The sequence below is a fragment of the Manacus candei genome, unplaced genomic scaffold (assembly GCF_025592945.1).
Source record: "Manacus candei isolate 608988 ecotype Guabito, Panama unplaced genomic scaffold, ASM2559294v1 h1tg000064l, whole genome shotgun sequence".
Classification (NCBI taxonomy): Eukaryota; Metazoa; Chordata; class Aves; order Passeriformes; family Pipridae; genus Manacus; species Manacus candei.
The window spans coordinates 3,441,333-3,724,306 of NW_026138112.1; the positions used below are offsets into that span (position 1 = coordinate 3,441,333).

Here is a 282,974-nt window from a genome sequence, read left to right on the forward strand (position 1 = left end):
AAATTAACAAAGATAATTTCCCTGCAAGAAATAGCACCTTGGCCTGAACGCGGGATACATCAGCAGGAGTCTGAAACAGGAAGGCTAAAATTGGCTCCAGTCTGGGATTCTGCTGAATGGGCTATAACACAGATCTGAGCATGCAGGACACGCAGCAGCGCTGGAAATCTCCAGCCAAAATCATCCCAAGCTGCAGGATGTATCCCAGTAGTGATGAAAAGGTTACTCCCAGTACTCAGTAGCAGCTCCTGCCTGTACAAGGCTGGGTGATCCACCTTCACCATCACTAGTGACCATCTGATTGAGGCAGAGGTGGGTGCTGGGATGGAAACAGCTCTCCAGCTGGTGGGACAGAGTGCTGGATTTCTAGCAAGGCTTTGTGCTGTACAGCAATGAAAGCCCACAGATCTCCACAGTGGTGTCTGTGGGATCAACACTGGCCTAAATTTAAACAGACAAAAATAAAGACACATTGGAGAGCAGCCTAGGAACAGAAACTGTGCACAGTCCTTGGCAGGGCAGTAAAGATGTGGGACTTCCATGCATCAGGCATGCAGGGCTCACGCCTCCCACGCTGCAGTGCCCTGATTTCAGCCACACACTGCAGTCCTGCAGCCCAGGGGCAGCACTGCATTGGAACAGCTATGGAAAATGGAGGGGAGGAGATGATGTACCTGGAGAAGGACAGGCTGATTTAACACCCCTCCCTGCTGCCAAATGCTCTGTGGGCTCTGCAATCATCACCCAAAATAGAGCCACAATCTGTGCCTCCTTCAAGAGACAGTCCCTGCTGGAAACATGTCAGGGCATTGCTGGGGCAGCAATTTACTGCAGGGAGCCACCTCAGGAGCTGCTGACACCGCACCCCACTGTACCTGGCTCCTTTCCCTCTCCCCCACCATTCAAGCTGCCTGTTGATGCTTGCTATAGCCTGGGAACATGACACAGGGCTTGACCCAGCAAGGAATGTAGGCAGGGTTTGGGCAGAAAGGAGGAAAAGTCCTGCATTAACCTCGGGGTGCAAGTCAGAAATCCACCACATGTGGCTGTCACCTAACGTCCAAGACACCTTGGCACAAGGGGTCCCTTCCAGCCCAGCCCCAGCCTGGCAGAGGCTGAGTGGCTCTGAGGCAGACCCTGTGACAGCCTCTTCTCTCTGGGACTGGACGTATCTTGTGCTTCCCAATGCAAAGACACATCCTCCCCACGGCAAGCAGCTCATCCCAGGTAACCTCCTCCTCCCCTTGTTTTGCTGCCAGGGTCCCTCCCAAAACGTGAGCTGCTTCAGCCCCAACTTGCCCAACACTCGGCCTCTGTCAGCACCTGAACGAGTCACACAAAGCCCTCGGTCCAGACATGCCGTGACAGCACCAGAGCTTCCCCCCTTGTGCACTGTAACCACAGAGCAACAACACAGATGGTCTCTTGGCTTTTCCCATAATCTCCACCACCTTGGGGTGCCCTCGCTGCCGCTTCCAGGCCCTCAACACCTTTGCACAAACCCCGCGCGGGCTGCCCCAGCTGTCCCCTCGCGGGTCACAGGCAGTCACTGGGTGGCACTGTGCCCCTGCCTGTGCGGCCGCCCAGCTCCATCCTCCTCCTCCGCTCGGGGCGGGACGGGGAGGAACCCCTGGCTGGGCCAAGGCTCTCCTTGTCAAAATGGACCCACGCGTGGCAGCCACCACTGACAGATGCCCGGGGACCCCGGGAGGTGACCCCAACACACAAACACGGGCTCCTGCTGCCTCCCTGCCAGGGTGTCTCTCCTCACTGCAGTTACATTTTCATTACCGTGGCAAAAGGAGATCAACTGCATCCTTACAATGTGCCCCTCCATAAAACTAATAGGCCAGGCAATTGGGACAGCCCTGTGAAGTACTTTATAGTCTGGACTCAAGTAGTTCGTGCCACAGCTCACAAGTTGTCCCAGCCCCACATCCCAGGAATCACAGCATTATTTCTCCTCACTGTCCCTTGAGCTGGGAGCAGTGTGAGGATGAGCATGGTGCCCTGATGCCTGGCTTGGCTTGTTTCCCGTCACTCAGAGCCCCATTTGGCTCCAGTGCCACAGGGTTGATAGAAGCTTCCATAGGGATCATAATTTCCTCTTTCCAGGGCATCACAACACAGCTCTGCACTGACTCCAGGAGCTTTTACACCACCAGTGGGAGTCAAGGGCCAAGAGGCTGGACCAGGGCAGAGACCAGGGAGGCCCTTTGCCAAAGCTTTGCCATTTGCTTCATTTGCAGTTGAAAGCCAGCCGGGCTCACGGGAGGAGCAGCAGCTCTTCCAACACCACGATGGCAAAACCCACTCAGCTCTGTGAAAGACCCTTCCCTCCACACTGACACCCGGTGTTTGTTTGGGAAGCTGGGGGGACACATTTGGTGTAACCTGGAGCCCCATTTCGGAGGGTACCTGGCGGGATTTGAGGGACTGTTTTGCCTCCCATGTTGCTGGGGCCCAGCCGACCTCAGTGCTGCACTCCAAGTGTACCTGGAGCAGGGAGCTGAGCCCTGGCTCCAGCAGGGCCAGGTGGACAACCCTGGGGACAACAACAACCAAAAAAAGAGCAGCAGCTGCCACCTTCCCTCTTCCTGCTGCCTAAAAGCAGCCCAAGAAAAGCTTCCTTTAATCACTCCCTCTATATTAGACCCTTCCAGGGGAAATTAGCACAAATGCAACATCAGTGGCACCAAGGGAACGGACCCTGAATGACTTGGAGGGGGGTTAATTAGTTTGTTAAAATCCTTCTCTCTTTAGTTGCCACCTACAGCTCCAAGCCTTGACAAACAGCTGGGAAAAAGGGTCACTGCTGAAAATCAATGCTCTTTAGAGGTAAGAGCTAAAGATCCTCCAAGGACCATCCTGTTGGGAAATAAAGTGGAGGAGACTGTTTCTCCACCATTAGGGTAGAAGACAAGTGTTAGAAGGGAAAGCAAAAGGTTTCTAGGTCTCCATTAAAGTCAGAAGGGAGACAAAGAGCCCATTTCTCCCCCTGTGGTTTACTGTCTTTAATCTCTTTACCTTGGTGTCCCCACCTACCCTGCAGGACAGAGTCACGTTCAGACGTGCTGAAAAGCTTAACTTGTGTTTGCAAAAACGATTCAAGATCCCCAGATACCAACTGCCAGAGACTGCAAAGTGTTACTGCCTGTCCCTTTGGATGATGATCCCTTTGGAGCACAAGAGCTGCTGGCAGACGGGCTCTCCACTCCTGACATGCTGGGCAGGTAACATGAGTGTGCTGGGGAGAAGGAGCGACATCAGAAAGCCCCACAGCCCCTTACAAACAGTTTCCCCCTTTGATTAAATTAACATTAGACTGTATTGACCCCATAGAATTTTGTACAGCTCCCAGTCCTGCCGTAGCTGCCCCGAGCACGGCGGTGCTGTCTGGTGACCTGCCACAGAGCTGCTGTGTGCCCATGGTGAGATGGGGCCCTGCCAGCACTTCTGACACCTCCAGCACCATTTCAGTGTTGTGGTGGGAGGGCTACAGCTGCAGCCCAGTGATCTCCATGGGCAGCCCTTCGGGACTAAAATTTCCTCAAGTACTTGCTTTAAAGTTGGGACTAACTTCATTTGGCCTTCACATCTGTGCTGCCCCATGGAGGACAGAAGGACAGACAGTTCCAGCTTCAATCCAAGGAAAAGATTTCTTTGCTAGGCACAGGTGTACCCTGCCTTCTATACTGTCCACTGGTGTTTGTATTTTAAAAGCCACTGCATCATTTGATTCTGCCCAGCTGTCTGAAAAAAAAGCCAACATCCTGTGTACTGCTGGGACCTCTTTGTCAGAGCCTGTGAACTCATCTCCATCCAGCACCAGGATGGATTGAACAAACTGAAGCAGTATTTTATTGCTCAAGCATAAAACATGGGAATAAACAAGCACTGAAGTGCTACTGATCATTAAAACCAGATGGGAGCCCATTTACTGCCTCCAGCAGTGAGGTGCCACGGCTGCTCTGCTGAGGCCCCCTTGAAATAGGAAACCCAAGGCACCATCTGGGAGGTGCTGGATGGCAGTGGCTACAGGCAGCCCCTGTAATTCCAGGCTGGAGTTATCTGTACTGTCCTCTCACCACCATCCCAGGGATAACCAAGGAGCAACAGAGCTGTTAGTCCTGGCTCCAGAAATACAGTCACCTCTGTTAAGGTTGTGCCTACATGAAAATGCCCCGTTGAGGACAAGCAGCCCATCCAGGGCCAGTCCCATTGTCCAAGGAGGTGGGATGGGGAGAATCACAGGCCAAATTGTCCACACATAGAGCAGGGACTTGGCTGCATTTCAGTTGTATTTTTTCAAATGCACATCAGAGAACCATCCCTGGTTCTGGTTACTCCTGCACAGTTCACCTCCTGGATGATAGTTTATCCAAAGCAGCCCAAGTCTGACCTTACTTCCTTAACCAACCAATGCTGTCTGGCATAGGAAGTACTATGGTGGGAAGAAGCCAGGGGCTATTTCCTCCCCTTCCTAATCAACACACCTACCACAGATAAAGGCACAAGGAGAGCATTCCCAGTCTGAAGTCTTGGAAACTGGCCTCCAGGAACAGCTCCATCCTAAGCACTCCCAGCTGCAAGCTGGGCTCAATCCCCTCCCTAGACTGAAGCTTTGCACCCTTGTCTCCAAGTCCCATCTCCCCATGGCAGGGAACCCTCTCAGCAGCGGCAACCAGAGCCCGGTATGGGGCCAGGGACGGACTCCTGGGCGGCCCCTGTGAGCCGAGGGGAGATGCAAATGGAGCAGGAGACTGCTGGAGAAGCAGAGACAGACAGATGCTTTTACACTTCAAAGGGAACAGGGCCCTCCGAGCCTTTCAGGAATACGCACAAATCGATAGACTCCTTTCAAACACCGAGCACATTTGCTCAAGTGTGAGGCAATTAGTCCCTGAGGATGGAGGCAGGACAGGGCCATTAACAGCCATACGGGCAGGATGAGAAACATGCAGCATGACTCCAATGGCTCCACGAGGAACTGCTGCCCAACCTGCTGAGCAAAAAACTGCGCGGTTCTGGCCTCACTTTCTCATCCACGGTTTTCAAAATGCCCTGGTGCCCCCAGGGGCTCTACAGGGAGTGCATTAGTGTCATTCAGCCCATGTCAGTGCAATGCTCAGCACATCCCTTTGGCAAACAGAGCGGTTTTGGGTTTTGATCACATCCCCTCCACTGCTCAATGGTTCACTGCTTTTATCCCGGGAGAACAATAACGAGGGGTACCCCCAGGGATGCATGAGGGCTGACTTAAACTTATCACAGCAATTCCCATTTCCCCCTTCAGCCGACTGCTGCTGGGCAGTGCCCAAGCTGCTCCGGAGAGCTCTGTCTCCACTGAGTCCTTCCTAGATGGAAAAGCAGCACCCAAACCAGATTGTGGGCGAGCAGAGGGACTGGCTGCTCAGCACGAACAGAGCCAGCATGAGGACAGACCCTGCTGTGTGACAGGAATCAGGCCTGACTCATCCCTGTCTACTCTGCACCAGCACTTCCACGCAGATCTACCCTTAATGCACCAACTCCCAGCAAGGATGTTACAGAGATCCCAGGTGCTGGTGCTTTGTGACCCCACAGATGGGAGCTGGAGTGCCAGAGCCAGCACGCAGGAAGTCTCTCCCGTGAACAGCTGCTGTTTTACATGTACAGTCTTATTTGTACAAAGAGAGGCAGAGATACCAAAAGTGAGCAATGCTTTATGCCTGGCTGTGTGACTGATGGAGTGCCTGTCCTGTATTGCTGGCTGCCCACTCCCACTCTCCTTTATGGGGGCACATAATTTACCCTCTTCAGTAAAAATAGAAGAGGAAGAAATAAAAATCTCAGCATGTCCCCAAAGAACAGTAAGAGATGGAAATTAAATCCATCCATTACACTCACCAAGCAGGGTGCTGTCTGGGCAGGAACACTGTAGTTGTACACCTGCACGTTCAAAGAAAAAAAATGGAGCATTAGAGAAGTGTCAGAGGCAATCCAGCACCTCACAGCAAACTACTTCAGGCCATAAAACAAACTCACACGACTTGGAAAAACAAAAAAGGAATAACACTAAACTAAGCTGGGCAGCAACACTGCTCAGCACAGCTGCAGCACCTCTTCTCACCCCTGCACTGAAGGATTGCTTCATCCCTGGTTAAAATTTCGTCTGACACCGCTGCTCAGGCCCAGGTCTCAAGAACGCTTCAGTGTTTGCTCTGGGAAGTGCTGTGGGGGAGAAACACCTTCCCGACTTCCTTCCCTGCGTCCTGTGAGCTGCGTTACCTCTCCCGGGGTTCCTCCTGCTCAGATTTGCTGTAATGATCAGAAGCCACATTTAAACCTCACTACAGCTCTGCAAGGCACGACAGTGAAAGCAGCTCACCTGGGGCGGCCGGGAGCCAGGCCAGGCCGGGAGCTGCTTCCCATGGCCCAGGGAGGGGACAGCCGAGCCTGGAGACAGGCAGGGACAGGCTCCCCTGCAGCCACGGCAAAAACGCAGCGAGGCCGCGCCTCTGAGCACGGCTGGAGCCCAGCCAGCAGCGTCCAGGGCAGCTGAGGGGGACAGGGCACACCAGCCCTCCCCATGCTGCCGGGAAAACCCTTTGTCCTCCTTCCCCAGCTGGCCCTGCACAGTTTTACCCCTCCCTCTTTGCTCTTGGCCGTTCACTGAGTAGCTGCGGGCGGGTGAGCAGGTAAGTGGAGACACCTGCACGGCACATTTGGCCGCTGATGAGCGCAGGAGGGGCGGGCAGCTGCGGGCAGGGGGGATGTGGCTGTGCCGGCCCAGCCCCGCACGGCGGGTGACGGCTGCTGTTTGCTGCTGCCATCCAAATGCTGCATCCCCCCTGCTACCAGGCTCCCCATGGATCCCGACCTGGGGCTCGGGAATTAAGTGGCTTTTAAGCTCTGCAATAAAAACCCATTTGACGTGAAGAATGTTGTTATTCCTGGAAGGGGGTTTGCGCCTCTTGCTTGGATTTGCTTGCAGTGATCCAGTACACACCCTGACCAAGGAAACACACGCAGGAGCCCTGTGGGGAGGCTCACGGAGCACCAAATGACAGACACCCCACACCGAAGCAAGTGAGGAGTCCGGCTCAGCCTGGCTGTCCAGCACAAGGCAATTCAAGAGCCCCAGCCCATCTCGGCATGGAAACGCTGCTCTGCGGGATCTCCTCATGCCTGTTCGTGGGCAAGGAGCCTCCCTGGGCCCCCACTGAGCCCTGCGGTGACAGGCAGACCCACACCACACGTGAGAGGACACCGGGTGCCATGGAAGGTGCCAGAGAGCAGCACTGCCCCAGGCTTGGCCGGGCCAGGAGGCTCATCTGAGGGCACCAGACAGTTTGGTTTGCATGGGTTGAGCACATCTCTGTCCCCAGAGCACCTGGAAATGAGATAAGCTCTTAGTGAAACCAACTGGTAGCTGCTTCTGCAGAGCCAGAGAGGGTACAAGCAGAGGCCACATCCTGGGCCAGCTGAGAGGGGACCCTGCACCCTGGGAGGACTCTCCATATCTCTAGAGAGGTGTGGGGCACTTTGCTGAGCTGCAGGGAAACAGGTACCTCTCCCAAGCCTGCACCTGCCTGTGGAAGAACTGCAGTGTTGGCAAGAAAGCATTTTTCTGCCATTCCCATCTGCATCGAAGCAGTGTCAGGCAAGGCTTAAGGCTGCAAAAACCAGTAGGAGAAACCAAAATAAATTAAGATCTTTATTTCCCATAGGAAATTTACCTAGATCCCATTTATAGTCCATTTGCCCTCATCCTTATGTAATTCCTCTGTGGGAGAGGAGCAGAAAATACAGAGAAAATAAACAATTTGCTGCAAAGAATTGGTGCAAGAGCCTGAGTCACATCTAGCAGTGCGAGCAGATAACCTGAGGCTCACTGAACACGCTGCAGAGAACAACGAACCCTGAGATCAACAGCATGTGTCATGCATGTACAAACTGGCCCCAGGTAACATGACTAAAGCAGAGCCACTGGTGTGCTTGAGAAAGATGCACAAACCCGCACTTCTGAGTTTATTTTATTACTCTTAATGGCCTGCCTTCCACATGTCTCATTTCCCTTTATTGAAGCTGTCAGAGGCATTACATTATGTCACATGCGTGCAAAAACAGCATTTCAGTCGAGCTCACACAGACTTTTAAATGCCACAGCTGAGGAGAACAAGACAGTGGGAACTGCAGAGGGAGGAGGTGGGAGCAGAGTCCAGAGCACACACCTACAGGCAAAATCTCCAAAGGCTTCACAAACCAGCCAGAGCCACAGTCTCTCACCAGAGAGAGGAGAGCGAGAAAGTAAAGGTACTTTTCCAATAGGCTGGATGATTCACTGAAGAAGGGCAAGTGGTCCTGTTGCAACAGAAGGCTGATGAGTAATGGCTCGTCCTAGGCACAAGGCTGAGTCTTTTACCCCAGTGTGGAGCTGTGCCAAACACCAGCTCTACCGACAGGCCCATGGGGCAGCAGCACCTGCAATGCTGCTCTGAAGGTTTGAAAGGAAGAACAGTGCACTTGTATTTGCACAGGAGTTTCCCAGTGCTGCCCAGTTCTCCTCAGTTACTTACACTCACCACAGCGTGTTTTTCATCCTCATTAGCACCCTGTGACAGGGAAACACATCCCAGCTACAAAGATAAAGGAACAGATCTAACCAGGTAGCCCATGGGGGGATGTATTCTTTCTCTTTTCTTGGCATGGCACTGGCACTGATCCCGGTGGGTGCCAGGAGGACTGTCATGCACAAAGTACCCCCAGGGTCCCTGCACATGGGGCTCAAGGCACCCACTCGACTCCCCAGCCATTCTGCTCATTGCATTTCCAAGATGTGACAAACACTGCTGGCAAAATCAGCTACTAATGGTCAGAGACAGACTATTTCATCCACAGAGGTCAGTCAGCCTTTTACAGCTGACCTGCCTTCACGCAGCTGGCATTTGGACAGCGGGAAATCACAATATTCTGGGTTAAAAACAACCTCCTCCACAGTTTCTTCTCCAAACAGATTTCTGTTTAGTGAGTCGCTCACATCCACTTGTGTGTCATGCACAGCAAGTACAAATCACTACTGGTCAGGGTGCCATCAGAGGGGAGGCTCACAGGGCATTATGTTCATGTACTGTGGTGAAGTCTGACCTTTATTTCAATGCTGCACATCCTCAAAGCCTGGGAAGCCCAGGGGAAGTACTTGACTGCTCTGCATGTATCATAACACAGTTTGTGGTACAAACACAGTTAGCAATATACAATTTAAATAAGGAAGTAGTCATTTGAACTGAGTCCACAAATTTATAGGGCTACTTTTCAAAACAATTTTAACAATAACAAACATCCCTATGCTATGCAGATGCACAGTGCTGACCTGGTATCCCAACAGATCAGCACACAGCCTTTCCCAGTGTACCTGCACACCAATCCTGATGCACTGGGCACAAACCTGCCCAGGTCTGTTCATAGACAACATCTTGCTACACACACAGAGAAAACAATCTGGCACACAGGCTAAATGATACACCTCTCTGCCTACTGATGGCTACAGGCCACAGAGCAGCGATTAGTGTGACAAGAAAACATTCCCTAAACAACACCTAGAAACATGTCTACCCTCCCTGAGAAGTAAAGAGCCTGTCTCACTGAAGACCCCATTGCCAGGGCCATTTGCCACTTAGGCAAATAGGGAGGCTTCCCCCTTCTAACAGGAAGATGAAAGGAAACCCTCCTTGTATGGCACATGCTGGCTCCTGCCCAGGCTGGGACCAGAGAGGAGGGAGGTGGAACCACTTTGTTAACTAAACATGGAAGCTGATCCCTCTTAACTCCCAAACAGTGGTGGGATGACTTCACACACTCAGAGTGTAGCACAGGAACCACAATTATAAATTATATTCTCCAGGGGTGGCAGGGTGTGGGAGAAGTAAGAAGTTTACAGCAGAAGATTTCCTTTCACTCTTAAGAAAGATGTTGGAGTTAAACTACAGCACTGTTGTTCATGGCCCTGCTTCTGACAACCTTGGAAACTCCCAGAGCAGCTCTGTGCATTCCAGGAACAACCTCCCTCCACCTCTGCAGAAAGAAGAGCATTTCACTGACCTTGAATCTAGGGCTGACAGAGGAGGGATGGGCACGGGGACATGCAGACACAACACACAGCCTTCCTGCTGCTTCTCCTGCATGGAACAAACTCTTCCCTGCCTGCATGACCCACTGCTATGCTCCAGACACTCCTTGCTGTGCATTTTACTCTCTTCTGCTGCTGGAAGAAAGGCAAGACTAGCTTTAGTTTGACTATACTAACTGAGGAACCTGCTCAAAGGTCAGCAGGATTGCTTGTTTCACTTGTCTTTGCAATATTGTCTACAGCTTTTGTGCCACCTGGATGGCTTACTGAAACTCCTTAGCCCCTATCTCCTTGCCTCAAGTCCCAGGAGGAAGGGATTTTGGAAACTGCCAAATACGAGGTGCAAACAGCCTGTGACTGCAAGTTCAGCAGCTCTTTAACTACTGCCCTTGCAGATCCTGTGGTTTCCTACTCCTGCTGGGAAAAAAGACACTGCAGGACATTTATTCTGCCTGATCCACAGTGACACAGCTGGGGCAGCCACCAGTTTAGCCACTGTTTGTGAAACATGGTGAGGGCTGTTGCGCAAGGAGACAAGGAAGTGAAGGTGTCCCATTCTACCACTTGCAGCAATACCTCTGCCTAGTGCAGGCGAGGCTCCAGAAGTCCAACACCCCAGAGCAAATCTGATCTCATTTACAGTTCTCCCTCAGTTTTTTCACTGGGAAGGGTCCTCCCCGTTCACCAGCAGGCGTAGGGGAACAGAGGGTACTGGCTCCACTCCGCCATGGTCCCGTGGGCATGTCCCGGAGCGCCCTGTGTGTTGTACTCCGTGGAGAAGGCCGAGTAGCTCATTGCCCTGTACTGGCTGTGGGGAGGTACCACCCACTGCCCCAGGCCCTGCTCGGTGCCATAGGGACCGTACACGGGCGCTCGGGCCCCGGGTTTCCCCACAGAGTCTAGAGCCATGTTCACCACTCCCGTGTAGTCCTGGGGAGGAGGCAGAGGCGGGGGGAGCGGAGGCAGGTTGGTGAAGCCCTCTGGGAGCTGTTTGGAGTCGTGCTCGGGCACCGTGGCGAGATCCAAGGCGTGGCACCTTGCCCGGAAATCGTTCAAGGCCGTGGCATCGCGGGCGGGAAGGTGCTGGCTGTCCCCGGCTTCGTGGAACCTGAGCCGCAGGGCAGAGAGAACAGCGAGTCAAATCTACCGCAGCAGAAAACCACAGAAAACCCACACAGAGCCCCTGGGGAAGGGCAGGGCAAGCTCTCAGCATGCCCTCCCTCCCTTGCCTGCTCCTTATCGTACTGTTAAGTGTGGATTTTTGTACAGGCCTCACTTTCACTCCCAAAGAAAAACAAAATGCCAGAGAAGGTAAGTCCAGACTACCTTAGTTCTGGCTCAGGTCTGGGCTCACTCATGCCCAATTTTGCTGTAAGAAGGGAAAAATCACTGGAGTCCTGCCACTCCACCAACAATCTTCCTCCAAAGAACAGGCAAGCTCTGCAGTACACAAAGCTGGCTGGGAGAGCATTTTGGGACAGGGAAATTAAGAGCATTACTAAGACATGAATATGCCCAGAATCAGTGGGTTTGAAGCAGCACAGAAACGTTATCCATGGAGCTACATCTGTGCTAACCTAACATCTCTCAGCCACATATACTGTCCAACAGAAAGGCATCCTTCCCTACTCCCAGGTGGCTGTTTTTCTTAGGAAATACCCAGCAGAAGAAGAGGAATCCCGTCAGCTAAAGGGTGGCTTTGGACCAGAAGGTAGGACTCACCGATATGTCTGGTAGGACGGTGTTGGCACTTGCTGCTCCCTGGCCAGACCCTCCCTCTGCTCCGCAGGCACCGGCGATGCCGCAGGGAAGGCCTGGCTGCCATTCTGCTCCGAGCCCCAGAAGGGATATCCACTGCTGACCACCACGGGGTTACTCTCTTCCTTCACATCTACATTCTCATCCTTCTCAAAATCTGACTCACAGCAGGGAAAAGAAAGAGTGGAAAAGAATGAGAAGGGGGAAGAGAGAGACAAAGTTCACAATGGTCTATTGGCAGTTGTGTTAATCACGGGATGGTGGAAGGAAATGCACTAACACCTCTCCTGCAGACCTTCTGTCCTAAGGGAATAGCCCTTTCCAGCTCAGATACTGGTGGGTCAGTCCTACCCTGTCCTCTGTTCTTAGCTGTGCTACTGCAAGCAGCACCGTGAGCTGGAGCAAGGAACGATCAAGCTTAAAGAACTTTTTGAATAGCATTCTCTGGGTTTGTTGTGACCAATATTACCACGTTCCTCGGCATCATGCTCCTTTTCCTCAGGCAGCTTCCTCTTCTGGCTCTTGGCTGGACTGGGCTTCTGGCATTTGGCTCGTCCTTCCCTGGAAAGAAACAAGACATGGGGTAAGCTTGGATGTAAGCTTTTTGCCTAGAGAAACAGGTGGGGATGCTGGACAAGCTCTGGAGGACAAAAAGATGGGATGAATCTCTAACATCCTGTGCCATACACCTCTCCTACTAGCTCCTCAGGGGCCAAATTCCAGGGTTAGCCATGTGCCTGCCATTGCTGTGTGCTTCCAGGGAAAGCCCTTGCCTGTGATACCAGGGATAAATCAGGAAAGGGGCTCCTGCTTCATGTCTGTAAAAAAGGCATGATCAGCTTGGAAACTCAGCACCAGAGATTTTGGCACTGACTTTGTAAGTGTAGCCTGATGTTGGATACACACTATGCACGCAGGTATGTGTGTAGCAGGGTGGGTCTGTCGCTTGAAAGCAGCTCTTTTCTAAATGGAAAATGAGTTTAAGCTTAGTCAGAAATGATGCCACTAGGAGGAGAAAGAAAATCCATGACATTTCTAAAGTTTAAGTAAAATAGAGTCAGTTTTGGCCCTTTTTCATCAGGAAATGAAATTTTTTTCTGGCATAAAATAACACAAAACAAATTCTCAGATGTTTTTGTAGCATTTTCTGCTTGGAAAAAAAACATTTTTTCCTTCTCTATTTCCAGTCTATGGTTGCAACTTAAGCTTTTTTTCATCTCATCCACTGGCTGCCCTAAGACCAGGCAGATCATCTCACTGGTATTGGTATCCATCTTGCAGACAAAATCTCCTGTTGGAAGAGATGCTTTTCCACCCACAGGAAAAGGAGACAAGGGAGCCTCCAAATACCAGAATCAACCTGATCTCCAAGAGTCCAAAGGATCTGCTGTGGACTCCTGTTATCACTCCTATTCACATGTCAGACTCCAGTCTAGCTCCAGTTTGGAAGGGAATGTAGGTCTCAAATTTCTCACACCTCCTACATTTCTGTAGGAATTATCACCTCCCACTCCCCAAGTCTCTTGGGAGGAGGCTGCAGAGGGGGACATCATTCCCAGATACAGGCAAATGCAGTGTGCACAATGCAGCAGGGCTGGCTGGTAGAGTTTTGCTCAAAGGCCTTGGGTAAGATTCACAAGTGAACTCCAGTTATAAATAAATTAAGATGAAAAGGCAGTTTACCTTCGAGTGTTCTTCCCATGTTCACGGAAACCTTTAGCAAATGGATTGTTGTCAATCTTGAGCTTTGTAATCTTAAAATAAAAACAACAAAATTCAGTAGCATGGTGACTGGTTGGGTTCTTCACTGTTTCAAGACCTGCACCTCAGTAATTATCCTGACAGCTTTTCTAGGGGTTTTGGACATGCCCTTGCCACAGTATCTGAGCTCTCCCAGCAGGTCCCATTATTGATCAGGAACTGACACACACAGAGAAGTGACTTTGCCAGGGTCAGCAGGGATTTGGGTGGGATTCATCCGGCTAGAGAAACATACAGGGTCAGTATCTATATCTGGACTTTTGCCCATACTTTTTACTGCTTTTGGAGTTCTGTGTGTCACTGACAGTGCACTCAATGCCATTAAGGTGCATGACTCATCACAGAGAGGATGCTTTCCACAGGACCTATAATGTGCCTGTTTCTTCCCACTGTCCAGCACAAGTGCCCGGGTGAGCAGACTGGAAGGAGACACTTCCTCTACAAGAGTTTTGAAGACATTATTTAGCACCATGTTCAAAAGCAGTGCTTGCACACTGTACCTGCTCATTCTGGTAAGCAGTGACAGAAGTGAAGACAGTCTCAGGGAAGCTGAAGACCTGGAAGATGCTCCAGCGGACACTGAAGAGGTCGTCTGCCTGCACAATGTGGAAGCGCGGCTTGTAACGGTGCATGGAGTGCAGGATGATCTGGCACAGGGACAGACAAAGGACAAGGTTTCTATGGGCAAACACTGCCAACACACAGACTAAAGCCCTCCCTAGGAGGGCACAAGGGCTGGGCTGAGGGAGGAAGAAAGGGCACTTGGATATGTTTTCATTTTCACGTGATCTAATTTCTCAAAAATCTCGCTTATTTCCCACAACGCTCATCTGCGATGAATTCCAAAAGAGCACAGCGTGACCTACATGTCCATGTTGATCCAGAGTGTTGTTGGTGAGCTTCAGTTTCTGGAAGGAGACAGGTTCTTTCATCCAGTGGCTGCCAGGAGCTGGGGAATCTGGGTGAACGTACGTGCGACAAGGGAGCTGGGGCTCTGCTTTCCCAGCAACTTCCCACTGATCTTTATTCCACTGTGAAGGGAAAGAGAAATCAGGATCTTAAAAAAAAACTGCTTTCAGAACAGGGAAGTCCAGCAACTTTGCTTCACTGTCAATTCGGTGCCTGCCTTCAGAGCACAAGCAGCAGATTCTCTCTTATGAGCCATGATTGTGTTACCAAATCAGCTCCAAGTTTAGGCCTCATTTTTCCTCCCTTTCTCCCAATGGCTGTCAGAGAACTCTGGTGTTAATCATGATTAAAACTGTACTGCTTACAATGAAATTTGTAACCCCTCCAGCTGCTCCCCAAGCAAAACTGACAAATAACTCCAGAGAGGCATAAAATCCACCAATTACTTCTGAACTTTGTCCAAAGAGAATTTATTTATCACCATGGCCAGTGAAGCATAAAGATTAATCTATTTCGAACAAAGATGAAAGGACGGCATAAATTCTGTTATTTAAAGTACTTACCTTGTACCTGAAGTTGTCCATTGGCACAAAATCTACCAGCATGAGGTACTTGGCATATGGGATTAAGCCAGAGACTTTGATTTTGCATTGTGGAAACATTCGTCTGAAGGAGAAATGAAAAATAAGAGTACAAAAAGATTTCTCTATAAAGTGAATATTAATGATCAAGCAGCATGCCATGTTTACCAACTACTGGCAAAGTCCTTGCAGCAGTATTTCTCCATCCAGCTATTGACCATTTGTCCATCTTAGTGATGGACTGCCTGGTCCTGTGGGTTTAGGTGGGACAGGCACTAACAGGGCAGCACTCACTGACAGCCTGACACTTACTGCCTCTGTTCTTCCAATTCCTGTAACACAACAGTGGGAAACTTAAAAGGAACTATTTGGAGTCTGTACGTAGTTCCTCGCCTGCTGCAGCTCTCACAGACTTGGAGGATGGATTAGAGCATTTCTGAGCGTGGGTAGGAAACGTGCTCTCATCTAAGAGCACATCCGGCTTTCTGTTCCCGTACTCCCTGCCACTACTTTTAACTTCTGACTCTGCAGAAAAGCTTTGACACCTACCTCCCTACCCAAAGGGATTATTTCAGCTCACAGCAGCTTTGACATAATACATTACAATTTCACAATTCCATATTCTTTCCCTGCAAGCTCCACAATACATGACTCATTTATACATTAGAGTACTCTGCCCGCACAGATCGTTTTGAGTCTACACCATGTTCTTGTCTGCAAAAGACTCAAGCCCAGGTATTTACTGCTCAACTGCTGCTGCCTGTGACCCAGGCAAAGGAAGCCCAGGGCACTTTCCAGAGCAACCTCGAGGTGACAGGAAGAACACCAGCGTTAAGTGTGAGATAAGGGTACAGAAGTTTTCTCAGCACATCAGCCCCACAAGTGACCTTTTGCACTTCACAGCTTGGACTTCTACGACATCCTGAAAGTGCAATTCTCCTGCCAGGATCAGGGAGATTTGATGCATAATTGGCAACAAAACCAGTTTAAGGACCACCATTCAAAAAAATGAGCATGTGGAGATTTTTACAACAGCTCAAAAGAGGTGTAGAATGGGCAGCTGTCCTGCACCTCTCACCTGCCGGATTTGGTGATGATCATCTCGGTTCCAATCTGATGAAACTTCATCCAGAGACCCTTGTCCTCGAGGGTGACCACAATGGAGCTCTGTGCACAGGGCTCCAGGCTGGGGGAAGGAAGGGCCTCACATGGCGCTTTCAAGTCTAGAGAGAGAGAAGATGGTGACTTCAGACAGGCAGGAGGGAACTAACCTGGCACAGCCCCTCCTGCTGCGGGACTGGGAACTCTGTGCCACAACAAACCTCTTAAAATCTGTCATTTTCCTTCAAAGGAGTTTTGTTACTGAATAGGCTCAGAGCCTTTTCCAACAGATTTGGTTTTAGCCAGTAGCTTCTTTTGTAAAGATCTGTGTGTTGTACCAACTCAACCTAAAGTCCATTGTTACAAAACTCTTACTGGCAGTAGCCACAATCCACCATTCTGGTATGGGTTACACAAAACACTTTTACCAAGAGAATACAACAAAAGCTGAAAGGATTGTAAAGATTGTAATTGCACCAGTGGGTAGCAGGGAAAAACAACAGGTAGGTGGTAGCAGAAGTGAAAAATCCCTCCAGGAGACAAAGATGAGAGAGACAGGACTCCTAAATGTAAGTGAAGGCAAGAAAAGGAGGTGACAGAGATAGCCTGTGGAATATTCTGAAAAGAGGATGGCTGGTCTGAACTGGACTTGGAGATGGGAATCACTGAGGAGCCTGTGATGGGAGTGGAAGATGTTCAGTAACACACCCTGGCACATCAGAGGAGGTGCCTACAACATGCCTGCACTTTCTGTTGGAGGCAGAGGATCAAAAGTGGTCCTGGGGAAGAGGAAAGGGAAACTATTCTGGGGGGAACCATCCTTGGTGTTGATGGTACCAACCACCTCTATAGAGCTGTTCAGATTAAACACCTTTAAAAACCTCCACAGCTGCTCTTAACAATACTGTAAGGCAGGCAAGTTTGCTGCTGCCATACTGAAAAGCCCAGTTTCACTTTAGGTTAAATGTGACCTGGTGTAGTGCTGGTGGGCTGATTTCATGCCCAGCAGGGCTTTACTAACACTGCCCTGGGGTCTGACAGAGGGATGGATGTGTTTGCTCGGCAGGGCACCCACGGCAGCAGTGCTGTCCCCAGCCCAGAGCCAGCAGGACACCTCACAGGGTGATGCATTAGCAGCCAGGCACAGTTATTTGTTTAAAAGGGAGATTTTTCTGCCTCTCAGCCTGTTCAGATGTTACTCAGAGCACAGCAGAAGAAAGGGGAATTTTCACCTTGTTACAGCTTTTCTGAGTAATGTCTTCAAAAGAATATTCACAAAAGGTAGACAGCTATTTCCAGATAAATTAGCTTTTTTATAAAGGGACATCTTTCTACCAAAACAACCCAATGTGAGTCTAAGGGCTTCTTCCTTCAGTACTAAGAAGTAAAAAACATTTAAATGTAATTTTGTCAGTTTGTAAAGGTCTTCAGGCATTTAAAAAAAAAAAAAAAGAAAATCCTCTACCCTTTTTCCTGCTTTGATCCAACATTAATGAACTGGCCAAGAAGTGACACCTAGTTTGCTCACTAAGATTAGCCTGTTAACATCTTCTTACTAAAGCTTCTGCCATATCCTCTTGCAAAGACATGAAAGCTGCCATGAGACGATGCATTGGGTAGCTCAGTGCAGCACATGTATCAAAAGGAGTTACAATAAAATTGGGCTGATTTCCCACAGGAGCCATCCAGTCACAAATACATGCAAACAGATTTTGATTAGCTAGACAGACGCTCGCTCCTTCCCCAGATGAATTTTAGAATTAACATTTCTGTAAGCAAATTCCAGTGCCATTAAATGAGACTACAACAAGACAGATCTCAGGAGTCCTCATTGAGGGGAGACTTCCAATGAAGTAGAGAGGAACCGAAGTGAAAGAAGTTCAGCAGTGAATTAAAAATCAAAGGCAGATGTTATAACCTGTTTTTCACCAAGATGAGTCCACACCGCACCTGCAGGAGAGCGATGCTGCAGGAGACAGGGACAATAAACGCTGCAGCAAAGAGTTTAAGATGTGGCTAATGCCTTTCACCATGCAGGTTTTGTGTGCACAGTTTGAGGCTGAAAAACAGAACATTAACAGTGTGTATGAGGATCTGGACCCCAGCAGTGCAAGCTTGGGAATGGATGCACAGAGCCACATCGGCTCCAGCGGGATCCTGCAGCCCTGGATCTATTTGTAGGATCCACTTTGGATTTTGTTTGCAGAGTCAAAGGCTGGCTGGCAAGGCACTTCCAATTCCCTCCTAGTTTGTGCCTGTGTAACTAATGCCAAGACTCAGGCACACAACCCCTCCAAAGTTGCCTGGAATTACAGCACAGAGAGGTTTGGGCAGGGTGGCCAAGCACTGAATGGAACTTGTTAGACCTGTACTTCTATGATTTCCTCTTCTGTGTAACTTAGTTTTTAAGTATTATTTGAAAGACATTTGAACATTTTCCAAGAATTCTAAGCTTTTTAAAAAGCATTATGATTATCATTGTTTTGATAACACAGGATGTGGCACATTTTAAAACATATTCTTTATGCCCAGATGAGGTTGAAAAGGAAGAAAGATGGGATGATAAAGGCACTGAAAATTCAGGTATCTTCAGTCTATTCCAGCCTTGGTTTGAAAGTCCATATACCAATAGAAGCAGCTTGTCCTACAGTTTCTGTACATACCTTTTTCCTATCTTGGGGATGGAAAAAAGGAGAAATGAGAGACAATTCAGTAATTCTTGAAGGGAGAAGGAAGCTTTTTGGATAGGAGATGCTGGAGTACAATTCCCTCACCTAAAGGAATCCTTCAATTCATTGTCAATTGCAGAGACAATGTTATGATGTCAGAAAATCTGTTGCAGCCTTTCCAAAATGCATGGGATAAAGTTTGCAATACTGGGAAAAGTCCAACAAGGCTAAAGATATGCTTCTTACCTTCACTAAAACCAGTTATTGTTACATTTGTTGCTGTTATCTTCCAAGTGAAGAAGTCCAACACTAACAGCTATCCAGTGTCCACAGGAAGGAATGCACGCCAATGTATAAAGCTTTTTAAGAAATTAATCTTGCCAACAATCAAAAAAATTCCCAAGTTTTCTGATCTTCTAAATGTCAGCAGAAACACTCCGACCCTCCAGAGGAAACCCCATTTCTCAGAACCAGAGGGTTTTTTGGCAATAACAAAAGTATGGCATTTCTACAAATGCAATGGCTTCATCTCTGAGATGCACCCAGCCATCACCTGGAATATTTCTGCCCTAGGGAGTCATACACCAGAAGCAACTCAGTAAGAAAATGAGGTGACTTCTGCAACGGGTGGAATCTTCACATGATAAAATATCATAATACAGTCTATATCTTTTCATTGTTGCTCTTTCATTTTTCAACCCAAAATTCTTCAGAAGTGGCAGAAATCAGTATGAATCAGATCAGCACAGCAGGGACTGCAAAACCCCAAACAGCAGGATGGTGGAAATTAACTGAGTCACTGCACAGGTATTTTGCTTATGAATGACACAACACCTTGCAGAGGAAGAAAAAGGAAGCTGAGAATGCCCAGTCACTTCTAATGTGTATTATGAACTGCACAACCCTAAAACAGGTAAATAACTGTTTCCTTCTGATGTGCAGTAAAACCCCAGAGTAAATCTGGGGTTCAGTTACACTGACAAATGCAGTGCCTCTGGGCTGGCCCTTAGTTTCCCAATGCATATCAGCCATTGTGACCAATCCAATCATGCCCCACACAGGAGAGATAAACAGCATGTTATGGGATGGACTGAAGAAGGAAAACACAATGAGAGCCTAAGGGAATCATAAAAATCTTGTGTGTTGGGCATGAGCCTGGAAGAGGTGGGCTATGCCTGCTTGTGGTTTATAATTTCAATGGGCAGAGGGGAAAAAAAAAAAAAAGAAAAACCAAATAGTTGGTATCAGAGCTATTATTAGAAGTAGAACAAATATTTCCAAACGTTCCCTGGCCTTCAACCCGAAGAACTCAGTACTTTGCAGACAATAAACAAATAACACCTCCAGCCCTCAGTGAACGATCACATGGCACAAGCACATGTGGATAAGGGAGTTTTGGACATCTTGTGAGCAAACCTTTGCTACCTTAGAAAAGATCTTTGAAGGCTCACAAAAAAACACTCAAACCCCACAATTTATTATCTCTTCTTAAGAAAAAAACCAGTTAATAAATCCTCTCCAACCCCATGCACACTACTATAAATGCTGGTAGCCCTTCAGGAGCACTTGTTCCCTTTCTGGCATAAGTCTAGGATCTTTCCACTCCATAAGGAAAGGGAGAGAGTCCTTCCCTTACCTGGTAAAGCTTGCATTTTTCCATGTACTGTGACGTCTAGGAGCTTGCACGGCCAAGAGAGCCACCAGAGTTCTTGCAAGGGGAACCAAAATAGTCCAGTTCAAAAGCAGGTCCGATTTCCTGAAGCAAGCACAAGCCCTTCCTTCTGAGATCCAGTGTCAAGAGTGAGCGGGATGAGGATGGGACCCCGAGCACAGCTAGCCAAGGTGAGTTCCTGTTTTATGGAGGCTAATGAGCAGGGAGGAGCTTCCCGCCAGGGCTGTCCCCTTGCGATCCTTTGATGTCCAAAGGGACAAAGAGAGGAAGGATCTGCAGCAATGGCTTGGGCTAAGGGAAGAAAATCAAAGAGAATTAACATGGCTTTGACATACAGGAAACCCGACGGGGGAAATGCACCTTGATTTACTGCTAACGCACTTTTAAACAAATAGAGACAAGACCGAAAACATCAGTCGAGGACTTAGCTACGAAATCAAAACAAATCCCGTTAAACAGCAAGCAGGGAAAGTTTCCTTTTGGCTATTCCACGGATTTGTGGTAATTCTCATCATCAGTGCACAGACTCATTTTACTCTTGATTTCTGGGATCAGAATAGGGCTGCATCGAGCTTGGCCCTTCCCAAGTAGGTGATTAACAGTCGGTGCCGAAGTTTGCTCTCACAACTGGAATGCTGCCACAGCACATCCCTTCAAGGACAGATCCTTCTCCAACAACGTAAACACATTTGATGATACAACGTTACTTACCTGCCCAATATCTGCATTCCCAGCCCTGAACTGCACCCTGAACTTTTTGGGGGGTAGATCAGGCACTGGGTTTAGGTCTTGCTCAAGGTACTGCTCTTACCCAGGGAAGGCTGAGCTGAAAGAAGGGCTTGAGCATTTTCCCTTAATTAGTTTATTCTGCAAGTGTGACCATTAGCTTTTGTGCTTATAAGTGCTTACAAGTGCTAAGAGACAGCAATCAAGGCTCAGGCCTTCAGGGCACAACACAACCACTGGACAGGACAAACACGGTCAGAAAGTGGAGGTCAAAAGCAGGATCTCAGTCTCGATGGGCCAGTGGTGGGTCCTGCACGGCAAATCTGGGAGCTCTGTTCATTTCAAAGATCTTGCTATGTATAAGGCTGCATTTGATTCACTGTCTAGATTCACTCCAAGAAAAATAAGCATTTTTCTGTTTTGTCAGTGATGTTACTGGGACACCTGATCTTCAGTCTGACATGCAAAATGTATTCTGAATTTGTTTAGTGAGTTCCTACATCCAAACAACATTCCTTGAGCTCTGTTCTTACTGCCTTTTGGAGCAGGCAACGTGAAGACATGCAAAGAGGACAAAGAAGCTTAATTAGAGGAGGGACTGGCTCTTTCAGTGGTATATTGAATGTTAGGCACCGCAGTACTAGTCAGGGAGAGAAAAGCTAATGCTTAGCATGGCAAGGAAGAATGTTTAAAAGAAAAGGGTTGGAGAGTTTAAAAAGTCCTGAGAAGGATTTTATAGCAGGAGTGGTCCATTGGCTCCTGGCACCTCTGAAGGAGCACATCCAGCCTTCCTGATATCCCTTTTAAACCACTGGATAATACAGAAGACCACAGGCTCTTCTCCTTCAGCTAATTTGGAGACATCCACAGTTGTGGAGTCCTGCTGTCACTGAGGAGAGGTCTTCATGTGGTGGAGAAACATCAACTTGTACCTCAAATGGAGATTATTACATACGTGGAAAAAATAAATCAGAAGGGAAAAGGTCAGCTGGAAATGGTATCAAGTTCAAACCTCTGCTTGTACTTGCACAGCCACTACCAGACACAAATCAAATAGGATGCAGAAATGCTTTTCTACTCTGCCACAGAAGGAAAGACAGTATCAAATCAGCTCCCTCTCCATGTCCTGCTTTTCTAATGCTAGTATTTTAATTGTAGAAAGCGGAAAAGACAACCATAATCAGAATCTGAAAAGGAAAAATAGAACAAAAATTGGGTCAGATTCGAGCTAGCAGCGAGATGAATCAACATCCCACACAGTCAGAAACTGCACAACAGCAGCAGCAGCACTGGGAATTTCAGACTTCACCTGACAAGAGCGTGGGATGTGTATCATGACTTTCTGCTTCTTCCACAAAGGGTATGAGATAGTCTCCTGCTGCCACTTCATTTGCACGCTGCTATCAGCATGTCTAGGGAAGGCACATTTGCTACAAGTACTCAAATCCTTTTGGCTTCTCCCAGCTGATTGATGGGGAAGGTGGAGTCATTAATTACCCATGACTAGTTAACAACTAGCTTTCTCCCAGCCATTCTAGTTGGGCTGGAAAGGTTTTAAAAGTGAAAAAAAAGTGAATTTGTTACTATTGCTGGAAAGTGTGGCTAACAGGAGGCAATCCCCAGGAAATTCATCCTTAGCAAAGGGGGAATTTAGCACATTACCCTCGTCTGTCTGTCCACAGAGAGCCCTCAGGCAGTTTGATGGGAAGTCAGAGGTGAATGTGCTGGTGTCTAACAATTCCCTGGCAAATTGGAGGCTGAGGGTGTGGAAAGGGACAGGAGAGAGAGTGGATCTGACGTGTGTAAGTCGGTGACATCCACAGCTCTGCTCCAAGCTCATTTACAGCAGCAGGTACAAATCCTGCTGAGCCCAGCTCTAACTGTAGGCTCTGCCCTGTGCCAAAGGGACGAGGTAGGGCAGCGCAGGAGGGAGGGAGTGCAGTGATGACAAAACCAGAGGCCAAGAGCTTTTGCTTTGCATCTCTTTGAGGAGGTGATTAGAAAGAAACATTCCCCTCTGGGTCTTATAGTAAGGCAAATGTTTTCTGGCATTTTTCCCACCTTAAGTGAAGCTTTAACCCTTAGTGCTCAACAGGACCTTGTATGGAGCTGGTTTGCACACAAACAAAGCTGGTTTGGACAGCCTTCCCTGCTGTCCAACACAGTGATCATCTCACCATCTCTGGCTGTTGGAGAACAGACAACTAACATGTCAGCAAGCAGGGGGCTTTGGCTAACAGGGTGGGAGTCTCCAAGTGGATGTGCCCAATGCACCACCACCTCTGCCCAGGTAGAGCTTCCAGGGAATCATTCTGCCCAGAGAGCAAGCTCAAATGTGAGGCATAAAGTTACTGCAACAGAACGGTCTTTTGAAAGAACTTGGATTACTGCTCATGTGTATCAGCCCCTGGGTGCAGCAGCCAGTGTTCAGCCCCTGCAGGTTTCTCTCTGTGCACAAAGCTGTGAGAAAAGTATTATCATATCAGCTTTAGTAAACTGGGCTTAAACAAAGCTGTGTTGAATCTGCACAAGCAAGAAAAAAACCCCCACGGAGCAGTACAAACTGCATTTAAGAGATTCTCCCCTCTGAAACATGAGGAAAGCCTTCCTGCCATCTCAGTGTGACTCATTTAGCTGATTCCCACCTGGCACATGCAGACCACAGTGGCAGAGCATCTTGGCAACTCTTTACGAAGGATATTCTGCCATCTGCACGGGATGAGCACTGAAAAAGTGAAGAGACACCATTGTCATTACAGGACCCAAAATAAAATAGACAGCCCTACATTGACTCCCTGCCCTTGTTAGTGCCCAATACTTAATGCAGCAAAATAGGAAATACAAGTGCAGGATTGGCCAGGACAGAGTGGCCGAGCTCTGGCAGCACAGGCACAGCCTAAACTTGGGCAGCTTTGTGAGCAAGTCTCTGTGGGCGGCTGCAGGAATGGTAAAACCCTGCAAAGTGTTTTGAGATCCTCTGAAGAAGTGGTACAAATTATCTCCTATGATGCGGTAGCAAAGGAACAGTTCCTACCCAGCTCCTTAGGAGAGCTCACATAACATAACATTTTCTTTGGATGGAGCAAAATGGCACGTTTTTTCTCCCTTTTTATGGCTGGGTTTGATTTTTCCTGGGAAAAGCTGTCTGATGTCTTCAGGCATATTACATGTGCAGTGCCACTCAGACCTTCCCACCCTGGGACCCCTGCAAGGGGCCCCACAGAAGTCAGACCTCTGTAGGGCTGAAAACCCCATACTGAGCCCCAAATTGTATCACCCCCAAATTTTCCCTGTGCTCTCAAAAATGCAAAAATAACATTTGGCAAACCAAAACGGTTGGAGAGGGCCTGTTGGTAACATCTCAATGCTAATTCACCACAGGGTCCCCGGACAGAGGCACAGTGAGCTGTGGGGATGGGTCACAGGCTGAGACAGGATCTGTTCTGGAAGGGAATGTGGGAAAGCAGCTCATAAAAATGAAAAGCTGTACATTTCAAGTTTAAGACAAGGCTTTTCCTCTTGCAGGTTTGTGGATTGAGGTACCTGGCCACAAAGCTGTGCTCCCCCACTAAAGAGAAAGAGGATGCTCCCCTATCTCCCCTTTCTCACATCCGCCCTCCCCAGCCCTCTGCAATACTCCCCCTGCTCCCAGCAGTTCGTTAGCATGGAGACAAGAAGGGAAATACTTAGCAGCCACTTAACACTGCAGGCTGAGTTTGGCCTCAAAGGCTACAGTCCAGAGTCAAATGCAAAATAAGTCTGTCTAGAGCCCTTTCAAGTTCCCACAGACTCCTGATGTTAGGTGCACTGTTTTCCTGTCGACCCATTGTGTTTCCCAGACACGGCTCAGCGCTCTGTCCCACTCAAATCCACAAAAAATACATACTGAAAGGACTTGCAAGAGCAAGGAGAGCTCTGTACCACAGCATGGGAAAGGACAGTGCAAGCACTGCCTTCCCTCCCCTGCTCTGGGAAGGCTCCTTCCTCTCGCTCCGGGAACGAAGCAGCCCTGCCTGAACTCACTGGTCTCCACCGGGAGCCATAAAGGAGCTGCCTGAGAAGATAGACAGCAAGTAAGGCCGGCTTAACATCCATCCATAAATACTTCTATATTTATACACATGCACACACTCATCTGCAAAGAGAAGCATCATGCAGAGCTCAAAAACTGCTGGCAGTTTACTTAACCACGAATTGAGACCAGACAAAAACCCTGAGCAGAACAGATTCTGCTGAGCAGAAGCCCAACAGACAATGCTGCACCAATCTCCATTAAAAAGCTGATGTCTCCAGAAAAAAAAAGCGGCAGCTCAAACCCAGGAGCTTTTATCTAAACCTTATGGACTTTCAAGATTGTCGATACACTGTCATGCTACTTCAGTTTCTGCAAGAGATTTCTTTTGCTGGTGATCAGGCATTTGTAAAGCCATGAAACCTACAAAAACCCAGACTTCAATCACACAATTAAAGGGTCCAAGTTACTTTGTTTGGTCAAGACAGATCTCTTGTATCAATCACATAAGGAAGTTTCCATATACTGTTCATCACAGTAAGGTTCTAATGAAATCAGGAGATCAATAAACAGTATAATTCCTATCAGAGGAACTATCTTCAAAGAGCAGACTAAAATTGTTAAGATTTAAAGTGTTTGGAATTTAAAAATAAAAACTGTTGTGAGTTCTACAACACACCCAACTTGTTCACCACCTCACAGCAAACTGATACTGGGGTCCATAGTAACAACAGTCAGATAAGAATCCTTCAGCATCACTGATAATAGAAAAAAGCACCTGTCAGATTTCATGGATTCCTCACATCAACAGTGGGATGAGGCATGTACATGTACATGTACTGACAGCTGCCACTTCTCCCTGCAATCCCTGATTTGGCTAGATTTGTTCCCTCTGTTCTTCCCATACAGTCAAATTTCTATACTCATTCTTTGTTGCAGTCATGGGCCCGGGTACAGACTCCAGGCAGTTCTCAGCCCCACGGCTCCCTCCCCCTCCCCAGCAGATTGTGAAATGTTTATGACCTGGCTCTTATGGCTCTAGAGGTGCTGAATGGCCTTTTCCCCCCTCCGAGTCTCAGCTCCTGATGGGCAGCTACAGACCAACTTTTAGCCGGTTTGGTCCGTAGTTGTGGATTTTATTGCCCAGTTTGTCTCTTCAGCTCACATTTGTAAGCTCCAGAGTAGATTTTTCCCTGGGTAACACTCTGCAGCTCAAAGAACTCTTCTTGTTTTTATTACATCCTTAGTGATTAAAGGGATATTTAAACCTCACAATGCTCCCTGCTGTGAATATAAAAGCCTAGCATCATTTTGGATAGATGTGCTTAGAAAAATAAATTAAAAATTAGCCCTACTATAGCGAACAAATGCTTCTAAGTTGTTAAGAACATCAGACACCTGCATGATTTAAATATATTGGCTGTAATTCCTTGAGAAACCAAGGGATGACACATGGTTTTGTCCTATCTGAATGGTTATACAGACAAGTTTCACTTGGAATGAGAACAGAGGTGTGCAATGACTGCATCATACTGAAAATACTGGATTTTATCTACTTGGGCATAAATGACGCAGATTTCTTCTCGTCTCTAACCCTGCAAACAGTAATACACATAATAGGTACCACTCTTAAAAACACAAACTTTGCTTTTGTGAGGCAAAACTGTTTTTAAATGACTGCTATTTCACAGCCTAACCTACGCCTGCCAACCAAATGCAGATACAAACAATACAATGTAGATTCATCAGAAATACTTAAATTCTGCTAAGAAGAGTGCTGGGGAGTGTGCAGGAGGAAATCAAAGTCATGTTTGAGAGCAAGTATTTCTGTGAGCACAGATTAGATGGTTATCAATAATGAGTTCACTGGTTTTGCCACCCTCTAATACTGCAGTTACTCATTTAAGCTTCTGCAAGGGAGCTCCTGCTGGGGTCAGATTAGGGAGCTGAGCCTGCCTGAGATGGAGGTTTGGACTCACTGCCAAGGAGCTTCATTTCCAAATAACTGCTTATAGTGCACAGGGAACCTCAGATCTACAGTTTGTGCTCTATAGGACAGAGTGGACAAGTTACCAAGCCTGGGAGGGCTGGTGTAGATTATCATAAACCTGAGGTAAATATTTGAAATCTAAGTCCATTCACGGTTCCCCATTATGTCTGACTTTTTTTTGTTGTGTATTTCCTCTCCAAGATGGAAATACTCCTTCTCCTCCCTTTGCATCATGCTGTGAAGAAGTTGTTCAAGGGAAGAACTGCTGACTTCTGGAGTTCCTCACCCCTGATTCCAGATTTTCCCTTTAGATAACCTTAGTATCACTTAAGCTTTTGAAGACAGCGATGTTCAGCCATATCCACCTATAAAAAATATGGTAACATCAAGGAGGCTCCAATACAGAGATAGTTCATAGGGATTTTTGCAGTGAGATGCTTTCACTTCCCTGTTGGAAACATAACCACAAACATAACCACAGGATGCACATGTGAAAATAGGATACAGTTGAGCAGGAAAGTGGCAGGGCTTCTTTCTGAGAGCCTGCTGTAAAACAAACTGGTAAAACCACAAGTAATTCTTATCACCTCATTATCAAAGCTACTGGGGAACTGGAGGGAGACTGGATGAGCTGAACACCAGAAAAGATTAGAGGAGTTGGTTAAGTAAATCTTTGCTGATTGACAGCCCTGTACACAAAGAAGAAATGAACATGTCTGCAGGGTGTAAACACACAGATGACAGAGGAATTAATGTGCTACAAAGGGATATAATTATCTTCATTAGTTGGGATGAAAATGAGAGAGAAGCAATTTGAGTATCCAGGAAAAAAACATTCCGGCTGCGCAAGGGCAGCCTGTTCACAGAGGAACAGACTAAGTCCTTACTGTGTCAGGCTTTTAACTGCCTTTTGCACAAACCACTGGTATTGCAGAGAACAGTCCTGCCTTGGCAGGAGCAGCAAAGAAGGCTTCGAGACACCTTCTCACCTCTTATTCCTGTGATACCTCGAAGGAGTACTAAAGGAATTCTGGGGCCACAGGGAAGAACAGAACAGATGTTCCACTGGCATATGAACAGACTGCTTCCCATGGGGATGTAACCCAGGCTCACTGGCACACTGTGGGTTACAGCACCACACATTTGACACAGATTCCAGGAGAGGGAAATGTCCAGGCTTCTCTTATTCCATCACTGCTTCAGAGCTTTACTGGAGACCTCTGTTCTCTTGAAGGAGACTGTTTGACTGTTTCTTTCTTCCAATGACTTCTAAGAACTGGAGAATTTGGGTGAAGTATCTGAGCAATCTGGATCATCCCAGAAGCGAAATGGAGCTTAAATCATGTGAAATGCAAAATGCAAATGCAAAAAGAAAGAATCTTTCAGACTTAAGTGTGAACCTCAACAACAATCCCAAGCAGTGGTCAGGCCTGCCTTTTGTTCAGAATCTTGGCAATGGAGACCTAATGTGAACTAACAGGAAAGAAACCATGGGAATCATGCTGAATTTCCCCCATGAGATTTTCTGCTGCATGTTTAGGTCTCAGGGTATACACACAACTACATTACTACAGTCCAAGGTGATAAAATCAGGACCATATTAATTGACTCAGATAATGCACCACTTTCTCCTTTGTGGTATTGTCCCTGGTGTTATTTGCAGCTGCAATTAGGCTGGTGCCTGTTTTGGCACTGGTGCTGTGAGCCACCTGAGGGCAGGTGTTCTGGAGAACCCTAGGGAAGAAGGGTTCCATAACTTCCTAAAACGAAAAAGGTGGGTAAGTGGGGGAGAAATGTATCGGAAAATGAAGGTAGAAAGAAGGGAAAAAAGGAAAGGTAAGACACAGTGAAGAAAAAAAGAAAAGTAAAAGGTTGTGGATGCTCTTGCTCATTGGTATCCTCTTGCTGGGCTCAGGGGTCCTGCCATCAGCTTCTCTACCCAGCAGAGGATTTACAAAAACAAAATCCTGTTTTTCCAGACATTCAAAAAAGCTATTGACTCCCAAGGGAAGTATGACTGCAATCTAAATGTTGCTGAGCTTGGTAGAGTGCTCCTCTTCCCCACTCCTATGCTTAGGTCAGAGTGATGAGAAAGGTGACAAGTTATTGAGTCACTGAGTTACATTTCCCAACAAGTGCCTTTGGGTGACAGTGCAGATACACTAAAGCCATCAGCCATTGTATTAGAGCTGACAAAAGATTGATCCATGGATCAAAGAAGCATTCTCTGTGCAATTCTGAAGCACAAAGTTTACTAGCTATTCTCCTCTCTGCTTTCAGAGAGCTTCAAACAGCCCTCAAGGGAGAGAAAAGGACGTCAGGTCACACAGCCAGGTCCACTTCATTCACTGATCCCCTGCACAGCGTTCATCGTTCACCAAGTCATTTTCTGTGTCCTAACAAACTCCTGCCAAGGGCAGCTCCTCCCTCTTTCCTTCACAACTTTCTTTTCTAACCCTTGACAACCAAGAGCAGCCCAGAAACAGAACATTCCTTGCGCTGAGGAGTCCTTTCCTTTGAGGAGTCCAACCCAGGGCTGTTCTTGCAACGAACTGGGATGGACAACACCTCCCTTTTTTCTGTTTCAGCCCTAACGTTCACAGAAGTGCCAGATTTAGCTTTGCAAACTGAAGTCCTTTTTACCAGAACTGATTTAGCTCTGGCCAGGCAGTGGGTCTGTCCCATGGATTCTGGAGGGGGATATGTCTATCTCTGCCCAGTAGGGTCAACCTTGAGATTGACTTCCCACCCTTTGATACCTGGGTTATGGTCTCTGATCTGTAGAAATGCAGCAAACCTATCAACTCGTTGTTTAAAGATGGCTTTAACCTTGCAGAGAAGTAAAACTCACATAACAAGGGTTATTTAGGAAGAGTATTTGTCAGGTTTAGCACCTATTGCCTGAATATTTTCTTGCCTGAAGACAAATGAAAATATTCTCACAAAAATACAGGTTCTTTTTCCACTTGCACCAGAAAAGTCATAATAAAGGAAATCATTACTGTTACCTGCATGTCTTACTGACCAGCTCTGGCTTTTGCAGTGCAGCCACTCTCCATGGTTCTGTGACCCAAGGAATTCCAAACCACTTCTGTGCCACATCACCATCAGTTATTTCCCTCTTGCATTAGGTGAGACAGTGACAACGAATCTGCAGTGGGATCATCACCATTAAAAAGTTTTCCAACTAGCCTGGCTTGACAACTTGTTTGCCACCCTCAAAGTTAAAACTGAAACTTTCATCTTACCAACATTTCACTCAGCAACGTATGAGAGGTATTTAAGCCTCAGTCTGTTTCTGTTTGCAGAGGTTGTTGAAGAATCCTGGGTTTCCTGAAGGTAGTTCTGCCCCAGTTTTTTCAAAAGGTCTTCTTCAGAAATGGAATTAGGCCCTTAAAAGTGCTGTCATTTAAATGCATTTACCAATCAGAGGTTGTCTTAAATAAACCTCAATGTATTTACACTCTCATTCCATGTTTAGCCAAACAACATAATAGATTTTCTTCAGCAAATAAACCAGAATTCAGCAAAAATAAAAGCAGCAAAATCAACCTTCTCCTCCCCCCCTCAACATCATTCTTCAGTAAGCAAAATGCTAAATCTACATCAGTGTTTTGGCAGTAAGGAAATATTCTCACAACAACAGTATCACAGCAGTAATGTCTTCTGCTTTGGAAATGTGTTACCTTGATGTTTATATAGCCACAGGAGACCATTCAACAATGGCAATGTGTTAATTCCATTGACATTATCGCTCAAATTCAGTCACAGGGGCTGGTGAATTCTTTTTTTTACATGGCTCTTTCATCTAAAAGAGAATAAAGCAGGACATAATGGATGGTTAGTAACATATTGCTAAATGGTTACAAGACACAGGAAATTTCAACTGGGGAATGGGAAAAACTGAAAAATCCAAGTAAGTCTTGATTAGAACAGAGACTTGGTTTTTTGCTGCTCTGAATTATCCCAATTTCTCAGCATTCAGAGCTAAGGAGTCTCAAAAAAACTGAGCATGTTCTACACTTACATGAGCAGACACTTGTTAGTCCCCTCCAGAACTCATGGGAAGCTCTGAGTTATTTGGAGTTATTCACAAAAACTCAGATAACTTCTGTATTGCTCTCATTTAATTTAACAATGGGAATGGTTTCTAGCAGATATTAATATTCATTCACTCAAGATGAAAAAAGCCACAGTTTTACCTAAAATTGGCTAGAAGATAAAATTATAAACGTTTTAAGACATATAAAAATGTCCTAGCTGCAAATTCAGTGGCAATTTAGGGAGGGGGGACAGTTTTGGACAAGTAGTTTCTATTTTATGGAGACAGAAAATGGAAGATAAATGGCAAAACTCACCAGCTAATGGGAAAGTTCTGATGCACAATTCAGTTCTTTTGACACTTATGATTTAATGAATAAATCAACAGTGTTATCATGAAATGGGTGCAGAAAGCGAATATTGACAAAATCCAGATACAGAACCCACGAAGAAAGAGCAGCTTCTAGTCCATGTTATTCAGAATGTATCACCAGTTCTGCTGCTACTGCTCTGAAAGCCTCCAGGATTTCCTTGCTGGAACAGTATGAGCCCCTGAGGATGGGGGATAAAAGCTGTTAAAGGGCACTGTAACAGGAATACAAATATTTCTGAGTTTCACTGAAATTGCAACGAGCTCATCTTATCAAAAAATTCACTCCTGCTGCATTTTATTTTATGCACAGACTGTTTACACTCTCTTACATTTTGATCAAGTATCAGTTATCTGAAAGTGAACTCCAAACCCAGTTTGGAGGTAACACCTTCAGAGCAGGGAGCTGAACTATGTGCAGTTGTTAAGGCCCTTGTTTGCCCCTCAACAGCTGCCAATACACTCGTCCAGGGGCTCAGCCCAGGCCAGGGTGGGCACCTGCCATCCCAGCTGCACAGGGATATCTCTGTGGTGAGGGGGAGGGAGTGGGACACATCAAGGAATTAAACGACTCCAAGGCTGCAGGCTTTCTAGCAAACCTGCACTGCTTTCTCATTTTTCTCCTTACCTCGACAAAACCAGCTACATTAACAGCTTCCAAGGAAAAGTGCAGGCCTGGTAGAATGTGCCACTGCAGGAGAATCCTTGCCCAGTTCACAGGAATATTGATTTTAGAGAGAGTAAAAAGCATCACTGTGCATCCAAGTGTGTACCAGTAAATGCACTCGGCTTGTTTGGCTCCTACAGACAGACCCATGCCTGTCTCACCACAATTAAAACATGAGCTGACAGCACTGCCTAGATGCCAATAGCTTGTTCTGACTGCACTGGCAGAATTCAAATGTTTCCTTAGGCAGCAGTGCAATGGAATCAACCGACCCAGGTTATCAGCACAAACCCCCTGCATTTCCCTTTGCAGAAATGCTTTACCATGTGCAATCCCAAGCTGTTATGCTGTTCCAAGAAAGCCAAACTGAAAAATCCCCTTGCACCACTGATACTTGCTGTGAAAGAACATGTCAGGCTCTTTGTTTTGCTCCCAGGAAAGCCCATTTACTTATTAAGTAGAGGAAGCATTTCCAGCAGGGTGTCTATTGGGAGAGCCGTGGCAGCAGCTATTTGAACTTGTGTCGCTCACTTCAGGGCACAGCACTGCAAATTGATGCTGTGAGCTCAGAACTCCCACTATGAATTTCTGAACTTTTAATTTATTTTTTCTTCGTAGCCCATTCTAACCTAATGGAAATCTGATATACGGTCCAGACATTCCTAAGTGACAAATTTCTACACTCAAACTGCTTGCTGACATCCATATAGCATGGTGAGGTTTTGTATGTTGGCTCAATTAACAAGTTCAGTGATTCTCTGAGAATACATCTAGTGCCATCTTTTAAGGAGAAAAGAAAATTATCACTGCAACCTTACTGAAGGAGTTACATTTTATATATATCCACGCATTTAGAAGAGAAAATGTGACTCTTCACACACACTAGGGTATAATTTAAGGAAATGAAATCTCTGGTGTGACTTAAATTACAAGGAATCAAAGAACACTTCTCAAGTATATGAAGCTTTTCTGCTCATACAACATCCTTTACTAATTATTACTGAACAGTATGTGTTCGGTGCTATATTAGATCATAGTTCATGTAATGCATATTTGCAAGTAAAACTCAGTTGCATACTATTCCCTGTGAACAGCCCTCCATATCTGTCCTCAGAGAAGGAAAAGAATGTGAATATGTGGGCAGGTCCTTAGGATAACTGTAGATATATGTAACAATTCACGCAAGAAGTACTATGTCTAAAATACCTTTCTCCTGCTACATGGCCTTTCACTTGTAGTTACAATAATAATATCACTCAACTAAAATTAAATGAATACCATTCCAGTGGGGTTCTCATATGCTTATACCATATATGAACATTGTTTATATTCCATTTCTACTGGAATTCACTGTTGTTTGCAGGGTCTCTGAAAGACATGGGAGAGGAAAAAAAAATAGGCTGAGAAATAGAAATTGAGAGGGAGATATCCCTGTCTAATCTGAGAGCAAAAACTACTTTTTACCATAGATAGGCTTTAGATAGGCAGTTTCCTTCGATAGGACAATGTAGTTAGAGAGACACTGCAAAGTGTTCCTCCCACTGGGATTATATAATGGAATGTTTTTGTACCAACTATAGACACAATCATTTAATTGCGCAGATAAATCTTACGTGCAGGCAGAAGTGTGATTTCACTTTCTCCCTTGGTAGAAGCGATTTGGTTTTCCTGATTCTGCAGTCAGTGCGTGGCCTCAGCTCCATCTCACCGTGCCCCTTCCCGAGCAGGGAGCCTGCCAGATGGCTGCAGGACCTGATCTCACCTCCAGGCTGCTTCACAGAACTGACACTGTCTTACAAGGTTTTATCCAAGCTTGAAAGCTTCTTTTTCTTCCATCAGTCTCATAAACATTTTCATCCCTGATTAGAATTCTATTTCCCAAAAAATATCTCAAAACGCTTCACAGACCCACAGGTTGCATGTTTATCACCTCCTGCCGGGCTCAGCTACACCAGCACAAACCCCACACCACTGCAGCGAACTGGGACTGAACTAACCAGGATTTACACTGAAGTTCAACGGGTTATTTAAACCCTTTTACACAAGGCTGCCATGAGATGCTCCCTCTCCCCACTATAATATGTTGTACATTAAGAAAATGGAAACACCCAGTGGGTTTCCTATAGAGAAATAAAGAAAAAGGAAAACAAAGTCATGGGGCAAACAGATTTTGTGTGAAAAGCAAGTATAGAGTGGATCTGTTTTCCTGCCAAGTGTCAATATTAATGGTAACAAAGTGAGTTCTTGTTTTTGGTTGCCATGGCCAGGAACACACAATCCTGTAAACAGCCTATGAGGATTCTCATTCCCTCTGCTTTGAATCAGACTATACATTATGCAAAGGACATATGGTACAGTAGCAGAAAGCCCTAAGAACTGAGTGAGGTCCAAACCAGCAATGCAATGTAGTCTTACAGAAGTTTCAAGGTAGATCTTGGTCGTCCATTTTAAGGTGAAGGGTTGGTCTCTCCCTTCTTTTTTTCCCCCTCCCTTCCCTCCTCTGTCCTAGGGCCCCCTCTAGTGCTACTGGAGCAGCCAGCGTAGCTCCCAAATGACACGGGATGAACTCTGGGCACTCGGCTGTAGAGATGCACTCACAGCCAGCAGGACTTTGCCCACATGCCGTGCACAAAGCTTTACTGAGGTGGGTGAGCTCAAAGACAGCTTTGAAACTGGAACAGGGCCTCTGGAGTTGGCTAACAAGTGCTTGCTGATGGGTGTTATGCTCATAGTTCCATTAAATAAACAGCAGCAGGAATAAAAATGTCTATCCAAGGAGACATGTCTTTAATTCCCTGGTGAGGGGATTGTCTAAGCATTAATGTAAAGCCTGGGATTGTCTAAGCATTAATGTAAAGGGACCATTTGAGTGAAGTTCAGTCATCCTCCAGAAGCCAACAAACCCAGATGCTGGTTCACAATGCTACTGGTTCCACCATGCCCTGCAAGGACAGCAGAGTCCCAAAAAGGCATAACTGGGCTGGGGTACAGCCTGTGGTGCAGTATCCCGAGGCTACTCCCCAAATCCTGAATAGTATTGTAATTTAGCATTAGTGGATCCCCAGTTATCAACTAGAAGGGGAAGACAATAATTAACATTCAGCCTACGGTGAACTTCTTACCATCATCCTCAACTGCAAGAGCAAAGCTTCTTCATCCCAGCTTTATGTGACTAAGAGAGAGATCACAAAATCTGTGTCTGCTGCTTTTTTTGTGTGCATCTCAACTCGTGTTCCCTGCCCACCCAGTCCCCTAAAAGTACAACAAGCACCTGCAGGAGCAGAAACAGACTGTGCTTGGTGTATAACACAGTACACTCGGGTAGTACACCACAGATGTTTCACCTTCACTGAAATATCAACACCACTGGCAAAAGCAGGGTAGGGAATTTAACAATGGTGTGATCCCACCCTGGATGGTAAGACTTTGTTTGTTCTCACCTGGTCCCTCATTCAGTCCATTTTGTCTCCTATCAGCTTCAGCTGCTGCGCCTTCCTCTTTTCCTGGTCCCTTTCTCCCTGACCATATGGTGTTTATTTTGGCTGCAAAAGACATTAATTTCATTATTCATGAGGAAATCTCACTCTAATTAAGAGGAAAAAAACCCAACAACCAAGAGACAACAACTGCCAAGCCCTAGTACATGATAAAATTAAGGAGATACTCGGTATCTTCCTTGATCTGCTATTTTGGTTGTGGAAGGAAACATTATTAGCTTTTGAAGAAAATGCTACAGCATTTGTCAGACAGTGGGCAGAAGCCACTAATGACAGCTGTGCCCAACAAAATTAATTCTTAGTAAAACACTAGTCCTCCTTGCCTCAGAGAGATAAATTCTCAATGGTCTTAACTACACATAGATTATATAAACCCTGTGCCAGGAAATAAAATTGCATTACACAGCCAAACCCCAGTACTATGTACATTAACAGTACTTTCACCTTAACAGTGCAAGACAGCTTACTGCATGCAAAAACAATGCCCAGCAACAGTACAGAAAGTATATTAACTCTCCACAAATTCCTCTCAACATCTGATTCAAAATCATTTCTTTTTCCATTTGCCTTGGAACAAAAATGGTTTTGCTGTTTGCCTGAAAGTCTTAACAGTGTGGCTTTTCAGTAGCCAAAAAGGATTTGGTTTTTAATCAATTACTGTCAGGAGAAAAAAAAAAAAAAAAGAAGGAAGTAAAAGCCTCACCTTTATGTTTACTTTAGACACCAGACATTCTTGTCCCTATGGCTTCACAGGGAAAAACCAAATCAAAAACATACCATAGCAATGTACTTCAGTAGCTACCATTTACTTGCCTGGCACATCAGAAAGACACCTGGGAACACTGTATAACAATGGTTACCCAGTAAATCCCAAAGACAGATGTAGTGTTTACATTTGATATACAATTTGGTGAACTGGATCTTGCCTAGGCTTGGATTTCAAGCTATAACCACCAGGATTAGACTGAAATAAATGAGATTACTTGAAGTAATTGCTAACTGAAGTTTAACTGTAATGCTTTTATTCCTGAAAATTCCACAAGATTCTATGGCCAAGCTTCAGAAGATACCACACTAAGTGAATATTTCTGTTTGAAGTTCTTGCTCCAAGCACCTTTAGGGATGGTGCTTCAAACAAAATCACGTCTCCACGCATCCACTGATGCATCTCCATTCCAGAATATGGCTCCTTGAACTGATGAACTACATAAACTGTACTTACAGAGAGATGATTTCACACACAGAGAAGAAGAGCTCCTTCAGTGCACATCAGCAGTTACACCCCTTGATGAAGAAGGCCCACAGCTGAGCAACACACTTATTTAGTCAGGAGCAGAAGGGCAGGATTGGAAGGAGGTGGCCTGTGCAGTTCAGTCTCTCAGTAACTTCTTGAGCTTGAGAAAAAGTCCTTGAGCTGCTCAAGAGCATCATGGGAATAAAAAATGATAGATTAAAAAAAAAAACAACAAATGAAAACCAGGTAAGAGAGTTGAATACAGGACAAAACAAGTTGCACAGCTGCATAGTTTGAACATCAAAATGAGTTTAGAGCAGATCAGCAAATTCAGCTCTCTTTGCTGACAGGAACAGTTACACTTACTGTTCTAGCTTTCCTTAACCAGCAAAAATTTAAATCCTTCTCAAAAAGCAGGACTAGAAGCCAAAAGAAAACTCAAGACCAGGCATTTTAGGAAGGTCTGGAGAAAAAAAAAAAAAAGGCGAAAAGCTTAATGCCAAGGAATCCTTAAGAATAACAAAAGAACTAATTTCAGCAATGGATTCAATTAAGAAAATAAAATGCTTTATACATCAAACCATGCTAAAGTGTGGACCTAAGAATTTAAATGTGATCTTTAAGTTAGCAATACATTTAAGAATATACACTAGCCAAAAAGTCTGTGTAGTCTGTTCCATTTGAAAAAGCCCTATTCAGAACTACATCCTCATGGTTGTTTTCCATTTCTCATAAGAAGCTGACTTACATTTTCCTATGCTTTCTTTTAAAAAAACCTGAAGATGGTACTTGATTATCTAAAGCTCCCTCAGCCTTTTACCAGTCAATGACTGCACAGTATTCTGTACACTGCAAATTAAAGAGCAAACACTGAAAATATATTACTACTGAAAATACATTTGCTTTTACCATTCAGCTACCTCACCTTTTCCACATCAACTGCATTCACTTCACCTATTAAGAGAACAAGTTACACAAACAGTTGCTAATACATCCAAAATGAACGTGCTCACTTGCTTATATACATTTTGTTCAAAACAAAAACCCCAGAATATGAGAATAAACTTGCAATGCAAAGTTTGATGCTGCTTCTTTTTATCTGCAGTCCATCTGCCATTCCTACAGTCAGGGAGATTAATCACTGTAATAGTGCATTAAGTGCTAGTTTGTACAGCCAAATATTCTATGTGATCCTGCTCCCCATGTGATGCCTTCCCCCTTGTGTTGTTCATCAGCATTCAAAGATACCAGGACGGGTGAGAAAGAATTCACATCATGTCTTGATGGGGAAGTGAACCTGTTGCAGGCAATCTTGGCAACACTGCTTATCTGGGTCTTGGGTCAAAAAGACCAAAACCCACCCCAAGGGCTCTGGTAGTCTTCAGAAAACAAAAAGGCCTCCATCATGTCCCCCCAACCCCTTCTTTCTTATCCAAGAAATAAAAGGAAAGTGGTTCTTTCTAGAACCACGGTACCTTGTGCCCTCTCAAACAAACAAGAGACAACCGTACATTTCAACTTTATTAGAAAAAAACCCCAAAAGTTTATACAAAGCTCTGCATTTTACAGAAAACCAACCCCCCCAACCACAAAGAAATCCGACATTGCAAGCTGTATGCACTTCTGTTTTCATATACATACATATATATATGTACATACACATATATATATGTGTGTGTGGGCGCACGCGTGTGTATATATAGTGTGTGACGTATTTTTTTTTGCATGGTTTGCATTCATTATTTTACAAAGTTAACATTCAGTAGAAAAAAAAAAAAGAGGATCTTTGTTACCATTATTTTCTCATATAAATAACTGTGAGCAGTCCCTCTGCAGATAGGTAAAAAACACCTTTTCGTGTCATTCTGTAAAAAACAGACATTACTGAAATGGTACTGAAATGGTACTGAAATCTTTCAAGTTTTTTTCAATACCACCATAAAAATATCATCTAGCCCCCAATTCAAAATGCTTGTCCAAGGCATTAGAAGAGAAAGGACTGTAAGACAATTCTGGAAAGATCAGTTCTTTAAGCCAACATTCAGGTAGATAATTTTTGCTGGACCTCATACATTGGTGTGAAATGAGCACAAACAGGAGACCAAGCTCTCTCTGTCTGCCTGGGAAAGCTGGTTCTTTTGTCCGTTGTCACTGAGTCAAACTCCAGCAAAACACCCAGCAGTGTGAAGGAGCTGACAGACTCTCAGCTCACCCTCCTTGCCCTATGACAAAGCCACAGACTTTCTTGATGCAATTATACCAGCTCAGTAAATTTTTCCTACTCCATTCACCTTAAAAGGAGCTGTTGGACTAATCATGGCATGGTTAGACAGACATCAGGTTGCTGAATTACTGGGAGAAAAGCTTAGCTAGAGGGAAAAATGCAAGACAACTAAAAGGAAGAAAATGCTATAGAAGAGCTACTGAGTGACTCCCAAAGCTCTGGTTTGAAGAAGCAGGAACAGCAGAGAGATAGGAATTGCAGCACAAAACATCCTTGTGTTTACTGCAGTTAACGGTGACAGCGTGATCCAAGTTAATTAACTTCCTGGTAAACAATCAGTCTTTCCGTCAAGCACCATGATGGGGAGAAGATTTTGAAGGCAATACAAGTGGCTGTGGTGACAACAAAGGTAATGAAAGTGAAGAACACAATGATGCCAATTAAATGGAGAGTAATGCCAATGAAGATGTTTCAACTCCCAGAGATGCTGGCAACAAGAAGATGGTTATATGGTTGGTGTTGATGATGGCCAGAATTCATTCATATGTCCATGTAGTCATCATCTTCATCAGTATCACTTTCCAGTGAGGATTCCTGGCTTGAGGTCTCTAAGATTTCCAAAGCTGGCTGACAAAGGCTCTCCTTCTTTACATTCGCTGCAGACTGAGCAGACAAAATAGCAGACTGATCCCAAAAAGAGAGAGAGAGAATATATTGCTAAATAGTCAGGATAAACCCATGATCACAGGGATAAAAGCCCACTGGTTGTTATTCCTTCACATTCAATAGCTCTCTTACTTCTATGAAAGATATGATATCCTAATGTGAAACAATATGACATTTACCAGAGGGCTTCCCCACAGTTAATGTTCTGGTAGCTTCCACTAACCTAAGAATTGCAATGGCTGCACTGGTTCACTCAGCCATCTTTGTAAATCCTTCCAATTCAGAAAAGGGATAAGGACTAGAATAGCTCTGATTTCACCCACAGCCAATATTTCAGCAATCCTTAAAAAACTGGCTCCTGCCACTAACAGGTACCACCTTCTTCCACTACTTACACTGCCTCTGGTTAGGAACTGCTGCTTCTTTCATACAAGTATTTTATTGAGGGGAGAATTAAGATAAAAACAATAATCTAAAAAAATTACTGTTTCCCTTTTATTACCTTTAATTTTTGCTTGGTCTCTTCTGAAATGCTGCCCTTTGGAGAAAGGAGGGTGGGAGTGGGTGGAGTGACAGTGATCTCAGGTGGAAATTTGGTGACAGATGAAGGTATGAAAAGCTTTGGCATGTTGGGCAGAACGCGAGTTTTTACTCGGGTGCCATCTGTCTTGTTCTGCTGACTTCCCAAAGTCTGTGAACTGGAGCTGAGTTCAGGCTTGGAACTGGAGGCTAAACAGAAAACAGTAAGAAAAAACATGTTAGAAAGTTATCTAGGATTTCAGGTGTCAAAGAAGAGGGAAGAGTTCATTGTTAGACATATGGCTGGCTCAAAAGGCCTTTTTTCAAGCCTTGCATAAATCAAAGCTTATAACCAGCAGAAATTGCCTCAAGATTGTATAATGACAGCTGGAAACCAGTAATAATTTAAAAATATCTTACTGGACAGCAGAAACTCAATCTGACCAAGAATGACAAGTGGCAGTGTAGCACTGACCCACCTGCATGTTGTTAGAAGGCCACTACAAATACCATTCTCTCACTTGTTTCAGATACAATCATCTCATCTTTGCATTCTCTCTCTCTCTCTCTCTCCCTCCAATCTGTAATGCAACAAATAAAGCTCCTTAGCTTCAGTTTTGAGTCTTTATTTCCTCCACCACAGCGCTGCCTCTTGAGAGAGGAACGCCTCAGCAATTTAAGAAGAATATACGGTAACACTCGTCAAAATTTCCTCATTACTCTCTTCAAATCCTGCCATAAAACCCTCCGTGGTGTGCTCATGCTGCTGTCTCCCACACTAGTTAGCATCATTTCCACATTATTCCCAAGTGTCTCAGTTTGTGGTCTTTACAATCCAAACTTGCTCAGAGAGTTTGTTAAGTCCATCTCACAAGAAGGATCCAGCCCTTCCCTAGGCACTATCACATTACAATAAGCACAACAATAAGCAGGAGATGACAACACTTTCACATTAAAAATTGAAAATTTGTTAAAAGATATTCCTTACTAATAATGCTACTTCATATGGAGTCAAAATTATTTTTTTAAGAAGCTGTATAAATGAAAACACCAGAGTCTTTCTCGGTCTGATAATAATGACAAGTGCTCATATACATTTTTTCAGATGCAGTATTGTCAAATCCAGCTCTAGCAGATTTCTGGAATGGACACAGCCACTTACACACAGCAAAATAAAATGCCAGTTTCCTAATGCTACCCTGAGAAACAAGCAGCAGTTGAACAAAGTACTAAGGGATGTAAAATTGAATTTTATGTTCTCAACTGTGCACAGGAATGCAAGAGCTGCCACAACAGATGAGGCACAGCTTTCCATCAAGGTCAGTGACCCATCTCCATGGGCAGCCAATCCTTTCAGACAGTACTCAGACACAGGATAATCTGCCTCTCACAAATAAGGAAAAACAAGATACTCCAAACATAAATATCTAGATTATGCTCTCCTGAAATACCAGGTTTTACATTTTTTTCAATTAAAACACCAACTCCTACTTCTCTTGGGAGAGGGCAGAGGAGGGACAGAACACATTAACTGCTATAATGCTGGTTTTTATGATTACTCAGATTGAGTCAGGTTTTGTGAAAAATCGTTTCCTTCTGCTAAATATTCCAATAGTGTAATCCAAAGTGTTATCATACTGCCCCATGTAAGATTTCAATTAAAAGAAAAATTCTACTTTAAAGGATGATGCACAAACCACACTGCTTGATAGTCTGGTACTGGGAGGTTTTTCTACTTGGCTTTGCTGCCATGGTAATATTTAGTATGTGAGACATGCACCAAAGAGCATTACCATTAAGGGGTGACAAGGCACTTGCCCAGGAAGCTGGGACATGGCCAGGAATGCCTCTAAACTCTGGAATACTTGACTGGAAGGCAAGCAGAGAAACTGAGGAATATCAATCCCAAGTATCCAATTGATCAATGCCTAAAGATTGATCCACAGCTCACCACCCCATTTCAGAATTCCCTGAAGCACAGGAAGCTCATACCTGGAGTACAAACATGTCCTGAATTTGTGCTGGTCACGGACTCCACTTGCCAGCAAACAGGCTCTGGTGATGGTGCAACAGTAGCCATTTTCATCTGCTGACAAAGCCGTGACTCCTGCTGCTGAAATCCAAGCCCCTCCAAAGGCACTTCAAGCTCTTCTTCCTCTTTAGTAATGAAACATAATTCACAGATTAAGAGACATCCTGATCTCTCTCCTAAGCCTCAATCCTTTTGCTGTCTAACCAACTGGTAGAAAAAAATTTTTTAACCCTTGCTCTATTCTTCATTACATGACTGGGTGAAATTAAATACTGTGAAGCTGAGAAGACAATAGCAACTTCTTCATACCTGGTACCATCAATTCAAACTCTTGGAAAAACATAAATGTCATTTAAAAAGAAAAAAACTTTGTGTATAACATTTTGTTATCTTTGCACATCTGCAAAAACATGTGCAACTGAGCATTTCCTTTGGAGATGGGAGGGTTGGAACACCTGCCACATGTGCAGAGCAAAATCCATCACCCTTAACGATGAGCCAGCTGTGATCAATGGGTCTCCCTCTGATCTAAAATCACAGGTACATCCTACACTGACTTAGCTCACTGCTAAGTAAGATTAATTACTGTGAACATGGAATAACAGGGCCAAAGCCATTTTTCATGAAACCAATATCAAGTTCTACTGAATGCCCACATTTCACTGACATGTCCACTGTACCTCCACAAATACATTATCCTAAAATTCCCACCTTCTGTATTCTAGAACTTGGATGTTTGTGACTCTGAACCCATGTATGTGTGTGTACAATCTCATTATTATGTACCAGCTGTGTTAAACCACCTTTCTTACACACTGAGCTGCATATTGTACATAACAGGAGTAATTTTCACTGAGCTACCAAGAGCTACTGGTGCCCTTTCTGGAAAGGGCAGACAAACAGCAGCAAGCCTTTCAAGGCTATGGTCATACAAACAAGCTTTTATTCTCTCCTAATAATGAAGACATCCTTCAAAAACAACAGGCTGTCTAGTCTAATTTGAATCACCTTATTTTACAAAGGCTAAGGTGTGCACAGGCAGTTATCACAGACCAGCAGATGCAGTGGATATTCAGAGCCTCACTTGCTCTGAAATTCTTTGTGTGTCCATGCTCTAAAGTAATTTAGGATTTTGACAGTGCAATGTCTTAAAAAGGAACACATATTTTAATTTTTCCTCATTGGAAAAATGCTCCCACCCACTCAAGTGTTGAAAACACTTCTCCATCTTTACCAATATAGATAAGAACTTGGAATTTACCATGGTAATATTCTCCTGTACGAGAGTTCCCCTTGCAGAAACTGCTTGAGACAACATAACAGCTTAACATCAGATCAATGCAGTTTAAAAGATGCAACTTTTAAAAAGAATTAGACTTTCTATGGTTTTTGAATAACTTGTACGAAATAAAAGCTTACCAAAGCAGGCTGTAAGTTCTTTGATCCACTAATTTTCATTGGTAAAGAAAAGAACCCATCATCTAAACTTGTAGCTGAAAGCCCATATAAGCTTTAGGATAAATGAGATTGCTTGTAGAAAATTCTCCAATAGTTCCCGAAAAGGAAAGGTCACTCACTACAGCACAAATCACAGGCAGCTTCTGTTCTGTGATGTTCCACTCACTATCAAGCACAAAATGGAAAGGTCTAATGCAGAAGAATTCTCAGCACTCTCTTGCACATTTCTCTCTGGATACTTCAAAATACAGCATTGGAAGTAGGAAAATAATAGTTGCATCTGTACATGTATTAATAGACCAGATCAGCTTCAAAACAACACAGAAGGAAGTGCTCAGCTACAGGGATCTTGACTAGGAAAATCCTAATTCATTGTTTCCCTGCTGAAGAAGCAGAGGACAGTGAAGGATCACTCTGGGTGTTGCCTGCCATTTACACCAGACACAGAAACCATTTAACCACACTGACAAAGTACAAGAGCCTGTAGGAAGGAGGATCAGCCCTAATGTGGCCTGAAGCCAATACACACATATCCCATTACACTGCCAGAGCCTGACAACAGGCTGTACTCCAGACCCAGAAGACTCCCACACTGAAATGGCTTCAAGACACTTGATCAAAAGATAGGAAGAAACACTACACCAACATTTGAAGAAAGGTAAGATGAAAATGATGATTTCAGAAGATTACTCTACAAGACAGCTAAGAAGTCAACTGCTTTTTAACGTACTTCAAGATGCCAGAACCACAGTCTTAAGTATCTCGGGTAAGTACTAACAGAATCTTTCTTATCCACTTATTAACCAAGAATACAAACCAGCAATTAACTTAGCAGGTACAAAACTATATACAAATAAACTTCAAATCCTACAGCCTCAGCTGTACTGCTAACAGAGAGCAGTTTTGTAAGTACTATACTACATTAGGGACTTATTAGTTCACAATTCAGAATAAGAGCTGTGATTTGCATTATTGTTTAACGACAAAACTCTACCTCTTATGCTGATTACAATATTTGTTTAATTGTAAGATATATCATTGCTTAAATTGATTTGCTGTACTTTATTTTAACCAAATTATGCCCCACTGACAAAAGCTCTTAGAACAGCCTATTGCTAGGAAGATGCTACAAGACTGCTATCAGTCCATATTCTTTAATCTCCACTTTCCATATCATAATTTTGTTAAGTTTTCAAGATGCACTTTTATAGTGTAGTAAAATTAGATTTAAATTTGAATAAAACTATCTGTCAGCTATTTTTAATGTAGAAGTACATGAAAATGAAAAGGCAGGAGTCTGGCACACTAAGTGTGCATTTCTATCACTGCACTTCTGCAAACAACACTTGTTAATATTCTATTAGGCTGTGCCTTTCAGTACATGAGAAATCAAGAACCACCGCCTGTTAATCAATCCCTTGCTGTCAGAGATGTTAAATACAGTCACAGAATTCTATCCCCTGATTGGGTCATACACTTAATTCTTTCTGGACTATAATTTTAGGTTTTTTTAAAAATAAATCACTTGAGTAGCATTACTTCTAAGTTAAAAATAAAGTTAACGAACAAAATATTTTTTAGAAATCTTGAAAAAAAAAGAAAAAGTTGTTGCAGGGATATGTATCACAACTGATACTATCTATACTTTTATACTGCATAGATATTTGTTCTATTTTTTTTCATTACAGACAAAAAGGTCAAAACAGAGAAGGACAATCAAGAAGACATATACAATTGGATCTCTTTATTATTTGTCTAAAACAAATTTCTGAAGAGAATATCTTGATATTTGTCTTGAGGAAGATGCTGTTATAGCCCCGAACATAATGTCCTAGTTCTTCTAATAAAAACTTTCCCCAGGGAGGTAAAGACTCCACTAACTCATGAGCCACAATATTCTGCACAAGTACAAGAACACAAGAATACAAGTGCAGCACATTCTGAAGGTGTTCAGAAGCTCAGATTTAATATCAGTTAATAAATCTTTTGGTATTACCCAGTACTTGTACTGTCCTGGCAGGTTTTCAAACACTAGCTCTACAAACCCAGGTTAAAATAAATTCAGTTTCTGAAGACATAATATGCAACAGACACTTGTCCCTAGGCTGAGGACAGGACAGGTACTGTACTCTGGAGACCCATTTAGCACTCTCACCTTACAACACAACACACAGAAATTAAGCACACAGAGAAAAGCACAGATTTGCAATGCACATCACTACTGATATTGAAAAGTTCATCTCCAATCGAGCTGCATTACAAGGATTTTTTTTTTAGCCTTCCCTCTCCCAACAACTGCCTAAATACACATAAAATAGTACACGCAGAGAAAGAGGGACATCATACCTTTCAACATCTCCCTGCTTTAGTGAGGAAGAAACAAGCTGACAACAATTCAGTGCAACAACCTACTCCAGCTTTCCTCTCCAACCTCTTCCCACTTGTTGCCAGGGCAACCAGTGTTTGCAGATGCCTATAGCGGGCGCTGGGTTCATGACTTCATCACAGTTAATATCCTCTCCCTGTCTCTCTTTATACACAGAATATACTACATACATACATCCACGCACTATAAACACACAGGTTATACAATCCTGCAACCGTTTTTATGCTGAGACCGTTCACTTTGCTGTTCTGAGGCATCTAAAATGAGAAATAGCACTGGCAAAACTAATCACTTGGAAATTTGTAGATGTGGAGAAAGTTTAAAAGCAGTAGTGCTGTAACCAGTAAACAGATGCTCTGGTCTCTCTGCACTGAACACTTAATCATTTGATTTCATCATGCTGTCAGGTATGAGAGACGTTAACATTAGTGTTATAAAACATTTTATGTGGAATTTCAGAAAAAATCCTTTAGTCATGCACTTAAACCTCTTACATGACAACTGGAAGACAAGCCTAGAAAATGTGACTAGCACCTGGAAAAAAATGCCTTCCAGTTTCTGGCAGAAGCAGTTTGAAGTATTACAGCACGGATATGTTAAGTAACACACAGTGCATGCACAAAGCCCCATTTCATTATATATGAAAGAGGAAGGAGCTGAGCTTTGAACTCCAGGACTGAATACTAACATGGTTTCAAAAAAAAAAATACAAAGAGAAATGAACAGACAACAACCTGAAGTGCTTAAGTAAAGCACTTGCACTACTTGCCTTCACCCCTCTGCAAAACACCTTCCCCAACAGCTCTGTGTCAAGAAAAGAAGTCTGAAAATACATCAGTATGATTTAGCAGATCAGTACTACCTTGCCATCCAACCACTTCAAAAGAGAAAGGATTGAATTCTCTGTCCCTACAGACTCTAGAAAATGCTTATCTTTCTAGTCCCAGTAACAACTGGTTTACTCTGTATTCTACTTGCCACCCACAGCAATTGCTCTCAGAACTCATTTACCATACAATGTGGAGACTTTTTTTCACGGTGATGGAAACAGGTCTGATCCTTTGCTCCTTTACTTACTGGAGTAAGTATCTCAGACATTTCCAAAGAATAGTACTAATGTGAAAACAATTCATTTTCTGTATTCCATCTGCCTTGCCCTCCAGCAGGGAATTAATACAGCTTTTTTCCCCACACAGCAGTTGCAAAGGCCATGGAAAGCTTGAATTTGAAGGAGCTCAGAGTTTCCTCATAAACTGTGCTACTAAGTCCATGGAAAGACTGCACTGGAACACAGGTTGGTTCAGTAAACACAGTGAAGGATGCTGACCAAGAGAAACAATGGGAATATCAGCCATGAGGCACCACACCACAGCAAGCAGTGAGACTACCTAGCTCATGATGTGGCAGGTATATTTGATAGCCTTTCTTTACACATTTTCTTTCTCTAAATTCATTCCAAATATCCTGCCATGAAATTTATTTCTAAAAAACCACCACCGAGTTATAGCTGTAGAAATAAGTATTTGACTTGAAATGCCAAATTCAGGAAATTACATTCAAAGCCAACACAAAGTCGTATGTTAAAAATTAAGCATCAGAGTACTTCTGGCAGTGAAAAGCTGCAGAACACAAGCTCTATTGCCCTCTGAAAGGAGAGACATTCAAGCAGTCTGGTGAACAGAAGTTCTCACTGCAATAGCATGGCACACTGCTATATTTATCACTAGGGTCTTGAGCAGGGCGAGGGTACTGCACAATTATATGAGACATACCCCAAAATGCCTCCTAATACTGAGCTCAGCTGTCACAGAACAACATTAATGAGATTAAAGCAGAATGCTGCTGTGAAAGTGCTTCCTGAAAATAGTCCCTGGCCCATACTAACTCCCAAGCTACCAGGTCCCTTTAACAGTCACACTGGGGCCAGTCTAACAGCACAGACAGTGGAATTCCTGTGTCCAAAAACATTTCCTGCCACCACCAAGTGTCCTAGAGGTACAGAAAGCTGGTATGCATGCTGGTAAAGAAAGGCCCTGAAGTTCAATAATAAATTTCCCTCTCTTGTTCTTTTAAGCAAAACAAAAGTTCAATGTAAAAGAACAAACAATGGGCCTAGATCCAAAAGGCAACACTTTGATAGTCAACTACACGAACTTTCAAATGGCACCATAAAAACACAGCTAATTGATATCTGTGTTTAGTATCTGACTCAGCAAGCACACATCACTTGGAGAGCACCACAGAGCAGCACCTGTGGATAGAACAGTCACTCATTTGCAGTCTACTGCTTCTGAATTTTCTGTACTCGTTATCACGAAAGCCGTAAGACCTTTCCTTCACCATCAATATTTCACCCTCCTCTGCCCTGAGAGCCAGCTAAGCATGATGAAATTAGCAAAAGCAGCTGGTTGAAAAATCTCTTAAAATTAATATAATGGCACCCCACAATTTTCTAAGAACTTTGTAAGCAATGCAATACCTGTGCAGAAGGCTTACAACTACAGCTCTCTTCAGTCTTCCTTTGTGGAGGAACGAATGTAAATTTTATGCTGCTGACAGCAATCTGAAACTAGTGAAACTGAAACATATTGTAACCATTTTACGCTGTTCTTTCACAAAAGGTCTCCAAAAAATGTGTCTCATTAGTGCAAGGCATCCACAGGCCAGTAACTCCCCAGGATTTTCAGGGGAATCTGAGGGTGCACAGGGCTAAAAAGAAAGCCTTTCAGACCACAAACATGCTCTAACTGCACTAAACCCGTGGCTTCACAACAGAACAAGTCACATTTGGCCAGCTGCCACCCCTGTCCTATTTGCTCTTACTGACCCAACACAGGTACATAAAAATGACAATGGTTTTAACGTCAAAGGATTTTCTGCACAGCATTGGACTGAATAAATAAAACTTAAGAAATGTGAAGTGTAAAGATCAGAAACAGACATTAAGCGTACTGAAAATCTCTTCTGGAATGACTTTGTTTCAATAGAAGGCAAATCAGCACACTTACAAAGGGAAGAGAAAGACATGACTGACTGGTACTGCCTGAGCACTCAGCAAAAAGGAATTAAGAAGTCATTCACAAACAGGAAACCCCTGCTGGCATTCAGCAGGTGAAGCTGTTTTCAGAGTGCACCCATTGTGAAAAATAAAAAGCCTCAAGAAAAGCAGGGATCAGACAAGGGGAAGTGAAAATACCAACGCTGAGGAGGCCGAAGCAGCAAGAGATCAGAGAGATCAAATGCAGAGCTCGCTGGAGGCAGCCTCGGTGATTTCTGTTAATGACTCTGCAGTTGCTAACAGGTGGGCAGGTATGGTGGGATGGTACCAGTGGTGTGGGGCTACAAGTATTTAAAGAAGAGTTTTTAAAGCTTTCGAAACTGAGGAAGACAGCTATCAAAAAAACAGGACAAGTCAACACTGGAAATGAAGGAGAAAGTAATGAAAGCAACTAAGAGGGTTGAATGTTATAGTCATTTAAAAGGTACCTGAAAATTTGAATTGAAATGCACAGTCAAAATAAGGCACGGCCAACAGGGCCACATACCTTCAGGCATTTTGCGTAAGCAGGAAGTTCTCAGTACACAGAACCAGAAGCTCTTAAAATCTGTGTTTGTCTTCAGAAATTTATGACAAGTAAACTGAGGAGACACTGAGATCAGTATGCAGTTAAGCTCAACTAAAGATGGCAATCTCCACTATTTCATTCCGACAGAAACAGGAATTGTGGATGCCCACTGATGTCTGGGTATCCAGAAGCTGTGAGGAATCCAGGGGAACCCTTGTGCCATGCAGTGTTTTAATACAAAGACAGATGCTGTCAATGCAATGTTGACATTCTCTGTACTAATGCCTTATGTAAACTGCCTCAGTCTTCTGAGAACTCACCACCAAGCCTAAGGCTGTGTAGCAGTTGTTAAATAAACTAAGTCCCAGAGTTCTGGGAAAAAGACGCTCCTTACACCTGAAAGTATTCTTATGACTCCAGCACCCAGTTAGCCTGCAGGATGTCATATTCCAATATTGTTACCGAATTCTTAGGACTTCTCACTTCAAAAACCCTCTTTAATTGGAACATCTGTCTTTCAGAGAGTCTGCTGCCCACGCACACTTAATTTAATTGCATTGCCTGCCATACAATAGTCTACACACCTTTCCATACAACTGTCCTCACTTGCATTTATTTCTTGTGCTTCTGAAACTTCAAAAGTTCTACAGGTTGAACTATATTTACACCCCTACTTGCCCTGTTGTGCCTAGGTAACAAACATGTGAAATTACAGCAGGATATTCACATGGCTTATGGAGTGCCACTTCCCTGCACAACACAAAGAACTGTCTTCCCTAGCTCTGAATTTCTTAGTTTGGGCAGCTATATAATGACCATGCTTTTATATTGAAATGCTTAGACCTTAAATGGGCAAAAAATTAATAGTGGGGGAGTGTTACTCTTCTACTCTGATTTTATATTCCAACTTGCTAGATAACTGGCTTTAAACAAAACACAGAACTTTAAATAATTCCAAGTACAAAAGCCTTCTCTTGGTATCAGAAGTCAAATAGGAATGTTTCACTGTTCATTCCTTATCAGAATAAGGACAGTGAAGAGGAAGAAAATGTCAAGATTTTTCAGCAATTTAGGACAGTATAATACTGGAACACCGTGACAGGTTGGAGGGATTTTACCTTAATTGTCCTATTTTAGTTTCTCCAGAGAAAATTTTAGGCTGAGCCACAGAGGCAAATAGTCCTAAGTACATTTATGCCTAAATGTAGGAAACTACCACTATCATCACTCTGCTGCTGGACTCCATCATGCTGTATTTGTAGTCATGTTAGTCATGTACTAGATAAAATCTCAGTAAAATATTTACATAAGAAATGAGTGGCATAGCATCAACATTGCTTGGAAAACCATTCCTTCTTCTGGGTGAAATCACAGAAAATGAGAGCAGCTAATACTCTCTGATGTGGAATACTTTCACATGAACCAATAGATACAGGAGGAGGTGATGAGACAAAAAAGATGAAAACAGTTTGCTCCAAAAATGGGAGGAGTTTTTACACAAACAGAACTAACGGGAGGCAGATGAAAAAAGGGTTGTAACAGAATTATAAATAATTCTTTTTAGAGGAGGAACATGTAAAGGTAGGAGAACTAAAAAGACATAAGGACACAGCAGTAATTGGTGTCTCTCTCAGCTAGAGAAAAGACCTGTCAGGTAGGTCTGAGAGCCAGAAAGCCAGATATAACACAGGCATTCAGCTTTGCAGAGAGACCCTCTTGATCTTCAGACAGTTTCAGGAGTGTAATTCTGGCAGCTAACCCTTCCATCTCCCTCAACCAAGATGATGTATAGAAAGCACGAAAGAAGAAAGAACTCTACAACCCTAACAAAGCTTAGGAAGTCAAAAGATTCAAATAAATGTTCTAATCACTGTGATGTGGCCTGGGGAACTGCACGTCAGAAATGCTCGGGAGTTTTGTTTGAAAGCCAAAAGAATGCCTGAGTTCCTATCTGCATTGTCATTCCTACACCACTCTCCTTACTAAGTGTATAACAAACAACTTCACAGAGGATTAATTTTTTTCTCCCCTTTTGTCTAGGCACAAATCCGAATTAGTCCCTGTTGAACAAGCTTGTCAGGATATCTAATGGCACCATGAAACTCCATTCTTTAGCTTCACAAGGACAATAACAAATGTGGTTTACACATTGACTAAGCCATTCCTTCCTTATCACTCCCCCTTCCTTTCTTCACCTCCCAAGACAATCTCTCCTAGGAATTGTGAAAAAGGAAAATTAGACTTTTATAATACAACTGCTAATACTAGATGTTAAATTTCAATTTTGTCCTGTACTCAGAGATTAGCAAATTGGGAAAACCTATTTCTCCCTAATTTTCTCTTCACTGCTGATGAATTCAGACTATGTGCATTCAGATGCCAAGGCTGATTACATATAGAAAGAAATGAAATACCAGAAGTATAGAGACAGTATAGAGACTTCAGAAAGTCACAATTCCAGACTAACGAAACATCCCATCTCACATATGTGGACACCATTTCCACTGTATCTTCATCCATCACTTTCCACAATACCTGTTCTGTACATGGTTCATTCATAACTTTTATCTGGGCTCCTATGACTCTGTCTATGGCATTTTGTGAGTAGTGCTAGAGCCCAGGCTTGTGAACAGATGGAGAGAGCACAGGCAGCAGCAGATGCTTTTTCAGACAGTGTTTCTGCAAAGGTTGCAAGAAGTACAGGCTATGGCAGGTGCTCTGCCACCTCAGTGTGCACCACGTCCCACAAATGTGCACAACCACCTCTTCTGGGCACCCAAGGCAAGTCTGAAATTGGGTCTAATCTTATTTCGTTCCCTAAAGTGGATCAGTACTGCCCTGCACAGAGACTTTTTGGCTGCTAAAAAGCCAGCCTGCCATGACAGCAGTAAAGCAAACCACAGCATTCTAATTTGATTCTTTCCTCATCTAGAGAACTGCATAGGACTAATTACATAACACAGCCATAAACAAATCACACAATCCTGCTATGGAATAAATAACATTTGTTGGGTTTCTTCAATCCTTTCCTGTGCTCTAACCTGGCACATAACCACACCAGGGCTATAAATAATATATTCCCAACATTCTGCTCCTGTCAGATGCTTCTTTTCTCAAATGTGAAAACTAATAGTGATGATAAACTAGCTTTATGAACCACATAGAATCTTGTTCATCAGTGTTATACATCTCCACACATATATGCAGGGCAGTGAGAACTGTGCAGCTAATTATGTTAATCAGGCACTTCTAAGACAGATGTAGGCTGCCCAGCAATTTATTTCAATGGTAATCACTTTAAAATACCTTAAATCTTTTAAGAAGTTAAAAGGCCTAGATCCTCAACTCTTTGAAGAAAGCAAAACAATTTCAATTTTAATGCTGCTAGAGACTTAAATTCTCTAAAACAGATGAATATTTTTAGGCTGCTATTCCATGATTCCACATACAAATTACACCGAGAGTGATAACTCTTCTAATCTATCCTACAAATTAACGTATGTATTAATTATGTAGGTGTACCCATTTCAGGACCAAGGCAAAAATCTGTGTAGCCTTTTGAATGTGGTCTAGGGATCAGAAAATGGGCCAGAATCAGAACTGGAGCACTAACTCACCATGTGGCCGTGGGAAACTGAGTAGAGGGGGCCAAAACGTTGTGTCTCCCTGAGACTTACCACGGGCAATGTCACTCATGCTGGGGGCAGCCTCTGCAGTTTGACTTCGGAGGTGCTCAGTGTCCCTGTGTGACTCCTGGGATGCAGGTACTGAAGATGCTGAGGAGGAAGAGGATGAAGAAGAGGAGGCTGGTTTGGATTTGGAATGCAGGTCGTTCAGTCTCAGGAGGTTTTCAGGAGTCACAGTGTCTGGATTCACTGGGGCAGGATGCAGTGTGGCTGGTGCTACTGGGAAGAAACTCTCTCTGTTGTCCTTCGTATGCTTTGGGGTTGTGGGGGCTTCTCCTGTGGACTACATTAAAAAAAAAAGAGCAGGCAGAGATAGTGAGGAAACATCAGTAATTCTGCATGTTCTATCTGCTTCAGTGACTGCTGCAAGCAGCACAACATTTTACAGACAGAAAATACTCTCTCTAAAGTGGAAATAACATAACAGTGACTCAATCACTATTATAAAGAAATCTTTTCTCCCTTATGGATTATTTTTCTGTTCTTTATGGTCTGTTTATCAAACTAGCACCTTAACACTTATCCACACTCACATTTACAAAGTTTTATTTAACACATCCCTCGCAACAAAACACACTTTTCTGAACTCTGTAATTAAGCATGAGTTACAATCTCCTATAAACAGAAACACATTTATTTAATTTAAAAATATGTTGACAAATGCTTGACCAGAACAAACAGATCTGCAGTGCTTTAGGAGACTATGCAAATTATTACAAGAAATAATTCTTAGGGAATGATGGGAGAAGAAATGGAGAAAGCAGAAGAACGTATTTGCTTGTAAAATAAGCAATCAGCCTAACCTCAAATCATAAATTCCTGGTAACTGCAGAACTGAATAACACTGGTGTCCAATTGGAACAGGCTCAGTGAGAGCTGCTGCCTGTGCAGACATAGGAGTGGCACCAAGAGCAACGCTATTCTCCAAAGCCAGTGCTAAAAATTTAATACAGTGTCATTTATTATATAGACAGAAGGTAGAAGGAGGACATAAATTCACCAAAGAAGGGAACAAAAGTATCTATAAAATGAGTATCTTCTCTATAATTGTTATCAGTAATCAAATAAAGTATTCTTGCCTGTGAGGCCACAGAAAGCATTTATTTCACACTCTTTGCAGTCTTCATTTAATGGAAACTTATTGGACCGTAAAGGATACGGTTGAATGGAATTCTCAGATGTTTAATTGTCTGTCTCATACCTCTCTACTGTAAAAAAACCCCCTCATTTTAACCATGGTGATAGAGTATGAATGTTTGAAATAGAAACAGAGTTCTGCTGGCAAATGTAAAATCAAATTGGGCCCTAATATCCTAGATGACCAAAGATTTATTACAATGCCAGAAGAGTCAGTAGAATTTCACTGACAGAACAGAGCAACTTCCAGCTCGAGAAAATGCATATTTAAAATTCAAAGGTGGGAAGAACACGAGTACTTTTTTTTTTTAATAATTGGTGGAATGTATTTTTGAAGTTCCTGAACTTGATTAATCAATCTCTAAAAAGCATACAATTAAAACCTGCCAGATTCCATGTGTACACAAAAAAATAAAATACAGCAGTTATATTCACAGCAATTACCATACTAGATCAGAAAAAGGTCTGCTCTGCCTCTGAAAGCTGCAAGTTTCTGAAGCTTAAAGCATCAGTCCCAAAATTAAAGGTCTCCACATACAAATGGGATCACACAAACCTGATATAAATTAAACTGCAGAAGAAAGCCTCAAGCCAGAAGTGAGATCACTAGAGGAAATGTTTTCAGCTGTGATTTAAAGGGAAAACCCTTCACACCCATGTGCTTCATTAACTTGCCTGATCCATGATGTAGAACCTGACATATCTGTGCTTGTATTGTATCCAAAGTTTCTTCATGAGAAACACGTGAAGGTACTACTATTTAGGTACACAGATGTTAAAAATATATCTGCATCTCAAACTGCACTTCTATAAAAATGCACAGCTATTTCCAGACAGAAAGAGGACACTCGGAAAGTAAGTCAGCAGTACTTGGCTGGTACTCAGAAGAAAAATGATTAGGGAGAGAAAGGGTGCAAGACCATGGAGTAACTCCTGCTGGAGGGGACCTCTGGAGGTCTCCAGTCCAACCTCCTGCTCAAAGCTGAGCTGACTCTGCAGTTGGATCAGCCCAATTCCAGACTCTGCCAAGGATGGACATTTGAAAGCCTCCCCAGGCCCCCGTTCCAGTGTTTTACCACCTTCACAGTGAACACTTCTTTCCAATTACTTCATCCAAATTTCTCTTGCTGCAACTTTAAATGGTGCCTCTTGTCTGGTTCCTTCCTTTCTTCTGCAGACCACAGTTCCATAACCCCACCCTCCATTACTCTTCTCCTCACCAGGATGAAGCACCTCAGCTCTCTCTGACCTCACAGCTGTAAGGACACATGGTTGACCTGCATCCAGCCTCTTGCCCAGGGCTCCAAATCTTTTCTGGCAGAGCTGTTCCCCTGTCAGGCTGCACAGGGATCATTCTGCTCCAGGTGCAGGACTCTGAATTTCTCTTTGAACTTTCAGGTAGTTCCTGTCAATGCAATCCTCATCGACTGGATTCCCTGGAATGGCAGGTAGCCTGGCTTTCTGGCACACTGACCACGCCCTCCAGGTTGGTGTCACTCAATACATCCCATCATTTAAGGCATCAGTGAGGCCAACTAACCAACACACATTAAACTAGGCAGTGGAGGCAGGGACAAACACAGAAAGGCCATCTTGTAAGTTGTAGATGATCAAGCACAGAGGGAGAAAAGGTTGAGAATGAAACAACCCCTACTGTTATACAAAGATGGAACCAAACTCATATTTAATTTCTCTCAAAATGAAGATGCTGTATTGGGGGCAAGAAAAATAAACCAGTTTTTACTTTGGATCAGTTCCCCCAGGTGAAGTTGTGGCTTGGGCAGGATTTTTTTTTTTTCCAGAAAATCAGCCTCCCTCATAATAAGAAAAACATTTTATTTGCACAAAACAATAAAGCTGAAAATAACATGATGTTTTTGTCTCAGTAAAACCATGACCAAAAATTCTAATGTGTAGTCAAGAAGTGCAGCCTTATGCAAAAGAAAGACAACAAAGACTGTTGTGTTTATGGGTTTAAAAGGAACCTTCCAGATGCGACCTGGCGAAGAGCTGTGTAAGGCTGCTGCAAACAGACAGGTTCTTTTCAACCCAATAAAAACAGAGACCTTGGGAAGAGAAAACAAAAATCCTCTCAATGACTTTCTTTTCTCAAAAGATGGGGTGAAATAAAAAAGGAAGAGAAAGCTTCCTTTAAATTGAGAGCCAAGTATCAAAAAACCCACTGTTGGCTACTGTGCATTCTGCAACTCACAGAGCCCTAAGAAAAGGGATTTAAACCTGTTTCCTATGTTTTACTGGACTCAGAAACTGAAGACCACCCAAAAGTTGTAAGCACAAAGCTCAGATGAGCATCACAGTGAGGCACACATTCTTTAAAAGATTTTGGTTTTAGTGAAGGGGCAAGAATTCCAGTACCCCTGAGCAGTAAGTGATGCTACTCACAAAGCCCAGGTCAGGACAATGTCACTAACTATACTGCTCAAGATTTACGGGGCCACATTTCATCATCCTGCAGGAAAACACAGGACCTTGTAACACCACAGCTGAGAAATAAACCCAGAAAAACTCATTACAGGAAGTCTTGGATTTATCAGTAGCCCTTTATGTTCATCTATTTCTACTGCTAAACCAGCAGCAAAGCATATTTTTTCCACAGATATACTGTAGGAAACTGAGAGGCAGTGACAATCCTTTACCAGTGTTTTACGTGGTTTCTCATTAGGAGATTATTTTTTAATTTTTACTTTGCTGTGGCACTAAGTCATAACCTAAGTCAGAACTTTTCCTTTCCCCCCTCCAATCCACCTCACCATGCTCAGTGTCTTTGTTACTACCACTGTTATGAAGTGGATTTAGTCATCAAGAGGAAACAAATCTTTTCTTACATTGATGAGGATGCTACTTACAGAACAAGTGCATATAACTGACCTAAAATGAAAACTCTTATCTGCCTTCTTTCTGTCTTTCATTGTAATTACAGGTTCATCTAGTCAAGACTGAACTTCCTTCTAGATTTAAAAAAAACAATAGATGAGGTACTGAAGGGTATGCAGTACTACTTTTCCACTGACTGCTATACTACCAAAGTGGATGGAGGAAACATTTAAGGCTTATTAATATCCAAATGATGTGTCATAGATGGTCCATTGCTTCCATAAAGACCCATTATCTTATTTGCTCTTCTTCAAAAAAATTAGCAAAAATGTTCCTTATTTTGAAGAATGTATAAAGGTGAAATTTAAATGAACAATTAGATGCACGTCTGTGTAAACTGTGACTATTTCTGACCTATACAGGTTACAAAATCAGGCTCCTCATTTGTTAGAACTTTGACTATTTTAGAAGACTCCTCAAAGAGTTCATTCAGCTTCAGGGAAGCTATGGACAAAGTCTTCCCATGTTGAAAGCTGAGACAAAAAGAAGTGAGGGAAATGCTGGAAAGCCAGCACTGGGACACACTTCCACAATAAAAGTATCAGCAAAAGTGCAGAATTTTTTCACAGAAGTTAGTTTACTATAGTTTCCCAGTGAGGCATTTCAGTAGTGAGACAACAGCAGCAACAAAGAGAAATTGTGCCTTAAGATAAAGCATAGGAAAAATTTTACTTTGTAGCCTATCTGTGAAGTCATAAACTAGATAACCTGACCAAGGGTTTCTTTTTTACCATACTTACTGTTTTCTCAAAACACATTTTGAAAAACCAAGAAATCCTCCAGCAACCTTGCTGCTCCTGCTCCTGGAAGGGCTCACTGCCCTGAGGCTGTGGGAAAAAGTAACAACCAAATGTTCCAAAGAAAGGGAAAGTGACGGTTTTCCCAACAGAAGTTTCCTAACGAAAGATGCTGGCACTGCAACTGTTACATAACATTTTATTGCCTTTTTTTTTTTTTTTAAATTATTCCCATGCCTGAGTTTAGCACAGTAGTAGGACTGAAGTCAGAATCCACCTCACAGAAAGGTGTGCCTTTGTAGAAGGATTACCAGCACATTCCCACAAAACCTGGGAGCTGTCACACAAACGGGGTGAACAATATGCTGGCCACATTCCACAGTATTACCACTCCAACTGCTGCTCAGTATTGTGCTTTAATTAAACTATGCCTATTCATTCTTTTTTTCCCCTCTCAATCTCTCTACAGCAGTATTTGAAAGAAATCTTATTTGGAAGTTTTCTTCCAGGTACATTAGAAATAGTAGCAGTATCCATGATCCAGATTCTGGAGAACCTCGTATTTCCTAAGACTAGAGTTTTATATACAGAGAATAACAAAGGCTTAAATACATATGACTGACCTGCACTCCAGCCTAAGTAAATATCCCATTTACACAAATACATGCAGGGGCTCAAAGTCCTGCTCTGCACAGGCAGCCATACTCCAGCAACGCTTCCATACACAAAAACCTCATTATTGGGCCAAGAGAGATCAGGTAGCAGGATGAAAAATATTAATATACAAAGTAAAAGATAAAAAGTGTCTCTTCTTTCCTTCATGTTCACTTAATGATTGCTTTCTGCAGGAGACAGAAGGAGGAGAGCTGTTAATTATATCAAGAATACACCTCCAGGATAGAGTGAGAGGGGGATGCCATGGCAACTGGCAAATGCAACAGTGAACAAAATGGTCACCCTTTGGTAGGAGACCATGAAAGAGCTCGTCCTTTTGTCCCCCCCATCCCCACCTCCTCCTTCCCCCTCCTTTCTTGTCATCTTTGCTGCATTAATAAAGCACACAGACAACTCAGGAAAAACAACTTTTTCTGTAAGCAGTCTCTGACGTCTTGATGTGCAGGAAGAAAAGATGAAAATTAGCAGCATGTGGGTGGAACAAAAAGGGGGAGAAAACACATGAGGTAGAACTAGAGATGATTATTTTCTAATTATTTAATATTTTCCTGATCTCCTCCCATCCCCAGCAAAGTGCCTTTACAGAAGGCTTTTAGCTGCTTCCTGAAGAGAACAGCTTGGTGGTTTGTTGCTTTGTGGGGGTTTCTTCTAATGTGAGAATTCGAGAAGAAAACGCTCTAGACACCCAAGGTAGTTCAAACAAGTCACTCTCAAGTTTCCTCCTTGAAGAAAAAAGCCTTAAAGCCCGTGTCACTGCAGTGCTGATTGCATTCCACAGCAGAAGGGGAAAAAATCCATGGGAGTGCCCTCTAGCTTCACTCACAGAAGACAATTTTTTCCTCTTCCAAATAAAATGTCACAAGTAAGGTCCAACTTAGGGACTGTACTATCACTAGACTGATGCTCCAGAGTCAATCTGAGTGCTTCTGACGTTGTGTGTGGTTTCAGATGTAGTCCCTGTACAGCAAACCCATCACTCACGATCCCCTAAAATTCTCCAGTACGAGGCTGTGGATTCAGACAACTCATCACCAGCACTGGGAAGAGGCAAACACTGGTGCAAGGAGAATATAAGACCCCAGTTACCTGTTTTGGAACTAGAGAAGGGCAGTGAGAGCAGCACTAAACCAGCACCTTCCCTTAGGAAATACTGCTTTTATATTACAGAAGCAGCAGAACTTTATAAAACCAGGGATCATGCTGGCAGTCCACGAGGAGCCTGAAAGGCACGACTCCTTTGCATAACCTGATTGTGCCTCTGTGTTTATAATAAAATTTACTTGTTTTGATTCTGGTGGCAGCTTCTTCATGAAGCATCATGTTTAATTAGACCTGACATTGAAATCTGCTGATGAGTTCTCACTGTAGGTTTAGAGAAAGAAATGGGGAAAGCACTTGGAGTTTGGCACCAGCCAGTGGGAGGAGGTGGTCATGGATGTGTTACTTTGGAAGAGGTGAGTGAAGCAAAAGGTGAAAGGGAGGATTTGATCAGTCAGAATGGAGCAGGGAGAGCTCAAGGTTTGGCAGCTGGAGCAGGAAAGGGCAGCTGAAAATTTCTTTTCTCTCCCTCACACTTCAGGGATGGAGTTGGTCCCAGAACAAGGATTTTTTGGCTAAGGCAGCAGTGAGTCTGAAATAACTCAGCAATGTTGAAATAGCCCCTTCTCATGACATTTAGATGATATACTATACCATGAGGAGCCAATAGAAGTTTCAGCTCCTACAATGCTACCCATTACTAAGGCTTTCTACACACAGTCCCGTATTCTCAAGGGTCACAACACAGGACCAGAGACTTAATGGCATTTTGGAACTTTGCCTTTGAATGCTCTTGTATTTTTAGAGATGTTAAATCCAGCCCTGTGTGCAACATTGATGTCTGCAATGTTTTAAGCTATTTGTTTTATATAAATTCAGTTCCCAGGATTAGAGATACCCTAACACAAAACCACAGTTTTATCTGTCGTGACTTTCAACATGGGGGAAAGCTTTAATTTTAGTAATAAGGCATTCAATATTAAGTCCACAGTAACAAAAATACCTTTTCAAATTGCAAGTCCAGGAAAAAAAGAAGACAGATGGGTTCTTTGACTGAAGTATCTCCACATGATGAATATTCTGTGCACTACAAGGCTTCATTGTAGCTTGTGCTGCAATAACTTTACCATGTCAATATGTCCTAACAGCATAACATGAAGAATTTAATAGGACCAATTTTAGGCAGCCAGCGGAAAGTCTTATTAGAAAATCTCTAATTATCTAGAAGCCTTACAACTGCTTTCTGCCAGTGTGTCCCCTCCTTGGTCCCCAGCACCACATATTTAAGTACAATGCTACTTCAAAGTCAAACTAGTCTGCCTCGATCTTTCATTCTCCCTCAACAAGGCCTCCTTGGGATTCCATTTCCAGGGACCATTAATTTCATATGAAAATCATAGATGGCAAGACTAAAAATATATCTTATAACTCACAGCAATAGCTGACTGCTTTCAGGATCTCTGTAAATCTTTTAGATAACATTCTCAGACAGAAAACCAAAGAAAAGAACAAGAATCCTTCAAAATGCTGCTTGACCACGAAGTGAATTAATCTCTAGGGTAACTTTAGTTACTTAACTAGTAATGACACAGTGACCACCACTGGACAGCAATTTCAGCCCATTTGATATGTGTCTATCAAAAGTCTAGCTCACACTTAAGAACTTAAAGGCAAAAGGGCAAAAAAGGAGGAATTACTTCTGGCTACACCCATTCTCCACAACAGTATTAATATCAGCATTTAAGAATGTTGCATCACCACTCTTTAGATTTTGAACCAAGATGTTCCAAAGTTGATGAATACATCACTTAAAAATAATTATTGTTATTATTATCATGTACTGAAAGAAATGTCCCGGAAACTAACTGAACACATTTTTGTATCAATTACTGGGATCCTGTCTATTTATGCTGCTCTGTTTCCATACTCCATAAAAGATTTACCTTTTTATTAAAAAAAAAAAAACAAACCTGCACACATTTGAGTCTTCCCCCCATTTCACTTTTACATAAGCGTTACAAGTTCAGATTTTACTTCACCATTATGGTTTGGCAGTAAATATGTATTACATAACACTGAACCCAGCCAGATACAACCACAGCCCAAATTATTCATAAAGTTAAAACCTCTGTCCCCCCTGAATAGGGTAACAATACATGGATTCATTTATATTGTATTTACTAGCAGCTTTTTCAAGCCCACAATTCCCTCTTTGGGAGCCTCTTTGAATGACTTTCAGGTCTTCAGACATTAAAAACTTAAAGCCCCCTTTAGTAGGATTTGGTAAAGCAAAATGGAGTTTGCTATGGGAAAACAAATTACTCCTGAAAAGCAAGAGTTGGGTCCAATTAAGTTTGAGAAGATGTTTAATTGGTAAGATGATGCTCAAGTGATTTTGTTCAACCACAGCTCTAATATTACAGCATTTCAGCCAAGTCTGCACCAAGGACACATGCACACACCTTTCTGTTACAGGCACTACAAGTCTAAGCACTCTGTGAAGGTGCTGAGCACCACCTGCACTAGGAACAGCAGCCCCACATACAGAGGAACCCTTCTGAAACCCCAAGCCCTTCCTAAGCCACTTCCCATGTGTTCAGCTGACTGCAGAACATGATGTAAGTCTCAATGGCTCAAAACACATTAGCATTGCATCACTCATGACAACCACAGAGAATTTCTGAAACCAGGTCAAAGGGTCACAGAATTGCCAAGCTATTAAAAAGATTAGATCTCATCACACAAGTGTAAGAACCCACTTTGTCCAATTCCGTTTACTGACTGCTGTATTGTTTCCTGCTTGTGCCTGAAGAGGCACAGAAAAAGATTTCAACATAGTTGTTAAATATTTAGGTTAAAAAACATAACCAGTCTGGAAGAAAGTTGAAAAACCATAATTTAAATAATTCCTAATTTTAGGAGCAAGTGAAAACATTCATAAAGAAACCATATAATGCCTGGAACTGTAAAATACAACAGCCAGCAGACAAAGATATAAATCAAGGTGGATTTTGCACTCACTTTTTTTTTTTTGACTGTCAATTGCTTGGGATAAGTGACTGAAGAACCACAGGCCCTGCAAACCTACTCAAACTATGCAGTAACAAAGCACTTCCCCCGGCTGCACCAGCTCTATACATGACATCATTTGCTTACAGAAGGCAAACACTTGCCAATTTTAAATAAAACAGGATTCAATCTGTTGAAAACAGACAGATGTCTACGAGAGTGGCTATTCCTGTGTCTCCACACTAATTCCTAGTGTTACACGAGCAGTGCAGCAGCTTCACACGGCCTGCAGGATCCTGCTCGGAGCAGACGAAAACGAGACTGCAGGATGTAATAACCTCGTTAGCTGGGACTGCTTCCTACAAGGGAAAGCTTCCAAGCTGCAAAGTGCCACGTGTTAAGAGCTGTGTTTTATTTCAAGTGATTTAACAGGAAATCTTATCGTTGCCAGTGCAGTTAAATACAAGCTCACCTATTGTGTCTACTTTCAAGATTAGTTTGTGTGCAGGTTTTTCACCGTTCTCATGTTTTGCCTGAGTAACCCTTGACTCTGCTGGAAGAGCTGGAATAGCAATCACATCCCCAGAACCTTCAAGAAAGTCCAGCAAGGAACTGGGCTGATAGATGAGAATTCGGTGAATGGTTTTTAAAAAGGTGAATACATGCATAAAACAAACAGCAACATTACTTTTTAAAGAAGCTTATTAGCAAATTATTTTTATTTTTTAAAGTCATAAATCTAAGCGTGATAAAGTCTGGTTTTCCCCAAAATAAACTGAAAAAGACTTAACATGCTGAGCCAGCATGTCTTTATTAAAAAACAATTAAAACCTTAAATACCAGGCTATGATCAAACAAACACTACTAGAATAAATACTTCTCTTGACATTTCTGTTCATTTCTATCACTCAATGGAAAAATGTTACTGGCTTCCTGAGGGGCATAAATTGGAGAAGGTTACTTCCACGAAAATCTAATAAAGAAAAAACCCTATTTTCCCTGTTACATCCTCTCCTGTTACTCTGTAAGGAGATGCATTATACAAATGCACAGTTTAACTAAAAAAAAAAGAAAAATTACAGAAAAATACAAAATTATTAAATACTTTGGGGCATTCAACTGATGGCTTGCTGCAAAATGAATGACCATGAAACACCTCATTCATCCATGAAATCATGGCTTTGATTTCACATTAAGGACTGATAAATAACAATGGCTCTAAAGCTCTATAACTGTTTGCTGGATAAATCCAGAAACTACAAGCTAAAACCAGTAATATAATAGAGTTAAAATCAGATTCTCAACCATGCAAGTTGAGAGAAGAGCTATGTGGTATTTCTGGAGCAGAGTGCAGTGTTAGCCAGGGAAGAGTTGATGAGGTGGTTTGCCCTTAGGGATCAGAAAGAAGTAATCACCATCCATGAAATGCTGAGGAATGACATGGACATTAGGAAAACTGTAGTGTGCCATAAATATTTCAATTTGAAGACGGTCTGGGGTTTCCCCAATAGCTTTTGGGGATGCAAACTATTCAAGCCTGACATAAACAGTAGCAACAACTCTAGTAAAGGGGATGAGCTCCCTACACTAATGTGGCCAGCTTACCTTAGATGACAAGCATACAAGGAAAGCAGATATTTCTAAGTGCTGCAGACACTCAGTAACAGATTTACCTGTACAAACTAACAAAAGCTTGTTAGAAGTGGTCAGAGACTTTAGAGCTCACCTGTTTCTGTGCTGATGCTCCCATGTGCACCTGGCAAAACTTGACTGCCTGTTCAAGTGCTGCTTCTTCATCCACCTAAACACAGAATCACAACTAATGAAGTCATAATTACTTATCTAATCTATGAATATAATTAAATTGACATGAAATGGAGATGTAGAACATGGGAGTAAGGGGGAGAAGCAGCACTTTATGGAAGAATGCTGACCTTAAGTTATTCAGAAGTATCCAAAGATATATACTCAACTCTCTCAATTCAAACTGACATTTAGCATGAACAAACCCCACATAATTGGTATTGCACCTCTTAATTGATTTCAGAAATTTAGTTTCAAAACACGGAGGGTCCTACTCCCCATCTCCAGCAGTGGTCTTGTCAAGAGAATGATTCTTTAGGAGATATTTCTCTCTCCAACTTTTGAACAGATATAGGGCCAATTTCACACTGCTTGGTTTAGCAATTACTGTTGTTCTACAATCATGTCCGAGGCCACACAGAAAAATTACAATTAATGATACAACACTTTACCTGCTTAATCAGCATGTACGTTTCAGACATGATCTTCTCAATTTTACCCAGGTCATAGGCCATGACTTTCTGACCCTGCTGCCACACTCGATAAGCATCGAGCAGGAGTGTTTTTCCAGACTCCACATCCTCAAGTAATTTCCTCTTCCTGCTTGATCTCTGGACAGGTTCCTCTGTAGGTACTGCTTGAACTATTCCTTTAGCTGCCTGCTGCTGATGTTTCGAGCTGATACTCAGCTCTTCCAAAGAAAGTTCTGGAGTCCGGCTCTCTGGAGCTCTCTCCTTTGAGGTCCTGCCAGACTGAAGCCGGTCTGGCTCACTGCGTTTACATGAAGAATCAATTTTTTCAGGGTCATTGGAATAGCCATCAAGATCCATAGGCTCAACTGAGCCAGGGCCAGGGAGCTCCTTAATCTCCTTCTCATTCCTGTCCTCTTGTTCCAATATGTCCATAGCATTGGGAATTTGTCCCTGGGTCACTTCCTTTACTCCATTTTCAGTACTATGTACTACTCCATCTGATAAAACTGGCTTTTTGGGAAGGACATCTTTCCCTTCTTCAGCACTACTTTTATTTGAGACGTCTGTTGTCATCCTTCCTGAAGCAAGGTTAGAGGACTTGGAACCCTGATCTTCTGAAACCTTAATAAAAGAAGTCATTCTTCTCTGTTATCATTGAAATCAGAAAGCATTTGAGCACAGCAATGACTACCATGAATATTGACAACAAGTACCTTTCATTACTGCCTCTGCTGAAAAAAATGCATTTATTCTATGTTCATTCTTTTTTGTTCCTGAATGTTAATTAATCCAAGCCACAAGTCTTACAATTAAAGTATTTTAATCAGTGAAAACACCACAGAGAAATCAACGAGATGGACCAAAGCTGCAATGTTTTTTTTTTTCCCCACTACTTCAGTCCATGCTCTGGGCTCCAATAAATGAAATTCAACGTTTAACAGCACAAATTTTTCGTCTAATGTATTGAAATCAAAACTCAATCTGTTTCTTTTGGCAGCTGCAGATCACTCTCAAATTTATGAATCTTCTCTTTGGTTGCTCTTACATAACTTTCTTGTTAATAGATCAAGAAGTAGGCAAAATCCTGCTACAGTATTTTAATTTTTATACCTTTTCTTTGGTGATGTTCCAAAGGTAGAAAACCTCAGAACCTCATCTCTTCTTTCAAAAATTGCTAATGATACAATTCTTCCATCCAGATTTATGAACGAACTATTTAATATACAGAGTTCTGGTGTTCTTAAGGATGTTTTCATTTAGTTTGTTAAAGGTATAGTCTTTTAACTTGCAAAACCCTTAGGAGCAAGTTCTTCCTTGAATGTGTTTACCAAATAAAGCTCCAATTTCCAGTTACCTTAACCTGGAAACGGATTAGTTTCTATATGACTTTTAAAAATTAAATCTAGATTACAATAATATGTAATAACAAGTGTGGTTCTGTCAAGGACTAGCAGTTAAAAGTGGTCAGGCATGTAACTTCTCATTGTCTGGTTTTGTTTTGCAAGAGGAATCTCAGTTCATTTTAAAAGGAAATTTCTAATAGACCCCACCTGAAAACAGAGCTTTTCTACACTCCATGTATATACCATTACCTGAAATGTAAGGGACTGTCAAACCAAACTCACTGCAACCCATTTTCAACAACTGTATTTGCTACTGGATTTCAAAACCAGAAAACAACAACACTGGAATAAAACTTTTTGTGTAGTGGCATATAAACAAAAGGTATTAGAAATAAGTGCTGACAACACAGCCCTTCATTCTCAGGAGATCTAAGGAATGGGTAAACTGAACCTAGAAAAACCTAGTTACTAAATTACAGCCATTAAGTGCCCTGCTGCCTTACCTGTGTCAGATCGTTGAGGGTGTCCTCCAGCACTTTCACTGTGAGCACAAAGGCTTGTTGGGCCAGAACCTGGCGATCTGCATCACGCAAGTACTTCCTGAGCCACGGGGAGAGAACAAATGAAGTTAACTGCCAAAAGCTTACAGGAGTGTCAAGGCAAGAACCAGGACATTAAAAAAAATAAAAAAAAAAAAAAAGGAAAAGCCAAGACAATAACTTTAAAACAAGAAGAAAGCACACAAAACATTTACGGTTGCCTACTGAAATGTAACACTTTAGCTGTTTCTCTCCACAACCATCAAACATGACACCCATGAAGCAGAAGTTAACACTATCTACAAACAGAGGGAATGGGAGAATGCAAAGAGAACAACACTGAACAACTAAACCCAGAGCAAACCAGACAACCAGATTTACAGTTTTCTTGTATCGAGCCTTCTGTGCCCCTCAAATACCAGCTTTTTATTCAAACCCTTTCTTGAAAAAGAGTATTAGTTACACAAAGCTATGCTGAACTCTCAGGTGATTTTCATGTTCTGGATAAAGCATGCATGTGAGATTAAGTACACAAGCAAATCCTCTCTCATTAGTCATATCAGTTGCCTTGGAATCTAGGATTTTTAGAGCTAAAACATTGGTAGGCTAACACCTTTTTTCCTATTTAGTGTTACAAAAAAATAATACTGTATGTATAAAACATTCACTTACAGCTTCATTTAATTTACTAGAGCACTGTAATTTCAGTGTATTCTGACACAATGTTTTAGATTGCTTTCAAGGAAAACATTTCCAGCCATCAATCCAACCTAATGGAGTTTGACGGAAAACTAAATTTCTACTTCAGAATTGGCTGGTTTTAATGAGAGGGCTAAAAATCAAGTAAATAACTTTGAAAGGTACTATTTCAGTCAAAAGGCCAACATTTTTAATACATGTATTTTCCCCCTAGGGTGTAATTTTATGGTTTGCTTTTCAGACATAAGATACAAACACCTGACTCCTCATTAGCTCAGTAATAACTAAAAACTCCCTATTTTTAAAACTAGGGTTGTTCCAGGCATATACCAGACACACCCAGAATATCTGCATTTCTAAGTTCCTGTAATGATTACAGCTCACCATGGTTGGCACTGGCTGATCCAACATGTCACATTACTTGTTTTTTAAATTCAGTCTAGACTTATAAATAACATAATATTTTTAGTACAACTGTGGGCTTGCTCAGGACAGAATTTAAACCTTCTATGGTCCAGTTCTTCTGATATGCTAAAAGTCAAAGTATTTTTGGCTTCAAGTTTGCTGAACAAGTGGTGACGTTCCCAGAAACACTATAATCCATGCAAATTCACATACACTCACACTGGAAAACACATGAAGAAACCTTCAGTGTCTCCAACTTATTGCCATCAATCATTCAAGTTCAATTTCTTAAGCATTTGCCAGAGACCAATTTCAACATTTCCCACATGGCAAGCTACTAGAATTTTACCTCAGTTGCTTCAATGTTTTCCTAAGATGTTTATTTTGGTCCTCCCATTGATACGAATCCGTATATAGCTCACATTAATAGCTTTTTTTTTTTCTTAAATAAGGTTAATGCAATTAAAATTAGATCACCCCTGAACAGGATAAGCTTTTTAAATAGCATCAGCTGCCAAGAGGCACATAACCATTGTTCAGTCCGTCAAGGATTACAGGAAGGCAGGATGCTGGGCCGTGACCCCCTGTGCTGGACACAGCTCTTACGCAAGAGTGAGCAGAGGGGGAATGACACCAGTGAGTCCCCCCACGTGACACAACACCCCTGTAAGCCTGTTAAGGCACCTGTATGGCTGCTCTGAGTTTCAGGAGAAACGCTGAGAAATTCTAAACTACGTTATAGAAACGTAATCCTGAGAAAAATTAACCACTGTATTCCCAAAGGGATCTGCCTAAAGGCTTTTTTTCCTAAACAAAGAACATCTTTAAACAAAATAGTTACGCGGCGAACAAAATATATTTCAAAGCTTTACGAAGCAATGGATTAAAACAAAACTCTCATACTTTCCCTGATCAGGGGTTCTCTGCAGCATAGATGAGACCTTCAGCAAGGTGTTGTAATCCTTTAGCTGTGACAGCACATTGAGCAGCAGGACAATAGAGCGGTTCATATGAGACGCAAAACTGCCCGGGCGGTCGATCTCATCCACGGGGATGCGCCAGATTCCCTGCAGGGGAAGGAAAAGAGGAAACTTCTAAGGAGAGACCCAGGTGAAAAGGACAGGAATATGAAAATATGGGTCGGACTCCGAAGCACACTGAACTTCACTGAGGGACAGGGGAATAACGGACAGACAGTTGCTGTGGCCCCACAGCCAGGGAGATCCGGATTTAGATCTGGATTTAAAGTCAACTGATTTCTGCCAGCAGAAAAAGGAGAAACTTTGCAGAAGCCACAGCACACCTTCTAAATATGCTTCTGAACTATTCCCAGAAAAAGCAAGCGAAGCTCAAATTATATGGTGCATTTTTCTTAAAAGTCTGTGAATACGCCTTCCTAAGCCAAACCCAGTAACTTAAAGTAAGTTTTCCTGGCCTGAAAGCTGTTACTTGTATGCAGTCACAGCAAATTTCTATCTTCAAATAATCTGCTAGTAGACATCTTAGGAATTTGGTTACTGCCTTGATACCATCAGTGTTCACCACAGCACTAACCAGTCTCATAGGAAGAATCGGATTCCTCAGCAGGATCCATTTTCCAGTGGCAGATTCAAATACTTGTGCATACATCCTGTGCCTTCTAATTAAATTTTGGGGACAAGGGAATCTTTAGGGAGCAAGGCTGGAGACTGACAGGAAACATAATTTAATTAGGGTTAGTCAGCTCAGATTTTGCAATGCCTAGTAAGTCTAACAAGATTTTTTTCAGGTGTTTATCGTGGATGCTGTCAACACACTAGTCAACCATACCTGAAAAGATGCACTGCACATACTACTATGCTTGCATGTTAGAATGAGACTTCTATTATGGCCATTCACTAAAACTGCTGCTGCATCAGTACAAACCCTTCCCTCATGCTTTATTTGGTTCTGAAGCTTTTCCTCCAGTAGTTTTCTAAGATGAAAATCCTCTGATCATGTAAACCATTTTGTGACAATGCAGGAAAGAATAGTCTCATTGACAGGAGTACCTGACTGAGAATGAGTTTGGCTTTATAAACCAGTTCAGGGAGCAGAATATACAAACATTTACTCTCTATATACTTGTTTAAAGGTCTTGCTTTGGTTTGTTTAGCTTTACTTTCAATGTGAGCAAAACCTTTCAGAACTTAATACAAAGTGGAAGCAAAGAAAATGATTACTGCAATCACAAATGACATTTGACCACAAAAGCAGATCCATAATTCCCAGCCTACAATGGACTCTCCCCCTGCATGTCTGCAGAGAACCTGCAGTTCTACTCCAAAAGATGTATAGGAACTTAAGAAAAAACAACACACAAATATCAGTGTGTTAATATTAGTGTTTTCACATGGAAAACAATAACTTCAAAGAGATATAATGCGCAGACTAATCTGCCAAATTTTCTTGCTCTTGGTTCTCCTCATGTTCCCTACTCTCACTCCCTAGTGATCACATAGAAGCTTTTTATTCACAGTTTCCTTTTTCCAGAAAGTACCTAAAACTGTACCCTGACCGACCCCCCAAGGCACAACTGTTGCTTCTTCCTGTTCCCAACAACCAAGATCCACAAACACCTTCCCTGCCTCGGTGGTCAAAAGCTCACAGAGCTCAGCAGCTCTCAAGCACCTACAGATCCTGTAGGTAACAGTTCTGTAAAACAGCACTCATTTGATTTAAATAAGAGATAGCCCTTCTTCCCCCAAACCAGACAATAGCTTTCCTTTCAGGCTACAGATGAAAGACACAGATTCTGGAGTTGCTATTTTTTGCTTCTCTGCACGTATGTAAACTGGGCTTCTGCCAAATCCTAAAACAAGTGAATGCCTCATAATGGCACCACATTGCAACAACCTACTTAGCCAATTTAACTACACAAAACAATTTATGGTCAACTACAGCACGCTGTAGGAGTGGAACACAGCCAATGTGTAGGTAGGTTCCTGGTCTTTTTCAGCAATTATCTCATCCTTCATTTGAGTCAGGAGGATCACTTGGATCAGATACCGTATCTGGAATCAGTTGGAAATAATTTTGCAGCTCCTTCTCACACGCCCCGTGTATACACTTGAATGCTACCCTAGAAATTACAATAACACAGGAGAACCATTTGCAGTGGCAGAATATACAAACTGCAGCCAGAAAGCCAGGAAAAAGTCCCTCTGATAGGCACAAAGTTGCATATTTTGGAGAATGCTGCTTTCTACAACAGGGTACATCAGAAGAGCTTAAATTAAAACTCATATTAGGGGTGTTTAAGTGTATTTATCATTATGATTACAAAAGAAGCACTGATTTAAAAAGGAAAGTTGCTAACTTTTCATGTGCTGACTTGCAGCTTTATAAATGCAAAACAGCAATAGATGAGACTGGTGTCCCATGATACATACCTGCCTGCTTCACAGGCAGCCTCGAGCCAAAAGCAGAAACAAACCTGCCATCAGCAGTCAGAACAACATTCATTCCACCCACTCTGATTTTATTAAGCAATATGCAAAACACTGATGGCAAAGTGAGTTTATCAGAATTTATTTCATGAGTGACATCGAATTTTTAAGACTGCAATTTCAGTCAGAAACTAAAGAATGTCTCATTTAAACCTCTCCCAAAGAGAAGTTTAACAAAGCCCATGTTAGCAAAGTACCTCTCTTGAAAGTACATCCAGAGAGGAGTGCAGATCCTTGTAACAAAAATTTCCAGTTCTTTGGAAGGTTTTATTACTGATTATCACCACTGAGGCCATCTGACAAAAAGTCTCCACTCTGGCCATCCAACACCCGCTCCTGTTTCTGGCCACCATTCCCACTGCTGAAGGTTCTCCTCCCTGCTGCCACAGCCAGCAAAGCTGTTTACACAAAGCCAGAGGAAGGAGTGAGACGCTTCCAACAATTCCAAAATGCCTCTCAAGATCCAAAACATCACGCTGCTCTCCATGCCTTCCTGGCAAAACAAACACCCTGCGAGAGTGGGGGCGGGGGAAGGGAGCCTGAGACACACTGGTTGGGAAAAACAGATCTGGGAACATGCGAAAATCCTGCAGAGAACTTAATACTGAATTTTACATTAAAACTGAATAATTAAGTCAGTCTCTGCCATAATCCTGGTGACATGTTTATGATTTTTTTTTCAGCTTGGAACTGCTGCCCAGCCTGCCTTTGCAGAACTGCAGACTCAGGGAGGAGGGTGAGCAGGAGAGGACAGCATTGTGAGAGGAGCCGCAGCAGTGGTGGCACTTTCTAGTTCAGTCACTGAAAATAGAAAGGAAGGAAGTGCTTATTATTCCTCCACGCTGCTTACTCCAGAACTTTAGGGGAGGGGATTCCCTGGGGTTTAGGAACTCCTCTCTGAGGAGGAGAGGCTGACAGTTCCCAACAAACCCCAAGCTTCCCTGGGGATGGCTGCTGCTGGCACAGCACAGCTCCAGGGTGAGCCATTTTCTAAGCAGAGATCAAACTTTACCCTCAGTTCTCCCTGGTTCTGCTTCTGAACGAAATGGAGAAATGCAAGTCATGCTTCAGATGATCCAATTCACATACAAGAAGCAAACACATAAAACCCACACTGCTACAAATAAAGACTTCCAATTACTCAGTTCCTTCTTTTTTCTTTTATTTTCCTTTTTTTTTTTTCCCCAAGGGGGCCCAGAAGTTCAAGATGCACCACATACAACAAACTCAATTCCAAGTGACCAAAGCAAAACCAAACACTTCTTCATTTGTCAGTCTCAGTAATGTCCTGCTAGGAAGAGCCTTTAGTAAAAACAAATGTAATTTAAATATTATTTCAAGATTGTTAAAAAGTATGACAAAACTAACAAACCAACCAAAAAGCACAGGGAAAACATCGATTAATAATGCAACAACCTACACAATATTTTAAAATCACTAAACTGAACTAAGCACAACAGCACAATCCCTGGAAAGCTCACACTTTCTTAAACTTCTAAAAGTCTTTGCTTTAAGACAGGGTTAAGCACAACATATTGAAGTACTACTTGTTTTACTCATGTCCTGTCTTCTCAGTTACTTATATCATCACGACATCTTGCTCTGGGCACCTGCAAAGGAAAGGAATGTGGCTCAAGCTGAACTGTTTCAACACACAGGATTTGAGACCTCGCTCTCTTCAGCTATTTAGTGTTCAAGTCTTGAGCATGTCTTTGCCTGACTCACGACTTCCTGCTAGCTCTGAGTGTAACCACTAAAACCACTGCCCCCTCCCCCATTTAGCAAATTACTAAACCACCTTTTCTCATCCAATCTTAACGTGCTCCCATATCTCTTGTTATTTTACTCTGCCACCTGATTTTGGCTTTTCTTCTTTTCTAGAAATAATTCTATTATTTTTCTGCCCAATTCCTCATTTCATCCACACTGCTATTCAGTATGTCATGGAACAATTCAATCCCTGAGAACAGGAATGCGAGTGGGTACAAAAGTATTAAGAAAGGAAAGCAGCTGTATTCAGAATATTAAAAATACTATCTGCAGGGACCTGTGTCATCAAGGAAAAAAAGTAGCCCCTGCTTACTGTGAGTAACTTGGCCAATTTCAAAAAAATCTTACAAATTTTTTCAGAATACAGCTGAATATAATATAGCTACTACATAGTACAGTAACAGAATATAAAAAAAGTATAATAAATAAATGACATTTTATCAGCCTGGAAAAGGAAACAGAAATAAAGGTAAAACGGCAGCAACTTCCTTTCAATAAGTCAGGACCGAGCAGGATTACAATTCCTGGTCTTTAAGGTAAATATTGTCTATTTACTTTTTTTCTTCTCTTTTAAATATACACACACTTGGAAAGGAATAAACAGTATGTATGCTTTTTGGAAAAACTGTGGAATTTTGCAACATTATTTTAGCAAGAGAGCAGCATGAAAAAATACTGACAAATGGAAATGCTCCACATGCTCCAATCATCATATGCTGATAAAGATAGATAATGGACAATTTTCAACTCCTATTTCGCTCTTCAAAATACCATGTATTTTCAGAGTCTTAAATTTCAGACTTTTCAATTTCTAGAACAATCACTTTACCGTTGACTTGAGAATAAATTGGTTTTAACCCTATCAAAGAACACCAAAAGCCACAGTCACTCGGGAGACTGTGAGGATGAGTCAGGGACACACACACACGAGGCAGGGAAAGGGAATCATTTCCTTGCTGCATAAGCAATTACACAAAACCAGAAATGCCTTGTTAAGATGATGAGTTACAAGTTCAGGTGGAATTAATGAAACAGAAACCGAGGCCTACAGATGGCCTCTGCAGAGCACTGGGTTTGGCCACTTGCCAGGCAGAATCTAGAGGTTTTTGTTCACTCGGTCAGGAGGCTTGAGGAGTTTTTACTCAGATGGTTCCCATGTACCATGTGATTTCACAACGATGTCAACAGAAAGTCACATCTTTTTTTTTTTTAAAGGGAAACAGCTAACTAGACTATAAAAAAAAAAGGAAATAAAAGATCTATTCCACTCCACAGCTGTGATGGAAAGAAAGGTAGAGAAGAAAGTAAGGGGGAACGACAGACTGGTCTCTTAAAACCTGTTCTAAAGGTGCAGTGCTGCTCAAACAATGGCACAGCAGCATTCCCAGCAGCATTCCCCCCGGAGCTCTGCAGCAGTGTGCCTCAGGCAGACATCACCCACGTGAAAATCCAGGATGAAAATCCAGGAAACACCGGAGGTGTGGGCACAATGCATCATCCTCTGCATGGAGATGGTTGCTCCCTCACTGCTTTTCGAGGTTAACGCCAACAGTGCCGGTGCAGTGTCCTTCTCCAGGGTACTCTAAGAAACAATCCTCACATTCCCTCTTGATTAGTCTCTAACCTGCAAATCTGGGGTGCTAAAGCAAAGGTGCATTTGAAGATAAAGCTGTGGAACGCTGATTTATTTTTTTTTTCCTTTTTTTCTGTTGCCAACATTAACCAAGGTTCCATTTCAGGCAGCTGGACAACTTCTCAAGCTGGAAGGTCAGTTACTGATAAAAAGACTTTGGAACAAATTACTTAAGTACATTTATCGTCTTTCCTGCAGAAGTTGCTCCCTTTTACCAACTGTATTTTAGGAAAGAGAGAAAAAGGGAATGATTAGGAAAGGAATTAAATTATCAGCAGTTAAGTTTGATTCCTTGTGTCTTGCAGCCAATTCAGGGTTTTAAAAGGAGAGAAATAAGCTTGCCAAAGGGATGCAGAAGAGCAGAAGGCATCCAGAGACTTAGTCAGGCACTTGCATCTACTCAACAGAAACACTGAGGGGTGTCTGCTCATCCATGTTGGAATTTCTGATTCCGCCTTTGTTGCTTCAGTATCCTTTTTTGGGGTACATTTTGGTTTTATGTCATGTCTCTGTCTGAAAGAGTTTGGAATTCCTTCTTTGGGAGGATATAAAGCACAGAAATCCAAAGACTGCTTCCAGATCTTCTAATGGGCAAATAACTTGATGCAGAAACATAATTAAAGAATAGGAAACCCTTCATGGGAAAACCTTTTACCAGAACTTTGAATTTCTTTAGGCATTTTCTGGGGCCAGATGCAGGAAGACTTCTTTACCACCAAAATAAATGGCTAGCAGGGCATATCTAGAGAGTGACAGGGGTTCTGATTTTGCCTAACACCAGCCTTTCATTGTTTTCAGAGGATTCTCCTGCTTAGAACTTTTCTGTGTATTTGCCAGAACCAGACTGCCTGGCATTAGATGCAAATGGTGCTCAAAGCTAATGAAACAAGTTTGGTACAGTCCAACCATCAGCCTGGAAGTGGGCAGGCTCCTGCATTAGCCCCTGCAGACATAAGCAAACCCTCATTTTTTGACATGTGAGATTCATTTAATCTAACTCCACCTGTCTATGATACAGACACATACATTTACTGGTAACACCCAGAAACCTTTTACAGAGAGATAAAAGGCATTTAGAGGAGGTGGCTCACCTGAGCTTTTATGGGCTCCACTTCAGGATGAGATGAGTTACAAGCCAGAAACAACTATCCCCCTTCAACACAAAGGATGATGACTAAGTCATAAAAGATGAAGAATGTTAGGGGACATAAATGACGACTAGAAAGTCTGCAAGGTGGTTCTGGTATCTGTCAGTGGCATGCCAAGGCCTAGCCCAACTACTCAGTTCTACTTGTAAAGGAGGTGCTGCAGAACCAGAGAATCAGGGCTAACACAGAGCTGGGAGAAGCTGTTGGTTCCCAGAGAAGAGCAAGTTTAAGGATCATGAGATTTTTTTTTTAGGTAGATCCTTACACTTCTGTCACTATAGTGAGGTTCAACATCTCCCCAGAGGTTACAAAGTAAACTGGTAGCAGTAGTGTACATGCACTGTAACTGGTACTAGAATCTATTTGGTGGAGGGAAGATTACCTGGGGATCCCACCTGGAGCACTGGATCCACCTCTGGGGTTCTCAGCACAGGAAAGACATGGACCCACAAAGATGTTCAGGGGGCTGGAGCACCTCCCCTATGAGGAAAGGCTGAGACAGCTGGGGTTGTTCAGCCTGGAGAGGAGAAGGCTCTGGGAAGACCTTACAGCTATAGCAGCCTTTCAGTACTTAAAGGGGGCGATAGAAAAATGAGGACAAACTTTTTAGCAGGGCCTGTTGTGGCAGGACAAGGGACAGTGGTTTTAAATTAAAAAAGGGTTGATTTGGACTAGATATAAGGAAAAATTATTTTACAATAAGAGTAGCAAAACATTGGCACAGACTGCCCAGAGTGGTGGTGGATGCCCGATCCCTGGAAACATTCTTGGTCAGATTGGATGAGGCTCACAGCAACCTGATCTGGTTGAAGATGTCCCTCTTCATTGCAGGGGGGTGGACTGGATGACCTTTAAAGGTCTCTTACAACCCAAACTATTCTATGATTCTACAATTTTATGATTCTACCTCAGCCTAATTTTAAGAAAATTGAAAATTGCTTCGGAACACAGAACTACCAGCTATTATTTCTGACTACACCTTGTAACACCCAAAAATAGCGAGCCTGGCACAGTGTATTACTAATGTTACTCTGACAAAACTCCTGCCTCAGAAGACTACAAGGGCAGCACATACCCATAACAAAGCCCAGGTATAAAGAGAGACTGGAAATAGCTTGCAATCTAAAATGCAGGGACAGAAGTGTAAAAGTCTGGAGATAAATCTCAAATGTCTCACTTTCCTAAAGGTAGCCTTTCCACTCCTCTGGGAATAACAACAGGACAGTGCTTAAATGGAGAAGTTAAACATAAGCCAGATGTTCACAATGCATGGAGAATGATATAACCTGTGGAGTGTCCAAATGGGACAAGGGCAAGGCAGCTGCTACAAGAAAAGATAACAGATTTTTCACAAGCACATCAGCTAATGTTCAAGTTAGGTAGATGAGTGAGGTAAAGGAAAAATGCTAAATCTTACCTACCTGCCTTACAGGCACCTAAAGTTGTCTGTCTCCAAGCAGCTGACACTGATTCACCTCCACCACCTAGTGCAGTACATAAAATACTAGAAAGGAAAGGAGGACAAGAACTTCATAACATTAAGAGCTATTCTAATTGTTGAGATTCAGCACACTGTTAATGTAGAATTATGAGAGATTGTTCATGCTGAAACACGGCAGTAAAGGTCTCCTTGTACCTTCTTGTCACCATCTACTATTTCAGTAGGCTTGAAGGATTTGAAGAAACACATTTTCACCTATTTAAATATCCAAGTTTTAGACATAAATTACTGACTATCAATACATAAATACATTGATTTTCAGTATTTTAAAATAGGTTGTCAGAATGCTAAAAAGTTCTTTTACCAGTATACTCAAATTTTTATGTCAACACAAACTGCTCTTCAATCCTACATCCCTTACTTTTCAAAAAACAAAATGCTTAACTGCCCACTCCCACCTGACATCCACTATCCCTGCACTGACAGCATGGAGTGTCTTTCAGCTTTTAGACTCTCTTTTATAATGACACACACACTAAAATATCAAGATGAGAGGCTATAAAATCCCAGTGTTTGCAAAATATTTCAGCATGTTCATACAATGCTTAGAAAAAGTACTATCCTGTAGTTTTTACATCCATTTCACCAAGTTAAGACTTAAAATCTCAGAAAATACCAAAAGCTAGAGGGTTCCATCAGTAGCACAGAGGAAAATGCTATTATTTCAGAAAGCAAAGCCCCCAATGTTCTTTCTTGTCAGTACCAAATCACTAGAATATCTGGCATTAGGAGATCCTGAGGAAAAAGATCTTTGAGTCTGAAGGAACATGAATCAAAAAGTCCAGAGAACTACTGCTACTAATTTAGCAGCATCACATAGCAGCTCATAAAACACAATCAAGTGATCATCTTTAAAACTACTAGGGAAGAGCCTTCAGGGTAATTTCATCTTGATATAAAATTGCATCTTCCTAAAAAATACCTAGAAACATTCTCCTTAAAATATCTCCTGTCTAAGATGCATCTTTCAGAAACAGGCCTTTCTCTTATCTCAGAGTACTGTGACTGAACGTGCAGCCACATCAACTAACTTTGGGGGTTACTTAAGGACTGTGAGGTTATTTACAAAAATTAACAGAACCGCATATTGGACTGTAATGAATAACTGTCAATAGTTTTAATGACATCAATATAAACAAGCACTACAAACAAGTAGGAAATATAAAACGCAATACCTACCAGAAATGGTACTAAAAAAATCATACTCAACTGTTCACTGTTGGAAAACAGTTTTGGAAAGCAACACGAATGGCACGTTCCACAACAAACTGGTATTTTGGTATGTGCACACAATCTGGAAGTGCAGAGAAATACTTGCATCTTTTGTCAATGTTGAGAAGAACAAAAGCAATGGAGAGCTGAAGGGAACAAAATTTTAAACTCCTCTAATGCTCTGGCAGAGATAAAGTGACAGCAAGAGCTACTAGAAAAGCCTTTCAAATCGGAATACTGTAAGATCTGACTAGGATTCCCTGCTTCTTTTTCTCATGCCAGTTTCATAAAGATATGTGTTTGTAAATACATGACAATTCATATTTGAAGGTCACAGCTCTGTTTGAGGTTTCATACTGGCTTAGGAATGACAGAAGTACACATCCTGGATTTCAAACTGTTTGTCAGCTGAAGTTGAGGGCAGGAAGCAGCTTATTTAAAATAAGTGGTAAGAAACAAATATCCTGTAATAGTGGTTATGAACCAGAAAAAGACATATGCAGAGGTAAAGCCTTGGAGGAGACACACTCCTCTCAAACAACTGAAGCTCTACATGAGTTTGCACATTTCATCCTCACCAATTAAGAGCCTCAAATTAAGTTATTAGAAGCTGACAGGTAATTCATCTCATTATCTCTTCTCCCTCCACTACAGCAGCATCCACAGAACACTTCCCTTCTGTCCAGCAAGTGGAGGCCCTGAAGGAGTCCTGACGGCTATAAAAGGCAAAAAAATCTCTTTCTGTTATGCACCCAACAGCTAATCTCAAGTATCTTTTCTCCTCTGATACAGGAATTCATGTAACAAAAAAGAATTTCATTAACTCTATTATTCAAGTATTTTATCTCTTTGAAGGGGGATATGTATGTGTGTTAACACCTAACACTGTCTTGCTTTCAGACTCACAGGGCTTCCTCAGAAAAACAAAGTAGTTCCTTTGCCAATTTTAAGAGTTAGTGGAAATGCCTAATTCAAGTACATTTAGGCAGCAGCCTGCCTAGCACCCCAACTAAAGTTGACTGATCTTTGATAACATCAGAGAAACAAGACATCGCAGGGAAGTGATAATTCAATTACCCTATTTACAGTAACATAAATCACAGTATACACGGGGGAGCTTCAATATTCAACCAGCAGCAACACTACAACAGCTTAATCTAGCACAAGGCACGGCAGTGACTCAGTCAGCTCAGCAGAAGACAGGCTACAGTCTGCTGGTGTTTGATTTCAGGGATATCGTGAGACAGAAATTATTTGAGAACAACTGGGGTAATTACTGAGGAAGAGGAGGAGGAGTGAGGAAGGCCTCAACATTTAGAGTATTTCAGACTCCAATAAAGATGCTAAAAACACACAACGGTCCTATTACTGAAAACAATATCTGGGTATTCAAGATGTCAACCTGAACATGCTCCAACAAAAAAAGACACAACTCGCAGCTCCTTGGGTAATAAAAACCTCTACAGCATATGCTTTAATTCCTAGATCTGCTTCATGCAAAATGCCCAGAGCACATTCAAAAATCTGCCGTTGCACAAATAAACACAGGCTGCAGTAAATTAAAAAAAAATAGAAACATGGAGCTGCCACAGCCAATGCCGCAAACAGCATGTGGCACTTGCTTTATGCACAACACCAGAATTTACTGCAATTAAGACATACGTTCTAAAATTATAAACATGTGACCAGACAAAGCTGACTGGTTTTAACAAACTGCTAATTAAATTGGAATCCTCTTATCCTCTCTCTCTCTCTTTAGCTGAATGAAGCAGCAACTCTTACAGCATAGTAGCTCATGCAAAGTAGATACTGAACAACAGGCTTTCCTGTTAGGTCACCGTTAAGCAGGGGAATCTCCCGTGTGCGCCTGGCTGTCGTAGGCAGAGCAGGGAGCGCACACCAGAGAGCACAGCTGGGCTGCTCTGTGCCAGGCACAGTTCTTACAGACCTACTGGCTCTTTGCTCTTCGAGACATAAAAGACGCCCCTTGCAAAGCTCCAGGGCTGGACTGAAAACGAGGGTGCTAAGTAATTCATCCCACCGAGGGGGTGGAGGAAGCATACCGAGAAATCCCAAACAATACAGACCGTAGAAAACAAAAATCCCTCACCCTTTCGTCCCCCCTTCCAAACTTCTCTCGACTCCTCCGTTTCCCATGGCCCTCAGGATTTTTCCTCTGTGCAGCAAAGCAGCTCTATCCAGCCTCTAACTGCTGGCGAACCGAACTAATGAAATAAGTATTTCCCAACCACGACGGCGAATGTCATCAGAGCTGATCTCGTCCCTCCCGCTCGGAGCTGGGGTGAGCCCTGCGGCGCCCGCAGCCCACCCAGCCCCGGGGAAGGGATTCCCCGCGGGTCACGGCAGCTGCTCGGGAGGGTTCGAGCACCCACGGGCGAGCGGAACGGGAAGGGGCACAGGCACGGCAACACCGAGGAACGCCCTACAGCGCGGGGGGAGGGCGGCAGCTGTTTGTGCCGCCGCGGGCAGACACACCAAACTTCCTAGAGCACCGCGCCTGCCCCCGCCGGAGCCCGCGGCCTCCCCGCGGGGCATCCCCGCTGCGGGCGTCCCTCCCCGCCCGTCCCGGGCTCCCCGCGAGGTGGTGCGTGGGGGAAGTTCCCCCCGAGCCCCCCTCCACGGCCGCGGGGCCGCCCCCCGCACTCACCATCACCGAGGCGCGGGCTGGCTCCGCCGGAGCTCCCCGGCGGCCGCGGACACGGAGCGCGCCCGCCCCCGCCCGGGCCCCCGCACCGCCCCCGCGCCGCCACCTGACCGCCCCCGCCCGGATCACACTTCCTCTCGCACCGGAGTTGCCCGAGCCCCTGGAAGCCGCATACCTCGGATTTCCTGCCGCCGCGGCTGGATATTTGTTTTATTTCTCCCTCTTTCTTCGCCGCCCGGAGGCTGCGGGCCGGGGCCGGCCGTGCCTCACAGAGGATGTCGGTGCCGGTCACCGCCGAGCCTGGCTCGCAGCCATCCCGCTCAGGGCAGCGGAGCAAACAGCTGCTGCTGTCGGTTCGCGAGCATTAATAAAAAAAACCAGTTATTTGCTCCCACCTGTCCGCCAAACCTTCCCGAAATATTCCCTGACCCAGTTTAACCCCGCGGCTGCCGCTTCACCGCCCTTCACCTCGCCGCCACCCAAGGCCCCGTTCGTGACCTATTTCTGCGCGGCGCGGCCGGCTCCCCGCTCTGCCCGCAGCCTCCCGGGGCCGCCAGCCGGGATGCTCGGAGCGGCGGAGCGCGGCCCCCAACACCGGCCGCCTCCCCGGCGCAGCTGCCGCCATGGCCGGGCGCGGGGCCGCCCCCGCAGCAGCAGCAGCAGCAGCAGCACAGCGCGCACCGCCGAGCGCTCCCCCCGCGGGGCCAACACCGCAGCTCCCCCGCACGGCCCCGCACCGGCACACGGCGCGGCAGCCGCGGACATCGTCCCCCCTCGCCCCAGCTTCTGCGGTACCAGGGGGTGCTGCTGGCACGGTTCTCTCACCAGTCCTTTTTTCACTTCTTTCGTTACATCTGTCTTTCTCGAACTGTTTGAAGGGAAAAGCAAAGGTTTCCCCTTGTCCTTTCCCCCATACTTCCCTCTCCCTATAGTTTTGACGATTTCAGTCAGTCCCACATTAAGGCACCCAAAACGTGTCAGTCCACTGCCAACCTCAGTCCATCTAATCCTGCCTCACAAACTCACCGATACATCTTTCTCAATCTGAGTTTAGCACAGCTAAACTCATCTTCTTTTCCCACCACTCATCCAGGCTCAGCTCCAGATTACCTTCATCACAGAAGTTTAAACATTTTATCTCTACTTGTTCCTCTCTCTCACTTTGCAATTGCAAGTTACTGCTTTGACCTCTTCCTTGCCTTTCTAAGCATTGCAGGGACTTGTTTTGTTTTGGTTTTTTTTCCCTCTCCTGATTACTAGGATTATTCTGAAGTGCTTGAAATCTATCCTGTTTACTAACACCTCAGGTTTAATACCCTGCTGCACAACTGCAAGTCCCCACATACTAAACAGGAGTCAGTTGCTAAGGTTATCTTCCTTTTCCGTAATTTTTGCCACTTTTTATCCATCTTTTAATTTCATTTTCCTGTTTTCTTAGCACAGCACTTCAAGGGCTCTCACACTGAAAGTCCCGTACACCTTGCCCCTCCCTACTTATTTGCATACTCCATATATATACACATATACTTTTACACTTAACAGCATCTTGAAAAAAGTAGCTAGAGAATAATTTAGCTATCCTATTTATCTTTTATAAAATTACATTAATCAGCAATACCCTGTGTCTGTATCTCCATGTATACTCTAAAAGACAGGGATTTTTTTGTTTTAAAGCTAAGACTTCACTATGGGCATTACCACTCACTAAAACAAGCCATGTCTTCATTGCCTCTCACATCTTTCCACCAAAGGCAATAACAAATTCTATATTGATTAACAACGCAGCTTTGGCACTACCACTTCAAAAATCCATTAACTTTTTCTCTTTTGACTGCATAACACGGATTTACATTTTAAATACAGAACTGAAATGAATACTTACTGTCTATGTATTCATGCAAATAGGATTCTTTCTGACCTGCCCTTTTTCATCTGCTCCTTTAGTCACACTTAACAGTAGAGGTCCTATCTCCTCTATTGCACTGGAGATTTTTCCTAAGTATTGTCATTTCTTATGCAAATTAGGTAGTTGTTGTACCTGGAATTAAATATCATTGGTGTTAACTAGATTTGAAATTATGTTATATAAAAGTTCTGCACAACTTAACATCTTTAAGCCATAAGCATGGCAATGTAAGGATTTTGTTTTATAATTAACACCTCTTAGTTGATACAGTGAACAGTCACAGTATCACAAAAAGCAGCAAGAACACAGACATCTTCAAATGATAATAAAAGGTAAACAAGAATTATAATAATACTTAGTTACTAGATTCCAAACAAGCAGATTTTAAAAATATCACTAATTGGAATATTACATGTCTGATTCATTATTACTTTTGTATTGTAATATTGTTTTGTAAAAGTCCATTACAAACTTAAATCAAGGAAACAAATCTGTCTCTCCTTAGAGTCTAAAAGGATATGTTTTTCACCAAATATTATCTTTGATTCCGTCCAATTCAAAAGGCTTCTTATCAATTTTTATTTCTGATCAGCATTTTCATTAATCACCATAAAATGTCCCATGCTTGCACTGCAGACTCCTCCAGCACACATCATTCTGTTGTCTGAACCATCACAAGCAGAATGAATTTTGCAGTATTTCCATGTGCTACTGAGCCAAAGAATTCCAAATTAGTTCCCAAGGTAAAAATACAGCTGCTTGGTGAAGTGGCATCCCCTGTACCTGTAGGAACTGACAACATATCACAGGAATTCCACCTTCTGGATATGGGCCATACATTAGAGCCACGCTCTAAATTCAGCAGGGTTGTGAAAAAAGGTGGATAAAGCCATTTACCTGGAGTTTACAAAAAGGGACTAAACGTTTGGTGCTTATGTCAGAAAGGACCTTGAGTTATTCACAGGCACCCTCTAAGCTGCACCTCAGGTTTAAGCAGTCCTACTCCCACTGCTGCCTGCTCCAGCCTCACTGCTGAGGTGGCTGCTACAGAAGATGGCTGGCACCATCCTGCCAGCATTCTTGGGTCAGACTAAACACTATGTAATATCAAAGACCTTTTCGTTAATTACTTTTATACAGCACAGTATTTGGGACACTATTTAAGTCTTCTGGCTCATTAGAAGATACTATTCCAGACCATTAAAAACTGGCAAGTTTGTATTCACTCTGTGTTTCCCTCTTTGAGTCTCATTTAAATTCCTCTGTTTTATAAATCTTCAGATCTTCAAATCAATAACAACCAGAAAAAGTTTGAGGAACATCTCAGCCAGAATCACCTATGGGATTTGAGCTCTAGCATGTGCTCTCCAGTGCCACAATACTAGAAGCCAGATGGAACTGATTTTACACTTCTGCACACTGGGATTTCTCCATGAAATGTTCTGGGGTGCATAATGAATGTCCAGAGAGACTCCAGACCTCTCTGCACTGTCGAGATAAGGTGCCAGCTTTCCTTGCAAACACAGCATATGAGTTTGTTAAGGTCAGTACATTTGAAATTCTGCTCCTCTTTCAAATGGTTTTCTTCAGTTTGGAGGACATGCACTGTAAATCCTACCATGAACTCTATTTCCACTTAGATGGGATAGATTTCATCTCTTGTTTATAAGGAAGTAGGACATTGTTTTCACTTATGGATGGCTTTTTTTTTCCCCCCTTGTAGAGATAAGAGTAATCTCAAGTTTCCAGTGAATGGAAGTCTTACAGAAACTACACAGTATTCTTCCTTCAGCAGAAGTATTTGCCTCCTTTAGGTCAGATATATTCAATCTTGCAAACAGTCAGATAGCAACAGCACCAGATTGAAATATTTGCCTATAAAACCCTAATCCAGAGTAGCAAATTTTGTGGTCTTATCTAAGTGTTTTCCAGGAAAATTTCTCCTTTTCATCAATGCTGGAACCACTGTAAGGAGACCACTAGTGCTGAGCAGCAGAATTGGCTGCTACTCCCAAAACCAGCAACACACCTGCACAAAGTTAAACCCACACAGAGGTCCAGCAGGCAACAGAAAGACAAAGGTTAAGGTGAGTGAAGAGGAAGGAGAGGAGAAAAATACATTTCACATTTCATATATTCACTGATTTTGATATCCAGAAATGCTATCCTGTTTACATACAGGTTTATATTTCTTGTTTATTAAGAGGTAATTTTATTCCCTTTGAATTTCAAAGAGAAACATAAACCAGCAAGTGCCAAAGCTGGACCTCCAGAGGGCTTGTACATTTTCAAACCCTCTTACTCCTCTTAAGAACAGGAATTTCTATTGATATAGCTATTATTTTGTGACTTTCATATGGACCATATATTATCTGTCTAGAGACAAAAAAATGTAAAATCATACTGAATTATTTGTCCACCTACTACCTTTAAACTGCTGTTCTTAAAAGGGTAAGTGGAAGAAAAAACATAAATGCAAATGGAATAATGAGAGAGGAGTATGTCAAAAGACAGCAACAGGAATAAGTGAAACAAAGGAGATTTGGAACAGAAATCTGTGGTGTATCATCTTGCTGTCTCCACCTTGCTGCCCACAAACTTAAAAGACTTCACATTCAGACTCATCTCCTGGTGGGCCTTTCATTTTGTCAGCTCCAGTCTGCCACTGGAGACGGCTCTCAGACAGAAGTTTTCAGAAGAAAGACACTTTGCTTTACTTTACCTTATCAATTTGAGAACATACAGAGGCAGGAAATTTTATTCTGGCTCAATTATTTAGAAAAAGTAAGCAGAGACTTGTCAGATTTTGAAGGGAGAAAAGTGACATATTGAGAAGACAGTGATGACAATATAACACAGAAAATAGGCCTACATGGTAATGGTTTACTTGCCTACACTGTCACAATGATGATGGGCCCAAAATACAGTGTCTTTGGCTTCTAGCAAAAACTTCAGAAAGAGAGCAGTACACACTGGCTACTAATTTAAAAAAAAGAAACTCACCCTTCTGCTTAAAATTATTTCTCCCACACTCTGTCAGTAGGGTCACATTGACTCATTGTCTAAATCTTTAGCTGAGAACTTCCTGGGCATGAAATGTGTAAGGCAGTTAAGTCTTGTCTGTGTATCTCCTCTTTTCTCCCCTAATTCAAATCTCTTTGCTTTCTAAGTGCCTGGGCACCAAGTGGCACAACCTGAAATAATAACACACACACTGAGCAGTCCCTCATCACCAAGGAGAGCAAAAACAACCTGAAGCAAATTGCCAGTCCTTTCTTTGTGACTGGAAATAGCTGCAGGTGGACTCAGAATTATTATTTCATTCTTTTTAACTTTCATACTTCTACAAGACATTTGAATAAATTAAGATACACTTGAAGAAAGGGCATTACAGAATCACAGGATATGTTGAGTTGTAAGGGACCCACAAGGACCAGCTCTTAGCCTGCACAGGACTGTGCTCCAATCTTCTCACCAATATCTTAGTTTTGGAATTCAGTCAGTCGTGGGAATAGGACTAAATCCTCTAGCCAGTTAGCCACAGTTAAAGATAACATTTCTTTCCCATCAAGACTAGTTTCATTGTCTAATGTATTTCAAAATAATAGTTCTTTCATTTTCACCCTGCCTTAAAGGATTGTTGTTCTTCAACATTATAACTGTTCTTGTCCTAAAATACACACACACATATATGCAAGCACACAGAGTAAAACTCAGAAAGTCCTTTTACTGTTGTTCCTGTTTAACCCCTTCAAGATAACAATTCACTGCCTGAAGAACTCATTTTACTAATGGCAGAGTATTCAGGATGCATTTTCCTACATGGCTCCCTGCCACCCCCCTTGCCCCCACCCATGGAGAAAACTGGATTTCCTTTCTGGAGTACCTATGTGGATCCATTGGACTGAAGACCAGTTATGAAATGGTGAAAAATTTCTTGATTCTTTCTGTACTTATTTTGGACTGTTACTGTTGCAACACTAAGGTGAAAACAGAGAAACACCTCAAGAACTATGGGGGGCAAAGCCTGAGAATAACTCCTCCTGTGTATGGCACTTAACTGATGAATTCTTGTTTAAAGTGAAAAATGTATTCAGAAATCTTTTTTCTTGCTTTGCTGTTCTTGCAAAGCAACAAGAACATCTCATTATAAAAGATACAGAGGAGATGAAGTTTGTTTACTTCACCATTTGTGCCAAGGAAGAACTAATAAGGAATAAATGTGCCAATTAAACACTAATTGTTTAGTTTTTCATTCTCATCAACTCTGATACAAAAACTAAGACTAGCTCTTGTTAACCTAAATTTCAGTCAGTTTCTAATACTTTTATACATTAGTGTTCTATTTACAAACTATACAGAATATTGCTTATTTGCTGCTGCAATTTAAATATTGGAGGGAAAAGGGTCTTTAACAAAGTATTTAGTAAAAGCTTAAGCTTCCAAAATCTCTTTGAAATTAGCTTAACTTTCAGAAAATTAACCTGTATACACAGTTGAATGTTTTATTTGACATGCTAAAAAATGTAAAGTCTTATTTTTGTTGGTCCTGAAGGAAACATTCTCTTTAGCATAAATAATTCAGAAAAATACCTTTGCTTTCTTGTTTATTGGAAAGAAAATGACAATGAAAATACCCTAACCTAAAACCTGTTGGGAAGCAAGTAATTTTCAGTAAGAACTTTAGTACAGAGCTGTCAGACTAAGGGCAAACAAAGCCAAATGTTTTTCTTTCCAGCCCGGAACAACTGCTGCATTACAGGCATGAAAAAGCACCTTTGTGTGTCCCTAAGTACAGTTTGTAAGGATTAAGTTTATCCCATTGTCATTACTTCAGCTTACAAAGTATTTGGAATGTGCCTTTCATTTCAACACTTACAGTCCCATTATAAGTATCTTTCTCTTTTTTTTGAAGTTATTGCACTGCATTCACATCAGAACTCCTGTCTTCATTACACACCTGCACTGGCCTGCAAGCCCTACTTCTTTTTAAAATCTGATTTATGATTCTATTTAAGTTTTTGAACACTGAGTCTGCCACTAGCTGTGACACACGTGGATTACAAACATAAAATATGTACTCTAAATTAAGCAGATCAGCCATGACAGAAGGCAGCATTAAAGTGTCCCAGAGTCTGGGATGGCTACACACATATCTCCATGGATGAGCTACACAGACATAAAAGCCTGGCCTATCTTCAGGTTTGTCCAGATTTTTCCCCACTGTAAATACTTGAGTCACTTCAGAGTCAGTATCACTGAAATAAGTGGAGCTCAGTGATTCTGAAATACCGTAATTGATAGTTATACCATTAATTAAGAAAAAAACAAGCAACAAACCCCAACAGATACTCTTAAACCCTTAGTATATAATCTGTCAGGAGGAATAAACTAGGTATGTGTAAACAGAAATCATTTTAGCTGTTACACCAAGCTCATTAAATTATCTTGAACATCTGAATACTTAAGAAAATGCCATTATATTAATGACTCTCACTAGTTCCAGTCTGCTAAGCAGGAGATCATAGTATAAGTGCTAATACACTTCAAATATACACACAGGGAGCAGCTGCAGAGATAAACATTTCAATAGAAAAGGATCTGGTAGGAGTTTTCAATTCTGATTTTTTATTTGTGTCAGTAAACCGAATAGCCAGCCAAATTCACAATTCATTATGAGTAATTGTTAGGAAGTGCTTCAAGTGAAAAGTCTGTTGGGGTTTTTTTTCTGATTTTCCTTCCTCAAACCTACAGAAAAATTAGACAACTTCCTAAAAGCCAAATTTGTGAAACTTTATTGACAGGAGGTGAGTAAGCAAACTGGTGGAGATGAGGTGGAGGCAACTGAAATGAACAAAGGCCATAAGGCTCCTGAAAATAAGCCAGGAGCTCTTACAGGGACTCCCCTTGGTGGATCACAGTAATACATCTGAGTGTTTAGAGGAGCATGCTGAAATACTGACCACTAAGGACTTCATTACTTTCACTCACCCACTGAATCCTATTTTGTTTTAATTCCTTTCAGGAGGCTGAGAAAGTCACCTTGTCTAAGTGGTCAACCCCCGCTGTTTCACATCGGAGCTACCACGCAAACTCCAAAAGTGTTCATCTTGTGCCAGGAAATCCTACCTCCTCCACAGGAGCCAAACAGTCTGGAACAATAATACACTATACAATATTCAACACTTTTACTCCTCTAACTTTAGGAATTTTGCCAAAAGATGCAGTACTATTACTCAGGGAATTCCTGCTTCAGTATCTTCATCTAAGCTCGGTGCAGTGATGCTGCAGTCAGCCTGCAAACTGTCCAGCCTACACAACAACAAATATGCTCTTACCTATCATCATCTGCCATCTTATCTTCTTAACCTTTTTAGTTTGGCCAATTGTATCTTGCTGAAGCCATTAAGTTAAAAATATTTATCCATTAATGCTATTCCCCTTGCACAGATGTACACACAGACTTGCATCAGGCTGCTCTCATCCCACATTCTTCTAGTTTCATTTTTACACTAAGGCAGTGAATATCCATGAAAAATATTTAGATCCTTCTTCTGAGAACTATAATTTCAGGAATACTTCTCACAAAATATGCCACTTCAAAAAAAAAAAGTTAATTTCACTATTAATTCTCTTCTTTCTATAAGGATGAAGGTTATAGTAAATTACCATAATGTTAGGTAAATTAAAACAATCACAGTGCAGAACAAAATTGTCATAGGGTTCCAGAAAGGCAGGATGAACTGTTTGTCTGATGGGAGTAGGTTTTGTGCTCCCTTACTGCCATTTGGGGCTTTTCACCTTCAGAATGAAATTGGTTATTTTTACACAGACAAGACAAAGGAATGAAAAAAAAATCTGCCATACCTGGAATATGGAAAAATGCTGTACTGAGCAAGATCAGATACAGGTTGATATCTACCTTGAAAGCAGTCCTGGAAATATGTACAAAATTAAATATACAAAAGAGGAAACTGCCTTGACTAACATCACAGAATCCTCTTAACATACAACTGGTGGAAACAGCTAATGAAGAAAAAGCACATTTCATCTTGGTTATCTCACACATAGTTTCACCTAAGAAATAAGCATTGGAGAGAACTGCTCTGAGTATGTCTTGACCTTGGTTCTACATCCATTACATGGATGTTCCTCAGAGTAGTGCCATCAGTTTTAGATAACAGAAGGAGGTATTTAAAGACAACAAGGTACAACTTCAGATGCACACACATTACTTGCCTGTTCCACACTCATGTCTGAACTCCACACATGGATATTAAAACAAGTTCCATGTCAAAGCTTTCAGTCAGAGACTATAGGAATTTCTAGGGGAGAGGAATGCTAATGACAGCTAATTAAAAAGATTCAATTTTACATCTTATATTTTCTTCTCGGATTCCAAATTTACTCTTCTCTGGTTTTGTTTGCTTTGTTTTGTTTATGCAGCAGCCTACGCTGATGTAACTGTTCTTTCCATGATAAAACTGGGAGAAATAATTCATAGTAAGAAGCTGCAAAAACTAGTCTGATAAATGGATACCAGATATACAATATAAACCTGTGTATTTTAAAGACCTTGCATGAATCACCATCTTTAAAGCTCTGCTCACCTACTGCATTTAAAAATCTATTTAGTTTTTTTTTTAAATCCTATTTAGATTTTTTTAAGAGGAAAGAACCCAACCTAAGTTTAAAACTAACCCCATTAAGTGTCTAAAGGTAGCTCTCCCATCCGTATCTGATACACAGCTGGCAGATGGAAAAATCAAATTATGGATTGATCCATTACACATTTGTAAAAGGACACTCATCACACAGTATTCCAGCAACCCTGCACCTTTCAAATACTGTTTAGAGTGGGTGGAACAGTTGCTGTTAAACTTTTAAGATCCAGCTTTAAAACCAACTGCTTTATGTTCAGTAACACACTACAACCTCCATGACATTCTCTCTTCTACAAAGCCACAGCTTCACTTATTTCAGGGTTATTTGTTCCCTAGCCTACCTTTGCCTAGAAATTCATCCACCCAACAAAAGGAGAAACTTTTCCTAGGGAAACAGAATGGAAAAAAATAGCTGTTTAATATCCACTGGCACAAACGACAGCTCAAAACCCCATGCTTGTATCTCCAGGGATTTAGATTTATTGGCATCTTTACTAGCTGGGTCTTGGAAGCCTGCAAAGTCAGCCAGAAAGAACAGCCTGTATATATTGAGGCAGAAAACTCTGTGAACAACGGACATTTTTCACTGATGAGTTCTGTTTTTCCAAGAGGATGGAGTGAAGAACTGTAAATAACATGTTGGGCAGAGGTTGAAAAAGTTATCTAGCTTTTTATAGGCAGCTTTAAGACTTCATTGCTCACTGGGTTTCTGGTCTCAAGCCAATCACTATGAAAGTTTCACTTGCACAGTTAACTCCTTGCTTACCTTTGGTTTTAGAGTTGGTATTAAGTTTGCACAAGAGAGTGAGCACATGAGAGCAAGAGAGAGAATCACAGAGCAAACCCATCTGTACCTACTAAAAGCATTCTTTCAATTAAAATGTTAGAAAATCTGGACAGGAGACATAGGAGTAGAATTACATTAACCTTACAAGTGAAAGAAAGGGGCAAAGACAAAAAATGGCTTGCTACTGGCAAAAGAACAACTATCAAGAGTAAAGTCAGAAAAGAAATAATTTAATTTTAACTCTGACTATAGGGGCAATTAGTATCACCCTTTCCTGCTTCCCTTTTCCCCAGTGGAAGCCACTTGCCGAGCTAGACAAGAAAAACAATGGAAATTAATACGGTTACTTGACTAAAAATATGTGGATTTTTGAAAAGCTATCTTTTTCCAGGTAGAAACCGTGCCTGTTTCAAACACAAAAATCTCAGTAAATTCAGTAGAGTCAGAGTCACTAATTCTCTTTCCTACAATCACTTTTATAAAATTGACTTCCAGTCATGGTTAGAGAGAAGGGCCAGGCTATCACCTCATTAAGCATTTTAATGAGCCAACTTAAACAAAATTTAAGTGTTCATTAAAAAAATGTTTCTAGATTTGATGCCAAAATAACCTTGTATATATGAATTATATTTAATCAATGCAAATATGCCTTCTTGAATCTGCAGGCAGGTAAGACAATGATTTTTTTCAGTAGGAGTTTCTCTATCCTGTGGACCATTCAATGATGAGTGCTGGAAGCATTACACCTCTGACCTCTGTTGATCTACAGAAGATACAGTGAAGGGAAATTGAGAAAATTAACAGAGGCTAAAAAGGAAGAAAAACAAGAAAAAGAGGATGGGAAAACACTGATTTGTTTTCATTCTTCAGTCATCCAAACTTTAGCTTGTACTGTAACCATAAAATATCTGCCATTTATACAGCTGACTGTATTTACAAATTAAGCATGGGATTATACAATCATTTGGCTCAGACGGGACTCCTGGAGGGTTTTTCATTTATTCCTCAGCAGTTTTCCACACAAATATGTCTTCACCACACCAGAAATGGTTTCCTCACACAGATGAAGAACAATAGTTTTATAATGTCATTATTCAGGAACGTAGGAAAAGCGATGAAATGCTTGTTAAAATTCCCGAGGAAGCCAGGCAGGCAGGCAGTGTGTGAGCTCCAGCATCTCTCCGAGGCAGAACAGCAAGGTCTGTGTTATCTCTGCTGAAGGAGAGGTACTGGATGACCCACAAAGCCTTGGCTCCCCCAGCACCTCTGCAGCAAAGGCTCCCTGCAGCCTCCTGACCGCACACCAGCACTGCTGACAGGCCGAGTTCCTACACTGTCAAATCATTTCACAGAGCACCTTGCTCTTCCCAGCACAAGAAGAAAATGTATAGCAGAGAGATGTCTTTTACTTAACATCTGAACAGCTCAGTCAGTGGAAAGCCAGCAGTGAGAATCTGCTTTTACTGAACGGCCCTTTCACAAAGCAGAGCACTCGCTCTTGCTGGGCCTGTTCCTGCCCAGGGAAAACACTGATATTTCATGGCTACAATATGGCCATCTCCTGAGGAGATTAAAGACAATTTTAGCTTTTAAATTAGGTAGGGATTTAACCATCCTCTGCCCAGATGTCCCTATCTACCTACTAAAGCATAAAAAAAAAAAAAAGAAAAAAGCATAAAAATATTAGGCTACTCATATGTGTTGTCATTATGGTATTGTTACTATTTTGTTTTGTGCAACTACACAGAAGGTCAGTGTTAATGGTGGAGGTCACCTTTTTTAGACACTTGTGTTTGCATATCACCTATTAAATGGTACTAATAACTTCTTTCAAGCATTATCTAATTACTGGAATCTAAGTTTTGGTGGGTTTTTTTGTTCTTTTTGTTTGTTTGTTTTTTGGTTTTTAATTATTCCTTTATGGTTTTTGTTCCCTTGTGGTTGCATAAAAATGGCATCCAAAACACTCAGAAGCAAGAAGGGCAAAACTGAATAACTAAATCCTTGTGATTTCTGGGATGTCACTTGTGATTTCTTTTTTTTTTTTTTTTAAAACTTGAGTTGGCAACCCCTCATACTCATTTTTAACATTTAAACATTCATTAGGGTTTAAGCACTAAAAAGACTGACTTTTTTTTTCAAAAAGTTGCAACAAATCACGATCAAACTAAAATATAGCCATTAATTCCCTTAGAGCCCCCATACATGAATAAACTCCAACTCTCACCATGCTGAGGGGCACCATCTCAGCTCACATGGGTGCACATGTTTCTTCAAGTTCTTCCCCCCCAGTCTGATTTAAATGGCACTAGTTTGGTTGGAAGGCTCATGTTCCACATAGCAGATGTCTAGGAGTTGGAAGTACATTTGCCAACTGAAAAGATACACACCAACTATGAGCAGGAGGGAGAGTAACTCAGATCTGTCACCAGCCAAGGACAGGAAGGAAGACAGAGTGTAAGAGTTCTAGGAAAGTGATTTTAATCTGCTGTTGCCTCCAGCTTCAAGTTTTTCAAGTATATGGCAGGAAATGCTGAACCTGAGGTTTCAGTCAGGTTGCCTCAAGCAACTTTGAAGAGCTGCCCCTTGGCACTGTGTGGTATTTGGAGGTTCTTCAGGTCAGCACTAAAAGTGACCCCAACCTGGGTAGAACGAATGTCTAGAATAGGTTCAGACCACCCTTTATGGATTTTCCTCTTCCCTTGGATGATGTATAGCCAGTTACCTCTAACAGAGACATTAAATTCTGTAACAAATCTTTCATTTTAATTCAAGTCATGGGAACCATTAGTGCTGAGGTTACATGTCAGGAGATGGGAGAGAAACAAAAGGCAGCTCTATCGGATCCAAAGAAAATCCCATATACTCACTCAGTGCCATATTTCTGACAGTGACCAGTAATGTATGTCTAAGGGAAGGTATAAAACTAATTGAGGCATATAATGAAATTTCCTTGATATAACTGCCCAGCTTCCAGGAGAGCTGAGGCATGTTGCCTTTTTGTCCCCTATAGCAGAGACTTCACAATATCCTACACCTCACATTCACCTGTATGGCTCTGGTTGCACAGAATCCCCAGACAGTCAGCCTTGCACCCTGCTGTCCCTTTTCAGAATCAACTTTCCTCTGATAAGACAGACAGACAGACAGACTCTTAACCTGAAACACAACTAAAGGAAGAACCTGCTGTACAGGAAGAGTAACAGAGAAAGCTCCCACTGTGGTTATCACCATGCTGTGTAATCAGAACTACCTCCAGCAACTTCAACTACTCAGTGTCCAGAACTTGCCATTCTGCTCAGCAGAGGTCCCCTGTCAGTGCCCAGTCACACCTGGTATGAAGAAAGACAAAACAAAGTGAAATCCCTTCTGTCTCACAGCTTCTGGCTTCCAGTGGGTGTTCCCACCTTAGTCTGACCCTGCTCAGACCACAGAATGAAGAGCTTCAGGGCTACAGCAGAGAATAAACATACTGCATTGCTCTTGGAATTAAAAATAGAACAATTATCTGTAACACTTTGCAGCAAGACTTCATGCACATCAATGTCTGCATTGTAGCATACAGTGTGCATGCACAGCTTTTGTATGTGGGGAACAGTTACCAAAGATGGACATTAAGATCTTTATTACAACAGATTATTATTACCACAGAAGATGTGCCAGGACAATACAAATAGTGTATATTAAACCATATGGAGAACTTGCTGGTACATGGAGCTCAACCATGAAATCTGAATACATTAAAGAAGTGCCCTACTATATAAAGCAATGTTTGAGGATTTTTTTTCTTCTTGTGAATTAATTTCTAATTTAGTTACCATAGAAACCATCCTGGCTCCATCTTTAAAAAAAAAAGTCTCTGTATATATTTACACTCACACTGAGACAAAGAAGAGGAGAAAAGCATGCACAGGAGTGCACCTGTACATGCAAGTTTATAGAGAAATGTGTAACTGGCCAAACAAAACAGGCTTAGCAGTAATTTCTAGGAACTTAGCTAAAACTCCTGTAGGTCTAACAGCAGTATTCATTCAAATAATGATTGCCATCACAGCAGAGCCATGAACATGCAAAACCTCCTCTCCTAGAAAATTGGGGCCTTTCTTTAGGTTACAAATAGGTACAATAATGCAGTAAGGATATTTTTTCTTAGAATTAAAAAAGGGAAATTCTGAGCACCCTGACATTATTCTAATAAGTCAAATGAGAAGAAATCAGGCTAAGTGAACATGCCTTTTTTGCTCACTTCAGTCACAGCTGAGTGACAGCTAACAAATTATACAAGAGGCCATGACACACAGATCCAGACCAGCAGTTCTGCAGTAAAGTTTAACAACAGACAGCTTTACCCAGGTTTATTTCTTTTCATACAGTGCTGTCATAAACATTTCATAAATAATTCTGCTAGGAGTATGTCTGGGAGGAGCTGCTAGCTTTCTCTTTCACACTATGTTGTTTGTACTTGTAGAACTGAGTCAGCTGTAATTTCAACAACCCTGAATCTTCTGTACAAGAGATTAAAAACACCAGTGCTACTTGCTCCAGAATAAAAAAGTATTCCAATAGCAAAATATCTACAGAAAACCACTGGACTTAATTCTTTTGTATCATGAAGGTTGAAGAGTTCTCAAAAAATAATACCAAATGCATTTCATGGAAGCAAATAAACACTCTAGGCAAAGGATTTCTGTTGAAAATAACCCTGGGGGACATTAATATGCTTAGAAAATCTTAAGGTTGGCCATTTAATTTCTAAGATTAGATGTGACTACTTTTGTAGAGTGCTATAATTTGTGTTTTATCACCCATCTCTCTATGTGAAGACAGTAGCTGGGACAGTGGGCTGCAACACCATCTGTACAAGGGATGACACACCAGTGTGTGTTCTGAGCACTGACCCAGATGGTGCAGAACAGTCACTTACCCACCACCGGGCTGGAGCTTCACATGAGAACAGACTAGTTGAGGTTTAACCCAGACAAGGTCAATGCAGCACTCAGAGGGTTTTTTCCAAGCTGATCACAGATTTCAGTTTGTCCAGTTCTGGAATGTCAGCTGACACTACCAGCTTCTTGTCATGGGCACTTGCAGCCCTTTCTCTCTCAGATCTGGATTTTCTCACTGTGCTCTGTCTGTGTCGTCTGTACTGGAGTACTGCCACAGGCTCCACATAGAGGAAGATTTTTAAAATATAACTGGGTAGAAAATGAGACCAACAAAATATTTATCATGCTAAACTCATGATGTACACTGTACCTGTTAACAGGAGGACCAACCTACTTGCATGCAGGAATAAGTCAAGACGTTAGCACTGATTCACAAAGGTCTCAACAAACATTTTTGCTGTGTGAGGCATTCTGTGTGTGCACCACACCATCCCCACAGCTGAGACACACTGGAGTTCAGCCCCCAGACTGAAATTCCTAAAGCCTGGAGGCAGTGGTCTGCATGGAAGACTCCAGACTAACATTGTCTTCATCTGTTGGCAGACCCAAGTTCAAACTGAGAACATAATTGTCAAACATCTTCTCTCTTTTCTAACACTGCTGCCAATATATTGCACTGGGCCAGCATATATATATCATATATCATGATACAAAAGAATTAAGTCCAGTGGTTTTCTGTAGATATCTTTTGTTGAAAGTTGCCTTTTATTTCAAAGTGTATTTCATTTCTTATTAAAGAAATTAATTACGGGAATTAAGTTTTTGTTGATTTACAAAACAGAATTATTATACAGCTGTCTAGCAGCTATACTACATCCTTGAGAGTATCCTTCTAGTAGCTACACTTTTCATCCTTCAGAGTATAAAAATATCAACGCACAGAGCACGGAATAATTATTTTTTGAAATAATGCTGGAAAATTCCACCTAGGGATACAGTGGAATCTAAGTTAAATTAGCTAGCATTAGCATTCAAAAACTAGACATGATTTAGGTCAACCACTGATCTCTCTTAATGTGGTAATTCACATTTTTCAAGTAGAAACACTCCCTTATACACACTTCTCAGTTCCCTACTGCTCATCTTCCTCATACATTAAAACATAGGATACTCTTGACACTTAACCCTGCAGTGATGAACAAGTCAACCTTGATCATGCAAAGTTCACATTTGGCTTGAAGCACGTTGAGTAATTTCATTAATTTCTACAAGAATACTTGTGTTATGTGAATCTGAGCCAAAGCATTCACTAGTTTGAAGAGCTAATCACACTGCAGGATTCTTGCAGGGAAAGCTGGCAGATAATGCAGGGAAATAACCAGAACAAAGCCATGTAGTCATCAATCAGGTCACAACTCTATCAGGCTGTGCTGTGCTTGCAGCTGGGACAGAGTTAATTCTCTTCCTAGAAGCTGGTACAGCACTATGTTTTGGAATCAGTGTGAGAATAATGTTGATAAGACACTGATGTAGTTGTTGCTAAGCAGTGCTTACTAGAAATCAGTTTCCCAGGCTCTGCCAGTGCACAAGAAGCTGGAAGGGAGCGTGGCCAGGACAGCTGATCCAAACTGGCCAAAGGGCTATTCCATAGCACAGAACATCATTCCCAGTGCATAAACTGGAGGGAGCTGGTCATGAGAGGCCAATTCCTTCTTGGGAACTGGTTATGCATTGGTCAGCAGGTGGTGAGTAAACTGTACTGTGCATAATTTCTCCTTACGTTACTAATTATAACTATTTTAACACTTTATTTCAATTATTTAACTGTTCTTATCTCAGCTTTACCTTTTTTTCTGATTCTTCTCCCCATCCCACTATGGGGGTGTGGGAGGGGAGTGATCAGATGGTACTTATTTGCTGGCTGACACTATTTGTTAATCAAAAGTTCTCTCCAGAAAGATGTAATGATATAGAAAACCCCATTTGCAGACTGATCCATGATACAATTTTGAGCCATTGTCAGTATTCCTTAGTTGTTTAACCCATCTGAGGGATTATAATCAAAGAGCACTTACTTTATACTTAACAGAGGTTTGCACAGAGGTGCTAATTAACACAACATACAGCAAAAATGAAGATAAATGTTAACAGATATAAAATGGAAGTAAATTTCACAATTACAATATTAAAACAGAAGCACTAGATGGGAAAGCAGAGACATAAAATTCTGTCACTGCAATCACAGGCAACCATACAGCAGATATGGACTATAACATAGTCCAGAATGACAGACCATCTCCAGGCTCTCACCATGCACTGTGAGACAGAATTGCTACAGAATCCTATCTCAAAAGAACAGATGGCACAAAAACCTAGAACATACCACAAAAAGCCAAAGATACCAAAGACAACAGCAGAGTGTAAGTGGCAAACACAGCAGGGAATCTGATAGATAAATGCTTATGTAAGTCTCAGAAGTGTTGTGTGTCCTGTGTCAGTGAGAGGCACAGACACCCCCGTGGAAGATATCACAGACATGGGGACAGTCTCTATGACAGTGCTGCTACCTCACTGTGGGACTTGGAAAGACTCTTTCTGTTGAGCCATGCTACAACAAAGGGGAATACAAGAAAGCTCCTTCAATTGCAGGAGATTGCTTAGCACAACTAGCAATGTGTTTTTGTCAAGAGAAGTGCAAGTCTAGTTGAGAAACGACAGACAAGAGGATAATCAAGATGAACAAAATGAGAATTTTTATAGAGGGCTCAACCATCAAGTATATGGTAAATGATGCATAACTGAAAAATGTTGGTGCTTCTCTCCCCATGAGAGAGTTTATGAGAAATAATCCTTTAATGTCCCCTTCAAGAGAGGCACATTTACCCAGTAAATATGTCTGTAACACAATTCTCCTTTCCTTTAGCCGCTCATGGCTTGTTTAATGTGCCTGTGTGGAATTTCACATTATGGTCCCTTCACAAACCCTTCAAATGAGAAACAGGTGTTACAGTGAGGGCTGAGAACAGAGGGGTGTGTTTATCAGCTGTATAAACTTACGTTGAAGAAATTGGTCTTGTTCCTCTCGCAGAAGAGGCCCTGTGCAGGCATGTGCTTCAGCTGCTGCCAGGGGATCCCGCTGCCCAGGAGCACGTCCCGGGCCCACTGCAGGTTCTGTGGACAGAGAAGGGCTGCTGAGTTGCAGGCAGGGGATGGAAATGCCACCACAGTTAAAAGTACAAAGCGCTCACTTGGTTTTATTTATCAGCCTGCAGTGTCATTTCTCATTTTCTGCGTAGCTGCTGTCCCAACAGTATTTTGAAAGGCGTGTGATCTGGAGAAGACATCCCTCAGGAGAGAGAGGCCAGTTTGTTGCTCAGAACAAGCATCCAAGCCCTGAGACTGGCCAGGCTCCTACAGCTGCTGAATCCAGCCTCAGATCATCCAGTTTTGCATTCTTGTATTTTTTTTAACCTGTCTTTGCTTCACTGATATCCACCCTCTATCTCCTATCACCTGCAGAAACCTGAACTGTAGGTATATTTAAAACACTCCCAATTTTTTTTTAATGCTCCATATGAAATAATTTATATAAAAATATAAAGTTTCTCAGCAAACAGTGGAACTCACTGTCCTGAGTATCCTGCAGCCTCCCCCTGCACACCAGGCCTCTCACTGCCCCCTGGCCCTCCCTTTTTCCTCCCTTGTTTTTCCCCGTATACTCTGGAAGCTGTCCCTCAGGTCTTCCCTCAGGCTAACTAGCAGGGAATTCCTGCCAGCACTCAGGCCTCACAAGAGAGGCAACCTTTAGGCTTAAACTGCAGCCTTCTTTTAGTGGGGTGGTGAATTTAGGCCTCTCACCTCTACTCAGCCATTGCTCTCCATGTAATTTCACTTAACCTCTCTGAAAAATTCCATGATCATCATCAAATTTAGTTAATAGTGCACAGTGAGTTAACAAGAAAGTATTGGTAGGAGACTAAATGATAAATGACAACCAAAAATTCATAAAAGCACTACCCTTCTATGAGTTCAATGCATGAGCCTCTCTTGTGCAGTTGAGAACCAGGGACAGTTGTTGGCTCCAGGTAGAATGTTACCAACAGATGGGACAATTATTAATTGTGAGGCTTCACCAATGGAAGTTTTGCTTTCCTTAATCCTTTTATATCAGTGTTAGAAAGTAGCATTTGACTGGCTTTTTTACGGACAACCTCACAACAGAGAAGATAAAAGAAAGAGGAAGATGTTTGGTTCATAGAGGCAAATGAGAATGTTGAACTCTGGCTTGTGTTCTGTGGCCTGGAAATATGCTTCTGTGAGTCATAAATTTGATTAAGTCATGTCCATCCAAGAATCATATTCCAGATGTAATATCTTTTTTTTTGGGGGGGGGAGGTGGTAGTAGCAAAGTTCTCATCCCATATTCCAGATCATTTTCTTTATGAGGCTCTGGTGAAACAGTAAAAGCTCTGCTCAATCATCAGTGCTTTTGTCCTAATGACAGTAATCATGCAGAAATCTCCAATGTCTTACCAGAATTGGAGCATCCCCTCTAGCAAAATGCTGATTACAGATTCATGTGCAAGAGAGCTGAATGCTGGAAATACTAACCAGATATTTACAGATGTTAAAAATCCTTCATTCAGAGAGCTGACATAGGTACTTACACGGGGCCTTCGTGATTACACTGCAGGACAGTCTAGGGGATCTGGATAGCTTTCTTTTGGTATGGAACAAATACATGTTCACTCATAAAGATCACAAGGTACTTCCTGGCTAGTCAGGGAAATCAGTAAATTTAATTATTATTGCTGAGTGTCAAATTTAATTAAGATTGAAGAAAGCAAACTGTAAACTTAACTGTATACTAGCTTTTCTCTATAGAACTTCTTTCCTAATATGTATTTCTGTAATCCTGCAAAATACTGGGATATACATACAGAAGAAAATGCAACACAAAAGAACCTACAAAAATCAGTTCTTCCAAAAACGTCATACTGTTTTGAATAAAATCAGAATCTAGCAAAAATAAGCCTATCATAACATCCAAGATCCAGGCACATAAGTGCCTTCCTTTATGCCAGTCATAGTCATCAGAAATGTAAGTTAATTCCAAGTGTGAAAATGAGGCAAAAATTGCCTAATGTGTGGCAATCTGAATCTTACATTAAAACTATCACATAAAAATTCAAGAAAAACAAAACCTTTAAGAAAGTTATCACCCCACCACAAAGCCTAAATGTAAAATCCCAGTCTGAAGAAATTTTAGCTAGAGATGTATTCTCCAATCGAAGTTTTATAATGAAAAGGTTAAGAGATCATTAATTGTAGCATCATGCTCTGGTGATCCTCTGTGCCCATTGCACTGACCATCCACAGGCATGTGTTTGGTACACATAATTCACAGGCTTTTATTGAACAAGATGATGGCAGTAACCCAGCCAGGAGGAGAAAAGATCATTCAGACAAATGGGGCAATTACACGGTAACTTCACACAATCAAAACTAATAGGAATAAAAGATGTAGTTACAGATTTTCCACTACCCTTCTCCTTAAATCAGCATGATCAGTTATTCCCAGTAAATACGCCTGAGCAGGTCTCAACTCATTAGATTTCACAGAGTCTGCTCTGCTTGGGTTTTAGCTGATGAAGTTATTAGGAGTGGGTGAAGGGATCCAGGACATAGCAAAAAGGATTTATTCTTCTTGGCACACTGCTTACCAGCCTGAAATGCTGGATTTGGCTGTCTGACTCAGGGCAATTATGAAATACTCTTTCCAGTTCAGCTGTTGCCTCCCACATCTTTATCACCCCAAGATTCAAAGACAAGATGACTGACATGCTACAATAACTTGAAAAAAAAAGTTGAAGTGGAAAAGGAAAATCTCTTATGGTCAACCAAGTGGAACTCTGAGTCACCTGGGAAGGATACCTCTTAACTCAGTGGTGTCAGAAGCACCTTCACCTAACCTGAAAACTCCATGAAGTGTTGCTGAGAGGGGAACAAAACACTGCACTTATACCTTAATCCTTCCCTCTGTTTTCTTTCACAGTCCATTAGAAGGCTTTGTCTCAAAAAGCTCCTCGTACTCCTGTATCAAATAAAAGCAAAATAAAAAGACCAACGACCTTGAAGGGCAGCCTTTTGAATGAACTGTTATTATCAAACTGATTTTGCTTGAAATGGTTACATCTGTTATGCCTACACATTATCTGTGTCTCTACGTATATATTAAGCCTACAAACATATAATCTTATAATTTTTACACGCATGTATTATGCCTACTTTGACTAACTTGTCATGCCACTGACCTTGTGTCATATCTGACATTAATTTCCTCATTAAGGGCTCTGTTAATAACGGGCACTCTACAAGATACAAACTTAAAAACCCTAAGTCATACACACAGTATTCATGAGCACATTCTTTCAGGATTTACAGGGTATTTTTTTATTTTGAGATTAAAAAAGCACATAAGTAAATATTTTTATTTCCTGATGACCTGCTGGTTGCAGAATATCAGACCAGTTCCCCACACTAATCCCTAAGGGCCATAAGGCAAATGCTTTTCACAAAACTTCTTAATTACACTGACAAACAGTGTCTTGCCAAGTCCTAACCTCTCCTTCCAAACTGTGCCAACATTAATTTTGGAGGTAAAAATCACAAAGGATGATGACTTTACTTTAAGAAAAGGTGAATGGGAAACTGAAGTAACTTCTGAAAATTCACCCTTACTTTCCTGCACATTTATTCCAACAAAAACCAGCTATGTACAAATTTGCTCTGGTAACAGAATAAAACGAAGAGAAATAGCCTCCAAATAGTGAGATGGATTTTGCAGGGGAAAAAAACCCAACAGAACACACAGCCAAACAAAATGTTCAAAGATTTTGAAATGATGTTAAAAAAAGCACTCAACAACTATTTTTACTAATCTTCCAACAGCAAAACCAGGAATACTGTAAAATAGGAGAAAACAGATTGCATATGGAAAACTTGTTTTTCTATGCACTGTGGAGACCTGCCAATCCTCTCCTTTCCCAGCCAACCATGAATTTTGGCCATCAGTCTAAATTCTTCATGCAAATTCCTGGCGCTGGTACGTAAATGCTGAATTTTCCAAGATGGTTATATTCATTTAAAAATTAATTTCAGTTTTCTAAAATTTACCACTCTGCCCCCCGCAACAACCCAACCTGATATAATTTATCTCACTTTTAAAATCAGGTTTAACATCAGTATATGTAAGCCTACTGCTTACTCCAGTTACTGCTAAAAATACATAGATCCATTTTGTGTTTTAAGTTCATTCAGGAGTCTAAATCCCACTAAAGACATACTAGTGTGCCATGAAAACACAGGCATTTGACATTGAACCTGAATGAGTCATGAAAGGAAGAAAATTAAATCCCACGAAAATATGTACCATACTTATATCAAAAGGAAGAGTCAAGTGGTTGTTTGTTACGCAGACAAGTAATAAAAAAAGGACAGTAAAACCCAAAAAGGGCAGTTGAAGTCAGCCTGGTAACTACTAGGGTCAACCAGGCAGGATTCAATTTTTCTGAGTTCCAAGAGGAAACAGATTCAGACAACAATGTGTATTTCATATAGAAAACCATCATTAAATTGATATTTATAAAGGAAGAGAGATATAAAAAGCAAAAGAGAAGGCTTCATCAGGGAAAAATAATAGAAGAAAATATTTTGCAAGTAGTTCCTCAGGCAAGGACATGCTATTTGAACGAATAAATTGAAAACAGGCAGCTTTTTTTGTTGAATGTTGATACAAAATCATGTCAGCAAAAGTAATGACAGATTGCAGGAATCTAAGGCTCTTATTAATGATCAGTTCCATGGAAAAATTAACAACTGTTACATACAAACAGCATAAGAATGTTTTCAAAACAAGGTCTCTATAAAAAAGAGTAATATTTTTCTGGATAATCACTGTACAGCCAAATGGAACATTCATCACCTTCCAGTAGGTTGGTAGGACATGCTCGAGCTCAGTGCTGGTGACATGTTTTCTACTCTGAGGCCAGGGGTATGACTTGTTTCCCTTCCCTATTGTTCACACAAGCTTCAATACTGGTGGGGAAGAGAATTCAGGAAGCCATGTAGAGCAGCATATGACCTAGCAAAAGACTTCCAAATACAAAATTCAAACCTTGATTATGACAATTAGTAAAATAACTGATAATTTTCTGATAATTTCAATGTACTATTCCTACACATTTTACTAACAAAGATCCAAAGTACCCAGAAAGCTTATCTCTGTCACATGATGTGTTTACACCAATACTGAGGAATTTTTGCTTCCAAGTCACTTATTCAGTAAAATAAATAACTGCTGTCATTTTTATGAGAACATCTTAATTTATGTGTCATATCTAAAATGTAATTCTCTGCTGAATGACAAAAATTTACTTAGTTCAGTAATAAAAAAAGAAATTTTCTACTCAATTGACCTCACACACGAGTCAGACAATCTAGGGCCTGAAGACTCCCACAGTCTTCCAATCCAAACTGCATTAAACAAGCTTATCTGCCGTGTTTTACCACTGAATTAGTCCAAATGACAACACAGTGGGCAGCAAACACAGCGATCCTCTCAGTGCTCTGCTCACCTTGTGTGTCTTGCTGTAGGTGTACAGGTAGGCCAGCCTGTAGAGGCTCTTGTAGTGCTGGGGGAAGCGGCTGAGGCAGAGGCAGAAGGAGGCGATGCACTGCTCCGTCAGGAACTTCCGCTGCTCCTCCAGGTCCGCGGGGAGGCCGTGAGGGAACTCGGATGCATCTCCACAAGGTTCAGCTTTCTTTCTGCAGTCCCACTGGGAGGGTGGGGGGATTGCAGCTTTGATGGGATTGCCAGAAGCAGACTGAGGATCCACCACAAGTTTTTGGCCGGTAGGCTCAGCAGGGTTGTAGGATTCTGAGCTCTCCAGCAGCTCTTCTGACTTTCCTGCAGCTGGAACGTTAAGAGAGAAGTGACAACGAAATTGCCATTCCCAAATGGCAAATGAAATATACAAAAGGACAAAAATTAAATATGACAAAAGGTAAGCCTTTTCTTCATTAAAGCACAGAGAGAAATATTGAGGGGTTCCTGAAAAAAATAAAAATTACTATTCCTGACATTCATTGAATAGTAACCTTCAACTCACTAACAGAGCCACACACTGATCTCTCCATTGTCTTCATCTGGGTTTTTCCCTGAGCAACAGTATGAATTCAGCACACCTTACACAATGCAGGACTTTATACACTCTTGGAAGATGGGAGAGGAGGAGGGAAAATATCAAAACAAAAGAGTAAATTCAGTAATTTCTATTGCAGAGAAAGGAACAGAAAATTAGAGCCATCCTGCCAAAAGAAATGTATCATTCTTAACATCTGACTAGAAGAGCACAATTCAGAATACAATATAGCCTTGGACAGAATGATCATCAGCAGCTAACTTGGTCTTCTGCATAGTGTAGGGCCTACAGTTCCCTCTAAACATTTTTGTGATTAACTTGGTAACTCACAGTTCAACTGACCCATCTTTTCTTGAAGGATACCAAATCTTACTTCAGAAAACATCTGTGACAATGGGAGCTTCCACATTTTTTGTTAACTAATCATTATTGCTGAAAACATGCATGCTACATGAAGATTAATTTCTTTTAACTTTGATTTTTAGTCATGGAAGTTTACCATGTCTTTGTCTTTGCTAGGATAAAGAGCCTCTTACATTAGATCTTATCTCCTAGCAGATACTGTAGAGATACACTGAAGTGTACTTCTAAAGCTGCTCCATAACTTCTCTGATAAGGCTGAACTTTTGAGTCAAACATGTTTTCCAGAACTCCAATTTTTCAAAATTTGCTTGCACAATGTCTGTATCCATTATAATTTTATAATATAGGTACCTTTAAGGAAAAAAAATCTATTCTTATAAACATCACTAACGTAAGAATGCATTTGGCAGTTGTTCTGACAGACAGCTGATGACAATGACACAACTCACTGCAAGTCTGAAAAAGAGCCATGTTTTTGGTCTAGTACCCAAACTAGACCAAACCTACAAAACTAGGAACTGGCATCTATTTCAGCATATTGATGCTAACATCAACACAGGCTTCCCTAGCTTAGGTAAGACTGAAGTAAAGTATTTTTAAAAAACAAGAAACTAAGGTAATCTGACTCTACAAACAAAAAGATGACTGCTTGGAAGCTGTTCCTAGGGAGATCAGGCAAGTAAACCAGGACTACCCACACACCACTGTTTCTGGATCTATGAAATCGGAAAACACTTCAGTATAAACTGGCAAAAAAGACTTAACATCCCACAAAGAGCCACAACCTGGAAAGGTGGGAAAAATTTAGACATTGGTTGTGTTTGTCTTTCCCTGTTGAAGTCCAGCCTGTCTATCTACTGCCATATCCAACTGTACAAACTTCAGACAAAGGGAAATTCCAGCTAATGGACTCTAAAACAATTTTTCCAGTGGAATACAGAACATTTAGTACTATTATATATGGAAAAATCTGGTAGAGAGCAATTCTAGTTCTCCACTGAAATGAAGTATCCAGTGGAATAAAACATCTAATTCCACTACTTGTTCTCTTCTATGAACTGAATATCTGCTGCTGCTGGGCCAGAACAAAAATATATACCTGGGAAAAGTAAAAATGTCTTGTTTGAGATTATCTTCAAATAACTACTCCTTAAATTATTTAGAGATTTGAAACACTGAAGAAAAACTAAATAACCTAAAAGAAGGCAAGTCAGTCAAAGGGCCTCCATAGACAGCAGTTTATCATCATTATTCCTTTCTTTGCAAGATTTAACAGATAGAACAAATTGGACTGGTAGCCACATAAGCAAAGTACAGTTCCAAATTTAAGTTACACACACATATGCAGCAATAGCACCCAGTTAAAATTCTCAGTCACAGTGCAGCACATTTCAGTGCTTCTGCAAGCCAGAAGAAATATTTTAATGATATATTCCAACTGACATTATCTATTAAATCAGGCATACCCTTTTCCTCTGTAGACCCCAGGGTCTCTTTGCTGCTCATCGGTGTATCAGCACAGGTAGTAGAAATCCTCTTCTCTGTGTAAGTTTTCCTCAGGCTGTCTTGAGAACTGGCAGGCTCATTAAACATATCCTGTGTGGAACTGGAGTCAGACAGCACTGCTCCAGTGCTATCCTGACTCCTCTCTGCAAAAGAGATAAAGAAGGAATGCACCACTTCATACTCTTCAAGCTGTTACTTGCCTCTGTAACAGCAACATAAAACTTTAGCCACTCTGCAAACCTCTTACAAGTGCAATACAGGATCCTTAACCACTAATAAAAGGTATTTATTTCGCACCACATTTCTTCCTAGAATATAATCCTGGAATTTGATTCAAAAGTAATAATGGTCAACTTTGAAAAGCAGTTAGGCTGGGGACACAGCATTTCAGCTAGTAAGGCCCTATAAGATTTTCCAGGTTTCCTGTACCATTTGCCTTGAAAAGCACCCAGTATAATTTTGAGTCTAAAACAAGCAAAGGTCAATTGACAAAAGAAAACCACGAACAACAGTCCTGGTAAAAATTACTCATAAAGGACAGAAAAATCAGTACCATTAAAGGGCAAAGACTTACAGGAGTGATCTCTGATGCCATCTATCCTGCAGGCACAAGATGCTGTTCAACAAATGCTCTGAAAGGTGATTTGATATGGCAAATAAACAATCCATCAAAGAACTAGGCCTAAGACAGGAAAGCTCCTGGACTTCAAGGCAGTTGACAGAAGAATAGGAGAAGTGACTTTACTTGACAGAGTGGAGCAGTGGCTGCTGACTGCATCACAATCACAACTAAGTTGTTACTCTGCTGAGAGCTGTTACAGCACAGGAACAGGGACTGTGACTTTATCAAGGGGGATAAAACACACACCTCAGAACAAACAGGCAAATGAAAACCTTCCACCCATGTCTGAAACCTGCCTGATATAACCCATGTTCTTCTACATCAGGGGTTATCAGAGGCAACCCTGCATGACTAAAGAACACTTTTATTCCCCCGAGATGGGAAACTGGCATTTTTCCCTAATACTGTGCCAACATAATTCAGTGTTCAATTCCAGTGCAGGCAACTCTATTTAAATCTGTAGCCCAAAAGATTATTTTCCAATTTCTTTTTAGGATACTGATAGTTGATTCTGTGATCTAGTTGAAGATGTCCCTGCTCGTTGCAGCAAGGTTGGACTACATGATCTTTAAAGGTCCCTTGAAACCCAAACCATTCAATGATTCTATATAGGAATGGCATAACCAGGAGCTATGTTGCATCCATTGTCTAGGTAGTTCTACTGCATTCTGCTTCATTAATTTTATCAATAAGATCAAGAAAGAAAATTAACAAAGGAAAAGTCCCTGCTTTGAGATGAGTGGATAATTTAATTAAATTTCTTCTGTTCCATCTGAATTGCACTTGTTCAGGAGACAGCTAAGGGCCTCCTATGAATTTATTTCATCAAGATAAATCCCTTTGCAAACCTTCAGCTTGCAGATCAGGTTCTGCTTATTAGGATTCCAATGAGTTTAAACCAGATTTGATACACTCTGTTGGCTTTTCACTGCCACACAAAGAAAACCTTCCATTTTCAGTGAGCAGATCTTAATAAAACTGTATCTTGAAAAAGAATGGGAGAACAGTATTTGCGTCCTAATTGGAAGCTATACAGTTGGTTAATGATGACAGGTTTTATACTGAAAGAATATAATTATAAAAAATGGGAAGAGAAGGATCTGAAGAGAGGTCAGTCAAGCTTTAAATGACTCATTTATAAAGCTTTAATAACCTTCTGTGGTACAAATCGATACCATTGAACTCCCTGTTGACATCAGGAAAAACATTTACAGTAGCTCCCTTGATATTTTTTTTTTAAAGGAAGTTTCTGTGGCAAAGAGGCTGAATTACTCATCTAGGGAAGAAAAAAAAGGTTGCAAATTTCCAAATGTCGCCACAAGCCTGGAGGTCACTTCTGATGTGTGGGTTATGACAGACGAAACATTAGAATGTAAATCAAGAACTGCTAGACCAATATGCAAGGGAGAGATCAGATCAGGGGAAATTACACTAATTTTTCAGCATGCAAAGATAGTGACTCAACACATTAAATTTCACATGTATGCGTGACATGGGTGCTTTTCCCTATGGGGAACAAATGTAAATACCTCCTTACAATTAGCTAGCTGTTTTGATTTGAAATTGCTACTAAAATGAGTGTAGATCTAGGGATATATGTTCATTCCTCTTTTCTTTCAGTACATTAAATATATTTTAAAAAATAATTATATTAACATTGGGCTCCTTAATCACTGAAAACCAGAGGAAAATGACTACTCAGACAACTTCCTATTATGCTGGATATTTCTTGAATGCAGCAGATGCTTTCAAACTAAGTGAGCCAGATGGAAAACACTGGAGTATTTCAGAAATTAGCAGCAGCCACCAGTCATTAATAGTGATTTCCCAGAAATCACAGAGGATGGGTAAAGTCCCAGGGAATGTAAGCCAGAGTGTAGTACCTATCTTTACAAAGCATAAAAGGTCAAAGCTGTTAGCCAGCCAGCCTTCATCTTCCACAGAATTATCTGAGCATAAATAAATAAATCCTACTAGAAGCACCTAAAAGATAACACCATCAGTAGTAGAAAAGGTGTGAGTGTATCCCAGCACACATATTCACATGTGCCTGAGAAGAATTCATGATTCTCAAACAAAAAACAGCCAAAATGTCAGGCTGCTCCAAAAGCAATTCAGCAAACCAGCACACTTGAATGTATAATCAGCAACTTCACAGAAAAAAGATATGTCAGAGTCTTCCTGTTCTACTGAGCACTAATGAAAATTAAACTTAATTATGGTGTCTGTATTTGGGACCTACATTTTAAAAAATATACTGAATTACGTAAAATGAATTCAGAGGAGAGGATAAAAAATGATGAGAGATTAATGAGATGGCATATATGAAAACTGTTGGGAGAATTGGACTTATTTATCTTCAAAAAGATGAGGGAGAATTTCCAAATACATACAATTAACCAAAATAAAAATACAATAATTACTGTTCAGATTCACTAAGTACAGTGCAAAAGGCAATAGGTTTTAATTGCAGCAAGAACACTGACTTTTTTCCCCCCCTCATCTCTAGATTAACTGTTATATATAGTTAAAAAATAGCATAGTGAACCTATAGAATCACTGGAGGCTTTCAAGGACAGGAATATGAATAGCTCTCATTTGTTAGGTTACCCAAGATGTTCCTTAACATAATAAAAAAACTCTGTCATTACCCAAATGCTGCAGTATGTAATGCAGAACTCCTGGCAACTGCACCAAGTTACATCCTAACTCTGCCTTTCTAGAAAGAAAAAAGAATTGCATATTTTTATACATGAAAGTTCTATTCTTTTCTAGCCTAACTCACAAACATAGCTCATATATATGCTAGACGGACACACAGCACATCATTTTACATTTTTTGTGCTGTAGTTTAGACAGTCACTGGTGTTACTCAACCTACGTGCCAAAGACTGCAGTCTGTGAGACATGAGAATGAATTCCAAATTCCCAACTGCTATCAACACCTGTCCTCCTGAAAGATGCAAATCCAAGGAGAACATCAGTGCTTTTTAATAATTTTTGCTATAATTAAAGGCAGTTTAATGCAAACTCAGTGCAATTTAAGAGTTAAAAAGTTCCTGGTTTCAATATTTTGTTTACCCATATTCCTAGTTGCCCCCACCCCAGTACCAGCAACAAGGCAAGCTTTTCCAAAAAGCTGAACCAATCCCATGCTGTGAGAAAATGGTAAATCAAGGACTAAATATTCTTTTGAGGTTCCTTCCTGTAAAGTTTCCTATTATTTCAAAAGCTAAGATAAAAATACAACTGGGTATTAATGTCCCAAAATTATTATCTGCAGCGGAAATGAAGAGACTAGGGAAAAAGTTCTACTAAATTGTGCATAAGTAACTGCAACAATATTCCTATTAAAAATATGATCTGATAGCAGATGTCTCTCCATGGTATTATTATATTTTGTTTCATTACTTCATTGCATCGTTCCTAAGTTTTAGGAAGATTTCAAAAAACCTGATGAGCTGAAATCTGTTTCATGTAAAGGTAAGTATTTCGTGTTTATTTCTAATGATTCAGGAAATGGCACTTGACAGCAATTTTTTTTCTTTTTTTACCTCATTCCTCATAATGTGCTCAACTTGTGACATTTCAGGGATTTCTGTGTCAGATTATATCACCTACTCTGTCAATGGGTGAAAAAGAGCAGCTCTGAAGAGATGTAAAAAGATCAAAAGGAAGAATCTTGTTAACCTTCCAAGATATTAGTAAAAAAATATTAATTATTATTGGAAAGATGTTATTGGGAAGAAAAACTTGTATGTTCATCTGTACTGCCAAGACCTTTATTTTATCAGTGAGATCCTGTCAGTCACCTAGATAATGAAGTAACTCTCATTACTGAAACACATCTATGATGTTAAAAAAAAATATCTGTAGTCCATTTGACATAATTCAATGATTAAGAGCATTTTAAATTAATCTTATCCTGGATGAAATAGGTTTACTGGGTTGACCTCAAAAATCCCTCTTCCACACCATTCCTCCACACCAGAAAAAGCCATTAGCTTGTCACTGTCACTGCTCCATACACCTGCATGCCTACTAATCAACAGGGAAAAGTTGTGTTAAACTCTGGAGAGCCTAAATGACTATTTAATTTGAAAATATGACAGGAGAACAAGGGCTCAGTTCTGCACTAGGCATCACCCTGTGCCATCACCCTCCCACACGCACCACGAGCCCCGTGAACTGTCCATAAGCCTTGTTACCAAAACTGTGTCCACTCAGCACTGAAAAAAGGAAGAGGAGAGAGAGTGATGTGTATCAGTGACCTGAATTAGCAGACAGACAATCCTAATGACAGAGCTCTCACTGCTAACTATGCTGACCAGGTACTAGCCCTCATGGTACAAGCTTACATAATTTATTCTCGGGGAGCTGAAGCACAGCTTCGTGGTGCCAATGTGAATGAGCCATCCTGCCTTTGTCAATTCATTTCTATGCAGCTCAGGGAGGAGGGAGAAGACCTCTGAAATATCTGCATGGGGGAGTAGGTAAAAGAAAGCCACAGAAAGCCAAGAGGGTACAACTCACTTCTGAATAATATCTTTTTCTGTCTTAAATATCTGAAGGAAAATGTAAGCCCAGTTATTACAAGAAGGTACCTAAATGATGATAAACAATCAGCTACGAGTCAAAAAATCAAAAACAAGTGTCACAGGAAGCTTTTCTAAAGAGCTCTATATATATGCTAACTCGATTTACAGTAAAAAAAATATATATCTTGTCTCATGTAATAAAGGTGGGTTGTTCACAGGCTGTGGAGGTACAGGCTCTCTTTGTGCTGTCTGGCACCATATCTGCCTCTTCACTGCCATGTATGAGCATTTTTCTTTACTGGTCTGCAGTCAGAAACATGATGTATCACAGAATTCTCATTCTGCAAACAGATTCCACCCATAACAGAAGACAACATTCAGCTCTATGTCAAAAGGCACTTGCACATTATTAGAAACAAAATAATTGCAGAGATTTGCATGGAGCAGGTTAATTTCTTGAGGACAGCAAGTCCGCTGAATATTTAAAGGGAGTTCTCTTTTAACATGAGTCAAAGATGACAGCCTATGTTTTGTCTGGCTGCAGTGAACACCCAATGTGTTTCCAAAACTTGCAGTTCTATACTGTTGTTCTGCCTTCAAGAGCAGAGCAACAGAGTATCTCACCAATGTCCCGTTTATTTAGACAAATACTTTTTACATAATCTCACTCTACATCTCAGTGTGACCCCTGTACTAATCAGAGAGAGGTTAAACTGGGGAAAGGTAAAAATGGGGCATACTGCAATAAACTGGGTCTGGTTCATTATTCATGTAGTCCAGTATGCAGTGCCCATGAACATTCAGCACCACATGCCAGAACAGGGTATGTACTGCAGACCCAAAGATTTCATTTTAAACTGCTGAAGAGAGAGAATTTTGAAGGGTGAGGTTTCAGTGTTCCAAAACACAACATGGACATTCTTTTTATGCACTGGAGAAACATCCACTCCATCTCAGAAACTTATTTCTTTTAGCATGACTGACAGCCTGGGGCAAGAACTTTCTCAGAGATCACCTTTGTCTCATCAGGATGTTGAGAACCCCCGTTTACAAAACACTGTGCATCTTCATAACATTTGCAGAATTACAGACCGACAAACTATGGAGTGAGACTTCTCCCACAGCACGAAGCAAGTAGCCTTTCCCAGTGAGTTTATCATGCAGGTTCTGCCAATTATTAAAAGCAAGCCGTGACAGGTAAAAGCAGGAAGAGAATGCCTGGGGAACAGAGATTTGTGTAAAGGTTAGAGGCAGCACGGGCAATATTGGTTGCAAAAGCAATCGGGCAAAGACAAACACAAAAAAGGACAATTAAGTCTAACTACACACGACAAACTACATGACATGGATGAAGACTTAAACAATATGACATTTTAACACTGCAATAAGCAATGGATACATCATCTGCATACCACCACAGTAATATGGACTTGAGTATCAACACAACAAAGGCATCTCACAGCAAAAAAGACCTCCCAACCATCTCCCAGTACACTTTTTGGGAAATGTATCTCATTCAGATTTTTTTAAATTTTATTTTAATACTTTTCCTGCTTTGTGTACTAACTGTAAAGCATAGCTCTAAATTTAGGTAAATCTAAATTGCTTCAAGTCTGTGCTGCAGTTGGTCTTTACTGACTGTTTACATCCAGCCTGTACAAAGGAGGACAGAGAACATGTCTGTTCTGGTACATAACACTGGCCATTTAGCTGTGGAAACACAATAATCCCAGGTAGTGATAGTCTGGGTACCTGGTGAGTTCCTGTTTTTTCTTGTTTCCTACTTTTGCCTTTGGAAAATAAGAATCTGAATCTCAGGCTTCTGCTATGGAATTCAAGTTTTCACTTTGTAGGGTTATAAAACAGCAACAGGCAGGGGTGATGACAGGAAAGACAGGATTAACAGAAGGAAGGAAAAGATGTTGCTAAATGGCAGGATAAGAAAAGAGAAAGGAAGCTGCCCATTTTCCACACATGACAGCAGCCAGTCAGGCAGCAAATAACAGCTGCCACTCAGCAATACTTCTGTCTCCCTGAAGGAGATATATGCTAGCAGCTGCCATGAGAAAAAAGAAGTTTAGTTACTTTACAAGCTGTATTTACCGGTTCCTTTCTCCCATTTTCATTAAATATATGACTTTAAACTAGTACCACCAGCATTCTCTGGATATAAAGCTCTCAACTTTAATAGTGATTTCTGCATATCCTTCCACCAGCAAAATATGCTAGAGAGCTACAGAACAGTAATGATACACTCATAATGTATCCAAAATAAGTCTGCCCTCACGACTTCACCTATCTACAGATAAATGCTTGAAGATCACAGTCCCAATATTTTCAAGAAAAGATGTACAGTAATTCTCTCCTGTTTATAGTGAGATAATTTGCTGCTCTAGAAAGCTCATTGTTAGATATCTTGTTAAAAAAAAACAAACTAACAACCCCACCAAAACCCAAACCCACAAACAACCAAAAATTAATAGAAAAAGTAGGGTTCAGAAAGAACCACAAGAGTTCATCTAGTCCATTCCTTTTTCTACCTGGATAATTAAATTACCACCATACCTGGCAGACAGCTGTATTGCCATTTTTTAAAGACTTCCAGTGCTAAACTGTTGCAGGGTTACACTAAAACAGTACTTCCTAAGACTGTTTTCTACTGTTCAGATTGAAAATGCAATTTAAGTCTAATATCATCTGTTTGGTCTTCCGTGAACGTGGAAATCCTAGGGTTTTGCCTCTAGCTCTTTGTACAGCTTTCAACACTATTTAAGTTACTCTGCTGTCACATCTCCCCTGAGTCTTCTCCTCTGTAGATAAACCATCTCAGTTCCTTCTCCTTTCCTCATAGGTCATATTTTCTTGAAGCATAGAACACAAAAATGGTCAAAAAAGGTCTCACAGGATCCTCACCAGGATCCCAAATAGCATCTTGCTTGTGGTAACACATGAAAAGAACATTCTAGGTAAGACTGTACAATACTCTTACTTTGTTTATGTCATATATGATGATCAATACAGGAGTAAATAAGAGTACTGTCAGGCCTCAGAAAGCATAAACAGCTCTGCTGAATTTAGGCCAACTTATTCAGTCCAACGACAATATAAAAGGTTTCATTTCTGTCAGAATGGTTAAAAAAAATAAATCTAAAGTCAAATGATGGGTATTTTCTAGCTATTTTTAGGAATGGTAGAATGGAAATGCAGGCACCAGCTTTCTTCAGTGATGTGATTATGTGTAACATGTCAAGAGCATTTTACTTCAAAAGTCTGTATTTTAATATAAGTAAAATGCAAATGCATGCAGAAGAGCACAGTATATGTAATAATATAAAAGTGGAAGACTTCTGAGCATTGCTCAGCCTGTTAGCTCTCCTTCCATCTGTAACAGCCCCAAGGCAAATATTTCAGTTTCCTGGGGCTCCTCAATATGCTGTATCCAGAGCTCAGTTGTGCCAGCACCTCACAAAACACGGGCAATGATGCAGTACTCTGCAATTCTGTCATGGTTACACACTGCCCTCCTCAAGATCCCCCTAACTCTGCTTCCTCCAGCAGCTGAGGTTTTGAATTGCTTTGACAGCACAAAGCTCAGGCCCAGCCAGGCTCAGCTGGCAGAGCCAAGCACTGCTCCTTGAGCCCTGGCAGAGGTTCCTGTGCTTGCACCTCCAGGCTTTGCTAAGCACCACCTTCGCTCCCACGGGCACTCAGCTGCCACAGCCCATAACGTCTTACTTGGAGTGAAGGTACTAATGACACCCACTGGAGTATTTATCTAACTTTAACCTCTCCTGGGAACGTTTAGACAGTCTTCAGGACCTAAGCAGATGCAGTCTTAGGCAGAACTGCTTCTCACAGGGATTATGGCTTAGGAAATATTTAACTATTTCCTCCCTTCTACATTTCTTGTGTCAAAAGGCATTAAAAAGCTAACAGAAGAGCCTAATCACTGCACAACCCACTGACACCTCCCCACCACATATGATCTAAAAACAGTCTAATGAATTACTCCCAACTGAAATGTAAGCAATAATAAAATGAACATTTCTCTGGTCAATTTAGTGAAAGAGATGAAGGAGCTTCTGCCAGTTTCACCAAGAATTATTTGTTGGGGAAAAGGAATAAAGTCACCCTGCAAAAATTTCAGGCATGTAAACATTTGTTTCAAAACTGTGTCAAGAAAGTTATTTACAAATTATCATTCTTCAGAAAATGACAGTAGGAAGCAGCCCACCCTACAGAAATAAATTTGTATCGAGTAGAGCATTTCTGTGGGGTCTGGCACATTGTACCAATGCTAAGATATACACTGGAGTGTATATTTTACTCCTTGAGTGCTGATACTCACAGATCCAGATGGATAAACAAATGGCCAGAAAAGTAGAATCAGAATAAAATTCCTAGCCAAATAATAGTATCAGGTTACTTAAACTGTAACTTAATTTCTACTAATATATGTAATTGCAAAATCTTCAATAAAACTATGATACCACCCCACCTTCTGCATTTATAAGCCAATTATATATTACATCACTTTATATTCTATAAAGATGAGCTGCTGACCAGTCATTGTAAATGATAAAGAAAAATTAAAAGATGAAATCTACTGGACTGTCATGCAAATCACTTCGTGCTCAATCACAATATATTCAAAATAGTTGCCACCTGCCTCCTTCAAAAAATGATAATACTGTTTTGTGTTGTCTTTTTACCAATTTGTCTTGTTTCAATCATAGTTCAAATTTTCACCTGGTCATTTCACACAGGCTGAAACAGTGTCCAGTCTTCTAAAGACTGAACCCACACTTTCCTAATGAGCTCTGGAGAAAAAAAAAAATCACTGAAAAATCAGTCAGCTCATACTCCTCCTACAAACATTGCTGTTTTGACTAAGTGACAGATGTCATGGTGGCAGGTGACAACTTTCAGTTTTGTATTTAAAGCTCTGACTGTACATCGATTCTATTTAAAGAACCAAATTCATAAAGATAATGAGGTTCAATATTGCCCGTGTTACCACAGACCCATCACCCTCCTCGAAACGAGCAGTTTGATCATTCCTGGTCAAACCCCCCGTGATCAGAGCACCTCCTGTGCTGCCAGTATTGAGAACAGGGACTGTACCGTCCGGCGTTGCCTGCTGGCGGGGTTTTTTACATTTGACGTAATCGTGGTCAACTGGAGTGGCTGTGTAAGGTGGGGATGTCAGACCTGGACCGGAGGAGGAGGGGAGGGAAGTCCCAGGGCCTGGCACCGTTCCGGCTGAGGAGTGAGAGTCTTCATCAATCATGCAAGTTTTTTCTCTGGGAGGACAACAAAAAATAGGAAGTGTTTATATACAACAAAATGAGACTACGTGTTCTTATGGCATTTCCAATGCAGAAATTAAATCTTAGTAACAAATTCTAAATGATGGATTTTTAATCACAGATTATTCTGAGTTGGAAGGGATCCACAAGGATCATTGAATCCAGCTCTTAAGTGAATGAGCCACATGGGAATCAAACTCACAACCTTGGTGTTATTAGCACCATGCTCTGACCAGTTGAGCTGATCTCAGGGTCACTGAGCTAATCTCAGGGTTTAGTACAAGTCATATTCTTCCCTTGTACTGTACACTTCCCTTGTGCTATTTGTCAATAGCAAACCATTCTTTATTTTGTGGTTGTTAATGAGACAAATGTTGTGGACTGAACTCTCTTGTCCTATAAATAAAGGTCGGTTGCTTTTGGATTTGTTAACAGTTGATTTAAAAAATCAAATCTATTAATAAATAAAAACAAAGGCTTTAAAATGGATCAAAAGATCAAAATTAGTCTGTTTTCTTCCCATCTCCTCTCTGCCAATTACTGAGAAGATCTCAGTGTGGCATATAAACTTACTCATGATACCCGAAAACTGCAATCACTGGGATGAATTCTAATCACTTTGTTTATATTTTATTCAGCTTCATTTTAATAGTTTATTGTACAGTAGTTTATAAGTATACATTCAGAGGATACTCCTGGAAACTAGCACTCACTTTTCTGTAACTTTTGGGGTGTTCTTCTCCTCGCCTCTGGCAAATGGTCCCTCAGAAGCTTCTTTCATAAAACTAACCAAGATCTCTGCATCTACTCCAGAGTCTGGTTTCCCCACAAGTTTCAAAATAGAAGCATGAAGTCGAAAGTATACCTAAAAAACACCGAAATCCATCTGGTCAGTAAAGAATTTGTAGCTCTGCAATCTCTTACAAATAGTCTTTTCTCTGTAGAAACTGCAGGAGTTAGTAAAGACAGTTAACTGTTACCTAAACTTACCTAAACAGGACTTTTCCTGCCTTTGAAAGTTGCTTCTAAGTTAGAAGATCTGAACACTGTACAAATTTTACAGCTGCCATCTATGGAATACAACAAATAAAGCAGAGCTGGTCTCCTTGCAAGGAAGTCACCACTGAGTATGTTCTAGATCCATTGTTTTCACCAGACAACACAGTGAAAGCAAAGGTTCCAATTAATACATGAACTTACACTTCCATAGGTACAAGATGCTTGTGAATCCTATTCATGTTTGATTTTTATAAAAACTGAGTAATGAACTGTGTGCAGCAAAACTCAGAAGTGGAATTGCTACCCACCTGTCCAAACTGCCTTTAAAACAAAATCAGCCTGAATAACAGGCTCCATGTTACTCTCCAAGTCTGTCTTGTAAATGTTCCCAGATGCAGAGTACCATGTACACGTGCCAGACAATCAGAAATAATAACCACTGGTGTTCCACGATCTGTAGAAAAGGTTTCAAGCTTATGTATTTGACTTTCTTTTACCTCCAACGCTTCCATGGCAAGTTCTGGTGGATTATGGTAGTGAATCTTTTTGGGATATCGAGCAGCCTCCTCATGCAAGTAGTGCCCTGCCTGTTTGTAATGAAGCAGGTAGACGACAGGAGGCTGTTTCTGCTTCTCTGCAATCTTCCCCAGCATGTAGTGGATAAGCCACTCCTCCTCATCGCCGTCCCCCTCGCAGCGAGACGCTGAGGTGAAGCACACCTTGGCTGTCTCCAACATGCTGTCCCGGCGCTCCTCCATCTGCCATCGAACCAAGCGGGGGGAACACGTGAACTCACTGCGGCCCAGAGGAAAAGTGCCAAAAATACACTACTGTGCACATATAGAAGTGCATTAACAAGGTACATCATTTAACACTTTTAACCTAAAAGATACAGAATATAGCCAAGTGATCAAACGCACCCCAGCAACCCGCAAAAGGTGCTTAGGGATAGGTTTTTGTTCGTTCAAGCAACTGCTGACACAACCAACCAGAACAAAACAGTGAGCGTATAAATCTGAAAAATAACAAATTCTACCACTTTTTCACAGCTGTAATTATCTTAATTCTTCAAAGAAAAAAAATTATTTGCTTTGTTCTGCAACTGAAGTCTCTTAGAGCCACTATGGACCACTCTCATTTGTGAAGAAATGTATTTCATCTTTCTTGCAATGTATCTGATTTGGAGCTGAATAAGGTAAGAATATTCTCCCCACCCCACCCTATAAAAAAAAAAACAACAACAAAAAACCAACCAGCATAAATTAAATGCCAATAAAGTAATGTAAAAAACTAGGTCAAAAGATGCATTAATGTAATTTTCTCTCTTTGAAAAAGTAGTTTATACATTTAAGTTATGTGGTTATAACCAAGAACAGTAACATAACCTTTCATTTCCTAAATATTTTGTAAGGAGAAAAATAAGGTTTTTATGCATGAGAAAGACATTCCTGAAGAGATATATCTCTGGAAATGAGATGATATTTTTCAAATTTGTATTTTATTATAATAGAGCTTTTCTTAGTAAATTATATATTTTTAACATATTTGCTTGAAAAAAAAATGAAGACTTAAGTAGTCCTAAATAAACATTCTCATTTAATTCTCAGCTTCAGATGGCTGCTCTGTATTGTTCCTTTTATCTGATAATGCTTCCAGTTGTGGACTACAAAATATTTGGAAGTCAGAATAGCTAAATCAGAAATAGAGTTCACTGATCCAAAACGACAGACAAAACATTTTCCCAGGCAACTCTTATCACTGTCAGTGTGTATTTAGAATTGTTTTGGCTTAGCAATAAACTTCTTAATAACTCTTAACGTTTTCATCATCCTCATGCAGAAAGAGCTAATGAATTCATAACATTTTCAATGAAAATTCTACCAATCTTCTCATTCTGATCTTTAAGTAAATGGCCCAAAAACACAGAAAAAAGAGATGTCTTTAGATACAAGAGATGACATGTGGACACAGATATCAGAGTAATTCCTGATCTTTTCACTATTTAAATATGTATATATGTCACCTTTCTATGGAAACACTGTATGACGTTTACAGAAAGGTAAGGTAAATATAATTCCCCTTTCGAGAAGGTTACAATAATTTTGTGCCACCTTCAAAAGATAATTCAAAGATCAGGCTCAAACTGATTTTACAAACGAAAAAGAAAGAAAAAAAAACCCCCATCTTTAAATGCTTCTTGACACCATCAGGTTATATGAATATTAGAATATTCAATATTACTAAGTAACCACAGCGTCTCAAATGTGGAATATAGCATGTAAACAATTAAAAAACTCATTATGTTAGAAAATATAATTTAAAATATTTAAAATTTCACATTTCTCTCAGTTAGGTCCCACCTGCTGCACAACTTCAGGAGGAAGTTCCGACTTCCACTGCTTAAGCTGTCGGGATGCAAAGGAGTGCAAGGCATAGGAGATGGTGCCATATTCGATCCACAGGGACAGGTTGGAGCTGTCAATCTCCAGGGCTCGTTTGAAGCAATTCAGGACAGGGGTGGAGTGTTTCCAGATCGGGCCATCACTTTTCAATTCATTAGAGTTCAATTTGTCCTGAATACGACTGGCTCGAGCCAGAGCCATCCCAGCCCAGGAGTCAAACCTATGCAAGAAAGAGACATGAACAAACGTGAACACATGAACAAACTCCTAAACATTACACTGAAGGCACAGACAAGATTCATCTTTATATCTTTCTCTTCCTCTCATCACACGCTCCCTCAAAACAGATTTCTAGGTCTCCTCCTCCCCTCAGAGTGGAACAGAAGCTGTATAGCCTAAATCATGCTGAGTTCATTAAAAAGGGTTTCCTAATAAAGCACTGTCAGAGTAATTGTCACATATGGAAAATGGATGAAAAATCAAGGTTTATTCGCCATGCAAAGCCAGTATATCTATATTTCTGATGGCAGCACTCTCACTGATTTTTTTGACAGTAACCACACTGTCCTGTCCAAACACTGTCACCCTTTATTTCTGTAGCACGTGGCCATTATGACATCTTGAATCATTAGACTGAGTTGTGAAGTCTTTATCGTAATCATTTTCCAACATAAAAATTAAAAAAACAAAAATGCATTGATGTAGGAAAATTCTGATGAACTCTAATTTCTGACTGCAGGACTGTTCAGGGTCCAGCCCTGTCTTTATTCTGTCACTGACAGCACAGACTGAAGGGGAGTTTCCACATGCCAAAATCTCACATTAACATCTGGGGTCAACTGCTCCAGAGTTTTTTAATTTTGTCATGATTCTAACACCAAAGGAATAACCACAATGCTCTCATACTTTTGCTTGTAGTTTCTCCTGATTCCACCTGAAAACCCATTTCTGGGTCAAGTGACCTCAGCAATCAGACTCCTGAGGGGAATGGAAGGGGAGTTGTAGTACAGACATTCAAAAAACTAACATCTCATTTGACTGGGGTAAAAATACTATGGTACCACATATAGTACCTTCTGAGCACCAAACTGTCACACATTAAAGTAAAAATGCATTCCACTCATTTATTTATGAATTTAGGTTTTAAAATACCAAAACTACAGAAAAATGGAGAGAACGTGGTATTGGTAATTTCTTTATCAGGCTTCAAACAGAAGTTTTAGCCATTTCCTAGTCACAAGTCCCAGACTAGAAGATGCAATAACATTAAACTACAGCTATTTCCTCCATAGACTTCATATCTAAAATTGTTCTGTGCCTTCCCCTTCCCTTTTGTCTCTGTTGTGTGACTGGATTTAGAAGCAATTTTCTTGTCTCAAATCTATCAAATCAGGGGGTTTGTCACTGACCCTGATCTATCAACTTCAAGGAGATTTAAAATGACAACACCTAATGTGCAAACTCTATATTTAATCAGTAAATTTAAAGATTATTTAATTTAATTTTAGAAGATTTGTTACTCAAAACAGGCTTTATTTTTAAGATGAGAGAGTTTAATCTTGGTAGTATTTCAGTGAGTTGTAAATTATCCAGAAACAAGGTGGTTTTGTTTAAATATCACTTAAATACTTTACTCGACTTGTATTCTCTTAGTAGTTCTCTAGCAGCAAAATCAACTTTCAGAAAGAGGTCAGCCTAGACAGTTAATCCAGCAAAGAATGTTATTTGTGCCACAGCTACACTATTAAACTGTGACATTTCTCATTCCTTGTCATGTATAAACATGCCAAAGCAAAGAACAAAAGGTGCAAACAGTTCATTCTTCACAGTTATTATTTATTTTAATTTAGCTCACCCCCCCTTTTTTTTTGCTTTTAATTTCCAAACAATCAAATATTTAACACTAGGTTTTGGGGTTTGTTTTGTTTGTTGGGATGTTTTAGAGATATCCTTAATTATATAATCTACCTGTGATAATGGATTGCAGGTGGGAGTTTTGCTTGTTTGTTTGGGGTTTTTTTCACTCCTGAAAGCAGTTGTCTGCTTTTCAGTACTGAAAGAAGTGAGAAGGATGAATGATGTGCAGGAGGATTCAACAATACTGACCTGTTTGGACAAATACAAATGTCGTGCATGTAAAATTTGATGGCCTTAGACTGTTCTTTATTCTTGAAATGATAGTCTGCCAGAAGATAATACAACTCAGTCACCACTGGTGGAGAATAGTCTGCACCCTCTGGGAGAGATGGTGCCTGAAAATAAAAAAAAAACAACAAAGGTTCATTTTAAATAAAAGCTTCATATTAAATGAGCTGCACACTTGCTTCTTCCTTAAAGTAGCCTTTTCATCACAGAATATGAAGGTATTGAATAGGAAGACAGTGAAAGCATTTCACAGATATACAGAGCACTTACAAACACTAATGAACACCTCATACTGACTCCATATCAAACAACACTACATCTTGCCATTCAAAGACTAAAAGCTTTGGTGGTGTCATTCTTATTTTATTTAAATATAATTACCTGAGGAAATCCAACATCATGGAATAAATCATTCCACTAATAATCTCAAAGTCAACATAAAAACAGCAACAATACTTTTTACTCCTTTTAATTTTTTAAAAAACAATTCAATATACCTTGCTGCATGTTCCTTCAATATAAGCAGATACAGTCTCTAGGCTTAGCATAGGCTTGTCTGTTCGAGGAACAATTGTAGCAGTTTTCTTCAAAAGGTTGGCCAAATCAGCAGACACGGTACTGGTTTTGTAACTGTCAAATTCTGGAAGAGTTTTAGGCTTAAAATATTCAAACATGAACAAAGCATCTTCCCATGTCAGATCAACCTGAAGAGGAGGGTGGATGAGAGGGCAAAAAAATTATTTCAAATTCCAAAATTCAAGTCTACTAATGAATTTCTGTGGCCTTTCTAGTTTGTAAGAACATACATTTCACTCTAGCAGGAACCAAATTAAACCTCCCAAGAACAGAGCTAAAGGTCACAAATCAGCACACTGCTCACTGATTTAACAGGCTAAGGTATTGGGCTGTAACTTAGTATATGCCACTGAAAAATAAAGTTATTCTACTTGCTTAGAAGAGCTGCTCAGAAAAGTTGTTTATAAGCAAGAATCAATTCTAAACATCCAGAGTGACACTGAGATCATGGGTAGTATACAGGGAATTCTACACCTTCAGAGTCAAATAAGAAGAATAAGTGAAATGAGAATCAGGCAAAATTCTGAGACTCAAAAATCTTCAAACTCTCTACAGAAAGCTACTTTCACAATTTATTCCTCATTTTCTTTTCACCTTTCTTGAAAGCAGTAAAAAAATCCCACCCAAAATTTACAGTTCTCTTCCCTAGGCTAACTTTTTCTCCTTTTATTGTTCACCTTACCCCCCACAGTAAATTTTGCTCTGTATTGAAAACAGGGAAATTGCAGAGAATAATCTCCTTATCCTTCCCTTTTTCTTAGTTATACCCTTTTTGTCATAATCTTTGCTTTCTATCATGTAAGTTTAAGATACACAATTCCCAAATATTTAACAAGCAATAATGTAACAGCATTTGTGTATTTAAAAGGATCTTTTCAACAGAGTCAGACAATTGTTTTGCCTGCATGAAAATGCTTTTGACTGATAATTCTATGATCACTCCCATTTGTAAATGCAAAAATCATCTGAGGTTCTGAACAAAAGTAGTGATGTTTCAAGGTAGGATATTGTATTGCTGACCTGTTTTTTCTCTCTGCCTTCCTTATTACTACAATTCTCTTCCCAAGGCACTCTGTAGTTGCTCTTCTCCCAGATTCAACTGAATTTCACATTTCTCATGAACAGCTACCAGATATTTACCATCAGTGATGTCAAAGTAAGTGTCAAATTTTTAAGTGACATTTTTCACTTTCATAAACTGCAAGGGTGGCTGCTAAAGTTTTCTTCTCTCAAGCTGACCTTTCCTCTCTAATTTTCCTCAACCTCGAACTTCTTCTCAGCTGGAAACAGGAAAGTGATAGCTTAAAAAAAATCAATTTCTCAATATTTCCAAGATGGCAGACTACTGTCAATAGGACTACACAAGCACTTAATTTAAAATATCTGACTTGTTATATTTACAATTTTTAAAAATATGGAAGCCTTTAGTTTATTTTCTACAATGTGTAAAATACATACATTTTACAAGGAAATAAAAGTAATCGTTCTCCAAAATATATTAAGGTGCATTAAAACCAAACAAGTGTGTATCTTTCATCACTTCAGGATATTCTTCTGACTTTAAATAACACATAACTTTACCTGCTGTACTGAATGTTCTTCCAGGTACCTTGCTTTGCTTTTTTTACTTGGGAACCCATATAAACAATAAAAACACTGCTCCAGGGCTGTTTCCAGCTCTTCTTTGTATGGATGAGTATCTTCAGAAGTGGATGCTGCAAGTTCTTTTTGTAGTACCTGAACCTACAAGCCAAAGACCAACAAAAAGGTCACGTGCAAGCTGAAGATCACAGGAAGTGACCCAGCTGTCTGAAGGCAGATGATGAAAACAACATTAAGGAACCATATGTATTTTTCCCCAATGACAGCCAAGTATTACACCCATATTTCTGTAAACTAGTTCTCAAACAAGTCATTTCAATGGCACTGCAGCTGTGCTAAAGTGCCTTTATTTTTGTTCCTATGTTATTTCACGAAGTCATATCTTTAATCAATGAGATCAGACATCAGCTTCATGTTTCAGACTTAAGATCATTCAAAGTTTCCCCCTACACACCAAGTTGCTTCTGTGAACATAAACACTGCAGTTCCTCAACACTGTGAATAAAGGAAAGGCAGAGAAGAATTTCTGCCCTAATTCACAAACACCAATTTTCTCTGCATGGAAAAAATGGGATGGAAAGGACTTTGCAGAAAAAGAAGGGAAAGTTAATGAAAATCTGGCTAAAAGGACTATAGAACTGCACAGCATGAATAGTATTACACAGATGGCTGCCCACCAAGGAAAGCAGCTGGATTGATCCTAAATGACTGAACACTGTAGCAAGTTGCTATCTTTGCCTTCGACATTGCAAGAAAAAGTACCCATCAGTAGCATATTTTGGAAGATGCTGATACTCTTAAGACATTCATTAAAACCCCTGCAACTGAATGCCAAAAAACAAAAGGTAATTCTTCGAAAACCTTCACTAAGCTTCTTTAAAAAGCAAATCAAAAAGGTTCAAAGTCAATAAAAACAGCTCACCAAGAATAATCTGCGTAGTGGGATTTTGGATCTTTATTTCAAAACGAAAACAAAACCCACACTTAACCACTGAGGTTTAAGATTCAATCCCAATGTATTCCACTATGAAATTTCAATTAAAAAAGAAGCATGTAAGTAGAAATTACAATATTAACATCTCACACATCTACCAGAGTGTGTTTCCCAGAACCAGAGTGTACCAGTTATGCCTAAAGAAAACTCATTTGAGGTGGTAGAAGAAAAATGCTTGTCATCTGGGAGAATAAAAGGTACAGAAAACCATGAAGTACTCCATTATGATTTGCCTCTAAAGTTTTGGGAAGCTGTATACCACCAGCTGTAGAGTCCTATTAACTGATAAGTAATTTCCTTTAATATTTTTCCTTTGATAAAAAGCATCAACTTTCATTTATTTCTTTTACCAAGATCTGACTCGTCCAAACCAGCCACATTCATTCCTCAACACACTGGTCATTTTAGGAGCTTCCCCAGCTGAAATTTTGCAGTCATAGATTGAAAATGCAAAACATTCAGTTATCTGCAATTCATAAAAAAATTCATCCTGTTACTTTCACAGTACTTAATCTGTTTATTTATCACCATTTATCATTTTTCAGCATCTAGGACTGCAAACTCAATTAATTATGCATGGTACATGCTACAAGGAGTTTCTCATTGTGATGGGCTTTCCTGACAATACAAACACTGCACACCATCACAGGGCAAAAGCCTGATATTCTACATGTAAGAAGCTTTTTTTGTAAGTGTTGGGATTAGTATAAAATACTGATTGTCTTCTGATTAAAAGATCTGTGTTAAGGTCAAGGTACCGTGTTTTAAGAGCCAAACCCCTGAAAAATAAGGGTAAAGAAATTCTTAGGAAGTATTTCAAAGACATTTTGAGTCACAGCCACCAACTCTGAGTCACAACAGACACCCTTATTGCCACCACTTTCCCGGTATGGATTTGTGAACAACATTTGAAATTTAAGTGCAGCTAAATAAGCTGATGGAAAATGTGAGATCAGAGGATACTGTAACAAAGGCATGATATCCCTCCTGCTACAAACAAAACCACATCTAACAGCAGTAACAGAATTCTCACTTGAACAGTGTTCAAAACAATCTCCTGTGTTCTTATTCAGCTTTTAAGTTCTTGGCAGAAACACGGAATTGTTCTCAACAATTCAGACTATTGCTAAAGGACTTAACTACATATTAACATCTTCTGTTGCACATCATTCTCATCCACAAGCAATAGAATGTCCTCGAGCAGACAGTTCACCTACAGGTGATCATTTAATACTAGTCTGTAAAACACACTTAACATTCTTCAAGCTGCCTTTCTCAAGTAATTCATCCCATTTTATCTTTGTCTTTCCTTATCCTTCCAACACCCTCTTGTCTCTGAAAACTTGTGTTTAATATTACTATATTATATTATAGTTTAAGAAGTGGGCAATTCTATGAGTGAAAATTGAACATTTTGTTTGAAGTACCCAATGACATTTGCAAAGATCTGCCTGTAAATACATTCCTAGCTCTCAGTTACCTGTACTTCACTCAGGTTCACAGAACACACTCTGACTCCCCTGGCTGTGGACACAGGCACACTATACAGACACAATTTATATCCGTCACTCAGGAGCACGGCATCCAAGGGCAAGCTCAAGAGTGGAAAAGGTTTATCTATTTTCATGAAGCACAGTGCCTGAGCTAATAAAGCCCTCTGAAGCCCTGCTGGGGCAGCTCAGGTGTATCAGCATTATGTTCCTAATGCCAGGGAGCTGCAGAGATCAGGACACAGAGATCATCTAATAGTTCTACCTGAATCAGCCTCAATTCAAACCTTGTTCATTCACTCCAGCCCTACCAGGGCGAGCCAACTCCTGCAGAATCCCTCAGGCTCTCCCAGCCATCCTTCCCAGCTGCCTAAATTACTGTCCTAGACACACCACTGCTCAAATGCAGAGGTAGATGGGTTCTGGCACTGAGCTGTGCTTAAAAAGCTCCAGGGAGTGCTGAGAAGGGAAATTAAAAGATTCCTGAGTAGCTCTATGCAGAACTAATCACGATTTTCTCTTGGCTGAAGGTAATAAACCTCAATGAAGTCAAGCTGAATCTGTTAACTGCCACTGAAATGTCCCCACAGAGCACAGCCCAAGGAATGCCACGGCACCCCATTACCTGGGCTTTGCCAGCAGCCAGGCTATCTCAGACTGCCAGAGCTCCCCTCAGGGAAACACTGACTGTGCTTGGGTTTCTAAGCTAAGGATAAAGTGAGAGAACAGCAATGCACATAGAAATATTCTCCTTCAGCCATGGGAAATTTCTTTTCTGTTGTAATCATGAGACCTCAAGGAATAATCTTAAAAAGGTGAACGATGAATGGGTAGGTCCCTTTATCTCATAATGGGATACAGTATTACTGCCCAGACACCCATTTCTGGAGAATATTAACTCTGACACACCCAGCTGAACAACAGAGCAAAGAACAGCCTTCAGACAAAAGGAAGTGAAGGGCTGAAGTAATTCTTCATTCTCATAATTTTTGTTCAACAGATGAACTCTATGTATATTTTAAGTTACATTTAGTCAACAATGTAAAAACAACAGAATTACTATTTTTTTCACTCTGTGGTATAAAATCAAGGTGGGTATTATCAAACAAGACAAATTTATCAACTGCAGAACAACTAAATGCATCACAGCTTCAGGACCCAATGCGGGTAACACGAGAGGATGTGTGAGCCATCAGCACCATTCCAGTCACGTTCCTGCAGTCAGACAATGGGCTGCAGATCTTTACTCTTGTGATTTGGAAGAAACAGATAACCAAGTTTAACTACAAAACTCAAAATTGAATTTTCCTGGCTGACAGCTAAATATGCACTTTTTACATGATAAACAGTATTTAAGTACACTGAAAATGTGCAAACTGTATGTAACACTTGACAAATTCAGTTCTGTGAAGTGAGCAACTTATTTGGAATCACTGAGACAAGATGAATATGGAATCCTACTGTGTTATTTTAGCAGCAATTTAAAAGACATAATACTACAGTTTTTGTCAGCTTGTGAATCTTGTACAGTACTATCAGACTGCTTGGTCATTCCTACTTCCCTTTCAAATCCCATGAACAAAATAAAATACTAGTGCAAGAAGTACAACAGAGGAGAAAAATCAGAAGAAAATGATTATTATTCTCAGTGAGGTAAGTCCAGAGAACAATGGGAAGTATGACAGAAGATCAACGAGAAAGGGTCTGGAATAACAAGCCTTTGCTAGTCAGATTAAAATGACAAACTCTCATGCATTTGTCTGGGAGAAGAAGGAAAGTGGATTCAAAAGTGTATTTTTAACATGAAGACAAGGCAAAAAACAATCTAATATAACTTTTAAGTTATTTCCTGCTTTGAGAGTTGGGCTGGCCAGATGACTTTCAGAAATCCCCTCCAATCTCAATTATTCTATGGTGACAACACTTACATAGAACTTTAGCAGAGCACCATCTGAATTGCAACACCAGGATCTTCTTCCCAAATACTCATGAGCTGTGTTCAGCAGCATAAGCGAAGAAGGCAACATAGGGGTATCAGGACTCCCTGCAAGAAAGAAGTTGGTAAAGGTTAAAGTAGGACAGAGCTGAGTTAAATGCGAGTCAATGCTTCAACTGGCAAAAAGAAATTTTCTCTGGGGTAAGAAAGTGATGCTTGCAGAGCCCCCTACTCCCTTTAGCCAGCAAGGTAAGATGACAATCAAGTGTTTATTATTTATATTCCAAAGTTATATGGTAAGGAGCTCAACTCCAATATGTAGCAGCGGATGAAAAACCCACCTTCTTCTCCCTGGTTCTGCTGCTGCTGGCAGCAAAGGGATCGAAAAGCATCTTCCTCATGCTGGATGATCCTGTGCAGGATAATCCATGGAAGCACCGAGGAGACATATGGCTCTTTTGGTTCCTCCTGGACTGCCATGCTGCAGTCTATGATCTAATAAAGAAACATACATTATACAATCAAAATGATGCAAAACAAAGGTTAGGTGTAAATCCTTTCCAAAGCTGGCAATGCATTTTATCCTAAGGAAATAATCTGAAGTTGAGTCTCAGCTTCTCATAGCGTGGCTACAAAAATGATACAAATAAGATCAGCTGGTAAGGGAAGGATAGAAGATTTATTTCCCCTAGCCTGATGTTCCTCTTGCATCCTCATTTTCCATGTAGGTCTTTCTCTGTTAATATCACATACAAACGATGCACAGTAAGCATGAATTCTTAGTGCTAGTAGGCCTCATTATTGTACAAGAAACTTACCTACAACCCAACATGGAAGAGGAACTTAAACAAATTCCAGAATTCTCTACCAGGTTTTGCAACAACTGTTTAAGACCAACTGGCATCTTTAATAGATAATATATAAATTATGTACCCAAATACTCTGTTCTCCAGAATTCCATTACATTCCATATCACATAGAACTTTACACAATGAGAGTATGATTTTGTGAGAAGTGAAGATCTTTGGCTTTTACTGAAGTACATGAAAATTTGAGAATTGTAAGCACATTGAATTTTGACATTTACTAGACCAGCTTCTTAATAGAACTGAGAGCTTGCCATTACTTACCTAGACTGAAAAAAGGTTCATTCAGTAGTTTTCAGGTTTGAAAATACCTTCTGTAAACGGCAATATTGGTGCCATAACTTACAAGCTTCACCCAGGCAGTTCAATCGTACTATCACCATTTCAGAGTCTAACAAAACAGTGTTATTCCTTGGGTTATCTTACCACCATTCTATGATTATTTTAGGCAGCTTGGTGACTGAAGGTACCTGCTGGCACTGGCGCACTCAGTGCATCTCCAACATATTGAAATGAAGCCTGTGGTAATGCTCACATAATATGGAAATACTCAATAAAAATGTAACCAGAACCATCACTGCCAGTCGGTGGGAATTCAGACAGCAGCTGTACCATGTCTGGAGGTCTGTAGCACACAATCCCTCTTCCCTAGTGCCAGTGAACAGGTTACCTGAATCAGGTTGTTTGTTAATCGAACGAGGCTTGGTGTTACAGAAGAGTCTTTCAAGATGCTGTTAACTGATGATAATGAAGTATCTATTCCTGTGAGCAGCTGTGTTACCGTAGCAACCCACTCCTCTTTAGCAGAGGCTGCTGTCATATTAATCATCTGCTGAATTGCTTCATTCAAGGCAACATCTGAGCATTCAAAGCACTGCTTGTAATCTTTCAGTTTGAGCAGGGAGTCCTAGGGAATGTAAATACGAAAAAAATCTATTATAACGATGAAGAGTTTATTTTAAACATGAATGCACAGCAGGGAAAAGCAAAACTCTATATACAGTTAACACGGTTACTTTAATGAAATATAACAGAACACCTTTAAACATAACATTAAAAAGGACAATAGGACAAAAAGACAAAAGGTCCTGAATGGACCCAGGATGACAAATACACAAGTAGGATCTGAATTTTAAAAAAATCATCACAAAATCTTTCTGCTTTAATAAGAGATGCAAGGAAAGAAAATAGTCAGGAAAGGGATGGTTGTAGGTCTATAATTATAATGATCTGCAGCTGCATAAAGTTCCTACAGAAATAGGGTTTGGATATTTATGATCTTGTGCTACCATTTTATTACTTCATAAATAACAAACCAGCAACTATGAGGCTAGTGTTATAACAACATTGTCCTGCTTCTTTCTACTCTCCAAAGGTAGGGTCATGAGATGGCATGGAGGCCACAGGATTTAGTTCAGTACAGTTAAAAGAGCATCAGTCTTCTGTGCAAACTCTTTTTCCACCAGATAACCTGATATGATCAAATTGTTCCCATAGCTGAGCTCATTTATAATACACTGATTTTCATAGTGTCAAGTGGACTAACTCTACAGCAATTATACTGGATGCATCTATCAACAGTTTCTCATTCATGCAGCAGAGACATTACATCATAAAAATCACTCATATGCTAGACAACTAAGTTTCAGAATGGCTGTAAGTCAACAGCAGCAAAAGCAGGAAGTATTCACAGCAGGTGCAGACAGAACAAACCCATCCATAAAATATCTCAGCAAACTATTCAAGTTTATTTGAACTTACAGTTTTTCTGTTCATTTCATGTAGGCCTCAGCATCTTATATCTTTAGTCACATTCTCAGTCAGCACAAGCTGGCACATTGCTAATGTTGTTGATAAAGCTGTGGTGTTCAGAGCATTTACAGATTTGGTTCCATGTTTTGCTTTCTAAATAAGACTCGTTAACCATCAACACCCAACTCTAGCAATCCTTTCATCCTGTTTTTAGGAAAATCCCATACTAAAACAGATTTTTAAAGAAACAAACCAGACCTGCAGGAGAAGCAGCTGTGCTGGTCTCTCTGGTATGGATGTTACGAACTCCAGATGCTTTGCTCTGCCATAACCATTAAAGCACAATGTTGGACGAAGCAGATGCACCACTGCATTGTAATCTCCTGCCTCATACAGTCGCTGGATCTCTTCCAAAGACTGGCATCTCTCCAGAGATTTTAGGTTCTTTTCAATCTGAAAACATCACAGATAATATAATCCAACTTTCCACATATTTGACTACTGACACTTCTCCCAGCAGTTTAGCTATAGAGCTATCTCCAGGAAAGAAAACACCTACCATGTAATACTTCACCCATTCAACAGATTTTTAATGAGTATACACATGAGTATAGTAAGGCACATGGAAAATGTAAGGCACTATATAATGAGTATACTAAGGCACATGGAAAATGAGAAGGTGATTTGTGACAACCAACATGGCTTCACTAAGGGTAAATCAATCCTAACAGATCTGGGGGCCTTGTATGATGGGGTTAAAGCACTGGTGGATGAAGGAAGACTGACTGATGTCATCAACCTGGACCTGTGCAAAGCATTTGACACTGTCCCAGGCAACATCCTTGTCTCTAAACTGGAGAGACCTGGATTTGATGGATAGATGACTTGGTGGCTATGGAATTGGCTGGATATTCACAACTCCAAGAACTGTGGTCAATGGATCAATGTCCAAATGGAAAGCAGTGATGAGTGGTGTTCCTCAGGGGTCAGGACTGGGATCAGAACTGTTTGAAGTCTTTGCTGGTGACATGGACAGTGGGACTGAAGGCACTCTAAGCCAACACCATCAAACTGTGCCATGTGGTGGACATGCTGGAGGGAAAGGATGCCATCCAGAGAGACCTGGACAGGCTCGAGAACCTGTGCAAACCTCATGAAGTTCAACGAGGTCAAGTGCAAGGTCGGGGCAATCCCAAGCACAAATACAGGCTGGGTGGAAAACGGACCAAGACCAGCCCTGGGGAGAAAGACTTGGGGGTGTTGGTGGATGAGAAGCTCAACATGACCCAGCAATGTGCTATAAAGATTTTAAACTTTATTGCTTCAAAGTCCAAAATCAAACATTTCTACGCTGCAAGAACACATCCATCAGGGGGACTTCATCACAGGAGATTCTGCTTCAAAGTGCACCCAGCTTGTTACATGGAAAACAAACTCCTGAAGTAGAAAGCTCAGTTAAGCAAAGGTGATATTAATGTTTAAGAACAGAAAACAAAACACTGATTCAACAGTCTACTGCAGTCTATGCAGCTGCTTTAGTATTTTTGTTTTGCATAAATGCAATCTAAAGTTATACAGGACCAAAAGATCCAAAAGCTGTAACTCCTGAAAAGGAGAGGATGGTCTTGACATCATCTTCAAATCTGTGAACCTCTCCTTTGACTCTGAGATATAGTAATCCTCCATCATGAAAGAGCTAATTCATAAATGACATTTGAAACTGGGAGAGATGGAGTGGGAGGGATGGAATGGGGAACACACACCTGCAAATTAATTCTTACCTCTTCTAAAGAAACAACAGAATCAACATGTAGGTTAGGTAACCGTATGACGATGCTACACTCATTGCCAGCTTTAGCTTGTGCTGCAGTGGAGTTCTGTAGCATTTCAGTGCAGATATCATAGTTTTCAAGTGCCTGTTCCATGTCTCCCTAAAGAAACAGTACAGAAGAAAGCAATCAGCCACAAACTCCTATCTGACTACTGAAAGTTCAGGTTTCCAAAGCATGTAGAAAAGTTTTAAATTCAATGCAGGCACTGCCAGTGTGATTAGTGCATGTCCTCCCAAATAAAAAACAAACTCACTGACAAATCTCAAATGAAAGCAAAAATACTTAAAAATGCAACGTATCTTAGCAATTAGTTTAAAAACAGGTAAAACAAAACAGAAAAACAGAATTTGGCTTGCATAAATTTGCAAGATTTGTCTGGATTGCTAAAATCCCTTCCTTTAAAAACATGGAAGACCAAAACAGCAGAAATAACTCTTCCATTTGTGCAAATAAAACCACTGAATCAAGAAACATCCTTATATTCTGCAGAGCCACTGCATTCTACTCGCACTGTGCAACTGAAGTAGTTGCTGAAGTTGAGAGGTGAGGAGAGGAATGCAAGCTGCACAGGCAAAGTACAGCTCTGCATATCACAAGAAAAAATGCCAGTAGGTGTGCAGGAACTCTCATTTTTCCTCGAGTAAATTTACTGGAGAGGAATCCTTAGGCAAAAAAAAAAAAAGAAGAAAAGAAATGGAAGGAACAAGTTAGTTCACAGCTATGCAACTGACTCACATAACTAGCTGACAATTGATTTAAACATAATTAATGCATAAAAAAAGCCCTCTTTGATGTCCTGAGGAAGCAACACTTAAAGGGAAAAAAAGACTGGGATCAAATAACATTTCAAATTATTCCCTCAGTGATGTGTTTAAAACCCTCTGCTTCAAAATCTGCATATTAAATTCAACATCTTCAAAAGAAGAATTGTGCTACCTTGAAAAAGCAGAGGGGAGAGTAATAAAACAGTCTGCTTCAGTTAAAAATCCGTGTTTTGGACTGCCTGGGACTTTGATGGTATCCATAAGCCCAGGTCCCCAAAAATCTATGTTCTGCAGCTACACAATATGATTCCAAATAACTTTGGCACAAATAGGTTTTTTTTTAAGCTGAACATGAGCTAATTTAAACAAAGACTCATATATTAAACATATCTGAATATTTGCTTAGCATGTCAGATCTCCTACTTTTCCACCTCAACCCTTAGGGACAGTTAATTATACATAAGAGCAAAATAAAATCACTGTGTTTTGAGCTGATTTTATCCATGTGCTTGAAAAGAGCTGAGATTCACAAATCAGCTGCTTCTGAAGAGCATTGATTTTAATTTGAGAGAAGTTTTATTTGTTAAATCAAAAGTAAACCAAACCTGCAGTGCTAGAAAGCGAGCTTTCAGCCAATACACCCGAGTCACAAACTCCATCCAGCCTTCTTCAAACAAATCTCTTTGTGAAGAAGCAAATGACAGCTGCAACAGGTCTCCCAAAAAATGAGTGCCTGGGAAGTCAGGACCAAACTTTCCATTCACAGAGGCGGCTGGACAATTCCGTGGAGAAACTGCAAATCAGTTAATTACATTTTACCATCAAGTTACTAACATCCCATGGAAAGAGTCTGGTATCTCAAAGGTACTTAAAGGTAAACAAATTGATAGATCAATAAAATACAGATCTGGAAGATATTCATTAAATAAAAATAGCTCCAAAATCCAATGAATTCCTGGAAACATTTCTTCATATACCTTGAGTGTTTTTAGAGTCTAAAGAAAGAAACATCCAGTGCTCACCTGTAGAGCTCTTCCCTTTTGTCAGTAGCCACTGATCCAATTGCAGTTCCATGCAAGAAAGGCTCATCAACATCATATCCTTCAGAAAAAATAGGGAGATATCAGAATAAAACAAAACAAAACAAACCCCAAATCACTAAATCTGCAATTTACTTCAAAGAAAACCTTCATCTTGTCCTCTTGGGATTTCTATTCCCAAGCTGTAACTACTTCTTCCTCTGTCTAAAAGCTGTATAAAAAGCATTTGCAAATCAACAGGTATGAAAAAAAACAATACTTAGAAAAAGCATTTAAAAAGATAAAAAATCTTGGCTAATAAAGAAGGTCAAAAGTCCATATACATTACCAGTCATAATGAGAATCAAGGGAATACATTCATAAATATACTTCCATTTGTTTGAAAAAAGGGCATGTATAAGTGAAAAATACACAGAAATAAAAAAGACAAAGGATGTATAAAAATTTAACACCTGCTACATAGAGACACTTTTGTCTGTTTTCTAAATGAAGTCAATGGAACACAGCAGTTTTCAGAATTCATATTTCATTTGCAAAAGAGTAGAAACATTTGATCTGAAAAAAGTAATTTCAAACTGAAGTCATGCCAAAAGGCAAATAACTTCCCAAATGAATACACACTGATAACGTGGGCAGGTTCAGTGGACAAGTATCAGAACTGGTTTTATAATTCAAGAAGTATCATCTTCTGCCACTAAACTGGTTTAACATTAATTTAATGAATTTACCATTCTTCTATTTGCATTTGGGAAATCTACAAGTAAAATGGTGCTGCTGGGAGGGTGGGTTTGTTTGGGGTTTTTTTACTGTAAATTGCAGGTTATCCTAAAACTACCCTGTATTTACTCTAAAGCATCAATGCTGACCCTTAATCAGCCAGTGAGAGCAGAGCAGCCTCTGGACTCACCTGATGACAAATCAAAACTTTGTGTCATATCAGAAGCAAAGGGAAGGGGAAAAAAAAAAAAAAAAGAGCAACAACAGAGTAAAGTGGTAAAACATATCTATGTCTGTAGCATTTACTACATCTCTGTGCATGTGTGTGTGTTTATACACACACAAATACACGATATATAGAGTACACTTGCATGTAGCATCACCCAGATCTGTCCAGGAGCTCAGGAACAGCTCCATGAGCTGCAGGCCACCAGTTTATGACAGATACAACAGCTGGGACAAGCAGCTCCCCAGACAGAGCTAAGCCAAACCTGTGTCTGATTGCTGGATTTCAGCTGGGTACTTCTGGCACACAGAGAACACCACAGCAGCAAATATGGGAATAAGGAAAAGTGTTGCTTTACCTTGATATGCTGGTTACTCGAGTCCCTCAGTAGTGGATTGGGGAGGCTGCTACTGTGCTTCCTCCAGCTGTTATAGATGCTAAGGACCACCTCACACAAGCCAGGAGGCCACTTCACCAGAAACTTTTGGCTGATGACTTTTAGATATCTCATCATCAGCTCCAAGATCCCACCATTGTTCAGGTTATCCAGCAAGAATTCATGAACATCCTGTTTTTCTAGAAAGTAGATAAATACAAAGCCATACGTGTTTAAGGTTGAGGCAGATCATGAAACAAGTAATTTTCAGCAGTGTTTTATGCACTAATCTTGCAGCAGTTCTCCTGTGCTGCACATGTGCAGAATTCAGTTATTGTATTCCAATTTGTTTAAATGGGAAACTCCACACAACAGAGCTCTTGCACACAGTGATTAAGGAATCCCCCAGACTTAAAAAAATCACACCTGTTACCAACTGAGATATTTCTATACCATAAAATTATCTTTTAAAAATAGCATATACTTCTGTATCTTCTAGATATGATAGGAAAATACAAAAAATAAAGCATACAATATGGAAGAAACAACAGAGAAAGAGTGAGGGGTTCCAGTAGAAATCCTTACCAGATTCCATAAATGTTGTAGAATCAAATGACATTCTGTGTGGTCCAACATGCTGGAAATTCTCCTCTTTGATCTCTGATTGCACCTCATAGTTATTGAAAGGGTCCTCTTCCTCCTCAGGATCTAATTTCCTTAATCTGTGTGAAAGGGGACAAAAACCACAACATCAACAAAGCCCTCGTTTGTTCTTTCCTTACTAAGTGAAACCTAAACATGGAAAGTTATGTAAATTTTAACAATGAAAGCACGTTAACTGAAGCAAATTCAGAGATTTATATCAAGTTCCCAAATTTTGTCCAAATCAAGATTACTTCACCTTATCCATTTTGACATCTTCATTGTCCTCTAATTCACATTCACACTAAGAAAATCTTTCTTATTTTTCAATTTTTATTCAGCAATTTTATTAAATATATGAGGAGGCAATGCATCACATCTGCTTCAAAAAATAACACAGGTCTGGTGGTTTTAAGGTGGGGGCATATCAATCAAACAAAATCTCAAACAGCTTCCTCTCTATGATATTCTCACAATGAAGGGTGTTGCTGTACAGTACCTGGAAGGAAGGAACTTCACCAACAGCTCTTGAAAGTCAACCTTCTCCTCCTTTTTACACTTGGTGTTCCGAACTCTAGCAGATCTCCTTTTGGCTGTTTCACCACTATCTTCTGTAATTCTCCTTCGCTTCACTCCTTTCTTAGATTTATCACCTGCAGATATGTCACCTAGAAATATAATTAAAAGAAAACCCTCAAATCTGACAGGTTAAATTAACAAATAAAATGAATTAATTTAAAAAAAATTAATTATACAGCAACACTTGAGATTCATTGGTTTCCTTCTGAATGTAGTCCCAAAAAAAAATTTTTTAAAAAAATCACTAATTATAAACTGGCTATGGCATTTTGTATAAAAATGCTAGTATGAGGAAAGAAGCAGACATAATAAAAATGCTGCACTTCACTATTAATTAGAATTCGTTATTTTAGTCTTCATGAAGTTTCTGAAATGGGAACCAGAGGAGCCTGCCTTTAACTCCAGAAACATCTGTAAATTCCCATGAATATCAACAAAATACTGGTAACCCCTTGATAGCTTTAGATATGTAAATACATATACATCTACAGTATAAAATATTCAAACCTCTTACTACAGTTTTCAAATAAATATAACTGACAGCTCAGTTCTCTCAGGTTCTCAAAGTGACACATGAGCAGAAGAAAATCCAGTCACCTTTTTGAAAGACAGCTCATTCATTCTAAGGATCTCAAGGCCCTTCCCAACATTAAAAGCTTGATATGCATCACTGCTGGGATGGAATCACAATTCTGTTCTCCTTAAAGACTGAAAAACTGAAGTGAGAGTCAACAGCACAAAACCAGAGGAGGTCAGAAACTCCTGCACTGGAGGAACAATCAAGAAAAACAAATCAACTTGACTCTCAATTCCATTACATAGGAAAGTTAGTCCACTGTCCTGAACACTGGCCCTATGTCTCAGTCAGGAACCAATGGTTTTCAGACAGCTTAGGTGGCTTTTATTTTCTAATGTGAAGGGTTAACAGATCTTAACTCTCTAGAGCTCAACTTCCCTTTTTTCTATCAGATGTTATACACTTTCTGAACAGGTTCTGAATCCACAACATGCAGTTTAAAGACAGCATGTCCCAAAGCATTCTGGAGTGCTTTTAATACCCAGATAAGTAGGAAAGAGATCTTGAATCTCAGACTGAAGTACCTTGCTCACCTACAGTAGCTCCCGGTTCCAACGAACTCTGACTGTGACTTGGAAAGTTGGGTGTTGTTGGAGTGTAAGGTAACACAGGATCTGGCATTGTCATCACTGGGTTAGTGCTGACAGGAGTTGGTTGAATAACACTGACAGGAGTAGAGGTGGGAGAAAGGATCAGATGCTGGACTGGGTCTCTGTATTCTGAGAGATCAATTCTCTTTCCCAGACTGGGCCGAGGAGGATCACATGTTGTGAGGTGCTGATACATGGCAAGTAAAGCTTCTCCCAAACACTTCCACCTGCACATGGAACACAACAGCATCATGGCATCAATTCTTGTCACATTATTTTCTAAATTATATTTACAGCATTTTCTCCAGTAACTCAGAGATAACAAGAGCAGCTTCTCAGTGGGAGAGCAATACACATTTGAGTGTCAAAAATCTGCCCCATGACTAGAAAAGCTGGAGAATATCTTTCTATGTTTCCTGTCACATGGAACATGACAGGCCTGGAACAGAGGTCCTTAGGAGCTTTCCTTCAGCACTCAGCAAGCAAAAGTTTTCAGAGGAAACTGGTATACTGGTTGCAGTAAGAAAGAAATGGGAGTCACTAATGTGCCCAATCTCAAAGAATGTCTATGTAGTAGTTGCTGAGGGAATTACTCTACACCAAACCCTAAAACCAGTAAAAAATGTAGTGTCAAATAAACAATTTTCAGGTTCTGCATTCAGTCAACAATAAAAGAACTCACCCTCATCCACAACTAGGAGCAACTTACCTGCAATAGGACTTACATGCAAAGTCCATTAATATTCCAGAAAAATATGTGCAATAAAAAAACCAAATCAAACCCCAATCCTTCATAATAAAGACATACACAACAACTTACTAGTATCCTTCTATCTTGCTGCAAATAAATACTTGCAATTTTTTTGTTTCCACTATCCCAACAGCAAAAAGAATTTTTTAAAAGCTAAACTTACTTTGAAATTCATACACAAACTAGACATATATTAATAATCCAGTAATACAGTTTGAATAGCTGCCAAATCACTCTTAGCTACCTTTTTTTTTTCTTTTTTTTTTTTTACATCACTGGTTTTAAATCAAAAATTGAAAACTGATAGCTATGGAGTTTGTGCTAAAACAGTAAGCACACCAAACAAACCCATAAACTAATAACGAAACACTGGGGGGTTGGTTTGTCTTTACAAGGCAAAAAAAAGTGTTCTGAAGAAATCTGAAGCTCACCACAGCTGTGACCACACAGGGCTTCAGAGGAACCTTTTAAAAAGAGAAAATACAAAGACATACGTGAAAAAGGGAATTGGCTGGACCAGTCTGAGGTCTGGCTCCCTGTCACGCACCAGCAAAGCTTGTCTCTTCTTACGCAGCTCCAGCGCTTCGTCTATGATTCTTCCTGTTTCAGCTGCACTCACATTTACATTATGGATAGACATGTCACTAAGAAATAAAGAGAAATGGAGACAAGTTAAAGCTTTTGTTTGTTGGTTGGGTTTTTTTTTATTGGTTTGTTGTTTTTTTTTCTTAAAGGCTGGGGGGCATTAATTTCAAATCTCCATACAGTGTAACAAAAATAGTTTTAAAAGAAGGATTCGAATAACATTATTTTATGAACTTTATGGCATGCATATAGAAGTGTTCACCACCAGAAATCTTTGTTTTGAATGAGCAGCTAACTTAGATAGGTCCTGTAAATTTTATGGGCCTTCACTTTCTTTTCCCACTTTCCTCTTACCCACTCATACTACAAAATCCACACAGAAAGAAACAGTCTACTTTGCAGAGCTACACAACACCAAACTTTTAGCAATAAAAAAGAAATAATAAAGGACTAAAATCTTAACCATAATGTTGCAAAATATCTTCAGAGTTGCACTGGTCTGAAATCTTAATAAAGTAAGAATTTCAGCATCTTGGGTACTAATGAAACATACAGAGCCATCTGACTGTACTCATTTGTCAATAAAAATCAGTAAGACTCCCAAAGTAGTCCCAAATTTGTAACTGCTTGAGAAAGCAGTAATGTGGGGGGGGGGGGGGGAGTTTAAGGTGGGAGTTGTTTTGTTTTGGTTGTTATATAACATTATTATTCAGAAGGCAGGTTAGCAAGATATCACTATCACTAAAAGCATAAGATCTCAGTAGCTTTTTAGAACAACCCCAAATCCAAAATTTACACTCCAAGGGCAGCATGTACTGTAAGACAACATTCACCATTTAAGGAACATCCTTAAGGAATCTTTCCGGAGGCAAGGCTGCTCCTCAAAGATCTTCTCCTTCAGGACCAGTCCTTTGCTATATAGGCAGTCTTTTTCCAGAGCTTTGCAGATAAAGTACAAACATGCTGACAGAGAAATAGGAATTGAATGGTCAATGGCTGCTTTGGTTCATTCAAAGCTCCCAGTTCTGGGCCTCACATACACCACTGAATTCCACCCAACTGTGACATTTGCATTAATCAGTCCCATAGCTTTGTAATGTGTCAAATAATTACCTGCATATAGTTCAAATAGCCTATTATGTCTTTCCAGGTATTATATCCAGAAAAAGAATATAATTAATTTTGTTTAAACAATGCTTGCAGTACATCTTTCACTTACTTTCAAGATTTCATTCCGACACAGAAGAAATCAGAATCATAAACCAGAATCACAATTATTTACCATTTTTATGTTATCAAATGTCTTAACTGCAGATTCCATTGGTGAAACAAGCAGTGTATCCCACCAGGGCTTTGCTCACGTGTAATGACGTGAAGAGAATTAGAACCATTCCAGTGGGACAAACCTAAGGGATCAGATTCAACAATTCTGCCATCTTGCAACTTCTCTCCCAAACTTCTTTTGAATCAGTTCATGCACTGGATATTACCCAAATGTAAAATCTTAAGGTCAGTTATATCCACTGCTGTAACTACAATAAATCATACTAGGCTATGTAGTTTTATAGCCAAAACTATGTAGCTGGAAATCAGTAGAAAGACAAACCTAATATACATTGAAAGGGAAAAGAACAGTCTACAGGGAAACTTCCTGCAGAGGCTCTGATCTAAGAGTCCCAGTCATTTACTTTTAGGGTAACCAGAACTGATATAAACCATCATACTTCATCATGAAATTAAAAAATCTCTATCAGGAAACAGAAGTCTCTATCATACCCTACGTACTGCTTATGCCAGATACCACCCATACAATTGCATCATTACAATTTTTTTATTGGTATGTAAAATTACACATATACTGAGATTTTTTTCACACATCGTACTCACTTGTGTAGTCACTGAGTGTATACAGGATTGTGATAAGGTTATCTAAGCAAGGCCAGTGATCAGGATTACACCTGAGACCTTCTTCAAAAGCGTGACGAGCCAAAGGAAGGCGGATTAGTTTTATTGCCACACGACCAATTTTATACCAGAGGTTGACATCAGTAGAGTCCAGCATTACAGCCTAGAAAGCATAACAAACAACATCACATTCCAGACACACAGATCCACTTGTCTGCAGGGACTGGCACTGCTTTAGTTTTCAGCAGGATCACAACTGCTTTGGGGATTGAAAGGTGGACCAGTTATATCCCATATAGTGTCAGAAAGTACACACTATTCAACTATACATTCACATGATGTATGCGAAGGTGTATGTCTATATTTTAGAAAGTTTTAACAAATGTTAAGGCTCCACTGTTTTATTTCAGCTGCACTGTACCTCCAGATAAAACTCCATGGCTGTCTCTAAGTCATCTCGTTGTGCTGCCAGTTGTGCTAGGTTTTTATAGGTGGAATATTTCAACATCAAACCTGGGTGTTTCAGCCCTTCTTTCTCATCACCAGAAAGCACAGCCTAGAAATGATAAAGTAAATGCAATGTGGGCATTAGGAATCAGACAAGTAAAAAGGACAGTAAACAACTTGCCAATTGACAACACTGACATTTCCAGTTAGCCAATTAGAAATGAAGACAAGATACAGTAAAAGCAGTTTCTAAAGTAATGTTCATTCTCTGAAGGTCACTGACCTCTCTCAGAAGACGAATCTCAAGGAGCTCATGATAAGCTTTAGCAGACTCTTCAAATCGGTCATGTTTCTGAAGGTCCAAAGCCTTGTGGTACAAAGCAAAAGCTTCTGCTTCCTGGGATTAAAAAAATTAGAACCTATTTGGTAAGGTAACTTTATTAAATACAGTTATTACAGTATACTTACATTTACTATGTATATCAGTGGTTTCACACTTCTATTACTTCACTGACCTAAAATAACTCATTTGAGTGAAGTTTTAGTTTGCTAAAGGAGGGCCCAAGAGATAAGACAGTAACATAGCTTTCCTAAAAACAAGACATTATGCTAAACAATCTCTAACGAGAGGATGAAACTCCCATCAAGACAAAACTTCACTAACAAAATAGTGGGTCTACTCACCTGAGCTTCCTTTGTCTGTGTCTTATGACTTTTGAAGGTCCCTTCATAGTCATCCTCAACCGTGGAGCTCGCGTTGAGCGCCGCGATTCGAATCTGCAACGGCAGTTGGGAGGCAACAAGGAATGTGACACCTACATGTGTCCCAGTTCCCTTTGCAAACTGGATTCTTCCCCCCCCCCTTTTTTTTTTTACTTAAATGTTATAGGGTCAATACTGTGAGATCTCTACATAAAGTTACAAGAGCTGTAATGATCAAATAATATCAAAACAGTTTCCCACATGAAATCGGCTGAAAAGACAAAATTTCCAGTGTTTTACAAGCAACAGCTTCTCTAGAACAGACATGTGCATTACAGTGTTGGGGTTTTTTCAAATTCTTAAATTTACCAATAACTACTATCACTTCAAAATCAGTGGTCTCAGTATGGCAATTTATTCTTGGTCCCAGGAAAAGAGAAAATTCTCCATTTTATTTTTACCGAAACATCTCAATAAGCCCTTACCATGTTCAGAGCTTTTCACACTGTCTTTCTCCAGGATTAAGAGGAGGGGCCTAACAAAAACAGGTCTGGAAAGCAAACAGGATCCGAATATTTATTCTGTTTGTAAAGAAAACACTCAGAAGTAAAGACAAGCTGGGAATACTTTAATCAATAACCAATTAACTGTTCTACTTCACCACCACCCCATGCCAAGAGATAAACTGCCCAACCACTGAGGAACAATAACATGGAAGTGAATTTTAACTAGAGACAGAAAATAAAATACAAAGTTATTAAAACACATTAATTACTTCAGGATGGCTTTCACGACTTTCAGTTACTGTGTAATATTCAGTGAACATACAAGATAGTAACAACATTACACCACAAATCCCTTTAAAGACAAAAGCTAAACCCAAAAATGCTTCTTGAATACTCCGACACTTTATGAGCATGAATCGTTATAGCTTATGAGTTTGTCTTCAGTTGCTTCAAAACAAACCAACCAAACAAAAAATCCCAAACAAACAAACAAATAATAATAAAAAAGAAGTTTTCCTGCACCTTACCTACAGCACAAGCCACAGCCCTTACAGATACCTACAGAAGAGGAAAGTTAAAAAATGGAGGGTTATCTGTGTCAGACTGACTTTGCAGCAGGCCATAGAGGCTGGGGAACCCATTGCTTAAAGCACCATCTGCACTTGGAAATTCCTCTGATTAAAGCAGTTTTCATTCCTGCCATCCCTGTTAGAACAGAACCAGTGTTTATAACTCACTTGTTCTTTCTGAATACACTGACCAACCTCTACAGACCACCTCTACTGCAAAAGCAAGTTGTAGCCATTGCATACACACTTGGGTATATTAGATTTATGCAAACAAAAGAAACTGAGCTTTTACTAACCAGTATTTCTTCATTCTGAAGGAAGGATACTAATATTTCCAGTCTTTTTACCAAGGATAAAAAGTTTAAAGAGGTAAATACGCATTTATAATCTGTAAGCAATTTTTCCTCATAACTAAGCCCATAATTTAGATTCAATTAACTGCCTGAAACATCATGTTAGTAAAGGCAACAAAAAAATGAAAAGAAGTCTGTGCTGCTCTTTTAGAAAAGCTTCACTGTTACATGATAAAACCTTCCCATCGACTGAAACAAAAAGATGACACATGCACGACAGGCTAAAAACAGTCTTTTATACGGGAGACTACATTAATAGAACAGTAAGTCCAGAATTAACCACAGCAGGAAGCAGTGGGAGTTTTGAACTATAAGCTGAATTAACTCACACATCATCATGATTAGTTCTGTGTGTAGACAAAATAATGCTTTGACAGGAATTTCATTCATTCAGCAATGATCATTTGCTTGCCCATGCACCACTTGCTTTCCCTGCCTGCAGCTAAATCAGACTGACAACTGCACAGCAATAAAGCATTTTTCTCTTTAAGTCACTAAATAATCATTAATAAAACTTCCAGTCTCTTTCAGGACAAAGACTCCTTGTCTACTTTGCATATGGAGAAAACACATGCCCAGAGATTGGCGGGTGCCTCTTTCAGATGTATCGAATGCTACACATTTTGTCAGGAAGTGCAGTTGCTCATGACATCTAAATAAGTAAGTTTGTGTGATCCCAAGTCAACCACAATATTTAAACTGAGTGGCTTGAAGTCCACTCACAAATATGCCTATTCAAAAACATGCCCAATCTTGCTCAAGGTGGAAGTCACCAGCAGAGACTGTGGTCAAGAGTTAACTTCCAAGGTCAGACTGCCAGGGAAACCACAATTACAGAAAACATGGGAAAACAATTCTAATTCTACTTACTATTTACACCAGAACTTTGTAACATACAGGAACTCAGTAACAAATACTTAGCACCTCTCCTCTCTGGTGTTTACAAGTTGAAAGTGCATAACCCAACAGAACTGTGTAATGCTCCTGAAAAACAGGGAAAGGGTTTCCTCCACACAGCTTCATATTGGTGTGTCAGGTATTTGGGGGGCTATTTCATTTTAAACCAGGCACTGTACATGATTGCAAAACTAATAATGAACTGAGTTACAACAGGGTCCTAATCTCTAGGAACTGGGTATGCCACTACCAGACCTTCCAGAGGACCACAGCTACAGCAGATAAGTAGGAAAAAAGAGAACTACTCTTTACTATAAACTATTACAAAGCAATTTTAAGAGTGTCTCAGCTATAAATCTGTGGCTATGACAGTCGTGCACATCTTGAAAGGCAACAAGACTTTTGCCTTCAAAATCTTCTCTTTTACCTTAGTAGTTTAACACTCAGGTAAAAATTCCAAATGTCAGCTCTTGCTCCCAGAGCTTGTGTTGTCAGCTTCAAAGTAAGAAACAAAGGGAGTGACTCGGACTTTCCTGGCTTTTATTGTCGCTGCTACACTCGGGATCCACACATTGCAAACACGTATTTGTTAAAAAAAAAAAAACAAACAAACCAAACACCACTAAATCTTTGTTTGGGATTTTCTGTTTGTTTGTTTGTTTGTCTTAACACTGCAAAGATCCGCCCGCATTTCAACACAAGCCGGTTTTGCCGAAACACGGTCACTTTCTGCACGGAGGGGCAGGGACGCTGCTCACGCCGGCACACCGGAGGGCGGCACAGGGGGCCGGGAGGAGGCGGGAGCCCACGCTCGCCTCCCACCGCGGCGGGAGAGGCACGGGAGAGGCCGCCCGGGCCGGGCAGGGCCCAGACACCGGCTGCCCCTCAGGCCGCTCCGCGGGGCCGGGCGGACCGGGACACTCACCTGGAGGGGCCGCCCCGGGCCTGCCGGCGCTGCTCCCGGGAGTTCCCGGGGGTTTCCCGGCGCGGGTCCCTCCCGCTCCCGCCGCTCCCCCGGGACCCGCCGCTCCGCCCGTTTCCACCGCAACCGCCTCCGGAGCCCCGGCGCCAACAACGGCGCCTTTCATTGGCCGAGCAGCCGCTCCCCGGGCAGCCAATGGGAGCGTGGCGCGGCGGGAGGCGGGAGCGGGCGCTGAGGGTATGAGGGGAAACCCCGAACAGGTGCGGAATGAGCGCAAGGTCACCGCGTTTCCTTAAAGCTTCCCGGGAGAAGATGGGAGGCATCATAAATGCCCCCGGGAGGTGTTTCAGCATGGTGACGGCAGCGTTGCAAAATGTGGAATGTGTGAAAATTTTCTTGAGAAAGGATGTTTATGAAGTTTGATCTTTGTGTGCTTTCAAGCCTAATCAAGAAGAAAATAGATTCAATCCGTGAAACAAGCTCTAATTGATGTCCAGGCATTAGTAACATAAATCACCTGTCGGTAGAATTGCCTTGTTAAGGCAATTTGAGGCTTGCCGTGTTTCCATGATCTCAGGGGGAGTTTAACAAAGCTTGGGAAGGAGGGTTGTACCACTGATAATGAACACAAAGAACACAGAATTTACGGGTCAAAGGGACATTTGGTAGAACACCCGGAATAAGGAAGAAACTAATAATGACAACTCAGAAACTGCTCAAACAGCTTCGATTGGGTAAAAGGTAATTCAGGCAGGGGCAGATCACAAACCCCCTCGGACTCACAGACCATCGACTCAAGAAACCCACCGACCCAAAACAAGAGAAAGACTGAGCCTGCAGACTAATTAGCATGAGAAGTGAGAGAATCATTAACCAACAGAAGATGGAATAACGATTAATAAGAAAACTGGTTAACTTATAGCCAATGAACATTAATGCCTTTGTTTGCTTAAATGTATAAATAGTAAAAGGTTTTGGTAGTGGTCGTGCTGGCTTTGTGGATTTGCCACACAGCCCCTCCCTCTGCAAGGAACTGTAAATAAATCCTATGCCTTGACTCTGTGCGTGGATTGGCCTCTTGCACATTGGATGAAAGAACCTATTTTGGGACAACAGTTGGACGATGTGAGGCAGTGACTGAAGTCAAACACTGCTGTGACAGCTTCCTGTGGAAGTAATTTTATTTATGTGTAAGGTGGTCATACAGCAGGGAGTTCTAAAGAGCAGGTATGCCATTCACAGCCCTACAGAGCTCTCCATGTCAGGACAGCCTGAGCACAGAGACTGGTGAGGCCCCACCTGTGGGACAGAACCGCACGTTTAAAGCCTCCTCTTGCTACATCACATCCCACTGACAAAGGTAAGCTTGTGCTCAATCACCACTGACTGAGCATTCATTGCACTGAAACACCATTTAGCATGGTGAGAGTCCTCTTCCTCTCAAATGTATGATCTCCAGTGTCCCATTTGTGTTAATGCCTTTCTTTCCATCATGGCAAACCAAGAACAGGGTTTTCATGAGCAGCAGCATCACACTGTTGTGGTTGAAGAGTAACTTGCAAAGCTATGGTAATTCTGTTATACTTTTTTGTCAGTAGTGCCCTGCAGTGTGCTCAGGGCCTCACTGGTCCTCTCTAGTGTAAATACACACAAAGATTGTCCACAGTTCAAAGGTTTGAGGCTAGGAAATGGTTACTCAGTGTTCAAAATCAGAACATCACCTTTTTGCAGGGTATCCTTGAGTCCTAAAATACTGTCAAAACTACTCTAACGTTAGGTCAGTGAAGGAAAAATAGGCCACCTCTTCAGATCAACGTGAAGTAAAATGTACATTCAGCACCAGCAGTTTATGAGGGAAAACACCCAGCTGCAAACTCACAGAATCTCATTCTGTGCTGACAATCCCCAGCACCCAGAAAGTATCAAGTGGCTCAGACCGAGGTCTTCATAATGATCAACGCTTCCATTAATATTTTAACTGCTCTTATAAAAGAAAGTTTAAAGTCCATGGACCATGAAATTCTCAAGATGGTCTTTGCCCAGCACTTTTTCCATCATTTTGCATTACTTTAGGATGTTTTGGCAGGTAATGCCAGCAATGCAGACACAGCATGGAAACAGGTGGGAAAGTCATTTTATTCAGGTATCTTTGCACAACATAATCTTTTCCAAGCTTTCCCTCTCCGTCCTTACTTCTTCCTGCTCTGCTCTGCAATGCTGGGAAAGTTGTTTCCAGGCATGATCCCACATGAGGAGCAGCCAAGGGTGAGGGGATGAGGGTCAACATGGCCCAAAAAAGGAGAGCTGGGACACAGGGCAGAGCAAGGTTTCTCTGAAGGAAGCAAAGGCTTTAGCAAGAGTTTGTGCTTGTTCCTTCATGAGGTAGAAGGATCTCCAGGAAACGCAGATCAGAATTAAAGTGAGGTTATTTTCTACATTTCAGTATATTCAGCTCAAGCTGGTCAAGCCCTTTGCAAAGCCAGGGCTGTCCACCCCTTCCCTGCTGCACAGTACTCCTGAGTTACACTGTGTCTCAGACTCAGTTCACCTACCTGTGCATTACCTGAGTTTCAAAAACTTTTGGTGGAAGAGACCTCCTGTGAAAGTGGAGAGACCTGGGCAGCCACGATCTCTGCTTCCAGGCTATAAGACCTACAACCCCCCAGTGCTGTAAACCAATAAACTGACACTTATCAAAAGAGGCTTTGCTACAGTTTATTAACCAGATAAGGTGTAGACCCCCAGCCTGATACACAAATTTGTGTTTGGTATTATATTCCTGACAGATTTGGCAAACATAGAAGTTATTTCTGCTGCATAGGGAACAACCAACAACCAACTTCAAATTGTAATTAGAAGGAATATTTTCAACTGTCTTGAGTCATAAACTCCAATTAGAATGACAAAGGACCACAGAAGCCCCCTTCTGCCTTGCATTCCCGTGGACCCCCATGTCCCAAGGACATGCTCTCAGCTCTGCTGAGCTCCCTGACCTCAACCTGACAAAGTAACAAAGTGGAAAGGAAACCAAAAAACGTTTTCAGTGTCAGTGGAAGGCAGAGATAACACCACACATAAAAAGTACCCTGCTTTTGTTTTAATAAAATACCACATGAATTCCAGTTATAAAGTGAGGGAGCATATGGGTCCTAAAAGCCCAAAACACTTCTCCGCTGGAAACACCAGCCACAGATCACAGTGAGATGCTGTGTCGTCCCCAAACTCCCCGTCACAGCGGGGTGAGGAAAAGTACTTTGAACTGAGTAAATAACAGAAATTAAACTGGCAGGAGCAGAACTTTCAAAATATTTTTCTGTGGCACAGTGAAGGACTTCAGAAGCGATTCCCTCCTCTAGACATTGCCATCAGCACACGGACATTCAGCCCTGAGAATCTTGTGGACAAATAATGATTTGTAGGAGCAGCCACTGGGGGTGGCAATGACAGAGGACAGAGCACAAGGTCTGACATGAGACTTCAATGTCTAAACTTCTCTCCTAATAATCACCTCTTTTTCCAGAAAAGGCTTTCAGGAAAGTCTGAAAAAGAGAAAAATTTCACTTCCAGGTCATCTTGTCCAGCCTAGGACCCTTCTGCTGCCACAGAGAAAGAAGGATTTTTCTGCCTTGCATAGTATGAGAAAATCTGGATAAACCTCAGAACCACTCTGGTCCTCAGTAAGGCCAAATGTTCTGAAATTAAACTTTTACTGCTACAAGACAGCTTTGTGTAGGCACATGCATGGCCATCACCAGAGGGCAAGGGCTCAGCTGGGCTCAGGCACCATGAGAGCCTTTGTGCTACGTGACAGGCTGGAGACACTGACCTTGAACTACCTCAGTAAAATCAGTACAGTAGATTGCCCCACTCTTCAGCTTTGTGTGCACGGGGGGGATGCAAAGACAAGAGTGACTCATTCAGGTGAAGATGTAGAGTTACATAGATTTGATCACAAGAGGGAACAGGTAGATAGATGGAGCTGGTCATGTCTGGGTTGTCTTCACCATTGCTTTGTTCCAACCAGCTGCTCAGGGGATCACAGGAATGTCATGACTGTCTTGTTCTTGCCGATCTGCCAGGGCTCCAGTGGGTAAAAGCGGATGACAATCCTTTTGGATATAAGAGCAAAAATGTGGACAGTGGACAGGAAACATTATTTTACAATTAAATATTATCCCTGCCCAGTTTGCAACATGGTAGAAAATCTGCACTAAGGTCTCAGTGTCTTACACTTCATGGTATTAATTTAACAGAAGCAAACATAAGCTGTGTATGGGCAGGGTACAAACAGGTACCAGACTTCACCCACACAAATAAAAGCAGACTGAATTTCAACAGTCTGCCTATGAGATACTTGTCCATTTCAGAAGGGCTCAAGCAAACTCTTGGCAGGGATTTACCCCAGCAGCATCCAAGAGGCAGGGAAATGCTATTATCACTCTCCTTTGGGGAGAAGGGCACAGAGGGACATGGCTGACCTTCAGGAACAGTCCTGTTCCCACATTTGGCATGGTGATCCCACTGTGAAGCTCTACCAATTCCTATGGGGTTTTGCACCAATTTCACCAACTGAACTACTGATCTTCAGAGAACAGCTAAAGCCCAGACTGTTCAACAAGTGCAAACCAGTACACAGTTTTATCTGGCCCCAAACCACATATCTGGGGTTCAGCATCCAAGAGCACTTAAGGTTTGCAATCTAGTCTTGGATCTCTATTACACCTTAACCTCCTGGAGGACATGGGAACTGTCCCAGCCTTGCTGCCCTTAACATCCCCTATACTTTGGTTTGCCGTGCTCCACATCTCGACGGACCACACAGAGCTGTGGAGCTGATGGAAGGGACGATCTCCCTCTCCCTGCCCCAGGGGTTATCCCGGTGTCCTTGCCCTCGGGGCGAAGGCGGCGCCGAGGCCGATGCCGCCCGGCCGGGCCGCACTCACCGCTCGGTGCCGAGGCCCAGCTGCGCCGTCAGGACGTCGAAGAAGCGGGCGCTGTGCCGCTGGTTCTGCTCCGCCGTGCCCACCACGCCGATGGAGGAGACGACCAGCTGCGCGCAGGGCTCGGCCGAGCCCGACAGCACCATGGGCAGCCCGCTCCGCACCGTCACGTTCACCCGCTGCCGGCACAGCCACAGTTAGGCCCTGCTGCCCCCGGCCCCGCCGCTCCCGGCCCCGCCGCCCCCGGCCCCGCCGCTCCCGGCCCCGCCGCTCCCGGCCCCGCCGCTCCCGGCCCCGCTGCTCCCGGCCCCGCGCTCACCTCGGCCGGTTTGCCCAGGATGTCCGCAGTGGCAGCGCACAGGGTCTGGGCCAGCCCCGGCGGCAGCCGCTCGGCCGGCAGGTTGGTCTCCAGCTCCACGAACGGCATCGCGCTGCTCCCACCGCGGCCCCGAACGCCGCCGCCTGCACCCGCCCGGCCCGGCCCGGCCCCTGCCCCGCCCCCGGGCAACGGTGCCCCGGCGGGGGCGGGCTCAGCCCCGGACCGCCCGCAGCAGCGCCGGGCTGCCCTCCCGCTGCCCTCCCGCTGCCCTCCCGCTGCCCTCCCGCTGCCCTCCCGCTGCCCCTCGCCCTTTGCCGGCGCCAGTCAGGGCTCAGGGCTTTCTGTGCTCCACCGCAGCTGCACCAGCTGGCTCTCGGGCCTTTGGGGTTTACCGTGTGCCGTGCTGGGATATGCATTAGGGGCTGTGAGACCTCACACATCTCCCCGGGTAAAATGAGTTTTGTGGCAGTCAGTCCTTTTGTGACATTTCAGGTCACTGCAACAGGCACCTCTGCACCTGTGTGTGCAGGGAAGGTTGAGAGTGGAAGCACGGTGATTTCTCGGAACAACCAGCACCACAAGAAATTAAAAAGCAAGCAGAGAGGTTTACTCCTTTATCCACTGTGTATTAATTACCAGGACTTTGAGAAATCAGGGCTTTGAGCTGAGTTGATAAAAGTGACCCCGGCAGGCTGGCTCGCAGGGACAGCCTAATCTACAGATCAGAGGTGTCTTAACTAGAGATCAGAGGTTTATTAGAACCTGAGCTACTGTCCAGTGAGGTTCCATGTGCTCATTTACAGCGAGGGGTTATGAACCAGCTTGACTGAAAGGTCATCTTGTTTAAGGCACAGAACTGTTGTGAAAATTGGCCCTGTGTAATGTGACTTCTTGAGTTTCTACAGTCCTAGACAATGCTAATGAAAACTGATGGGATTGCTCATTCTTTTTGCTGAGGGAATTGCTTGGCCTTCACTGCTGCTAATGAAGACAATACTGGCACAAGGGGCCGTGTGTACAAACCAGCCAGGAATAAGTCTGGGAAAAGATTTCTAGGAGAGAGATTGTGAAGTGAGAGACCCAAAGGGAGAGGGGAGGGAGTACTGCAGGCTGGCAGGGGGTGGCTGCTTGCGGCAACAAGCAATAATACAGATGTTCCCTTTAAATCCAGGAAATCAGCAAAAGAAATTACCCCAAAAAGTTAGATTACAGGGCAAATTTATAGAAATGTATAATCTTGTAAATAGATGGTCCTGAGTTTGTCACCAAAACAAAGGCAGTGGGGGTACTCAGCCACCTTGCAAATCCTGGGTGCAAGTCCACCCCTGCCTGTTTGCTGGGTGTCAATGACTCGAGGGAAGATGCCTTTTAGAATCCATTTTTCTCTATTTTTTTCACATTCCTTCAAATATCTCTTTCTCATATTCCTTTCTCATATTCCTTCAAAAATCTCTTCCAATTTCATTGCCCCAAAAACCCCATGTGATAAGAAACCAGTATATCAGAAGGCCTCTAAAGGGAAAGAAGATTTAAGTATCGGGTATCAGTAATTAGAACTGGACGGGGGACTGTCACAAACATCTTTAAAGATATGCATTGTCCTTTGCTCTTGATGGTTCACCATGTGAATGGCAGATTGTTCATGGTCTCACAGAGATCTTATTAAACTAAACACATTTGTTTTATTGTTTCTGTCTTGGATCAGGCAATTAAAATGCTTGTAGGGGGATGAACAACCAAGACAGGACAGCACAGCAGCAAATAATCTCAAACACGCTCAGCCTTTGGAAAATGATGAGTTTTTTTTCTCTCCTGCAGACATTTGCAGTCTCATCATCCACTTCATGATTCCACTCTCAATATTACAAAAAAAATCAACCACTTCCCATTTAAAATTTAAGTCAGTTGTGGACAATATTATGTGAATAAAACATCAATAGAAACATATTATTCAGCTCATCTTTGGGAAGAAAGGAAGGGTGGGAATAAAAATGTGCCTATTTCCAGTAGGGAAATAGACCTCCCTCCAGAGAGGGTCTTCAGTCAAGTCTCTTGACTTCATGGAGAACATAATCACAAAACAAAATTTCCTGCTAATGCAAGCTGAAGTATACAAATGAGTTCTCTTTCCAGACAGGGAATTTAAAGATCTCTCTGGGCTCTGGATTAGACAGTATCTAGAACTGAAACCTTAGTGAAAAACATCATGAAAACACATCAGCTTTTATAGAACTTGCCAGCAAAAGTGTCACAAGCCAAGACATGGTACTACTGGGAAAATAACCCAAACAGAGAAGCAACTCCTGAATTAATTACTCATTTTGTCTTAGTCTTTACAGGAAGAGTTCTTGGGCAAGGATTTCAGAGTAAGGTTCAAGGGCAACAACTACTTATGAAGGGAAATACACATATGTATATTCCACCATTTCTGTATCCTTTACAATTTGTTATTTTCAACTGAAGAAACTAGAAATGGTTGGATTTGCTCAGTTTTACTTCATAAATTGTGCTGCAGTACAAAAGGATTTTGTATTTGAGCTACAGCTAACCCGAAACAAACAGCCAAGGAAAAGAGCCCAAAAGCTGCAAAACAACTCTCTGCCCTTTTATTGTGAGGAATATGTTGCTCAATGCCACAAAATCTCTCTTGTTACTTCAGCTGCACAGGGTGACTTACTTGGTGAACTTCCATCCAAAACAGTCTCAGAAGAGCAGGTCTGCACTTATTCCCTGTCTGCACTTATTCCCCCTATCCATTTTCTAGGAGAAATGTGGATTGCTATTACAGTATTACCACCAAAAAAAAATCATTTGTTTACTGTTACATATTCTTTCAAGAAATCACTGTGAATGCATTCTTTCAGAGTACTCCCTCTATAATATCAACATGGTATTTTAGGCAGGCAATGATTCCAAGGCTGTGGCCACCACCAGCCTGTTGAAGTGACTTGGTCTTTCCTGCAAAGATCTCCAAGAACAGCCCCTGCCACACGTGTACTGGCAGACTGAGCACCAAGGGAACCCAGGCTTTCAGAAATCAAAAGCAGTGGTTAAACTGAAGAATTATAAAGATTCACAGCTGTAGATGAATACAAAGACATTTCTCACAGGAACCTAAAGGCAGCTAGAACTGTGGAATGTACATGGACAGCCAAGCAAGATGCCTCAGAAATAAGAAACTTAAGAAAAAAAATCAAATTCTTTTTTCACTTTTGTGAAGTAGTTTTGTGCTGTAATTGTCTGTGCAGATATGTGCTGGAAGATGAGAATTAGGCACACTTTGCAGTGTAAATGTTAAAAACTCGTGAAAACAACAATCCTCATCCTCTTCAGTTCTCTGATGTTCCCAGTTTATAGGCTGGCTCAGATTCTGTCAGGAAATACCGTTCTTGTCTCTAGCATTGCTGAAAAGACTGACTCCTAAATAAAATCCAGATGCATATTAAGTGACCTCTAGGGCCTCAGCCTTCTGTATAAATTTAATGTTTCGGTTCTTAAACCTTCCCCAGCTTCCCCCCCCAAAGATACAAGAAAGGCCTGGCCAGGGGGGAAACACTGCAATTTCTGTGTTAGAATTACAGTGCTCTTTCCAGCTATGTGTAGAACTGGAGGTCAGAGAAGAGGTTAAAAAAAAAGAAAAAAAAGGCAGGAAAAATTGTAAGATAGGTTAATTCATTTCAACATCTTCATCAGCACAGGTGCCAGTTGCTCTTTCAGCTGTGGATCAATCTGAATGTTGCTCAGTTCTTTGATATTGAGGATCATCTCATGGGCTTGGAAGAAAAGCTCTTTCCCCACAGCATCCTCCACCCGCCTGCGCCACTCCATCAGCCTGGGTCTGTCCTCAAAGATGTCACAACCAACTCCAACAGGCTGCAGAAAGGGGAGAGAGCAACAGTGAGGCTTTGGGCAGTGACTTCTTCACTGAGACAACAGGTACCAAAAGTGCACCTCGAGGTACAGATAAAGGAAAAAAAAATGAAGAGTTCATAGAGGAGCTATAGGAAGGAGGGAGATCTCCTCTGGTCAGGTGTACCTATCTAGGGAACACAGAAGCTAAACTGTATTTTAAAAGGCATCTACAAGTCAATTCTTGAGTGCTGAAAGAGCTGTTATGAGCAGCAGAGGTGACTACCATGTACTGTGAGTGATTTTCAGCCACAGCATTAAAGGCATGGTGGGCTGGCAGTTCCAGGGACCACTGCACAGTTTGCAGGACAGGTCTGACAAAGAACAACCAGTTTGTAACAGATTTAATTTGATTGCCTCTGTCTGAGACTAATTCTTGCATCTTCCAGACATGGCATGGGCAAGTACCATATTTTTGAATGATAAAAATATTCCTATTTTTTATTTCATCAGACCTGTCTGCTATTGCTTCTCACTTAAACCTCTTTCTCTGGAGGTTAAAAATAAAGTCATGATAAAGAATGAAGAAGAGGTATTGTTAGAGAAGAGAAACAAAAGAGATCTGTTGCAGCCAGCTTTTTGTGTGTTCTAAACCCACTCCCATATTCTCCCTATTGTTTTAGGCTAGTTCTGTTGAGATATGCCCTCGCTCCTCTTTCTACTGAAGTGTTACCACATGCTGCACCCTCCCTGCCCAGCAGCATCTGTTTTCCCTTGTGCTGACACTTCCTTACCAAACTCCACCACTCACTTGCATCAGCTCCACAATGGCCACAAGATCCGCCAGGGAGATCTCGCTCCCGATGATAAAAGCCTTGTCCTGCAGAAACCTCTCCTCAAACTGCTTCAGGGAAGTGGACAGCCCCTCCATAACCTCCTGGAGCTTCTCAGAGGGCAGTGGCTGCCCTGTGAAGAGGGGAATCAGCACCTGAGGAGAGAAGGGACTTAAAAGTACAGCTGGCTGTCTTCTCACATATCCAATCGTAGTAATCTCAGTTACACCCCATGAACTGCTCATGATCATCAGTGATCCTGCAGCAAAGCCACAGGAGGGGATGTGGTGGAGCTTCATGGACTGCTACAGCTTCAAGTAGCTCATGGACAGAGAGCACACAAGCAGGCCAAAGGGGCTGACCTGAACTCCAGCTAATCAGCAGCAATGTGCAGAACTAAATCAAGGATTCACCTCATTTTGTCCCTGGCAGTTGTGCCCTCCCACTCCACCCTGTTGGGTTACAAAAGAAAAGTGGGCAACAGCTCCAGAGGAAGACAAATCTCTGCCATATTCACCCCTGTTACACCCTCTGTTTCACCAGCCAGCCAAGGCAGGTCAGCAGCTGCCTGCCCACCAGCCACCCTGGCCATGGAACTGGGTGCTGGAGGCAGCTGCCTGTCCCACAGGATGATGGAGAGGAGGGAATGGTGCTGGCAGTGGCAGGAGTGTGGGGAGGGACTAGAATGCTGGAGGGACTGGCTGGAAAGGCAGAAATGGCTTCCTCTGTGTGACAGCAGCCAGTGAGGCTGGGAGTGGATCAACACCCTTTTTACACCAGCCTTTCTGTGGCCTCTCAAGCACCACTCTTTAAACCACTAAAAACTTTTCCAGAGCAGTCACATAACTGCAGTCCTTGTGTCTCCCCAGACTGGCTGGCACAGAGGGTAGTTGCCTTTCCAAGACATTTTTAGCTGCTCACAGGGGTATACCCACCACCAGAGCCCACAGTGTTTCGCAACTACGCTGCCTTCACCTTCCACAGCTAAAGAAATACAGTTTATTTAGAGAATCAAAATTAGAGATATAAATTTCAATCAGTGCGAGTTGACTGAATTTCTACTTACTGCAAGTATATTCAACAATGCAAGCTGAGATTGCTTAATCCAAGCCATGATTTTGGCCAAATACATGTGGAATCTATTTCATCAGAAAATTCATGGCCAGTTCTTTTCCTCAGTGATTCCAATTATCCATGATGGGATCTCTGGATAAAATCACTTGAAACAGCATCTTCTTTCTTTTCTTTATCTCAGGGCAGTCTATCTTCTCCCATTTCTAGCTAATATGCTTCTATTACATGGTGGCTTTATAAGTTTCCATATTTTCAGTTATTCTGAGGACCTTTTCTCCATGTGGGTTATCTAATCCTCTGCAGCAAGTAGTTGGATTTCTTTCCCTTAGAGCAGTGCAGTAACAGCCTGCAGAGGCTGGAAGAAACTGCTTCTTGAATGAATCTGACTCATATTTGAACTGTTTTTCTGTACTCTGTAGCCAAAAAATCAAATGCCAATAAATCAAGAAGCTAAATGAGTCCTGATATGCTTTGTTAGGCACAACCAAGGGCAAACTTCACAGCTGAGGAGGGAAGTTCTTACCTGTTCACTAGCAATTATGATTTCATTTGAGATTCCATACCACAGCTGCACTTGCAGGGCTATATTTGCACCTGGGTCTCTCTGAGGATAGCTGCATTCACTGTGAGTTGGCTGGAAATAGGTGTCCAGCAAAATCATCTGATAGTAAACTTTCTGCCTCAGGGTAATTCTTTTAATTTTGCCTAAATGTGTATTGACCTGACTACACTGAATAAGGAATATCTGCACTTCTGAGTCTCTCTTCTCTCTGTCCCTGAGCCCAGTACCTAAGTGTACTGGAAGCAGAAGGCTCCTTTGGGATTTCTACCCTGATGGGGCTGCAGGGATTTGTATGAAAACAGCAAGTCTTTCTGCTTCCAGCAACAAAGTACATGCTCACCAAAGCCAAACTTCTGCCGATGTGCACGCTCTGCACAGCTGTGCAGTGAGGGGGAGGCCCCTGGAGGCAATACCCAATTGGTTATATATTCATTCACAAATCCAGGCAATGGAATTCTGCTGGGTTCGAGACGTTCTGTACCAGATGTACTTCAAGGAAAAAAACCAAAATGGCCAAAGCTGCTTTTGCCAAATCCTGGTGTTGATCAATTCAGAACAGCTCCCTCTCTGACAGCTCCTCTCGGCCCAGGTCTGTTGTTTCAGCACAACAAACTCACTCTGGACTGGGGGTGTTCAAATGCTCAGTATTCTCGCAGGCAAACATCACTTCACTCACATTTGAATAGTCAGCCTCCTTACCTTGATCCACATGGTCTTAGGAGCATTAGCCCGGATGTTGGCGTGATGCCAGGAGAGGTATTCATCTACCCGGGCCCGTTTTTGTATGTCTGAGGGGTACCAGTGGTCAGGAGTGTTGTACTTTCGGCTCAGGTACAGCAGAATGGCAGTGCTGCTCACACATCAACAGGAGACAAGAAAGGGGTCAGGCAGTTGTGATGCAGAATGCTCTCACCTAAGCTCCCTCTCCTGCTCCTTCTGAACTCGCTGCTTCCACCAAAAGGTATTCAGATCAGGATTTCCAGTGGAATCTAGGCATCTAATTCGTGTTGACATCAGAGATGGCCCTTAATCACCTTAGTTCCCACAAAAACTTTAACCTGCTGGAAAATCACAGCACTGTTCTGTGGTGCTGCTGGACCATACTGGGGTAAACAAACCATAAATCTCCATTATCATCTACAGCAAAGGTAACTCTACTTGCTCCTTGACTGTTCTGACCCATCTCTCCAAGACCAACACATGTTTATGTGCTTGTGTACAAAACTCTCTAATGGGTTATGCTGCCTTTCCATCAGGCCTGTCTCCAGCCAGCAGCTTCCACTGAAGTCTGTGGAAAGCTCAGCAAGGAAACCCTACAGAATCTTTTTGTGTTTGTCCAGATGTTTATACTTCCACTAACTGGCAGGAGGAGTCAGATGGAAAGATATCTTAGTCATCTGAGACAATACTTAGGCTGTTACTACAAATAAAAATGCCACAGAAAATGTGCTGACAAAATGGAAGAAAATGCAGACCTCTCTGCTATCCAGGTACTACTATAGTTCAATTATTTCAGTATTATGACACCATTAACCAGTCTCCATATTAGTCTTTTAATGTAAACCCTAAATTTTATCTCCGTAGGTGTTCAGTCAGCCTTTATGACTAATGCAGATAAACAGAATTCTTTCCTAGAGTAAAAGGGTTTTTCTTTTCCTAGGGTGAAAGGAATTTTTATAAGCTTTAAACATTTCCCAGAAATGTTTATAATCCCATTTTGAGCTAAGTGCATTCAGGGTGAGATCAAGAAGCTAAGTCAGCTGAATTGTTTACATTCTGAAAGATACTTCAAACAGAAAATGGAAAGAGATAAAATGAGGTTATACTATTAAAAATAACCAACACGTTCATATATTCTGTGATCCTTAATCATTCCATGGGAATGACATTTTCTAAATGCAGCACAGACTGCTGGTACCCAAGGAAGCCTAAGGACTGAGTTCTTACCATTCCGCAAGGGTGAAGTCTCCGTCCTTCAGTGCTGGTACTTTCTTTAAGAGGTTGACTTTGCCAGTGCCTTGGCTATTTGATGACCCTAAGAACATGAACAGGCAAGGCTGAGGTTAGAAGTGTATCTGTCAGTGAATGATAAATGAGATATCTGCAGCCAACTGGACAATCAGTGACCTGTGTTAGGTTTTTCTGATATGGTCGTATTTCACAATTAAAAGGTAATGAAATGGAAGAGTCAGTGTAAGAGCTGTCTGTAGAGGGCAGTCGGCTCAGGCTGGGCCTGCAGCATGGAGCAGTTCACATTTCTGTACAGGAGTTCTACTGCTTGACTCAGGGACCAGGATACTGGCAAAACTTACTGACAAAAACCACTCCCTGAGAGGCACTTAGAGCACACAATGAAGGTGCTGGTATTGAAAACACCATTGCAGATAAAAAAAGAACAGCTGACTTGTCTTGAGAACAATGTGTCCTATGGCTTTAGAGACAGAGGGGAAAAAAGACAGAAGTTAGGATGAGGACAACTGAGCACCTACAAAATACTTAATATTTGCCAAGGAAGCAGGGTCTGGGAAAGTTGAGTTTGCATACAGAGCATCCTGATGAGGACAGATGGTTGCTACTCCTGGTCCTGTTCTGACAGGCACCACCAAAACAAAGTGATTTTCCCGCAGTTTGTAAATGTGGGTGACTCTAGCTAGGATGGTCAGGATGGAAAGCAACTGAAAAGCCCTGTGCCCCCAGAGATCACTGTAGTGGCTGATCAACCAAAGAGAACCCAACTAGATAACAGACAATGAGAAAATCTTCCTCCTGTTTGTTTATCCCTGAAAAGTAGAGGGAATCAAGCACTTACAAAGAAAGTAAATGTTGTCAACAGAGCCGATCCCTCAGCAGCCATGTAGCTGAGGATGTTTCCAAAGTTTTTGACTGGAAAAACACCAGTGCCAGCAGTACGACTGCAGGTTCATAAAATAAGCCAGATGTGGACATTTGCCAGGGGCAAGGGAGCTCAGACACCTCCACCCTTCATTATTCCTGACTCTGTGCTACACCTGACTCTGCATGTCAGCCTACCTCTGACAGGAAAACACAGGAAGACACCATCCCATAAGAATTTAAACTCCACAGTCCCCTGGAGGCATCAACAGCCGACCATCTAATCAGAGTTTCAGTTTCCTGCTGCTGGCACTGCTCTTGCCAGTCAGCAGTTAAATTGCCAGGGAATTGTACAACAGTCCAGGAACACCTGAGCAGAAAAGCTCTGAGGAATTTGTGTGCTTTGCTTGTTTTAAGTGCTCCTAAGAAGGAGGAGGGAGAAAAAAAAAAGAAAAAAAAAAGAAGGTCTCTTAACTAACAGTGATCTCCATCCCCAAGAACTATTTGCCCCCATTCCAGAGGCAGTGACAGTGTCTGCTTTACTGGACAAATGTGCAGCAGGAAATAAGTCTCCAGGAAATAAAACCACCCTCTGGACTATCAAATTTGTTTGCATATCATTTGGGAAGGGGTGGGAGAAGGCAGGTAGCTGCATTACAATGACAGACTCCTTTCTCTATATAGATTTCACATAATGAGGCAAATCAAGCAGAGCAGACATTACCACCCTGTTTTCCTTTCTAGCTGACTAGCCTCTACCTTGTTTCTTTGAGAAGTATTTTTTTTAATTCCAGTGTAAGTAGCTTCATCAGAGACCAAGGTTCACATCCATCTGCTGTCTGAAGGGATTCAAACCCATGTGTTCCATCTCGGTGGGAAAAGTTTCTGGCTACCTGCTGTGATGGTGGCCTCCAGCTTAGCTGGGTAAGAGGTTCCATGTGCAGAACAGGCAGCACTGTCAAGAGAGGCAGGAAGCCAGAGCTTCTTAAGAATAAGAGCTAGACAGAAAGTGCAAGTTAAGCCTAATAATTGAGAAAAATTGAATATAAAAATGCCCAAAAATCAAGCCAGCAGGCCAAGTACAAGGTGCCTCACACACACGATTTGTATCACAGAAACAGCAAGGCAAATTTTTGTAATCTATTGTCATGCAAGGAGTTGCTTGGAGAAGGTGCTTGGTCCTGTTGTTTTAGAAGGGCTCCAAAGGCCAGTGGTCATCACACACCCAGCTCTGGTGGGATCTGGTAAGTAGTCAGGGGGTCCTTGGAAAAGAGCAGCAGAAAGTTTCCAGTCAGTAATGCCTCAAGCTAACGAGCACTCCCTTGTCAGACCCAGTTGTTGTCCTGCTGTCTGTGTTTATTTTCCAAGGTAGCAGGAAACTAAGAAACAAGGACATGAGAAGTAAGCAGTGGATGAGGGCAGCCTGAACCAAATTTCAGCCAGCTTTCATCATATAGCAGTCCTAGCAGGAATACTGAGCGTATTTGCTCCCTGATGGGACTAACACATCATTACATCAGGCTGGACAGTAGGTCGGTGTCTGTAACACAGCCTGCAGCACAGCCCAGAGATGGCACCTCGTGTGCTCTGCTTTGTACAAAGTCTTTATACACAGAATAAAAGACCCGTGCCAGGACTCTGTGACTGAGCTGAGAACTGGCAAATGCCTTGGTGTGAACACTAACTGCAGGCAGCTCCATTGGGACCAACTGCTTACTGTGTGAAAATAGAGACCAATATTTGTGTTTGCTGTTTAACACAGTTTAAGCTTCTGCCTCTCTTCCAGCCAGAAGAGCCAGCCTTTTTGTTTAGTGGTATTAGGTGGCCTATCTTTATCATTCCTGTGATATTGGTTTGACTTATGGTTTAACATCAGTTGTATCTGGTGTAATCAGATCTTGGTGTCCCTCAAGAATATATAGATATATACACTGTGTGTATTGTTGGGCTTTGAGGAGTAATTTAGCAAGGAAATTATTACACTGTAAGAAAAGCAAGGCAGGCTGCACACACAAGGAATTCTTAAGTGTAAGTCATAGTAGAAGGAAGGAGACATTGCTGAATGAAAAGAGCAGTGGACAAGATTTTACAGAAATAGAAAGGAAAAAACTCCAGTCTATTTGTCAGTCATGTCCCTGCCTAATCATGTCCTCAGCTAAGGATTTCCAAGTACTATGCTTTGCCTTGTGCACAAAAGCAACAGTTTACTAGGAAAATGCAATATGTAACTGGGCAATAGTTCTATAGTTGGGCGAGCCCAAACATCTGAGTGTTTCTGCAAAGTACAGCATTCCCAGAGCACTCCTCGGCTGTCACTGTGACTAATTTGCTAGAAACGGCTGGAGGAACATTCCTTGGTGATCCACAAAAATAGATGCAGAGGATCTACGAGACGGCTCTGGGAACAGGAGTCGCACGGTCAAACCACTGCGTTCAATGCCCCTGGGCAGCGCACGGATTCAGCATCACTCGGGTGACCCCGGGAGCTCGTCCTTCCCTCCCGCCAGGCCGAAGGACGCGCTGCTGCTCCTCTGCCGAGAGGCGAAGGGGCTCCCCCGGGGGCCGGGAGAGCAAACCCGCCGCAGGTCCGGGCCCGCACAGGAGGGCTCAGCCCGGCCCCCGCCCGGGGATCGCCCGGAGCGCGGCTCGTCTGGTCCCTCCCCGCCCGGGGACAGGCTCGGTGCCCGCCGCGGGGACCTTCCCGTCCCCTGCCCTGCTCTCACCTGCGCGGGGCTGCTCCGCGCCGCTCCCCGCCGCCGGCCTCTTCCCCAGCACCGAGTCTGCCAAGAGCCAAGAGAGGGGCTGAGCCGCCGCCCCGCCGGGCCGCGCCCGCCCCGGCCCCGCTCTGCCCCGGGGCAGCGCCCGTCCCACCTTTGAACAGCTCCACGTGCTTGAACTCGAAGGGGATGTTGTTGCTCCGGGCGAAGATGTAGATGGAGCGGCAGGGCTGCGAGAGCAGGTCCAGGTACAGCTCCAGCCCCATCCCGACCCGGCCCGCCCCGCGCGGAGCTGCCGCGGCTCTGCCGGCGGCCACCCGGAGCCGCCCCGCATGGGCCGGCGGGGGCCGAGCCGCGCCGGGCGGGAGGTGCCCTCCGTCCCTCCCCTCCTCCCTTCCCCGGGCCGCGCCGGGCGGGGGGCGGTGGCTGTGCGGGGCACGGAGCCGGACGGAGCGGGGAGTGAGCCGTGGGGGGACCGCGGGGCGCCGGCTTCCTGCGGGGGGCGGTCTGGATAATCCCGGAGAAGCCCAGGAGAGTCCCCTCGACCGTGGCAGGGGCGGGAAGGCGCAGCTGGAATTTGGGCAGAGGGCACAGAATTCCCTATTCCACCGTCAGGCGGCCCTGGCCCGCGGGGGCTGACACCGTGCCTATTCATTTTCCTTCAGGAAGGGAAGGGAACGTGAGAGATAAACTGCGAGTAACTGTCAATTGCCAGCCTCAAAAGAGAGGTTGGCACTAAGCTCTGAGAGAGCAGGGGTTGTCATTCCCCTCTGCAGCCTTGGCTGGCACCAAAGGGGCTCGGGAGCTGCTCTCACCCTCAGCATCCCACCATGGCTCTTAGAAGGTAAATGCTTGTTCTGGTAACACAGCTCTGCAGGGATGTGCCACTCTGCAGACAAGGCCTTTGCACAATGTCCCCTAAGCCAGCATTAATCTCACACCACCAGATCTCAGGATGGTTTTCAGTTCAGAACATAATTCTTTGGTCATGTAGTCTCTGCCCAGTCCTGCGAGGTGACACCTGAATGGCAGTGAAGCGTGGAGGACTTCTCTGCAGGCATTACATCTGCATACTTACTCAAAGTGACTTTCTGCTCTCCCTGGTATTTGTCACTTCAGATTTCCACACAAGTGGAGGAGAACTAAAGAGGCTTAGACTCAATTCAAGCCCTTGCACTGGGCCTGCAGCGTTTCACAGCTGTGTGATTCAGGGAAGGTGACGTGCTGGCTGAGTACTGGGACTTCTGGGACTCTGGGAGATAGAGCAGCTGAACCACTTAGAGCAAAGTCACCTCCAGTCAAACCCACCTCAGCTCAGCTGACACCTTTTTATCAGTGTTGTGCTACAGAGCCTGTGTGTTGCACAAATCTTTGGAAAGAGCTATGTGAACCTCGGGGAGAGGGAACTGGAGGATCAGTTGCTTTTTTTTCTTGTAGAGAGGATCGTTACCAACGGTGGTGAGAAGGCTCAGCTACTGAGCTGGGACCTCTGGGTAAATTATGAACTGGAACACTTTCAGGGGTTTAGAACTTTCAGATTTAGAACCACACTATAAGAGTTTTTCAGTTTCTCAGCCAGAACAGGGAAAGGGGCTGTGCACACCCTCCAGTTCCCCTGCACACACAGTTTACCCTCTAGAGCACCTGCACCAGCACCGATATGCTGGAGATCAAGGTGTTGTGGTAGGTGCTTGAGTTCAAACTCCTTCAGTACAAAGGAATCTTAAATGTTAAGGGAGTGGGGAAAAGGAGCATGAAAGTGGCTCTGCACAGGTAATAGTCTGAGAAGTCTTTGTGCTTCAGAGTGGTTGCATGTCCCTACTCTGAGATATCCCTGTGAAGAGTTTGTTGATCTCATTGGTGTGCAGCAACCTTAGCAGTGTGGGTTCGCTTTGCTCCTTTATTTATGGTTCAGTTGATCTATTAGTCCTATCTGGACTTCAAAGATCTTTTCGTGTGCCTCCTGGAAATGTTCCTTCCTTAAGTTTTTCTCCAATTTGCTGACTGCACTGCACAGCCCACACAACCCAAGAGGTATTTCTATCTAGTTGTGTTATAGGCCATTTGATTGATTATTCCTGGCTCCAGGCTTGTGCTTCTAGCACTGTATTTTCACTTAACTCCATCACCTCAAAGGACATTTTTCCTGCCCTTATTTTCTCTGTCAGCTTTTTGGGAACAGGAACAAGACAGAAAAAACGCATTAAGTTCTGCAATTTATTTCTTAGTAATTCAGAAAAGGTCTCAGGATATGGATCTGCTTTTTAACTATTCCTCCCATTTCGTGCATCCCAGCTTCATTTTATTCTAAAAGTCACAGGCTCTCACCTATTTCCAAATAGCCCCTGGCAAGAATTGAGCAAATTGAATCGAACAGCACGTTAAACTGACACTGGAGGTGTGACCCTCTCGCTTTTCAGGGTGAAAGGGAGTGGACACTCAACAACAGACCTTGTACCAAGGCAGGCAAAACTCTTGCACAACCTGTTAGGTTTTGGCAGGCAGCTCTCAGGGCTTTCAGTCTGGGAACTGGAACGTGACAAGATCAAATAACACAAAATGCAGAGGTGTAGGGATAGCAAAAGGCAAAGTACAAGGATGAGTTGCCTTATCTCCACTATTTAGAGCAAAAAACAAGGCATCTGTTGTACAACTCTGTGACCATCCAAGGAGTTGCTCTAGGGAGGTGCTTTGTCCTATGTGCATAGAAGGGCCCAAAATACCACTGGTCCCTGCACCATGAACGTGCAACAGACCAGAGACTATAGGAAAAACAATTTAAAATCTCTTCCTGTCACCATGACCAGGCTGTAGTGAGGCAAGTGTGCTTATCCTTTGTGACACAGCGGTGGAGGAGCACCAGAGAGCCAGCTCTGAACACAGTTCAGGCTTGGTTTTGAAGGCAGCCGTCCTTGCAGGAGCACACCGTGGGTGACATTTAAGGAACTTGTGCTTTATTCCAACAAGCAGAAAATTGGCTCGAGACTCTTACATGGAGCTCTTGTGCTACAAGTATCATAAATTAGAAAATGAAAAGAAAGACACTTTATTTACCTTGACTCATGCAATGGTTTGCGTGCAGAGCAGCCCTGTCTGGAGATTCTGCAGGGAGATGTGTGTCAGGAAAGGCTCCACTCCCAAGCCTGGTCTGAGGTTTGTCGAGGTTAGCACTCTGCAGAATAGGCTCTTGGTTTTGATAATTTCTCTGCTCTGATTTTCTACTTGTGCAGAAGCTGTGGGAGACATTTATTGTGCTGGTAGGAAGTTTGCTCTCTACAAGAAAGGGAAAAGTTGGAAGTCAGGAATCTTGAAGTTAGGGTAAGTACAAAGGTGCCAACAGCAGAGTGCAGCGAGGCTGGGCAGCCTTGGTGAGGCAGCGAAGGCACCTCTTTGATTGCAGGGTGCACAGCAGCCCAGCTGGTGATTGTGGTAAAGCTGCAGGTTACAGAGGGAAGGAAGTGGTTGGTGGTACAACGTAAACAGGCCGTTCTCTTGAGGCTCAGCACTGCTGCCAACTTGAGCAGTGGGGCAGCATCATCAGGGGTTGCTGCTTAGGCACCCTTGGGGCAAGAAGAGAGCTCCTGTCATTGACTTTACTCATTGGCATGCAACAGGCTCTTCTCAACAAACCTACCCATAAAAAATCAGGTCAGAAGACAAATATCCCTGCATGTGTCAGCACTGAAATTGAAAAAGTTTGGGGGAAAAGCTGACTTTTCACCACTCACATTTAGGATTTCCCGTAGGCTGGAGGAACGGAAGGTAAAGGGACCGGCCTGCTTGGCTGCTATGGCTCAGCCCACAGGCATGTGTGTTGCAAGCTGTAGTTCACGTGCCCTTTTGAACTAAAGGGCAGGTTTACTCAGGAGACAAACACAGAAGAGGGAGCTGGCTCATTCCCCAAAAACAGTAGGTCCAACTGAAAACATGCGTGAGATTGTTTTAGCAGCTAATTGCACCTTTTCTGAGCACTGTCATGACTTGCATTCAGATGGCTGACATCTCACCCCCAGCATTCTGCAGGGCTGTCTCTGTGAATAGCGTAACCAGCCAGCACAGACAGACTTCCACATACAGCCAGAGCTGAACCAGGAGGTGGGAAAAAACAATTCTGCAAACTGGAACCCTCCTTGCGGAAGCCTGTACCTGGAAATGGAAGGTCACAGGACAGGAGGACAGGAAGGCAGGAGGGACACGAAGGGGCACAGGCAAGAGGTTGTAAAGGATGCTGCACAGGTGTGCAGGATGACTCAATGTCCACTTCCTTCCAAATCCTGTTTACAAATCCAAACAGAGCTACAACACCTGGCAAATGTAACCATTAACCTTACTAGAGGACCTGATGAGACAAAAGAGTAGTGGAACATTAACTGTATTTGGGGCATTACTCAGCTCTTATACTGAATGCTCTGCTCACCCAGGGCTGGCCAGCACAGCTCCCACTGCCCTCAGTGCTGGCCCAGCCACCACAGCCCCTGTCAGTGCACACAGCCTGGCCTAAGTGGCTTCTGTTGAGCTGACAAAGCCACTGTGGGAAAACAGAGTGAGCACTGGTGTGGTTTACAGTGGGGACTGTGTGGCTGGCAGCAGCTTGACCAAGAAAAGCAGCTTTTCACCACTGTGCAGGATGTTCTTTGTAGAGTGTGATATGAGTCTGTGGTCAAGGAATTTTATTGACAGGACTAACCCTATCCTTCACAGAAGCTGGAGGTCTCCCTTGGGCCCACACAGCTCCCTGCTCCTGGGCACTGTGTCCCTTTGCTCCCACAGATGATGCAGCAGCATCTAGTGGCTAGGTGCTCTAAGAGCCCTGGCAGTGTCCCCAGCAGGGACTGGGTCCTGAACTGCCTCTTTCCTAAAGAGCAAAAATCTTCCAGCAGAGTGTTTTCACTTTGCAGAGTGAAAACCATCTGCTACAATTATTTTTCCTTGTTTCAGGTACATCTCTTCCACCATACCCTCAGGAAACCTTTGCTCTTTTCTGGAAAACTCTGAACAGAGATGGAGAAGGCAGCTCTGACTGGCCCCCGTTTCCACACAGACTGAATCACCTTAGTCCTCAAGCAGATCCAGTGGTGCTGGAACATGAAAGAAAAGCCTTCAGGGCTACAGCTCCCATGCTGCAGTGCACAAGAGGAGAAAGCAGCTCACAGCAGTTTAAAATGTATTTTTCTTCCCTTCTAAGTTGCAGAAAGGCTGTGAGTAAAGGCAAGTGCATTTTGTGGAATAGTGTTTCTGTGTGATTTTTAGAAGAAATGCTGAAAGACTGCAATAAGCCTTCATAAAATAATCTATTTTATTAGAGCATAATCCTCTAATTCTGGCTGACCTGCTTTAGGAGTTGCTGCTTGAAACTCTCCAGCAGTTCAGGTGCAAACTGATCAGCGGTTAAGTTCTTAATGTTCATGATCCCTTCATGGGCTTCCTGGAAGAGCTCCTTCCCCACAGCTTCTTCCACCCGCCGGCGCCACTCCGCCAACTTTGGCCTCTCCTCAAAGAGGTTGTAGCCAGCACCTACAGGCTGCAGGGAGAGAGAGCACCTGGGAGTGAGTCAAACAAGGCATTTACCAGGGATGGGACCAAAGGAAGGACCGATAGGCTTTTGGCTCAAGGCAGCAGTCAGTCATCACATTGGGTGGAGCTCATCTCTGATTCTTAGCTCATAGGAAGCAAGTGGTGATATCCTCAGCAGCTGCTGTCCCCTGGGACATGCAGCAAACAGCTCTGCCATGGCTAACCCCAGAACTGTCTAATACAGAACATAGAGGTTCATGCACACCAGCACATCTCTTCCAAATATCTTTACTTTCTCTGCCTAGTTTGTAATTTATCTTCTTTGACCATATTTGACCATATTTCTATAGAAAGAACTGTGTCATCAGAGTAGGTGTTCCCTGGCAAACTTAATTAGGGTCAAAGTCAAAAAGGAACGAGACTTAACCCCATGGAAGGGTTAACTGCAGGGAGCTCTGCTGTTACCAAGGTGGTGGTGCAGCAGCCACCCCTTGGCCTGGCCTGCCCACAGCCCAACCCACATACCCAGCAGCAGGTTGATGCTCACCTGCATGAGCTCCACCAGCGCTACGAGGTCTGCCAGGGAGACCTCGCTGCCTGCAATGAAGGGCTTGTCCTGCAAGAACTTCTCTTCAAACTGCTTTAGGACAACATTGAGGTCCTCAATAAGAAATTCCAGTTTCTCTGCAGAAAGTGGCTGGCCTGTGAGGATAGGCAGCAGCACCTGGCAGGGAGAAGAAACAAGTTGCTCTTTAAGTGATTCCTTCCAAATCTGGTCATCACCCTCTCTTTGCCCCCCTCTGAGGATCCCTCACCAGCCAGGCAAAGGAACAACTGGAACTGCTCATCTCCCTTGCCAGGTCAACATTAATGTCAGTCACTACTTCCTGCCTCTCCTTGTCTCCTCCCTAGAAATCTGAAATTTCAACCGCAAGAATCTCCTCTCAAGGGAAGACTGCATCATCTGCCAGCAACTGCGTTTTGTTTTCCAGTAGGAGGTTGGTTCTTTCCATGAAGCTGAGCAGCAGGCGCTGAGCTGTGTCTGGTGAGAGCTGCTCACCCAGGATGAGTTTGCTCTGGGTCTCACAGAGCAGTGGCTGCACCATGAGGGATTCAGGCCACTTCAGTTAGGCTCAGCTGAGCAGCCAAGTCAATTCCAGATCTAGTTTTGTTCCAGTTTGCCACCTGACTTGTACATTTGCTCGGGAAGGCCCTGCACACAGGTGGGCCATTGCACTCACAGCTCTTAGCACGTAACTTTTGGTATATGATGGTCTCACCTTCGATAGGAACACCTTGCTCCCCTTCGCACGGATGTTGGCGTGCTGCCATGACAGGTACTCATCGACCCTCGCCCTTTTCTGCAGGTCAGATGGGTACCAGTGATCAGGAGTCTTGAATTTCTGGGCGAGGTACAGGAGGATTGCAATGCTGCCCAAAGAGCGAGACAGACCAGTGAGCTGATCACCTGAGAGTAAAGCACCTCGTCCTTTCTTCTCCCCCCAAACTGTGCACTGCTGGACAAGCAGCAGCACAAGCCTGATCCGAGTCAGGTGGAAGTGCAGGACATGGAACTGCCAGCAAGGCACAGCACAGGAGGGAGTTTGTGCTGGCTCAACCAGCTGCTTGTGGGCAGCAATTATCTGATACATCCGCCCAGCGAGACAGACGTGGCCTGCTGGCACAGTTACCCCATGACACTGTTGAGCAAACAGGAGCTGAAGAATGAGTTTATACCAAAGCTGACCTTCACAGTGCCCGGCCATTCAGCAGCAGGTGCCTTATGTCAGATTTCCTGCACTGACCTACAGCCTCCAGCTGCAGGCAGAGAGCAGGAGGACACGTGGACAGGTATTTAAGCTGGGAAACACTGCCTACATGCAAGGTAGCTCTAAGCAGCAGCCCACTGATCTTTGCACTATCAATGCTGTTTGAGTTGTTTACATTAGAAGGATTCTCTTGAAACGTAGGTTTGTTGTGTACAAGTGGAACCGATAGGAAGGAAGAAAAAAACTGCCTGGGCTGGAGTCCCAGCAGTGCCCTGGCAGAATCCAATCTTTGGGATAAACAATACTGCAGGTAGGGGTTGAGCTTATTTGAGCCTCACCTCTCTGCTAAGGTGAAAGAACCATCCCTTAGTGCAGGCACCTTCATCAGGACATTCACCTTCCGGAACTCCTCCGTCTTGTGCTGCCCTGAGGAGGGAAATGAGAAGTTTTACTTGGCAGGGATAGTCAGGACTTGTCTGCAACACTTGTGGGGACCATTTGGCCTCGAGTTCCTGGTTTTGATTGTACAAATACAGTCTTGTATCAAGCTTATAATCAATCAATGAGTGCTGCAGGGTGAATAGGGGGGTTGCCCTATGGTATCACCTTACTTGCTTATTGTCTGCATACCAGACCCACCTCTTGACCACAGGCAGAATGGCTAGGAGTCCTTTCATACCAATAGTGCTTGTCTACTCAGGGCTCTATCAGCTCCAAGTTTGTGCCTGGAGGTACCTGTCCTGTACAAACCCAGAGTGAGCACTGAGTGCCTTAGAGGAAAGGGATCTCACTGTCAGAAACATCACCAACATGGACAGTGAGAAAGCAGTTTATTTTTTTTTCCTGGATGATAATGTAATTTATATTCAACTCTCTTTTTAGTCCTCAGATGAAAATAAATTTCTGTGATTCCATATAAAGATGGAATCAGCTCCTGTGCACTTTGTCATATCTTTTGTCAGAGAAAATATGGATTTGTTGCTTTTAAGCTATCTTGTAGGTCCCCCCTGAAAGGCAGGCAGAGTGAATCTGACAGGAGAAGGTGCTTTGTTCATTTGAGGTCTCAACATGCTCTGTTGTGTCTGGACCCAGTCCCAGAAGCCTTGTTTTATGTGACTTGTTTGTGCTGGCCTTTTCCAACCACTGGCTTCAGTCACACATGTGTACCTGTGTATTCAAGCCTCTCTTATGTGTAACTAACCTTGTGCCACCTCCTGCTATGTGAGTCACCTGAGAATCTGTGTGCCAGAGGAGATGTTCTGGAAGTGATTTTAGCTTTCCCAGCATCTGGCAAACCTGATTTGTGACTATTCCCCTCGTCACTTGGCTCACAGCCCATCTCTGCCACCCCCTTTCAAAAAGATGAAGTGTGAAGATTCCAGGTCCTCTCAGGTGTCCTTTGAATATCATGTGATTTCTATCCATTCTCACTCTTTCCACCCCTTTCCTTGAGACCTGCCCCACTGGGGGCCCTGGAGCTTTTCTGAAGGGACACATTCAGTGCACCAGCTCAGTTCTGAGTATCAATTCCCTCTCCTGCTCCTCACATGCTGTGCAGTGATGGGTACTAGTGCAGCAAGGCCTCCCACACTGTGTCCCAGGGCGAGCTAACCCAGCTGCAGGTACATGGAGCCCTTCCCTGTGGTATGGGAGGTGCACACACTGGAGGAATGGGGTGGGATGCACTTTTAGCATTCCCATTGGCCAAATAACCCATCTTAAATGCACTGGCCAAAAGCAGGCACTGATGCCACGGGGCACAGAGCACTGGGAAACTGTGACTTAATTAATTTTCCTTCCTCTCAGTTCCCTGATACCTGTATTCCAGTTGTTCCATTCCTCTTGATGCTCTCACTGCTTGCCTGCCATCTCCTTTGCAGCAGTCACACCACAACAGTTTATTTATTGGGAAAGAAGGGTAAGGACACAAGATGAGCCTGCCCCCAGTTACAAACAATTGCAAAAATTTTTGCTATGAAATAGGTGGGAGGAAAAGCCACAGCAAGGTACAACCAACGCACAGCTAAGGTGTGCAGGGGAACACCCAGAGACTAAACCACATCACCCCTGAGATCTGAGTCACAACTTGGAGCCTCTTTTGTTCCTTTATCAATTTCAGCCCCAGAAGCCTTCTCACTGTTTTTAAGCATTACTTACTGAGGCATTGTTATGCCCAATACATTACCTTAATTTCAAATCCAGCAGAGCTCTGGAAAGGTTGAAAGACAGCTTTTACCAGCTTCAGTTACAAAGAAAGAAGATGCAGATCTTTGGGCATCCTTTGGTGAAAACACCCAGTACCCCTTGGACAGGCTCCTATCAGTTATCAGTTGGTCCTAGCCCAAATAAAACCACCTTCCTTTCTTCATTTATCAGTGTTCAGATCACTGGCAGCTGCATTGTCTCGCTCCACAGCCTTCACAAGTCTGCCCTCAACCCTCTCAAAATAACCTGGCTACAAACTGCCTGACCCAATGGAACCCCCAGAGGGACAGCCAACTGCCCTGCCCTGCCCATCCTGCACATGGGCAGTGAGGACCCTCATACATGAGGACCCTCCCACGGAGCTGTTAACCCCTGCCAAGAAAAAAAGAGCTGCTCTGCAACAACTGCTGCTGCTTACTGGAGCACAAAGCTTTTTAAAGAAGTTTAATTAGGGAACAAGAACTGCACACCTCGGCTGTCCTCGCCCATACATGTATGTCCCACCTCTGAATTTCTGTTTCCCATTAACCGGGGAATGCCCTCAGACCTGGCACATCCTGAGCGCTTCTCAGAAAAGCCCCTTTTATCAGACTCACTTTCTGCCGGGGTGGAGCCGATTTCAAAGATACCACACGCCTTTGCAGAGTCCTCTTTGTTGCAGAGGAACAGAGGTACTGAGATGACTACTTAAAAAACAGGGGTGCACTGGACAATTAGGTCCTGTTTTTGTGTAGGCACCAAGAACCCTCTGCAGCGGGAGGGCCACCTCGCCCTCTCGCAGCATCTGGCACGGATGGGGACGGTGAGTAACCCGCTTCCACCCTCGGGCTGGAATCCGGCAGCTCCCCCGGGAGCGGCGAAGGGACGCGAGGCACCCGCGGGTGGAGCAGCTGGGCCCCGACTAACGCTGGGGACACCGGGAGGACAGGGGGACCCCCTCCCCGCCGCCCCCGGCCCCGCTCACCCTTCATCAGCTGCACCCGCTTGAACTCGAAGGGGATGTTGTTGCTCCGGGCGAAGATGTAGAGCGCCCGGCAGGGCTGCGAGAGCAGGTCCAGGTACAGCTCCAGCCCCATCCTGCCACCGCTGCCTCTGCCGCCGCCGCCGCCCGCTCCCGTCTCGCTGCGTGCGATGCAGGGTGTGAGCAGCACCCGCCTGCGCCGGGTCCGCCCCGGGGCGGAGCGCAGCTCCCCCGCTCCGGCCGCTCGGGGCAGGGCCGGGCCGGGGGCTCACAGGACAGCGGTGACGGCACTTTTTGGGGCAAAGTTTCAACCGGGCTCTGCCACCTCACATCTGATCTCTGGCTTGTCCTAATAACTGCCCTTAATCCCTTAATGATAAGGAAACCGCAAGGCTGACTGGGCGTGGGTGCTCAAGAGGCAGATCCTGGGTTTGCCCCGTGGGAGCTCGCAGTTCTTGCACAAGAGGACTTTCCATTCCTGCGATTCCATCACCAGCCAAGACACCCGTGCTGTGGAAAAACAACTGGAGAGTGAGCAGTCACGCAACAGGAAAACACACATTGACTCACTGCTATAAACCAAACCCACACTGGTCCTATCTTCACAAGATTCAACCACCCTTCCCAACACCCATCCCTTCAAGATTCCCAGCCCTTCATTTTGCTTCAGGAATGTTTTGGTGATGCTGGTGTACGTATATTTCGCCTTACACAACAATAAGGCAGAGCTGGAGCCTTTCCTCCTGAAGGAAAAGCAACCCATGGAGGGTAGTTGCAGGCTGCAGCTACGTGGCAGCTCTAAGCCCTCTGCCGGGACAGCTAATAATACCAGTGGCATGTGTCAAATACAGATTTATGGCTTGCAGTGACACTACCTGGCTCCAGGACATTCATATTAGACATCAGACATTTCAGTCTGCATTAACACCAGCCTAACACTTAATAATACCTGCTGTTGCCACTGGTACAGAACGCTGGAAGGAAACAACGTTCCTTCCAAAGTTCTGTCCTTTCTTGGAAGCCAAGGACAAGGCAAAAGACTATAACAGTGAAAAATCCCTTCAACAATATCTCCATCCCTAATCATGAAATATCCCAACTTGGAAGGGACCCACAAGGATCATCAAGTCCAACTCCTGAGCCCCGGAATCTTTTATTAGACACTGTTTTAAAAATATATATATATATATATATATATATAGTATTTATTTAAAAGTTGCAGTCACTTCATCCTAGAGCAGCTTTTCAAACACTTCTGCTACAGGCACTGTACAGGTGTTTATGCATTTGCAGACACAGCTGCTTGTGCAGTAAGACAGAACCATTAGTTGTTCCAGGGCAGAAGGGCCCAGCCCTCACCGTTGGAGGACAGCAGTTCCATCAGGCCCATGCTCAGGAGCTGGTGGCAGTTCTACACATGCCAGCAGGATACGATGCAAAGTCCTCTTCCAGATATTTGTATTCCAAATTTTATCTTTTTTTTTTCAACTCTGTTTCCAATGTCCTTGAAAGAGGGACAAGGCTGGTAACAGTTTCAGCTATGATAAGGTTGAGGAGCCAACCACTGAGGCCTGTTCTGAGACCACGACTGAGCGTTACTGTGCTGGGGATGAGTCCATGTCCTGTCCCACTCAGGGGCTTCAGAGCCACGAAACACGACCATCTCAGCTTCCATTCCTTCAGGCTCGTTTCTGTGCTCGCTCATTCTGTTCAAAATTAAAGTTGAGAAGGTGATTGAAGATGTCCCTGTCTCAGGGTCACACAGAAGGGACTTCAGGGAGCAATGGGACAATTTAATAATCTTTTCTTCCCCAGTTCTCAAACATTCCTAGTCTAGAACTCTAAATCATAATTTTTTGAAGATAGACATTTATCAGGAGTTCTCAAATGAGAGAGCAGAACACTTGCCCAAATCATGCAGCACAAGGTCTATTATGGATTCCTAGTCCACCCATCTGGCACAGTAAATGCTACCCTGCTTTTGTCTGAAAGCTCTCAACCTTCCCATTGGTGTATAAAGAAGGGCCTGCAGATAATGCTTTCCTGGTTTGGGATACCCAACTCTAGTCAGCATAGCTGTACAGTACAGTCCTAAACTCTGTAATGACAAAAAGTTGAATCTCTGCTTTTCATTTGCAGTACACTGGGTAGCTGCCAAAATCCCAGCTCCAGAGATAAACAGAAAGGCAGAATAGAAAAATACCACCACAAATCATAGAGTTGTTTTGGTTGGAAAAGACCCTTGAGACAATTGAGTCCAAGCATTAACCCAGCACTGCCAAACCTACCACCATGTCTCCAAGTCTACACGTCTTTTAAATCCCTCCAGGGATGCTGCCCACCTTTAAGAGAAAACCTCTTCCTCCTCTCCCAGCCTTTCTGAGTATTCCATAATGATGCACCCACAATGCTGCCTTCACACTGAGATGGAATTGTCTCAGTTAGAGGAAAGGATCCTGGACACTAATACTTGTGCTAAGCATGAAGTGCAGTAAACTGCACAAGCTGTAGTTTTGATTTTTTTATTTTATTCCCTGACTCAATTACCTTGACTGTCTTCTCAAGCTTACACAGAGCTGCCTCATATTGCTGCACCAAAGGCTTTAATGCTTTGCCCTTCATGGGGTGTTTCTGTATGTCTCGGATGCCGGCGTCCCTCAACATCCGCAGAAACCGACGTTCCTGCACAACAAAACAGACATAGGTGATGAGGCACTCCACTGCCCATCAGTTAGAAAATGAGCACATTTTGGAACATGTTGCCTAGTCAGGAAATAATTGAAGTTTCTGTGCACAAAGCTCAGCTGACTGGAAAAGGTGGGCAGTAGTATGAACTTTATCTTCCTTATGCCCCTGCATGCATCCTTATCAAATGAACCCCACACCAAAGACATACCTGAATTCTAAGGACCAAGCTGAAGGCAACACCTACTTTTCCTGCACGAGCTGTTCTTCCAACCCTGGAAACAGAAAAAGTCGCTTCAAGTCAGTTTGAGCCCCACAGTCACTGCCATTATCAGCTCCAAGAGTCTGATTCTGAAACTCTTCACATTGAAGCAAGTCTGATTCCAAGCAATGCTATGGGCTTAATTTTTATTCGAAAGCTATTTGCATGTTAAAGTTAAAAGAAAAACTAAAAGTCCTTTTAAGTGCATGCCACCTTTGCTAAACATTTCAAAGCAAACCAAGCTCGAGACATCTCCCTGTTGCTCCTGGCTGCCTTACCGGTGAACGTACGTCCTGATGAACTGCGGCGCATCATAATTTATTACATAATTCACTCCTTTAACGTCAATCCCTCGTGCAGTGGCATCTGTGCTGATCAACCTGGTTGTAAATGTATACACAGTTATTTTCAGGCAACATCTCTGGTACTATACACACAAGTGAAACACAGCACAGTTCTTGCTGATCTCTGTTCAAACTGGTCAGCCAGCCCCTGTCTCTGAGTGTGGCAGGAGCACTGTAGTCACTCCTCACTGTCACTGGTATTACTAGCTTCTCACAGACTTCCAAGCATCACTACAGCCTGTCACCCTCTGTTATGCATGAAAAACTACTGGGTTCTCCAAGCATGGAACACTAAGCCTGACAGCTCCCAGTGCACTGGAGGTTACAAACCTCTAAGGTATCTGAACATTCCATAAAGGTACTGAATGCAGAGAGCAAGGTGAGAAATTCCAGTAGTCGAGGTTTGGATGAAAAGGAAACCCAGAAAATCAGTATTTACCTTCTTCTCAGAGACATTCCACAGATACAATCTCATACAGCTACCAAAATCACAATGTAAATCAAACACTTGGATAGAAGTAAAGCTTGGAAGAAGTAAATGCCAGTCTGAGCAGGGACTGCTTTGGTAGGAAGCACTAACACTGTATATAGTTCAAGCACCAATATCCACTTCCTTCCTACAAGCACCAGATGCCCAGCACACACAATAAACTTCAGATTTGCAGACCTGTGTGTTTTGGGCAACTCTGAACAGGCAGTTACATTTACTGCTTGCCATGAAATAACACACAGAAATTCAGATTGCAGCTAGATTAGAATATGCAGGATAAACAATTCAAAGCCACAAGTCCAAGTCTCACACCCATTCTGCCACAGACTCCTGCACGCTGTTTTAGAGGACCCTGTGTAGCTGTGTCCTTGGTTCTGCCTAGTTTTCCTCACTGAAAACAGCCTATGTTGGAAGACATGCAGGAAAGTCATTCAAGATGCTCACAGTTGTATTTTTCCTTGTTCAAACTCCCTTATGGTTCTCTGTCTCTCACTTGGAGTCAACCGAGAAGAAAACTCAGCCACCGTGACTCCACCAAAGGCTTGAACCAGCAGGAACAACCTGCAGGGAAAGGGGAAACAGTCACTTCCTTGCCTCTGTAACAACACTTGACAGGTACCTACGACAGTGATCTCATTCTCTACTCACCTGTGAGAAGCTTCCCTGGAGTTGGTGAAGCACAACACGCGGGTGAACTTCATTGTCAGCATGAAGTACAAGAGGAGCAAAGGCTTGGAATTCAGGTCACAGGGCACGTAACATTGCTGCAGTCCACAGGGAAGGAGTTCAGAGAGAAAAATTACTTCTTGCCAAGACTATTTGCCCTGAAACCCACTACCTGTCCATGACTTACACAGGCTTGGATGTTTTAAAACTGACTAATAGCAGCAAAACCAGACCCCACAGTGCCACCCCCTTTAGAATAAATCACAGTTACAGGCTGGCAGGATACAAAACAAGTGGAGACAGGAGACCTGAGTTGTTCTTACTTCTCCACAGCAAGTAACAACATGCACTGCCTTCCTATCTACAGGCTGGCCTGTATCTGCATGCCTTGAAATGCACGTTATACATATGGAAAATTGATAAGTGCTACTACATTATTATTATTTCACATTTCCACTCCTCGTTGCTGGTAAAACTTAATTCCACATGAAGAGAGATTAATTAAAAAAAAAAAATCCAGTCTTAAACAAATGAACATTAAGTAATGAGAAAACAAAATCACAAAGATAGAGCTCTCTGGGTCGTAAATACTCCCAAAGCCACTTTTGCCCAGCACCTCTGTAGTGCAGGAAAACACAGACATTTTACAGTAAAACCATAACCAGATACTCTAGAATTAAACAAATCTTCAACCATAACTTATTCAAGAGAATGAACACCATACCGATAGCCCCTCAGGGAGTGTGTATTTATTATTAGCATCTTGTTCAGTTTCTGTTCCATCTCCAAGTGTTTTTGTCTCAGAATAGACAGATGTGAAGAGGCGTGGCTGGAATAAGTCCAGCTGCTGTAGTTTCTCTGGGTCCTGGGTCAGTGTGGCTGAAAACAGCAGCTTCTGTAAGGGTATCTGAGGAGAGCAGGAGCTGAAAGAAACAGCACACAGAAACCAGGCTTTGAGGATGGGGCAAAGGAGCTCCACCACAAGTGCCTTCAGATGATGTTATAAAGGGAAGCAATTAACTCTCTTTGATGCTCTTTTCTTGCTCTGGGCCTTTCCTATAGGGTCTTTTCCAGCCTTGTTTTATGGTGGAGTTCACAGACAGAACTGATCAGTGCCCTCAACCTGCAGGAATCTGTTACTCCTGCACACATCCCTGCACCCTGGTTACCCGTGTGCTCATTCTAGTCACGTCCTTCCTTGGCCACTGATCCCAGTTAGGGGAATCTGTTACTCCTGCACACATCCCTGCACCCTGGTTATCCGTGTGCTCATTCTAGTCACGTCCTTCCTTGGCCACTGATCCCAGTTTCTGACACATCTCTACCACTGCTGTATGAAAACAGCAGCTGCAGATAATTAATTGCAAGAGTTTTCCTCCAAATCCATTACTCAGCTTTGCTGGAGGGCATTACTACAGTTATTGTGCAAATGAATCACAGATTTGCAATATTTGTACATTCTTTTGATGCTCCTTTAGTCTAAATAAGGAAAGCTTGGAGAATACAATACTTAGTCTAAAAGACATTTTCTAGCATCAGCTGTTCACTGACTTACTTTGGTAGACATTTTTCTAGACATTTTCAGAGGAAAGGGACTTTGATAGGGAGGTACTGTGGAGCAGGACAGTGACACCCAGAGTTGGTGTCCATGCTATCAGCTCAAAGAAATGCATTCTGCAACTCACCTGGCTGCTGTTATAGGCCCTGGTTTGGTCCTCTGAAAAAGCACGTTGGAGCCAGAGTCATCTTCTACCTGGAATGCAGCTTTGACAATTTGGTTCAGACAGTTCTGGTGCATGTCATCGATCATCCGGTCTGCTTCATCTATGATCTGAATTCACAAGGATGAAAAACACCCCTTGTTAAATACTGGGAGGTTTTGATTTTCCTTTTTTTTTATCTGTAACAATGAGCCAGAATGTAAGATAAGGGAAGCTTCTAGTCAGTAGAATTGCTTTCTCTGCCCATCCTTACTCTGAGTTTGCAAAAGGCCAAGAGAGAAGGGGAAGTGGGTGGATGCTTGGGTGTCACGAGCTGGAATAAAACATCTGATCCTGTGACTGCTGCCTTTGGAATCTGGAGCATAGACAGGCCCACACAACAGTTCCAGTGGAGATGTATTTATGTTCCATGCAAGAAGAAAGCAGGAATTACAGCTGTAACAGGCAATGCCCTCAGATGGGAGAGCCATGGAGCCAACTCACCAGGAAGCGAAGCTGTGTCAGGCTGAAGCCCGGGGTCTGCCTGATGTGGTCCGTGAGCCGCCCTGGCGTGGCCACAACAATGTCAGCCAGGCTGCAGTAACCCGTCACTCTGAAAGGACAAGCAGCCCACGAGTAAGTGTCTCTCTTCACCACAAAGCACATAGAAGAGATCCTTGGTCAGCAGACCTTAAGGTTTTCCTATCGCTCAATTAACTGAGAAACCATAAAATTCAAATATGCACTTGAGTTGGGAGAGCACGTGGAGGCAGTGCTGGACACCAGACCCCAGTCTGCACTGAACTGCCTCATTTTAAACAGAAAGTGTCGTTCTCCATTGCTCTTAAAAAAAGCTTAATTGCAGCAAAATCCCACACAGTCACTTGTACCTGTGGGCATAAGGTAAACATTTGCATTTTACTCAGCTGGTGAAGAATCCCAAAAATCTAGTAAAACAATAGTCACAAAAAAGGGGCAGTAGCAGGCACTGTGACAATGACAGAAACACCAGTGTCCAGCTCATAAACCCACTATCCAAAATTGTGATAGCATGATGGTGTGCTGCAATAGCCTGTGTTTTGAACCCTGTACCATGAGATTAATTAGTTTACAATCTCTATAAACCTTATCAAAATACCTTTTAACCTACTTTTTCTGGACAAGCATCTCCTGCTCCTTTGCAAAAGATTTCTGGCCAGTAATCAAAACGACCTTCAGACCTGTCCCATCAGTGTAAACGTTGAACACTTTACTCACCTGCAAAGAGATGAGCTTTGTCAGCTGCCAGAGAAACACTTGCCATTACAGTAACAACATCAAACCCACTGATGGCTCTTCCACAGGCTTCACAGAACAGCCAAAGAACTGGCTGCACCAGCCTGTCCCTCGGCCCAGTTCTGCTCAGAGAGACAGTGAAGAGCCACATACCTGTTGTGCCAGTTCTTTGGTGGGCAGAACAACCAGAGCTCGCACGTGGCAAACCACTCGATCTAACAGAACCTGCCAAAACAAAGGCCAAATGAGTGCCTGAAAGCAGTGGGGAGAGAATGGGGTTCTTGTACCTAACCTAGTTAGAAGAGGTGGGCTTGACACATCCTCAGAGTTTTATGTTTCCCTTTTTCTCCCTCCACCTTCCCAACTCCTCATGCTGTGCCTCCTGTCTGAGGAAAGGAGTGGGATGCTGACATGAGGCTCCCTCAGACAGCTCTGAGCTAAAAATCCTGCTGCCTTATGTCCACGAATTCCTTGGCTTTTTAACATACTTCTGAGCTGTGGTTTCGCTTGAACAAAAGCAACCCCAGCAATTTCCCTGCAGATACTTCCCTGGGGTGAACTCACCTGGACAATGGGTATGACGAACGCCAGGGTTTTCCCACTGCCCGTGGGTGCTGAGACACAGATGTCCTTGGGGCGGTATCCCCCCCGCCCCATCAGGTACCCATTGGAGGCACTCTGGAGAATGGCAGGAATCACCTCTGCCTGAACTGAGCAAAACCAGAAACAAACACAAAGTACACCGTTAATGACCTCGCTCATACCCTTAAAATGTTATATGAAAGCATTGTTTAAGTGAGAAGACACATGCTGGCTTCCCAACACAACCCTGACAGGCCTCTGACACAGCCTAGGCCTCCAGGCTCAGCTGGACCAAGCAGTTGACTGAAGGTCACCCTCCTACCCTCATCCTTGCTTCCACCTGTGCTTTCTTATTTAATAGCTGGCATTTATTGTACTTGTTTGCAAAACCAGTAAAATAACGGAAAATCAACAATTATTTTTTTTGTTTGAATGTTTTTCTGGTACTTTATTGAGTTGAACGAGTTCCCAGAGAGCTGTGATCAGTAGCAGACATGGTGGAAAGTAAGGAGCTAAAACACATGCTCGGCATAAAGAGGAAAAATGTGAGGACACAAGTAAGACTTCCCTCTTTGGGCAGCTCTGAGCCATTACTTCAAGCTTTATCTATGAGTAGATAATAGACTTTTACTCAGCTTAGATAAAGCTTTGAAAATGAAGTGTTAAAGCTGATGCAATCACTTACATGCACTAAACTTGGCTTTGTCCCATGTTTTACTTCACTGACTACACAAAATACTCAGCACCAGACTGCAGGAACTCTGCAAATCAGTTCAGAAAGGAACAAAAGCACTGTCAAAGTACCTGGAAAAAAGGACTCTATCCCATTCATCTGCAGTTTTTTCAGCAGGCGGGGATGGATTCCTGGGACATCTCTGATTGGGCACAGATTGTCTTTGATACGTTTCTGCACTCGTTTGGGTTGAGCAAGCCACTGTGGCAAAAAGGGCTGAACCTGAGGAGAGGGAAAGGAGAATATGGCAATGCCATACGTAAAATAAACCTGTAAGATGCATGTTCCCTCCTGACCACCGTCACAATCCCATCAAGCTCATGTACCTTCTGCACTGGCTTTCTGTCATAGTCTCCGAGAATTGTCAAACTGGAGGGTGGATAATTTGCCTCTTCCCCAGAGGCTGCTAAGGAAAGCTCCTCCTTTGTGCTTTGATTTTCTTTAGTTCTTTCACTCTTCTCTTTCTTCCCTCTTTCGTCTCCTTCTGTTTCCTCATCTGTCGTCTTCCTTTTAGAAGACTTACTTTTAACATTGTTTCCATTTTCCTGTTGTTCGATGTCTTCTTCAGAACCTGGAATGTGGATACCAGGAATGCAGAGCCACAGGTCAGAATGTGTTACACAAAAGGGATGCAGGCTACATTTTACAATGTAGGACTTAAGCAACAACTTGCAAGTTCCTATTTTTTCCTAAATCCAAGTGCAAAAGCCAAACATTTCCTTCTTGGTATGGAGGCAACAAGACTGAGGTGACATATTTCCCTCCTCCCCTTACACTAAATTAATCCTCAAAGTTTGCAATATTGGACTTTCCACTAAAAAATAAGAACTACTTTGGGAACATATTAAGCAAAGGAAAACCAAATCAGGTAAATTGGGTAAGGTACTCAAAGAGCAACTCATGTCCACTTTTCCGTGGACAACTGTCAACCACAATGAAATGAAATCCTACAGCCTGTTACCTGCTTCAGTCCTCTCCCGCTGCACTTTCGACTTTCTTCTTCTTTCTTTCTTCTTCACGGGGCTGCTGCCATCTGCTGCCTGCTCAGTGCCTGCCCTGCCTTCAGCAGAGCTGCGGGGCTGTTTTGCCTTTAGCTTCTTCTGCCCTTGCGCACCGGACTGCTCTTCACCCTCCCTCTTCCTCTTCCCTTTTCCTTCCCCGGGCTCACCCCCGGGGCTCAGCCCCGTGCCCCCTGGGCGTTCCTCCCCTCCCCGGGGCTGCGCCTCCCGCTGCTTCTTCAGCTGCCGGGCCCTCGCCTGCTGCCGCAGCCGCTCCAGCAGGACCCGCGCCCGGTCCTGCGCCTCAGCGCCCTCCTCCTGCTGCTGCTGCTGCTGCTGCTGCTCCTCCTCCTCCTCCCCGCCGTACCTGAAACAGCAGAGACAAAGACCCCTCAGGCACCAGCCGCCCGCCCGTACCCGGGGTCGAGGCAGCGCATGAGACAGGGGCAGGGGTCGCGACAGGGGCAGAGGTCGGCACAGGGATAGGGATGGAGACAGGGGCAAGGACAGGGGTCGGGACAGGGGCAGGGGCCGGGACAGGGATAGGGATGGGGACAGGGGCAAAGACAGGGGTCGCGACAGGGGCAGAGGTCGGGACAGGGATAGGGACAGGGATAGGGGCAGGGATAGGGGCAGGGATAGGGGCAGGGGCCGGGGCAGGGGCAGGGGCCGGGATCGGGGCAGGGGCCGGGACAAGGATAGGGACAGGGATAGGAACAGGGGCCGGCACAAGGATAGGGACAGGGATAGGAACAGGGGCCGAGCCGGGCCGGCCGTACCTGTTGATGCAGAACAGCGCCATGTCCGCGCCGCGCGGCCCGCGCGCACCGAGATGACGTCATCACCACGAGGCCCCGGCGGAAGGCTCCAGAAGGGGCGGGGGGGGGCGGCGCCCCCTGCTGGCGAGGGGTGGGGGGAGCGCCGCGTGCGCCCTGAGGGGACCCTGAGGGGAGGGAACGTCCTGCCCAGGGAGCGTCGGAGTGGGACGGGCTGGGAGAGAGCACGGAATGTGTGCGGGACACTCGGAGAGCACAGCATCCCTGTGGGATGGGCTGGGAGAGCACAGCATCTGTGCAGGACAGGGTAGGAGAGAGCACAAAATCCGTGTGGGACAGGCTGGCAGACAGTGCAGGACACATTAGCACAGAACACCAAAGCTTCCCACAGCGCTGCAGGCTCCAGCACAGCTCCCACAGCACCAAGGGCCTCTCCTGCTGCCTGGAGCAGGCAGTGTAAGCAATGTGGATGACACTGTTTCACCTCAGTGAGCAAAAGCACTCCTTCCTTGCTTGTTTGGCCCCACACAGCTGGCACGTTCCCAGAGGAAAGCTGCCCTGAAGGAGCAGGCGCAGGGCTGGCCAAAGGACTGCTGCCACTGTGGCAACTGCAGACACAGGCCAAAAACAAACCTCAGGGTGACAAGGAGCCCCAAAGGCACCTACAGCCGCTGGGGCACAGCAAGGTAAAAATCACCCTGGAGTGCCGTTGGGAAGCAGCCACAGGCACTACCACTGTACCGTGAAATACTGCGTTGGAGAAAAAAACAGGCAAATCCAAAGCGTTCCCTTTTGTTTGCTTTAGGATCAGAGTGACACAGACACATTAGCAGTTGCCCAACTCCATCCCTAACCTCCCAAAGCCTACACCACACACAGCTTACTTCTAAATCTTTATTTGTTTTCTACACAGAGAAAACAGAGGAATGTTGAAGCAGCAATATTTAAACACACTAGAAAGGAGCCATCAATCTGTGAGAGTGCACAAAATGCAACACGGGGCCATTTGTGCCGTGGTCTCTGCTACGGGGCAGGGTGAGGGGAGGTCCAGGAGCAGCCTCTTCAGGCAGACAGGGGAGCTCTACGCAAAGGTGGAGCCATTCCAGCCCACGTTGGCAGCATTCATGTCAAAGTAGTTGATGTAGACCCTGCAGAAGAAGCACAAGAGGACACAACAATGACATTAACTCACTTATATAAGTCATGAGTGAGATGGGACAATACAACACGGAACAGTGCTTCCCACTCCTCTGCTTCAAGAAGTTTCAAGCTTCATTTTTACTGAAATCTGTCTAACTTCTCTGGTGAAGCCTCCAAGCAGTCAATATTCCTCTGAGTCCCTGGAACTGTATTTCTTTTCTTTTTTAAAATATAAACTCTTCTGCAGTCAGGGGCCGCCCAGACACCCAGACAGCTCTTGGTTAGCAGCCTGTCAAGAATTTCCAGAGATCAAACCCTTTTGTTTCCAAGCACTGCAGTCCCTCACGCGTGTCACACAGACGGGCAGCCCCAGAGAGCCAGGCATGCCCTCAGGGCTGGCTCTGCATGTCTCCCTTCCAGCCCCCATGGCAGCAGGTTCTCCCCATTCTTCACAGCTGCACACAGACACTCTCCCAAGGCTCCACAGCCCGCAAGGGAGCTGCTCACAGCCTGCTGGCCTCCACTTTGTCTTTCAGCTCCAGCCTGTTACTGCTCCTCCCATGTGCTTTCAGCCTCTCTTCACCAGAGGACAAGACATCACACCTCAGAAGCAAAAGACACTGTGCAACCTGTCAGTGCTGTGGTATTTTTCCCTGTCCTGAGAGCAGGAAGCCATTGAACAGACAACTCTCCAGGGGAAGACATAAGCATCAAACTCTTAATAGGACATGAAAATGCCACAAGCAGTCACTTCGTGTTTTCCCAAGCACACGGACTTATGTCTGGCTTTTTGTATTTTTAAACCAACTTTTGAAATCAGTTTCAGGAAGCCAGATATATGAGGTTAACCCACGTCCCAGCCTTACCTGTCTGCAGATACATGCAAGTGCTTCGAGATGAGATCACACAGCATCTTGGTGTAAGTCTTGTTCTGCTGCCCTCCTATTTTGCCGATGCTGTAGAGGCTGCAGAGCGCGCAGGGATCGGTGGAGCCCCCGAAGGACATCATCTGATCAGGTATGATGTGCACAGCTATGTACTGCGGGAGGAAAACACAGTTACAGCGTGTCTGACCTGTCCTCCCTTGACACAAACTTGCTTTAGGGACCAACTTTAAACAGTGCAGTTGTATTGGGGTCAGGCTACTCATCAGCGCTGCCCTCTGCACCCTTCCCAGATCCAGGGGAGGCATCAGCAGCTCAGGAGGTCGCAGCCGTGGGGGCTGCGGGGACCCTCGTCCCGGCTCTCAGCTTTAGGCACAAGGCTGTGTGTGCAAAGCCGCCGGCACCACGGGCACTCCTGCCCGCCACAGCACCGCGGCACGGGGAGATAAAGGCCCGAAATCTGCGCGTGCCAGAGCGTACATCCCCAAATCACGGGCTGAGCCACCGGGCCTGCCCGAGAGCCTGGCAGCGAATCGGCCTTATCGAGCTCCGGCGGTCCGGCCCGAGGGGGCCGTGTCGGATGGAGGGACCACCGGGAGCTGCCCGGAGGGAGGCACAGCCCACAGGAGCGCTCCGTATCTGCCCAAGCCCCTGCCCGGGCGGGTCCGTGCCGCCGCGCAGCTCCGCCGCTCAAATCCCGACCGCCAGCACAGGCGCAGCACAGCCCCGGCTACGTGAGCGCCGAGCTCCTGCAGGCCGGGCTGGCGGCCTCCGCACGGGCAGGGGCCGGGCAGCGGGAGGCCTGGCATGACGGGATGGAACGGGCACAGGCCCCTTCCCCCGCGGCAGCGGGGAGGGCACGGGCACAGGCCCCCTCTCCCGCAGCAGTGGGGCGGCGGCCGCGGCCCGCCCGCCCCAGGGCCCAGAGAGTGGGCGCTGCCCCGCGGCCGCCCCGCCGGCGCCTCCCCGCGCCGGGCCCGCCGCCCTCCGCCGCGCACGTGTTCGCCCCGCTCCCGGCCCGGGGCGGCCCCGCCGCCCGCCCTCACCTGCGCGGGCTTGCCGGTGGCCTTGGCCAGCTGCTGGGTGAGGTCGCCCAACAGGCTGTCGGGCACGGCGTCCTTGCAGACATTGGTGTAGATAGCGAACATGGGCATGGTGGCGGCGGCGGGGGCGGCGGGGCCGACGGCGGGACCAGAGCGGCGGGAGCAGCGCACTGGAGCGAGGAAGCGGCGGCGGCGCTGCTTTTAGTGCGCGGGGCTGCGCCGGACGGAGAGCGGCCCCGCCCGGCGGGGAGGGGAGGGAGCGGGGCGGGGGGACACGCACACATCCCGCCTCCCCTCTCCGCCGCCCTCGCTGCGGCGTGCGGAAACTCCCGCAGCAGCCTTCTCGCCCCAGCTCTCCCCTCGCCCCGCAGTTATTCGTTCGATTTGTTGCTGCCACTGGACGTTTTTTGAGGGTTTGTTGCAGGCTGCTTCCTAGAACGGAGTCCGACCGCGCTGGCAGCTCACGCATAACCTGGTGTCAGCACACATGTGGTACCACCGCTGTAGTACGCCCACTGCTTTCTGCAGGATTAGGGCCGGCGAGGGTTATAGGCCCTAGCCTGGCAGTTGCAAAAAAGGGTACTCGCCCTTGCTTCGGAGGGTATCTTTATTTTCTCAAAATAAAGGCACATTTGTACGGTGTTTGGTTTAACTGTGTGCATACCTTTAACTCGATGTAAGCAGAAACGTTTGCCTTGCTGGCATATTAATTATTAATTATTTTCTATAACGTTTTTCAGTCAAATTAAAAATTATCTATTACTCGTCAGCATGCCCGTTTTCACATACTTTTTTCTTCTGGAAAAAAGTAAAGGTGATTTTTTTGTTTGCTTAGGAACGAAGCGGTGCGTGTCTATTCGGAGGTGAGGGGCAGCAGAGCCGAGCCGTATGCTGGGCTGTGTGATGCGATGCACGTAGGCTGCCAGGGCACGGCTCCCCACGCTGCCTCTTCCCTGCCCCGACGGCAGCAGCGCTGCTCTGCTGAGCCAAATGACTCACAGGAAGGCTAAAGGGGATCAGGCCCAGAGCCTCTCCACCCAGACATTTTACACACAGGGATCAAGCACCTGCTGATTTTTAACAAAGTCCCAGCCACTGCTGCTGCTACAGAGCTTGACCATATGTACATGTCATACCCATGAGCACATATAGCCCTGAATGAGGAATAAGGGATGATGTTACATAGGAATACTTAGGAGTGACACAGACTGTAATGTTGAGAACGGGAGCACTTCTTTTTGTAGTGATTAACAGTGCTTAAGAATAGCGATTAAGAACTGATTAAGTTTTCTTCCTTGGATATCCTCACCTCAGCTCCTTACCATTGCATACTTATTGCACTTATTCCTCCCATCCTCCTGCCTCCCAGAGTTGTTGCATGGAGGTGGGGTGGGAATTCTATCCCTGCAGGAAGAAAAACTTGAGAGCAATGTCACCACATGGTGTGCTCGCTCTGTGGCCTGCCAGGCCAAATGGCAGCCCCTGGCCATGCTGCCACACAATGGAGAGATATCTGCAATGTTGTTCTCCTTTGCCTCCCTGACCAAGGAAGAAGCAGTGCATACACTTTCATAGCTTCTAGAGATGCGTTTTTAGCAGTTTACCAAACACCAGTGTACTTGTGCTCACCCGTTCCTCAAGTGATTGCTCCACACTCCTACATTCATAAATCATTTCTGGATGCACAGCACCTGTTTTTAAAAACAACTGCTTGTAATTAAAATAAGAACAATGAAGAAATGTGTCTAAGAGCAAAAAATTGAAAAGTAAAATGTTTTATGGAAATATGCCAATGAGCACTCTAATGATGTGCCAGAGGCAGAGGCAAAGGCATCTTCTACATTCCCTATTAGAGAATATAAGGACTGCTAGCAAGCAAAGGTGGTCTCATTTGGACTTGTGCCATGAGGTGCCTTAGGAACACACATTCTGGGTTTTGGATGCTCCAAGTAGAACTCTGAAAGCATCCACCATAGAGAGGCCTCAGCAGATATGTGGGGCAGGCTGAAGCCTTTCCTGGAGACTGACTGCAGAGGGCTGGGACATCCATGGGTTGCAACTGGACACAGCCAAAACCTGAGCACAGGGCATCTGGACCACGGAGGAGGAGCCAGGAGAACATTGGAGAATGCTGGTGCTGTGGCTCCAAGAGCAGCAGAGGCAGCGTTCTTTGAGTGAGTGGCTCTATGAAAAAGGCAGATTGATTTCTGGAGAAGGAAACTGCCCCCCTGTGGAAGGTCCTGCTGCGTTTAGGGGCCATTCTGCCCAAAGAATACATACCTCATGTCATGTCTTCCTTCCTCAAGGGGCAGCTCCACATGGCTTAAAGTGGCATGAACAATATTTAATAAGATATGCTGTATTTAGATGCCAAGTGACACATTGTTTTACTGGCTGTGCTACTTTGATTCACCAAAGCAGCTTTCATTTGTTATCCCAGCAAAGCATTTTTGCAAGTTGAGGTGCAGGCTTGTATTTAAAGCCCATGTCTGCAAAGCAAAGCTGTGATAGGAACAAAACGGGGTGTTCACAACAGAGCTCAGAACAGGGGTGTGATAGGGTTTGCTCTTCCAGAAAAAGGTCACAATACACCTAACTGTAGATTTTCAGGAAATTTATCTCTACTCAATCTTTTATTTTAGTTTGGAAGCAAACGATCTTATCTGACCAAGAGCTCGAATAATAAATATTTATATTCCTTTCATAATTAATTCACCACTTCAGCCTCTGGGAATGGCTTGCTGTGCCTCTGCCTCATTCTGAGCCGTGCTCTAATCTTTGCTGTCACTACAGATTGTTCAGTGGATGAAAAGGGGAGGGCAGAACAGGGAACAGTGGTTTTTTCCACTCACTCCTTCTGCCTATGCTGAGCCCTGGGAGACTCACAGCACAGGCTTTTCTGCTAATCAGCTGGGTGCCCATGTAGTGTTAGAGCTAAGGAGGACCCAGACTGCAATCCATCCTTTTTAAATAGGGGGCAATCATTTCTTTCCTCCTTTCGAAGGAAGGTTCATATGCCACATTTATAGCCACATCTATTGACTTAAATGTGTCTTGAGATCAGAACAAGATAGTTCCTTTAAATTTGGCCAGGCTCTTGAGCATGAACAGAGCAAAGACATATCCAAGTGGAGTGTTCATCATCATCATCCATGATCAAACTGCTCTTAAAAGAAAAGCTTCTGTTACAACTATTTTGAGAAGGCACTTTCCATCTCAGTCACAGGTCTTTCCAGAGTAACAAGATGGTCTCAGTCATAAGGTTTCTGCTGGATTTTTATTTAAGCAGCAGACAAGATGTTAAACAGCAGTGGGTAGCAGCAACTATGGTGCCATTGCCTTTTGCATTTGTCAGGTACCGGTAACATGATGAACTGCAGTACTTAAATCAGGCTGAGGGGTCAGGAATAAACTTTTACCACTTAAGGACACCTCAAGCAAAGGTGTTGTTGTTCCAGCCTACATTGCCAGGGCTGATGTTGAAGAAGCTGATGTAGATTCTGAAAGGGAAGACAGACACCGTTAGGTGCTGAGAGCAGAGTGCTGCAGGGTGCTCCTGCAACAGGACACACAGCCATGCTGCAGACTATCCCACAGGGTTTTACACTTCTCAGGCCTTGCACTCCCTTCTCCCTGCTCCTTTTAATGCCTTTTGTGCATTCTGGAGTTCTCAGCGATTTTCTACTTCTTGTTTTAAGGAGCTCTCAGGATACGGTGTTTTATTTGCAGTTATTTCTGGAGCAGACTGGCACACCTTCAGGAAAAGGACTAGAAAGGCTTTTATGCAAGTGGAAGCTCTTGCAGTTGACTTCCACATGTACCCCACAGGTAGTAGGGAAATGCTGGTACATGTCACTCAAGTTATCATTATAATAACAAAGTTATTGTGTCTATACCTGGGCTTTTGCACATGAGATCTGTGGGTATATGCAGTGCCTGAACCCACATAATTTTAACTAAGAAATTTTACAGTTTCTGGACATCAGCATTGTGGCTCATGCAATTGCTCCTTTCTTCTTTTCAGTTGGAGAGTTGTTCCAGTTGACTCAGCATTTAATCTCTTCAATTAGCACATTAACAAAGAACACCAGAGGAAAAGTCTGGGATGAATAGTTTTCACAATCTATGGAAAGTCATGTCAGACAAGTTGCTGTGTGGACTCACCTCTCAGATGGTATTTTCAGCTCTTTGTTCAGCAGATCACAAAGCAATTTGGAGTAGACCTTGTTCTCCTGCTCCCCTATCTTGCCAATGCTGTAGAGAAAGCATATAGCACAAGGGTCTGTGGAGCCACCGAAGGACATCATCTGATCAGGAGAGATCTGTATTGCTAGATACTGTTGGAAGAAGAAAAGGAATATTATTTTCCTTTGCCATATTAAGAAAAGTTTCGAAAATCCAGGAAGGTATTTATGTACCTGAACTGCAGTGAAAATAGGTGAATGCTTTTCATGTCTTACTGTCTAGATTTGCATTCTACTCCAAGACAGTCACTGCTGTGTCAAGCTGCAAAGACACCATACTATTTAGGCTTGGGAGTCTTGGTTCCTAGTCCAGGTGTTCCAGGAGCTCAGTGACCTGCAATATCTCCAGAACCTCTTCCAAGCCACCAGGCCCTCCCTGCCCTGGGGGAAGGTCAGGGATGGGGGGTGCAATTGCATTGCTGCCGCACTGCGTTCCATAGAGATTTTGCACCTCACTGGCTCCTGCTGCAGTCTTCCCTGCTGAGGTAAATGTGAACTGACACAGCAGAGGTCTAAATCAACATCCCCCTCATTAAACAAAATACAGCCTAATCCTACTTTTGTTCTTGATATCAGGAAAAATAGAAGAAAGTATCTATGTTAATATTAATGACCAGCCTGCGATTTTCCCTGCTGCTAATACACAGTGTCAGATCCACACACTGGGGAATCTGGGGATCAATTCCTTTGGCATCCATCTAACTTCTGTCCTGTTCTTACCCACGTTTATTAGCAGCGCATCGTTGGAACTCAGCAGCAATTAACCCTCTTGGTAAAACAAACCAGCCTGAGTACCAGGAGTTGTCTGGGTAATTAGTCTTGGCCATCATTTACAGCTTGTTTGGGTGCAAGGTGCATCAGACCACAGCAGTCCAGGATAAGCCAAGGAGATCATGCTGAGGTACCACTTGCTTGGCCTTGTTCTCCCCTGTCTGGACACTGTGCAGTCTCAACTTCATGCCAAATGTAGGTACATGTATGTCTTTAACATCTACCCTGGAAGCAGGTTATTATTATTTAAAAATATAATAAAATCAAGCTAAAGCATTAATGGGCATTATTTTCTTCTTAGAGCAGTTTGAAAATATTTGAAACAGTTCATCCAGTAGGAAAAAAACCTATTTGATTAAAAATCAGTATGTTTTTCAAGTGGTACAGTTTCCTGTGAGAGGAAAGCTCTGCATTCCAGCCCAGCCTAATCCTTTCCTTCTTTCTGTGTTATAACTAAGAGACTCTCCCTTTCCTATTGCCTCCTTTGTCACGAAAAGCTTGTATGTCCTCTTCAGAAAAATCTCTTTGTTATTCCCTGTATATTTCTAAGTCCCATTACATATCCTTTCCACACAGCTGCACAAACCTGTTCCAGCTGCATCCCAGCCCTGGCCTCTAGCTTTATATTCAGGAGCTGTTATGCAAGAGCCACCAGCTGACACACCCCCATGCCCCCATCAGCAAGTACTTGTTTGCTAGACTGATAAAAAACATTGGGTTTTTTTTAAGATTGAGAGGACACATCAGTTTTACATAAGAATACTAGTTTTTTGCTAGATGTCCAAGCAAGCTGAATGACTCATGTTTTAGTTCAACTGTAACCACCAGGCTACAGGCAATTTGGTGGCAGATAACAAGCATATATTCAGCAGGTCTCAGTGAGGAAGCTGAGGGTGACTTTTGCTTTCAGTCAGCCAGGTTCTTGAGAGGTATTCACAGAGATACCTGTGCACACACACCCACACACATCCCGTGTCTTCACCTACACAGAGACCTACAGTGAATATTATCCAACACAAGGCTTGTTTAGATACTTCAGTGCTTTGAGACCTCAAGTTACAGCAAACAAGTATTTGATATTTTCACAGAGAGAGGACTGCAAATACTGGTGAGTCATTAGGCATCTTAGTTTATCAAGGCTATCACTGAGAAGTGGCTCTTTGCATAGGCACAACTGACTAAAGAAAGAAAACATTTGAGCATCTGGACTTACCTGTGCTGGTTTGTCCAATGCTTTTGATAACTGTTGGGTCAGCTCCCCTGTGAAAAATTCTGGAATCTTATCCTTGCTTATATTTGTGTTAACAATGAATTTAGGCATCTTTGGATCACAAGCAGGTTTTCTTTCACAGCTTTGTTTCTAACTCACCTGCAAGCTGACTCCCCCCACTGTGCTGGTGAGCACCTCGGGAGCCTTTAAATAGTCAGTGATGCTTTCCACAGGTGCACCGGGAGGGGTGACAAGGCTGCATGTGCCATCTGCAGGCTGCTCACACAGACTGCCAATGGACTGTCCTGGCAGGGAACCTGGCTTTTGCACTCTGGAAACCAAAGCATCCAAGATGACACTTCATATTTGGATACAGCCTGACTGTGAAACCAGTGAAAAAACGAGTGTTACAGAATTATAATGTACCTCTTTATGCAAGTCTTATTATTATTAAAAAAAAAAAAAAGAGAGATGGATGACTCAGTTGTGAGGTCTGGAACTCCTTCTGTGGAATAGACCATAACAGAAAAACCCCAGTAGCACATGTTGTGCAGACCTTTCCTGAACCATAACTGAGTCATGACAAAGATGCCTTAAAATCAGGATCTTGATTTTCCACTGTGGTGAGCACTGGTTTCTACACGCCTGGAGAAGGCTTGTTTTCAACTTGCTCTTTTGTTGTGCAAATAGTCCCATAGCAGTCATAACTCTTGAGAGATAGGAAATCCACAGGCATTCTGACATGAGAGGCTTTCATCCAGAGTGGAGTATGTGGCAGAGCTGGGATCAGTTCTTATTGCTGCCTAGTTGAGCCTTACCTGAGAGAAGCGATTTAGAGGGATCATATGGCACTGGGCAGGGGGGGTTTGCAGTGAGATGTGTGAGGAGAGCAGGTTGAAAATGCTGATAGGAGTAAAATAAATGGTTTGTTAATCTCTCCATGTTAAAGGTGATGAGTGTCTTTATGCCCAGTAGTTTCTGAGGTAAGGCCTTTTCTACTCACTTGGTTCTCCAGGCTTTGGAAAAGAGGAAGAGCTTTGTGTAGCTCGGACTAAATGTTTGTACTCTAACGATGTAATTTAAGCCAATACTTTTTGAATGGTGAAAGCCTCTGTAAGAACATGCTTAAGCTGATTTTCTTCAAGGTCAGGCCTGGGCCCTGAGCAACTCAATCTAGTGGGTGACATCCCTGCCCATGGCTGAGGGGTTGGAACTGGATGATCTTTAAGGTCTCTTCCAGCCCAAGCCATTCTGTGATTCTATGGTTGTGTGGTGTATGTTGGTTTTAAGTCAGTTCCTTCGCTGTAGCTCCCTTGCTGTAAAAAAGTCAGTAAATAAAAAATCGGGAGATGAATTACTGTGTGTCAGTGTTCACCTGCAGCCCATGTCAGTGGATTGTGTCTCCTCTATGCAAAGCATTCTGAAAATAATGAAGACCCTCAAAAAACACCAGAAGTAAAATCTGTTTCTACGAAGGGCCTTTTCAGAGCATATTTCCTAAGTCAGTGCATTAAAAACAAACTCAAGTGACACCTGAATCTGTAAGGAGAAGAACTGTAGTTTTTAATACTGATTATTTTTTTCTTCAGTGGTTAGTGGAAAGCAGGTGGCATGACCCAAAGCTTTTAGTCACAAATCTTGTCACAAATATACTTGTTAGTGGTCACTTGGAAAAACTTAGGCTATTTCCAATGAAATTCACAGCCTATTTTTACTGCTGGTTACAATAATCACTCCTTACTTGCAGCTTGCTTACATAACAAGAAAAACACTTCCAAAACAAACTCTTTCTTCTCTGAAAACATCTGATGTAATTCCCAGAAGCTGATGTACCAGGTTGGAAATCTGTTCCTTAGACACCAGAGATGCTCTTGGGACTGTCCTTTACTTTACTTTATAGCAGCCGTTTTTCTTCTTTTGCATACAATAATATGTCAGTTTGGTAGGTCCTTCTCCCTGCCTAGAGTTACTGGGATGTTCTCCACTGAGCTTTCCATTACATCTCCAGAAGGTTTGTTGCACAGTACAATTTCACTTTCAATATTTGTTTCTGTTGTCATGCTGGAACCTTTTTTCCTCATTTGCTGTGCTAAGTTTTTAGTCCATGTCTGCTCAGGTCACCCTAAATGCCATATCTAGCTTTTCCTCTGTCTGCCTGCTAGCCAAGTACTTCAGACTTCTGTGTTTCCCCATCCTCATGACATTTAACCTTCTTAATCCTTCTTTCTCTCGGTTTGTCCTCTTAAATTATTTTACTTAGTCTTTCATATTTCTGACACTCTTCTCTGAGCTGTTTTCCAGCAGGTTCCTGGTTATGAGGTACTTCCTGCTAGTGAGGTCTCCTTTAGGAAAGGCCAATAACAGACTGCTCAGGTATCTGTGGCACTGGGCAGGACCCTGGGAACAGGGGACACCAACTGAGGCCCAGGGCTGTGGGTCCAGGACTGTGAGCAGAGCCTCTGTGTATGTTCTTCTTTGGGCCCTGTGGGCTGTTAACAGAATGTTTTAAAAATTCTTAAGATGTACTACCATAAAAGGGTTTTTAATGTGAAAAAACCCTGTATGTCTTGAAACTGAGTGGGGAAATTTCCAGTGAAAACATTTAGATATCATCCAGAAATAGAACTCTGGCATGATGAGTTTCATAGCTATAAAAAAAAAAAAAAAAAAAGGAAAAGAAAAGGAAAAGGGAAAAGAAAAAAAATAAATGAGACAGAAGATCTTGCAGTCTGGTTTTAATGTTTCCTTTTTAGTTCTATTGCAACATTGTTTCCTGTCTTTTCTAAGAGATGCAAATTTCTCCTCTGAACACTCAGAGCTTCGTGCAAGCCAACTGTTCCTTAGGAAAGTTATTTTCAGTGAAGGAAGTTTCTTTTTTCCCAAAGTTTAGTTTGTTGAACTCTGCTTTTATTTCCATGATTGACTTTCCCTTGGTCTCAGGAAGATACAGGTAAATGAAAATTGCTGATAAAGCAAGAATTGCCAAAAAGATGAGGAAGCAGAAGGGTCCAAGGTTATCCTGCAAGCAGAAATGAGACACTGTAAGGAAAACAAGAATCTCATTTCTGTTTCCCTGCCTTTTAGTGCAAGCCCATGTCTTTGAGATTAAAATTCAAAAGTGTGCTCAGTACACAATCCAGGACAGGTATCAAACCAGGAGTTTCCACTGGCCATGTTTGACCTGAGTCCTGTTGCTGCTCCTCTGACAGGCTTGGAGAGTTCCTGAACAGGTTTGGTGTTTGGACAGAGCTCTAAGCTTTGCATGTCATTGCAATTTATTGCTGTTATTTTGCTCCCTGTCAGCATTCAGAAATGGATTCTCCTGGAAGGAGGGATCCACTTAGAGTCACTTACAACAAGCAGTGGAAAAATCATCCCAAGTACGAACAGTCCCATCCAGTTGATACAGCCAACAATCAGAAAGGCTGATGGTCTGTATGACTGGCTGAAGATTTCAACCATGACAGCTACAGAGGCTCCAGCTGAAAAAGAAAAGCCAAACACAAACCAGGCATGTTCGTTTCCTTGCTCCTGCTGAAGTTCCTCCCAATGGCAGTGGCAGATCACAGACAGGTAGAATAGGTGGCCTGTTGGTAGGTGGCCACTGCTATGAGGGTGAAAGACCTTGATTCCAGAAAGGGACTGCAGCAGTTAATTTAGGTTTCTCTCGTGTACTGGAATTGTTTTTCTGGTACCAGTGGCTCTGTGCAGTTCCACATTGCACTGGTAGCCATTAGTGGTGCAATGATTTATAAAACCAGCTCCCCTTTTGGCTCCTGGAGTCAGTTCCACCTGAAGCATTTTCGTAGGCATAAGCTTAGCTTGCTAGGTTAATGAAAATTATTACTATAACATGTAGGCAAGATGAGTACTGTGACGTACATTGCAATGCTTAGATTTCTGTTTTTAGCTGAGTATTTTAAAAATCACTCTGAAATTTCATTCTCAAACCCTCTGGAGATGATACTGCGTTTTAAATTATTTAGATCTTGTGATCAGCAATAAAATCCAAGGTGTCTATATCCTTTCCCTGTTTCCACTTGTACATGTCTGTCCTTCCTTCCTTGATTTCCAGAACTTTTTCACCATGGCACTATTCTGTTCTTCCTTTGCCAATTGTGTTGCTGGTACAAAATTTCCTCCCAACACAGCCATTGCTGTACTCACATGGTCCACTTCCATAGAAGACAACGAATAGGAAGATCAAGATAATGCTGAAGTAATGCATCCAGAAAAAACGATGCTGAGGGTGAGAAATGGGTGATATCAAACAGTTAGACACGTGACAGAATGGCAGAGCTCCGTATTTTCTGCCACTGGCTCAGGTTTTTGTACATCTCCTGTGAGGTAAGACTGGAAAGGTGGGCTGGTGCTGAATAAGGGGCCAGAAGGCTGCTGCCTCCTTACCTGCAGGGACAGGGTCATGGTAAGCAGTGCTAGCACAGAACACATCAGTGTGTATCCTCTCCAAAGCAGCACCTTCCTCCCAAACCGGTCTATGAGGGTGCTCTGAAAAGCAAAAAACACGAGTCATAAATCTCAGCTCTCAAATTAAATAATTCCTCCCCTCTCCGTGTATTCTTTGCAGAAGATTTATATGAGTAATATCCATAAATCAATGTCATTTAAGTCTCTCAATTCCTAGTGAATTAGATTAACTTTTTCAAACTAATTTATGATTAACAAAGCTGTGTTTATTAGTCAACCTTGGGCTGATTTTAGACAGTTCCCTTTCTTGCCTGCTGGCATATGTCGAATTGTGCACACATGCATACCCACACCTAATCCAGAACATCAGAAAATTATTTTACAGAATAAAATTTAGTCTAAAGACATACACTCATGCAAGTGATCTGGAACAAGAACTGCCTTTTATCCTGCATGTGGTTTTGCAGAAGCAGGAAGATGTGTCTTAGGTTATGCAAATCTCCCCCGAGCCCAGTCATAGGAAAGGAAAAGTACAATTGCTGACCACATTAAATTTTTCCTTCAAACTCAAGTCTGAAAAGACTTACACACAGTATAGAGGATAAGCATTCACACAACCCAATTCCCAGGGATGCATATGGGATAAGGTATTCTTCAAACTTGGCTGTGTGGAACACTTCAAAAGAGTAGAAGTATATCTGAAAAATGCAGAGAGGAAATGCACCTGTGAAAAAAGCATTGCATTGAGGTGCAATTCTAAGCTGGTATAATAACACTGACTTAGAGGGGTTTGTTATGCTGCCTAGTGCTGTCCCTTGTGCTGGGGATAAAGAGGGCACTCAACTGCATTGATTCCACAGAGCTGCAGGGTGGTCATAACAGTCATCATGAAGTAAAGCTGCCAGCGCAGAGATCGCTCTTGGATCACCTCGAGGACACGCAGGGTTTTCGTGCTCCCCATTGCACCCTTCTCCTTCATAATGTCATCGATTTCTGCTTGGTGCTCTCCTTCCCCCCAGAGCTTCCTGATGGCTGTTGGAGAGAAAGAGGGAGGTGGATTGTTCTGCCTCTGCAGCTCCATCAGCAGTGGTTACATTAAACCCTTTAGTCTGCCTGTCTGTGTGTGAGATGGTGGCACTGCTTCTGCTGTGTGGTTGGGGCTGGGGCAGTGGGCACTCAGAAGAATTTTGACTCACTGGTTGTCAGTATAGTGTAGCTTTCTAACGTGGAGTTGACCTAATTGTGAACAAAGTCAACACTTAAGTACAGTTTATTGAATTTGAAAAAAGAGGTGCCTAAACCATTTCCTTTAAAGAAGCAAAGCAGTGCCCACCAAAGTGGGAAATGCTAGACGTGCTGATACATGACTGTGTTTCTTGTCTTAATGAGACTGAGTGAGGCTCAGGTTAATACAGACATTGTCATAGGGACCTCATCTGTTGTGTTTGAAACTGCCTCTGCTCCGTGACACTGCACTGTGCTGTACAGCTCTGCCCTGTTTGTCTTCTGCACGGGCTGTCACCCTAACACAGCAAAGGAAGTGAAGTAAGTGAGGAAAGCAGACACTCTACCTTTCCTGCAGGCTTCCTCATTACCCTTCTGTATCAGGAGGTAGGATGGTGAATCGGGGAAAAATGGGAGGGTAACCAGTTGAACCAATGCTGAAAGTCCACTAGATGCTAACAACCATGGCCACAAAGCTTCGCTTCCTAAAATCTCCCTGGAAAGTGTATGTGAAACAAAAATGCTGAAATAATGGAATGAATGTTCAGGAAGTTTTTCTGAGTGATGAAGGTTGCTCAGATCCCATTCAAGAGTGCAGTGGAGCAAAACCCTGAATTCATAATTTGGCAAATTTCACAAATTTTGCTATTTTTATTCCTGACAATTTTATTTTAAAGGAATTATTCGATATTTTGAAAAACTTTCTAAATATCATTGGGACCCAGTGTAATGTCTAGAGAGCTGATGAGACTCATTTGACCACTGTTTAGTCACAGGACCAAAACTAAGACTTTTTATGTAAGTACAGTAAATTTTGAAGGGGAAGTCCCCCAGTAGAAAAGGTGTGGAAATAAGAAGAAATCATATTATGAGTAATTAATTTTCTGCCTTCTTTATTCAAAATTAAATATCTGCCTTAAAACTAAGGTGGATGTGGATGTGATGGTCCTCCTAGGGAGGATGGGAGTGTTTCTCAGTCACTGACTAGGTGGAAGGGTAAGGTTGTAGAAGGATTTGTACTTTTAGTGTAACCTGACCAAAAGATTGGAGAATTTACCGTAGTCCAAAGACCTGTCCTGTGAGTTTTCCCAGGGTCAGAAAAACAGAAACGGTGGAGTTGGCAAATCCACGCAGCTTCTTGGGTGAAATCTCTCCTACATACTGAGGATGTATATTCATAGAAAAACCTTGAACACAGAGGAGGATAAATGACTGTTAAAATATTTAGAAAAGCTTAACTTTCTGACTCCTTCCTCTCTTACAGTTTCCATTCGCTCTGATATTTAGATTACAATCTCTTGCAAAAGGGGTGATGTCTTTCACTTTTATTAAGTGCCTGGTATAATTGCTTTAAAAATCATTCTCCAAGAATGGCTGCAGAGACAATCCCAGAACAGCAGAGACTCTTGCAGTCCCCACTGGCACAAGCACATACCTGAACCAATGCCGTAGAGAAGGCGCCCGACCAGAATCATCTCAAAGGATTTGGCTGTTTTACTGAAGGCCATGAAAAGTGCAGCTGCCAGCATGATCAGGTTGGTGAATATTTGGCACTTTTTTCTGAAAAAAAAAAAAAAACCAAAACCAAACCAAAACCCAAACAAAAAATCTCAAAAGGCCTTGAGATTTTAGTGTGAAATGTGAACCTTTTGTACTCTTTTGAACTACTCTGACAGGAAGCGTGGTAGAGCCATTCCTCCTATTTTGAGGAACAGATGAAATAATTTTGACTTTGGATAGTCAAAATGATTCTTTGAAATTTTAGGATCCTTTAGATTTGAATTAATTGATATTTTTGAGCTCAGAATTTAAAGAGTTGGAACGCTCTGTCAGCATTTCCACAGTACAAATGGGGAAGAGATCGAACAACTGGCCCATTTTATCACCAAGATTTTTAAATGGCTATAACTCCTCTTAAAATGCCAGGTTGTCTCCCAAAAACAGTCTGAATCCACAGGTCCCATTCTAGAATGGCTCATATTAAAGATACTCTTGGCTAAATGGGTGTGATCTGAGATGACAGAAAGAGTTTTTAGAGGCGTATATCATTTCAAAAGTGCCTCTGTATGAGTTGTGGCCTGCTGTGTTCACAGCCCTGATGCTTCAGGCTCAAATCAAAGTTTCAAAGTCTTTTGCACTCAGATGTTTTGCTGTGATGCTTGTTAGACAAGAGTCCCCTTGCACACATTAAGGATTCACAGAGACCCTTGTGTTTAATCTGGGATTCAGCAATTAGGTTATCATGGGTTAAATGACCCATGGGAGAAGTGCATGATCTTGTTTCCAGTCTTGGGAGACCCTGTGTGTGTGGGATGAGGCAGTGTCCCACAAGAAATCTCTTGGGGGCACTTACCTGATAGGAAAGAACACAATTGCAGGCAGGCTAAGATGGTTTGATGAGACCCATATGAGGGGCCTCTGGATCAGTGTGTTGTGGAGCAGATCTTTAAGTGGTCACACCAAGTAGATATATTTGCCAATTGCTCTGCAAACGAAATCAGTGGTGTTACACACAAGGCACTGAGAACAGACCACACTGGTGAGGGATCCTTCCTCCATCTAGTGGGAAAGACAGCCTGGGAACTGACTTTCAGTAAAATGGATTCCCAAGAACAGAGATGTCTCTTGGACATTTGTTTTGGTGCTGGTTGTATCTTTACAGTGTACTTACAGGCAATTTATTTTTTCTCTTTTGTTCATATTTTCATCAGGCTGAATCTGAATATTTAATATAATGTCTGTACCCCAAAATGAGTGTATTTAAACGGAAATCTAGTTCTTCTTTGTCACTTAAGGATATCTTCCAGGTGTTTGAGTAACTGCATATAATGTGTTACAACACAAGACACACAGCTCTTTCATTGGGGTTTGTAAAGCTTGGGAGACCTTTATGAGAGCCATAGGGGACATTGAAGAGAATGTGACCCTATGCCACTACTCCCAGAGGCACTGATCTGGTGATGTGATGATGACTGCAGCCTTTACAGAGTACAATTCCCTGGGGAGGGCAGATAAACAAGGCAGAAGGCTGTTTGCTACTTGGAAGAGGTGGATGTGCTGGGAAACCCAACCCGTTGTGTCTGACCAGACTGCTTCAACCAAAAAGAGCTTCATTTGTTCACCTTGGTATTTCCCTGCACTTTCTGACTGTGGAGCTGCTACAAGAAGCACTTACTTCCTGTATTTTGTAGTCACGTAGGTACAGAAGAGGGACCCCAGGAGCCCTCCTATCCCATAAACAGACACGATGAAGGACCAGAGCAGCATGATTGTCTCGGGATGGAGGGGGGAGCCGTGTCGCTCTATCCACGTTTCGTTAATAAACTTCCTGATGTGCTGAAAAACAGAATGAGATTTGACCGGATCAGGGGTATAAGATCCCTTCATATTATTTGGATGTTGTATTTCAGATCGAGCCTGTGGTTCTAATGTTAGATTTATTTTGAGTCTTCCTTAGTAAAACAAGTTCACTGAGATCGCACTGCAAAATCTACAAGTTTATATCACTCAGGAAGCTTCCTGGCAAGCATGCTAAGAGCACATTTGTTATCCTTCTATGGGGACTTGTATACTATGTGGTAAAAACTTATTTAAAACAGAAAATGCTGTCCTGTTCTTTAAAGGAGAAAAGGTTCTCTGCACATGTGATGTTACTGTTAGCCAAAGAAAAGGTACAGACTGTGAATGGTCAGTAAATTTGAGATTTATGGGAGAACTCCATTTGTTTTATCAGCCTCAGGGAGATGTCTCCTTACCACAGAAGGATAGTTGATGACAGAAATGTGGAATCCATATGGGAAGCTACCACCAATTCCCAGCACTAAGATCATTTGATATAGTCCCCGGAACTGAACCTGCAAAGCAAACATAAAATGCTCCATCAGCTTCTCATTAGTCTGGATCTGTGCAGGGCCAAATCCACACTGGTCCTTCCTCTTTGTCTACTTCAAATCCTCTTGAATATAAACATTTTTCAAAATCCCTCTAATCTACTCCTGAAACACTCTCATCATCCACAGTGCCATAGCAAACTACCTGCCACTGTAAGGGGGATAATCCATCACTCTGCTTGCAAGAAGAAAAAGGAGTTTTAAGAGATGTTCTCAAGAGTGTAGCTCTCACTCTGTGCCCACAATATCTGACAGGTTGGCTGAATAAGGGTGTCAGCCCTGGATGCAGGGAAGAGAGAATCAGTTTCCTTGTCTGCAGTCGACAATAACTGACGTTCACCAAACCATAATGTTGTGTCTCAGAAGTACAGCATTAAAAATCAACAACATTTTATTATACTCTCTGCTTTAGTTTCTGACTGCATTGTATCTTTAAGCATAATTAAGAAAATACCCTTTTGACATTCAGCTTTTTCAGGAAGGCATGGACTATAATTACACAATATAAATATAACATAAATATAGTTATAATTATGGGAATAGCCCCTGTAGTTGCATTCAAATAAAAATCTTCCTGAATTTGATTTGGGATTTCATTTCTCCTTTCTCAGTATTTTATTTTTTCTATTTATTTAACCATGAAATGGTGTGCTTGCATATTGAAGGGCTTGGCATCTTCCAAGTTAGTGAGATACTGTCTGTCTAGAACTTCCTTGCTCAAGGATTAGGGACTGAAATACACTTTTTGATGAATGAAATAATTTTAACTGTAAATAAGGAGAAAACATAACAGTAACTACTTAGACCTTAAGTCCATCTTTCAACAGATTGTTATTTAATTGGGCCACATCTGGATTTCTGGAATTATCACATGTCAAGAACCAGGAAGCTGTGGACCAGAAAGAAGACTCTAAATTTCCTTAAAAATCCTCTCTCAAATTCAATGGATTTGCTAATTGGCAAGACCATTCAAACAAACTAAGAACTCACCCTCTCACTCTTCCTTTTTTTTTTTTTAAGAGAAACAGAGCAACAATACACATCACTTCTTCCCTGTGTAAGACTGTGGAAACTCAGTGGATTATATTGATTGCCTCTTGATGAAATGAAGAAAGTAATTTATTTTAAACCTTATGTCATGGTTTCTCAGCCTTTCGCAGCAAGGTTAAAATATTCATTATTTTGGGAAGAAATCAGGGTGGTGAACAATTAGTATTCTTTCAGTAATTCAGAAGACAAAAGTAAAGTAGCATTGTCAATGGTGGAACTACCAGAATTGTTTTTATTTTTATTTTATTTCATTTCATTAATTTCATTCATTCATTTCATTTCATGTTGTTTCATAGAAAAGACCATCTTCATGGCCCCATTGTTCTTGGTGATGTTTAAACACAGAGAGGAAAGACAGTCTCTGTACCAAAGGGACTTAAAATCCTTAAAGAATCTGAATCTTCTGTATTTTGTTAGCTTTGTCTTTTCTAAGCCATAGCCCTGAGAAGAAGTGAGCAGATACTCACCAGGTTGGAGAAGAAGGCAGCCATCTCTCTGGGAGAGCCTGTTGCTCCCTGGCAGGTACCTGCCAAAGCAGCCAAGTGCTCACGTTATACAACAGCAGGATCAGGGAACTGGTCCCATGTCATTGAAGTTAAAGTTTACTTCGGAGGCTTTTGAGTTGATTACACCCATTTCAGCGGTTGTACAAAGTTTAGGATTGTTGGATTAAATATTTCAACCAATGGTTATGTCCAAATAACCAAGTTGGTCTCCCTTGCAGGGAACCTGTTCACTTCATCAGCACTGTCTTGTGCTGGGGAGATAGAGAGCTGAGACAACAATTTTAAACAGGATTACCATAATCATGACTTTGCTCAGTTTTCAGTACAAACTGAGAAACGTAGAGACAAAATGATCTGCTGGGAATCTTAGGTGGGGCTTGGACAATGAACTATAGGACTTTGACATATAACAGGAAAGATCTATCCTGTCTTCATGTGACGGTAACTGGAGCACATCATAACTTAATCATTACTGAAAGGAACTGAACTGCTCCATGATTTTGAAATGTGGTGCAAACTTAGTGATTCCACAGTGGCACACCAGGCTTGGTGAGCTCAGTATTTAATAGTAGCTGGTTTTCCTTTGCGAGTAGAGAAAAAAATTCATTATGCACATTTTTGTCTGGCATTTCCATTAGTCAGTATGCTTATTTCTGTGCCTGTGATGAAAAAAAGGTTGTTTTGGAACTGTTTTGTAACCTCCACAGCTGGATTGATGTCTCTGTTTTTCTGAGAGAAAATTCGAAGGCTTTAACTTCATTTATTTCACAATTAGGAGGGGTTTGTATTTATTGAGTTGGTAAATAGCTTAGTTATCACTTGCCATTTACACTTCAGTTAGAGAAGAGGAGGAAGAAATCATAGAGGGCTTATTGGATGCAAGCAGTCATATTTACTGGAAAATACATCACATGCAAAGCATATTCACAGATTCTCCAGCTAATGGCTGAAATGTAGCGTGTGGCAGCACCTGACCTCTTCTCCCATCACTGCACAGCCTCGTCGTGGTCTTGACTTTGCTCTTGATGTGTGCTGAGAGTTCATGGGGTGATTTGTTCCCAGTTTAGGTTCTCCAGCAGATAATCTGTTGTTAGAGCACAAACAAGACTGTCCCTTTGATGCTAAGAATTAATTTCCTTTTCTGTAAAGTTATACAAAGTTGAAATAACATGGTGTGCATCTGACAGAGGGAAGAAATGCCATGTTGGCTGCTGGTATCTGTCTTGCTCAGATGATATTGGGGGAAGCCACAAGCAGGCAATAACACAAAGCTTTTGGCATGGGACATTCCTTCTCAAATGCAGTCTATTGAACATATTTTCTTATGTTGTACCTCACCCTCTTCTACGTGTATTTACACATATTGTAACTTACACTCTTTTCTCTTGGACATTGATTTAGGATTCCTACTTTGAGTAGGTTAAGAGTCTTCCTCTCATGACTCCCATAATGTGTAATGTCTTTTGCATTTGTGGTGATTAGTGACTGTACTGCTTCTGTGCTGTTATTGCTTACACTGTGCTGAGGCCCCCTTAGTAGATGTGCAGTTTCTTTATTAGTGCTAACAAAGTAATTGGCAGGTATCTTAGAGATATCCTTTAGTGATATTTGTGCTCAGGACAGTAAATCTCACAACATCAGGCCATTTAGTCATTGACCTTGCAATTTTACAGACACACATATGCAAAGCTGTGCTAAGCCTTCCTTCATACAGGCCAGCAAGACCAGATCCATGTTTTTTGTGTCCATCTGACAGCAGTTCACTGATCCAGTTTTCAAGTGTTTATATGTGCCTCAGTTAGTATTTGAGACATATCTTACCCATCAGCTGGTATGTCTGGAAGAAAATGTAGTACATGTTCCTGAAGCTTCTGGATGACCATCCTCTTTGTCCCTGTCACCTCACATGTATATTTGAACCAGACATTTTTGCTGTTTCATCCCTTGACCAGATTGTCCCCACAATACAGCTCTTGCTCCACTGAGCCCAGGCTAAGGTTGACCTGTGCTCCAAAGAGCTGTTCCACTTCGTTGTCACATTAATGTTCCAGAGGGCACCCACTTGCTTCCTGCTGAGGATCTTATGGGAAAGGCTTTCCCAATCACACCTAATGAATAACTGGGATCAGAGAAGGGGTTCACTAGTGAGCCACTCTGCTCTCGTTTCCAAAGGCTTCAGGAATTGTTGGAATGGAATGAAGGATGTTTCCAGAGTGACTAATTTGGAAAGGAGAATCTGTTTTGCAAAAAAGTTGAGCTTCCCTTTCTATATTGGTAGCTTTCTCCAAAAGACTGGTAGTTTTTGATCATATCATGTGTATATGGAACACTACAAAATTACTGAGTTTTCTGACTCCACGTTTTGTAGATATAGAAATATAATTATGTAGTTATATTTCAGTCAGTAGTCTTAAGTGTCCCTCAATAATAAAGACAGTAATAATGAAAATCCCCAATCATGGAAGAGTATGCACGCCAATATCTTTTTCTAGTCAGCTGTTCCTGAAGGAGGTCATGACGTGAAGAAAAAAATATTAGTGGAGGCCAGAAGTTTTATTACAAGGCAATCTGCCATTTTTATTATGTTTTTATGTTTAACATTGGCAATTAAAAATAAGCAGCAGTTAAGATGAAAAATTGAATTCTCATTTTGAATAACCTTACTTGAGCTGAAGTAAATATGACAGTCAAAGCAGGAGCAGAGGTAAATCCATTTATTTTACTGTGCAAGTCTAGAGTTTGAACTTCAAATTATATAGAGTGCTCCACTGTAAGCCTTAGCTTTGTTCATGTTCCTCCTGATAGTATTGCTTTGCTACTAGGACCATGTGAGCCTCTCATTAATAGACAGAAACATGCAGAATATTAGGCACTTTCAAAAGAAAATAAAAATCCCATGAATATGCATATTTCAAAAAAAGTTTTCTGGTGAAATCAGTTCCATGCTGAGGTGGTTCTTCTGGGCTAAATTTGGTCCATGTAGCCAAAAGTCACACAAGGAAAGTAGCAGCTCAGTTGCTGTGGGATTCACAGCCCACGAGGGATCTGAGGGAACTCTGCTCCTGGAAGAGGAGCTGCAGATGACAAAAATGATGGACAGGACAGCACAGAGTATCTGAAATGACCGTAGGTGCTTGGGTTTATGGTGCCTGGATTCCACCCTTCAGTCCTTTGATTCTATTGGTGCTGAATGGTCGAAGTCTGTCAAACTAGATACTACACAAGGACAATATGGCACTGTGCATGGGAACCTGGCAAGGTTTGGTTATGCAGTTCAGTCTAGAGAAACAAAGAATTTATCTCCTATTCCACTAAATTTTTTCTTTAATCTGTTATGGATTGAACCCCAGCCAGAGACAGCAAGCCAAGAACTTCACTGTTCTCATTTCAGGGCTGTAAAAACATACTCAGAAATCATAGAGAGAGAGGGAATTACAGGTCTTTCCTTTCTCTGTGGTCAGCAGAGTGTTTGTAAATTCTACATGTAGTTTCAGTGTGTATTAGTTGCTCTGTTAAGATTTGCACATCAGCAAGTTAAGCCAAAATGCTCATGATTCACATGAGTCTATGCTGTAATATCAGCCCTCATCCCTTTTCAGAGCTGCCCAGAGTGGAGTGCTTGAGAAAGGAGCTGGTTTGACAAAATGGGAACCTTGTAAATGACCAATAGGAAAGCTGATAATCCATTTGGATCGACTTACTAGTCAGAAAATGACAAATGTCTTTTTTTTTCCCTTCTTTTTAAGAAAGCCTGATTCCCCCCTATGTCCGGTCAAAGCCTGGTGCAGAAGGTGTGATCCTCTGTGACATGATTTGGAGCTGTTGGAACATGCTTATTTTTAAAGTTTAGCTTATTGAATTCTTCTGTGATTTCTATGATTGATTTCCCTTTTGTTTCTGGAAGGAACAGGTGGACAAACATCCCTGAAGTGAAAAGTACCCCCATAAAGATGAGGAAGCAGAAGTGCTTGAGTCTTTCCTGCAGGGAAAGAGCAGAGGGAGAAAGTGAGCAAGATGAGCATATCTTTTCTGTAGTCACCTTATTGGCACAATTTTTGTATTTGGGTCCCAAAGTACTTTGAATTTGATAAGGAATTCTTTTAACTTTGACCTTTGAAAAATATTTCAGTCTGAATAAGTATCTTGGGCAAATCAGGGCCCTTCAGTTGCCAAAGTGACTTGGGAGGGCAGGTGCCAAGACCGCTCCAGGCTGACATGGCACTGTCATGTCCTGCTGCTTGTCTTCCCACCCTCGTGGCTGAGTGAAATTTGGTGCCCTTGGGAGCCTCCCTGGCAAAGCCACTCACCACGATGAACGGGAAGGTTGTCCCGACCACGAACACTCCCAGCCAGTTGAGAACCCCGCCGATCACAAAGGCAGGTGGTCTGCAGGACAGCGTGAAGATTTCAGCCCTGGTGGAAACTGTGGCACCACCTGAAGGGAGAGAAGAATCAGAATTATTGCTTGTTGATGTGTTTGGTTTCAACATTTGGATAGAGTGGTACTGTTACACAGTCAGCACATAGATGCTGCTGTCATGGACTGGCATTCAGAACACTTGAGGATGTAGCTCTTTTTTACAAATGAAAATGTTGTTGGCATCTTATAAACCACTAGACAGACATCAGTTTATTAAAGTGGTAAAATATTCAAATAGATTTTTGGGGAGGTCCAAGAATTAAGTAGTTTACACTTGAGAAAGCCTGAAATTTTCTCGTGAAAGAAGTTGTGTCAGAATGAAATGGCAATTATTATTGCTCACAAGAATTGCCTGCATGATTCTGCTGGATCACCAATGAGTGATCTTCCCAGATTCACTTCCTGGGTATTTCAGTTATGTTTTGAAGTCACAGGCTTTCAACAGTTTTGAGTTAGGAAAATAATTCAACCCTGACATATGGGGAGGCAAATATTTTAAAAATTATTAGCCTTTAAAAAATAAAATTTAAAAAGTAGCAGACAATAATTGCTAGGAAAAGAATTAGTCCAAAGTAGGTCTTCTGCACTGCTGTCTATGTGGGATAAGATGTAACATTATACAACACTGAATTAAAAGAAACCCTTGCTTTTCTTTTTCTCTTTCTTTTTCCTAGTATTTTTTAAAATCTTTTACCCATCTGTTTTTGCTCTATTTTTGCTGTATTTTTCCAATGTATTCCTTTCCCCTTGTTAACAAAACCCAAACCTGATGGCGCTGAAGTTTATGGCCAGTGATTGGCCCCATTATATTTAAATTACTACAAGATTTTGTTAAATGAATTTACTTGTGCAATATAATGCAGTATTTTCCTAGCCATATTAATAAGCTCACATGACTCGATCTCTTTATTTCCTTTGACTGAGCACTTACCTGGCCCAACTGCAAAAACAACTGCAAACAGGATAATGAGGCACAGGCTGCAGTATGGCATCCAGAAATACCAGTCCTGGGGGAAAAAACCAATAACAAACTTCTGGGTGAAAACTGTTAATAACTGTAGGAGAGAAATGCTCCTTTTCCAACACTGTCACCTCAAGCAGGAAATATTCAGTGTGTGGGAACTGACAGAGAGATGTGAGTGCTTTTCTTGGGGATGGAGCAGTGAGGTGTTTGTTAGATGAGCAGAGAAGCAGGTTTGCTTGGAAGGTTTCTGTTAAAGGAAGTCCAGATAGTACTATTGCATCCTATCCTCCTTTCTTCTTGACCTCATGGTGCTTCCTCCAATCCTTAGAGATATGGGAAGGCCAAATCTTATTTTTCTTCACTTTTGTAAAGATATAGATTCGATAACTGGTACTGAAAAGGAGCTTTCCTAGATCTTAGTCAAGAAGAAAAGAGACTCGATGCTTTAGGAAAAAAGATTCTCTCTGCTGTGTTTGAGACCCTTCATGAATAAAACAAAAATGGAAGTCTGCTGCCACCTTGCTTCAAGGCTAATTTTACAGTGTATCTATAGAGTGACTCTGGATGAGTACTGGTAACCCAGGTGATTTGCTCCTGAAGAAGCCACAGCAAGGACACTGACATGTCATTGTTAGAGAGGTGAATTGGTCTCCTGTCTGTGAACAGACAGTGCCTCCCCAGCATCCTCTGCAGCAAAGTTAAATTTCAAATTCACTGATGGAAGAAGTCTGGGGTTCTGTTGTTACTTGTTAGAAACAGTGTGAATAGAAAGGACCATTTTCCTTGGACTGTCTTTTGATCTGTGCTGACCAGTGTTTGGTGCTTGGAGTCCAATGAAACGAGCATCCAGTGCCAGTCTGCCAGTGTTTTATGTGCTCCTTGCTAAGGTCATGGGGTCACGCTGAAAGGAAGGCAGGAGTACAGGAGAGTACTGGCTGAGAGGGAGTTTAATCCTGAGTATAGAGGAGCTTGATCTAAGCCTCACTTTCCTTTCTCATTAGGTGGTCCTGCCCATGAGCAAAAGTTAGAAACAGAATAGGCAGAGAAATCTGCCTTGAGAACTTCCTTACCTGTAGGGAGAGAGTCACGGTGATACAAGCCAGCAGGGACCCCATGATCCAATAGCCTCCTCTAATGAGTGTTTTCCTGCCCAGTCGCTCAATGATGGAGCTCTGAAGGGCAGAAATGACACTGATATCAGGGTCAGAGAGCACGTTGTGACCCATGCCCATAGAAATGTGACTTACACAGACTACAGCAGCTACGAGTTCAGAGAGTCCAACAGAGAGGGTCATATAGGAGACCATTCTTTCATCAAAGCCAGCAGCCTGGAGGACTTCAGAAGTATAAAAATAAATCTGGAAAAAAACCCCCATAAAACAGTAAGAGAAGAAAAGAGTTGATTTCTTATCCATACCTGTGTGCCACTGCCCTAGATAGGAGCTGTTAATCAAGGAGCATGCAGCTCAGCTTTGGAGTGACCTAGAAGTCTGCACTCTTTTTGGTACTATTTACTTTATCAGCAGGCAAAAATTAATTTAATTAATTCATTAATTATTTCATAAAAGATAAAATCCTGGGCTAATTGGACCTGCAGCTGCTATGATGTAATTAGGTTTGCAGAATTCTGATTTAGGTGATTTCAGAAACAGCCAGGTATATGGTGTCTTCAGAGCCCATCCAAAAATATCATTGCAGGGTATTCTCAAGGAAGAAGAGGGTGGGTTACGGAGTCATGATGGGATAAAACAAGCATCTTTTCAAATATCTTTGCTTGTTTTTGGAGCCAGTTTAAGCTGTGTTGGACTCAGCTGTGTATTTCCTTTACAGATGTTGCTGCATCGTGATGTTAGAGGCAGAAGGGTCACGCAGGCAACTGCAAAGCTGTGGCATCAAGAGGATCCCAGAAAAGCTCTGCTGTGAGGACGAGCAGAAGTGCAGAAGCTGCAGAACAGTGAGCATGTTCATTGTTAGCTTTGAGGGCAGAGTGGGCAGAGAGCCATCCCAACATCTCAGGGTGCCAAGAGCCAGGGGCAAATAACAGCAGCTGCAGCCCAGCAGTCACATAAAAACTACACCACAGATTTTGCCAGTAGAGGCTCATTTGTAAAAGTGGGTTCTGGAGCCTGATAGCTGCTCTCAGAGGTGGCTGTTCAGTGAGTCTGACTACAGAGGGAGGTAACTCTGGCAGGGACTGGAGCTGGGCAGAGGGGTGTCACATGGAGAGCCCAGCCAAGCTTTGCAGGCTGCTGCTGACAGCAAGGTGTGGCCTGAGAAGCCTGAGGAAAATGGAGGGAGCTCCTGTGAGCCATCGTGTCTCCCTTAAGGTTGTCAATAAGTGTTTTGAGAATTTAAGGGGGAAATACACTCAACTGCATTGATGCCACATAGCTGAACTGTGGCGGTCAGAATAATTGTCATGTACAGCTGCCAACGGAAAGCTGGTTCTTTCAATAGTTCCAGGACACTCAAGATCTTGGTGTTTTTCATTGTTGCCTTCTCTTTCATGATGTCATCAATCTCTGCTTGGTGATGGCCTTCACCCCAAAGCTGCCTTATGGCTGTGGAGGAGAAGGAGAGTGAGACCTGCCATGTTAATTCATCTCTGTTTGTTCCCTAAGAAGTTTGTTGAGTAGGTGATTCAAGTGTCTGGCAGCCCTGCATGCATGGGCTGGGGCTGTGCTGAGAGGCAGAGGTGTCCTACAGGGTCTCCCAGAGCCCTGGTCCCCTCCTGCACAGAGGGACCTGTTGTGACAGAGGGGCCTTAGAGGGGTGCACAGTGACTCTCTCCCTGCCCTTTGGGCCATTTTTGTACCTTCCTCCTTCTCTTGGAGTGTGAGCAGGGTGCACAGCCAATAGCCACAGCTGAGAGGTGCCCTGCAGAGCCCTGCAGTGCAAACAGCCATTTTCATTTGTCATTTATTGGTAATCAAAGGACTGACAGTACAGGTGATGTCAGCTGAATGCAAAAGGTTTTGTAATACAGAACTGCAGAGAGTAGTTGTTTTGTGTTCTATATGGAGACTACAACAAAAATATACTTATAGGTATTCACAGAGTCATGCTGGAAATGAGCAGGGAGAAACTTTGTCCTGCTCATTTTTTCTGTGTGGGGAAAGCAAGAATCACAAAACAATTGTAAATTAAGTGAGGAACAGGAACCTGGAGCCTTCAGTTACCTTTTTTGCAGCCTTCCTGGTCTTCTTTTTGCATGAGGAGATATGGTGGGGACTCAGGGAAGAAGGGAAGCATGACCAGCTGAAACAGTGCTGGAAATCCACAGGAAGCCATCAGCATGGGCCACAGGGACTGGCTGCCCAGCAGCTCCCTGGCAGGGATAAAACATGTGTACAGAATAAGAGTTCATTACATTGGTTTTGAGGAGAGAAAGGGATGGATGGAAAAGCAGAGGAAGGAGCAAAAGGTAGAAGGGATCCAGAAATGGATTGTGTGGGTAATCCATTGCATTATACCTTTGTCCTAAAATTTGCCCTATGGCTTTTCCCAGTGACCAAAAGAAAGAGGAAGTAGAGTTTGCAAATCCACGTAGCTTCTTAGGGGAAATTTCTCCAACATATTGATGATGTAGAGGGACACAAAGGCCTTGAGGTGAGGAGAGAATTATGGGAGAGAAGAAAGAAGACATTCACAACCACTGGAAATAAAACTGGATGTAAATAATTAAGCAATACAGAATATAGCTGCCTCAAGCACGGAGTTGTTTCTCGTACCTCAACCCACATATGAAATTTTTCATTACTAGATTTTTCTAACTCTTTCTACCAAAGTATTTGAGCCTCTTTGCATAGTGCATCTTTCCTGATCTTAACAAACGTACAGTTTTCCCGTTAAAGTGTAGCTTCATCACAAAATCTGTGAGCCTTAACATATTTTAAAGGACACAGAGTATGCAAGTGCTGAATAACTAAACCCCTTGTAGTAATATTTAAAATGCTTGTAGTTAACCCACATAATCTCAACCTTTCTTGACATAATGCTATTGAAGAGCTGAATGGTAGATCCATGGCAGATTAACACATACATTGCTATAGTTAATGTTGATTTGTACATGACTTAGAGGGAGACAAAAGTATTTCTCTTCTGCTGTCAGCAATAATTTTTATGATTTCAGGCAGAGTTGATGTTCCCAGCTGTATGTGAAGTACTTCATAACTCAGACATGCTGTGTATTAGTCTGGGAACAAGAGCTTTTTCCTGATATGGTGGTCACAGCCCCCTTTATCTGTTTTGAAAGCAATGTTCTTCTCTTGGCTTTCTGTGATAGGAAAACAATCTCTTTTAATTGCAGTCTCTGTAACAAAAATCAGGTCTCTGCATGAGGCATGATACAGGTTCTAGACCAGAGCAGGACCTCTGGGGGTGAGTAGTTCTTAAACTACATCTGCAGTTCTTCGATACAACTGTGTGTCAGACAAGCAATGTACAAAACCTAGGTATTTGAAAAATAGGCATTAACTTCTAAGTTAACTCTATAATAAGTTAAAATAGGCATCCCTGCAAATATCCAAACAATGGAAAAGCAAGTTTTGTATAGGGGAAAAATACAAGAAATACTGACACCAGCACAGGAGGTTTTGCTGGATATGGTGTACTCACTAGGAGTGATTTTGCCTGATTATTACCAGATCTTTGTACTAATCCAAAGAATTTATGGCTTGGAAGACTCCCCTTTATCAAAATACTAGCTTTAAACCATATAATTTTCAGTACTGCCAACCAAAATTAAGATGATATTGTACATATTTTTCCTTTGGGAAAAAGTTTTGTTTCATATTGTATCAAAACAGTCCTGACAGCTCTGAATATTTATATACTTGGCAAAGCTGAATTTCATTTGATATAAGTGAAATTAGTGATTATTGCTTGGTCTTATAGAAAATCTTCTGACAAAAGGTCACTGACTTTAATATTTTATTTCCTTAGTGGAGGGCTATTTTTCACTTTGAATAAAGATGTAAAATCTTGTGAGATCCTGCTGACCTGTGGGAGAAATCACTCACCTGCACTTATTCCACACATGAAGCGCCCAATCAGAATCATCTCGAAGGACTGGGCTGTTTTACTGCAGCCCATGATAGATGCTGCCACTATCATGAGCAGGTTGTTGCACAAGAGGCATTTCTTTCTGTAAGGAAGTGAAAAGATTTTTTGTAAATCAGAAGGCAAATGGCACGTAAGGTCCTGCCATGCAGGAATTCTTGGGTGAAATACAAGCTAACCCCACAGCTAACCTGGCTGTGTAACAGCCATGACTGAGTCTAAAACTCTGTCTCCCATTTAAAACCTCGGCTGTCATTTCCTCAAGCTAAGATTCACTTGACAAATTGTCTTTGAACACACATACATACTTGCCATATTTGACAGCGAGGTATCTGCTTCCTGAAGAACCCAAGAGACCTCCTATACCAAAGATGGACACGATGATGGACCATAGGAACAGGAGGTTATCCTGCTGGATGGGGTAGCCATATCGCTCCAGCCAAGTTTCATTAATGAAAACCTTTACATGCTGAGACAGAAAAAGAATTTTCATGAACAACACCTGTGACAGCAGTGCATGTATTTTGTTATGTTTACAATGTAATTTTGCTGCTTCAGCTAGTTACTATTTTATATAGACTTTAAAATTGTGCATTTTAGCTAACAGGCATAGTGTAATAGTGTGCTGTGTTTGTTTTTTTCATTAAAGGCAGTTCAATCTTTGGTGTTTTATCCTTGAAATCTGAGGAACTGAGGCATGGACTGGTACTAAAGAATAGCATAAACACCCCTGCAAAGTTCTGCAAAGGAGTTATGGGTTTTCTCTCACATACCTGCCAAGAATGCCAGGTTATACAGCATACCTTCAGTGCAGTTCCTAAGGACTTTTTCACTCAGAATCTAATGCTCTAAAGCCAGAAAATAACACTGTTCCCATAAGGTGATCCCCACAAAATAATGATGTCTTCCATCTAGACCTCAGTGTCTTTAATGGAAGTTTTGCACGTGATCAGTGGAGAGAAGCAGACATTTTCCTAGAGCATGGCTTGCTTGACTGATTATTTGTCTGTGAAGATGGGTAGCTATAAAAATATCAACTGAAGCCACTGATGCAGGCAAATGTGCTGAAGGTTTTTAGGGGAGACAGATGCCACCCTACTCAGTGTGTGTCTTCTGATGAACAGTTCTATAAATAACAATTTGCAGATCTCTTTTTTTTTCTCTTTTCAACACTTTGACATGTTCTGCTTTTCATGACAGCATAGCGTAGCAATTAGGAAATGAGAGGAGAATACTGTGATTAAGCCCTTTCTGACTGCCAGAGGGGAGCATCCCCAAGCAGCAGTGTAGTGCCCTCATTAACCAGTGTGCCATGTGCATCTTTGCCTACCTGAGACATGTAGGTCAGGGTAGAAATCTGAAAGCCAATTTGGAATGTTCCACCGATCCCCAGGACAGCGGTCATTTGAAAGAGCCCCTGGTACTGCACCTGCAGATGTAGAACAAAGTCTTCTTAGGCTTGTAGCCACATCGGGCTCTTCCTGCAATGTGTCTTTCATTCTCCAGCAACATCTCATTTGTTCAAGGGATTTGCAGGTAGGAATGTTCCCTCTGCTTGCCCCAGTGTGAGGAATACATCCTCCTGTGTTTTCCCTACATCCAGCTCAAGGAAACACAGCTCCTACAAACATCCTTGTCAAGGTGCCACAGCTGCCGACATCCAGTCCTCTTCCCTGCCTTTCAAAACCTCTGCCTGCCATGTCTTGCACTGAATAATTAGTGATATATTTAACTAAGCTCTTTTTTTCAGCAGGTGAGCAAAGCAAATTATGTTTGCAGGTAAGCAAATATTTTCAAATAACTGAAAACATTTAAGAAACATTAATATATTGACAAAGATGGATGACAGAGCACATGAAGTGCAAACATTTGTAATACCTAAAAATGGGGGCAGAACCACTTCCAAGAATCTTTTAGTGAGCAGGAACCTTGTTGTTTTTACTGATATATCGACTTGGTTTTCTTTGAAGCACCAGCAGCACACAAAAATGTCACAGATGCAAATACCCCAGGGAAGACTTACCAGGTCTGATAGGAAGCCGGTCATCTCTGGCTGGGGGCTGGTTGTCCAGCGTGTGATGTGTCTTTGTCATCACAGGCTTCTGTGTCTCTGTCTCCTGCCTGCTGGTATGGCAGTGGGCATTTGGCTTTAAGGATCAGAGTTAAATTTTTACTATTTCATCTTCACCCACTTATATTTACTTCAACCGGCCAAAGTTAACAGTGCCAGATTAAATATTTCAGGAAATAATTGCATCCAGTCCACTCTCCAGGTGGAAGGTTTCAAAGCAGAGGAAGTTTGCATCTGGAGATTAGAGTGAGGGCTTTGGAAAGGGAAAGAAGAAGAGTTTGGGTAAAAAATCCAAACAGTTTTCCAGAAACAGTAAACCCCTTTACTCCTATGGTACAGACCAGAGGGTATGTCTGCCATAATCTGCAGAAAGCAAAGGCAGCTGGTGCAAGGTTTAGGTACCGTTATTTATAAACAAGTAAAGTATGTGGTATTCTGTTTCAGAATCATTGGTATAGTAAATATTGTTTTTCAAAATAAAATAAGCAAGTTTCAAAGCCTAATTCTGCTGTTCTGGCCTTAAGTATCAGTTAGACTGTACTGAGGATTGGGTGTTTATGAGGATGTTTGACAGCCAGGTGTGCTGAAAAAGCAGTAAGAGATAGTGTGCCCTGGCAGAGGCTTTCAGAATAGAGCATCTGGTCCTGAAGGCTCCTCTTGAAAGAACCAGTAACAAAGACACACTTTCTCATGAGAGTAATCAAAGGAGGTAAATACTCCTTAATGAGTTAGGAGGGAACAAGTGGGATCTTACTCCCTCAGCTTTGTCACAGGACAGCTCCAAAATCAGTGTTGCAGGCATGAAAAAGTCACCTTTGGTTCCCAGAGGCTCCTCTCTTGTGAGGTGAAGCTCAAATTGTAGCTCTGCATGGCTTCTGCTCAAGCCAGCACTTGGAAGAAAGAGGTTGGTCTGCCTGGAACTTTCCTTTGTGTTTGGTGCCCTGTGTTGTTCCTGCCTTCAAAGTCTTCTGTTCACTCTCACTCATGCCAGGGGACTGTCCCCTGTCCCCAAGGCCTGGAGTGGGGGCAGGTGGGGCAATAGGGTTATACTGAAGGCCTCAGTAAATGCTCAAGCTCACCCTTGGGATTGTACTTTCAGTTCATAACACATAGTATGCAATTATTTACAGAGGGGTTCACTGCAAATTCTGTGAGTCTAAAGAAATGAGGAAAAAAATACATGTTAATCATAAAACCCTGGTTACTTGTGTAATTCCAACTATTACCTATATAACTGCATAGCAAGTGCTGTTTATCCTGGCTTGCAATGGCATTTAGAATGATTTGGAAATTTTTGTAAGTATTTTCTCTTGAACACCAGCATTGTAACCAGCTGTGTAGATATTGACTATTTATTGTTTCAAAATGTTAATGTTTCTTTTCTATTACATGTTTTTTCCCAATTGTGTCAAGGTGTAGGGTGGCTACACCATAAGCACTCTTACACTCTTTGAAAATCATTACTAAGGATCTCAAATAGCAGCAAATTCCACCATCTCACAGTGAAATTTTTCTTGCATTTTTGGGAATTTCTGGTGATTCTGAGCTGTACATGACTGTTTCAAGTTATTAGCAATTTTAGGAGATTTTTATTCCAGGAGTTTACCGCTTGTTTTTTTGTCAAGCCAATGTTGAGCTCATGAGGATCCCCGTAAAGATAAGGAAGCAGAAAGAGATGAGGTTTTCCTGGAAATAAATCACAGAAAAATAATTTTATTTTATTCTTTTGCTTCTCTTTTTGCAAGACTTAGAACATGATGACAAAATTATGACAGTGATGGCAAAATTTTGCTTTGTAGCTGCCTAAACCCAGTCTTTAGGTATGAAACAGCAACAGAAATAAAATAGTTAAAATTTCCTTCTTTCCTGAAGGCAAGATAGGCAGGGTGAGTAGTCAAAATAATTTGAGATGTTACTTGCAGAAGTATGAAGGAGAGGCCTTGGCATGGGATTAAAACAACTCACAAACATTAATACTGGCAGGTTAATCATAGACTATCTGGTTTATCAGTAACTGCAAGAGATGCAGCAATAGTGAGCATCTGGGAGAACAGGCCTCCTGAGGTCTGGCACGTTGGACTGGTGCAGTTTGGGAGGATGAATGCTTAAGATGGAAAAGTTCATTAAGCCATGAAGTAGAGGAGGTGCCCAGCAAGGCAACCTGTGAAGGATTGACTTCTTGCAGGAGACACTGGAGCTATATCAGAGTCAGCATGGCTGGGCTTCAGAGAGGGGGACAGGGGGATCCAGGGCTCCTGTTTTAAACCAGACATGGTGCTGTGTGACAGGGATGAACAGTCCCTCTGCAGGGTTCCAGCTGTGCTGCTGCTGAGGCCAATTCCTGCCAAAGGACCAGTAAAGACAAAGTGACACTGACCAAGTTTACAAGATAAAATTCTCTCTTCTGTATGTTCAGAGAGGTTGAGAATCCTGAAAAGAAGCTATGAAAAAGAGAAAAAGGAGGGTCATATCAGAGAGAAGGAACTGAGAAATGAAAGTGGAAGTTCCACAGCAGAACACATTATTGATCTAGTGCAGTGCCAACAGTGAATGCCGATCCTAACATCTATTTTTCCATCTGTCTGTTGAGTTAGTGACTCCATGGCTTTAACGTCTGTTCAGCACAGTTCAGAAGTGCTAGCACTTGCAATTGCACCTGATTGTGAAACCTGTGCAAGCTGGGAAAGAATAGCATGGAAGAAGATAAATGTGACATTTGTGTTCCATTTGGCCTCATGCTGCCCATATTTTCAAACAGGACACTCAGGCATTAGTCATTCCCCTCTACAACATTGTTAGGGAAACTGCAAGCTGCACTGCCTCAGAAGGGGTGGAGGAAGAGAGCATGGTGGCAAAAAGAAGCATAAGATTTCATCCTGGATGCAGACAGCACCTTGTGGGAAGGTGTGAGGGCACAGGAACTGTTGTGGGCAGGTCGACATGTGCAAGCCAGTCTGTCCCTTATTGCAAAATAATGTCCATAATCCAAATAACGTCCATAATCCAAAACTTTTCTTCTTAAATGACATGATACATTTATGTAGCACTTTGACAGGTCAGTGAAGCTCTGTTAGGTCAGTCGATGTTAAATGCCAGTTTTCCAAAAAGAGTGACAGATGGATGGGTGAAAATATCCAAAACCAAATCAGCAGCCAGTTGATGGCCAGGAGTAAATCTCATGACTGCTTGACTCCCACCCAGATAGAATGTATTTTACAGTGTCTGCAAGCTTGAACTGAAGAGTTGTTTTGTGTGGAGATGGGCAGATAACCAACTGCATTAATGCCAGAGAATTGCAGAGTTATGATCATAGTAATAAATGTACAGGTGCCAGTGCAGAGTCTGGTCTTCCATCACTTCCAGCACACTTGGGATTTTGCTGTTTTCCATGCTGCTTTTTGTTTTAGCAGATTGTCCATTTCTGCTTGGTGCTTTTCCTCATCACACAGTTCCTTCACAGCTGTGCAGAACAAAGAGGAAGGCTCAATACCACTGCATCATATTATTTGTACATGCAGATCTTTCAGATTATTAATTAGTTATTCCCCTAAGGTTTCATAATATTAACAGGCATGGCATGAGAACACAAGAGACATATATTTATATCCTGTGTTCACAGTCTTGCAGACATAAGATCCTATCCCACAGCTGTTAGTATATAAACCTTAACTAGCACTGTACAGGTGTAAAAACATCAGCATAGCCTCTGACCTCTCTCTTTCCTGTCTCATCACATGGCTCTTGCTACAGCACCTGGGAAGTACCTTTCTAGAGCCTGAACAGAGAAAATAAGATTGTAATGACTGGCAGCTCTTTGCACCAGTAATGTAGCACATTGATTCACTAAAGGGCTTTGTATTTCTATGCACATATGTTTTCATGTTTAATTACAAAGACTTGCTGTATCTGGACAGATTTGTTGGAAAGAATTTTTATGCAGTTTTCTGACAAGATAAGATAGCTCCCAGTAGACTGTCTGCTGCTTTAGTTTGGTGGTTGTGGTACACAAATTACCTCATTTAACATTATCTTACATGATATATTTTGAAAATGTTGACTGCCCATGTTAACCTGTGTTAAGTGGAGAGACTGATGTGTTTGTTACCCAGGCATACCTACTCAAAGGCAGCTACAGTCGAGCTCTTATTCTTTTCTTCTGCAAAGAAGGGTGGGTGGAAAGGGCTGGGAATGAAAAGACAATGGAAACACTTGGACATGGAAACAAGAGGGAACAGGTGAAAATGGTATAGAAATACCTCACCATTTAAGAACTAGAGGAATTTTAAACTTTTTCTTTTAATTAGTTTTTCTACCCAGCTGGAACTTCCTTCGAAGTATCCATGATGATTTAGTCTAGAAAGTTTATTCTGTGTCTTTTGAATTTTTTTTTATTTTAAATGTTACCTCTAATTTTTGCAGCAACAAAATTAGAAGGATTATCCCCTGCTCCCCCTATTATTTTGAAAATAATTTGATAAATATGTATTATATTTTCTTTGGGAATGATGATTGCAATGGATCACCTCACAGTTCTTCTTAAAGCCTAATGTTGCCAGCTGGTGCTGCCAGCTGCAGTACTCACCACTTCTGGAAGGAGCTTGTCCATCTTGTGTTGAAAGGGTGGCTGATCCCAGGTAGATAGAACTCTGTCAGACTGTGGAAGTGTTTTCTCTCATGCCTCTCCTGCACCTTCTTCTTAAGTAACCACCTGACTCTGAGGCTGAGGTTAATGTTTACTTCGTATGATTTCTGTTCATTTATGTTTTTTGTAGCAACTGGACAGCACTTAGAATGGATGGATTAAATATTTCAATGCCTCAACAGGAGAGGGCCCTCTGAATGGGAACATTTTGTAGCATGAGTGCTCCCTATTTTGATACAGGAAGTGATACCAGATTGAATATAAAATCTAACCCAGGTTTCAGTGCTGGAACACACACCAGCCCTTTAATATCAGAGCTTCTCCTATGGTTATTCCTTCAGAAGTAGTAAGCACATTATTTGAAATTTTTAAACGGAAAAATCCCTAAAACTTAACACTAATTTAGTTCTCCAGCACAGTGATAACCAATAGGAATGGTTAAACTGCAAAAAGAAAGGACTTATGGTCCTGCTGAACAGGAGGCTCAGAATACCATTTGTGATTGTGACAGAAAGAGGAAAAATAATTGATCATCCTATATGAGTTTGGGGAGGGAAGTGACTGGATGATGCAGTGGACAGTTGAATTAACACCCCAGTGAGGGGTGCTGTGGAGCACAGCAGGGAAGTGTAGGATTGTGAGCTGATGTGCAACAGCAAAGTACAATGAGTCCTAGGCCAGTACACAGCCAGCAGATATCAGCCATCACAGCTTCTGCTTTTGTTTTGTTTTGTTTTTAATCAGTTAATCATGCATAAAATGGGCTGAGTTTTCAAAGTCTCTACTTTGTCAGTACTCTCTCAAAGTCTCTTACTCCCTCTCTGCAGGGCTCTGATCCTCCAGCTCTCAGCACTGCCTCTAAGTTTATTAACCCTCGTGCCATCCATGAGGTACCAGAATACATTACAAAAACTTCCTCCTGATTTTGCTACAACTGATATTCACAGAGAGTGCAGCCAGTTTGCTGCAGAGAATGCAAGTGAGGGTTTTCTGCACCGACTGCCCAGGGATTGGGGCTGATCCCTGACAGTCATTACAGAGACAATCAGGACATATAGTTACTTGATGTCAGCTCAAGGAAATACAAGCTCTCTTTGTCCTACTTGGTGTTTGTTCATGTGCAGTGCTCACAATAATAGGTCCTTAACAGTGTGATATCATAATGACATGAGATGACATGACCATTGTTTGCAAGAACTATGTCTGTGTTTAATCCTTTCTTCATCCTGCTCTTAACCTTGAGCAGAATTTTCTTATGAAGTAACAAACATGAAGACAAATCTTGCTGCTTGAAAATGACAGCAATGCAGAAAGATTTGAAATACAATTGGTGTGTTATGCCTGAAAATGTTTCCCATGTGCCAGTTCTTAGAAATGTCTGTAGTTGCTGTTGTTTTCCTGCTACAGAGTCACTCTAGGAATGAGCCATTGACTCTCACCATGAAAAGCAAAGATGAATATAAAACAGGACTACTTGGATTAGTGACAAGCTATCTCTGGATTGCTTTTTGGGTTTCATTTCATTGAGAAAAGTCCATGTTAATGTTCAGTTTTCAGTTTGATTTTGAGACAGGCCTTTTTGTCAGTGGAAGTTACTGGTGGTGGCTTATCAGAGCTTGGTGCAGAATGTTTTTTCTTCAGTAGCATTCACCTCCACAGCCTGGTGACGTTTCTTCTTAAACTGGCGTGTTTTGAATTCTTCTGTGATTTCAGAGATTGACTTCCCTTTTGTTTCTGGGAGGAACAGGTAGATAAGTATTGCTGAAATGATCAGGACAGCAATAAAGATGAGGAAGCAAAAAGGACCAAGAAGCATCTGGAGAAAAAAATAGAATAAGATGAGTGATTTTCCTGGCAATATTTGCCTCTTTAGATTCTTGAAAGTGGTTGATTTGTTCCTGTGAAATGAGGAATAAGGTGATTTTACAGCAGGAATATTCATTTATCTTTTCAATCTGTTCTGGAGGCAGCAGGTAATTTCTGAGGTATTGGGCAGTGTTTTGCATAAATGGCCTCCATGTGCCAATAGCAATAAGGGATTCACAGTTTTAATCATCTGCAAGTCACTTTATCCTACTCCCTGTCCAGACCAGTCTAGAAAAAATTGATCAGTTAAAATTGATAGAGTCAAAGAGAAGGTTTGAATCAAATTACATACTACAGCAAAGGGGAAAATCATTCCAGTGAAAGTGAGGCCCAGCCAGATGACGATTCCACCAATGACAAAAGCGGAGGCTCTTGTTGAGAGGGTGAAGATTTCATTAGTAACAGATGAAACGGCTCCAGCTGAGGGAAAAACAACATAAAAAAGCAACAGTTGTTGTAGTTGTCCATTTCCCATAGATGACACCTGAGTTCTGCTACTGTGGGAATTCTGTTATATTTTCCAGACTTTCATGATCCTCTTGTACAACTCTTACAATAGTAGAGGCTGCCATTTGAATGTGGAGAATGTAATAACTACAAGTAATGTTCAGTCAGGGAACTTCCAGAGTAAATATTGGTCTTAGGTGAGTGAGATTGTAAAGGTAAGTTTGGGTCTGATGTTACCAATGTATTTTACAGGTAAGTTAAGAAAACACTGGCACTTTAGAGGAGCCTTCCTCTGCCCTTAGGCAAAGATAGGAATCCACCAGGTGAGCCTGTGTGCACTGAATGACATCCGTACTCTCCAAAACAAGTCAGTGAATCGATTAATAAGAACTTATTTGTCTTGACCCTGTAATCCAATGAGAGAAAACAGGCTTCTGATTCATCAGAGTGTGAATGATTTAAAATAATTTGTTAAAGAAATTGCTTCTTGGGTAATTAATTAAAAAATTGGAACTCCCTCAATCTCAGTCCAAACTAAGCTGTTGATTTTCAAAGATATATTCACACCTTCTAGTTCTGCTTCTATACATTCATGGCCTGTGCTTATCCATGTGGTCCAAGTTTTTCTGTTGCTTTTATTGTTATACTCACCTGGTCCTATCCCATAAGCAATGATGAATAAAAAGATGAGAACAACACTGCAGTATCGCATCCAGAGGAACTGATCCTAGAAAAGGCATAAGGAGGGTGAGAATGAGAATTAATTTTATAGCTGTAGCACAGCTGATCCAAGCATAGGAGCAGCAATATTTATGAAAAAGCCCATGGTGCTCTCTAGAACTGCTCATCTTTCTGTACTGACCACAGTGGAAGGCCAAAAGCAGCCTGCAGTGCCACATCTACAGAGGTGAGCTCGTATTCAGAAGACATCCTGACCTGCTGTTTAGGACATGAAAGCCAAGGCTGACTATCTGCTGTCCTGCACAAAGAATTCAGACGCAGGTCCACTGCCAGAGAGACATTTGCTTACACTCAGCAGGAGGCTTGTTTCGAGCAACAGCAGTATCAGTGCCATCAGCAAGTAACCACCACACAGGAGTATCCGGCGTCCGAACCGGTCGATTATGGAGCTCTGAAGAGTAGAAGAAAATTGCATATCACTGGAAGGATGGCAAAATCCAGCTGTGAGCCATCCAACAAATCAAGCATTCTCCTGGAGTTCTTTTACTTCAGAGAACACAAATCTTATTGGTACCAAGTTTGTTTTTTATTGAATTCCTTCTAGCCTCTCTAACACTACGAACTAAAATCAATGCCCAGCATTGCAGCTACTTTTTCCTAAATGTTGTAATCAATGGAAGCATGTTACAACTCCATTTGAATATATAGACACACAAATATATGGAAATGAGCACACATATTTTTGTTTGAATGACATTGCATAAGGAATTCTTATAAGAAATTAAGAAGAATGAAGATAGGAAGGAAGACATAAAAGCTGGGACAGAATTTGGAGCGAGTGGTAACAACCACTGTATAGATTCATGCAGTACCACAGAAAAATACTTTGGTTCTTAAGGAGAAAATTCATTTGTTTTAAGGAAGAATAGACTCAATTCACATGTACTTTAATTCTTAAAGCCTCAGAAAGCTCTGACTTACACAGAATATGACAGAGATGAGTTCAGAGACTGAAACTCCTAGAGACACATATGGGATTATGCTTTCCTGCAGGTTGGCAGTCTGAAAAATTTCTGAGGTGTAAAAGGTGATCTGGGAAGTAAGAAAAATATTAAAAGTTAAGCATAGTTAATAGCTATGATATGTGCCTATCCAGCATCACTTAGAACTATATCTGTCATCACTGCAAAAGCAGGGGTGCGGTGCTGGGGCTTAGTGGAGGTGACATCCTTGCTCGAGATGGGAAAAATCAAAAGGTTAATGGAGATGAAGGAAAGGTATTTGAAAATCCAGGGGAAAAAAAGAAAAAAAGAAAAAAGAAAAAAAAGGTAGTTGAAAGGAGCACATTGCCTCTAAACCATGGGGAAAAGGTGTTGTTTTGGCAAAAAGGAGAAGGAAAGGGACAAGATGGGGGGAATGAAGGCAACAGTGTCCTTGCAGGAACTTAAACTGCATTGGATCTCTTGTATTCCCACCTGAGAGGTTTCCTTAGCAGTATGAAGAACACTGGTGACGATACCACAGACCTCAGGCAGTGGGCTCTGTGTGAGAGGGAATGATGGAGACCCAGAGGAAAGGGACACTGGGGCACTGTGGTTACTTAACAGCAGATTTAAGCATGGAAATTGGGCATTGGTTACTTAACAGCAGATTTAAGCATAGAAATTGGGCAAACTCAACTGCACTCAGGCCACAGAGCTGCAGACTCAGTAACAGGAGGAGCATGGTAATGAGCTGCGGGTACACGGATGGTTCTCTCAGCACCTCCAGGACGTTCATGATTTTGGTGCCTTTTGTTATAGCCTTTTCCTTCATCAAGTCCTCAAATTCTGTGTGATAGTTCCCTTCTCCCCAGAGTTGCTTCATGGCTGCAGAAGAGACAGAATGAAGTGTACTCCTCCATCACCTGATCCACTCAGAGTTCTGTGTTTTGCAACTTTTATTGACACTAAACATTTGCAGTTCAGTCTGTGCTGTGATTCATGAGTTACTGAGCAAAGGACTGGAAGGAACACTGCTTGCTGGAACATGATGAGATTTTCCTGGAAAATGGTGTTCAGCTTGCTGTAGTATTTAGGGGTAGATCTTAAATATTTCTGATGATTCTGCTTCATCTGGAGAACTTTAATCATGTAATTATCAAGAAATCTGTAGCTGGCTAGTAGAAAAACTGATTTCCTCTGTTAACTTCACTTTCCCAAGAGTTATGGTTTAACAAACTAAGGATCTAAAGTTTTATTTTACCTTTCAAGCATCCAGCCTTGTCTCCTTTCTGCAGCAAGAGATAGGGAGGGGACTCAGGAAAGAATGGTAAAAAGAGCAGTTGAATCAATGCCACCAAGCCAGAGAAGGACAATAGCACATTCCATCTGTCTTCAGTTCCTAAAAGATCTCTATGAAAGCATGTTAGAGTCTATTTATAGTCCAGTAAAATTACAGTTTATATCTAATTTGGTATTTTCTAAATCTTAGACTAACTAAAGAGACACAAAATACATACAGTCCTTGAAAACTTAAATTTAAATGGAAGATGTTTATGTTAAGGAGAAAAATATAGATTACTACTGCTGCAGTCGAGCAAAATAAAACTTCCCCCTTAGTGCATGTCTGTTTCTAGAACTGGGAGAACAACAATTCCCTGCTATACAGAAAAAAAAAAAAAGTAGGAAATTGGATGAGAAGGAGTAGTACAAGTACCGTAATCCAAGAATTCTTGCTACAGTTTTTCCCAGTGCAAAAAACACCGAGGAGGTCACATTTATAAATCCACGTAGCTTCTTGGGTGAGATCTCTCCAGCATACTGAACATGAGTACCCAGATGTATTCCTAGAGGGAGAAAGAGGAGAGTGCTAAAAGTGTAGAAAGAAAGAGAGAGGGTCCCTTTTCACTTCCATTTCAGCTGAAGGTTGCTCTGTCCTCTCTCTTCTGAGCTGTTTCCCATATATCCTCCACAATAATAGACTGAAAATTTACCTTTTACTTTAAGCAAGATATTTAGCTAATCCAGCAGATTTCTCTCTCTACCAGACCTCTTGAAGGCAAAGGATGGCTCATCTTACCTTTTCCCAGTCTGTTCCTTGCTCCACTGGAATACTGTGCATGCCTGGGTACTCCCAGCAGGAAGATTTCTGTATCCACCCCAAAGAAGTCACACTGACAAGGAGTAGTGGGGAGTCCTACCAGCACAGATGCCCTCGAGGAAGCGCCCAACCAGGATCATCTCAAAAGACTTGGCTGTCCTGCTGAAGCCTGTGTGCAGCGTGGCTATTATTAGGATCACATCGTTGAGCAACAGACATTTCTTCCTGCAACAGCAAACAACACCTGGGTATGAGCCAGGTTTTACTTTTTCATCCTAACTGATGTCTGCCTGTTCTCCCCTGGATTTACAGACCCAGCCTATGGTCATGTTTAAATCCATTCCTTACAGGACAACCAAATCTGATTCTGAAAAGGCATGATGTCTTTGCAGAGGAGTGAAAGGGAGAAGCCACATTCCTCTTATCCATGCTAACACTGTGTGAGCAAACCACGAGGCTGAAGGAAATTCCTGCAGGATAAATACTGATAAGGAACAATCTTTTTCACTTCTTTGCTGTGGGCAAGGCTCCCATCTCAAACACTTCTTGTATCTCCAGAACAAGGCAAATCCAGCTTCACTTGGAACTTGCTTCACTGCCCACCTCAAGTGAGAGAGTTTCGGCTTTGTCCATTATGGCATCCCCAAAAAGAGGGTTCTAAATGTGGCCTGAGGGATTTCTGCTATCTTTGCTGGAACTCTGATTATTCTTACAGAGGAATGACCCTGCACAACTTTTTTAAAGCCTGTGATCAATTAAATAAATAAATTTTAAAAAGCTTTTGCCTACAGAATATCCATCTCCTTCTGCACTACTGCAGTACTGTTGGGCTTCCTATGGCATTACTGCCCAACCAAGAAATTTCAAAGATTTATTTTTTACTGAAATGTCAGCAAAGATACAGGAATTGTATGGCAGCAAAAGCTGAGACAAGGGAATCAGAAATAGTCACACATTCACGTCTCTCCCATGTACTCATGTGTACTTTTATGTGCTGAGTAAATTCTGCAACAGCAGGTGGCAGTGAGATTCTGATATCCCTTCTATTAGGTGACTGATTAATTCCTTCCCCTGCTGCAGCCCTGAGTAGAGAGCTGTTGGGAGATACACTTACTTTCCAAATTTTGCAGTCAGGTACCCACTGCACAGACACCCCATCATCCCACCCACGCAGTACAGGGACACGATGACGGACCACAGCAACGTGAGGGTCTCCTGGTGCAGCACAGAACCGTATCGCTCCAGCCACGTTTCATTGAGAAACTTCTGAATGTACTGGGACAGAAAAAGAGATTTGCATTCCACTGAGGCACTAATCACAGTAGTTCTTCATAATGTCTACAACTTCGAAAAAATGAGGTTATTGGCATTACAGAAAGCATGGCTCAAGGACATTTGTTTGCAAATTGGGATTGATATTTCCTCTCATACAGCCCAACAGTGTAATAGAACCTTTCAAAAATTAATTATAATCTTTAGTGTGTTGAATCCTTGCTCTCCTACACTAAATATAGGGGCCTTTTACTCATTATGGTGAAATGCAAATGTTCTTGTTGTATGTAGCAGATACAAAGAGAAAAGGGCTGAGCTGAAGGTTGAGATTCCATCAGCTAGTTTTTAATCTTTTCTCTCCATGACATAATCTTTAAGGAAGGTATCTCAATATGTTGTTTCCACACAATTCTTTGTGGAGTTGTTTTTGGAGCACATCTCCCAACAATCATAGAAAGAGCTGGTAGTAAACTGGCACAGCAACACCTAAGAGCTTTTGCAGAGCATTTTTAAAGTGTAAGGTCTAGTCCCACAAGGAACACTTAGAGATGTGATTTTATGAAGGCTTTGCTTACAGGAGAAGTATAATTGATCACAGACATTTGAAAACCAGAGAGGTGGGTTCCACCAATTCCCAGCACCACAATCATTAGCAACAGCTTCCGGTATTGGACCTGCCAAAGACAGTGAAACACATCCTAAGTTCCTGATGCCACCATGGCTTTCAGACCACATAATTTATGGGGTCTTATATCTCCACATCTCTATTATTAAGAAACCTTTAAAATGCAAATACCCATTTTTAATTTTTCAGTAATCAAACAAAATTAATGAGAAATTGTTAAAATGCAAATCTGCTCATTCCGTTATGTTCCTGTCCTGGTCATTAGGAGCCTGAAAAGATGCAGTCTCTAATTCTGTTAGTTCTGATAATCATGGGGAAAAAATCATAAAAGCCTTGTTCAGGTAGTTTGTGTTTACTTTTGTGCTAGAAAGACACTACAACATTCTTGAATCCCTTTTTTGCTTTCAACTTTGCCTCCTCAAATACATTGTTCATCACTTTCCAGAGATTAATCAAGTCTGTCCTCTTAAATTTATTTTTTTTTTTTACATTTCCCCTTTATTATCCCCATAGGAAATGCCATTTTTAGAGTCCCTACCCGACTGACTTGTTTGTGAAATGCTGTGTTTCTGTGGCATACACTGAATTTTAGAGCACCCCTCACAGGCACATACGTTTTCGGGTATTTAGTCAGGTCACACTTAAAACAGACAAATATCTTCAAATATCCTTGAGAGTGCAGGGCTGTAGAGTGGAGTGGAAGGTTTTTTCTCTGTTTTGTCTTTTTCATTGTTACTATTTTCTTTATCTGCCTCATAATGCCCATTCTTTCCTGATTTCCCAAGTCCTCTTTTAAGCGTCTCACTCTTTTGTAGTTCTAATCTATTTTCTGGAGATGCCAGAACTCATATTGCTGAACTGGTGTTGTCCCAAGCACATGTTCTGTTGCTCATTTTTATTGCAAGGACTGCTTGATTCCCTTTGCTGTAATCTTTAAGACCATGCTGCTGTCAATGACTAGGGCTAGAACACAAGAAGTTGGATACTCACCAGGTCTGAAAGGAAACCAGACATTTCCCCTTGAAACCCTGCCCTCTCTGAGAGCTCCTGTCAACTCTGTCAGATGAGAGAGATGGTTTCCTCACTGAGACTATAAGAGTTTGGGATCACAGCACAGAAGTTAAATTCTAACTACATGGCTTTTAGCAAACTATGTCCTCCTCTGACACTGGCCAGGGCCTCTTCTTGCTGGTTTAATTATTCTAAGACCCAGATACGACAAGCTGATTACAACACTGGTAAATGTTTATCCTTGAATTGGGAGTGCTCCCCTTTACTCACACTGCTAAAACACCTGCATGTTCCTGTTGTGTGAGGAATCAGACAGTGCTACCATCTTCCCTTCAGGGCAGCAGAGTCCCTCTCCACTTCTCTGACAAGCATCTTAGGCATCCTCCTCTCCACTCTACCACAGAGATAATGCCCTTAGAATTGTAGCTGAGCTGTAATACCTCTTCTTGCCTTCTATAAGATTTTCAATTGCTTGAAGTGATTAGAACAATTTCCCAGTTGCAGGAAATGAAATATTGGAATATTGGTATATTGGTCCTTGCTAACACCCAGAGGGTCACACTCTTTCCAGAACCCTCAGAAGCCTCACTCTTGCCTCTCTGTAACAGTGGAATTGACCCACTGGGGGCCAGAGTGGGATCCCATATCTCAGTTTCCACACTTCTTCATGCTGTACTGCCCCTTCAAGTCTGTTTTTATTTTTTCTTTTCCATCCCAAAGGGGTTCTGCCAGAGTCAGAGCAAACCCCTTTTCAGGCACCTCAGAGAGGGACTGTGGGCAGGGGAGATGATGAGTTTTGATGAACTAGAGGGAGAAGGAGGATTTTTTCTTTGAGCTGAGGAGGGGAAGCTTGTCTACTAGAAGGAAGGAAGGACACACATGGCAGTTCTGGGTCTTTCTGGAGAGGTTTTTAAACACTGTGGCCAGATTTTAACATCTGGCTGATCAAACAGTCCCTGCAGAGCCCTGTTCCTCTTCCTCCTGTTGTCTGTGTCTCTCCTAGAGTACTCATACTGCTCTCTCATTTTCATCTGGCCTCACACTTTCGTTCAGTGCTGTACTATGCAAAAAGAAAGCCTTAGATGCTTAGTATAGTTCTTTTATTTTCCTAAAAAATAAATAGGACAGTACAAATCTTTTCACCTAGGATTTGAACACTACAAGAAATGTATTCCAGACCCAGTCTGGAGCTCACTCAATACCCTTGGCTTGGAGGGAATTTTGTCTTCAAAGATGCCCTGTGTAGCACTTGTGTGATCCTGGATCCTACATGGCAGATTCACAAATACTTCTTTAACCTTTATTCCCAATCCATGCTAGTTTATGGCAGTGCTAATGATTTACCACACTTCCCTCTTGTGGACAGTATTTACTAGTAGGAGAGAACAAGTAAGGGATGATGGACAAGATCACCCTGTAGAAAAACATGTAGAAGGAAATGAGTTTTTAATGTCTCATAAGACAGTAAAAACTCCTTCACTGGGAACCAGTAAGGTTTAGAAAGTCCAGACCAAATAAAGACTTCTAAAATAATCAAGGTCTTACCTGATTCTTTTTAAAATACTTTAAATGTTTCTTCTCTTTTTTTTTCCCCAGCATTTTTGACCAGAAGAGGGAATGTGTGTTGGTTCTTAATGTGGTACTGTGCAATCCATAACCTCAAGCCTTGAAACTATACACTTTATCTAGCATTTTTGGTACTGTGATGATTGTCATAGGAAGGATGGTTGTACTGGGGAAGTCCCCTGCTCCTGGTATTAGCTTTTGGCACTGCTACAAATACTGCTAGAGGATGGTGTGAAGATAAAATAGCAGGAGCCTTAGGGCTGTGAAAGAAAAGGGCTGTGAAAGAAACTGCTGGTCAGTATTCAAGTCCTTTTGCAAATTTTATTGTGTGGCACCTGCATCAGTCAGTAGTGAAGATCTCATTTCCAGAAAAGACAGACACAGTGTTCCTTGACCCAATAACACAGTCCCAAAAGATGGGCTCTCCTCTGCCCCTGACTATTTAATGAAAACCAAATCCAGGCATGATCAGTAGGGTGTGTTTTCCTAGTCAGTGCTTTTTATTTCTTTATCAGTAAACTGCAAAGCATGAAGAAGACCAGAAATGTGTCATGTCGTATAGCAATGACTACAAAAAGTGAAGCCTTTTTTACCATGTTTTATAATGAAAATGTGGAGTATTCAGACACCTGGAGAGAGAAGCAAACGTTCAGACATACAGATTGGGGTCTCCAGGAGAGGCACCACTCTCTTTTGTCTCACTGGTACCAGTTACTCTCAGGAGTCAATGCCATTGAAATCCAGTGTTCTCCAGGCTGAAGACACACTGCACAAGCAAGGAGAACCTGCCCACCGTGGCTTTGCCCACTCATGATTCCCTGCAGCTCTGCTTTCTTTGCTCATGCTTTCTTTCAGTGCTCACATATCCCTGGGGATTTTTTTCCAATAGAAGAGGTAGAAACACTGCATATTGATTCTGTCTACTGATAGGCAAGGTGCTCTTCTTCCACTGTATTAAAGAGCTAAACACTTCCTTTCCTCTGGACTGAAGCTTCTTGTCTGGGAAAGCTCATCAGCACTGACTTGTTAACAGCAGATAATTTCAACACCAAAGCTCTGTCTTCTTTTGCTCTCACCTTTGCAAACCTGCTGTATCTCTGGACCTTCCAGACTCATGTTCTCCAACTGTGGAGTCCTGGTTTTGCCAAGAAAAATAGCAGATCCTATGTTTTCAGTTTACCAACTGCTAACTTGGAGGGACTGACAAAATTTCTTTATATATTGTGTTCAATTTTTTTTCTGCAGAGGAATTAATTCAGCTCATGTTTCAGGAGTTGGAGAGAACGACCAAGTTCATCCTGCACCCTGCACTGCAGGTGATTATTTTTAAAATACACACTTGTGCTCTTTGTGGAGCAACAGATTCTCTATTGCTTAATGAGGCTTCTGGGCACTACAGTAATAAAGGAGCAAAATATGAAGGGGAGGGTTTGTTGTTAAAGTCTAGTGACAGTCATCACCGAGCAGTTACTCTGCTGTAGGACTGTCTGTCTCTTCTTTCCACGGTAGTTCAGGCGGTTGAACTCCTCCAGGATCTGCAGCATGGTCTTTCCTTTGGGTTCTGGCATCACCAGGAAGACAAAGACAGCCACAGTCAGACAGTATGCCAGGAAAATGAGGAAAGAGAAATTACCAAGGCCTTCCTACAGGAAAAGAAAGAGACAAAATACGTTCATAAGAATTTATCTGTATTTCTCTCTCTTATGATATAGAGTTTTTGGTTTTGTATTTACTATAGAACTTGGTCAGGGACAAAAACACCCTACTTTGCTTACCACAATGAAAGGGAAGACAAGTCCAAGGATGAAGAGTTGGATCCAGCTTACAAGACCATTAAAAACAACAGCAGCTGCTCTGTATGACTGAATAAAAATTTCTGTGATCAAGGAGCATAACACACCACCTGAAAAAAATATTGAAGAAAAGAAGGAAACTTAGAAATTTTGCAAGATGCTTCTGTACCTCACACTTCATATTGTTGCATAGGTTTATGGCTTTAAATGACCTGGAAGTGTTTGAGGTGCTGCCTGGCTCTTGAGGAGGAAGGATGTAGGAATGCAATAGGAAATTAAGTTTTACCTCCTACTGCAGTATGGAGGGAAACATCTGTACCTGCACTGAATCAGGAGTAGGGATGGGGTTCATGCTAACTGTGGAGCAGCTATGCCTGGCACCTCTCCTAAAGGCTGCAGTGAGGAAGGAATGAGTATCTGAAACCGTTCCAGTAGAAAATACCAACCTGGCCCAACGCCAAAGCTCAGGATGTAAATAAAGACGAGTGCAACAGAGCAGTATGGTACCCAGAAAAAGGAATCCTGTGGTAGGAAATGAAAAGCAAATAAAATCAGAAATTAAGATTTTGTTTATCTAGCTCCATTAGAAACATTCACGACTGCTAAGTATAACAGTGTTAAATATAAATCTAATTATTTTACTTCCAGAAATTTCATGAGGAGATAGTCTTGGCAGAGTTCTTGGTTGCATAAGTCTATTGTCTTTAATCTGTATGTACATGGCTGGGAACAGACCTCTGTTAATATGATGGTTAGCCCCAAAAACACTTCTACTTGGGCTAAAAAATTATTTGGGGGAAGGGAAATAGTATGATATCTGCTGCACAATAATGCAAGAAGACACGACAGAGTTTTAATGCATCAGTGAGGCCTTACCTGTAGGAAGAGCGTGACTGTGAGGAGCCCTAAAGCGAGGGTCATCACTGTGTAGTTTTTCCACAGCAGTGTCTTCCTCCCTGCACGCTCAATGAGGACACCCTGCAACCAGAAGGACACGCTGCCAGCTCCAAAGGACAGACTAAGGCAGGCACTGCTGAGCTGCTCCAGTAGCTGCCATCCCTGGGTCATGATTTTGAGAGAAAGACTCTCCTCTCTTCCCAGAAATTGAATATAAATGCCCATATTTTCAGGGTGTGTGGAGATGATTTTGTATGATTGGTTCTGTGGTTGATTTGTTGCAAAAAATTTTATTCCCGAAGCTCCGCTTACAGCATTTCTAAAGATTAAAATGAACCATGCATTACAGCAGAACAAAATTCAGCTGAAAAACCACTTACACACACAGCTGTGGAGAGGATCTCAGTGGTCCCAAGCCCCAGCGAGACATAGTGGATTTGATCAGGGGGGATTCCAGCTTTTATGAAGATATTGTATGCATAAAAGTAAACCTGGAAAGAACAGAAATTTTTGCTCATGTTTACACTAATGTCTGAGGGTTTTTTGACAAGAAATGTTTTGATCCCCTTGAATTCTCTTATCATAACAGGGTAATCCATAGGATACCTTCAGATGACACTTGCAGTTATCAACTTATCTCAAGTACCAAACTTCCATGGGAAAGGATTGTAATGAACAGGAACAACAGATCCCTCCTTACAGCCACTGTTTCAGTCAGCATTTCACAACTCGTTGCAGAGCTCACTTTTGCAAGAGCCTGTGAGCAGTGCAGAGAGCAGAGCAGAGCAGAGCACATACCACAATGCCCCCATTGAAATGTGAGCACGAGGCCACGAGGAACAGAGTGATGAGCTGCCAACGCACGGCTTTGTCACGGAGCAGGTCACAAAGGCCCTTGGCCTTCTCCCCACGGATGGCTTCTTCCTCTGATATCATGTCATTTATTTCAGCCATGTGGTCTCCATCCCCCCAGAGCTGCTCCACAGCTGGAAGGAGAAGAGGAGAGGTGACTTCTGGTCCAAGCCCACCAGCACAGACCTGAATTCTGAGGATTATTTCCTGTTTCGCAGAGTGTCTTATCTGAACTTCAGGGTCTTTTCTTGTATGAACTTCCTAGAGATCTGGGCTCAGATTAGACACAGATTCAGATCATTGCTATCTATTTTTACCCACACATCCTAATCATGACCTCACCTCTGGCCAATAGCTGCCTATAGCCTTTCAATGTAACCCACACTTAAATTCTTACCGATCCTTCCCCAAATACCCTCCTACTAGAGGTGCTGCTCTAATACACACTCCAAAACACAGACAAGGTAAAATGATTCCTACATATAAAACAGTATTTCTACATTCAAGGAGTTCTCTTTTTATGGTTAAACCCCCAGAATGGCTGTTTCTCTGTTTCTGTCAGGATTTGCTGTTAGGTTACTGAAAAACTGGAATGCTTACGGATATGGCATGACAATACAGAGCCTCCCTGTCTTACACAGAGCCAGAAGGTACCATGTCCACACCCTGACTGTTCAGGGCAGAATCTGTATTGTTGGAAATACAAGCTCTGTATGATCACATCCCTCAGAGGACCCTGGCAGAGAGTAAGGGAAATACTGGTGCCAAAAGAGCACTAACATTCAAACAGAAGAGGCTAGTATTCATTAAAGCTGAAAGTTGTTTCAGAACCAAAAGACCAAGAGTCTTTTTCCCACCTGTACCTCTCTTTCAGGCTCATATGAGGCTTTACTGTGTTTTCCACTTTCTTCTAAAATGAATGCTTTGTGACCCATTTCCTTACCTTTAATGCATGCCTCCTTGTCCTTTTTGTCAATGAGGAGGTAGCGGGGAGAGTCTGGGAAGAAGGGGAGGGTGAGAAGCTGAATGAGGGCAGGAACTGCATTGGCTGCCAAGAGAACAGGCCAGAGAGCCTCTGCTCCAAGAACTTCTCTGAAACAGAACCAGCAGAGTGAGAGAGGCTGAGGAATCGTGTGCTGGCCATGTGAGCACACACAGACACAGGGTTATCCCTCGGCCCTGCTGTGTGTCACAGCAGCTCCTCCCAAGGGTCTCCAGCATTTCTCAGCCCAGAAAAATTAAAATCTCAACAGGAGGGGGAGGGCAGAGCAGAGGGCTGTTACCTGCAGCCCATGAGTTACCCAGTGTTGGCTCCTGCTGCTCAGAGGCAAGTGCAGCAAGGCCACCTGCATCCTCCTGCAGCGGCTGAGGGCCCCCAGGGACCAACAGTGTCCCAGCACAGATGCTGAAGGAAGAACTTGCAGGGGCTGATCCCTCAGCTTCTGATCCAAAGAGGCCCATGTTATAATTGGGGAAAGACCTATGGGTCATCAGCCTGGTACTGACTGCCCCAAATAACAGCTGCTGGGTTTCCTGCAGCTCTGAGAACACTGTGGCCAGAATGATGCATGCCCTAGAAATGGGGCAGACTGCCTTTGGCACAGGACAGGCAGGAAGAGCCTGTGCTGGGGGGATAAATCCAGCATAAGAGTCTGTCTCTGTGTGTGTGTGTGTGTGCATGTGTGTGTGTGTGTTTGATGAGTGGGTGTGCCAGTTTGTGTGCATTTTCAAGAAGGTTTGGATGGATCTGATATTCCCTGCACCTTCCGAAAAAAATAGAAAGTAAAGGTCTGTTCATAAAAAGATTGATTTCTCTCAAACCCACTGAAATATGTTCAAGGTTTTTATTACTTGTATTTTGATCTGCGTCTGCTAGGGAGGAACTTTATTCTTCAGGATTAAATATTTTGTATGATTTCTGTGTCCCATTCACTAAAGTCAGGAATTTGGGCTAATTCAGTCTGACTACCCTGCAAACATGTCTGAAAACAGTTGCTGATTTGCCTATCCATGGGCTTGCATTGATATATACATATATTTTAATAACAGAATACATTGAATCTGTTTCAGACCCTCTTACCTGAGACCCAGAGCAAATCCTACGAATTTTCCAAAGGCAACGGCAGTAGAAGCTGTTATGGCAATCAGCCCACGGAGCTTCCGTGGGGCGCATTCCCCAGCATACATGAGATGGATGTTCAGAGATAAACCTGCAGTGACAAAGGACTGTTAGGGCAAAGCAAACCCACAAGGGTGTGGTGTTTTGGAGGGGACCATTATGGACAAAGCCTAAAGGGGTTGGCTTTGAGACACCTTTTTAACCGTGCTGAGTATGTGTCTGCCCGACATGAAGCAAGTGCCTTGTACCGTGGCCTCGTGTCTTTGCTAAATATTTCACTAGGCAAGTACCTGCCCCTGGGAACTCTGTCCTTCAGCAGGCTGGCCTTCTCTTATATCATTTCCTACAGCCACATATACAGGACTGTAGTTACTCCCTTTAGTCTCAGATGATGTATTTCAGTGTTTATTCAGGATGATATGTGCCTTATTTTGTGCTTGAAACCAAGAAGTTAACAAATTCTATACATTCCATTTGCATTTCAGTGAATGAATTAATTAATATTTATCCTCTCTCCATTTTATTTTTTTTTTTGCTGGTTAGTATTATCTTTATCCAACTTCTCAGGGGTTGAAAACACTGGGAGAATGTAACCATTTGGAAATTAGAATTGCCCAGTTTGAAAACCATTCCCTTGTCTGTAATATGGAGGGCAGCATCAGCCACAGTGAGAAACAACAGGAAAACAGAGGTCAGCTCTTTATTGAGTGAGCAGGTTCCCCTGAAATATTGCATGTTTTGGCTTTTTCAAAAGACAGTACCTTTTATAGGATGGATGTAAAGATAGAAGAAAGAGAAATGGAGATGTTAGACATTACTAATTTAATTATGTTTGTGGTTTCTTATTTAATTAAAAATAAGCAATCATGTCCTCTGCGGGGTTTAGTAAAAATCTGTAGTCTGTGTACTGATAAATCCTCGTGACCCTGAGTCACTGCTCTTCCAACTATCTAATGCCATAAGTAGGAATGTTAATTTACCTGCACACAGTCCAGCAGAAAACCTTCCAGCGATGATCATCTCAAAGGACCCGCTCAGCCGGCTGAGTGCCATCAGAGCTGCGCTCAGCAGGGCAGGGATGTTGGCAAGGAGCATGGACTTTTTCCTGGAATTCACTTAAATTACTGTGAGCATAAATATTGTCCATGTGTCATTCACACCTGACAGAAGTGACATGAATTGTACCATGGTTACAGACTCTGTGCCAGCTTCTGAGATCGGCTGCAGTGAAGTAAATGGGAAAAGGGAATGGGAAAACTGTCACAGATTGATAAGTTAGTTCAAGCTTTTGACCCCTCTAGTGAAGCCAATAACTACACTGAAGAACAAGCTCTGTGACTGATTGTCTGTGATATTCACTTTAAAATGCATGCACTCCTTGTTTGATTTCCCCGGCCTGGATTCACTTTGGACTTTATAAGGGAGAGAGTGTGATTTTGTACTGATCCTTCATTGGAAGCAGCCCTGGGCTGCTCACAGTGCTACTTTACAAGCAGTGTTTCTCCCAAGACATGGCCACTTATTTTTGCAGTTGTGGATGTAAACGGAAGGACTAATGTAATCACTATTCCTACCTTCCAAATCTAACAGCCAGGTATCCAGTAGAGGAGGAGCCCAGGAGCCCCCCAATGCTGTAAATGGACACAATGAAGGACCACATCAAAGTGATCATGTCCTCACTGGGAGTGGAGCCGTATCTCTTCAGCCAGGTCTCACGGATGAAACTCTTGATGTACTTGAAAAGAAAAGCAGAAACCCATGGACTCAGTCAACATGCTTTTTGCATAATTGTGCCTCTTTTTTAATTCTCCTACTGGCCTTTTTGATACATTTCTATGGATACCTTGGTTGAAATCTTAGCCCTGATGAAATCAATGGCAATTTTGCATGGCAGGTTGGTCTTCTGTTTCTGTACTAAAACCTGATGGTTTTGCTACCTGATCTTTCCCACCATTCCTGCTTGTGTGTCTGTCTCTCTTGTCCACCTGCTGCATCTGATGCCCTGAGTGAAATCCAGGTTTGACTTCAACTGACTCAAGTGAGAGCAGGTTTTGTCCCTTGACATGGTCTGTTGTGAGGTCTCTCTGGCCTGCTGTTCACAACCTCCATGGCACCCTCATTCTTGGTGAGGTTTCACAATGTGGTAACAGTATGAGCTCAATGTCCTTAGTACCATTCAGGATGACAAACACCTTCCCTAATTTTCCTTTTCCAGCTGCAGGTATCAGTGCTGAACTCAGCTCTAGAGCTACAGTCCTGCCCTGTCCTATTGCACCTTACAGTCACTTAGACACAGTGTGTGTGGCCAAGCACATGTACAAGAGGCCCCCTGAGCACTGAAAAGAGAAGAATGCCCTATGAGCAATTCAACTCAGCAAGGGGAAAATGGCTGACTTTATGAATATCATTCATCCTCCCCTTTCCCAGGTCTGCCACATTAGATAGAAGTTAAAACCCCATGAAACACAAGAGCAATAGTAGCTACTCTTAGAACTAAGAAACCAGAGGTCTAGGTTTGAAAGCAGAATTTAAAAAGTTAGTGATTGCATATAGAGGCAGTGAGAACAGTGAAATCCATGCTAGTAGCTCACTCTTGGAGCTCTCCACGCTTACCTCAGCAGGAGAATTGATAATGGAGACCTGCAACCCATACTGGAAACCTCCACCAATGCCCAGGACAAAAGGCAGCAGAAAGAGGTTGTAGCTCATTTTCTGGCAGGAAATAAAAGCAGCAAACAAAGCTGGTACAGCTATTCAGACATGCCCCCAATGTCCTGTGTTTTCCTCAGGAGCTCTAACAGTTTGAGCAATGCCACACACCTGCCTCCCCTGAGACCAAGGAGCCAGCACTAGGAAACCACAGCTACTAAAGCACAGGACAGTGAGGAATCTGAGGAGAGACAAAGCTCACAGCTGTTTCCTGGAACCCAGTTACACACTTCAGTGCTTCTGTCTGCAGTTTTGGCCATCTCAATCTGCACTGTCATGGTTGTGGGAGCATGGTGCAATGTGCAAGAGCGCCGTCAACAATTCCATCTATTTGTCCTTTCCTCTCCTCCTTTCCCACTTGTTATCTCACCTAAGTGAATATTTTGCTCTGTGACTTGGCTGAGACTGGATAAACATTTGGGGATTGAAGGGCATTCCTGGTTTCATGGTTTATTCACCCTTTCTTAGAACTATCTGACAGGAGGCTTAAGAATAAAGGACTGCAATAAATGCACACCTCGACCTCTCCCACTCCTCCTGTTCCTGACTGTCCTAGGGATATTCTGGGCAGCGATGAAGGCGTGATGCTGCACCTCTGTCTCTAGAACAGGTCACATTCAGACAATCCCTGCCAAATATTTACAAGCTGATTTCTGCTCAGGTGAATGCCATTGCTTGAGTGGGCATCAAAAAAAGCACTCACGGAAGCCAAAGTCCAGGGACTGGCACAAACTGTACTGGACCGGTCTGGACTCCCCAAGTCATAGGCTGGGTAATCAGTTATCACATTTAAAGGAAAAGTTCCTGACTGCTACCTTGAGCCTCAATACAGCAAAGCCTTCTGAAGCCTGACTTGGCCAAACCTGACTCTGCCTGTGCATCCAGCTCTTGAATTGTGGGATCAGTTGACTCTTTAAGAGTAAAGGTCATTGCCTGAAAGTTCAAGTCTGTGTCCCTATAATATATGTCAGATGCTAAGAAAGTTGAATCTCAATTTTAAATCCTGACTTCAAAATAAATAAATTACATCTTTACTTTTATCCAAAATTCTCAAAAGGCCTCTTTATCTAGCAGTCACCGAGCTGGTTCTGTTAAAAGGCTTTTACAAGTTATTCAAAGAGCTTAGGGGGGAATTCCATCTTCTGGTGAGAGGCTGCACTTGGCAATTCCACAGGCCAGGATGCTGCATGTCTTTGGTGCCTGGAAGAATCCCAGCCCCAACTGGGTTTGAAGTGAGAGGTAGCTTGTGAAGAAGAGCGGTGTTTGAGGACAGCAGCAGTAACTATTTTTCTCTGGTGTTGATAGTTATTAATAAATCCAACAGTGCATGATTACTTGATTTGCAAACAGTAATATGAACCATAATGAGTCTCTGAGGATCACTTTTCAACGTATTTTTGTTTAACACTTCAAATGATAAGAAAATCTGAACAAGTGTCATATATCTTTTCAGTCAAAGGTGTTTGAATTCAGTATCAATTAACCAACTTGTTAAATGCTTCAATTAAAATTTAACAAATTAGACCAACTGAAATGTAACCACTGTTTGCATTTGCTTAATCAGTCTAAAGACTCCTGATTTCAGGAAGTTTGAATTAGTGTTTTCTGCCATATGTACTCACAGGACTGGTTCTGAAACTCAGGAAGTCAACTAACTGTGTATGATTTCTGAACAGGCATGTTTCATATTGACGGGTGCAGATGGTCTCTGGCCTGCCAGGGCTCTGGGGAAAAGTACAGTGCTGACTCATGGGAGTAGCCTTGTCTCCTCTGCTTCACTTCTGTCTTCTCTCCTTCCTCTGGTCCTCACCAAAGGAATGACAGAGTATTTTGCCACCACCAGAACGGTACTGTCACTTTTTGCTTCGACTGTGTGTTTTACTCTTTCCATCTGCCCCTCACTGCTCTGTTCAAACTATAGAAATGAAAAGTATCTCTTCAGTTCCCAGCTGCAGGGAGTCCTGCTCTTGGTTATCTTCTCTCAAAATCCTGCATACTTCAAAACCTCAGTGTTTTCCAAGAGCAGAGATACCTGCTCTTGCCCATGTCTGTATATTGATGACTTCTAAAACAGCAGCAACCACAAAGGAACAAAAGTTTACTCTTTATTTTGTGTATGTTATAAACTTTAGGTAGTGAAAGAGAGTTCTTGCACAGACTCCACTTCTGAGAAATAGATCTGCTGCTCCACACATGCCCAGCAATGACAGCAATACACTCTGGAAACATTTACAGTCTTGTCATTCAAAAGTTCTGTATTTCCCAAAAAATGCAGTTAAAAAATACACTGAGAGAAACTTTAGCAACTTCTTTTGAAAATGTATGTGTTCTTTGCTGCAACCATCAGCGGTGCTGTGACTGTCATATGAACAAAGTGAAAGGCCATATTAAATGAGGAGTGTTGCCCTCTTCTGCACCAGGTTAACTAAAAGCAATCACTATCACATCTAGGTCTTTTCCAGTGTGCTCTGGGAGACAAGAACGTGCTGCAGAGAGTGTCCAGGTGTGATCTAAATCTCCACACCCAAAATAAGCTGCTGCACACGAGCTCCTCACCACACTTACCATTAGCAGAGCACAGGCACAAAACCCTACAAGGTGCACCAGCAGTGTCTGTGAGAGCAGTACAAACTGGACTGGGGAACCTGTGCTTTACAATATAGGACTGGAAGACAACAAACAAGCCATGAAGAAAACCAGTCCAGAATAAATATTCTGCAAAACAATGCCCAAAAGTCTGTTGTATAATAAGCCACTTAGCAAGTACTAGAAGCTTTCTTCTTAATCCATCTGTCACATGCTTTTATAGCTGAAAATAATTAACTGCTCACTATTGCTCAACAAGTAGGGGTCTATTTGAAATCACTTAATAACAGAAACAACGGGAGCACCAAGACAAGGTACTGAAAATTTCATCTGGTGTCTGAAAACAGAATTTAATCGCATTAATTTCTGTGTTAGAGAGCCCAGATTCAGGGGCAAGGAAAGAAAGGCTTCTGAGAAGTTACTCTTTGGGTAGAGGAGAAATTCTGAGGAAATTTGCTCAAGCATTACATGATGTTTGATGATAAGAGAACAAGGCATCATTCTGTCACTGGATTCTAAAATATGCATGTGTTACTCAGTACTAAAAACTGAGAACAGATTATCAAACTTCTGTTTGTATTTATCAGTTCAAGCATGTGTTTTCAAGGTGAACTTAAGGACCTAAGAGTAATGTATTGTCCCTAACCCTACTTTTCTCTTAGTGTCCCTGCAAGGCAACACAGCCACTGCTGAATTCACTGCACCACTCCCCCAGGTACCATCTTCCTTTCTTCTGCTACAGTGTGGTGGTTTTGATCTCTTCAGGGCCTTTGTAGAAACCCGCACGGGTCTTAGTTCTGAAGTTCCGTTTCTTGAACTCCTCCGAGATTTCCAGGAAGGACTTTCCCTTTGTCTCAGGAAGGAAAAATCCAACGTAGAGTGCAGTGCAGACACAGACCACAAGGAATGGGATGTAGCAGAAATGTGCTAGACTTTTCTGAGGAGGAGGAAAAAAACAAGACAGTGTTGGTGACATTCTGTGTGGTGACAAATAGGCCACTAATCCCTGCTCCTGCATGGACTAAGGTCAGCCAAGGGGATATTTCTCTGCACCCTGGTGAGGGTCTCACATGCCTGGAGGCAATAGCTCCCCAGCAGAGGTTGGGAGATTTGAGATAGCAGGAATAGTATTTCAAAATGTCTTTTTCTCTACATATAATTATATAGAATAGGAACCCTCAGTAGGAAATAAGAGAGGAATGTATATTCTGCTCCCTTTCACTTCAGAAATCACCGTAGGAAATGGTGCCAGGGTCTGGCCAAAGAAAATTGCATCACATCTTTAGTCCCAGCTGTTCGCAGCTGAGGACAGAGGAGGAATATTGGTCATCCATGCCCCAAATTAGTCTTCTCCCAACCTCAAATCAGAATTCACCATAGGGAACATGGAGAAAGTTTGGTTTAGAGGAGTTCTGACCACTTTTCTCATAAAGATACTTTCACAGCAGTGCTATGCTACTGCTTGCAATATTCTCTTTCCCTGGTCACTACCAGAGCTTCTTTCTTGTACAGAGCACTAAAGAGCTGCAGGTGATTGCTTTGCCTTTGGAACGCACCACGATGAATGGAAAGGCTGTTCCAACCAGAAATAGGTTGAACCAGAGCAGGGAGCCACAGATCATGTAAGCAGCTGGCCGGGACATCTGATCAAAAACCTCTGTGGGCAGAACTCCTGTTACACCAGCTGGGAAAACAAATGGCAAGAAAGTTAATAATATTGTTGACACGACATTAAAAACAAGAGAACACATCTTAACAAGAAAACACACCTTTAAGTATAAGAGAACAGTAAATTATTATTCAGCAAATTATTCTCACTAGTCAGCAATGCCAGAAGAAGTGGTAATAGAGATTAACTGCAGAGGGGAATTTTTAGGTTAAATATTAAGGCCTGGCTAATTATTCAAACTTTCTCATGTTAGAATGAACTGCCAGGAAAAGTTTTGTAATCCACATTATTCTTACCAGGACCAAACCGTGAGAAAGGCTTATAATTAATTCAGCCCCATGGCACTGTAGGACAAGAAATTGTTGCCAACTTGTGTGGTTTGTGACACTGGCAGCTTGATTCTATTCTTACCTGCCTTCCTTCAAACTCGTGTAAACAGAGTTTCACATCTACTCCCACAACAACCAAATATCCACACAGAGACAGTCTGTGTGTTGCCCCCACAACCACAGAAACTAACGGATTCTGACAAGGAAATGCATTTTAGTAGGATAACAAATAGATGTGGAAATCTTCCTTCCAGGTATCTGCAAGTAAATAATCAAATTATGTAACCACCAATCTCTTGGGTTAAAGTGAAGCATCAGAAATGCTGGTTCGCAGCCCTAATGGACTGAGCAGCAAATCAAAACCTTGCCACCTGTTTAACACAAGAATCACCCCCAGGTGCCTTGGCCTTACAGCCAAGATGGCTGTGAAGAGGAACAGCACAGAGGAGGGCACAGAATGACCCTGCCCAACACTGACTTCCAGGGGCATGCGATGCAAACCCCTGAGAAACAGCTGAACGCTGCTGGCAGAAACTGCCTTGTTCCTTTGAGCGTGCTGTGGCTAAAGAGGGTCTGAGAGTTTCCATAAGCTGCTTGCACACATCTCCAAGCCCCTGCAGTACCCAAAAGTTTCAGTGAAAACACTGAGGGAACTGACCTGGTCCGATTCCAAAGCTCAGGATATAGGCGAAAATGCAGGCCATGCTGAGATAAGGCATCCAGCTAATCTGAGTCTACAGCCACAGAGACCAACGGAAAACCAGTGAGGGCACTTACACTTATTTGCCACCACTGAACACCCCAGTCATATAAAACGCAAAGCCCAACTCCATTCCACTTAAAAAATTAAGTAAAGTTTGCTACCTGCTGGCTCAGAGCGACCATGAAGACAATGGCCCATCCTGCCATGAAGATGTAGCCCCCCAGCAGCAGTGGCCTCCGACCAGCATAGTCTATAATCATGTTCTGCACAAAGTAACACAGTGAAATAAAGCAAGATATTTGACCTGTGTTTATAGTTCCTGCCTGCTTCCTCTTCCCATTTCGATACTCTGTGCCTAGTTCACTCTACAGCTACTTTAAGGATGTTGTCTGCTTCTTAGCAAAAAAAAAAAAAAAAAGAAATTTCAAAGGAAAGGCCTGGTGGCAGGAATCAGGCAAGAAGGGTGTTGAGGAGACAAGAGAATGTCCCAGCTGCAGCCTAAACTCTGCCACTATCCATACGGACACAAAGCAGGAAAGTTACACTTTTTAGAGATTTTAGACAGTGATGACAATGCAATGTCAGACCAAATAATTCTGCGTTAACCTGTCTGGCTGTGGGTGCTGACAAATGGCCTGGCTGCTGTGCTTAGAGGGCTTTCTTGGCATGAAAAGACATGTAAATCCAGAATTAGCTATCAAGAGCCTCCACACTGTCAACAGAGGTTGCGTGTCAGCAGAGTGCGTTAAGAGTCTCACACAGGTGACAGACGTGATCAGTTCACAGCTTCCTGTACCGATTACAACATATGGGATTTTGTCCCGAGGAATTCCAGCCTCTTGGAACACATAAGCTGCATAAGAATACATCTGTGGAGAGAAGAGAGGAGAAAGCAGTAAGAGAAGACATCTGAAAATACATCCCATTGTTCTTCCTGAAGGACCACACAGAGAGTGACTAATGTGCTGTCACACAGGTGATTTTGACAGCACCTTTTTGAATCTTTCCATAATGCACAGGTGTACTGAGGTCTCCACAGGCAGGAAGACCACTGTTTGTTCTTTTCCAGCAGACAGGATGTTAAACACAAGAGCTCTCAGCCACATCCCATGACAAAGCACTGCTGTGGCTCCTGTATCAGGCTCTTACCGAGTCGTTCCCGCAGAGCTGCATGGCGCTGCTCAGCACAACGATGCTCACCAGCTGCCACCTCAGAGATGGATTTTGGAAGAGCTCCCACGGGTTCTTTGCCCTCTGACCTTTAACAGCAGCCTGTTCAGCCAGCATCTCTTCCAGCTCTGCACTCAGGTCAGTGGTGCCTCTGAGTTTCTGCAGTGCTGCAAGGACAAGGGAACCTCTTACTCCCGAGCCTTACATTTGGTTTGTCATTCTGCAGCGTCTGTGATCACACTGTTACCTTCACAGAGATGGCCAGTTGTGGTGCAGCCACTTGAAGGATCTGGGGGAAAGGGAGTGCAAATCCCTCCACATTGTTTGATAACCCACCAGTGCCATTTCAGCAGCTGTGCTTCTGACTCAGATCTCAAGTGACTTCCCTGGGAATTGCAGGCAATTAAGATGTTCTTGGTACATGGCACATATTTCCCAGAAAGTAATTCCAGCCACTTCTCATATGAGGATTTGTATGCCACAAATCTAAGCAAATCCTTTAATATTAATTGGCTTCAGATTTGATCCCGAGCTCTTCAACTAGCATTTATTTCTCTTCATAGTTACAAAACATATTTGCCACTGCGAACACAAGTCTCACCTTTTGACCTTCCTATTGTAGGAAAACAGTCTTTTGTAGGAAGATGTCAGATGTCTTTCAATTACCTCAATAGGTCAAATATATTTAAGATTATAGAATGTTCTTTAGTTTGGAAGGAGGAAGTGATATTTACAACATACATAATTATGTATGTTAAGGATATGCAATCTGCCCAGTGGGTAGATTTCAAATGCTCGGTGAGGAGCCGAGCCATCCTAAACTCACCAGAGATGCAGGATTCTTTGTCTCCACGGTCAATCAAGAGGTATCTGGGGCTTTCAGGGAACCAAGGCAGAGTTGTGAGCTGGATCAGGGCAGGTACCACATTGCTTGCTAAAAGGAATGGCCAGCTCTCCTCCCTGCCTAGGAGCTCCCTAGAGGAAAAAAATAAACCAAACAAACTAAATTTACACAGTACGTTTAACAACCTGGCAAAAGCCCAGCACCCTCTGCTGCACGAGGGCACTGAAAAGGAATGGAAAGAAAGGGGTAGTAAAGAGAAAAAAAAAAAAGAAAGATTTAATAAGCTGGCTTTTTCCTTTACATTACCTGAGTCCAACCACCTGTCCCAGCACCAACCCCAGGGCTGTAAACGATGCAGAGGTCAAGGCCACGGCTCCTCTGAGCTTCTTTGGGGCACTTTCCGCCAAATACATGGGCTGAATGTTCATGCTCACACCTGGGCAAGGCAGACAAACAGTGACCTCAGCTCGTGGGTGGAGGAGACAAGGATAAATGCAGCCAGCCACCTCTGGAGGTTGCCAGCTGCACTTTTCTGCCGTGGGCTATGTAATGACCCATCTGCCAGTGCTCATTATTTCCCCAAACCTTCAATTCACTGCTACTCTTCGCATAGGCTGCTAAACACCCATTTCCGGACCCATCAGTACTAGTGGATAACGAAACTGAAACCTGTCAGGGCCTCTGTCTATGGTCTTTACAGCACCAAATTCAGGGTAGTAAGCATGGCTTCCCTTTAATTCCCCATTTTGATCATACTTTAAGACACTTAATCATTATTTCCTTGGATAAACTTCTACAAGAGCTTTAATGTTGGCGCTCATGCTGGTGAGGGACTGATATTCTTACAAGCAGACAGGGATCAATTTTAAGCTCAGATTCTCCCTGTGCACACAGATACATGTAATACACAAAACCTCTGCCTATGCATGTTTTTTTCAAAAAAAGGCCTCAGAAGTAAAATATAAAATCTGAATATACAACTTCTTAATTCACTTACATGTGTCTGGTCAGCCTGGAGGATTAATTGGTTTCATATCTCGCATCAACACTATTTGAATATTTTCTATTTCTAATTGTTACCTGTTATCCCCTTTGTCCTGCTATGTTTCTCGTGTTGCCATACCTGCATTCATGCCAGTAAAAAATCTGCTGAGCATAATCATTTCAAAGGATTTTGCCATTCGGCTGAATCCTGACAAGGCTGCAGCTATGATCACAAAGACATTGTTCAGCAGCAGGGACATCTTCCTTCCAAGAGAAAAGAGAGTTGTGAGCACTTACGTGTCAGGTTTAGTTATCAAATAAAACATCTCACGTTGCAGATCCCACCTGCCACGCCTGGAAGCTCAAGGTGGGCTCAGCCCCACCACAGAACACCCGAGTACCCGAAGCCCTACATGGGGTGTCTGTGTGCCACAAGGTGTCCCTGCAGCGCTGCCTTCGGGCACGCTGAGGGCACCACGAGGGTGCCCAAATTCAGGGCTCTCCTGCTCACACGCAGTTTCCATTTGAATGGAGAGGAGTATTCCTTCAGTAAGATGTGTGCATCGCGGTCTGAAAATGCTAATTTGTTGAAACAGGAATTTTTCATGTAATAGCATGAGCGTTGTGAAGCTTTGACAGGAAGTTTTCATGTGTCCCAGGGGAAATTTCTGTTGAAAACCAGGAAAAAAAAAAAAAAAAAAAAGAGAGAGCTCTACTGACCCATAACAGTCAATAATTCTCTCTAGTCCCGGCTCACTGCCTTGCCAGTCAGTCTTTTTTAATCTTATTTACAATGGGATATGATTTTATTCCAAAGCAGTACAGGGTGAAGTCTCTAAAATTTTAATTGGATAAAAAAGCTGTACCCTTTCCAGATATTCATAACCATGAAATAAGTAAGCCATGGGAGACAGTCCTTCCAAGTGGTGCCTGCTTCATCATACCAGAGGAACAAAGCAAAGTCATAGCACATAAAGGAAAATTTTGGGATTGAGAGAGAGGGAAGGAAAATCTGACTACCTATTAGTTTATGTTAGCAACACTGTGTTTTTTTTTCTCAAGAGAACTGGAGATAGAGCTGTGTATGAATGATAGATGAGGTAAGACAAATACTTTTTAGAGACTCCAGAGCAGAGAAAAAACCCTCCAATTGTGGGAATTTAATGAATACTTCCTAAAATATATCAGACAAAAAGTGACCTGTGAGACAGGAGGACCTGGGATGCACAACCACCCTCTGTTTTTCCAGTGTCATTCCTACCAATCCCCACAGTTTATTTTAAAGAAAAATACCTGGTCTGACCCATTATGATTTCCTATTTAAAAGGATGGCAGAAAACTGGCACAAAAATGATGGTGATGATGTAGGTGGCTACTGTGGTATGGAGGCGAGCCGAAATCCTTGTAGCACCTCAGCTGGGCTGGAATATGATGAGAAGGTGATTTGGGGGACAAAAATGTTCCCCATTGGGTTTTGAGATATGAAATACTGTCATATCAGAATATGCTCCCTGCCAACTCAGAATGTTTAAGGCGGACTGGTCCATGATAGAAAACATGTTTTCATTATTTTTAACTGCAGTGAGCATTGTACTGTAGGGCTCCTAATTCCTCTCAGAGTAATGGAAGCTGCAAAGCTCAAATTAAACTCCAGCACCCTCTTACCTTCCCAACATGATGGCCATGGGACCAGCAACCACAGCCCCAGTGAGGCCTCCCAGGGGATATGCAGAGACAGTGAAGGACCAGAGCAGCAGGATCACGTTGCTCTCCAGGGGAACGCCCGTGCGCTCCAGCCAGGTCGTGTTCATGAACGTCTGGATGTACTGAGGGAGAGGGACAGGGCAGCACAACCACCACATAGAGGTGAAGGACACTGAGAAATATAAAGTCTTCCTTATTAATATATCTATTTATTCTGTGTTTATGCCTCCAATCCCTTCCAGTTGAGTTTTTAACAGAGAGTTTAGAGTGTAAAATTGTTGCTGTTGAAGTTGCAGTTGGTTCCCATCTGTATGTAGCTACCTTGGATAATTTAAAAATTAATTTCATGGGTCTAACTTTGAATATAGAGGCAAAAATCAGTTTCAAAGGGTGCAGGTTAGAAAATTTTAGAATTACATTTGCTAAAGGAGTTGAGACAAAGATTTTGAATAAATTCTTGCGACACTACATCCTGCTCAAACTTGGCTCTTGACAGCAAAGTCCTGTACCCCAGATGTGAATTATACAGAGGGAACAACACATCTTTCCCTTCTGTCCCTCAGCACCAGCAATGGCACATCACTGTCCAACAGAGCCACCAAGGAAGGGTCTGTCCTGGGAGGAGGCCCTTGGGCAGGTGTACTTTGGGATTAGCAGTACTTACTGAAGCTGGAGCATTGATGATGGAGATGTTGTAACCGTATTGGAAAGTGCCTCCAATCCCAGCAGCACATATTGTCAGGATCAGGATCTTGTTCTGAAGCTGAAGAAAAGGGACAGAAAATGGATGGCTTCCTTGCACAGAATAAAATGACCCCACGAAATTCACACTTTGAGCTGGGAGATTTTTCTCATGGCCATATATATCCAGTGCATTTGTGATACATTGGCATGCTAATTCTTCTACCTTTTCATAATAATAACACATATTTTAGATTAAAATAGAATGCTGTTTTGTGCCTGTGCCTTTAGTTTCCCCATCTGTAGGTGAAATCCTGTGACAGGCAAGCTGTGCCCTGAGGGTGTCCTTGCACTGGGAACACTGTCCCATGTCTCAAGACCACTCTGAGCATGCTGGGGGACCCTGGCCTTCAGTCTGACACCTCCAGTTCTGAGTGGCCCAGGGCCAGGATGGCCTTTGCCAGCCCCCTGCTCCAAAACCCCTCCCACTGGGAAAGCTCTAGTGTAACATGAAGAGCCCATGCTCAGGCTTGGCTGTTAGCCAGCCACTGCAGGGCACCTCAGGCCAGATTGTGTTTTGCTACATGAATATGACCCCATTGACCCCGAGAACTTGGATAACCCAATGCTGGGGAGTTCTTTCTGCTCTACCTGCTCATTTTCTTCTCACAGAGCCCTTTACCAAAGAAAAGGAAAGTTTGGTCTAGTCTTGCAATAGTTCTAAACCCACAAATTCAAATAATCTTAGATTTTTCCTTTTCTCAAAGTCTTTTCTTGTAAATAACTTCCCTACCAGCCTGAGACAGGACATTATCCCAGGACAAAAATAAAGCCAGACTGTTCCAGCCCTGCAGCAAGAAGAGGCTGAGCTCTCTCCTGTCCCCATTAGAAGCAGCTATGTTTCACTTTGCACTTTTTGTGGCTGCACCACTTCCCTGTCTTATTACTGAGACCTGAGCTAAGGATTGTGCTCCTGATATCTCTGCTCTTCCTAGTTATTCTAGTTCTCCAGGTGAGAGATATTTCCTTTCTCTACAATAATAACACACTTTTCTCTTTAACTCACAATGCCTAGGACTCTACCACTTCTCCTGCTCGTTTCCCTGCTTTCATTATAGAGTACATCCCCTACAGGTCCTGTACCACAGAGCTCTTTTGTGGCCATGAGCTAAAGGAAAATGGTTTGTTTCTTCCTCCAGGACCCACCAAACAGTTCTGTGCTCAAAGCTGAGCTGTATTTATAGAGTGACCTTCCCAAGCCTTCCTTAACACCCGGCTTCTGCACTATTTTCTCAGCCACAGCGATGGTGTGCAGCTGCCAGGAGAGCCATTAGTCTGTCAGTTTTAGTCCCCAAGGACTGTGATGAGTTGGAAAATAATTCTATGAGAACCTGATAGTACTTACACAGCTTCATAAAAATTCAAATTAAAAAAAAATAATCTGTCAGCAATAATAGTAAAATAGATGTTTTACCAGTCTCTGCAGCTTGTTCATCCTCTTTCGTAGGTTTTCCTCTGTCTGCCAAAGCCTCTGGTACTCTCAGCAGTGCTCTGAAGGATTATTTAAATCTCCAGCATAGGAATGTGTATTTAGTCACCCATTACGTTAGGATAAGACACTTGACTTGGCAGGTGTTTTGCCAGCTGATTTACATTCTCAAAACAGGGCTGCACGTTCATTAGCAAGACAGTTCAATTAATTTTGTTCAAAGCACATTCTGGGGAAAAGTAAGAACTGTTGAAAGACAATTTGGGAAAATGATTCTCCAAGATCCAGAGTTGTCTAAATCCTCTTGAAAGCCAGTGTGGTTTGCATAGATTCCCTCTCAGAGCATCTGGCACAGTTGCCCAGTATCACTTGTCTGATTAAGTGTGATCAAAGCAGAAGTGAACTACAAGTTTTTCTTTTTCTGACTGTATTTGCCCTGGAACACAATCTAAGATCTGAAAGACAAACCTTGGTCCTGCCAGTGACAGGAATAAATGAAGCCCAAACCTTTCAAATCCTTGTTATCCAGGGCCTTTCACTGCAGTCCTGTCCGTGTCCTGGTGCCATGCAGTCAGTCCAGGGGTTGCTGACCTGGCTGTGAGTGATGCACAGAAGGCTGTGGTCCTGTCTCCTCCCTGCAGCCTGGCACAGAGCAGACAGCCACACTTACAGCACTAGATCCTGCCATGTACAGAAGACAGCAAGGCAGCAGTAACAGCAAGGACAGCCTTGCTGCTCTCTATGAAATAGAAAGGCACTCCCTGGCAGTGAGAAATGCTGCAACCTTATGAATCCTAGAGATGGGCCCAGTGGAGATGGAGGCATATTGCACTGCCAGCAGTAACATCAAAGCTACTGCTTCGCAGAATACCTGGCCTTTAGGAATAACCATGATATTTTAACATTCTTTCATCCTGCAGATTGCAAATTGTGAGGCCCCTGACAGACTTCAAAGTATTCAAAATAAGTGAAACTTTTTAAAAAATGCCTCTTTGTCCCTACTCAGGTTTTACTAAACCTGAACAGAAATACAAATCTGTTCCACATCACAGAAGTATTTTCTCACGATTGTGTGAGTAGAGATGTGATGCTGCATCAGCCGCAGCCACTAAGTGGCAGGAGAAGTACAAAATTTGCTGTATTAGGCTCTGAATCCAATATTCCAACACTGTGGCAGGGGTTAGATGAACACTTCCAACACCTTCCCAAACAATAACTTGTTCACTGGGAAACAGGTGTAACTTTACCCCACTGTACAAGTCAACCTATAGTTTAGGCAGCATGTATCAAAACCAGTAACATATTCAAAAAGAAAAGCTCGAGTTTCTTAATGTTGTCTACTCTGTTGCTATGTCTAGATTTGTCTGTGCAGCTGGCTAACTGGAAGTAACAGCTGCCTTGATGAGGAGCGAAGGAACAGATTTTTTTTCCTCCTACACAGCATCTATATATGACTTGTGCTTTGGTGTTGAGAAATGTTCACATTGGTTGTGTTTCCAGCCAGCTTTGTGCAGCACCTCAAAAAACCCATCATTCCCGATGTTCAGTCCTTGTTCTCCAAATCTCAGAGTTGCAGCTGATGTAGATGAGAAATCCCCAGTCTCGGGGTCTGTCACCAGGGTATATCCACTGCTCTGTAGTTACTCAAACTCCTGGCTCTAGAGTCCATAACTTCACATAAACCCGGCAGGTTTCCAGCAGTATTGGAGGGATCTACCACCCTCTTCCCTTGAATACTTTTTCAATTAACTCAAACCTGTCATAATCAAGGTGAAATACGATGCCATGAGCATGGGAGAGTAGTTATCTGGAGACTGTGATGGCAGGCTCTGTCTGTAATTATCTGACTGCAGGAATAAGTGGTAATCCTGTCATTAGGAAAGACCATCAACACATGCTCTTTGATCTGTCACGCACTGAGAGGTTCCCAAGTTTTAGAGTGTTTTTACCACAGAATGATCTGAGCCAACTGCAATTACAGTGCAAGAGGAGGAAAGGGGCCCCATTTACATCTGTGAGGCTTGGATTGACAGGATGAATTCTCCCTACAAACACTACACTGTAAATTACAGAAGAGATTTGGAGCTGCTCCTTGGCTGGTTGTTGGCTGTTTCCCAGGCTCTAGCCTGGATATTTCTTTAAACCCCTCTCACTTTCCTGCAACTGTGAGACACAAAATACCTCTGTCTGCTTGTCCTGACTCTTGCAGGACTTGCTCAGAATAAAGAAGACAAATAATATGATCCACAAACAAGTGGCTTTCTCAAGAAACATGCAGCGGGTTTGCTGGTTTTATGGTGACAGCAATGTTTATGGAACTTAGTTGTTAAAATTGATTTTCTTTGTAGGAAATGAGTGCCCTGCTGTGACACCATTATTCTCAGTTCCAGCAGTTCACCAGTGTTCTTTATAAAAAACCCACAATTTATGTCAGTTCAAGACACTGTATAAGAATTTCAGGAAATGGGCTTCATCACAGAGGTTTCTCAGGGCAGGGACCCAATGCTGAGAGAGCTTCTGCTACCACACAGAGTCACTGGGATGCTTTCCAAACCAGAGGGGATACATGGGATCTGAGTCCTCTGAGGACATGAGGGCTGATGCAGCCAAGGGAACTGGCTGCTTTTCCTTGCCAGCTAGAATTTTTGGATATGAGATGAATGGCTGTATGTTCTATATGCTGGATCAGCAGTCTGCATTTTCATCCTCCTGATAAGCAGTAGAGCTTCCCAGGGAAAATTGAGAAAGCCCAAAATACTAAAAATGATTGAAATACCCTTGTTTCAGTGCATTGTGAGCTGTAGGTCATGCTGTGGCTGAACTATTTCCTTTCCTTCCTTCTTTGTACCAGACACTGATGCAGGCAGTTGGGTGAAACTGGGTGACCTGAAGGTCAGAGAGAACAAACTGCCTGGCTGAACTAAACCTCTCTTTCTGTGTGCAAGAGAAGAGCATTTAGACTCTGCCAAATGGCAGCAAATGTTGCTGAATGTTCCTGTTGAGGAGAGGAAAATGTGTGCAGCAGTGTCAGAGTGTCAGACTCATCCTGCTTTCTTATTTATCACTCCCTTCAGATAGAGCTTTTGATTAGAGCTGTCCCCTGGCTTACTGAGAGGCACCTCGACTGGGACACATACTTCTGCCCCTGAAAAAAGTTTGCTGAAAGCCAAACTACAAATACCATTTCTGACTCCTCTTCAGCAGCTGACAGCATGCTCAGTTGATGTGCTGCTATTGTAAGCTGAACACAGATCTCTTTTTATAAGAAATAAGGGATTGTTTTTCAGTTCTTTTGTTGATTTGGCCACAGTGCTTATGAAATGGATGTTACAAAATAAAGGTCCTTGAAGGATATTCCCTACTGACAGCTGTGGGAGGTGACCTGTGGTGTAGAGGACAGATCACAAGGCAGAAGAATTTAACAAGAATGATTAAACACTGGAAAAAAAATAACTGTGCAAAAAGACAGACATTTTCTTGTTTGATGTCTTCAACTCATGATCAGAAGCTGTTTTCGAAGAGGTGCTTTATTTGGATATGTGATCAGGCTCTGCTCAAGGAGATTTAAGTGAAATCTTCTTTTTCATGATATGCCAGATGCAAAGCTGTGTTTTTGAACTAAAACCCATAGGAAATAAAAATAACATAAACTGTGATTTACAGCAAACCCTGTGCAAACCACATGTCCTTGGAGGGCTGAGGTCTAAGTGCTATCTTTAGTTTCTTTCTAACAAACAAACAAATTTAAAAATCCATCCAAATCTGTATGATTCCCTTTCTCCTGACTTCAGCCACGACACTCTAGAGTTAGCTGATTTGGGACAAGAAATCCTTCAATGAAGCAGAAAGAATTTATATATGGCCACTAAACATGGAAAAGTAAACATTTCAAGTGCCTCAGGCAGTTCTGATTACACAGCTTATCTGTGCACAGCAGGTTCATGGAGCCTAAACCAGAGCAGAAACTCTTAGTGACTACTCCATGGTGGACCTGGAGCTCTTGGCACCTGCTGTCTGTGCCACCGAGGGCTGAGTGTGAGAGCTGAAATAACCTTCCAGTGAGGTCCCCCTGGCTGGTGTGGCTCCCTTGTGGAGGAGCTCAGTGCTGCTCTTTCTGAACCTGTTCCTAGTGCTGGGACATCGATCATGCAATGACCTCTTCTCTATCAGGGCTGTCAGGGGTCTCGGGCCTGGCATGTCCTGGGGAGCACCATGAGTGAGGCCTTGAACAGAACTGCCATGGTCTCATGTCCTGGTGGGGGGAGTCTCTCAGAGCGGGTTTGTGTGGGGTATCTTTGTTTTCAAATGAAGAAAATAAGCAGAGCTCTAAGCAAGGGGGTGGAGCATTACTCCAGGCAAGGGGCTTGGGGTTATATGGCCAGGGAATGAACACTCTCTGTTGAGTGTCCCACAGCCCCGCTGGAGGAGGTGCCTATGCGTCATCAGAGCAGGTATGACTTGTCACAGCGTGACACGCTGCAAAAGGCCATCAGATGAAGTTACAAACAAAATGCCAGCGGTGTTAAAGAGCAGAGGGCACACGTCACTGGCTGGACATGCAGGGCTGGGGGCTGGTTTTCCAGCTGCCAGCGGGGTGAGCACCCGACAAGGGCGCCAACGCTCGTTAGGGCCTGTGCTGACACGGCACACAGCTCCTTTCATCCTGCGACCCCAGAGAGTGCTGTGCTGGGCAAAATGGGAGCTGCCACCTTTAAACAAAGCATCTGTTTATTCTTGAAACAATTAGTGACGGCAGTTAGATCTTGAACTCGTTACTGAGCCCAAAACAATTATGATAAAAACAAGTTCCAGATGGGCTCAAAAGGAGTTGTTTTTGTCTTTACTGAATCAGAATGGATTCCATGTCTCCAAGTTCCTCTGGTATTTATGGACAGGAAACATGAATTACACACAATAATTTACAACAAACAAAAGAGATGAACACTGCAACAGCCCATTTATCTTTGCTCATGTGCCTTTTTGAGGTTTATGTGCTGTTTAACCCATGGGGAGAGATAATAGCTTTTTTCTTTGTTTTTTAACTCTCTGCTATTTTGGTTTGTATAAACTGAGACAGGAAGCTGTTGAGTTTCTGTTGCAGGGTTCTGTTTACCTGCAACTCCAGGCAAATGCTTGCATGTTCCTAAAAGTCACCCTGGAAATTGGGAAAACAAACCCAGAGGTAATAGGAGGGTCTAATACCGGTCTGTCACTGTGTACATGCAAAACTGTTCCCTTTCAGAAAATATATATATATTTTTAAACTGAAGTCCAAATGAAACCACAGCGGTGAGTGTGCAACATACTAGTTCTTCTTTCCCAGGAATGTTTTCTTGTGAGTTGGTTTGTGGATTGTAAATGTTTACAGTATGACAGGTTACTATCACTAGAAGCCTGCAGATGCAGAATGGGTAAATACTGTCCGGAAAAGAGCTGCCTCCAATACCATCACGTTTCAGTTCTTCCTGTGAATGATTTGTGCAAGACATGACTTGAACTGCTTCCAAAAGGAAGGAGAACCCAGCAGATGACAGGCAGCAGTGCATCACTGCTGCTCAGACCTGTGCTACATCTGCTTTGGGTCCCTGGGCAGAGGGAGCATGACAGAACAAGGCAGGAGGAAATCATCAAAGAAACTCCTGGGCAGTGTTTCTGTTCTGGCAGTACCCTCTTGCAGCTGAGACAAAGAATTTAGCTTTGCTTTTTCGGGTTTTTTTATCAGATTCTGTAATTCTATAGAAGGCATCGCTACAAAGATGTGTAATGCAAACTCAAATATGTGGCTGGACTGATGAGAACTTGTGAAAGGACATAATTCAAAAAACCCATAAAATGTGACACAGACTGTAATAAAGACTAAAGCTGCCCTGGGCATACTGTAGTGCATGAAGTCAGCTTGGCTGAGCTCCGATGGGAGTGAGATCATGGGCAGAAAGCAGCCTGGGAACCAGGGGTGACACTGGGATTTGTTTGGCCTCTTCCAGTGGGAGCTGGTGAGCTTCCCAATGCACTTCATCACTTCTCCCCCTTCCCCCACAAACCTTAGAAAAGAGGCCTTAAGTAGAAGCCTGGACAAGTAGAGTTCTCCAGTTTTGGCTGGCAAACAAGGGAAAAGAAGAAAATTGAGAAACTGATGCCTTTTTTTTAGATTTTATGCAATGTCTGTTTTGCACATAGTCCTCCACAGTGAATAAGTGGGATTGTCCATCTGGATTCTCATCTCTGGGGAGCTAGTGAGACTGAGCTCTAGGATGAAGGCCTTCCAGCAGAGAGGCTCCCAGTATTCATCTCCAGCCTTGATTCAATCAAGGGGCAGGAATTCTAGTGCTTGAATTCAGCTTCTGTCTGGCATCCCCACTCAGTGAGCACAGACAGGAAACCTCTAATTACCCACCCAAAGGAGCAGGATATTTATTCATGTATTTAATTCATTAGTCATTTATTGACTCTCAGTTCTTCAACTCCATTGCCCATCCTGCTGGGGCTGGGAGTTCTGTGGCACGCTGGAGGGCTGAGCTGCAGCAGCAGGGCATTTGGGCTGAAAGAGCCACATGAATATAGGCAGGCCTTTGCAGAGCTCCTGGCCCAATGAGTTTCCCTGAAAGCTCAGCTCTCCTCACCTCCTCAGAGCTGTCACATCTATCCCAGCTCCCACCAAAAGCCTGTAACAACACAGCCAAGCTTATTGACACTGCTGCAGTTCAAGTTCCATGTTCCCCCATGCTCAACTCCATTCCCAGGATCCCTATAACACAGCTACGATCTGAAGGAGTTTTCTCCTTTTCCCCAGCACAGTGACGTAGAGATGGCTCTCAGCACTGCAGTGCCTGGGGCGTTCAGGAACCCAGTCCCTGGTCTCACAGGCACCCACGGGACTCTCTCTTCTTCCCTCTCTCCCCCAATATGTTGCTTTAACCCCATGTCCTGTCATCTTCCAGCTGGGTTTTGTTCTTCATCAAAGGGCAGTCAGGGTGGAGGTGGTGGAAGACACAAAGACTCCCTCCCCCGCCAGTAATTTCATTTCCCATTTAAACTGAGGGTTTAAAGGGAAATCTCAGGGCTCATTAAGGCTCTGATGACAGCTTAACCCTCTCCTGCACAAACCCAACACGAGGCTCACTCCTTGTCTGAAACCAGGGTGGCTGTAACATTAGACCCGAGTCCTGAGCAGTGCAGGCAGCTCCGGAAAGCACAATCAGCACGAGTGGAGGATGTCAGGTTGCTGTCGTGTGTCGTGTCCTACAGGCGGCAGACGCTCCGCTCTCTCTTGAGGGCTGAATCCAAGTGCTGCTGCCGCTCCACAGAAAAACAGGAGCATCTGCTGGGACCACGCGTCCCTTGTGGTCTCAGCGACCTTGTGCGACCTTGACAGGCCGGGGCGATCTCGGGGAAGCGCCTCACTGCTTCCTCCAGGAAGCAGGAGAGGTTTGGCAGGAATTACTGACAACCCAAATCCCTTTGTGTCTTAGTGATGACAGGACTCTCCTGATGAGCGAAGCAGCCGGCACCGCCGCCCCTTCTCCCGGCCCGGCTCCCGCAGCGGGTCCCTCTCCCTCCAAACACACGGGTGTGCGGGAACAACACGCTGGCAGCCCCGGGCTCTCGGGGGGCCGCCGCGGGGGCCGGAGCTGAGCCGGGGTAGGAACTGGGCGGAGGCACCTCCGGGCAGGTCCCTGTGCCGGGACCCGGCGGCTCAGCCCGGGCACTGCCCCAACCGCGCAGCCCCACGAGCCCACCCAGGTCCCGGTGCTTCCCCCTTCTCTGCCGCTGACGGCCCGTCCTCAGGCCGCCCCCGACCCGCCTTTCATTCGGCCGCCGCCGTCATCGGCTTGGGGGGCGGTGCCCGGGGGCGCGTCCCACCCACGGGGGCGGTGCACGGGGCTCTCGGGGCGGCACACGGGTCCGTCCCTCAGGCGGGTCCGTCCCTCAGGCGGGTCCGTCCCTCAGGCGGGTCCGTCCCCCACGGCCCGTTCCGTCCGCGGCGGGTCCGCTCGCGGTTGGCGGCGCGCGCGGGCCGGGGCCATGAGGCGCGCTCCCATTGGCCGGCGCGCGCAGCCTGTCGCGCGGGGATTGGCCGGGCGCGCCCCGCGGGGGGCGGGGCGTGGGGGGGCGTTAAAGGCGCCGCGTCCCCGCCCTGGAGCGGCGCGGCCATGGCGTACCAGGGCTTCGCGCAGGAGTACCTGGGCATGCCCGCCGTGACCCGCGCGTACACCACCGCCTGCGTGCTCACCACCGCCGCCGTGGTGAGCGGGGACCCCGCCGGGGGGCAGGGCGTGGAGGGTTTGGGGGGGAAGCAGGGGGCTAGCTGAGGGCGGCGGGTGATGGCAGCTGCTCTGCCTGTCTCCCACAGCAGCTGGAGTTCATCACCCCCTTCCAGCTGTACTTCAACCCCGACCTCATCTTCAGGAAGTTCCAGGTGAGGCCCTGCCCGGGATTTGGGGCCCTCGTGCCCCTTCACGGCGAGGGATGGATGTGACAGGCCAGGCCGTGCGTGTCCCACTCCCCAGGGTGGACAGGGAGTGCTGTGTCATCCCAAGGGGTTCCTTTCCCACTACTCCAGCCTTCCCTGACCAGTGTGGGCTGGGTCACCGGCACAGTGTGCCTTCTTGTCACAGGCACCTGGATGGAGACAGCTCCTTCCAGCCTTTCCCTGCCACACACCATCTTGACATTTCCTTTTTTCCTTTACTCAAAGCCCATCTCCCCCTTCTCTGTGACACTGGAGCAGTGTGGGAGCTGCTGTCAGGCTGAGTAGGGAAGGCTTTATTGTAGAGGGGCATGAACAGTGATTTACTTTGGCCCTGGGTGCTGAATTGTAGTTGTTCATCCTTTCCAGAAATGTAGAGAAATCTTTCCCACACCTGAGAAGGGGAGACACTCTGATGTGAGCAGTGAAGGGAGGTCCCACACAAGGGTGGGGTGGAGCTGTCTGGTGTCCTGGGGTAGTTGTGAGTGGACAGGTGCATGACTGGGCATCCCCCCTGGATAGGGCAATGGGCTGCTCTACATGTGACAGGGAGAGACCTCTCTGTCCACCTCCTTTTCTCTCTCCTCTCTCTTTTTCAGATATGGAGGCTGATCACCAACTTCCTCTTTTTTGGGCCCCTGGGATTCAGTTTCTTTTTCAACATGATATTTCTGTATCCTTTGGTCTCAGTGAAGCTCTCTGCTCCCATTTTGGCTTAGATGCAATTCCCCCCCATCCATCTTCCTCCCCACGCTGACTTGCCTTGGCAGCAGTTTGGGGCTGTCGGTTCTTCCCTTGGCTCTTTTGGTCTGAATTGAAGCCATTCCCCTGACAACTGTGCCCCCCTCCTGCCCCTCCATCTCTGCTTGCTGTCGGGCAGCCCTTACTAAAAGGCTGAGGGAGCTGGCAGTGCTGCTGTGGCTCGTGCTGGAGAGCAGTGCCCGTTCCTGGGGTGAGCTCTGGCTGGAGCACAGCAGGTGCTTCTTTCTTTCCCTGGGATCAGTGGTATGAGGCGAAGCTTGCACTGTTCTGCTTGGGGGCTTGGACACCTGGCTGACAGCTTCTTGGGATGAAATAGCTTGCAGTGGCTTATTCCCCCAAAAGTCACGCTGTGGGGACACAGGGTGGCCAGCTGTTAATTTCCTATACTGCAACCCCTCCCTTCTCTCCTACTCCAGGTACAGGTACTGCCGCATGCTCGAAGAAGGCTCCTTCCGTGGAAGGACGGCTGACTTTGTCTTCATGTTCCTCTTCGGAGGGTTTCTCATGACAGTATCCTTTGGAGTTGATTGAGGCTCTTTGGTGTCTTCTGAGATGCTGTTGGTAGCGTAGGGCTTGTCTGCTACCTCTCTACATCCCAGTTGTGTTGTGTGGAGCAGGTATCTGCCTGCTGAGCAGCACAGCTGGTTTGTGAACCTTCTTGGTGCCGTGGGGCAGAGGGCCCTGTTGTGCCCTAGGCCTGCCAGGCTCATGCCCTGTGGTGTGGGAGAGCTGAGCATGTGGTGGAGATGCAGCGTCTTGCCGTATGGCACAGCTTGTGCTCCTTGTCTTGCCCAGCCTTGTCTTGGCCTGTGCCTCACCCAGTGTGCTGAGAGCAGAAGCAAAATACAGGGAAAGCTGCCCTTGATTGTGTTGGTGTCTGCAGAAGTGCTGGTGCACCTGGCAAGGGGCTGGGCTGCCTCATCCCCAAAGAGGACATGTGGCAGTGTGCTGGGGAAGCTCAGCCTGAAAGGAGGCCACGTTATGCTCTGAGAACCTGTCCAGCTGTGACAGGGCCACTGTCTGAGCTCTGGTGAGTGGAGCACAGCTACAATTGCATGAAGTCTGCTCAGGAAAGTGAGTGCAGCTGAAGGCAAGAACACAGGGCCATGAGGACAAGGAGTGGGATGTCCCCATACTATTGTCAGCACATCAGGCAGCACGAGCCCAGCACTCTGTCCTTGCTGGAGACATCATCACGCATCTTAAGAAGTTCTTTTCATGACAAAGTATCTCCCTCCCAAGCATAAACATTCTCTGAATGTCTTCTGCTGTCTTATGCAGATGGCTTAGAGCAGTGCTCTACTCACAGAGCTCTGCATGAAGCTGTGTGAGCTCTCATGGCTCTCGGCCACCCTTGGGCGTTTGGCCAGGCAGTCTCCAGGTGCCTGCAGCACCCATGTACTTGGCCATAGGTGAATTTGGAGTCCAACTACAACAAGGGCAGGGGAATTTTTTGCCTCTGTCTGTCTCCTTGTGTTCTGGAGAAGAGGACTGTGAATTGCAAGAGCCATCTCACTGCTGAAATTCTTCTGTAGAAGGCAGATACTGGATGCAAGCTAGTTGTTAATATGTGCCACTGTCTCAAGTGCTGTAAGGCTGTGAAGGCCCTTCTTTGAAGGCCATTTTGATGTTCCCTTTGTAAAGGTGACTACATGAGCTCCCTGGTCTCTAGTGCTTGTAGACATCAGTTTAAGGAGTGAGCAATCTGTACATACTGTTCCAGAGTGTCTTGTTCCGGAGTGGCAGGGAGGGACATATGTGCAGGGAGGGTGGTGGTCAGTACATCTCAGGCAGCTCAGGAAAGGTTTGGTGGCATGGGCAGTGATCAGCTGCCTCAGTTTGGGTTTCCTAGTCACAAGGCACCCTGTGCTTCCTGGAGGTGGTACACAGGGCAGGTAGGTTTTTCCTTGACTCCGTAGTTCCCAGCTATTTGGACTCTTTGCCAGCCTGTTTTTCCTGGGCCAGGCTTTCACCATCATGCTGGTGTATGTGTGGAGTCGCAGGAATCCTTATATCCGCATGAACTTCTTTGGGCTTCTTAACTTCCAGGCCCCCTTCTTGCCCTGGGTCCTGATGGGATTCTCTCTGCTCCTGGGCAACTCCATCATCATTGACTTGCTGGGTAAGTCAAAGCTGGTGTGTGCTGGGAAACAGGGCACTTTGCAGCCACAGTGCTCTGTTCTCATAGGTGCTACTGGGGCACTGGCACCTCCTCTGGGTTTCACATTACTGAAGATAGTGGGTTTCCTAAAGAGAGCTCACTAGGGTTGCTGGGTGGCTCTTGCTTGTGACCTGCTTTTTGACGTGTCTTCCCCAGAGGCAGAAGTTGGGTGAGCTCTGCCTGATGCTCCTGCTGTGTCTGGTCTCCTGGGTGTCTGGTGCTGCTTTCAGGCTGATGGGCTCCCTGCCTGCTTCTGTGCTGATCACAGCAAAGTGCAGCACCACGGCTCTGGTGGGAGCTGGGCCTGGGTACAACAGCTGAGGGATTCCCGGAGCTTTATCCTGCTTAAGCTCCCAGTAGCTCTGGTTCAGCTGGCACAGGAGTCACAGCTGTGCCTGACCTTGGTGGCTTCTCTCCCCAGGGATTGCAGTGGGTCACATCTATTATTTCTTGGAAGATGTTTTCCCCAACCAGCCTGGAGGAAAGAAGTTGCTGTTAACCCCTGGCTTTCTGTAAGTAAAGCTGATTCCTTCTGGGCTTTGCTGTGTTGCTTCCCAACCTGGGTCACTTCCATAGCAAACTGTGGTCTGTGACCACGTGGGGTGACCACAGGACACAACTGCATGCTGACAGCACCTCAGCTCCACAGTTCATGCCTCTGCTGCATTATTTGCATGTTATATACATGTGTACACAGGGCCCATACAGTAGTTGCTGATACCTTCAGCTTTGCTAGTAGAACTGTTCTTATTGCTTGTGGAAATGCTAGATGCAGGTAGGATTTTTTTCTGATGTATTTTTGTAGTTTAGGAAAGCAGAATATGTTCTGCCTCATGCACTGAGGATCAAATCTGACCTAGAGATCAAGGAAGGAGAGGTACTGTCATCGTTGCAAAAGAACAGTTGGTGGTGGCACAATAGGCTGGTGGCTGTGGCTCACAGCCAAACCACCTGGAGGGCCAGGGTGTTCCTAGAAGGGCTGGGGGGTGTATCATCCTCAGCCCACTTTCCTAACCTGCCTGCTTGGTGGGATGGGCATGTCCCTTGCCAGGAAGATGGTATTTGACACACCTGAAGAGGATCCCAACTATAACCCTCTGCCTGAGGATCGTCCAGACCACCAACCCAGAGGCCAAGACCAGAATGAGCAGCATCCACAGTAACACAGGGGACTTCTTCATGTGGCCAGATTCCTCTCTTCCGGCTGGACTGCTGCTGTGGCCCAGAGATCCCACTGGAATAACACCAGTTGCCATTCCAACGTGTAACATGTCACTGTCTGTCTGGGTAACCCATCCTCCCCTTGTACCGAGCGGATCCACAGAGCTTTGCACGTGAGAACTGATGAATACTAAAGTGTTCTAGGGACAGGGACTGAAGCTGTGACAGCTCCTCAGTTACTCAGTGGGGAATAAGTGTCAAATGGGGTGTTAAACCAATTACTCCTTCTCTTTCTGTTAATGACTTGCTGTGTGCCAGGTCACTCTTGCCCTCTGTACAAAGACTAATGCACCTGGCCCTCACTGTTGTGAGACCTCTTTGTGGGCTTTCAATGAAGTAGTACTGTACCATGGTAGAATGCAGCTCAGCCTCTTCCTCTCCTTTACCCCACTCCTTTTTTGGTGGTTGTTTCCAAAGAGTCTTTACATTAAAGTCTTTATTTTTCGGCTGTGTGTCCATTTCTGCCAGGGGCAGAGGCAGCAATCCAGCAGGAATTTGCTCAAAACTGCCAGGTTGCTTGGGCTTTTCTTTTCTGGTGGGCAGTGCAAGGTTCAGTCTAGCTGGAAGATGTCCTTCCCCTCTGCTGTCAGCTGGGCTGCAGAGGATGACAAGGGGTGTGGGGGGTGTCTAATGGGAGAAAGGGGTGCCTGGGAAAGGACAGGGGACTGAGCTGGACACTTGATCCAGGCAGTGACTGGAAGCAGCACTTGACACTGGTAATAAAGACTCTCTGCACCTGCAGTGTAATTCCACTGTTGTTGAATTTTTTAGTTCTGAGACTTAAACATCTGAGTCTCAGGGGAAAACTAAACAAACTAGTCCCTACCCTGACAGCTGTGCTAAATGGATTTGACCATTCTTGCTAATGCAGTGCACACTGTGCTCGTACCAGACCTCAAAGCCTTTGGAGTAAATCTGCAAATGTATCTTGGTAACGTTGCTTCTGCTTAGACAAACTTGCCAACCACCACCAAACTATGAAGAGAAGTATGAGTACCCAGCATCCAATTAAGAATTATGTGGGAACCTTGTGGCAAACGAATATTGAACCACACCTCCCACACTCTCCTCCTCTGTGACTTTCCTGTGAAAACACTATTTCATATCAAAAATAAGATATCATTTGAACAAGCTCTTCTGCTGCACCTGTGTTTCCCTCTCAGAAGAGGCTGAAAGACCCATACAGGTGATTGTTTGTTCTAGAAGACACAGTGGTGCTAAGGGCTAAGCAGTGTCAGACTCAACAGGTACTTGCTGTGTACCTTGCTCACGACCTAATGACACAGAGCTGGTGCCTCAGTCCCTGGAAAGTCTGTCTTTGCAGTCTGCAGAAATGCTTTTAGCTGGGATACCAGATTAACCTAAGGAGTTGTAACTGTAGAGCAAAAAAGCTGCTCCTGGCTGTTCCCCAATGGTCCTAATAATACATGGAGAAAGCTGGCTGAAGTTCCCATCTTTCTGGGAATTGGTCCCTCTGACTGTCTGCCTTGCCCCTGGCTGCTTGGAGGGACAATTCCTACAGCCTCTCTGGGACTGGAGAAGCAGAGGGACATGCTGAAGTCCTTGTGTGCCCATACCTTGTTGTGAACTTTAGGATTAGGTAACCACAAGCTTCACAGCAATCAAAAAAACTGCATCACAGTTCCTAGTTTAAGGCTACAGCAGTTTCACACTTGTTTTAGTCAAATGCCCTAAAGAGGCTGCTGGCAGAAGTCCTTGGTCATATAACAAAGGGAGGCTCAACTGTTCTCAGGCAGACTTCAAGTTTTTATGTCCATGAGACAAAATGTGTGTCATAAGGGAGGCTGAGATGCACCAGGAGTCCCAGGTTTTGTCTTACTTACTTAAATAACCTTTCAACCTCTCGAATAAGGAGTAATGAATAGAGTACCACTCTGGCACGGGAGCCTAGGACAAGACTGAATAATATTATTCCTAAATTGCAAGTTTTTGGTTTCTGCAGACTAACATCTGGAAAAAGTTGCCTCCCACCCAGGAATCAGAACTGGCTCTGTTATTACTCAAGTCTAAACATGATAAATTAAGGCCAAAAAGTGTTTTTTGACTGTGCTAGCAGTGTGGGTGGACCAGCAAGGATCATAAAACCTATGGCTTTATCATAAAGGCCTGAGCATAACTGTCAGGCTGCCAGCAAAATCTGTCCTGCTTGCAACACTCATCAGTTCTGGCAGTGAACGATAGGAACTCCATCAAAGAGCAGGTGCACCTCAATAGCCAGATAGATTCCAATTGCTTTTTAAGCAAACTTGGATTTTTTTTTTTTTAATCTCACTTCAATGGATCTTGTTTTTAAACTCCCCAGGGAAAGACAGGTTGTTTCTAGGTATGCAAAATCCTGACACTGCAGTGCTAAGGGTGTTCAAGACACCCACTTTGCTCTGGGTGCTCTGGGTGCTGCAACTGGCAGCGACATGTGCTGACAGTGACCACAGCAAAGCCCCTGGCTGCAGAGAAGCTGCAGTCTCAGTGACTGCAGGTTTCACCTGCTCTACCAGTTCAGAGACTTTGATGTTTTTCAGATGCAATCTTTACAGAAAACAGGGTTCACCCCACACCAGGTGACAGAAAGGACCGTTAAAGTCTGTGATTTCAGTTAAACTGTTCTACCTTGTCAAGTAAACCAGCTGAACACCTCACTGAGTTCATTACAGACTGTGCCAAGTGTGGTAGCAGACCAATCCTTTAGAGAGTTTGTTAGCTGCTTCTAGTTTTAAGTCTCATTCTAGCTTTCTCCTGCAGCAAAAGGTCTTGGGCTGTTTTACCTGTTAAACAAAGCACTCAGGAAAACTGAATGCAAGTGAGTGTTCAGCATTATACCCAAAAGCTCACAACTTCTCTGTCCTGGGAAACAGGGCTGCTGTCCCCCCTTTGGTCAGCCCCGCCCACCACTGCCGGCCACAGGATCCAAACCCGTTACAAATGAGGATTCCTCGCAGGGAAAAGGTGCCAGCACAGAAACCTCTGGCTGCCCACGGAGTACCCAGGCTGCGACACACACTGCACCTGAAAGCCAAAGCTCACAAGCTTTCTGTCCCGGGAAACAGGGCTGCTGTCCCCCCTTTGGTCAGCCCCGTCCACCATTGCCGGCTCGCCCCCCCAAAACCCGATACAAATGAGGATCCCTCACAGGGACAAGGTGCCAGTACAGAAAGGCCTGGCTGCCCACTGAGTGCCCAGGCTGCGCCACACACTGCACCTGAAAGCCAAAGCTCACAACCTTTCTGTCCTGGGAAACAGGGCTGCTGTTCCCCCTTTGGTCAGCCCTGCCTGCCACTGCCAGCCACCCGATCCAAACCCTTTAGAAATGAGGATTCCTCGCAGGGAAAAGGTGCCAGCACAGAATCCTTAGGCTGCCCACGGAGTGCCCAGGCTGCGCCACACACTGCACCTGAAAGCCAAAGCTCACAAGCTTTCTGTCCTGGGAAACAGGGCTGCTGTCCCCCCTTTGGTCAGCCCTGCCCACCATTGCCGGCTCGCCTCCCCACAAACCCGATCCAAATGAGGATTCCTCGCAGGGAAAAGGTGCCAGCAGAGAATCCTCTGGCTACCCACGGAGTGCCCAGGCTGCGCCACACACTGCACCTGAAAGCCAAGTCTCACAAGTTTTCTGTCCTGGGAAACAGGGCTGCTGTCCCCCCTTTGGTCATAACCGCCCGCCATTGCCGGCTCACACCCCCAAACCCATTCCAAGTGAAAATTCCTCGCAGGGAAAAGGTGCCAGCACAGAAACCTCTGGCTGCCCACGGAGTGCCCAGGCTGCGCCACACACTGCACCTGAAAGCCAAAGCTCACAGGCTTTCTGTCCTGGGAAACTGGGCTGCTGTCCCAATGTTTCTTGCAAATCCCACCTTCCTGCCTTTGCCAAGTTAGGCAATATCAGCCTTTCCTTGGTTTTGAGAAGTTTCCTTTCTTTTGAAAAAAGCAGGATAATTCCAAGTACTGTCTGCCAAGCATAAGCAGGTGGGTGACAGAAGGCAGTGGGGTGTAAGACCTGCTGGTACCCCAGCTTTTCCCTTTGCCTCTTCCTGACCTGGTTGCTGTTTGTCCTGCCAGGCCAGGGATCCTGAATCCCTCCAAGGGTCCTGGAATTGATGAACTAGAGGTGTAACTGAGGCTGGGTTTTACCCCAATTAAAGAGGAGTTGCTGAACCAGCCCAGCATATGGAACCTCTGCCCTCATAGAGCAACTGGGAACAACTAAGGGGTTTTACAGAAATGCCAGTAGGATGAGTAGGTTTGGATGAGCTTTCCCAGCAGCCAATGCCCTGCTATGTCTGCCTACAGATCTGTTTTCTGTCTGTATTTCCTGCAGCCGACTCCAAGCAGAATGGGATGGTGTCTTAAAAGCTGGTGGGGTGGGAAAGGGGAAGATCTGTGTTAATTTACAGTTCCACAAGATTATCCTTTCAGTCTGTTTTACTTTTGGAGTGTGAAGAACAAGGGGAAGTGGGGTGCAGTGGGGAACCAGTGGAATGCACCAGGCAACTAAAACTAAACTGGACAATGCTTTTCTCTTTTTCCTTCTTTTCTTTTCCCCGTTCCTACAGAAACTATGTGAAGGATAATTTTAATGTGTGGGAGACGATAAGAGAGAGAGCAGTGGGAATGTTCTAAGAGTTTTTACACATTTGTTTCACAGTCTGACTGCCCCTACTCAGAAAAAGTCCCTAGTATTAAAATACCAATGGACATCATGGAGCAGGAACCTTTCCTAAGTGATAGCAAACCTGCCGACAGTGAGTAGAACTAACCTCTCGCATGCCTGCTTGACTCTGACTTGCACTACAAATATAGATCTATATATTTAGAGTGATTTTTTTATTTTTTAATCTTTCCTTTTACTTGAGAAGCACTTTTTCTTGTTCTATTTTTTTCTCTCTTTTTTAATTTCCAGGCCTCTGCTTAATGACAGATTTTGCTTTTGTGAGCTTTTTGTTTTGTTTGTATTTTTTTTTCCTTTGCTGGTTACAAAATCAATGTTGTTTCTTCTGGTGCCTCCAGCTTAAGTGCTTTTCTCCAGCTCCTGACAGGCCTCCTGGCCACCCACTCTCTCCTCTCCTCTCCTCTCCTCTCCTCTCCTCTCCTCTCCTCTCCTCTCCTCTCCTCTCCTCTCCTCTCCTCTCCTCTCCTCTCCTCTCCTCTCCTCTCCTCTCCTCTCCTCTCCTCTCCTCTCCTCTCCTCTCCTCTCCTCTCCTCTCCTCTCCTCTCCTCTCCTCTCCTCTCCTCTCCTCTCCTCTCCTCTCCGAACCTCTCCTCTCCTCTCCTCTCCTCTCCGAACCTCTCCTCTCCTCTCCGAACCTCTCCTCTCCGAACCTCTCCTCTCCTCTCCGAACCTCTCCTCTCCTCTCCGAACCTCTCCTCTCCTCTCCTCTCCTCTCCTCTCCTCTCCGAACCTCTCCTCTCCGAACCTCTCCTCTCCGAACCTCTCCGAACCTCTCCGAACCTCTCCGAACCTCTCCGAACCTCTCCTCTCCGAACCTCTCCGAACCTCTCCGAACCTCTCCTCTCCCCTCCCCCTTGGTGTTAACCTGCTGATGGTGGGATTTATTTTTTTCCTCTGAGTCTGGTGTTCTGGATTTGCAGCGCTGTCCTGTCACTGTTTGTTTCCTTAGGTGCCAAGCAGTTGCAAAAAAAATCAGCACTTAACAGAGTAATTAATTATTTGTGTCATTAAGCTGCCCAGGGAGGGATCAGTTGGTCATTAACTTATTTCCCTTCTTAGATGATTTGCTTTTTTTTTTTTTTTGGCCATTTTTTTAACCTTTTTTTAATTACTGCAAAGAAAAATGAATATTTTTCCTGCAGCAGGAAACGTATAGTTGTGAATAGTTCTACCTCTTATTTCTAGATGCCAGGCTTTCTGTAAAAAATGTATTGTACCATATATAATGTGATTTTTACAGAAAAACAAACCCACCACACCACAATCTCCAGGACGTGGCACAGGGCTGGATCGGTTCCATTAACACCTTCTGCTCCGAAGCATCTGGCTGTTTTAGGGTTATGTTGGTTTTATGGGGTTTATTTTTTATGAGTAATCTTTGCTGTGAAGGAGACGGGATGTGATCTGCATCCTCCTGCATCCCACACCATCATCTGTGGAATTTACCCGAAATCTTGGCTACTCAGCTTCTCATCCCCAGACCCGGCAATGCAGCAGGACCGAGCAGGCCAGGCACGGGCATCCCAGGATTTTGGGGTGGAACCAAGTGAGCAATCACCTCAGGGGAGGATTTTCTCTCCGTACCGTGTTTATACTGGTGTGTGCATCTAAACAAGCCTTTGGGAAACTGGGTTTCACCAGGACATGAGGGAACACACTAAAAGCTTCGTCCAAAAATTAAAATAAGAAGAAAGAATCCCCGAGCTGTCCAGGTGAATTCCCTGATGGAGACAACCCCACTGCAGAGGAAGGGCACGTGCTGCTGCTTGGTCCCTGTGAAACCAAAGTTCCTGTTGGTGAAGTCGAGAGCATTTTCTGATGGTGCTGAGGCCTTAAATGCCAAATTTTAGCATCTGTTCCCACGAAGGAGCCATCACCTCCGTACATCCCCCCCTCACTCTCAAGGGGTCTTCGCTTCTGTTTCCATGAAAGCTGTGTTGTATGTCACAGGAACGCAGCTGAAACCTGCTCTGAAAAGGCTGGAGAGACACGGGAAAAGGCCTGAAGAGGAGCAGCTCAATCCAAATTGGGTATTTCGTAGGAAAAGCCTGGGTGGGCGCTTCAGGGAATAGGTGTGGAGGCTGACCCAAAGCCCTCTGAGATCAGAGTCGGCCGTCAACAACGACCTTCCCCTCACAAATCCAAGGTCCCAGCTCCCGGTGGGACCCCTGACGGCCACCAGCCACAGCCAGCTTTGTCCCAGCTCCGGGAACACGGTGGCCACCAGCCTCTGGCCTGCTGATACACCTTTGTGTTTGTATTTTTATTTTGAATCAACAGCACTTTCAGCTACTAATTCTCCTAAGTCTGTATTTGCTTTGGAGGAGAGAATGAAAACTTGGGATGAAATGAAGTGGATCAGGATGGTGGAACAAAAAGGAAAAAAGCAGAAAACATTTCAAATATTATTAAAGTGGGGTTTTTTTTCCCCAGTAATATAAAACATGAAATTCCTTATAACATTATAGTATTTTACAGTTTTATGAAGCTTTCTATTGTGACTTTTATGGAATCAAAAGATGAAGATGATGAGATATTTTAGCATTTATATTTTTCAAAATTAAATGTCTACTGAAAATAAAGTAACTTTATGCATTTATGGGAGAGTTCATGTCCATTTTCACTCCTCATGTGTCGAGTCTTGTCTGATTGAATTGAGATCTGAGGATCACTGTGGTGGTATGGGGGAGTGGCTTCTTACAGTCCATGAGACCTGTTGGTTCCACAGTCTGCAGAGAAGCTCCTTTGCCCAGCAGGCAGTCCTGGAATGCCCAGACATCCATGGCAGAGATTCCCAGAGCTGCCATGTGCCCCAGCTGTCCCTGAGCCCCAGCTTTGGCCTCGGCACTGAAACGCTGCCAGGACCTGTCCCTGCTGTGCAGGTCCGTGGGGCTGCAGGACACGGTGTCACACAGCACACACGGCCACTGGGTCCCGCCAGCTCCTGCAGCCTGGGCTTCCTGATTGCCGGGGATTTTAGGGGCCACCCGTCTCCAGGGATGGGCAGGGAAACAGAGATTTCCTGTGACTGGGAGCAACGCAGGGCCTTGCCGAGGCAAGAAAATGGCCCGGGGTTCAGGTGCCCGTGTGCAATTCCATGTGCAGGGTGTCTCCCCCAGCAGCAGGTTCCCGGCCCCAGTTCCCGATCTCCCGGAGCGGAGCGGGCGGGGCGGGGCCGCGGGGACAGGCGGGCTGGGATTGGGCGGCGGCGCTCGAGTGCTGATTGGGCAGCGCTGCCGGCCCGCGGTATAAAGGGCCGGCGGGGCGGGTGCGGGCGGTTGTGTGTGAGGGCTGAGGGTGCGGCCCCGCTGCTGCCCGGGCTGCGGAGGGGAGAGCGCCTTGGCCGCTGGGTTTATGGACCGGGGGAGCCGGGGGGCGTTTAGGGGCGCCTTGTGCTGGGCAGCGGGGGCCGGGTAAAGCCCTTCCCTGCCGGGTGACCCTGGGGGAGCCGTGGCAGGACTGCGGGGCTGGTGCTCTCTGGGTGTCTCAAGTTTTGCTTTGGAATTCCAAGCCCTTTCCCTGTGCAGGCTTACGAGACAAAGACTGCTTCAGCTTGGTTTTTTTTGGTGCTGCATTAATGCTTTTTGCTCGTTCTGTGTCAATTTGCAGCCTGGCTCGTGGTTTCCCCTGGTGCTGGGGAGTGGAGGCGAGTTGTGCTTCCTGCCGGAAGAGAGAAGGGCCTTGGGAAGCTGCTCCATGAGCCACAGCTGTGCCGAGCCCGGGAGTCTGTCCAGGTAAGAGCAGGGCTTCTACTGCCAGTGAGGAGCTGGGTTCTGCTGCTGAAACATGCCCATGCCTTGAAATGCAAGGACAGGCAGAAGCTGGGAGGGACCCTGAGCACATTTGAAAAGCCCTTGACTGTGGGCGAAGTGTCCAGGAGAAATGATTCCTTTTTTTGCAGGGAGGCAGTTTGTGAGGACAGGGGGGTTGCTGTGCTCTCTAGCAAAACTACTGCCCTTGGGATGTGCAGGGTGAGGAAATGTTGGCAACGTGTGGACTGGAGCAAAGGTGTGTGGGTGCCTGTGTGTGACAGCCGTGGGTGTGCTGGAAGGGGGTTCTGGTGCCATTGGAGCTGCCAGGGAGCCAAAAGGGGCACAGTTGTCTGAAAAAGGTGAAAGCTCTGTTGGCCTCTGTTGACACCTGCCCCAAAGGAGCTGCAAATTTCCCCCCTCTTGGTTGCAGGCTTCACAAAGCTCCCAGGAAAGGAAGTTTTAGATTCCAACTGCCCTTTCTGCTAAAGGTTTCCTTGCTCTCTCAGCAGGATGTCGAGTGCCACCGTGTCCCCGAGGTCACCCTTTCTGCTGTTGGGAGAGCATGAGGTGGATGGAGAGGATCCCCAGCCATCTGCAGGCAAAAGGGACTGGCACAACTGCGATTTTTCTCCAGCTCTCTCAAGGTGGACTTTCAGGGTACCATGGGTAATGTGCCAGCTCTCCTGCTGGAGTTTTTGTCTTCTGCTATATTTGAACATCAAGAGTAAAACTAAAGTCAGGTGTGTTCTGGAGTATGTTACACTCATGCAAAGCTCCTTCCCTCTGTTTATTTTCTGCTCTAGAAAGCACAGTCTGGGGTTCCTGGGCACTTCCTATTAAATGATTCCGTGAAAATAATTTTGTACTGAAAGGAGAAAGGAGCTGTCTGTTTGAGATCAGATGTCACTGATAAAAGCTTTATGTTTTTTCAGTCAGTAAGTTTTTAAAATATCTCATAGTGTGTAGGAATGCCTGGCTTCTAAAAGTAACCAATTGAGTCTTAGAAGTTTCTTTGAAGAGCTGAGTTCAGGCAGCAGAATTGGCCCTGCAGGAGGGACTCTGTGCCTGCTCTCCCGTGGCTCCAAGGGATCTCTGGCCCTTCACGCCGGCACCGAGATTTTCTCGGGAAGGGCCTCAGATCCCCGGACCAGTCTGGGACACAGGCAAGATCCCCCTGCATTTTGGGACCAAATTGGGCCCCCCTGGAGGGACAGTGCTGTTGGTGCCCCCCGGGTTGGGGCACCCCGAGGACTCCAGCGCGCACCGAAAGGATTATTCGGGGAGATCCTCGGGGTGCCCGGCCCTGGGGAGCTCAAAGCAAGGTCCCTGCAATGGATTCAGGCATTGCTGAGAGTATCCCAGGTGTAGCTGTCCATGCTAGACAGGTCAGACACAGGTCCAACTTCCTCAGTCCTTAACCCAATTGAGGGAGAATTAAGGACTGGCAGTGTTAAGGTGAGTGGTGTGACAGGGGTTAAATTGGGAAAACATTAGGGAATTCTTCAGTTTGTCTGTTTGCCAAACTCACCCAAACCTGTGCTAGGAAGGGATTGAGTGGAAAAGTTGAGGCAGAAACGAAATTGAAAACTGGGGATATTGAAACTGTAATTGCTGGAACTAAATGTGTCAAAGCAGCAGCTCTTGTTGTGCAGGGAGTAACTCCTGTCAGCAGCAAGGTCCCGACTGAAGTGGCAGCTGCAGTTGTTCCTGTGGTGTGGGCTAGTGGAGTTCCAGGAGAGTGGAAGAGGGCAGAACCTGTAGGTATTACCCCTGATGTGGGATCTATATGGGTAAGGCAAAGCCAGTGTCCTTTAAAATGAGAATTCCAGCTTGGATTGGTTGCAGTAACAGCTAAACTGGCTCATCCTGGTTTGCTTGTAGGATGTGAAGGCAAGAACCTGCCAAGGAACCAATGGCCAAGATGATTGATGAGTGCAGGACCTGAGAGAACCACCTTGAATGACAATCTCAAGGAGTTTCCAGTATTGGATTTAAAAGATGGCCTTTGCTGCATCTCCTTGAGCAAGGAAAGCCAAGAAATCTTTGCCTTTGAAGGAGAAAATCTGGAAAGGGGAAAGGAAGAAGAGAAGCCACCTGACTTCTCCCTTAGCCCCAGACAGCCCATGAACTGTCTTCCTGGGAATGGTAGGACGGGGTGGACTCTGGATTGCTCCCTCTGGATGTGTGGTAAGACTTTTATACCAGCTTTTAAGAACAGCCTGTAAGCATTTGCTGCCTTGGCTAGATGGTGCAAGGGCAGCCTTTAAGCAGCTAAAGCATTCCCTGAGGAGAGCTCTGGGTCTGCCAGATCTCTCAGAACTGTTGGAAGCATTTTTGCTGGGGAGGGCAAACAAAGGGCAAGGTGTGCAGTGACCCCCTGAGAAGGGACTTTGAGTTAATGGCATCCCTGCAAGTGAACTTTGTGGGCTGTTCATCCTGTAGGGCAGGTGATAGTTCCAGCTAGAGTGATGGGAAAAATAGTTAAAAGGGAGCCCCAAAAGCTGGAAATCCTCCTGGAGGCTCTTGGCAAAGAGAGTTTCCTGCATTGCCCCTGAAAGAAGGATAGTGACAGCTTTTGAGTGCTAGTAGATGCTTTTAATAGATAGCCTTGAGTGTGTCCTTGTTGCACCAGTAGGCCTTGTCAAATCATAGAATCATAGAATCAGTTGGGTTGGAAAATACCTCAGAGATCGAGTCCAACCCTTGGTCCAAATCCAGTCCATTTACTAGATCATGGCGCTCAGGGCCACGTCCGATCTGCGTTTAAAAATCTCCAGGGATGGTGAATCCGCCACCTCTCTGGGCAGCCCATTCCAATGCCTGATCACTCTCTCTGTAAAGAATTTTCTCCTAATATCCAACTTAAATTTCCCCTGGCGGAGCTTAAGCCCATGCCCCCTTGTCCTATTGCTGAGTGCCTGAGAGAAGAGACCAACCCCCACCTGGCTAGAACTTCCCTTCAGGTAGTTATAGACGGTGATGAGGTCACCTCTGAGCCTCCTCTTCTCCAGGCTAAACAACCCCAGCTCCCTCAGCCTCTCCCCATAGGACTTATGCTCCAGTCCCTTCACCAGCCTTGTTGCTCTTCTCTGGACCCGCTCCAGCACCTCAATATCCTTCCTGAACTGAGGGGCCCAGAACTGAACACAATACTCAAGGTGTGGCCTCACCAACGCAGAGTACAGGGGAAGGATCACTTCCCTGGTCCTGCTGGCCACGCTATTTTTGATACAGGACAAGATCCCATTGGCCTTCTTGGCCACCTGGGCACACTGTTGGCTCATGTTGAGCTTCCTGTCAATTAGTACCCCCAGGTCCCTCTCTGCCTGGCTGCTTTCCAGCCACTCTGTGCCCAGCCTGTAGCGCTGCATGGGGTTGTTGTGGCCAAAGTGCAGGACCTGGCACTTGGCTTTAAAGTCCCCATATTCCAGGAGATATGCATATTAAAATTTAAAACGATCTCCATAATCCTTTGTTGGCTTGAGGCTCTCCCCTCAGGAACTCCAGGAACTCCTGGTGCCGCCTGGGCCGATGGATTGGACGCCCCAGCCCCTCCGTTCCTGCCCAGCCACTGGGTCCGTGTCCAGTGGTGGCACTGCCAGCCCTGCAGGTGAAGTGGGAAGGGCCTTTCCAGGTCTTGTGGGTCACATCTATAGCAGCCAAAGTTGCAGAAAAAGGACCTGGGGTCTATTATTCCTGAATTAGGAAAGCTCCTTTTGATTGGTGAGCAGAACAAAGTGGATCCTTCAGAGTTCCCATCCGTGTTTGTGTCTCAGCCTGTGTTATGATTCAGGGCTGTAGCTGTTGTTGTCACTGAGGAGTCAAACTCTGCTTTAAATCATGAGACACTGGCCTAATGGCCAAGTGTCAGAAAAAAGTGGGAATGATATGTGAGTGTTGAGATGTAACAAGAGCTAATCATTTTTGCAGTGGGATTTAGCCTGGAAACTGCACAGAGCTGAGCCAAGGGATTTAACGGGACTTACCAAGGGAGGTGAAGAAAGAAGGAAGAAGGGAAGTGAGGCAGTAGACAAGCAGCACTAAGTTACACTGTAAACAGGTGAGTTGTGTTGAGGTTCCTAAGGCAGGCACTGAGGACTTTGAGGGCTCCAGACAGAGCAGACCTGCAAAGGCCCTCGGTGAAGCCCCTTGGAAACCTTCTAAGGGTAGGTGTGTATGGTAGTAAGTGTTGGATAATGCCCTGAATGTGGAACAGGAATGCAGAGAACAAAAATGAATCCTCCTGTAATGTTGCCATATCAGCTGCAGTGGAGATAGCTCTGTGTGTGCCCTTTGGGAGCTGATTGCCAGGAGACCTGGCGGGGTGGAATGATTCAAGAGCACAGGAATAAAAGGTTGCCTGGCTTCTAAACCTCTCCAACTGAGTCTTAGAGGCTTCTTTGAAGAGCTGAGTTCAGGCAGCAGAATTGGCCCTGCAGGAGGGACTCTGTGCCTGCTCTGCCGTGGCTCCAAGGGATCTCTAGCCCTTCACGCCGGCACCGAGATTTTCTCGGGAAGGGCCTCAGATCCCCGGACCAGTCTGGAACACAGGCAAGATCCCCCTGCATTTTGGGACCAAATTGGGCCCCCCTGGAGGGACAGTGCTGTTGGTGCCCCCCGGGTTGGGGCACCCCGAGGACTCCAGCGCGCACCGAAAGGATTATTCGGGGAGATCCTTGGGGTGCCCGGCCCTGGGGAGCTCAAAGCAAGGTCCCTGCCATGGATTCAGGCATTGCTGAGAGTATCCCAGGTGTAGCTGTCCATGCTAGACATGGAGCTCTCTAATGGCCTGTAATTGGGTTCTAAAAGTGGTGCTCCAACTGCAAAGGAAGTGTGGGATTGGGATTAAGAAATGAGCAGTGATGGTCCAATTGGCTGTTTTCTCTTGAATGTAATGGTAAGAGCTGCAGGAGTGCAAGGTGTGTGTTCCAGTCCCCAGCATTTGGTTTGCACATGTCCTGGTCAGACACAGGTCCAACTTCCTCAGTCCTTAACCCAATCGAGGGAGAATTAAGGACTGGCAGTGTTAAGGGGATTGGTGTGACAGGAGTTAAACTGGGGAAACATTGGGTGGTTCCTGAGTTTGTGTGTTTGCCAAACTCAGCCAAACCTGTGCTAGGAAGAGATTGATTGGAAAAGTTGAGGCAGAAATGAAATTGAAAACTGGGGATATTGAAACTGTAATTGCTGGAACTAAATGTGTCAAAGCAGCAGCTCTTGTTGTGCAGGGAGTAACTCCTGTCAGCAGCAAGGTCCCGACTGAAGTGGCAGCTGCAGTTGTTCCTGTGGTGTGGGCTAGTGGAGTTCCAGGAGAGTGGAAGAGGGCAGAACCTGTAGGTATTACCCCTGATGTGGGATCTATATGGGTAAGGCAAACCCAGTATCCTTTAAAATCAGAATTCCTGCTTGGATTGGTTGCAGTAACAGCTAAACTGGCTCATCCTGGTTTGCTTGTAGGACGTGAATGCAAGAACCTGCCAAGGAACCAATGGCCAAGATGATTGATGAGTGCAGGACCTGAGAGAACCACCTTGAATGACAATCTCGAGGAGTTTCCAGTATTGGATTTAAAAGATGGCCTTTGCTGCATCTCCTTGAGCAAGGAAAGCCAAGAAACCTTTGCCTTTGAAGGAGAAAATCTGGAAAGGGGAAAGGAAGTAGAGAAGCCACCTGACTTCTCCCTTAGCCCCAGACAGCCTATGAACTGCCTTCCTGGGAATGGTAGGACGGGGTGGACTCTGGATTGCTCCCTCTGGATGTGTGGTAAGACTGTTATACCAGCTTTTAAGAACAGCCTGTAAGCATTTGCTGCCTTGGCTAGATGGTGCAAGGGCAGCCTTTAAGCAGCTAAAGCATTCCCTGAGGAGAACTCTGGGTCTGCCAGATCTCTCAGAACTGTTGGAAGCATCTTTGGTGGGGAGGGCAAACAAAGGACAAGGTGTGCAGTGACCCCCCTGACAAGGAACTTTCAATTAATGGCATCCCTGCAGGTGAACTTTGTGGGCTGTTCCCCCTGTAGGGCAGGTGATAGTTCCAGCTAGAGTGATGGGAAAAATAGTTAAAAGAGAGCCCCAAAAGCTGGAAATCCTCCTGGAGGCTCTTGGCCAACAGTTTCCTGAGTTGCCCCTGAAAGAAGGATAGTGACAGCTTTTGAGTGCTAGTAGATGCTTTTAATAGATAGCCTTGAGTGTGTCCTTGTTGCACCAGTAGAGGCCTTATCCAAGTCCCCATATTCCAGGAGATATACCTATTAAAGTTTAAAACGATCTCCATAATCCTTTGTTGGCTTGAGGCTCTCCCCTCAGGAACTCCAGGAACTCCTGGTGCCGCCTGGGCCGATGGATTGGACGCTCCAGCCCCTCCGTTCCTGCCCAGCCACTGGGTCCGTGTCCAGTGGTGGCACTGCCAGCCCTGCAGGTGAAGTGGGAAGGGCCTTTCCAGGTCTTGTGGGTCACATCTATAGCAGCCAAAGTTGCAGAAAAAGGATGTTGAGTCTCTTCTTCTTGAGTTCAGAAAGCTCCTTTTGGTTGGTGAGCAGAACAAAGTGGATCCTTCAGAGTTCCCATCCGTGTTTGTGTCTCAGCCTGTGTTATGATTCAGGGCTGTAGCTGTTGTCACTGAGGAGTCAAACTCTGCTTTAAATCATGAGACACTGGCCTAATGGCCAAGTGTCAGGAAAAAAGTGGGAATGATATCTGAGTGTTGAGATGTAACAAGAGCTAATCCTTTTTGCAGTGGGATGTAGCCTGGAAACTGCACAGAGCTGAGCCAAGGGATTTAAAGGGACCAACAAGGGAGGTGAAGAAAGAAGGAAGAAGGGAAGTGAGGCAGCAGCCAAGCAGCACCAAGTGCCTGTGTAAGCAGGTGAGTTGTGTTGAGGTTCCTAAGGCAGGCACTGAGGACT

At 43.4% G+C, this 282,974-nt stretch overlaps 13 protein-coding genes and 2 long non-coding RNA genes across 34 annotated transcripts in view; 3 read left to right on the plus strand and 12 right to left on the minus strand.

The window, feature by feature from the left end:
* Window positions 1-7,985: 7,985 nt before the first annotated feature.
* On the minus strand, window positions 7,986-36,911 carry LOC127479003 (T-box-containing protein TBX6L). Of its 2 annotated transcripts, XM_051805435.1 has the most exons (15): window positions 35,809-36,911; window positions 31,649-31,883; window positions 31,318-31,502; window positions 30,977-31,098; window positions 30,539-30,692; window positions 30,299-30,441; window positions 20,527-20,853; window positions 16,199-16,343; window positions 15,103-15,205; window positions 14,497-14,661; window positions 14,131-14,277; window positions 13,553-13,623; window positions 12,339-12,430; window positions 11,834-12,026; window positions 7,986-11,219 (listed from the first exon to the last, which is right to left on the minus strand). In XM_051805435.1, the coding sequence occupies exons 7-15, from the start codon at window positions 20,540-20,542 to the stop codon at window positions 10,793-10,795; spliced, it is 1,359 nt and encodes a 452-aa protein (XP_051661395.1). In that variant the 5' UTR covers window positions 20,543-20,853; window positions 30,299-30,441; window positions 30,539-30,692; window positions 30,977-31,098; window positions 31,318-31,502; window positions 31,649-31,883; window positions 35,809-36,911; the 3' UTR covers window positions 7,986-10,792. The 2 variants fall into 2 exon arrangements, with proteins under 2 accessions (XP_051661395.1, XP_051661396.1); XM_051805436.1 differs by lacking the exon at window positions 31,318-31,502 and having other exon boundaries at window positions 31,779-31,883.
* Window positions 20,612-42,494, plus strand: LOC127479010 (uncharacterized). 3 transcript variants are annotated; one of them, XR_007907434.1, is made up of 3 exons: window positions 20,612-20,732; window positions 32,987-33,082; window positions 41,614-42,494. It is a non-coding gene; the product is annotated as an uncharacterized LOC127479010 (long non-coding RNA). The 3 variants fall into 3 exon arrangements; XR_007907435.1 differs by lacking the exon at window positions 41,614-42,494 and adding an exon at window positions 36,909-37,009; XR_007907433.1 differs by lacking the exon at window positions 41,614-42,494 and adding an exon at window positions 34,021-35,165.
* On the minus strand, window positions 38,608-148,910 carry CABIN1 (calcineurin binding protein 1). 6 transcript variants are annotated; one of them, XM_051805413.1, is made up of 37 exons: window positions 148,315-148,910; window positions 145,550-145,614; window positions 145,047-145,139; window positions 144,646-144,759; window positions 144,337-144,471; window positions 143,898-144,078; window positions 142,844-142,973; window positions 141,920-142,069; window positions 140,609-140,901; window positions 139,428-139,596; window positions 138,872-139,008; window positions 138,269-138,486; window positions 136,950-137,028; window positions 136,533-136,720; window positions 135,113-135,262; window positions 133,590-133,784; window positions 132,250-132,486; window positions 131,055-131,208; window positions 130,706-130,821; window positions 126,273-126,434; window positions 124,613-124,819; window positions 124,077-124,222; window positions 121,929-122,190; window positions 120,066-120,326; window positions 119,283-119,434; window positions 118,385-118,563; window positions 108,061-108,243; window positions 105,665-106,002; window positions 100,086-100,199; window positions 69,293-69,456; window positions 67,250-67,346; window positions 65,383-66,024; window positions 64,854-64,928; window positions 53,628-53,919; window positions 42,501-42,665; window positions 40,492-40,718; window positions 38,608-40,007 (listed from the first exon to the last, which is right to left on the minus strand). In XM_051805413.1, the coding sequence occupies exons 2-37, from the start codon at window positions 145,550-145,552 to the stop codon at window positions 39,864-39,866; spliced, it is 6,552 nt and encodes a 2,183-aa protein (XP_051661373.1). In that variant the 5' UTR covers window positions 145,553-145,614; window positions 148,315-148,910; the 3' UTR covers window positions 38,608-39,863. The 6 variants fall into 6 exon arrangements, with proteins under 6 accessions (XP_051661373.1, XP_051661372.1, XP_051661378.1 ...); XM_051805412.1 differs by having other exon boundaries at window positions 145,550-145,645; XM_051805418.1 differs by lacking the exon at window positions 148,315-148,910 and having other exon boundaries at window positions 118,472-118,563; window positions 140,618-140,901; window positions 145,550-146,046.
* Window positions 148,911-151,010: 2,100 nt separating this feature from the next.
* DDT (D-dopachrome tautomerase) lies at window positions 151,011-153,736 on the minus strand. The gene is made up of 3 exons (XM_051805444.1): window positions 153,571-153,736; window positions 153,255-153,430; window positions 151,011-152,420 (listed from the first exon to the last, which is right to left on the minus strand). Exons 1-3 carry the CDS (start codon window positions 153,676-153,678, stop codon window positions 152,348-152,350), a joined length of 357 nt encoding a protein of 118 aa, XP_051661404.1. The 5' UTR covers window positions 153,679-153,736; the 3' UTR covers window positions 151,011-152,347.
* A 2,310-nt stretch (window positions 153,737-156,046) lies between these two features.
* On the minus strand, window positions 156,047-168,605 carry LOC127479005 (glutathione S-transferase theta-1). 4 transcript variants are annotated; one of them, XM_051805438.1, is made up of 6 exons: window positions 165,592-165,807; window positions 165,444-165,500; window positions 161,836-161,923; window positions 160,588-160,738; window positions 158,231-158,407; window positions 156,047-157,443 (listed from the first exon to the last, which is right to left on the minus strand). In XM_051805438.1, the coding sequence occupies exons 1-6, from the start codon at window positions 165,701-165,703 to the stop codon at window positions 157,243-157,245; spliced, it is 786 nt and encodes a 261-aa protein (XP_051661398.1). In that variant the 5' UTR covers window positions 165,704-165,807; the 3' UTR covers window positions 156,047-157,242. The 4 variants fall into 4 exon arrangements, with proteins under 4 accessions (XP_051661398.1, XP_051661400.1, XP_051661401.1 ...); XM_051805440.1 differs by having other exon boundaries at window positions 161,836-163,982; window positions 165,592-165,644; XM_051805441.1 differs by lacking the exons at window positions 165,444-165,500; window positions 165,592-165,807 and adding an exon at window positions 168,492-168,605.
* LOC127479006 (glutathione S-transferase theta-1-like) lies at window positions 168,502-176,028 on the minus strand. Of its 2 annotated transcripts, none has more exons than XM_051805443.1 (6): window positions 175,890-176,028; window positions 173,059-173,146; window positions 172,232-172,382; window positions 171,499-171,675; window positions 170,767-170,958; window positions 168,502-168,670 (listed from the first exon to the last, which is right to left on the minus strand). In XM_051805443.1, the coding sequence occupies exons 1-6, from the start codon at window positions 175,999-176,001 to the stop codon at window positions 168,656-168,658; spliced, it is 735 nt and encodes a 244-aa protein (XP_051661403.1). In that variant the 5' UTR covers window positions 176,002-176,028; the 3' UTR covers window positions 168,502-168,655. The 2 variants fall into 2 exon arrangements, with proteins under 2 accessions (XP_051661403.1, XP_051661402.1); XM_051805442.1 differs by having other exon boundaries at window positions 168,518-168,710.
* A 992-nt stretch (window positions 176,029-177,020) lies between these two features.
* DDX51 (DEAD-box helicase 51) lies at window positions 177,021-186,509 on the minus strand. Its single transcript, XM_051805427.1, has 16 exons — window positions 186,401-186,509; window positions 185,585-185,988; window positions 184,950-185,194; window positions 184,695-184,845; window positions 183,873-184,018; window positions 183,462-183,533; window positions 183,184-183,290; window positions 182,538-182,646; window positions 182,019-182,164; window positions 181,058-181,256; window positions 180,316-180,431; window positions 180,112-180,228; window positions 179,112-179,213; window positions 178,783-178,846; window positions 178,434-178,568; window positions 177,021-177,592 (listed from the first exon to the last, which is right to left on the minus strand). Exons 1-16 carry the CDS (start codon window positions 186,421-186,423, stop codon window positions 177,566-177,568), a joined length of 2,163 nt encoding a protein of 720 aa, XP_051661387.1. The 5' UTR covers window positions 186,424-186,509; the 3' UTR covers window positions 177,021-177,565.
* A 768-nt stretch (window positions 186,510-187,277) lies between these two features.
* MIF (macrophage migration inhibitory factor) lies at window positions 187,278-189,694 on the minus strand. Its single transcript, XM_051805445.1, has 3 exons — window positions 189,468-189,694; window positions 188,404-188,576; window positions 187,278-187,545 (listed from the first exon to the last, which is right to left on the minus strand). Exons 1-3 carry the CDS (start codon window positions 189,573-189,575, stop codon window positions 187,479-187,481), a joined length of 348 nt encoding a protein of 115 aa, XP_051661405.1. The 5' UTR covers window positions 189,576-189,694; the 3' UTR covers window positions 187,278-187,478.
* An 8,104-nt stretch (window positions 189,695-197,798) lies between these two features.
* LOC127479033 (solute carrier family 2, facilitated glucose transporter member 11-like) lies at window positions 197,799-207,814 on the minus strand. Of its 2 annotated transcripts, XM_051805514.1 has the most exons (13): window positions 207,763-207,814; window positions 206,749-206,807; window positions 205,097-205,195; window positions 204,517-204,677; window positions 202,777-202,901; window positions 202,399-202,528; window positions 201,689-201,837; window positions 200,962-201,149; window positions 200,705-200,815; window positions 200,097-200,198; window positions 199,857-199,932; window positions 199,044-199,171; window positions 197,799-198,708 (listed from the first exon to the last, which is right to left on the minus strand). In XM_051805514.1, the coding sequence occupies exons 2-13, from the start codon at window positions 206,770-206,772 to the stop codon at window positions 198,502-198,504; spliced, it is 1,500 nt and encodes a 499-aa protein (XP_051661474.1). In that variant the 5' UTR covers window positions 206,773-206,807; window positions 207,763-207,814; the 3' UTR covers window positions 197,799-198,501. The 2 variants fall into 2 exon arrangements, with proteins under 2 accessions (XP_051661474.1, XP_051661473.1); XM_051805513.1 differs by lacking the exons at window positions 206,749-206,807; window positions 207,763-207,814 and having other exon boundaries at window positions 205,097-205,222.
* Window positions 207,815-209,486: 1,672 nt separating this feature from the next.
* LOC127479034 (solute carrier family 2, facilitated glucose transporter member 11-like) lies at window positions 209,487-219,950 on the minus strand. The gene is made up of 12 exons (XM_051805516.1): window positions 219,256-219,950; window positions 218,563-218,661; window positions 217,541-217,701; window positions 217,193-217,317; window positions 215,645-215,774; window positions 215,351-215,499; window positions 214,545-214,732; window positions 213,419-213,529; window positions 213,242-213,343; window positions 212,139-212,214; window positions 211,095-211,222; window positions 209,487-210,766 (listed from the first exon to the last, which is right to left on the minus strand). The coding sequence occupies exons 1-12, from the start codon at window positions 219,277-219,279 to the stop codon at window positions 210,560-210,562; spliced, it is 1,500 nt and encodes a 499-aa protein (XP_051661476.1). The 5' UTR covers window positions 219,280-219,950; the 3' UTR covers window positions 209,487-210,559.
* A 5,179-nt stretch (window positions 219,951-225,129) lies between these two features.
* On the minus strand, window positions 225,130-233,039 carry LOC127479035 (solute carrier family 2, facilitated glucose transporter member 11-like). Of its 2 annotated transcripts, none has more exons than XM_051805518.1 (12): window positions 232,908-233,039; window positions 231,868-231,966; window positions 231,135-231,295; window positions 230,121-230,245; window positions 229,637-229,766; window positions 229,184-229,332; window positions 228,704-228,807; window positions 227,921-228,031; window positions 227,289-227,390; window positions 226,910-226,985; window positions 226,104-226,231; window positions 225,130-225,761 (listed from the first exon to the last, which is right to left on the minus strand). In XM_051805518.1, the coding sequence occupies exons 1-12, from the start codon at window positions 232,929-232,931 to the stop codon at window positions 225,555-225,557; spliced, it is 1,416 nt and encodes a 471-aa protein (XP_051661478.1). In that variant the 5' UTR covers window positions 232,932-233,039; the 3' UTR covers window positions 225,130-225,554. The 2 variants fall into 2 exon arrangements, with proteins under 2 accessions (XP_051661478.1, XP_051661477.1); XM_051805517.1 differs by having other exon boundaries at window positions 228,620-228,807; window positions 232,908-233,038.
* Window positions 233,040-234,971: 1,932 nt separating this feature from the next.
* LOC127479036 (solute carrier family 2, facilitated glucose transporter member 11-like) lies at window positions 234,972-243,140 on the minus strand. The gene is made up of 12 exons (XM_051805519.1): window positions 242,976-243,140; window positions 242,769-242,867; window positions 241,730-241,890; window positions 241,136-241,260; window positions 240,117-240,246; window positions 238,980-239,128; window positions 237,983-238,170; window positions 237,565-237,675; window positions 237,164-237,265; window positions 236,734-236,809; window positions 236,270-236,397; window positions 234,972-236,137 (listed from the first exon to the last, which is right to left on the minus strand). Exons 2-12 carry the CDS (start codon window positions 242,862-242,864, stop codon window positions 235,931-235,933), a joined length of 1,473 nt encoding a protein of 490 aa, XP_051661479.1. The 5' UTR covers window positions 242,865-242,867; window positions 242,976-243,140; the 3' UTR covers window positions 234,972-235,930.
* Window positions 243,141-244,956: 1,816 nt separating this feature from the next.
* Window positions 244,957-255,481, minus strand: LOC127479032 (solute carrier family 2, facilitated glucose transporter member 11-like). Of its 4 annotated transcripts, none has more exons than XM_051805510.1 (12): window positions 255,009-255,481; window positions 253,518-253,616; window positions 252,815-252,975; window positions 251,289-251,409; window positions 250,472-250,601; window positions 250,148-250,296; window positions 249,301-249,488; window positions 248,849-249,020; window positions 248,313-248,413; window positions 248,107-248,182; window positions 247,007-247,134; window positions 244,957-246,387 (listed from the first exon to the last, which is right to left on the minus strand). In XM_051805510.1, the coding sequence occupies exons 2-12, from the start codon at window positions 253,585-253,587 to the stop codon at window positions 246,187-246,189; spliced, it is 1,497 nt and encodes a 498-aa protein (XP_051661470.1). In that variant the 5' UTR covers window positions 253,588-253,616; window positions 255,009-255,481; the 3' UTR covers window positions 244,957-246,186. The 4 variants fall into 4 exon arrangements, with proteins under 4 accessions (XP_051661470.1, XP_051661469.1, XP_051661471.1 ...); XM_051805509.1 differs by having other exon boundaries at window positions 251,289-251,413; window positions 255,009-255,480; XM_051805511.1 differs by having other exon boundaries at window positions 248,313-248,414; window positions 248,910-249,020; window positions 251,289-251,413; window positions 255,009-255,478.
* A 7,635-nt stretch (window positions 255,482-263,116) lies between these two features.
* LOC127479037 (derlin-2-like) lies at window positions 263,117-268,082 on the plus strand. Of its 2 annotated transcripts, none has more exons than XM_051805520.1 (7): window positions 263,117-263,266; window positions 263,374-263,439; window positions 264,090-264,163; window positions 264,669-264,762; window positions 266,179-266,374; window positions 266,835-266,925; window positions 267,465-268,082. In XM_051805520.1, exons 1-7 carry the CDS (start codon window positions 263,174-263,176, stop codon window positions 267,574-267,576), a joined length of 726 nt encoding a protein of 241 aa, XP_051661480.1. In that variant the 5' UTR covers window positions 263,117-263,173; the 3' UTR covers window positions 267,577-268,082. The 2 variants fall into 2 exon arrangements, with proteins under 2 accessions (XP_051661480.1, XP_051661481.1); XM_051805521.1 differs by having other exon boundaries at window positions 263,128-263,266; window positions 263,377-263,439.
* Window positions 268,083-275,437: 7,355 nt separating this feature from the next.
* The window catches only part of LOC127478929 (uncharacterized), a 16,561-nt gene continuing 9,024 nt past the window's right edge, over window positions 275,438-282,974 (plus strand). Inside the window, exons 1-10 of one of the 2 annotated variants that reach the window (XR_007907408.1) lie at window positions 275,438-276,052; window positions 276,577-276,810; window positions 277,723-277,827; window positions 277,952-278,257; window positions 279,556-279,680; window positions 280,001-280,130; window positions 281,299-281,407; window positions 281,528-281,833; window positions 282,363-282,487; window positions 282,806-282,934. This is a non-coding gene — a long non-coding RNA (uncharacterized LOC127478929). Of the gene's footprint in view, window positions 276,053-276,576; window positions 276,811-277,722; window positions 277,828-277,951; window positions 278,258-279,555; window positions 279,681-280,000; window positions 280,131-281,298; window positions 281,834-282,362; window positions 282,488-282,805; window positions 282,935-282,974 lie in introns of both variants that reach the window. The other variant, XR_007907407.1, reaches the window with a different exon arrangement.

Coding starts and splice junctions, on each gene's coding strand:
- LOC127479036 (XM_051805519.1), bottom strand. CDS start 242,864: ATGAGCTACAACCTCTTTCTGCTGCCTTTTGTCCTGGGCATTGGTGGA. Junction 241,261..241,729: donor CTGGCTGTTAGATTTGGAAG/GTAGGAATAGTG, acceptor AGTGAATTCCAG/GAAAAAGTCCATGCTCCTTG. Junction 238,171..238,979: donor CAAGGAGGCATGCATTAAAG/GTAAGGAAATGG, acceptor TTCTCCTTCCAG/CTGTGGAGCAGCTCTGGGGG.
- DDX51 (XM_051805427.1), bottom strand. CDS start 186,423: ATGGCGCTGTTCTGCATCAACAG. Junction 181,257..182,018: donor GGGCCTATAACAGCAGCCAG/GTGAGTTGCAGA, acceptor TGTTTCTTTCAG/CTCCTGCTCTCCTCAGATAC. Junction 180,432..181,057: donor CACTCCCTGAGGGGCTATCG/GTATGGTGTTCA, acceptor TGTGGACTGCAG/CAATGTTACGTGCCCTGTGA.
- LOC127479033 (XM_051805513.1), bottom strand. CDS start 205,222: ATGGAGCATTTTATGTTTGCTTTGCAGGTTCAGTTCCGGGGACTATAT. Junction 201,838..202,398: donor GGACAGGTCTTTGGACTACG/GTAAATTCTCCA, acceptor TACACTTTCCAG/GGAGATTTTAGGAAGCGAAG. Junction 200,199..200,704: donor GCTTATCCTCTATACTGTGT/GTAAGTCTTTTC, acceptor TTTGCTTTTCAG/AGCACCCTCATAGACCGGTT.
- MIF (XM_051805445.1), bottom strand. CDS start 189,575: ATGCCCATGTTCGCTATCTACACCAATGTCTGCAAGGACGCCGTGCCC. Junction 188,577..189,467: donor CCACCGGCAAGCCCGCGCAG/GTGAGGGCGGGC, acceptor TTCCTCCCGCAG/TACATAGCTGTGCACATCAT. Junction 187,546..188,403: donor TTGCATGTATCTGCAGACAG/GTAAGGCTGGGA, acceptor CTTCTTCTGCAG/GGTCTACATCAACTACTTTG.
- DDT (XM_051805444.1), bottom strand. CDS start 153,678: ATGCCGTTCGTGGAGCTGGAGACCAACCTGCCGGCCGAGCGGCTGCCG. Junction 153,431..153,570: donor TCCTGGGCAAACCGGCCGAG/GTGAGCGCGGGG, acceptor CTGTGCCGGCAG/CGGGTGAACGTGACGGTGCG. Junction 152,421..153,254: donor CTGGGCCTCGGCACCGAGCG/GTGAGTGCGGCC, acceptor TATATCCAAAAG/GATTGTCATCCGCTTTTACC.
- LOC127479006 (XM_051805442.1), bottom strand. CDS start 176,001: ATGGGGCTGGAGCTGTACCTGGACCTGCTCTCGCAGCCCTGCCGGGCG. Junction 173,147..175,889: donor GCGGGTGCAGCTGATGAAGG/GTGAGCGGGGCC, acceptor TTCCCTCCTCAG/GGCAGCACAAGACGGAGGAG. Junction 170,959..171,498: donor CGCTGGTGGAGCTCATGCAG/GTGAGCATCAAC, acceptor CTCTCCCTGCAG/CCTGTAGGTGCTGGCTACAA.
- LOC127479032 (XM_051805509.1), bottom strand. CDS start 255,029: ATGAACAAGCTGCAGAGACTG. Junction 249,021..249,300: donor AGCTCTGCGGGAACGACTCG/GTAAGAGCCTGA, acceptor TTCTCTCCACAG/ATGTATTCTTATGCAGCTTA. Junction 248,183..248,312: donor TGGTCGCTCTGAGCCAGCAG/GTAGCAAACTTT, acceptor CTGTGGCTGTAG/ACTCAGATTAGCTGGATGCC.
- LOC127479037 (XM_051805520.1), top strand. CDS start 263,174: ATGGCGTACCAGGGCTTCGCGCAGGAGTACCTGGGCATGCCCGCCGTG. Junction 264,164..264,668: donor TTTTTCAACATGATATTTCT/GTATCCTTTGGT, acceptor CTCCTACTCCAG/GTACAGGTACTGCCGCATGC. Junction 266,375..266,834: donor CATCATCATTGACTTGCTGG/GTAAGTCAAAGC, acceptor TTCTCTCCCCAG/GGATTGCAGTGGGTCACATC.
- LOC127479003 (XM_051805436.1), bottom strand. Junction 14,662..15,102: donor TGGACAACTTCAGGTACAAG/GTAAGTACTTTA, acceptor TTCCCTTCACAG/TGGAATAAAGATCAGTGGGA. Junction 12,431..13,552: donor CATGGGAAGAACACTCGAAG/GTAAACTGCCTT, acceptor GTTTCTTTCCAG/GGAAGGACGAGCCAAATGCC.
- LOC127479034 (XM_051805516.1), bottom strand. CDS start 219,279: ATGACCGGCTTCCTATCAGACCTG. Junction 215,500..215,644: donor GGGCAAATTTTAGGACAAAG/GTATAATGCAAT, acceptor TATCCCTGCCAG/GGAGCTGCTGGGCAGCCAGT. Junction 210,767..211,094: donor CAACCTTCCCGTTCATCGTG/GTGAGTGGCTTT, acceptor CTTTCCCTGCAG/GAAAGACTCAAGCACTTCTG.
- LOC127479005 (XM_051805438.1), bottom strand. CDS start 165,703: ATGGGGCTGGAGCTGTACCTGGACCTGCTCTCGCAGCCCTGCCGCTCC. Junction 165,501..165,591: donor GCACGTGGAGCTGTTCAAAG/GTGGGACGGGCG, acceptor GGCTCTTGGCAG/ACTCGGTGCTGGGGAAGAGG. Junction 161,924..165,443: donor CGCGGAGCAGCCCCGCGCAG/GTGAGAGCAGGG, acceptor TCATGTTCTTAG/GGTCATCAAATAGCCAAGGC.
- CABIN1 (XM_051805413.1), bottom strand. Junction 138,487..138,871: donor TACAACATTTATGGAATCTG/GTAAGGATTTCT, acceptor TCTACTTTCTAG/AAAAACAGGATGTTCATGAA. Junction 40,719..42,500: donor AGGACATGTTTGTACTCCAG/GTATGAGCTTCC, acceptor TTTTCTGTTTAG/CCTCCAGTTCCAAGCCTGAA.
- LOC127479035 (XM_051805517.1), bottom strand. CDS start 232,931: ATGTCTGGTTTCCTTTCAGACCTG. Junction 226,986..227,288: donor AAACAAGCCTCCTGCTGAGT/GTAAGCAAATGT, acceptor TGCCTTTTCTAG/GATCAGTTCCTCTGGATGCG. Junction 226,232..226,909: donor TGCTTATGGGATAGGACCAG/GTGAGTATAACA, acceptor TTTTTCCCTCAG/CTGGAGCCGTTTCATCTGTT.